The sequence below is a fragment of the Capricornis sumatraensis genome, chromosome 4 (assembly GCF_032405125.1).
Source record: "Capricornis sumatraensis isolate serow.1 chromosome 4, serow.2, whole genome shotgun sequence".
Lineage (NCBI taxonomy): Eukaryota > Metazoa > Chordata > Mammalia > Artiodactyla > Bovidae > Capricornis > Capricornis sumatraensis.
This window is the reverse complement of record NC_091072.1, coordinates 113,751,604-114,039,961: the sequence shown is the minus strand read 5'-3', so window position 1 is coordinate 114,039,961 and position 288,358 is coordinate 113,751,604. Positions and strand designations below refer to the sequence as shown.

The 288,358-nt window shown below is 42.3% G+C and overlaps 2 protein-coding genes across 7 annotated transcripts in view; both read right to left on the bottom strand.

Annotated features, from left to right (window-relative positions):
- Window positions 1–94,320, bottom strand: part of RIC8B (RIC8 guanine nucleotide exchange factor B) — a 100,749-nt gene extending 6,429 nt beyond the window's left edge. Inside the window, exons 1-10 of one of the 5 annotated variants that reach the window (XM_068970475.1) lie at window positions 94,161–94,320; window positions 84,834–84,881; window positions 55,869–56,477; window positions 45,255–45,349; window positions 38,573–38,801; window positions 37,744–37,839; window positions 31,563–31,707; window positions 20,130–20,274; window positions 8,880–8,999; window positions 5,849–5,888 (exon numbers count right to left, since the gene is read on the bottom strand). In XM_068970475.1, coding sequence (XP_068826576.1) covers window positions 5,849–5,888; window positions 8,880–8,999; window positions 20,130–20,274; window positions 31,563–31,707; window positions 37,744–37,839; window positions 38,573–38,801; window positions 45,255–45,349; window positions 55,869–56,477; window positions 84,834–84,881; window positions 94,161–94,244 — 1,611 coding nt within the window. In that variant the 5' untranslated portion in view covers window positions 94,245–94,320. Of the gene's footprint in view, window positions 1–5,848; window positions 5,889–8,879; window positions 9,000–20,129; window positions 20,275–31,562; window positions 31,708–37,743; window positions 37,840–38,572; window positions 38,802–45,254; window positions 45,350–55,868; window positions 56,478–84,833; window positions 84,882–94,160 lie in introns of those variants that run through there. The other 4 variants (XM_068970473.1, XM_068970476.1, XM_068970474.1 and 1 more) reach the window with 4 other exon arrangements.
- Window positions 94,321–107,662: 13,342 nt separating this feature from the next.
- Window positions 107,663–259,933, bottom strand: RFX4 (regulatory factor X4). Of its 2 annotated transcripts, XM_068970858.1 has the most exons (18): window positions 259,864–259,933; window positions 250,087–250,173; window positions 232,913–232,973; window positions 210,992–211,115; window positions 181,374–181,435; window positions 176,860–177,073; window positions 175,027–175,104; window positions 166,977–167,140; window positions 161,140–161,240; window positions 159,063–159,121; window positions 154,717–154,861; window positions 149,755–149,849; window positions 149,208–149,325; window positions 136,977–137,096; window positions 136,240–136,401; window positions 118,144–118,306; window positions 116,334–116,472; window positions 107,663–107,935 (listed from the first exon to the last, which is right to left on the bottom strand). In XM_068970858.1, the coding sequence occupies exons 1-18, from the start codon at window positions 259,931–259,933 to the stop codon at window positions 107,663–107,665; spliced, it is 2,235 nt and encodes a 744-aa protein (XP_068826959.1). The 2 variants fall into 2 exon arrangements, with proteins under 2 accessions (XP_068826959.1, XP_068826960.1); XM_068970859.1 differs by lacking the exons at window positions 181,374–181,435; window positions 210,992–211,115; window positions 232,913–232,973; window positions 250,087–250,173; window positions 259,864–259,933 and adding an exon at window positions 178,676–178,770.
- Between the last annotated feature and the right edge of the window lie 28,425 nt (window positions 259,934–288,358).

The window sequence follows — 288,358 nt, the reverse complement described above, 5'->3', positions numbered from 1 at the left end:
TGCCACGAGTCATCCTCATACTATTTTAACTATAATTACTTCCCTGATGAGTCAGTGTCATCAGACATTCTGATCGTCCAGAAATCAAGGCCCTCTTTGTGCCATACAACCTGGAATTTCCAACCACTGATTCATGTACACTTGGCTGCTTACATACGGGGCGCCACTGGGTCTAGTCTCAGATTGTCCACTAACGTGCTGGGTGTCCTTGGGCAAGTCATTTCCTTCTCTGGGCTTGAGTCTCCCCATCTATAAAATGAAGGGGTTGGACAAGATGATCCCTAAGATTCTATTCTAATTCCAAGAGTCTAAATATTAGGTTTCTAAATAATTATGATCTACTTAAAAAGCTACTAGGTTTTTAAGACACTAAAACTGCTAGGCTTTTGTTTCTAATCAAGATCTTCTAAACCTAAAAGTCAAGCACAGCAGCCTACCTAATTGTCACTGACATACACCAAGACCACAAGTCCTTTCTGCAAAGCTACCAGCAAATGATTAGAATGATTCCAAAAATAAAATCAAAGCAATGGCAAATGTTTTAAGGATGGATCTAAATTCAATCATGGCCCTCAATAAACAGGCCATTTCATGAAGAGTTACTGGTCCTAAATTATGAAGGTCCCATCTAAAAAGGATGGCTAGGTGTTAGATATATGTAGATCATGTAGTTAAACGAAGATACTGTATACTGAAATGTGCATCAGGGTTAAGATATTCACATAGCAATAACTCCTTCATACTTACCTTCAATGCTATACACAGGCCTTAACACAAGTTAAGACTGCCCTCGTTATCATCAAAAAGTACAGTGATGTCTACTGGATAAAGAGCCCATTCTAGGCACTGTGACAGTATCATGGCGGGCTTCTCATCTGATCAGGCATCTGGCCAGGGAAGAGATAAGCCTCCAAGAATGTTCAACTGGAACGAAACATCATTTAGAAATTTGATCTTACTAAACGATAAGGAACCATAATCTATAAGGGCTTGGCCAGGCACGAGGACACAGATAAAGCACGTCCAAGAAAGGAAACCTTATTTTGCCCCAGCCTAACCCTCAGGACTGCTAATGGAAACCAAAAAGTACTTTTTTAAAGGTTTAGGGATGGGAGATTATGGAATTTATACCATACTGAAAGTTTTATAGTCTGTCTTTTTTTTCCCCAGATATAGTTCCACATTTTCCTGAGCCACAATTTCCTTGTAAGTATGCTCCTCTGGGATGCCTGGGCTTATACAACCTCTCAGGACCTTAGAGAAAGCTCCACTTTTTAGACTTCTGGTTCCTATGTAACTTTCCCCCAGAAATGACAGTGCAATATTGGGGCTCAGATACTAACATACCCAATAGCACATTATAGAATAGGCCAGATGTGTATGTGTATAAAACACCTTACTTGACCTGGAAACAAGAGAATACTCTTGCCCAAAGCACATGTTTTTGTGCAATACAAACAAAGCATTCAATTCAAGTGTACTTGTTGAAAAACAGGACATAATTAAGCAGTTGGTAAAATGCATTCTTGTTTCCCACTTGCAGATCTCCCAAGAGTCCCTTCGAATTTACCTATACGAGTTTCAGCTTCCCGCTTGCCACTTAGCTTGATAACGACTCAAAAATCATTCCCTTGTTTTCAAGGGCTCTTCTTTCTTGTCTGCTCTGTGTACTACAGGGCAGTATTGACACATGGAATTAATGACAGGGTCTGTAATGAAACAACAGTCATGCAAACACCAGTCTGCTCTTTTGATAAAACAGCATGTTAGAGACCTATTCACCTCCCTCTAATTGAGTACTGCATAATAGTTCCAATCCTTTTATGTAACATATTTTGTTCTATGATTAGAAAAGAAGAAAAAGGGGGAACCTATGAAGCATTGCTTCCTTCAATCACCCCCTGATTAATTCTGATTTTAATGAGGTTGGCTGTTATTTAGGCAGGTTCTGTTACATACTTGTTTTGTTGACTTCTGTACAATGTATAACAAAACCCAGGATGGGATAATTGGGAACCATTTCTTTGGCATAGGGATTCCTGTTCTTAATGTAAGGTTGGCTTGGAAAAAAAGAACCCTGACATTTAAAATTAGCCATTTTGTATTTAATTCCCTTTCACATTTGGAAGATGGGATGAAAATTAGTATATAAATAAAGCATTTTTAATTAACAGAGCTTTTCCAAAAATGCCTGCTGTAATGGAGCCTGTGAAAGCCCCGAGAAGGAAGCTCTGTAATCTTTGCTATAATTCTGAGAGTGCATCTTATTTCAATACTTCAGCATCAATGGAATAGTCCATAATCTACTGAAGTACAATGGATTTCCTCAAAACTTGTGATATTCTGAAGTGTTTTAAATGCTTTGTCCTCAAGAAATTAATACAACTTTCAGCACTAGTTAAATGTTCAGTTATATACCATCAGAGCATGTCCTTTGCTGATCCTTCATCTTTCAGTATAATCTTCCATCTGATGGCTTCCTAGTGCTAAAGCTACACTCATCTTTTACTAAGCCACTAAACAATAGGTAGGAGAGGTGTAGTGGCTTTTCTGTACCAAATCTGAGGTCTTCAAGCTCCATTTTTCAAAAACATTTCTGAGACCCTTCCCTCAGCCTCACCATCATGCTTTGGGATTGGGTACAGTTGGGAAGTTAAACTACATAACATAAAAATATCATTCCCAAGAGAAATGGATATGGCACATTGTCCACACCATGCATGTCCTTCCACTTCGGGAGTTGAATAAACAGGCAACAGCCTTATAAATAGGGAAGTCTTTCTAAAGTTAATTTTCTTCATATGATCACACTGAATATAAGAATCTGTCAGAATATTCTCTTTTCAAAATAATTAAAATATTTTATAGTAACACAGAATCGTAGCAGTTTTACTGGTTTCCTTCATATGAAGCTGTTTTTGTTTTTGATATAAGCTGCTTAGGACCCGACTTGATATTTGAGAAAAGCTCAATTATGGAATGAAAAAGCAGGAATGGCCTCCAAATCTTAATTTTCTTCTCAGGTAAATAGGCTTACTATCTGTCTTTGTCCTTTGAATCTACTTAAAATTTAGAGCATCTTAATAAAGATAATCAGACTGACAAATTTGAGAGCTGTATGTTGGTAATTTTTTAAAATAACACTCAAGATTTGGAGTCTGAAGTCTAAGAACAAAATCCTGACTATGTCATTAACGAGATGACTGATCTTGGTTTAGATACTTAATCACTGGTCCCATTTACGCCTCAATAAAATATCTCTTACCCTATCTAATTCACAAGGCTGTTTTCAAACTTAAAAGCAATATATAAAATATTAGTCTTTTATTATTCTCATTTCTGTTAGAAGATCACATGCAAAGCTTCTAAAAATGTGCTATCCACCTCACATTAAAGAGTATGGTTAAGAAAATATAGAGAAAGAGGTTAGGGATAGTGTTAGAAAAATAAAACTGAGTTTTACCCTTAAGTGAAGATGATCTTTATTTCTTGGTAATTTCTCTACAGACCTTTCTATCCTGTTGTCCAAAATTAGCACAATAAATATTAGTAAGAGGTCAGCATGCCAACTGACAGTGTTGAATAAAGCAGTAGAAATGGAAGTTCTGACATGCTCTTCTCAATTAGAAAGGAGGAGGGTGACTAAGAGCAAGTAGTCAATGGAGATTATTCTTATTTGATGTTTCTCTAATAAACAAAAGCCACTATTTTGGCTAGTGCTTAAATCAAGAGCTCAAAGTAGGCATTCCTACTACAGAGTTAAGGGACAATGACTACTAACAAGCAACACAAAGATTGCATGACATCCTACTTAGAGGTGTCCAGCCAGTGGAAACCAGGCCCTCTTTAACCTAAAGATGAACAATATCATATTTCTCCCTTACCACTGTAAGGGTATATTAGTTTAACTGGATCCAAGTTCCTTTAATTAAGCTTCTAAGAAAACTTAGTTTATTTTTAATGAGGTAGAACAGTGCTGTCTAACAGAAACATAATGTAAGCCATACATATGCAATCTTTAGCCACATTGAAAAAGTGAGAAAAGATAAGTAAGATTAGTTTTAAAATAATTTGCTTAACCCAATATATCAAAAATATTATTTCAACATAAATTCATAATAATAAACAATTGAGGTATTTTATATTCTCTTTTTGTACTGAGTCTTTGAATGTCTGAGTATTTTAACACTTAGAAGACATCCCAATTCAGACTAGTCATAGTCATATATGACTAGTGGTTACCATATTGGACAGTGCAGATCGAAAGGATTTTCTGATGTAAGCAATTAAGATCATTGCACTTTCGTACCCACAATAGATCTTACAATGCTATAAAAACTGAATTGTATTTCTGAAATGTACCTACAAAGCATTTCCTTGATTAACTCATCAAGGTGGGAGTAATTACAGTTGTTATTTTTATAAGCAGAGTCAAGAAATTTAGTCATAAGGAAGAAATTATATAGTTATTACTTTCAGTCATAAATTACCTGTCCCAGCTTTAATAAGCTTAAAAATAATATTTGGAGATTAAAGAGGAACTATTTCTATATTTGGTACTTTCATTTATTAAGAAAGCCATGTCCCACCAATACTACACAATGGCTGGCAAAAATATATTGGACAAGGAGTAGATAAGAAAGGGAAGAAATGGAAAACAATTATTTATATAGATGTAAATTTTAGAAGATTTTGATATAATTTATAAGCAAAAAGGCAATGTACCTTGTTAAACAGTGATGGGATAAGTGTACAGTAGAAGATTAGTCAGTCCTGTTCCAATTAAGAAACTAAGGGGGATTAGAAAAGTCACAACAAAACTTGAAACTTGAAATATTACTTCCCTTGGTTAGTTTAGGCTTAAGCCAGTCAATCCTCTCTCCCTTCTTCTGGAGGAGGCTGTGCTGTAATATGCAAATTGTGTGCTGTAGCTAAGGTGAATGCAATTGTATTAGCCACACTGGACTTCCTTAACCACATACAATCCGAATTCTAATCTCCCGCTTAAGTTGCAGGGACTTATATTTTTTCCAGTTCAAAAGAGGAAGGAAAAGGTGGAGAGGCAGGCCAATTTCATCCTCTTTCCCACCTCTGTTCTCACATTAAAAATGTCAATGAAGCTTTCTATAATCTCCATGCCTCTTAATGCTTATGTCTGATAAATATTACAATTATCATTCTATATTAAAGAAATTAGGTACCCCATTATTTAAATTAGCCACTCATGGACCAAAGTACCTTACAGAATTCCTTTCCAGACCTGAATTTTATAACATCTGGCCAAGAAATTGAAATGACAAAAGTATACTTTATAGTCTTTAAACCATGTAGGCTATTTTATTGAGCAAAAAAATTAACCTTTGATTTGGGGATCAGCTTTGACATTTCATCAAACACACTGGGAAAATCACAGGGTACAAGGCACTGTATTAGCTAGACATGATGGGGTTTATAGGGTTCAGATTATTCTCAAGCTCTTAAGACCTCCAGGTCCACTGTCAATCCCCTTACCTACATCTGTCACAAACAGAATCCTTATACTAAGAAAAATCACATGGAATACCACTGTCAGTTGGTATTCAATGAGAAGAAAATGTTTCAGCACTGATCTCTCAGTGTCCTTAAAAATCTAGCTTAGATAAAGTTGCTAAGGTGGTGCACAACTTGGGGCAGTGGCTATGTCCAGCCTGGAGGCAAAATGGAAATGTAATTTAAATTTTCGTATTGGTGGTTTTTACAGTTTTGGTGGTAAATAACATCTGTACCCTACACCAGGCTCAGTAATAGTACTTGGCATGACCAACCTTAGTCATCACTTTGGTAAGTGCTTTGGCACGGGCCACTGTTGCTAACCACCATCCTGGTGCAGGTCCTTCACATCTGCTCTCCTATGGATGGAAAAAAGGGAGTGTCTAGTGTCCATTCATTGGCCACATCACCTCCAATACTATCCTTTACTCACATGCCTTTCAACTCAGGCCCAGGAGAAAATGATTTCATTTTTGGAAAGGAAAGCTAACCAGACAAAGCTATAGTACACTCTTAGCACAGTAAGACTTGGTGGGATGCAGAACATCCTAAAAGTGACAGCTGAAGGAACTAACCAATAGCACATTGCTGAAGAGGATGATTTAGGAAATATTCTGGCGAACACTGACTCTAACAGACAGACACAGTAGCACAGTGGACAGAGCAAAGGTCTTGAATTCTGAAAAATGAAGTTCTTAGCCTCACTTTAGCTAGAAAGACAGTGTACGTTTTGTAAACTGTGAAAGAAAATGTGTACATTTTGTAAACAGTTTTGTAAACTGTGAAAGGAAATGGATTTTCATCAGTCATTAGCTTGGAAATGTGTAGGGCAATTCTTTGGGCCTTGCTTCCCCTAATGATAAATCTGATAACTTAATCAGATTGTGATAAAATAACCAGAACTCTTTGGAAGAAAGATGCAGTATGTGAATTTCAAAGATTTATCTTATTAACAAGAGTAAGTTTCCCTCCACCTGGAATGAATGGTCATTTCTCCATTTGTCAATCTAACACCTCTTAAACTTCAAGGATCAGCACAATTGTTACCTTCCCTGTGAAACAGTCCCTGATTCATTGCAACAGAATGAACTGCTCCTTTTCCTTGGTGCTCACAGTTCAATACAGACCTTATTTTGACATTACTAACTTCTACCCTGTGTTCTAAAATAGCTTATAGCCATATCCCACACTAAAAGGTGAGTTTTCCAAAGGCAGAGACTACCACATTCACCTCTGAATCTCCCTCATCTTCCTAGCACAGTGCCTTGCACAGAGTACCTGCTTAATAAATATTCCCCGAATTTACTGATTTTAGTCTCCCTTGGCTTTATGGCATCTTTTTTACCTCAAAAAACAAACAAACAAAAAAAAACAAAAAACCAAGAAAACAGAAACCAAAAACAACAGTGAAAAAAGAGAAGGAACTAAGACAAACACGTAAGACGACGCATAAAGAATGGGTTCATTCTTTGCATTCCAGCTTTGGAATGCCCACTGCTGATCTCCATAGGGTTTTGTCATTGACTATTATTAGTGAGAGCAAATGTTAGAAAGCACATAAGGCAGACAATGTTAAAAAAAAAAAAAACAACCCACCACACATCATGGAAAAGTTGTGATTTAGGACTATTCTCAAAATTGCCTTAACTTCAACTTGAATGGCGAAATTCATACCATCAAAGCCAACACAAGACATATTTTGCTATGCAAAAATCAATACCACCTTCAGACTGAGCTGGGAGTCGGCTGGATGTTTACTCATCCAAGGCAAATGGGCCAGTTGGATAGTATCTGTGTTATCTTTTAAGAACTCATATTACTGAAATAAAATTTAAGAAAAAGGAAATTTATTCAACCTAACTAGTTCACTGTCTTCAAGCTAGTATGCTCCATTCTGGTCCTTGTTAATATTTCCCCCTCCATCTACCAGGTGGACTCTGTTGGTTCTCATCCTAACTGCTGTAGTTACACTGCTGTGTTTCACTTGCCACATCAGATCCTTGTGAAGTACAAATCTTATTTTTATTTGTTCATTCAGAACTTGTTCCTCTGCCTCCTATGTTTGCTCTAACAACATATCTTCTCTTTAACTATAAATTCATTCAGGGTAGAAACATGTATATTCTATACAAAGTATCAAGAATGTCATATGCAAAGAGATAACAATGTCTTTTGAATATTATGAGCATGGTTAGCTGTAAATTCTAAGCTTGGGAAAATGATGGAAATTTAAAAGGAATAGCTGGAAGTCAACTAAATTCTAGTCATACTAGCTTTTTATATATGAAGCTACTTACTTCTATGTAAGTCTATTGCATTATCAGCATCATTTGAAAACTCAGACTCTGTAGAGGGTCTAAATATCCTAACTTGTCATACTCCTCATGTCAGCTCTTCCTGTTTTTGAACATTTCTGCTCTAAGCTTCCTGCTGTGCTCTTAGCCTCTGACTATTTCTTTATTATACCTTTCCCTTTTATGATTCACTTTCTGGCTTTACCACTCCAGTTGCTATTTCTCTTGACTGAGGGATACTAGCCTGTGCAGAGTTGTTGTAAAAAAGAGATGACCAGAAGAAATTCACCTTCTGGTGGCAGCTGCCACCAACACACAGAAGCATTCATTCAAGATGGCTTAAAGGAGACAGTGACTCAATATATGACTAGAAAATTGAGCAATTCAGGCAAGTGTGAAAGGAATACTTTCTAATAACTCCTCCAAGATGACTAGTTACTTATTAGTATATATTTAGTTTAATTATTTGAAAAACTGGCTATTTTTGGAGGGGAAGGAGGTGTGAAGCAAGAAGGGAAGGTGAAATTGTTTTTAGAATCCCTAATTAATACAAGTGCCTGCTTTCAGAAAATCCTTCATTTGAGCTATTCCTTTTCACCTTTTCCTAGACAGTTTAGAATTCTTGGTTTCAGCAGCAATCCAAAAAGAAAGAATGCAAACTTGCACATCAAAAATGAATAAAAATAAAAAGCATCATGATTTGGAACAAAAACCAAAACAGACTAAAACGAAAAAATACAAGAAGCAGCAAAATCATCAAACCTAATTCGCAGCATCTTTTTGAAGACAGGGAGGTTAGTTGGTTAAATATCACAGTGACCTGGCAGCTACTCTCCTAGCTTTGAGAACTGAAATGTTTAGGAACGCACATCCATAAGCGGCACATGTAGAAGAACCACAGTGGCCAAGAGAGGTCTGAACTACTGCTGCCTGGGCCAGCCTGTTCCAATCAACATGGATTTCCAGAGATGCTGTTCTATGGTAACTCTCAGTGAGAGAGACAAAGAAATAGAACATTTTTAGAAACCAAGCGAAAAATGGAGGGGAATACAATACCTGGAAAGTTTATCAAGCATGTTGACAAGTTTCATGGCTTCATATTCTTTTTGTTCTTCTGTCATTTCATCTATGGGGTTTGGCATTGGTTCCTCTAAATGACCAGTGATAAGATTAATGCTACAAAAAGAAAAAAAAGTTATGCTGTATGTTTTCAAATTATGCTCTTTCTATACTTTTCTGGTCCAAGTTTTAAGTTATAATAAGAAAGAGTATAATAGCCAAAAAATTGGCAGTAGCAATTTTATGGTATAGAACTGCTATAGGAATTTTTTTAAAAAACTGACTTTTCCTACTAATTTGCTTTGGGAAGTGGGTGATAGCTACCTTGCCAGCTTTTTTTTTGAAGCATGGCTACTTTCTAAAAATTGGAAATTTGATTGGTGCCGTTAGGATAAATATCCTTGGATGCACAGCTTAATTATATAGGGGACAAATGATTTCAGAGAAGAAGAAACCTATTTTGTGATACAGCATAAAACAAATATGTCAAAAAAATTGGAAAAATGATGACAGGCTGGAATCTGAAAATGAAAGCATGCCAATTTATAATCTCAGGAAATTAGTCCATTAGTGAGACCACAGAAGGCAATGAGTGTTTAAATAATAAAAGATAAAGCAGAACAATTTTAATCAGATTTGATCTAACTTAGATTAAAAAAAAAAGGAATGAAATCTAGTCTACCAAAAGACAGGTATGCCACCTGGCTTTCTGGAAATAGATTTAATAAAGTACTTAAAATGAATGTGTTCCATAAACTTTGTATGAAGTTCTAATACCAAACCAAACTATCCTCTTAATTAAAAGTCATACTATTCTTTCTTTTTTTTTGAGGAGGAGGAGGTGAAATAAAAGATAATTCTTTCAATGGTTGCCAAATATCTATAGTTTAAACATCTTTCTGGATAAGCAGACAAGAGGTTATAATATTCTGTACCAGCCAAGGACAGACAGTAATGTTTTTAATGATCAAATATCCCTGCAAATAGCAAAGTGCCAATAAATTACTTTCTAGGGTTTATAAACACAAATGCTTTCAGGGGCCAAGCCTTAAGGACAGACAGATGAGTGAACTGGTTAAGTATAAGTAACGTGGAGTATTGTGCACTAGGGTAAAATGGAGAACAGTTCTAGTCTAAACAGGGAAAAAAATCATGTGGGCCAAAACCAAGACATTGTGATTGATTACGTCCTCGCGTGGCCAGCTTGCTGGCCTGGCTTTAGACTTTTCACTTGGGCAAGCTGACTTCCTTAAGTAAGCAGGGCTTTTCCTCACATAGAGCAAGGGCTAGGTACTATAATGTTAGAAAAAATATTTCTTTTTCTACATTTCTCAGAGGCTGCCTGACAGATTCCTTGCAGAAGGACTCAGTGCTCACTATCCTCAAAAACTGGATCTCAAACATCTATTTTACCATTCTTGTATAAAGACCTTTGTCAAGGGCCATGGCTAAAAAACTTCTTTTTCCTTTAAAGCAGTGGAAACCCTCATCCTTTTAAACAAATGAAATCTACACAGAAAGCTGATATATGAAATAGATGAAAGTGGAACTGCTCGGCAGAAGAGGGGCCAGGGATGGCCAAAGAGAGTAAGGGCCTAGAATCCCTTCTATTTGCTTCCCTTCTATCCTCACTCACTTGCTTCCTCTGAAGGCAGCCCCTAAGACACTTTCAGGAACTCTGGGGAAACAGTCTGAAAACCCACGGGCTTGTCAGTGATTCTTAGCCTTGGCTGTAAACTGCAATCACCTGAGAAACTTAAAAGATGCGACCTGGGCCTCACCTGAAACCAACTAAATGTTTTTTCCCAGGTGATTGTGATACACATTGAGGTTACGAACCACCGGGATACAGCCTACCTGAGACACTCCCTGTGTGCTACTAGTCCCTCTCCTTTCTTTTCAGGTGCTCATGCATGCTCAGTTGCTAAGTCGTGCTTGACTCTGTGACCCATGGACTGTAGCCTGCCAGACTTCTCTGTCCATGGGAGTTACTAGGCAAGAATACTGGAATGGGTTGCTATTTTCTACTTCAGGGTACTGCCCCATCCAGGGATCAAACCCAAGTCTCCTCGTTTCCTGCACTGGCAGGTGAATTCTTTACCACTGTGCCACCTGGGAAGTGTCAGGTACTCATACAATAAAAGAAAAAGGCCTCGAGTTGGTGGCCATTAACAAAAATGCTGAATGGGGTCATCATATTTCCCAAAAGTCAGGAACAATGAGGACCCAAATAAGGCTTCTGAGAAGGTAGTTTTTAAGAAGTCTCCAGATGCCACAATGAAAATGTAATTCCACCACTCATCTCTTATTTGCTTAGATATAAAACAACAGGACATATTTTCACTGGTTTCTCTTCTGCTGCCTGTTAAATTAGAAAAACAACTAGTCTTAAAAATAAGTAAGTAAAGGTACTTATAATGCACATGTCACTTTCCAAGCAGACAAAAGAAATATGGCCTTAGAAGAAGGTATAAGGCAAGACAGGTATTAACTATTTTAAGTCATGCTCATCTGTCTCTTAAGAGAAGTCTTCCCTCTTCAAGTTCAATGGAAAGGTGACAAAAAAATTAGATCCACACACTGATTTAGAATATAATGAAATCAGCACAGGTCATCTTGTGCCTTAGGGAAAAAAATCTGTCAGGAGGATACCACAGCACATGAAGTCAGGACATGATTCTTGGATCAGGACACATTTGATTCTTTTATTGGTGCTTTTAAGGACTTAGTGGAAATGATGACTCTTTTCCACAAGCTCAAGTCTGCTGCTGCTAAAATGATTTAACAACTTGCTGTGAAATTAGCTACTAGAGTCATACAATGCTTTGCTCACTGAGCATAAAATTCACTCTTACAGACTAAGAACTTACCATCCTTTACCCATGTAGTAAAACATTCCAACCCACCCCCTCAAAACACTCTGGGAATTGAGCTTTCAATTTTTTCCTTGAAAAAACATCCCCCGCCCCAAACCCCAAGCTGATACTCAGAAGAATATAACCACCACCATGGCATGCAGAAGTTGCTGAACTCTGCCACTCAGTTATGGTTAAAAAAAAAAAAATCAAAAACGCCAATATGCGCGGGGCAGGAGGCAGCCTTAGACACTGTCTCCCCTCCTGCTCCCCACTTCAAATCAGTCTCATGCAGTTTCCCCACCCAGAGAAAGAGAAAACAAATAATAGTCACCACCACAGCAACAGAGTGAGGCTTCATAAAAGAGTATTTTCACTGAACAAATACTTGCTACCTTTATAACCTTAAGAGTATAGTCTGAGATGTAACTTTCCAGGTTTCAGAATCTTAACACTGAAATTCTGGGACTGGTTTTTTGTCCAAGACTCTGGTCCTAAGATACTTTAAGTACACTAACCACGGTAGATATTTTATTGGGTAAATTTATATTTATCATGGTTTTTCCCACCTTGTCTCTGCTCCCGGCCCCCATATTTTCATCACTCCAATCCTAACTCTTCTGTGTGATATTTCATCAAGAATTTTATATTGTATATAATGCTGTTATATGACTGCAGCTATAGGTCTGGAGACAAAAGGATTAAGACTGTTACTCTTCAAATTGTTGCTACATTTGGCCAACATCAATTGCATTATACTACTTCACTTAAAAAAAAAAAGGAGCTATTAAATGTTCCCTGAGCTATAAGAAAGTTAACATCTATCTCTAAAAAACATAGGTCAAATTTTACTCCAAGCATCCTGGTTAACAAGCTGTAAAGTCAAGTCCCTGCAGAGGCTAAGGCAGATAAGATGAACAAAGGAGATACATGATCAAATTGAAGGAGCTTATTATGCCTGGTATGACAGGGGCCACAGTCACTCAACTCAGTCAGGTACCATGTGGCACTGTAGGCCTACTGTTATCAGAACTTCCATTTTTCAAAAGAAGTTAGGAATCTAAATTTTCATCTGAAAGATATGAATTCTAAATTAGTTTAAGCCCAATGTAAAACAGATATTAAAAACATAAAACCAAATAACCAATGCAACATCAGGCAAGTGAAGCAAAACCTACTTGTGGGCTGAATCTAGTCTGTGGACTAACGATCTGCAACTTCTAGGAAAGGGATCAGGATTTTTTAGGAGAAGGCGTTTTTGAGTCCAGATTAAGGAAGAAGAGGGCAGTGGGGCGGGAAAGGAGACATTCTATGCTCATGAAATATCTTTCCAGGAAAAACTCTCTGTAACATCTGCCACCCATAAAACAATAAACAGAGTGGAAATTTACCATACCCTGTTTTCTTGAATTCCATCCGCTGGTCCCATTTCCCAGCTAGATGTGGAGCCTGAAGAAGGCAGGGACCTCATCTGTCTTGGTTATCCTCATGATAAGAAGGGGCTGATCAACTTAAATTTACTAACACCTTTAAAAAACTAATGTATTCAACAAAAATTTACTGAATGCCTACTGCACATGAGGCACTATTTTGGGGACATCTCAATGAATAAAAAAAATTCTCTCATGGAGTTTATCTTCTACTGGGAAAAACAGACTAAATGAATAAGTAAATTGTATGGTATGTTAGAAGGTGATAAGTGCTATGAAGAAAAAAGAGCAAGCAAGTGTGAGGTGGAGGGGTGAAGGAAGGATTGTGGCAATTTTTATTGTGCGGACAGAACAGACTTTACCAGGAAGACGATAACTGAGTAAAGACGTGCAGAAGCCAAGGGAATGGCCTTCTAGCTATCTGGAGAACAGGCATTCCAGGCAGAAGGAACAGTCAATGCCGAGGCCTCAGGAATGTGTCTGGAGCGTGACAAACAGTGAATCACCGTGGTGATAGCCCAGTGAGAAAGGGTACATGTACGTCACTGTAAGGACTTTGATTTTTAGCCATTGGAGAGTTTTGAGCAGTGGTAATGTCTGACTAACATTTTTATAAAGATCACGTTGGCTGCTGTGTTGAGAACTAAAAGAATGACCAAAAAAAAGTAAAGAAGTAAAGTAAAAAAAGTAAAGAATGAGTAAAGAATGACAAAGATAGAAGTAACAAGACCAGTTAGGAAGCTATTTAAAATGATCTCAGAGAGAGATAAAATTTGAGCTTGGACTAGAATAGTGGCAGTGATGGTAGTGAGGGGTGACTAAATTCTGAATGTACTATGAAGGGAGAGCCAGAATTACCTGAGAGATTTATATGAATCAGAATGAACTGAATAAAACTTTTAACTTTCAGGGATATCAGGATTTATAAAAAATATATTTTCCCTTATTTTCTATTTTGGTTATATCAAAGAAAAATAATAGATGCTCTAAGAACAGGGAGATTACATGAAGGGCAAACTCATCTCTCATTTGATTGGCCCTGAAGAATATGGTAGCAGTTAAAACACAAGCTTTGACTTCACACATGTTAGGATGGCTAAGATATTAAAAGAAAAACCTGAAAAATAATAAGTATTGGAGAGGATGTGGAGAAACTGGAACACTTGTGCACTGCTGGTGGGAATGTAAAATGGTATGGCAGTTCCTCAAAAAATTACACATAGCATTACCATATGATTTAGCAATTCCCCTTTGGGTATATACTCAAACTTCATCATTCACAGCATTATTCACAACAGCCAAAAGGTGGAAATAACCCAAGCATCCACTGATGGATGAATCAATAAACAAAACGTGGTAAATACATACAACGGAATGTTACTCAGCCTTTAAAAGGAAGGAAATTTTGACACATGCTATAATATGGATGCATTTTAGAGACATTTTAAGTGAACTTAGTCACAAAAGGAGAAATATTGTATATTATTTCACTTACATGAGGTTTCCTAGGCAAATTCACAGAGAAAGTGTAACAATAGTTACAAGGGGTTGTGGAGACAGGGGATAGATAAAAGTTTCAGCTGGGGAAGATGAAAAGTTCTGGAAATAGATGGTAGTAATGGCTACACGTTAATGTACATGGTGCCACAGATCTATATGCTTAAAATGGTAAATTTTATGTATATTTTACCCTCAAAATAAGAGTGAAAAGTACAATAAAGCCTGCTTTGCCTGCCTCAAAAACAAACAAACAAACAAAAATCTCAAAAAAAGACCAGCTCTAGAGTTAGGTCACCTGATTGCTCATGAACTGTGTGCCCTAGACAAGTTCTGGAAACCACTGAGCTTTATTTTCCTCATCTGTAAAATGTGGATAACCTTTGGCCCAAAGTTTGCTGTGAAGATTAAATGAGATAATGTTATGAAAGTTCTTAGTACAACACATTAGATACTCAGTAAATGTCATTTATTCACTCAGTTATGTCCGACTCTCTGCAACTCCATGGACTGTAGCCTGCCAGGCTCCTTTGTCTGTAGGATTTCCCAGGCAAGAATACTGGAGTGGGTTGCTATTTCCTTCTCCAGGGGATCTTCCCAACCCAGGGATTGAACTCGCATCTCGTGCACTAGCAGGCAGATTCTTTACCACTGAGCCACCAGGGAAGTCCCATCCAAGAGTACTGGAGAGGGTTGCCATTGCCTTCTCTGACATTCAAGAAATCACCAGCTATTATTAGCATAAGTGAGCTACTTGTCAAGAAGTAAGCAAGCCAGAAGTCCTTGAATCCAGTGAGTTAGTTTATTAAGTTAAGTCATCACCATGGAGCTGCACATGCAATCTTCATTAACTAAAGAAGCCATGCAACAACTAGGTTTTTTGTGGAGTTTGCTATGGTTAAATCCAATTTCAAGATATTTTAAAGAGATACCAGTTAATAATGTTGACTGAGGTGAAAATTTGAGAATTACTGTATAAATAAGACTGATTTCACATTTAAGAAGTAGGATAAATTATGGAACAATGTCTTAATCAAAGATTTTGCATCCTATTAACAATGCAAAGAAATAGGGTAATGTGGTATGATTCATTTATTAAGTATCATGGATCAGCAATATAAGTAGACACACTGAATACACATATATACACTAAGTTGCATCTAGGCAACTAAAAAAGCTCCAAGATACTTTTAAAATTACAGTGCTTTATATGTTTCTTATATTGGGCTGTTGGTTTCAAGTGATATCCTTGATATAAAGGATATAAAAAACTATGGTTGTAAATCTGTAGGAAATAAAATCTGAAGTAAAGCTCAATATTGTAGATTCAGATAACACAGCTCTTGCTGGTCATTTCTTAAAATTAAAATACAAAAGAAAAATCAGAGAACTCAATTTGCAAAGTGCAAAGCTGGTATGAATTGTAAATATCACAAAGGCGAGTTAACCAGTATGCACAGCAGTAGAGGCAGTGATTTTATTTTCAATCCTGGTCTTTAGAGATCTGAATTTAGATTGTGTTTCATGACTGCTTACAGGAAATTAATTCTAGTTCCTAGAAAGGCTAGTTACAACCTACTATACATAAATATACCATCCTAGTCTAAACTAGGCAAAATGAGAAATCTTCAAGTCCTAGTTCTGGTTTATCTACTTCAAGAAATATTAAAAACAAAGCTATCTCTTCATTTGTATAAGCCCAACATATGGAGAAAATTATAATGGAACTTGACTTAAAGCAGCATAACAAAATCTTGACAAAACAAAGTCATTTGTGCTGAAGAAACTATAATATCTATACAGCTGCTGCCATAGCTAATGTTGAAAAATACATGGTCAAGAAGAAAACACCCCCAAATTGCTTAGCAGTATAATACTTTTAATCTGCTGGGTGTAATTATGAACTAGTGTGGTGTATTAAGAATATACCAGGGCATCCTACAGTTCCATCCACTTTGGCCCTTCCCTTCGCCCCCTCCATACAGCAGCTCTTTTTTAAAGATACCCTTTTGGACTGATAGGCTCCTATATACCATACCAAGCCTGAAGGCAACTAGTCTAAAATGAGTCAAATGTCACTAGGGTACACATCTGTCAACTGAGGTTTGGAATGATGTACAAACCACAGTAGTCAGTTACACTGTACCATCTATACAGTCAAGGAGGCTTCATACTCAGAGGTGGAAAAGAAACAGGTATAAAGTTAGAATTTAGAAAGGTGTGCTAAGTCACTTCAGTCATGTCCAACTCTTTGCAACCCTAGAGACTATAGCCTGCCAGGCTCCTCTATCCATGGGATTCTCCAGGCAAGAATACTGGAATGGGTGGCCATTTCCTTCTCCAGAGAATCTTCCCAACCCAGGGATCGAACCTGCATCTCTGATGTCTCCTGCATTGGCAGGCAGGTTCTTTATCACGAGCACCACCTGGGAAGCCCTATACATTATATCACCAATACAGTCAAGGGGCCTTCATGCTCAGAGGCATAAAAGAAACAGGTATAAAGTTAGTATTTAGAAATATGGTTTCTCTTTTATACAGGACCAAAGCTTACTTAATTATTTTTTCACAAACATGGCTAGACATACACCAAAAACCTGTGTGGCATATACTTGATTCTATGACTGTATTTTCTCTAAGTATGTTAATTGCAGAAAGCTATTTCCAGCCCATTAAATACATTTATCTTGACACAGAAAGGACTGTTGTGATATTAACTGTCTCTCATGGCCTAAATGTAAGCTCCATACAATTCTTAGTTTCAGATTCCATTAAAGGATTACAGGTTACCTTGGTGCATTAATCAGAATCCACTTATATTTTTGACAACGGGATGAGGGCCAACTGAATAAAGGGTAATTTCTCTGCTTCTGCCAATACTAACACTGTTTGTGAATAAGTGCATCATAAGAGAAGCAGACTGTGATCCTGAGAGCACTGACTGGTGATGATTAATCAGGCGGTAGGGGAGTAAGTCATCCTTTCAGATGCTGACTTTATAAACTTGACCAGATTGCTAAGAAGTTTTCATAACAATTTTAAAGGAAGAAGTTCTTTGAGCTTGTGGATCACTGTCCAAAGCACAAAGGATTATCTTGCTTGCAAAGCACTTTGTTTACCACCACTTCCATGGGAACCGGTTTAATAAATATTTAAAATTAACAAATGAAACACTGCTGCACCTGAAAGGGGGAAGATGTAAGAAAAAAACAGAAGCAGATCTATCTGAAAAGGGAAGATGTGATGCTATGTTAAAAGACATATTTACACTTGTAATGAGCAGTGTTTAAGAAACACAACAAGATTTCACAATGGTGACTATTCTGGCCACACTAACACACCATTCCTATATTAATGATACAGGCCAAGTCCAAAGGCTGAAGAAGATTCCAACCAGGGAGGTAAGGCCTAAGCACAAAATCCTTCTATGGTCAAGAGTCAAGATAATAACAATATCACACATCATGGTCCTTGATTTCAAAAAACAGTACTTTCCTGAACTCTAACATCACTTCCATAATGTAACACATTTCTATTTCCTGTACTATTGGGAGACACCCAATGTTCTTGTATTTTTTCTGAGGTTTTTCTTGTTATAGTAGTAGTCTTGTGTTTGCTGGATCTATGTTAGTCACTCAGTCATGTCTGACTCTTTGTAACCCCATGGACTGTAGCCAGTCAGGCTCTTCTGTCCATGGAATTCTACAGGCAAGAATACTGGAGTGGGTAGCCATTTCCTTCTCTAAGGTATCTCTCTGACCCAGGGGTAGAACCCAGGTCTCCTGCATTGCAGGCAGATTCTTTACTGTCTTAGCCACCAGGGAAGCCCTGCTTGGTATATGACCAATGCCATTTTAGAAGTCATCCACCAAACAAATTCAAAAATACACACTGAGATGCAATGATATCAACCATTCATGAGTACTCAAGAATTTCCTGTGTTAGCTGACTGTGTCCACATACCCGGGGACACACTGAATGCTTAATGTAATTTCTTCCTTAATTTAAAAATATGAGACTCTTTAAGTGGTACACTTTAATGTCTCAAATAGAGGATATTAAACTGATATGGAAATAGAGTTTATGAAATGAAAAAAATCAAGAGCTAGCAAGAATAATTTAGAATGATGACTTCTATAATTATCCAAAGATTAATATATTATTTTTCTACCTTAGCTTCAAATATCTGATAGAGACGCCCAATTTATAACATCTAAATGGTGTCAGTCTTAAGAATTTAATGCTTAAAGTCACTGCTAGCTTTTTTTCCCCCAAAGCCTTTTTCTTCTGGGACACACTCTATAAGATCTTACCAAGGCTGAAAGATCTGGGAATGCCACAAGTAACACCACCTACTCAGACCTGATTTGCTAAGAATACAGGCCCTATAAGTCTTATCTGATTAGGGAAGGATATTTTTTTTGTTTGTTTCTTTTACATTGGCTTTGGCAATGATTTTGGTTTTGAAACTTCATCAAACTAGGGAGTGATCTTTTTTACCTTCTGACAACCCATTATTGTCATTTCAACAAGGCACAATCTACACTTTTAAAAATGGGCTGTATCTTGCAGATAATCATTTTTCCAGCCCTGATCAACTACTACGTGATCCACATCACACTCTAGAAGACTGTGCGTAGAAAACATCATATGTCGATGTCATCGAGAGGGAAGGGCATACCCTTTTAACATTCAGTTAACAAAAACCAAAACTGAGCTCAAATAACTCCTAATAAGTAGAAACTAAGGAGTTGAGAGGGGGATGAAAAGGATGGGAAGGCGGTAGAAGAGAGTAGAGGTGGTTTGTTTAGGGATGAGAGACAACTAGTGTCTTTGACTTACAGGCACTGAGTCAAGGAAAACTTGCTAAGAGTCTCTGGCTTGCCTACCCAGCGGACTAATGCCTCTGCTAAAAGATGGTTCCCTAGTTGCTAAATTAAAATTTACCACAGAGCCAGACTTCTTTCCTTTGGCTAGTAATGTGCCTTGTGGCTTTACTTGATTGACTTATAAGGACTTTCACACAAGAGGAAAGATCAGAATGTATGGAACCTACATTTAGATTTCTGAGAAAGACTGAAGCATCAGATAACCAACTTAAATTCTTGGTCTTGGTTATACCTTATAAAATCTCAACTTATGGAAAGGAGAGCACAAAATAAGCAACAATATCCTTTAAATATATGACAGGAGACGTCGAAAAATACTACCTCTCTTAATACTTAGGAGAGGATGATGAGCATGTTAAAAGTATCATGCAGCAAAACATTTTCTTGCAATATTATCCTTCCTCAATCACTTGATGTCATTCTCTAAGGCACTAGCTATGCAACCACCTCTAAAACAATATTAAACAGAAGCTTCCAAATCCACAAAAGAAGAGAAATGAAAGACAAAGGAAGTGAAAGGCAAATAACCAATCCAAAGGGAGACAAAGTTAGGTGAAAAGAAATGTGATACTATACTTTGGTTTTGCATTTTTGTATTCTTCAGTGTCTGTGTCCTCGTCCTCTGAGTACCAATTATCTCCTCTTCCTCCAGCCAAGAGGCCCCTGGCCGCCAACAGTCCTGCAGCATTCCCATAGCCAGTGTATTTCAGGAGACTATCCACTGCAAAAACAGAACAGGTTTTTAGACAGGAATCCTTGAGTGCTCACTGTCATCACCAACGACTCACCAACACAGGGAAGCTGGACATACATGCCATGGTAGTAATCTTAAAAGTTGAGAGGCTGTCAAAGTGTGGTAGCAGTAATCCTATATGCTCCGAGGACCAAAACCCTTTTTTAAGGTATCAGAAATTCAAATGGAGCTGTTTTGAATACACTCTGTGGCAGGAGTGGGGCTTCTGTGACTGCCAGGCCATTGGTAAGGCTGATGTTTTAAGGTTTTGATCACAAAATTGTTCTCTTTATTCAGTTTCAGAGAAATGATGATTAGAGTTAAGGAAAGCCAGACTGGGATTTCACCAATATAGCATATAATGTAAAATCTTTCTTATTGCTTTCATAGGAACTGGAGGGAAATAGGAATTAAGATAATAAGGAATAACAAAACCTAAATGAAAGTTGCTCAGTTGTATCCAACTCTTTGTGGCCTCATGGACTATACAGTCCATGGAATTCTCCAGGCCAGAATACAGGAGTGGGTAGCCTTCCCTTCTTCAAGGGATCTTCCCAACCCAGGTCTCCCACATTGCAGGTGGATTCTTTACCAGCTGAGCCACAAGGGAAGTCCAAGAAAACCTAAGGATATTAGCAAATGTAAACAGGATAGGCTAAGTTACTGCTTTTTCAAAGAAATCAGAAAAAGTATGGAAGCACATTCTATATACCCAGTGAGTATAAGGCCAGGAACTGCTGGACCTTAATGACAACTCTACCACTTATTAGCACATGGACCTTAGGTAAATTATTTTGCAGTTCTTTACTCCAGTTCTCAGATATACAGAACTGGAATAATACCTAACTCACAGATTAATACATGCAAGGTACTTAGAAAAGTATCTGGTGTTAGGTTGGTACAAAAATAACTGCTGTTTTGGACAGTGAATTTTGAATGAATCATCATAACTAGGCTCAAATGCATCCTTATTAATCAAAATAGGAACTATTATCATCAACACATTTTGCCAACAAAAAGTAAGTTTGTTTATTCTTATAGTGTAAAAATCCATGCTTCAGCATTCCACAAACTCTTGGAAAGCATTTTCTGCCTCCTGCTGGTTGTGGAAGCGTTTTTCCTTGCAAAAAGTTGTCGAAATGACTGAAGTGGTAGTTGGCTGGCGAGAGGTCAGGTGAATATGGCAGATGAGGCAAAACTTCATAGTCCAATTCGTCCAACTTTTGAAGCATTGGTTGTGCAACCATGCAATTAGGCATTGTCATGGATAAGAACTGGGCCCATTCCGTTGACCAATGCTGGCTGCAGATGTTGCCATTTTCAGTGCATCTCATTGATTTGCTGAGCATACTTTTCAGATGTAATGGTTTTGCCGGGATTCAGAAAGTTGTAGTAGATCAGACAGGCAGCAGACCACCAAACAGTGACCATGACAATTTTTTGGTGCACGTTTGGCTTTGGGAAGTGGTTTGGAGCTTCTTCTCAGTCTAACCACTGAGCTGGTGGTCATTAGTTGTCATATAAAATCCACTTTTCGTCACATATTACAATCCAATTGAGAAATAGTTTGTTGCTGTGTAGAATAAGAGAGGACGACACTTCAAAATGATGTTTTTTTGTTTGTTTTTTTTTAATTTTCAGTTAGCTCATAAGGCACCCACTTATCTTTTTCATCTTTCCAATTTGCTTCAAATGACTGTAGAATGGTCGACGTTGAGTTCTTGGGCAGCTTCTCTACTTCCAATGGCCAGTCACTACGCTCAAGGCTCTTGTCTTCTTTGCAAAATTTCTTGAAACACCATTGCACTGTACCATGAAGGGCACCGAGAGGATGTAGGATGAACAGTCCAGAATAGAATTGTTCATTAAGTTTTCAAATACTTTAATAACAGAGTATCTCCCTTGACACTGAAAATAGGTAGTTTGGGAGCAAGTAAAGGGAAGTCTGCTTTCAAAGGACTCAGAAACTAGTAAAATTTATGCAAAAGGAAATATGGATTAATAATATACGTAGATTAAATAAAGTTTTACATTAGTCACTTTTAACTATTTTCTACATCAAAACCTATTGGTAACTGTGGTCTCTTTGGTACTAATTCTCAATGGGTGTCGGGTAGAATCATCAGAATTTAATGAGGGATCATGGTGGTATAATTTGAAAGCCCTCTGAACAAATCTGATATGCTCTCTCCTTCCATCAGTTCTTCCACAAGATAGAGTGATTTAGATAAATTAATGGATTCTTAATGGATTATTATATGTGCATGCTCAGTCATGTCCAACTCTTTGTGACCCTATGGACTGTAGCCCGCTAGGCTCCTCTGTCCATGGAATTTTCCAGCCAAGAATACTGGAGTGGATTGTCATTTCCTGCTCGAGGGGATCTTCCTCATACAGGGATCAAACCCATGTCTCTTGTGTCTCCTGCACTGGCAGACAGATTCTTTACCAATGCACCACCTGGGAAGCCTTAATGGTTATTAGAGGAAGTGAATAAAAAGTATATACAGATATTCCTAATATTCATGACCCCAGACATGGTCAGACACAAAGTCACTGAGGCTGAAGGATCATATATCTGAACCCACATTAATAATGACACTCTCATTGCAAGTTTTTGGATAAGATATATTTTTAAACAAATACGGATATTTAGCAGTTCCAGAAAAAAAAATACTCACTGAAACTGTGAAAGTCTAAATTGAGATGCTATGAATAAACGGTTTAAATAAATATACTAAAAAATAACTTAAAAAGACACAAAATTTAAATAACCACCTACAGTGGCTAAACATTAAAATAGTTTAAGAATATAGTTTATGAAAGGCCAAAATAGGTTAAAAAGAAGTCAACAGAACACTAAATAACCTGCTTTCTTATGTAGAAAATCCTCCTGGAAGCTAGTGAATGGTAAAAATTCCTAGCACTTTTATGAAAATTGTACTTACTGTTCATTCATTGGAACAAACCTTCTGTGTCAACTCTGTGATAGGTTGGGTTACAAAGACTGTTTCAGACACACTTTGCTTTCAGAACAGTAGATAAGGCTATAGCCGATAATTTAGAAATCAAACGAACATTTGCTAATAAGATAAACACTTAAAAACTGGTGTTCGGAAGGAGAGACAAATGGACTACAAAAACCACACAGTGAGGAGGCATTTTCTTTGTGAAGTTCTGATTTATATTACTGATATCTAGTGGAGTGTTTCTAATTACTTTTCCGTCTATTTTTGAATATTCTCTATAATATCCTATTTGATATTGGGAAAGTAGTAAAAGGAAAATGCACTGAATTTGGATGTTAAGATGAGCTGTTAAGGCAAACAAAAGATCTTCTGAGTGGTCCTTAAAAGAAAAAAAAAAAAAAGAAACACAACATATGTTTTTGTCTTTGTCACAGTACTCATCCATGCACTTAGATGAAACTGCTGAAGAAATGAAACAAATGACAAGAAAGATTTCCCCATGATTTTATCAAGATGCTAGAGGGCACTATGAACAGAGGAAAGCAACCACAGCAGCACATGGCAAAGTCAGAACTGCACTGGTAGTAATGACATTACTGCTTATACAAAGCATGGGTTTATCACACTTGACTAAGAGAAAAAAAGAAAAAAGGCTCTGCTCTTTTACTGAGGAGAAAGAAGGGCAGAACCAGATTCTACCAGAAACCATTCCCCCCTCTCTGTTACATAGAGAAGGATTTACAGTACTTTTCCTTTCAGTTAAATGCTGTGACTTTTTGAAATACTGTACTAGAAGCTTCCTTTGACTAGTCTCTGGACTTCCAATCTCACAACCCCTCCTCTCCTGGTTACACACAACTCCCTTATATCCTTGTAAAGCAAAAGTATGACATAAGCACCTTTCTGGATAAAACCTCCAAAACCTCCCCCAAAGGCTAAAGGTCAAATTCTAAAACAGGGCCTAGAGGGATCATTTTCTTGCCTCTGCCTTCTTTCCCAAACTCATCTCCTACTGCTCCTGTGCAATGCAGATTCCTCACACTTTGAACTAGTCTCTTTCCTGTATATAACAAGGCTTCTTCCCACTTCTCTTTTCTTTTGGATGAAGACTTTCTCTGACCTTTTCCACACCAACCAATCGTTTCCTCTTCCAGGTTGCTGCTGTACCTGGCACATTCTTCTCTTATGGTGCTTACCAAAGTATATTACAATTATTCCTTTATATGGAAAAGTCCATAAGACAGTGTATTCACTACACTGAATTCATAGACAGCATTAATGTTTGGTCTTTCATTAAACATTTATGGGGTACCTACTACCTTTAAGGTACTCTGTTAAACACTGGGGAACCAAAGGTGAAGACAAGATATCTAACCTAGAGAAACTCAATGTCCAGAATAAAAGTTTAACAAAGAGTTATAACAAATGTCAGAAGTATTTTAAAAAGAGAGAGGGCTAAGTAAAAATGGTACCAAGCAGAGAATGATAAACTCTTCATTGGATGATCTTCACACAGATGACACAGATGAAGATTATGATCTTCAAGAATACATAAAGCTCACTATGCTAACAAGGATGGAAGAAGCATTCCATGAGAAAGGAACAGCATCTGCAAAGCCGTGGAGATGAGCCAAGGAACAGTACAGTATAATCAGGCAAGAATAAAGAAGTCTTTAGCATGATTAAGCAAAAAGTGCAGGGTAGGGAGTAGATTTAGCATATTTACACTATAAAGGTAGGCCATGGAGGTAAGATTTGTATTTTACCATGGAGGTGACAGAGCCATTGAAAGTTTTATAAGGGGGAATGCCAATAGGATATGTGTACCCTAGAACAGTCCTGCTCTCAGCCGTGTGTAAGAAAGAATGAAGAAAACCTGACCAGAAACAGAGGGATAGTATTATTTTAATAGTTTATTAAGAGGGATGCAGCTTTGGAAATCCCCCTCAAATAGGCTGAAGCAGAAGCCAAGGGAGGGGATAATACTGCTCAGGAAGCAAGGTAAAGTGAGGATGGGGCCAGATGAGAACTTTAGAGAAAGACAGCAACTAGATGTGGACAAAGATAGGAGTGAACAAGTCAGACTGAAAAGAATGAACAGAGAGGTGGGTCAAAGGAAATCTAGGAGTGTGTTGTAGTAGAGACAGACAGTGGTCAACAGTATCAACTGTTACAAAAGAAAGATGCTATTAAGATAAAGACTAAAAACTATCCATTCCTTTTGAAAATTAGTTGTGGCTTCCCTTGTGGCTCAGATGGTAAAGAATCTGCCTGCAATGCAGCAGACCAGGGTTTGATCCCTGGGTTAGGAAGACCCTTGGAGAAGGAAATAGTAACCCACTGCAGTATCCTTGCCTGGACAATTCCATGGACAGAGAAGCCTGAAGGGCTACAGTCCACAGGGGTCTCAGGACTGAGCAACTAACACTTTCTAACACTTTGTTTCTTTGTGACTTTGTGACCTTACTGAAAGCATTTTCAGTGGAATCTGGGAAGTAGGGAATGGTGGAAATGCCTTACTTGCTCCAAGTTGAAGTCTGAGTGGGTAATAAGGATACTGAAAAGAAGAACAAATTAGGAAGAGTTAATAAAGGAACAAAGGGTTAACACCTGATGGAGTAAGGCTTTTGAGAAGACAAGAAGAGAAAAGATCATCAGGAGACAGAGACTGCTTGGTTTCAAGCTGCTGCTGCTAAGTCGCTTCAGTTGTGTCCGACTCTGTGCAACCCCATAGACAGCAGCCCACCAGACTCCCCTGTCCCTGGGATTTTCCAGGCAAGAACACTGGAGAGGGGTGCCACTGACACTCCTATTACTGTGACTGAAATAAACGAGACAAAAGCAAGCATATAAAAGTGTGGGGCTATGTGCTGAGAGAGTCTAAGCCTTATTTATCTCTGCAATTCAGCCTCTGCCCTACCACAGTGCCTAACACATGCTGAGAATTAATAAATGTGTTAAGAGGAGGAGTTTGGGGAGGGGGGAAATACCCACAAAGGCTTGTTTTACAAATTATTTTCTTTATTAAACTATGTGAGGCTTGTTTTAGGGCCCCTGTATAAAGTACATAATTGGCAGAACAGGTAATAAAAATTTAGTTTTGTCAGGGCTCAACAAAACAAAGAGGCAGCTGTTAGTTGCCAGATATGTTTAGCCTGGCACAGAGGGCACTTAGATAGCTGTTTCTGTACCAAATCTTCCATAGTTTTGAATTTGTATCTCGTTCTGTTTCAGTTTTCATTCTTAATCTCATCTCTGTTCCTAACCCAATATGACTGCTTTGTGCTGTTTATACTTGGTGGTCTGACCTTTGTGCCTGGATCACAGTACCTTAACTTTCAAACTCAGCTTAAAGACATTCATCTTTAAGAGGCAAGTTTAATCACTCTGATAAATTATTTTAAATTTATTTTACTGTGATATAATCTGTCTCCAAACCCAACCCAAGCTCCAAAATCTTATGAAGACTTATAAGTTGAATATGGACTACAAACTTTTTGGTGGTTTTAAATTAGAATTAGAATTTTAAATGAGAATTAGTTGACAGCATTTAAAAACTGAGGAATTTTATGTAAAAATCCAGAGTCCTGGCTTATCTTGAAAAGTCTGGATGATATGGTAACACTGGCCACATGTCCCTTCATGGTAACAATCGGCTGGAGCTAAATAGCACCAAGGTCCTCTTTCTAGTCCCCCACATTCCCCTTGCTCCTCCACTCCCAACCCACTATCTCCCCAACAATTAGCTAAGTATCAGTTTTCACTGATCATCTTATGTTCTATCCATTTGACTTACTTTATTAATTTTGTAGCCATCTGAATTTATAATCCTTGATAAAGTAAATAATATGAGGGCAGAGACCTTGTTTATCATGTGTATCTTTGTATTCCCAGGGTCTACCTCAAAAAGTATTCAAAATTTGAATAAGCAAATTTGTATTCCAAAAGAATACTTTTACTATTAAAGTCTAACTGGAAGGAAAAGCAGATGAATATAAATAATTGTTAAAGATCAAATGAAAAAGATAAAGTTTTGCGAACATGCATTTGGGGCTCAAAGTTAGGACTATGAAACCTTGAATACGGGGTCCTAGGGGAACAAAGTTAACCATTTCAAATAAAAAACAATTAACAAATTCATTTTAAATGTATATATCATATGTGTTATGACACTAACACATATGTGAGGTGATTGATTATATTTATTTATATACATTTATATATAAAAGATGCTTGCTCCTTGGGAGAAAAGTTATGACCAACCTAGATAGCATATTAAAAAGCAGAGACATTACTTTGCCAACAAAGGTCCGTCTAGTCAAAGCTATGGTTTTTCCAGTAGTCGTATATGGATGTGAGAATTGGACTATAAAGAAAGCTGAACACCAAAGAACTGATGCTTTTGAACTGTGATGTTGGAGGAGACTCTTGAGAGTCCCTTGGACAGCAAGGAGATCCAACCAGTCCATCCTAAAGGAGATCAGTCCTGAATGTTCACTGGAAGGACTGATGCTGAAACTGAAACTCCAATACTTTGGCCACCTGATGTGAAGAACTGATTCATTGGAAAGACCCTGATGCTGGGAAAGATTGAAGGCAGGAGGAGGAGGGGACAAGAGAGGATAAGATGGTTGGATGGCATCACCGACTCTATGGACATGAGTTTGAATAAGCTCTGGGAGTTGGTGATGGACAGGGAAGCCTGGCGTGCTGCAGTCCATGGGGTGGCAAGGAGTCAGACATGACTGAGCAACTGAGCTGAACTATATTTAGATTTATAAAATTATTTAGATATATATTTAGAAATGTAATTTATGTATTTAGGTAATAAATGCATGTTCATTGTAGAAAACTATAAAATATAGAGAACTAAAAGAAAATCTCCAGGCATTCTACTACTTAGAGGTAACAATGGATAAGATTTTGATAAACGTTTGATAAACATTGTATTTTGATAAACATTTTTTAATGAATACATACATGTGTGGTTTAGATTTATGTGTGTATGTATATATATGTATACACACACACACACATATATACAAACAATTATACTTGAAAATCAGCTAATTTCTGATCTCAGAAAAATTGATTGAATTCAGCAAGTTCTTACAGACTACTAAATGCAAGGCACTATTCCAATCACTTAATTTCAAGATGTGGGATCTTTTTTCATAGAAATAATTGAATTGCTTAAAAGAGTAGATGTTAAATGAGCTAGTCTGTGAGAACAGTTGAGGATAATTACTAGTGACCCTTGAGCAACACAGGTATTAGGGATGATGGCCCTCCAAGCAGTTGAAAGTCCTCCCATAACCTTACAGTTGGCCCTCCATTATTGCAGTTCTACATCTGTGAGTTAAACTGACTGTGGCTCGCATAGTACTGTAGTATATATTTACCTGCATATAAGTGGACCACAGACAGCAGTCCAAACCCAGGTTGTTCATTTGTATTGCATTATGGGTCACTTGTATTATGAGAGGAAATATGGCAGAATGGAAAGACAGGACTCAAATTCAGGCTTAGCTTTAAGCAACTGCATGACCTTGGATGAAACTCTTGCCTCATTTATGACACTGAAATAATAATAATATTTACATTAGAATCCTTATGAGAATGAAATGAGATTACGGCTTAGAATGTTTGACACATGATACCTCAATAGTTGTGTTTATTATCACTATAGTGATATTGATTTTATTAATATACTATCTTAGCAGTAACTTAAATGGTTGTATCAATTAGTCAGAAATGAAGGTTAAGAATTTCAGTGAATGCAACTGAATAACAAAACTTCCCAAACAATTCAATTAAAAATTAGGCAAAAGACCTGAATAGACACTTCTCCAAAGGCATACAGATGCCCAACAGGTACATGAAAAGGTGTTCAATGTCACTAATCATCAGGGAAAATGCAAATCAAAACACAATGAAAGATCACCTCACATCTATTAGAATGGATTTATCAAAAACAAGAGATACAGGGATGTGGAGGGATGCGGCAAAGACAAAACCCTCTTACACTGTTGGTGGGAATGGAAATTGGTGTAGCTACTAGCTACTATTCCAAGAGTCATGTACAGATGTGAGAGTTGGACCACAAAGAAGGCCGAGAACCAAAGAATTGATGTTTATGAATTGTGGTGCTGGAGAAGACTCTTGAGAGTCCTTTGAAGTGCAAGGAGATCAAACAAGTCAATCTTAAAGGAAATCAATCCTGAATATTCACTGGAAGGACTGATGCTGAAGCAAAGCTCCAATATTTTGGCCATCTGATGTGAACAGCTGACTCACTGGAAAAGACCCTGATGCTGGGAAAGACTGAAGGCAAAAGAAGAGGGCGGCAGAGGACGAGATGGTTAGACAGCATCACTGACTCAATGGATTTGAATCTGAGTAGACTCCAGGAGATTATGAAAGACAGGGAAGCCTGGCGTGCTGCAGTCTGTGGAGTCACAGAGAGTCGGACATGACTTAGTGACTGAAGAACAACTACAGAAAACAGTAATGGAGGTTACTAAAAAATTAAATATAGAACTGCAATATAATCCAGCATGCCACTTCTGGAAATATATTCAAAGGAAATGAAGTCAGTAACTAAGAGATATCTCAGCTCCCATGTTCATGGCAGCATTTTTCACAATAGCCAAGAAATGGAAACAAGCTAAGTGTTCACCAACAGAAGAACAGATAAGACACACAGAGTTGGCCCTTAAAGAATCCTAGGGTTAGGGATGTCCACCCTTCATGCAGCTGAAAATATGGATATAGTTTTATAGACTGCTTTCTGTGTCTGTGGTTCCACATCCACAGACCCAACCAACTGTAGATCTAACCTACTATGGATCATGTAGTACTATAGTGTGTATTTATTTAAAAAACATCCATATCTAAGTGAACCCAAGCAGTTCAAACTCGTGTCAATGGTGAACTGTATATAAAATGGAATGTTATTCAGCCACGACAAAGATGAAATCTTGCTATTTGCAACACATGGATGAACCTAGAGAATATTTATGCTAAGTGAATAAGCCAGACAGAGAAAGATAAATACTAGAGAACTCACTTATAAGTAGAACCTGAAAAAAAATTCAAACTCATAGAAACAGAGAGTAGAGTAGTGATTACCAGAGGATAGAGAGTAGGGAAACAAGGAGATCTGGTCAAAGGGTACAATTTATAAGATGAACAAGTTCAGTTATAAGATTAATAATTTCTGGGGATCTAATATACAGCATGATGACTATAGTTAACAATACCCTGTTGTACACTTTAAAGTTGCTAAGATAGTAAATCTTAAGCATTCTCACCACACACACACACACACAGACACGTAACTATGTGAGGTAGTGAATGTGTTAATTAACATGACAGAGGTAATCATTTCACAGTGTATATGTATATCAAATCATCATGTTGTATACTTTAAATATATACAATTTTATATGTCAAATATGCCCCAGTAAAGCTGGTGGGGGAGAAAAGAATTCAACTGACTGAAGAAGTGAGTGAAGTTTCTCACCTCTAAGTTATCTATCTCACAAAACTGGGGAACTCTAAAAAGTGGAATATAAAATCTGCTTAGTTGGGACTTTTACTAGTACTTTTATAAACTAGGAGATGAAGAAAGAAATAGGTAAAAATACCTGAATAACTTGGTTCAAGTTCTTGTTTGGAGAACTTTTGCAGAGCAAAATAACCCAATAATTTAAATTGTTAGATGTATTTCAGAAGGCAATCACTTTATATGAACTTATAGAATAATATTTATTATAGTATAGTTACTTTTTAATTTCTTTCTACTTTTGTCTTACCATTAACACAAAGGTAAGGGATGTATCTTAAGCATCTATAGCTCACATTCAAAAACTTTTTATTGATTAAAGAAGAAATGAAGAGATTAAAACTCCTGTAGTTTTAATTCCAAGAGAAATTAAAAAGGGGAACTAACCTAGGCCTTTGCCTGGTTATCAAAATAGTAACACCTTAATTACGTAAGCAGATTCTTCATAATGATTCCAGGTCCTGACTCATAAGGATTAAGAAGTCTGGGTTAAGGATACAGGAGGCAAAGTATAAATGTGAGTGTGTTTAGTAGTGTATCTGTCTGCATGCCTCAATAAATTCAGAAGTATATAGAAAAGCTTTTAAATTGTTAATTTTTATTATCTCCTCAAACCCTCTAATGGAACAGATAGAGAATAAGTTCTGAAAAGAGCAGAACAGGATGGCCACTAATAACAGAAACATTTCCCAAATACCCTCAGAAAGGTGAAAAAGTAGAGGGCAAAGAGTTTAACCTACCTCTCTCTTTGCAAAGGACAAAAAGGAATTCAGCAGCAATTTGCTTGACTCCCAGGTCAACATGTGTCATGAGGCGCACCAGCTTATTTCTCACAGTTGAGCCAACTTCAGGTCGATTGGTCACATCCCTCAATGGTGGTAAAACCTAATGGCACAAATGCAAAACCATCATCAATCGTTTCAGTGCTAAATTAAGTAAGAATGGTACCATCCAACTAGTCTTTCTTATAATGTCTACCAAGCTTAGTTTTATAAGAGTAGAACAAACATTAAAAAAAATAGTTTTCCAAATAAAATAAAACTAAACACCACCACCAACTCAATGGACATGAGTTTGAGTAAACTCCAGGGGTTGGTGATGGACAGGGAGCCTGGCGTGCTGTGTGACCATGGGGTCACAAAGAGTCGGACACAACTGAGCGACTGAACTGAACTGAAACAACAACAAAAACAACCTCATATAATTTCATTTCATGTCTGCAATGAAATTTCATCTGAAGAGAAACAGCTCTTCGCTGACCACCATGATATATTCAAATCCATTCTTGGGTGTTTACTCATCTCGGTACCTTGGAATGCCCCAGCTGCCTCTACCAAAATCCATTTTAAAGTCTGGGTCAAATTTCTCTTTCTCCCTCAGAGACTTCTTTAATACCCTTACTGATTGATTTTTTTCCTTCTTTTAATTCCTGCAACATTTTCATTAGTTATTAAACAAACAGAAACCCAAAAAACCCCTGTATATATGTTTTCTAGTTGTTTTCTTTATAATAAAATGGTTATTAGTTATTGAGTACTTCCTATGTGCTGCTGCTGCTAAGTCATTTCAGTCATGTCCAACTCTGTGCGACTCCATAGACAGCAGCCCACCAGGCTCCCCCGTCCCTGGGATTCTCCAGGCAAGAACACTGGAGTAGGTTGCCATTTCCTTCTCCAATCCATGAAAGTGAAAAGTGAAAGTGAAGTTGCTCAGTCGTGTTCGATCCTCAGCGACCCCAAGGACTGCAGCCTACCAGGCTCCTCTGTCCATGGGATTTTCCAGGCAGGAGTACTGTAATAGATGATATACATACATTCTCTATGATCAACCCTCACAGTCACCACACAAGGGAGGTGGTATCAACACTGTCATTCCTATTTTATAGACTGGTCCCTAGAGGAGTTACAAAACTTGCTTGGTTTGTCTGTTTGATAACTCACTCACTCACCTAGACCTTTCCTCTTTTGGTTCTCCTATTATCTTACTGCTTGCTTCATCTTAGCCTCTAGGCCAGTTCTCTTTTATTCTCTTGTTCTTTAAAAAAATATTTTTGACTGTGCTGGGTCTTAGTTGTGGCACATGGAATCTTTAGTTGTGGCATGCTGGATTTTTAGTGGGAGCATGTGGGATCTAGTTCCCTGATCAGGGATCAAACCTGGGCTCCCTGTATTCGTAGCATGGAGTCTTAGCCACTGGACTGCCACGGAAATCCCTTTCCTCTTGTATTTTAACTGTTGGAATATTCAAGGGTTGAGTTCTTGGGCAACATTTCTTTACTATTTTTACTCTCTACTGGTGATCTCATACAGTTTTATGGATTTATATGGTCTCTATTTACTGCTAACTCCCTAAAGTATATCTCTATCTTGATTTCTTCCATGACCTCCAGACTTTAAAAGCTTCTCAAATTTAGAATGTCCTGAACAGATACTGAAGCTCCCAACAAAGTTGTTTCTTCTACAGTTTTCCATCTCATTAAGTGGCAAGTCTATTCTTTCAACCTGGGCTTCCCAGGTGGTGCTATTGGTAAAGAACCACCTGCCAATGCAGGAGGCATAAGAGAATCAGGTTCAATCCCTGGGTCGAAAAGATTCCCTGTAGAAGTGCATAGCAACCCACTCCAATATTCTTTCCTGGAGAATCCCACGGACAGAGAAGCCTGGCAGGCTGCAGTCCACAGGGTCGCAAAGACTTGGACATGACTGAAGCGACTCAGCACTCTTCCAACTGTTTACTGCAAACAGCCTTAATTCCTCTCTTTCACATCCCATATCCAGTCCATCAGCAAATTATTTTGGCTCTACCTTTGCGTTATATCCACAACCCGACCACTTCTCACTACCTCCTCTAGTATTACTAAATTCAAGGTACCGATATTTTTCACCTGAACTGTCCCACAGTCTCCTAAGTCATCCCTGCTTCCATTCTGGTCCTTCTATGATCTATTCTCTACAGAGCAGTTAGGATGATCCTTTGAAAGTCAGATCATGTCATTCCTCTTCTCAAAGTCCTCCAGTTCCCATGGCCTCTCATCTCATGCATAATAAAAGTCGAGATCTTTCCAGATTCCTTGGGTTTCACATAATGTGTCTTCCTGCTACTTTTCTGACAATTTCTTGCTCACATTTCTATACTTTCACAGATGGAACTCCTTAAACTAACTGACTACTTTCCTGCCTCATGGTCTTTGCATTTGCTGCTCTCTCTGCCCAGAAACCCTTTTTCTAGAAACTGGCTTGGCTCATTCCCTAACTTTCTTCAGGTCTCTGTTCAAATATCATTTACAGGAAGACAATCCTTGATCACCCTAAGGAATTCACCTTCAGCATTATCTTTTCTCATCCCTTGCTCCTGGTTTAGTCTTCCTCACAGCACTTATCACCACCTGACACAGTATACATTTCTTAACTGTCTACCTTCTTCCATAAGAGTCTGGGGGCAGGGATTTCTTTCTGTTTTGTTTACCACTCTCAGTGCCTGGCACATTACAGGTTTCGATAAATATTTGCTATCTGAAGGAAGAATGAATTAATTCAAGTAACTTTTTAAAAGTGCCTTCTATAGGCAAGGCACTAGGCTAGGAAATGGAGACAGACACAAAGTCAAGTTATAATTTACTATGCCAGACTCTTTATGTGCATATTATTTTTATTTAATCCATTCAGCTGATTTCCTTCCTTCTTTATCTCTTTCTATATTGAGTGCCTACCATGTATCAGGTGGTGTAAAAAAAAAACCAGAAACGAAATCTCAGAAAACTGAATAATCTACCCAAGTGTTTATAGAATCCATATTTCAATATCTCTGGCAGGACAGAGCAGATTGCTATCTGTGCCCGGTAAGCATAAAATAGTTACACAATAAATTCTTATTATTTGATTCAGCTAACCCTACTGAGTTTATCTCCCATTTCTAGAGAAATGAGACATGAAACAAGTGATTTCATGTGGTATGTACCTACAGTTCCAGAGCACAGTATCTATTAATAAAGATTATCACACAAAAATTTTATTAGCCATGTTTTCGGTTCCTTAAAACAAGTTTTTAAAGTGAAATTTTGTAGTCTTTAAACTGCATAAGTCTGGATCACCTCTGGTGGTGGTAGTGGTTTAGTTGCTAAGTCGTGTCTGACTCTTGCGACTGCATGGACTGTAGCCCGCCAGGCTCCTCTGTCCATGGGATTCTCCAGGCAAGAATACTGGAGTGGGTTGCCATTTCCTTCTCCAATGGATCATTTTTCTCCAAAATTTTTTTTTTCCCCCAAATACTACCTTTCATTAAATTTTTTCTTTTGAGAAATCTCGCCCACTTCGTTTTCAAACCCATGGAATCTTCATCTCTTCTATATGCCTCTCCAGACGAATCCAACCTGAATCAGTCATTTCTACCATCTGTTCTCTTTCTACCTGCCCAAATACTGAATATTCAAGACCAATTTACTTTGGGTATGCACAAGGTAGATTTAAGCAGGTATTAACCACTGGGCACAATAACTAATTAGCCATGGTTCCATTTACACTGTTACCAAAACTAATCATCTGTTACTTGAGGTTCTCCCCTTCTTGATCATCATAGTCTAGAGCGCATCTTCCTCAGAAGGAAAGTTGATTTTTGTATTGTGCCATTTATCCTTCTTTAGTCAACTTTTTACTTGTTATGTCTCCTTTGTACTGCAGTATTTCTTTGAAGACAAGGAGTGGGTCTCACAGTCTTTTGTACCTATATAATGTATAGACTAAGGCCTTCATATAAAGAATCTGTTTAACAAACAGGATATATTTGGGGTATCCTGCTTAGAGATAGCAAAATCTAAACAGTTTAGTAGAATGTGGCTGTCCTATGTGAAAAGCTAAAATATAGGACACAAAGAATTTTCATATATTATTCTTCACTAAGTCTTTCTAGTCAGAATAGATGTCTTAAAATAATCAAACTTGGAAATGACTTTAATTCAGTTATCTAATTTATTTTGCTTAAATGATTATTCATGTTTGATGGTACCTAGTCCTCTAATGGACTATAAATTCTTCAAAGATATGAGTCCCTACTTTCTAATCTCTCCTTATCAGCAATATCTATTAATATGATCTACACAGAGCAAAGTGCTTATTAAATCTTGACCATAAACATACAGAGAAAAATGAACCCAGTTCATTTATTAAGAGAAATTCTACCTGACAATAAACAATGGGGTGAATGGTGGTGCCATGTATTGAATGAGGAAAGAAGGAGAAGATAGAAGGACGGAGGATAGCAAGTCAGGAGATTAGTTTGGGATATGTTAAACTTAAGTTACCTACTACCCATCTAAGGGGAGGAGATGGGTAGGCATACATTATATAAGTCTGGAGAGCTTAGGGGACAAATAAGGCTAGAGCTAGAAATTTGGGAGCCATTGGCGAATAGAAGATTTTCAAAACCAAGACTGTTAAATGAGATCAGCAAGAGAGCAGACATAGGGACAAAGATAACATTGTCTTGGGGAACTCAGAACACTGCAAAGAAGAGGTTCCCTGTGTGTCCAAGAAACCAAGTGAAGAAATTACTTCAAAAAGGAGAAAATACTTAATTATATCAAAATGGTATTGGGGAATAAAAAAAAGATTTGAGAACTATTAGATCTGGCAATATTGGGTTGATAACTTTTGATAAACACCTCTATAGTGGGGTGGAAAGCATGAAAACCTAATTTCAGTGGGTTCACACGAGAATCAAAATAAGTGAAAAGGAGAGAGAAGGTGAGCACAGAAAACTCTCCTGAGGAACACTCCATGAAGAAGAGCAGAGAAATGGGGAGGCAGCTTGAGAAGTGGGATTAAGGGAAGGTTTTTCTGCCTTTAAGATGGGAGATGTGTTTGGGTGCAGACAAAAATGATCCAATACATTAAAAAAAAAAAAAGGTGAGAATAAATGTAGGAGCAAAGTTCTTGAGGTGAGAGGGAAAGGGTTCCAGGATATGAGCACAGAGGCTGGCAACAGAACGAAGCAGGGACAGTTAATCCCCTATGACAGAGGGGAGACAAAGGATATGGTGGTATAGACAGATGCAGACAGACAGCAGGTAGGAAGATGATTTCTTACCATGAACTCTTAACTACTACCATCATAACCTTCAGCATCAGTTCTCTTTTGGGATGGTCTCCTCACATCTAGTCACACTCCTCTGGCCTATCTAGTAGCCAGAATATAAATGAGGTCACACCACTTCCCTTCTCAAATCCGTCCAATGCTTTCCCACGTCACTTAGAAGAAAACTGAAAGTCCTACACAACCTTATGTTGTTTGATTCTTGCTTACCTCTTGTACTCTATTCAGCACTCTCCCTCTGACATGACATTGTCTAGCTTTTCTGCTTTTTCTTAAGCATACCAAAATATCCTCTCATCCAGAGACTCCGAACTCATTCTCTCTGGTACATTCCTCTTCCAGAATATTCCCAGAACTATTCTCAGAGAATATCCTCTTCCAGATATTTCCAAAGATCCTTTTCATACTTATCCAAGCTTCTGCTCAAATTTTCTCAGAGAGGCTTTTCCTTATTCCCTTAAGTTTTCCCTTCCTCTGTATCTTTCTTTAGAACACTTATCACTACTTGCCATTATATCAAGATACTTGTTTACTTTTTAATCTCCCTACTATAACGGAAACTCCACAAGGCAAAGACTTCATTTGTATTTCAAGGCTTAGAACACAGCACACAAATCTCAATAAACATTTGTTGAATAAATGAATGAATGACTTAAAAAATATATAGGGTCACTTATTTCTGGATTAGGAAGATTTCAAAGATTAACACTAACTTTTTTGAGTTTCTGACATTCTGAAAGGAAATAACTGAAAGAATTTGACTCATTGATTTTATGTTAAAAAAATACATATAAGAAGATTAACTTTGAGATGAAATATACATTAAACAGTTACCTGATCTTTGAGAAATTTCCTGATGTTTCGATGGGCTCGGGAACATTCTGTTAACAAGCTGAGAACTGGAGTGAGACCCTCTCTATAGCTGCTTCCCTATAAAGAAAACCATACATGCTGCATTAGATTAGTTTCTATCAGTATTACTTTTCTTCATATAACTGAGTATATTAATCTCCTCTTTTTGAGGGGGAGATATTTTATGTTACCAAAGCTGTAAAAACTATTTTAAAAATTATTTTCTTAAAAAATTTCTATTTCATGAGTTATCATCATGCTTACTAATGCTCATTTGTATCCTTGATTTTTCCTACATTTTATAGGATTCTCACTGGCTCAGACAATGGGCTTAAAGGCAGCAAAGGTTTTCATGACCGACCCCAACTAACTTTCTGCCTTTTAATATAGTTACTTGATAAAGACAGTGATCAGAAAGGAGAAAATAAGCAGCTTACAGTGGCCAATTTTCCTTTAAAGATGTCTTTTGGGTGTTATGGAAAATATTTATCATCAATTTTTTTGGGGGGGGATAATTTTTACCTCTAGAACTTATAAAATATCTACACTAGAAAATTACTTTTTCCTTTGTTTTCAGGCGCTAGTCACAATTTTGGTGTCACATCAACACAATTTTCAGCTTTAAACAAATAAATTCACTTGGTTTCAGCAATTTGTCATTTATGGTAAATAAAAAGCTTTCCAGAGTATAAATCATTATTCAAGATATCAGCTATAAAAAATTTAGATTAAAAAAATCACATCCTGTGATGTTTATATATGTGTACAATTACATTCTTTAGAAGCATCTTCTCCATTTTATCAGAATTACCTTGTCTATTCTCTTCTCCATAAAATTGAGTAAGACATGAATGGCTTCCATATTCATACCATTGTATACCATGGTATTGCTTTTCAAAACTGTTTCTTTCTCAGCTGTTTTATCACTGGGCAGTTCATCTAAAGTCGTTGCTTCTTGGGCCGTTTCTTCATGGGTTAATGGACAAATGAGAACGTCCAAACAAGAGACCGGAACATTGCTTAAAAGGTTGACTGCATTGCTGAAAAGCAATTTAAAAAGACAATATTTTAATTTGATTGAATAGTCCTTTAAAATGCAAACATAGTAAGACTTTAAGGAGTCAATTAAAATTCTTCTTTTTCAAAATAAGCCTTTAACATTATTTGGCATTTACTGACTAAGAGACAAAAAAATAAAAAGAATTGTTTCAAATACACACATGGCAAATTAGAAAGAACAGATGTTAAATGGACATACACAATCACATGATGTCATGTCACTTTCTGAAATGCTAAAATAGGAATTAGTGAGCTTTAACACTAGCTCTTTAATTTTATTATGATACAATACTAGTCTTGCAGTTTTTCCTTGGGGTTTTAAATCCTTTTGTGGATTCACTGGTGTTATATTATTCCTTAGATTACAACATAAAGCATTTGAGAAGCACTGCATATAAGCAGCTTATCAGGGAGGCAACAGCATTAAAAACCAAATATTGCAGGATTAAGTTTTGTCCTTTCTAGTTGTAGAAATACAATTTTTAGATCATCCCCTTTTTCATAAGACATTTCCAGAAAATCGTAAACGGTGCTTTTTCTCCCTCTCTTATGCCCAGATTTCTTTAAAAGAGGCCAATATAGCTATTTCAAATCTTCATCCCCCTAGGCCTTTCTTGCTGTGTATTAATGAAATCACAAGCCTAGTATGTACACCAGTAGGGGGAACCCAAACCTTGTATTTTTTGGTATTTCCTAAAAATTTTGTTCTGCTTCTCAGTGTGTAAGAGATTAAAATGACATTAACAATTTAAAAATCAGACATGCTCTTACTTAATATATTTTCCTTCATGTATTATTTCATATTTTTTCATTTAAAAGGAGAGGTGGTGTTCTGTGCTAACTGGATCTTAAAAGCCTGTGCCTCAGAACTTCCTGATAAACAATGGAGAGACAGGCATTACATTTCCTAGTGACAGAGAAGCAGATCTAAAAATAACCACATCCTGACTAAAAATAAACTCTTGCAAATGCAATTTAAAAGTCTAACCAGTTGGAAACCAAATTCAAGGCTTAATCTAACTGATGCAGTCTTAATTTAGGCCACAGTAGTTTCTTTTAATTTAGATTATAGTGACACCCTCAAAAATAAAAAATAAACAACAACAAAATAGAAATAAAATACAAAATATTTTCTCTCTTCTATCCTGAAGTGTGGCTGCATTTCCCTAAGAATGAGTATTTCTTTTCTTTCTTTTTACATTATGGGAAATATAAAAAAAATCAGAACCAAGAAGAAAAATAATTTAACAAGTCCTATGAATGAATGGTTCCTGGTAAAATACAAGTTATTTGGTTCTACCTACAAAGAACCTACTACAGCTGCTGCTGCTGCTATCACTGTTACTAGTATTAAACAAAGTCCCTTTTTGGTTATTTGTAAAAGATCACAATTGGCTGAAATACCATAGTTTTCCCTCAAACTTTCCTTTTAAAATTTTTGCAATTATCTGTAGATAATTATCTATAGATAAAAATATTGTGCTCCTAACTTAAGCATTTGGGAACTATTATTAGATATCATAGATTTACTGGGGGTAAAAGAAAAAAAATAGAACTCTTCTTAATTAATTCCTAAAACTGTAAAATCAATTTTGAAATGTTACCAGTATTTTTTCAACACAGAGGGCAACAGGCTGGAATCTAACACAGAGACCACACTGAAAAGTTTAAGGTGATGCATTACATTATAAAGGACTGCTTCCCTCTAAATTCATCTAAAATTAGCAGTTTCTAGGAATTTGGTAAATTAAAAAAATCAAATGTAGAGTTTGAGTTAACAAATATTTGGAGGTTTTAGACTTTTCAAGAAAAGGTTCCATTTTCTCGTTTCTTATTGAACAACTGGGTTACCAAACAACTACAAAATTAATTTTCTGGCTCACTGTGTTTGAGCTATTCTTTTTAAGTAAGGAAAGCCAGCTTTTTGAGTTCTGTCACTTCTCTGACAGTTTTATTTGTGGTAGAAGAGTGTATGAAATTCTCCAGCTACCAGGAAGTCAGTGACTATGCACAAATCTGCACAATGGTGTTTGCATTCCTACTCCAGGGGGTAGAAATACTGTGTATATTACTCTCCCCTTTTCAGCCTTCTAGAGATCATTAATCACTGGGACATGACATCCTCCCACTCAAGCTCCCAGCCCCCTCCTGATATGCAGATTCAAAAGCAGGGCCTATTTAGAGCTCCTTAATGCTCTGATTAAAGTCTAGTTAGTTGTGGGAGAAGGAAGGCAATCTGAAATCCAGTCCTGTATCAATCGATGGGCTAAACATAATTTAATACCAGATGACACTGAGGAGCATGATAACAGTATAAGCAGACCTACAGCTGTTAGCAAACTTTCCTGGTCAAATGTATCTTCTGTATATTGGAAGCTCACATACCTTTTTTCATGGCTGGAAAATCTACTTATATGAATCTCAAGATCTTCAGAAGATTTTCAGAGGTAAATACATAAGTTTACCTTAATCTAACTCAGTTCAGTAATTATTAATTACTTATGCCAGGCATTTTTAGACAGGTATTATGAAGAAAACAGAGGTAAATCCCTCCCCTTCTGGAGCTTATTTTCTAGCATGTAGAGATCAGTCAAAACAAGCTAATTGAGTAGAAGGCAATAAATGCTCTGAGAGTAAAATTCAAGAGGGTAAAGGGACATGTGCATGGTGGTTTAGCCACAAACTTCTTGGCAGTTCCTCACACCTGCCACTGCTCCTGCCCTTGGGCCTTTGCTTCTGTGCCATTTCCTGGACCGCTCTTTCCCCACACAGTCAAAGGGCTCACTCATTCCCGCACTTCCTTTAAGTCTTTGCTGAAATACCATCTAGGTGAGGTCTGCCCAGATTACCCTATTCAAAACTACAACTCATCGACTTAGTTGGTGAGCCTTGGAGAACAAAGATCGTACTCTCTTTCTTTGTCGCCTCTAGAGCTCAACATAGTGTCTAACACAGAGTAAGTACTCAGTTTATAAATATAAATCAAATGAAATGTTCCAATTTTCAAACATTTATCAAAAGTCTGCCATGTGTGAGATATTGTGCTTATTTTTTAACATTTTATATTCATAATATGTGTATCAAATCAACACACTATACCCCTTAAATGTACATAATGTTATATGTCAATTATGACTCAGTAAAGCTGGGGGAAAAAGACATTATACTTAGCATTGTAATGAGGTGTCATTAGGTGCTGAACTGTCCCCTTAAATATGTGAGATAAAATGAATTGGTCTAAACAAAGAACAACAAAAAAAGCAAGGAAGCAAGTACTTTTTAAATACACACTGGTACTTTTGGATACAAAAAAAGAAATCTTTGTAGATGCCAATGTGTTGAGTGAAAGAATTAGGGTGAGAAGCTGAAGGAAATTAAATCAGATCTGGTCCTTCTCTCTCCTTTCTTCTCTAGCATACAGGCCATCCCCATCTTCCCCCTACTCTCCAAAATAAAACAAAACCACAACCACATCCACAAGCAACTCTTTTTTTTTTTTTTTTTGGCTAAGTGTTTAGCATACGCTTACTGATTATGGACAAGAGGGCTGAAAATACTCTCAGGCAGATAGCAGAGATAGACAGAATTAGGGTGTCCTTTAATGGAGCCACAAAGGTAGATCATACCAACAATTTACTTTTTACCATAAATACAGACAGAAGGAAATGAAATAGAACATATAGATTTTAGAAAGTATATAAAATTCTGATTAGTGGTAATAAAGTTGATGTCAAGGTCAGTTGTCTTTGTCAGCTAACTCATTTTATCTCTATGTCCATGTCCTCCTGATTTCTCTAGGGGAAAAAAGAAAGGCACTGGCTTACAGAGACAACATATCAGAAAAAGCTGCTGCTAAGCCATATTTTTACTCATTTGTCTCCTAGAGCACCTTAGCAGGTTCCTGACATGCCTGCCAAGCATCTGGCTTGATAAAATCTTAGATTAACAGAAAAGAGATTTCACTAAACGATCACAATATATACAAACAAATAGCTTTCTAAACAAAATATCAAAATTGAAGAAACTTTAAAGAAGAGATTTAGAACGAAATATTGGATCTCAAAGCCAATATGCTCATTATAATAACAGTAACAGAAGCAGCAGTGGCAATAGGGTTGTGGTGCTGGCAGGAGCAGCTTCTCCCCATTTTCTGAGAATTTACTCCATACCAGGGATGGATGGCTTTACTAATTGCTCTCATTTAATCACTATTACAATCCTTTGAGTTTGACGACAATGCATAACCATCCACCACACTATCTAGGTTTACTTATTTCATTACATTTTTTCCTCTTAAAAAAAAAAGCAAAAACAAATTTACAAAATAAAGGTAAAAAATGGAACGAGATGTTGAAATATGAAACATTCTGATTATCTTTAAAATGATGCTTTTAACCACACACTTAAGTTTTCAGAGCCACTACAACTGGGCAGAATTTAGTAGATATTACAATTCTAATAAGGTTCTTAAAATAACCCTTTGAGGCTGGTACAGTTTTTCTGCATTTAAATAGATTAGCTTAGAGTTACTACTGCTCTAATGATACTAATCACTTTAATTCTGATTAAAGGGACATGCAAGGCCAGTCCAGATAAACTGTCATGTCAGCAGCAACCTCAATCCCCCAGGAAAGCCTTTTAGAAATACATATAAATCTGTCTGTGGCCCTAGGGATATTCCTTTTTATTTACAGTAGAACTAACACATAATTTATCAGAGCAACTTATAAAATAAAAATAAATTTAAAGAAAAATATTTTTAAAATTTAAGAAAAATAAGTATTTAAAGCAAATATCAGAAAATAAAATAAAGATATCAGATTACTTTAAAAAAAAATCTTTTCTTGTTAAAACCTCTATACAGTTTTGCTCTCTTTTGATGAATATTGGGTACTGTTTTAAAATATTAAATTCACTCTTCAGAGAAATCCTTAGCAATGTTTTTGTGACTAGTGTTAACAACTGCCATCAAAACACTTTCTTCTCATATCCTTGTATGAATGTCATTTAACTTGTGATATCAGATTTCCAAAATAAAGAAATTTATACCTGGGCTTATAAACCCATTTTCTTTTAGCTTTAATATCTAGGTTTCCAGTGTTTCTTGTTATGAAAAAATTAGTGAGATAAAAATGCTCAATAAAATCTTTTTTAAAGGATTTGAGCTACTGTAGTTAATCTGATTATTTTTAAAGACACAGTTCTAGATATTTAAAGGAACTTTTGATCTGTAGCTACAGAAAAAAGTATACTTTTTAATTGTGAAGAAAACAATTTTTTGAAGGCCTGCAGGGCAGAGTACATAAGGTAACCTACCAACAAACTGAGTACAATATCAAATGATAAACTGCCAATCATAACTAAAATAATATGGATATGACTGAAAAATAACAAGGGTATATTTTACACTCTGGCTGTATTTCTATAGTTTTACTTAAGCTATATTTTGGATATACCGTATATTTTGGATATACTGTATGTGCTGTATATACTGTAAATATAATGTCTGTTTTGAATAATTTCTAAAGATAATTTCTACTATTAGAAGAACCCAGTTTTAAATTGTTTTTAAAGGAGATTTAATGCCAAAGTTTACAAGTTTGAATTTATTTGAATTGTTTAAAATGCCATTTGTGTTCTTATAGAATAAAGCACCATAGACAATCTCATGTTAAAGTCAGAAGTGCTGTTACTACTAATCTGACATAAAATAGAAAGTAAGAGAACTGGAAAAATACATTAATACTTCTTCAGTTGTTCTCAGAGAATGATAACTTTTAACAGCAGTCCATAATAGCTCTCGTGGGCAAGTCACAAAACTTGAACTATCTTTTTATATATTGATGATACTTGAGACTGTGACCCAATTCTTATAATAAGTTTTTAAAATTTGATTAACATTGCTTAAGATATACTTTATGATAAACCCTCTTACAATGAAAATATAGTATTAGTTTAAGTGCAGTAATTAAAATCAGGGTTCAACCCCAAGCTCTTTCACTTATATGCAATCTCAGAGAAACTGCTTGATTTTTCTATGACTCAGTTTCATCACGTATTGAAAGGGAAAAATAGTACCTACCTCATAACATTGGTGTGATGATTAAGAGAGGTTAGTCTTTATAAAGCACTCAACATAATGCTACACACAGTATTCAATAACTATGTGATATTATTATTGTTGTTCTGGGTTTTACTGTTGAATGCAACAAATGCCAAATTCTCTTCTCTTGCTGAGGGGCTCAATATAACAAAGTCAAAGGAAACAGAATGAAAATTTCTCATCAGGGCATAGTAATGATTTTCAACCAACTGGCTACCTGATTTACTGTAATATTTCCACTTTCTTGTGTTTATAACAATTAAAATCAAATGCATAAAAACAATAAGAACTGATTATGTCTTTCATTGAATTATCAATAGAGGCTACCTACCTGTGTAGCTCTTCTGTTTTGTCTTCAGTTGGACCTACGATTAATAAACAATGACGAAGGACAGCTGCCATGACACGAAACTGATGAGACTCACTCTATGGCAAATAAAACAGAAGAAAAATTGGAGATTGAAAGAATGCCTTAGCAAAGAGTCTGGTACATTACCACACTCCTGGGAGTCATCCTATGGCATATCAGACCCCCAAAACACTTATTCTCATGCGTACATAATAGACACTAGGATGTTCCAGGAACAATTTCCAAGGTAACACTAAGTGAACAGTCATCTCATATGAACAGCTACAGCTACTGCCAGAAATGGCTGAAACCAGAAATTATTGATCTGGCTTCTCCCTTATGATGTGTCAGTCAAAGAAAAACATGATCAGATCCATATATTACCTACTCTGTTTTACCTGATGACAAGATTCAGTGCAACTAGGGATCTTTTCCATTTCCACAAAGTCTAGATTCTTTTGTTGGATAGTATACTGTTCCAGTTTACAAGTCAGTGTAAAAATTCAAACACATATAATACTATCAGATATTTCAGAAGCAGGTTGTGGGTTCTCACACAGAGTCGGACATGACTGAAGTGACTTAGCAGCAGATATGTTACATTTTAGGAAGTTTCCAATTACTTCAAAAGCTATTAAAAGCTTTAAGTTTTGTTTCTGTATATATATATATATATAATTGATTCCAAGTCTATGTAAAGTGAAACATGGTCACTATACATATATGGACTGATGCTGAAGTTGAAGCTCCAATACTTTGGAGCTTCACCTGATGTGAAGAGCCGACTTAATGGAAAAGACCCTGTTGCTGGGAATGCTTGAAGGCAGAAGGAGAAGAGGGTGACAGAGGATGAGATGGTTGGGATGGCAGCACTGATTCAATGGACATGAACTTGGGCAAACTCCGGGAGATGATGAGGGACAGGGAAGCCTGGCGTGCTGCAGTCCATGGGGTTGTGAAGAGCTGGACACGACTTAATGACTGAACAACATCTTATATCCCTATATACAACTTAGCACTTCTAGAAAGATGTCTTTTATAAAATCTAACAAAAAACAGCACAGTTGCATTACTCATAATGTAATATTTTGAATATCTCAATATTTCAAATATTTCATATTTCAATATTTTCAAATAACACTGCTTCTTGCTGCTGCTGCTAAGTCGCTTCAGTCGTGTCCAACTCTGTGCGACCCCATAGAGGGAAGCCCACCAGGCTCCCCCGTCCCTGGGATTCTCCAGGCAAGAACACTGGAGTGGAAATAACATTATCATGTGCTAATTTGGAAAAGATGAAGGTCTCAATGGCATGACAGAAAAAGCATTGCACTTAGAGTCAAGAGTATAGGTTGTGACTTTAGGCAAGTCATATAGCTTCTCTGAGCCAAAGTTTCCTCTACGCAGCTCCACAAACATGAGACTGCTGGGGTTACAAAAGGATTAAAGAAGCTGACATACATGAAAATGCTTAGTACTTTCAATGAAACATTTGAGGGTGAGGGGGAAGGATGAGGTAGGAAGAAATCAAAAGGGAAGACTGATAGAGCTGAAATGAGTGATAAGGAAATTATTGTGTGCTGGGGAGGGGGGACCAGTGGAATGCTAGAAATGCTAAGGGTTTGGAATGAATGCTGTTCTACTTGCCATCCATCTTCAAATGCCTGAATCAAAATTCTCTAATATGCAAATTACTTTTACATACATCACATTACATGAAGCACACTGAAATGCACGTGAAATTCATCTATTACTTAACTCTTGGGCTTCCCTGGTGGCTCAGATGATAAAGAATCCGCCTGCAATGTGGGAGACCTGAGTTTGATCCCTAAGTTGGGAAGATACCCTGGAGGAGGGCATGGCAACCCACTCCAGTATTCTTGCCTGGAGAATCCCCATGAACAGAGGAGCCTGGTGGGCTATAGTCCATGGGGTTGCAAAGAGTCGGACACGACTGAGCAACTAACCACAGCAGTTAACTCTTAAAAAGATCATATTTTCTTTGGTTTGGATAATTAACTAGGAATACAGTTCCTTTAACACTAGATTTTTCTTTATTTTAAATATCACATCATTCTCTTCTCATGTTGATGTTGACAAGCCTCTTGCAAAACTCCATGCTGGTCTTTCCACTAGTCTTTTCACTTCTGCAACTGCAAGTGAAAATCCTACTTCTTTCCATCCCTTCTCCTCCTGTCCCAATCTTTGTGACACCAATTCCCAGGTTGTACCTTATGTCTGCATATCCTCTTTTACTGTAAATACACTAAATTCTATTTCTTTACTCAAAATAACTACTGAAGTCCCTAGAGTTTTTGCCTTGGTTATCGCTGATTCCTTTTCATCCTCCAGGTCTCAGAGAAGCCCCTTCTTGGAGCTTCAATTCCTTCTTTTATTATTCTCTTTCACTGTATCTTGTTATGATTTCTTTCAGGGAATCATAATCTGTAATTTCACATCTGTTTATATACTTACATAGGCATTGTTTTCTCCATTCATCTATTACCTTCACAGGTTTAGAAGGCATATGTTTAATAAATGTTCAATAATTTTAATGTAAATAAAACATTAAAAAGTGCTCAAATCCTAAGTGTACAGCTAGATAAACTTTCACAAAATGAGCACATCCATACAACCAGCATGAAAACAAAGCAATGCCAGGACTGAGAACCTCAGAACTGCCCTCATGACCTCTTCAAATGATAGATCTCTAGCTCTTCAATTATAATTCTAATAAATAACATCATAGGTGAGTGATTTTTGTTGTCATGAATTTTATATGAAGGGAATCATAAAATAAAGACCTCTCTGCATCTGGTTGTGGGATTCATCCACTTTGCTCTGTGCAGTTGTAGTTTGTTGATTTTCATTACTTGAGATTAGTGTTATTTGAAGTGCTGGTCTGCACTGTTTGCCACTGATCTGCAGTGCCATGAGTACAGAAGGTACACTTGAACATTTAGAAACTTTTCAAGCAGTCTGACATTGTTGTGTAATACTGTATTACAAGAGTTCCATTCTGACATCTAGGGAAAACAATCTGTTTCCTCATAGCTAGGTTAGGAAGTCACTGCTGAATATATTATAATTCACATATCCATCCTACTCTTGCTGGACACATGGGCTATACTGAAGAGTGCTGCTATGAACATGTACATACTTTCTTACATGTTATTTGGTATGCTGGGTCATATATATAAGACACACTTTAGGAGGTTCCACAAAACAGTGTTTCAAAGTGTTTATACCAGCTTACACGTCTATCAGTGTGTTCTACAGCTGTGCCAACACTTGGTATTGTCAGCCTTTTAAATTTGCCATACAGAGGTTTTATTATGCATTTTCCCAATGACTGATAATGTTGAACACATTTTTTTCTTATGTCTGTAAGTCATTTGTATAGCTCTTTTATGAGGTGCTTGTTCAAACCTTTCGCATATTTTCCCATTGGGTTGATTGACACTCTTTGTAGAACTTCCTTAAAGCATTCTAGGTAGAGTACCTATGGCATATATGTATTACAAACAGAATTTCCCATTTGGTAGCTTGGTTTTTTTACCTTCTTCTCTTGACGAACTCATTTTAATGAAAGCCAATTTGTCAATTTTTCCTTTATGGCTTGATCTTTATTTTGTACTGTATTAAAAATCTTTCGTATTTAAGAAATGCTTGATTTATTTAAAATAGAGTCATGAAGATAATCTTCTGCTTTCTTCCAAAAGCTTTTATTACTTTACCTTTTACATTTTAAAATCTCTTACCCATCACAAATTTTTCCTGTATGGTATAAGGTAGAGATTTAAATTTATTTATGTAGTTTTGGCTGTGCTGCGTCTTTGTTGCTACATGTGGGCTTTCGCTAGATACAATGAGCAGGGGCTCCTCTCTAGTTGTGGTGTGTGGGCGTCTCATTGCAGAGGCTTCTCTTGTTGCGAGCATGGCCTCTAAGCATAACACAGGCTCAATAGTTGTGGCTCGTTGGCTCCAGAGTGTGCGATCAGGAGTTGTGGCCCATGGCTTAGCTGCCCTGTGGCACGTGGAATCTTGCTAGGCCAGGGATCAAACCTGTGTCCCCTGCACTGGCAAGCAGATTCTTAACCATTGGACTACCAGGGAAATCCCTAAATTCATTTTTAATTGATTAAAAAACCCACCTCTTCCCACTGCACTTCAGTGTTTCCTGTATCATAACTCAGTTGACTATATATGTATATGTTTGTTTCTAGACTTCTTATCCTATTGTTAGTCTATGGCTCAATAAATATTTGTTGAATAAGATCTATCATTTAAGATGTCTTACTTAACAAAGGTTAGAGTGGACATGATTTCCTACTATCGGTTATTCTGCTGTGTGACTACATAAACTCTTTGATTTTCACTGTTCTCATTTGTCAAATGAGATTAATATTCCTCCTGTCTCATATAGATGCTTGAAGGATTAAATATAATTGCTCTTTACAAAACAGTATACAAACAACTTATAAACCATCATTTACTTCTTCAAGAGCTTAGATTTGATATCTTTAGGGCATCAGTATTTTCTCTTCTGTAATCCTACTATCGCCAAAGATTGATAAGGAAAAAAAATCCCTAAGACAGCGAGGAGGAAAAAAGAGAAAAGCAAGCACGCTTGTTGGGATAGCAGAAATCAAAATGAGATAACACTAAAAGAGAGGTAGAAACTCATGAAACTGTTTGGAATCTTTTTTTGGTGGGGGGACCTTTTTATATAGACTTTGCTTCTTATTTATAGATTCCACTACTGTACCATTGCTTTTTTCTCCTATGCAATCTGTGTAATATTTTCATTTTTGTTTGGTAAAGGTATCAATATCTTCATACCTTTTCACTGAAAGCTTTAACTGATCTAATCAAGGCCTGAGAAAAAGTCTGAAAGGAGAATACTTCACACCAGTGAGTCCTAAACAGGCTATGTTATCCCAGGGTAGTTCTAATTAGTTCAAGAAGGTTTAGGAAACTAGTCCTATGAAAATTAAATTTCAATTCTACAAAGGTGAAACATAAACACACATGCACACACAAACGTACACATGTACTCTTACCTGGAAATAAGCTATACCCTGGGCAGTATTTCACCCTATATTTTACCCAGGCTATTTTTCAGTTATTTGTCCTCCTAAATTATATTATGTTCAAAGATCTCTGTCTCCTTATAGGCAAAGATTAAGTATTCTACCTTCACATCTTTCACAGCTAACATGGTGCTGGGCATAAAGTAATAAATGTTTTTTTGAATTAACTCACAAAGGGAAATATAAATGCTATAAAATAGTGTGCTGTAGCTTCAAAAAAGTTAGAATCTGCTCTCTAAACAATGTTATTAAATGTTTTAGGTTTCCAGAAAAAATTTTTTAATAGTTTTGAAATTTTTAAAGGTATCATAAACTTTCTTTCCTCCCTGTCACTTAGGGCTATTTCTCTTATATATTTCTGTTTATGCAGATTGCACACACTGCATCACATTTTATTTTTCATAAAACAAATACTCACTAAACATTTATTCTGTGCTAGGTATATTGCTTAGCAAAAAGACTAAGACAGTGAGGTCAGATATACCTGCAAAGATCTATAGAATACATGGCATTTGTAGCATCTGTGTATTCTGAGGTAATTCTTTATTTTCAAACATACAGAAAGTGTAGAGAACAGTAAATAATAGGACAAAACAGTTATGTATATCCATCTGTTCACATGTCTGATTTTCCTATTGTACTGTTAGTTCTCTGAGGGCAAAGATGCTTTATAATGCATACTGTGTACCTAATATGAAACTCTGCATATGTTGGGGACAAAATAAATGTTTGTTGAAAAAATGATTCAGTTAAAAGAGAGAAGCTTTATTTTTAATTAAATAATGTCATGTACTTTTTTCACATTTCCTTCAAAGTCTCTAAAATAATTATGGGATCAATCTCTTCTGTTACAATGTGACATACCGATTGACTCCTAAAGATACTCACTCTCTTATCTCACTCAAACAGCATCCTTTAATACTCAGATACTTGTACTACTTCTCTGTACTTGGTTGTCTGGCTCTAACATGTGTGCTTGTCCTTGTATTTTTTCACTACATTGCATGGATACCTAGGAAACACCGCAGAAGGGAACATATGTTAAAAGTAAGGGATCTCTAGAATAACATGCTTTCCTCGATGAGCCAAGACATTTAGCAAAGTGTTAAAACAGGAAGAAGATAGGATCATTTCCATGAACTTTTCCAGAATTGACTTTGGGTCCTATAAAAGGAATCATTTGACCATTTGACCTTTTAAAATACACTACTATCAGCAAAGGGAGAGAGAAAGAGACAAGGAGGAAGGCAGGGAGACAGACAGACACCACACGTGGAAATAAGGCTAGCTACATTTCCTAATGAATGGAAAAGAATCTCCAAATTCTACTGATAGCATTGGCTTCCAGATAGTAACATTGAGGCATGAATCTAAAATGAACAAATTCCACTAATTTGCTAAACCTCAAGAGAAATTTAATTTTCTGTTTTTGTGAATTGTAAATGAACAGTCATAAAAATACCTACTGGAACAGTTAAAACCAAAACCAAACATTTTTTTGTGACAACTGAGTTGTAAAATAGGTGAAGATTTTAAAAAGTGAAATGCTTAGGTTTTAAAAGGTATAAACTAGTACTATTCTTCTGAAGGTCAATATTTGGTAATACATATACATTTAAATACATATGATACATACAAAAAACCCTAAAGTTTTGAAAAATCCTTTGGCACAGGAATTTCAGGAATTTATCTACAAAGACTTTGTAAGAAAATTCACTGTATTACTATTTAAAGTAGCAAACAATTGCAAAAAACTCAAATTCTTACACATAGGGCATTTGGTAAAGGTGGATGGATCCTTATGAAGGAATACTTATAAGTATTTTTACACATATACTTGTGAGTGTTCTTTCATAAGGGCTTCCCTGGTGGCTCAGCTGGTAAAGAATCCGCCTGCAGAGCAGGAGACCTGCGTTCGATCCCTGGGTTGGGAACATCCTCTGGAGAAGGGAAAGGCTACCCACTTCAGTATTCTGGCCTGGAGAATTCCATGAACTGTATAGTCCACGGGGTCACAAAGAGTCGGACACGGCTGAGCAACTTTCACTTTTGTTCTTTCATAAAGATTTATTATCTTTAACAAATATGAAAAGAAAGTGGTTATTAAAATTTATTTTTTTTGGATGCAGAACTCTATATCCCAAATGAAGTCTAGTTATAACCTAAATTTAAAGAAAAATAACAATAGCAACAGCAACAATCAAAGGTGCTTTTTTTTAAAGAAAGGGTGGGAAACTGAAACACTGTCCACTCAACCTCAGGGGTCACTCCTAGGAACTTTATGGCTTCAAGGAACACATCATGTAATCTACTACTCTTCAAGAACATTTATTGTGGAAAAGAAAAAAAGCAAGATGATAAAATGACTTCATTTTTGTTAAAAAAAAAAGTATATATATATGTTTATATATTATACAATGAAGAATGATTAGAAAGATATACAGCAAAATGCAAATAAGGCTTATCTCTGAGTGGTGGGTTTACAGGTAATTTGTACTTTCTTCTTGCTCATATGCTTTTTCCCTTAGATCTTTGAAGTATTATTTAGCAAGTATTCCCTTTCAGAATAAGGAAAATATTATTTTTAAATATGTATTTTAAAGTTGGATTCTTCCATACAGTCAGCTTTCCCATCCCTTTATTTCAGTTGGTATTTTATTTTATTTATTTATTTATTTTTTCAGTTGGTATTTTAAAGTATTAACAATTCTTTAGATGATTGCTCACCTGGAGAAAGATGTCTTTAATCTGACCATCAAGTAGATATTAAAATTCAGGTAAATGAACTCTTCCTGACAAGAGGAAGAGTTTCTCTGCACCCTTACTACAGATTTTCTTTATGCCAAGTTGTAGTGTATTAGTCTCTCAGTTGTGTCCAACTCTGTGAGCTCATGGACTGTAGCCCGCCAGGCTCCTCTGTCCATGGAATTCTCCAGGCAAGAATACTGGAATGGGTTGCCAGTAATACATCCTCCTCCAGAGGATCTTCCCGACCTAGGAATCAAACCTAGGTCTCCTGCATTGCAGGCAGATTCTTTACTGTCTGAGCCACCAAGGAAGCCCAACTCAGTTTAGATGATCCCAATTTTGTTGGCCACATCCAAAGCATCATAGTCAAGTTGTAGACACCTCAATAAAAAGTATTCTATACTCTGATTTCTGTGTCTTTTCACATGCTGTTCAATCTCTGAGAAAGGTTTCCTCCCCTCATTCTTTAGAAGGCTGAATTATTCTCAGTCTTCAGATCTCAGGAGAGACTTTCAGAGGTCTTCTCTAACTATAGTAAATATTCTCCATCATTGTACTGTTTCTTTCCTAGCACTTAACACAATTTAAATTACATATTTGCTTACTAATTATCTGTCTCACCAATAGAACTGAAGTTTGCTTTAGTACTATTCGCCAATATATTTCACAATGCCTGGGTAATACCTGGCAATTGTTCATATTTGTTGACTGACTAAATGCTTGCTAAAATTTGAATTTAGAGACTTATGGAGACTCAAATGGTTTAAATTAACCTTTCCCATGCATGCGTGCGTGCGTGCGTGCGTGCAAAGTCACTTCAGTTGTGTCCAACTCTTTGCAACCCTATGGACTGGAGCCCACTAGTAGTCCAATTCTCCAGGCAAGAATACTGGAGTGGGTTTCCATGCTCTCCTCCAGGGGATCTTCCTAACCCAGGTATCAAACCTGGGTCTCTTAAGTCTTGTGCATTGGCAGGTGGGTTCTTTACCACTAGGGCCACCTGGGAAGCCCAACCTTTTCCAGACTCAAGACTCTGTTGTCAATACTGTTTACAACTTCTGATAATTTCAAAATAGCCCAGAGGCATATTAACTATGTACATTTTACAAAGGTTGTATCCAGTGATCCATGACTCACAAGGGATTTGTTGAGATGTCCACTTCAGGACTACTGATCCTTTATCATGTATCTTTTGAAAAATAAACAGTCTATAATACAGAGTAAGTATTTGCCACTCCAACATTTTCTAAAGCCTCTTCCAGCCCTGCTATTAATTATAACTGAAGCACACTAATTAGGGCTAATCTCAGTATACTGTTATTTATTACACATCATTCCATACATATGCTGATGTGCAGCCGCTGAACTATAAATCCTTTCTGTCAGGAATCTGAAAGGGTCTGAGCTACTATTTTGGACACAATTTAAATAACAGGGCCTCCAACAATGGCAAACCAACAGTCTCAGAAAAGCTCTTGCAACTAAATGGAGAACTTAAAAACACCAAAGCAAACAGTATAAGAAAAATAACCACAGAAGGTACCAAATAAGCAGAGAGACATAACATTTTAAATACTTCCAAATATTTGGTTTCAAAGCACAAATGGAGCATGTGGGCTTTCTGCATCTTTTTCTGCCAAGCCCCAGGAAAAACTAACCATACTACAGTCATCTAAAACAGCTGTTAGGACTGATCTTCAAATATTTGGTTTCAAAATATAGACCTATTTGCACTTTAAAACTCAGATGCCTGCATACTGCTCCTATAGCACCACACTGAGATAATCCTTTCAAAGTAAGGTGCTGGCAAAAACAGACCTTTATTCATGGTGAGAACTGCCTCAAATAGACACGGGAAAATGTTAACTTAAGTCCTAAAGTCAACTGTCAAAAAAGATAATTTGCTCTGGCACCAAAATACTTCTTTTCTTTCTTTTTGTAAGAGACTATATTTTATGAGTTACTTAAGGTTAAAGAGTGAGGGTAAATGTGAAATATTAAGATTGTAGAAGCAAGGGAAAAGATTTGTCCTCTTCACTGAAAATAGTTGACTTTCTTAAACTAATCTTCTCATTCAGCATATTGTTCTTGTGGTACTCAAATATAAACTATCAAATCTGCCTCACTTTGGGTTGCTGGATGGTCCAAGCCATGGAAAAGGATCTTAGTCTAGAAATAAATCAAGTGGTTTAAAATAACCTTCCCATATTCTGGTGTAATTATACTGGTGTATCAGCATATATCCTAGCTGTATCCTATAATTCTGATAGAGTAACACATCAGGAGACTGGTATGACAGGTGATAAACACAGTGTCTTTTACTCTTCTGAGCAGACATCCATTCTGACTGACTGATTTCAACTGGCATAAATATCTCAATGTTTCTTTAAAACAGAGGCAATGAACATGCCTATACCTTTATGAATTATTTTGTTTCCCATCAACTCTTATAATAATTTAAACCTGGTTTCTGCAAGAGGCACTTAAAAAAAAAAAAAGACACATGATAGTACAACTCAAAAAGGAACTATACTTGGCATCTTACAAAACAGCAGTCCATCCTCACCCTATTCTTCTGATAAGTGTCACACAGATGGAAAGAGTAAGAGTTACAAATAGTTAAGAAATGTATCCTGAGTCATATAACTGATTAATGTGGGAATTGGAAACTTCTTCCATTTCCCTGTTTAGCATTCCTTTGTTTCAGGCAGCTCCCAAATCAATTCCAAGCAGACGAGAATACTCTTCTTGACCTTACCTCTTTATGCACCTTCCAACTGTCTACCGTCACATTGAAGAGAGCTTTAAGGGCCTCAATGGCACAGTCTGTCTCCTGAGGTGAGAGAGGAGGTCCATTATGGTCTATGGCCGATTCATATTCATCGGTCCACTTGATGCTAAAGGCACTTTCCAAGATCTGGGTTAGCAGCGGTAGTCCTTGGAGCTCATAGCGCAATTGTGACCTGATGTCAGTGTGCAAAAGTGACAGGACGAAGAGCAAGCGCAAGTCAAAGCACTTAATGTCATTGATAAACTTTCGGTCCTTGCACTTTCTCAGGAGGTTACAGAGCTTTGCAGCAAGGTTAAGTTCCAGACTGAGCTGCTGTGCCATCTGACTGTTGAACACTATGTTACAAAGACATTTTAATGACTCCACAATAACTGGGAACTCTGACACCTTCTCCAAAGAATCATCCGACTCATTTAGCTTGGCTAGTCGCAGCAGTATCTGCATATTTTCCTTGGTTGTTACAGGAACTAAAACCTTTTTGTCTCTGGAGAGAATGCGGAGAACTTCCAGGCAGGACACTTGACATGTTGTTGGGATGTCCTTTAAAAGGACTTTAAATATGCCTTCACAGAGTTTCTGAAAAACAAGAATGAGTATGAAAAATATGGTTATTTGGCTTAAGTGATTTAAAATGGACTGTTTCTCTATCAGTGTATTAAATTGCAGTTCAAGATCTGGCTAGAAAAGATTTTTACCTTTTTAAAGTCACAGAATGTTAGAACTGAAAGAGACCTTATATTTGGTGCACTTCTTTCATTTTACAGATTTGGAAATTGAGGGCCAGAAAGGTTAAGCTACTTGTATGAGGCCAGAATGAATTAGTGGGGTAGCAATAACAGTATGGGTTTCCTAACTTCCAGCCTAATATTCTTAGTTTCAAAGAGAATTAGTGACTTTATACAGATGAGTTTCAAATATCTTATATGTTTGTTCTCAAGAATTTTTAACATCAGACTACATATACTATGAGGATGGAAGGTAATCGTCTGAATCATAGCTATTCCCCTCCTGGAAATAAAAATTAATGCCTTGAGAATTGGTTCACATTTGGCCACAAGTATAGCCTCTTATAAAAAAGACTTAAAGAAGCCTACATTTATGCCCAGTTTCAGCCTTGCTAATGTTTTCCGAATTTATAGTACTATGGGCAGTAGTCCCATGTTATATAAACCTTAGAACTCTCTTTAGCTAATATGTAATAACATTTAATTATCAAATGACTCCAGAGAAGATCTTTTCCTGACAACATTGCTAACAATTATTTCAAGTACTGGGTTGCAAAGAGGGCTCAGCTAGCATATGTGATTCCTTTCAGTCAATTGCAAAAAGGTGCCCCTCTCCACGCTAACTGCAGACAGTGTTCCTACTGGGTGGTCAAATTACCAAAAAAGCCCTCTTCCTCCACACAGCCCTGTGCCAGGACATATGGCTTAGGAAGCTCAAAGTGTGGGCAGGATCTTAGCTTTCCTTCGTTCTCTTGGAGTAGGGCACAGATTACACAAATATACTAGTAGTCCTGGTTCTAAATCTTGCTACCACTATCTCAGAAACAATTATTTGGACCCAAGTGTACTCTATCTTGAATTTTTTGAAAAAGTTTTTTCTGTCATTGCCAAATTTAAGAACCACTGATAATTCTCTTAAAAGTCAATGTCCAGTTTTCTTCTCCATAAACTGCAGATCTGGGTCTCTGAACCTCAAACCTTGTATGAGGAAAAGCAGGTATAACCATTCCACTGCCAACCATTTCTATACCCATTACATTTTATAAAAACAAAAGCAACAACTATGACCAATACAAGGTTTTACAAAGTTTCTATTACTCTGTCATCAGACTTTAACTAAAAGAGGCTATCTGTGGGTCAAGAATTATCATCTTGGCAGAAATTTTAGGCCATGTGCATCTTCTCAGTACATCTGCGTCAAACAGCTATGGAAATGTCAATTTTAAATGTACTATGTTCTCTAGATGGAGGTGGAAAAAAAATTAACCTATCAAGCTAAAAAAAACTTCACTACATTGTTAACTCTATCCCTTAACATACCTGATTAACTAGAAGGGACTTCTACTTAATATTTTAATATCATCATAAAAGCATTTTTTTTCATGAATGCTGTTTTGGGATAGAGGAAAGTATAATATGCCCATTATTAAAAATACATAAAATAGGAAAATTTCTCCAATTTCAGATTTTTCACATCCAAGACAAAGAAAAAAAATATCTTTTACACACTGTTTCCTACATGCTATATTCCTGGGTGGTGGAGTTAAATAACCTTTGCTCCCATATAATTTTAACCAAGAAGGAATTATCTACATTCCTGTTTAAGAAATACATAATAAATAAGGTATTATAAAATATTATATACATGAATTTGGAGTTCTACATATCTAATAAAACACAGAAATCTTTAGTTCTTTTCTTTCTAAACCAAAAACAACAATAAAATCTCCTCCCCTCACTCCAAGTCTGTGGGTAGGAATGACTTCTTTCTTCCTCCACTGTCAGATTCAAGGAAAAAAAAGAGCAAAGTATGAATACAAATAGCCAAGGCTATAAACCGAATGGACTGTTAAAACTCTGGGACATAAGAAGGCTACATAAAAGAGATTAGAGAGGCCTACAAAATTTAGAGTTAAAAACTGCCTCACCTAAAGGCTTGCAGGAAATCCACAACCAAGACTGTTTCAAGCATAGTTTTCAATCAGTTGTTTTTAGACATGTCATTTCTCATCACAGACTTGCCTCACATGACAACTGTTAGGTAGCTTTTTGCTATACTGTCTCTTGAAAAGTAATAACCACTTCTTGGACAATGAACCCCTCCCCTTTTGTATTACAACTTTAAAAAAAAATCAAAGATGTACTCAAAATATAAGAAGTTATATTTAACAGACACATTCATTGCTCTACTCAATACAATTATTTCTATTTAGAGAATATTATAAAGAAAAATTAAACCATGTACCGCATTTGGATGAATCAGAAGTTTTTCTTTGCATATGAACCACAAGTAAGAACACTGAAGAGGTAGCATTCCTTATGATTCCCCCATCTGTTGAGTGCATGAAAGACTTCTGTTTCAAAGGTGCTCTTGTTTCTTTATTTTGCCTTAATGGTATTTTCCTGTACTATAACTGTTTTTTTCAGTTGATATTACTCCTTCAAAAACATGCCTTGCTCTCTTCAAATGCTTTCCATTGCTCCCTGCTGCCCACAGAATGCAGCTGAAATAAGCTCAGTGTCCCCTTTCCTATATCTCTGTCACATACATACACCCTCCCTTTTCTTTCCTTTCCAAGTGCTCCAAATGGACTCCCAGTCCCCTGACAATATGTCCTGAACCTTCTCCCACCATTACCTCAGCATGGCCTACCCTGTCCCCATTTCCACCAGTCAGGACTCCACTCTTTTTCTAAGGCTTAATTTGAAGACTGAAGGGAACAAAAGATTCCCCAGCTGCTCCATCTGCTCTCCTTCTATACAGCACTTAGTTTCAATAAGCACTTAGTTCCTTATAGAGTGAGATGGATGTTGGGGCATTTCACTCCTTTCATCTGTATCCCACTGGCAGGCCCAGGTGTGCAATAGCTGTTTTTAAGTGCAAGATACCCACATACTCCCAAAGATTATCTGCTTTAAAGTTTACTACCTGACTCTCCAACCCCTTCCAAAGAATAATTCCTTTGTATTCCTCCACCACCAGCCTCCTCTCACTATAAAGTCTTCTCTTCCTCTTTTTGCAAGTACAATAAATCATCATTACATAACATTTTAAGTACAAACTGTTTTTACTAACTTTCTAAGTATTTATTTATACAAACTTGTTATCATGGTTCAACTGATATATTTTTTAATCTGAAAACTATTTTGGTATCTTAGATAACCATGAAACACATAATTTTTTTCCATTAAAATTGATGGAAATATCTTCTGCTTTAAAATCTTTTCACTAAGAGGTAACGTTTTCAGGAATGAACTAAAGTCATAAAGCAAAGCTTAGGTATGCTCATAAAGTATAATTACTTCAGAGAGGCTGACAAAAAGCCCTTTTAAAATGCTCATTAGGTTACAGTGCGTGTGCTCAGTCGTGTCAGATTCTCTGCAACCCCATGAACTGTAGCCCACTGTGAATGGTATTATCCCAGCAAGAACACTGAAGTGGCTTGCCATTTCCTTCTCCAGGGGATGTTCCTGACCCAGGGATCGAACCCACATCTCCTGTATTGGCAGGTGGATTCTTCACCACTGAGCCATCTGGGAACCCCCCACTAGCTTAGTAGCCATGGCTATTTCCATAAAGTTAGGCTGTAAGACCCAGCGGCAGAGACTCAAGATTGAGATTCTCAATGCTAATACCATGTTTTGTCAAAAAATTTTTGGTAGCTTGCTCCCTAATGGAAACCCTAGAGTATACTATAGTAATGGTTTTCAGCATGCATCATAATCTCTTAAAAGAATTATTTGTTGTTGTTGTTAATTTTATTGAAGTAGAGTTGATTTACAGTCTTGTGTTAATATCTACAGTACAGCAAAGTGATTCAGTTATACATATATATGTATATATTCTTTTGCATGTTCTCTTCCATATGGTTTATCACAGGATACTAACTATAGGACTCTGTGCCGTATAACAGGACCTTGTTGTTTATCCATTCATATATAATAGTTGGTCCCAAACTCTCAGTCCTTCGCTTTCCTACTCACCCTCCTCCATGGCGAACCACAAGCCTATTCTCTATGTCTGAGTCTGTTTATTTCATAGATATGTTCACTTGTGTCATATTTTAGATTCCACATATAAGTGATACCATATGGTATTTGTCATTCTCTTTTGGACTTATTTCACTTAGTATCATAATCTCTAGGTGAGGATTGTTAAACACAGATTGAATCAGAGTTTCTGATTTAGTCAGTCTGGAATGAGGCCAGAATTGGGACTCTTAACAAGTTCCCAGTTGATGCTGTTGCTGTCAGTTCCTAGAGTCACACTCTAGGAACCAATGAACTACAACTAACAATGGACTGATATAACTTGGATGTTGGGGACCAGGGGTTAACTGAGAGTAACTGACCAGATAAGCACAGAAAGTAGGCAGAGCTGAAAGCCATTAGCATAAACACCGTAACTTCTCCTCAACTGTCCTAAAGACGTATCAGGGTGGCAGGAATAGGGATGGGATGTCATTATCTGGTCACACTACTTTTCATAAATGTTAAAAATCACTTGAGGTGTAAAGTGTATTACTTGTTTAAGATCAGTGGTCCTAGGCCTGAAACTTGTTCAACTTATCATAGACTCCAGAACTAGAACAGTGTTGTGATTAAGAGCAGGGGTTCTGGATTTAAATTTGTGTTTAAAGGCTGACTCTACTCTCTTCTAATGGTGTGATCTTGGAAAGTTACTAAATGAAATCACATATGTAGAGTACTTAGAACAGTGCTTGGAAAGCATTAAGTGTTCAGTACTGGTTATCATTTATATATTGTTATAAGGTAAAGATCTCAAATCCTCAGCTTAGGATTTATGATCCTCCTTGAGAAATCTGTATGCAGGTCAGGAAGCAACAGTTAGAACTGGACATGGAACAACAGACTGGTTCCAAATAGGAAAAGGAGTATGTCAAGGCTGTATATTGTCACCCTGCTTATTTAACTTCTATGCAGAGTATATCATGAGAAACGCTGGACTGGAAGAAACACAAGCTGGAATCAAGATTGCCAGGAGAAATATCAATAACCTCAGATATGCAGACGACACCACCCTTATGGCAGAAAGTGAAGAGGAACTAAAAAGCCTCTTGATGAAAGTGACAGTGGAGAGTGAAAAAGTTGGCTTAAAGCTCAACATTCAGAAAACAAAGATCATGGCATCTGGTCCCATCACTTCATGGGAAATAGATGGGGAAACAGTGGAAACAGTGTCAGACTTTATTTTTTTGGGCTCCAAAATCACTGCAGATGGTGACTGCAGCCATGAAATTAAAAGACGCTTACTCCTTCGAAGAAAAGTTATGACCAACCTAGATAGCATATTCAAAAGCAGAGACATTACTTTGCCAACTAAGGTCCATCTAGTCAAGGCTATGGTTTTTCCTGTGGTCATGTATGGATGTGAGAGTTGGAGTGTGAAGAAGGCTGAGCGCTGAAGAATTGATGCTTTTGAACTGTGGTGTTGGAGAAGACTCTCGAGAGTCCCTTGGACTCCAAGGAGATCCAACTGTCCATTCTGAAGGAGATCAGCCCTGGGATTTCTTTGGAAGGAATGATGCTGAAGCTGAAACTCCAGTACTTTGGCCACCTCATGTGAACAGTTGACTCATTGGAAAAGACTTTGATGCTGGGAGGGATTGGGGGCAGGAGGAGAAGGGGATGACAGAGGATGAGATGGCTGGATGGCATCACTGACTCGATGGACATGAGTCTGAGTGAACTCCAGGAGTTGGTGATGGAGAGGGAGGCCTGGCGTGCTGCGATTCATGGGGTCGCAAAGAGTCGGACATGACTGAGCGACTGAACTGAACTGAACCTGCATTTTGAGTCTTCTCTTTCATACTGCTCCCCTATCAAACCCTGCTCTCTAATATATTTATTTCAAATTATTTCATGTAGAGTTTTTTGCGTTTTTTTTTTTTGCTTTCTTGCTATCTCCCTTGTATATGCATCAGTCCTTCTCCTTTGATTATTTAAGTTTTATCCATTCTCCAAAACTAAGCTTAAAATTAACTTCTGATATAAAGTTTTTCCTTACTACCTCAGCCCCCAACATTCTTCCTCTCCAAGTAATGCCCATACCAAAATTTGTAGCAATCATTGGTATTTAGTGAATTCTTCCTGTTTTTTTATGAGTTTGCTTCAGCTACTAAAAGCTCTCTGAAGGCAGAAAGGACATCTTTCTTTTATGAGAGAAGAAAATGTACTGTAGAGGCTTTTAAATCAGAAAAACCTGGATTTAACAGCCAGCTTTACCACTATGATTCAGACACGTTTTTTTTACTTCTGTGAGCCTCACTTTCTCGTTTGTAAAATGGGAATAATATCACTTATATCTCAGAGGGCTGTTGTGAAAGAGTCTCTGGGACATAACAAGCACATCTGAATTGTGACTATTATTGTGTTTTATTTCTTCATAATCCTTGCAGCCCTCAGCAGAGCAACGAGAACACAATGAGCACCCAACATATAAACTGATTATACTAAGAAGTTCCCTGAATTTAAAGCATTAGTAGAAGTCAACTAATGTTGTCCGGATAGTTGCCCTTTCTAAGAAGGAATGGGAGAAGCAGTAAACGCTGTTCTTGTGATTGTACTGGTAAGATGGTTTGTCCTATGGTGTAAAAAAGTCTTTTTATATGAAAAGCAAAAATTATGTGACTTCAAATAAAGTTCTCTTTTCTGAAGAGTTTAAATTCCTTATGCATGTTCTTTAAAATGTAAAATGCATTAAACTATCAAAGAAAATAGAAAATACATTTATAATTATACTATGCAGTATTAACATATTTTATATGCAGTGGACAGAAGGATTTATCATTAGTCAAATCTACTTGAGTATCAGTAACAAGCACATTACTTCAGCCTACAGAATCACAATCATCATGTGTAAATAATTTTGTTTCCTGTCTTTTAAATTTACTTTTTCCACATTGCTATAGAGTCCTTATAAACATAATTTTAATTTGAAAGTGAAAGTCACTCAGTCATGTCCAACTCTTTGAGACCCCATGGACTATACAGTCCATGGAATTCTCGAGCCTAGAATACTGGAGTGGGTAGCCTTTCCCTTCTCCAAGGTATCTTCCCAACCCAGGGATCGAACCCAGGTCTCCTGCACTGCAGGAGGATTCTTTACCACCTGAGCCACAAGGGAAGCCCAAGAATACTGGAGTGGGTAGCCTATCCCCTTTTGAGCAATTTTAATTTGATGCAATATTAAATATGACTCCTGTTTTCAACAGGTGTTTAGCATGAAATATAGCAGAGTTCAGGAAAAGCAGTGGACTTAGTATCAGAAGGGATGATTTCATAATTTTAATAATAATAGCAACATTGTTTGCTTAAGTGCTGTATAGTTTACAAAAAACTTTCATATACATTCCTCAATCTAAGGAATGCTTACTGAACACTGACTATGCTAAGTCACTTTAGTCGTGTCCGACTCTGTGCGACCCCATAGACGGCAGCCCACCAGGCTCCCCCGTCCCTGGGATTCTCCAGGCAAGAACACTGGAGTGGGTTGCCATTTCCTTCTCCAATGCATGAAAGTGAAAAGTGAAAGGGAAGTCGCTCAGTCAATGTCCAACCCTTAGCATGGACTGCAGCCTACCAGGCTCCTCCATCCATGGGATTTTCCAGGCAAGAGTACTGGAGTGGGGTACCACTGCCTTCTCTGGAACACTGACTATATGGTTCTTTAAATGACTACCTAAGAACACTTAACTGAGAAGTAGAAGGCCAGGACTCAATCCATATCATCTGACTCCAGTGTGATTTCCACTTAAGTCCATGATCATACTATGCTATCTCTCATTTAGCTGTGACCCTCAGTACGTCACTTTATTAGATTTTCTTCCTCTGTATCGTGCATCAAGACTCTTTCAGGCAACCTTCTTCCAGCTCCAGAATGGTAAGCTTTTCACTATCAATCTGTAAAACCAGGATTAGCTGTAACTTCAACTATGAAACAAGCGAAAACAGGCTATGACATATATATGAGCATTCAAATAATGTATCCATCATGATTTATATGCTATCCTAAAAGTTTATTTCTAAAAATATTTTTAAAAGAGAAAAGTCAAGTTTTATATACACAAAGAAAATGTCTTTGCTTATAATACAGACATCATAGTTAGTCTATTATACTCTGGCAACTCCAAAGAGGTAGTAAGAAAATACTTTTGAGACAAATATTACTACTCAAAAGTGTCTGCAGATTGGTGCCAGTTCACAAACTGTTATCAGACCATCCCTGGTAGCTCAGCTGGTAAATAATCCACCTGCAATGCAGGAGACCCTGGTTTGACTCCTGGGTTGAGAAGTTCTTCTGGAGAAAGGATAGGCTACCCACTCCAGTATTCTTAGACTTCTCTGGTGGCTCAGACGGTACAGAATCTGCCTGCAATGAGGAAGACCTGGGTTTGATTCCTGGGTTGGGATGATCTCCTTGAGGAGGGCATGGCAACCCACTCCAGTATTCTTGCCTGGAGATCCTCATGGACAGAGGAACATGGTGGGCTACAGTCCATGGGGTCACAGAGTCAGACACAACTAAGCACATAAAAAGTTGAGAATATGTATTCAGAAACTGTTATAGTGATTTGACTTTGCTATCCAAGAATGTAATTATTTAATGATTCATTTTTATTGTACTTTCAAAACTACTGGTCTATTACAAATTAGAGGAAAATTAAGAAACAAATAAGCAAAAAACTTGGTCCTTCATCACAAATAATGTGAAGGCACAGCTCTAGAGAATGCATTTTATCCCATATGTTTTCTTCAAATATATAATGAAGGCAGTAAAATTAACTCAGATCCCAGAGTAATGAGGAAATACTATAATGCCTCATAAACAGACTTTGTTTTTGTTGCTCAGTCACTAAATCGTGCCCAACTCTTTTATGACCCCATAGACTGCAGCCCGCCAGGCTCCTCTCTGTCCATGGGATTTTCCAGCCAAGAATACTACAGTGGGTTTCCATTTCCTTCTCCAGGGGATCTTCTAGACCCAGGGACTGAACCCACATTTTCTCCTTGGCAGGTGGACTCTTTACCACTGAGCCACCAGGGAACTTATTAAGGCTTTAATTATTAGGCACTGTGGTAAAAAGTGATAGATGTCCATCAAAATCCATCCTCCCTTTCTTAAACAGTAAGAGAACTGTGGCAAGTTTCATGGCTGCCTGGTTACACTACATTCCTCAGCTCTTCTTCATGGCCATATGATTGAACTCTTGCTAATGGAATATATGAGGACACATTGTATGCCCTTTTCAGGTTTGGGTCATTACAATAGTGGGCATGCCTTCTCCCCTTTCTTGTCCCCTTCTGCAGCCCAGAACCTGGAAGTGGCAGCCCAGTACCTGGAAGTGGCAGCCCAGTATAGGCTAAGACAATGTTCAATGGCAAAGATATGACTTGACAAACCTGTAAAGAAGCTAGGTCACTGAATCAACACATGGAGCAGAGCTACTCACCTGCATGGTTGATCACCTATGAACTGTTATTTGGAAAGGTAATAAATGCCCATATTCCTTAAATCACTTCTTCATTGGGGGTCTCTCTGTTGCAACAACTTGGCTTTACATTTAAATAAGAATGTACCTTTGAAATATGATGTCCTAATGATGCCCCATATAGAACTTCTTATATCATCATTTCATAAGTAACATAAGTGATATTGTACCTCCCTGGTGACTCAGATGGTAAAGACTCTGCCTGTAATTCAGGAGATGTGGGTTCAATCCCTGAGTTGGGAAGATCCCTTGGAGAAGGGAATGGCTACCCACTCCAGTATTCTTGCCTGGACAGAGGAGCCTGGTGGGCTATAGTCCATGAGGTCGCAAAGAGTCAGACATGACTGAGCAATTAACATTTTCAATGACTAAGCAACTACTCTATATCTAATACCAAGACTCAGACTAACTTGGCCTGTTTGTGCCATGGTTGGTTTGTATATTCATTTGTTCATCTATTTATCCATTCATTAACAATTCACCAAATGTCTGTTTACTAAATTCAAGATAAAATGGGAATGATAGTATCTACTTCATAGGGCTATTGGGGGAATTAAATAAGATAATGTGTATATGCTGCCTTAGAATAAAATACTCAGTTTACCACTATAACTATAATGTATATGCCATAATAGAAAATTTGAGTTGCTAAGTCAGAGAGACTTCACTTTGCTATTTTATTAGCTGTGAGATCTGGGCAAGTTATTTGTTTTTTTCTGAGCATAAGGTTCATTACATGTGAAATGGGGATAATACCCTATATATTACAGTGCTGCTTATTAAATGAGAGGATTGTACACAGTAAGAGACAAAATTGTACATTTCTAAGAACAAGACCTCTAAAAATGGGCCAATGACTGAACAACCAAATCAAAAATGAAATGGCAGTGAACAGAGAAAGTGAACACTGCAAAAGACAAGGACTAACCTAATGTCTGTTTTATTTATAAGAAACAGGAAAATGCAATAACTTTTCAGTTCAACTTGGAAAGAGGGGCAGAGTACACACACAGCAGAGGCAGTGAGTTCAACTTGGCAGTAACCCTATGATAACTATAGGCCAGAAAACAGTTGAAGAGCCAAACAAAATGAGTATAATTTCTAGAATCAGAATATTAAGAATTATAAAGGGCTATAATGACTACTTAACATCAATAAACACTAGCAGTGCAAAACGTTCTATTAAAAAAATGGGTTTTGTTAAAGAATAAATCTGGGAAATTTATAAGGCTTATTAAAATATTTAAGATTCTCAGATGAACTGTGGAAAAGAAACATGTTTTTTAAGCTGATACTTCCTTTATTTATTTGACCATAGAATCCTTTTAGAAAATAATACTTAATAACATATTCAGGATTGTGTGTGTGTGCCCAGTCATGTCCAACTCTTTGAGACCCTCTGGACTGAAGCCCACCAGGCTCCTCTGTCCATGGGATTATCCAGGTAAGAACAGTGGAGTGGGTGACCATGCCCTCCTCCAGGGGATCTTCCCAACCCAAGAATGGAACCTGTATCTCCTGCATTTCAGGTGGATTCTTTACCCATTGAGCCAACTAGGAAGCCCATACTCAGGATCAGGGGATTTATTTTATAGATAATGAAAACTGACTCCCAAGGAAGCTAAATGATTTGCTTAAGCAGCACAGAAAGCTACAATGGAAAAGGGGACTAAGATTATTATTTGACTCCCAGTCCTACTCTCTTTTCATTCTACTGGTATCTGGTGACAAAATAAATAAAAAATGAATGTTACAACATTCAAAGCAATTCTGGGATAAGCTAGGTCTGTGAAAGGAATTACTAAGGACTGATTGTTTTTTCTCCTTCAACAGACAAGTCCTTAAACATGGTTCTTATTATTTACTGTTTCTGGTCTTCTATTGTGTGCTGAAATACCTATCCATTCTCCTTAATAGAATTAAATATTTTCTCTTTAATAAGAGTGGATTCCCCATCCCACCCCCACCTTCTTGTCCATTATGTCTGCAATGTTAGCCACATGCTTGATTTATGCTCTCACTGCAATCAATCAGTGTTCCTATAGTGATGGGAGAGAACCCTGCTCTTAAAATAGGCACATTCATCTGGGAGATCTGGCACAATGCCAGAGATACTTAAAGTCACAGGACAATCCTTGTGCATCCTCTTTAACTAAAAGATTTACTAAAAGATTTATCAAGGGTGGAAACAGGGAAGTGTTTCTACATGAAAATAAACAAATGTGTTACAACTCACAATACAAAAAGTCACATGAATTTTTAAGATAAAAATTCAAATGGGAAACAGTTTTGTAGTTAAGGCAAAGTCCCTTGAATGATGCCTCCCTGGCTTCTCAGGGTTATGCCTACACTCTTTTCTGATGGATGTCACTGGATATATATTCCACAGGGATCTAATTTTAGTTCTTAACTGGAGCTGAAGGTCAGCCACCTAAATCTGATAGTTCTAAACTTTTGCCTTCTGTGCACAGCAATGTGTGTGTGTGTGCGTGCACGTGCGCACACACACATACATATGCACAAGACAGAAAGAGATGTATTAAATTCTAAAATAAGCTTATTATAATCAATAGTTGAAACAGTGCTGTCACTGCCAGAAGACAGACCTATTAAAAAATAGTATTTTACAAAAACATTAAACAATTAATGACTTACTGCCAGGATTCTACACTGCACTTCTAAGAAAGGTTAGAGAGGATTCTGGAGGTCAAATTTGAAATCTCTTTATAAAAAGCAAAATATAAATAAATGCCCATGAAGCTGGTTTCAATTACATTTAGTTTAATATGATATGATACCTATACACTTTGGGGTTTTTTTTTTCCTACTTTTACTATGGGAGGCAATAGTAATTATCACTTTTTAGTTAATGGATACTGTCCTTGTGAATGAAGTTTTTATCTCACTTCCTTAATTTCACCTTTAGCTCCCTTTCTTGCACATGTACATTTTTTTTCAATAATACAACCCTTCTGGCTATGTTCTATATCATGGTGATCCTGCCAAAAGACTGAGAGTTCACAGTAACAACAATTATGTAAGTTTGGCTCAAGTTTCTTTGCTAATTAGCAATCCTGAGAAAGACATGATGCATCATCAAGAGTTCATTAACAGATGGGAAAAATAGCTTAGCTGTAAATGAAAACTTAAAAACCAATCAGCTGCCTTTCCCTTCTTGACTGAGGGCAGAAATGGACATGTCAAAACTATTAATTTCTCTTCAAATACAGTACCAGCCAACTCTGGTTTTCTTACTACTTAAGCAAGAGTCTTTATTTTTCAGAAAACGTTCTTCTTCACTACCTATACAAAACATATTTTAGTATTTTAAGTTAATATACTGACAAATACAGGAGCATTATCATTTGTTGCATTTTAGTTTGCCAAATAAAGGAACATTATCACATTTAATCTTTACTGAGTTCTTAGCCAAGTCATAGTTTGATTATATAAAAGCACACTAACAAAGCTGGCAGATATACATTCCGTCACAACATATACTCTATATCTTGGTGGCTGGTACAGATTCTCATCCCGTGGATCTCTACAGCTTTTAGTCTTTTTCAGTGTATCAAAGTGTTACCTATATAAGGTTTCTCTGGAATTTCTTTGTCTCCAACGTCATCTACTCCACAATGCTCACCTCTTCACTCTGAAATACTCTAAATCCCTAGATCTCAGCTCTAGTTGCCCAGGCCTCTATAGAAGATAATCAGGGACTCTGATGGTAAGCTGAAGTTATGGACTAAATATTTGTATCCCCATTAAATTCATATGTTGATGTTCTAATCCCAGTGTGATGGAATTTGGAGATGGGGCTTTGAGAGGGTTATTAAGGTTAGATGGGGTCATGAAGGAGAGGCCTTGGTCTTATGGGAATAGTATCCTTTTTACAAGAGACACCAGAGGGCTGGCTCACTCATTCCCCACTCGCTTCCTTCTCTGCACAAAGAGGAGATCAAATGAGTACACAGTCAGAGAGCAGGTGAGTATAAGCCAATAGAAGAGGTCTCAGAAGGAAATCTACCTTACCAACATCTTGATCTTGGACTTCTAGCCTCCAAAGCTGTGAGGCATAAATTTGTTTTGCTTATGCAACCCAGTTTTTGGTATTTTGTCATGGCAGCATGAGCAGACTAAGACAGCCGAGAATAAGGACAAGAGTAAAGTTGTTTCAACGAGACAGCTGTGATGTTAGAGGTCTTCAAAGGCACAAGAACACATGAGTGGTGTAGCAGAAAAAAAGCACAGAAACAGTTTGGGCTTTTTCTAATTCCTAGTTCTATTATTTTTTGAATTTGGATCTGGAGCAATTTATTTATTCCACCTGAAGCTAAATTCATCAGGTGTAAGATATAAATATATCTATTTCACAGTTATTGTGAAAGATCTGTATTATTAATATCATATATTATTTAACATGAACAGCATCTGAGACAATATATTGTAAGGAGTAAGGTATCTCACAGGTTATTTATTAGGAAACAGTACAACTGAAGTAAGGAAAGCACCTAGGTTCAAACACTAGCTTATAGCTGTATGACCTTGGCAAATTTTTTAAAATCACTGCGCCTAATTTCCTCATCTCTACAAACAGGAATAACATCTAGGGCTTATAAATATTAAATGAGATGATATATTTTAAAATCTCTAGCACAGTGCTTGGGATAGAATAGAGACTTATGCACATTACCTCATAAAGATAGCCAGATGGATGACCAGATCAAGTAATATTAACAGGCACAACTCTGCACAAACACAATAGGGCTAGGAAATTTTTATCTTTATTTTCCATTTAATGCCAAAGCCACTTGAAAAGGTAAGTGCAGATGTTAACATGGCAATTTTGTATTAGTTTTATAGATTCTGTAGTATCCATTTAGAATCTATCGAGTTCATTGCTGAGCACTTGCGCACACAGGCCTGACACAGGCACGTAACTTAAAATGCTCTCAATGTAAAATTCAAGTACATGCAAACTATTCAAGAGAAATAAATGCTAACCAAGCGACAAAAGGTTGAGTTGGGGTTAGGGAGCTATAAAAGCACATAACTCAAGTTATTTACAATACTATGGAGACTGAACATATGTAAAATGAATAAGGACTGTAAATGTATTTCAATGCATAGCAATTTAAACTGTGTATTAAAGCTTAAAGAAATAAACTACATAGAGAATTTAGCTAGAAAAAGCTTCTTGATAAATGTGAGTGCTGGGTAATAAGTAGGGGAAAAAATGAAAGAGACGGAGCAGGGGAAAGAAGGTAGAAGACAAGCTAAGTGGTGGACAAAGGCAGAGGCAGAGAGGGATAAAGCAGGAGGATCAATTAAAGCAGATGTAGAGTTCATACAAGTAAAAACTCTCTAACAAAGTTATCTAACAGCAAAGTGGCTGCTGTGGAGATCGCATTACTGAAAGTATTCAGTCAGATTCTGGTTGGTTACCCTCAGCACGAGACACCTTAGAAGGAATCACTGTCCTGGAAGATTTTCCGGGTCCCTTACTATACTGTAAATTCCTCAGGAGCCACGCTGCAATGACAGCCACTGAAGGCAGGAAAGGAGGCAGGGGACCTAGTTTGAGTCCCAGATCCTCCACTCATTTTTCATAACCTCAAGTAAGTCAACCTCTCAGTTTTTCATCGATAAATGGGGAACTGGAAATGTCTGTTCAGCCTGGAATTCTTTCAGGTCCTAAGAGTTTTCAATTAGCCAAAGATGTACATGTTATACCCTTTCCTTAGTACATGGCCAAACTGTGTAAGGAAGAGCTAATTGCTGAGAAGAAAAAAAATCAAAACCCTACATTTTAGGCAAAATAATAATCGTAAAAGACATCTGCAGCATGCCTATAGGTCAAGTACTGTACTGCTTATGGGGAGGGCTGACACTAGTTACCCTATCCGGTCATACTGTAAATCCTGGGCTTCTGTTTTCTGTCAATGGTTTTAATTAACTCAGTGTCAAAGTTTTGTTTATGCTCTGCAACAAATCTCAAATTCTGGAGAGAGTTGGAGCCTACAATCAGAAAACAGAATCAATGCATAAGCTATACACAGGTCAACTCAATTATTAATGAGTGGCAGTATGGTGTAGCACAAGGGCCGTGGACCACACCGCATAGGCTTAAATCATGTCCTCCCACTTCACAAGTTTAGGCAAGTAATTTACTTCACTAGTTTAAGCAAGTAATTTCTTTGTGTGCCTTAGTTTCCTCATCTGTAAAATAAGTAAGAAAACAGTACCTCATTTATTAGCTTTGTTATTAGGATTTAAGGTGTTAATATTCACATAGTGCTTGGAATGATGGGCATGTAGTATTTAATAACAGTTTTATCAACATAATTTATATATCATAAATTTACCCTGTTAAAGTATACAGCTCATTGATTTTTAGTATATTCACACTTGTGCAACCATCATCACTGTTTAAAACATTTTCATCACCCTAAAAAAGCCCCAATACCCATTAGCAGTAACTCCCCATTCCCCTCTCTCCCTAGCCCCTGGGAAACCCATGATCTACTTTCTGTTATTACAGATCTGCCTATTTTAGAAATTTCATATGAATGGAATTGGACATTATGTGGCCTTTTATGTCTTCCTTTTTTCATTTAGCATAATATGCTCAAGGTTCATCCATGTTATAAGCACTTACAACAGTTAACTTTTATTCTTTTTTATGGGTAAGTAATATTCTATCATATGGCTATAATACATTCCATTTATCCATTCACAAAATGATAGACATTTGGTTTGGTTCCATTTTTTGGCTATTATGAATAATATTGCTGTGAATATTCAAGTACACAGTTTTCTGTGGACACATCTCTGTTTAATCCTTTGAGGAACTCCTAGATTATTTTCCAAAGTGGCCACATCATTTTACATGCAGTAATCTATCAGTAATCTATGAGCATTCTGATTTCTCCACATCCCTGTCAATACTTATTATCCGACTTTTTTGATTTTAGCCATACCAGTGAGTATAAACTGGTATCTCATTACAGTTTTGATTTTCATTTCCCTGATGGTTAATGATGTTGAGCATCACATGTTGATTGGCTATGTGTATATCTTCTTTGGAAAAATGTATATTCAGATCCTTTGCCCATTTTAAAATTCAATTGTCTTTTTATTATTGAGTTCTTTATATATCCTAGATACAAGTCTCTTATCAGACATATGATTTGCAAATACTATCTTCCATTCTGTGGGTTTTCTTTTCACTTTCTTGATAGTATAAGCACAAAAGTTAACTTTGATGAAGTTAACTTTAATGTATTGATTTTCCTTTGGTTGCTTGTGTTTTTGGTGTCCTATCTAAGAATCCACTGCCAAATGCAGGCCATAAAGACTTACCCTACGTTCCTGCTAAGAGTTTTATGGTTTTAGATCTTACATTTGGGTCTGATCTATCTTGAGTTAAATTTTGCACATAGTGTGAATTAAAGGTTCAATGCATTCTTTTATATGTAGCTAAGTTTCTCAGTGCCATTTGTTAAAATATTCTTTCCCCACTGAATGGTCTTGTCACTCTTGTCAAAAATCTGTTGATCACAGACACACTGGTTATTTCTGGACTCTCAATACTATTCCATTGATCTACATCTATATGCAGGTTTTTTTCCAGTAAATACATACAAGATCCACAGTTGGTTGAAATTGCAGATGCAGAACTGTGGATGTGAAAGACCAACTATAAAGTTACACATGGGTTTTTGACTGCTCAGGGAATTGGCCCCCTAAACCCTGAGTTGCTTAAAGGTCAACCATATGTATGTTTATCTATCTTTGTGTCACAGTACTCACTGTCTTGATTACTGTTGCCTTGTAATAAGTTTTGATGTGGGAGTTGTAAGTTCTCCAGGTCCGTTCCTTTCAAGATTGTTTTGGCTATTCTGCATCCCCTGCAATTCCATATGAATCTCAGAACTGGCTTGTCAATTTGTACAAAGAAGCTACCCGGAATTCTAAGAGGTATCTCATTAAATCTACAGATCAAAATGAGAAGTAGTGCCATCTGAGCATAAATCTTCCAAACTATGAACATGGGATGTTTTCTCATTTCTTTACACCTTCTTTAATTTCTTTTTCAGTTCAGTTCAGTCACTCAGTCGTGTCCGACTCTTTGCGACCCCATGAATCACAGCACGCCAGGCCTCCCTGTCCATCACCAACTCCCGGAGTCTACCCAAACCCATGTCCATTGAGTTGGTGATGCCATCCAGCCATCTCATCCTCTGTCGTCCCCTTCTCCTCCTGCTCCCAATCTGCCCCAGCATTATGGTCTTTTCCAATGAGTCAACTCTTCGCATGAGGTGGCCAAAGTATTGGGAGTTTCAGCTTCAACATCAGTCCTTCCAATGAACATCCAGGGCTGATCTCCTTTAGGATGGACTGGATGGATCTCCTTGCAGTCCAAGGGACTCTCAAGAGTCTTCTCTAACACCACAGTTCAAAAGCATCAATTCTTCGGTGTTCAACTTTCTTTACCGTCCAACTCTCTGCATTTGGCTGTGGTGGGTCTTCATTGCTGCACGGGCTTTTCTCTAGCTGTGGGAGCGGGGCCCATTCTCCAGCTGTGATGCACAGGCCTCTCACTGTGTTGGTTTCTCTTGGTGTGGAGCACAGGCTCTAGGGCATTCAGGTCTCGGTAGCTGCACTGTGCAGGGCTCAGTGGTTGTGGCTCCTGGGCTCCAGGGCAAAGGCTCAGTAGTTGTGGTGCACAGGCTTAGTTGCTCCACAGCATGTGGGATCTTCCCAGATTGAGGATCAAATCTGTGTCTCCTGCATTGATTAGCAGGCAGATTCTTTACCACTGAGCCTCCAGGGAAGCCCTTAGATCTTCTTTAGTTTCTTTCAATAGCATTTTGTAGTCTTTCACAAAAGGGAATTATTTTCTGAGTCATTTCCTTAAATTGTTGTTCTAGGGCTTAAATAGCTTACATATGTATATATCTTAACAGAATTAGCTTCAAATTACATCAGTTCCAGTGAGGTGTAGAAACACTGCTTCTATATGATGCTGTCCCTTTCCCCTTTGGTGGCATTATTGTTTTACATATCAAAAATGATTACTTGATATATAATTTTGTCTTTTGAAGTCACTGAGGAGAAACGACAGCTGGTATATACTTACAGCTTTTGTTATTTTGGCCTTCTTATTTATAATTTTTGGTTCTCTAGAACCAAATAGTGACTTTATTATCTAGAGGCACTTCCTTAGTGCAGTACAGCTTTGCTCTCATCAACCTTTGTGCTATTTCTGACAAATATATGATGTTTCTGTGTGTTACTAGTTGAACAATGTATTATAGACATTGTTTTATACAACTGTTTTTAAGATCATTTAAAAGAATAGGAGAAATATGCCTTTATATTATCTTTTATAATTATATAATTACCTTTACTAGTTCTCTTTTGTTTCTTTGTGTGGATTTAAATCGCTGTTTGAGGTAACTTGCTATCTGTTTGAAAGACTTTTAGTATTTCTTGTAAGGTGGGTCTAGAACAAATTCATTTTTTCATTTATCTAAAAATGTTTTTATCTCCCTTGCAATGTTAACAGATAGCTCTGTTGGATATAAGATTCTTGGTTGAGGTTTTTTCTTGGAGCTCTTTGACTACATTATTCCACTGCCACAGGCCTACATTTCTGATGAGGAGTCAGCTGTGTATCTCACTGAGACTGCTTTGTAAGTGATGATCCATTTTTCTTTTGCTACTTTTAAAATTTTCTCATTGTGTTTGCGTTCTAGCATTTTTTTTTCTTTCAGTGAAGTGAGTTTATTTATTTATTTTTTCTTTTTTTACAATACTGTATTGGTTTTGCCATACATTGAGATGAATCCAGCACGTTCTAGCATTTTTATTGTGATGTGTCTATGGATCTTTTTGAGGTTATTCTACTCAGACATTATTGAGCTTCCTGGATATGTAAGTTGTTTTCCAATAAGTTTAGGAAGTTTTTAGACATTTCTTCAAATATTTTTTCTTCCCTTTTCTCTCTCCTCTCCTCTGGTACTCCCATTATATGTATGTTGATACATTAACATTATCTCATATTTCTCTGAGGCACTCATTTTCATTATTCTTTTTTCTCTGTTCTTTACCTTGTTTACACTATTGATTTATCTTCATATTTGCTCATTCTTTCTTCTGACAGTTTGAACCCAACATTGGGCCTCTTTAGTGATCTTTTTCCCATTATTGTACTTTTCACTTCCAAAATTTCCATTTGGTTCTTCTTTTTCTTTTTAATCATTTCTATCTTTGTATTGATATTCATTTGTTGTGATATCATCAAATTTTGTATTACTTCTTTAATTATGGTTTCCTTTACTTTTCCGAATATTTTTTTTTTCTCTTTTTTGTTTTGGCCACACCGCACAGCATGCAGAAATTCTGCCAACCAGGGATCAAACCCAAGCCCCCTCAAGTGAAAGCACAGAGTCGTAACCACTGGACCACCAGGGAAGTCCTTTCTGAATATATTTATAATGAATATGTTGAAGTCTGTCTGTTAAATCCACCCTCTGGTTGTTCTCACAGGCAGTTTCTACTGCCTGCTTTTCCCCCAGTGTATAGGTCATTCTTTCCTGTTTCTTCACATAGCTTTGTTTGTTCTTTTTTGAAGCCATTTTAAATAATACATCAACACTGGGTATTGCCTATGCCATCCAAGATTTGCTATTGTTATTTTTCTTATTTGCTCAGTGACTAGATGAATTATTTTAGTTGAGTATATTTTCCTCCTCCTCCCTGCAGATGTAGCTCCTCATGGGTCTCACCCTTTGGTATGCTACAGTCATCCTGGGATGACAGTGGCTTTGGCAGGCCTCTCTTTGACTTTCTCTTCCCTGACCACACCCAGCTGTTAAGCTCCACTAACTGCAGAATGACTGATCTATTGTCTTCAACAACGTCCTAGGGCATAAATTGCTCTACAGACTGAACCAATTTATTACAGCTCTTTTGAAGAGATAGTTCCTGAGGTAAGTATTTAAGATTTGTTCTAATTACAGGAAGGTTCCTCCCAGCTGTCTTTCCTCCTTCCTTTCTAGCAAACTAGCTAGACTGTCTGGTTAGCCCCATAACTCCAATCAAAATGTCAGTCTCCTCCCAACTCCTCCTTTCACCACAACCCATACCTTCAGGCAGAAACTTCACACTGTAGCAAAAAGTTGGTCCCTCTGGGGAGAGATTCAGAGCTTACTGTTATAAGGTCTGCTTATTTCTCTTGGCAAAATTCCTGAACCTTGGTTCTGATGCTGAGGGCAGAGACAACAGCACGCTTCTTTCTAGGTGACACCCCCTTGAGAGTTCAACTGGAGCAGACAGGGGAGTAGCAGGCCCAAAACTCCTCAATTTGCCTCCTCAGATTCCAAGGTGGAATCTGCTTGTCCCACCAGCCAGGGCAAGGGCAGTTGGTGCCCCAATATTCTCAATGTTGCCTTACTCAAGGTAGAGCCCATGACTCACGAGTGGAGACTGGGTGAAAGAAGAGAGACCCCATCTCTCAGCTATAATTCACCCAGAATTTTGTCTCAGTGACATGTGGCTGGGGCAGGATGACAAATGCTGACCTTATCCCTGTCCCTACTGGTTAGTTAGCCTTCCAACTGAGGACTGAGGAAAGTAGGAGCTCTGATCTTGGCTCTATCAGTTTGCTGTTGTTCAGTCACTAAGTCATGTCGAACTCTTTGCAACCCCATGGACTGCAGCACTCCAGGCTTCCCTGTCCTTCACCATCTCCCCGAGCTTGCTCAAACTCATGTCCATCAAGTCAGTGATGACATCTAACCATCTCATCTCATTCTCTGTCATCCCCTTCTCCTCCTGCCCTCAATCTTTCCCAGCATCACAGTCTTTTCCAATGAGTCAGCACTTTGCATCAAGTGGCCAAAGTATTGGAGCTTCAGCATTATCCTTCCAATAAATATTCAGGGTTGATTTCCTTTAGGATTGACTGGTTCGATCTCCCTGCTGTCCAAGGGACTCTCAAGAGTCTTCTCCAGCACAACTGGAAAGCATCAGTTCCTCGATGTTCAGCCTTATGATCCAACTCTCACATCCACACATGACTACTGGAAAAACGATAGCTTTGACTACACAGACCTTTGTTGGCAAAGTGATGTCTCTCTGTTTTTTAATAAGCTGCCTAGGTTGTTCATAGCTTTTCTTCCAAGGAACAAATGTCTTTTAATTTCGTGGCTGCAGTCACCATCCACAGTGAGTTTGGAAGCCAAGAAAATAAAATCTGCCACTGTCTCCACTTTTCCCCCATCTATTTGCCTTGAAGTGATGGACCAGATGCCATGATCTTACTTTTTTGAATGCTGTTTTAAGCCAGCTTTTTCACTTTCCTCTTTCATCCTCATTAAGAGGCTCTTTAGTTCTTCTTTGCTTTCTGCCATTAGAGTGGTGTTATCTGCTTATCTGAGATTGTTGATATTTCTCCCAGCAATCTTGATTTTAGCTTGTGATTCATCTGGCTCTGCATTTTGCATGATATACTCTACATAGAAGTTAAATAAGCAGAGTGACAATATAGAGCCTTGACATACTCCTTTCCCAATTTTGAACCAGTCTGTATGTCTATGTCCGGTTCTAACTGTTGCTTCTTGACCTGCAAATAGGTTTCTGAGGAAGCAGGTATGGTGGTCTGGTATTTCCATCTCTTTAAGAATTTTCCAGTTTGTTGTGATCCACAGAGTCAAAGGCTTTAGCACAGTTAATAAAGCAGAATTATTTTATAACATTTATAAAATATTATAAAAACATTTTATAGATGTTCTTCTGGAATTCCCTTGCTTTTTCTATGATCCAAGTGATGTTGGCAATTTGGTCTCAGTTTGGAGGAGGGTTTCCATCTCACTGCACTGAAAGTGGGAAGAAAGGGAGCAGGTCTCAGTTCAAATACCACAGACTTACACTTTTCTTTCAGTATATTTTCCTGAATAAGTGTTCCTTCATTGACTTCATGTTTTTAGGACGATTTCCAGATAATTTAAATGGCTATTGTTGTTGTTGTTGTTTTTAAATAACCAGTTTAATTAAGGAGCAGGTTCATAAAGCTCTCACACTGTCATGGCTGGAAGCAGAACTTCTTGCTGAGTTTTTTATATGAGAAAAAGGACTGAAACTCTAAAGTACAAATCAGAGATGCTACTCTTAACATTCCCAGGCAGAAAGTGATCCATACAGAGATCATGTATGGACTGTCACATCTAAGGCTTACTATATCAGAAGGCTGTTCTGTTCTTTCTTCCTACATTTGTCCTTCAATACCTTGGCAACACATCTAATATAAAAAATGGAGTCTGAAATGAAGTCTAAATTATTTTACTTCTGAACTACTGTGAGGTATTCATCCTGGCCTATGATATAATTCAGCCCTTCTGGTCAAGTTTTATGCCAGATCCAGCTGGATAGAAACTTTAAAAATAAAAGTTTTAGAATGCATTTGGTAATATGTGTGTTTGTGTGTTTTAAAGAAATCAAGACGTTAAAAATGATTATCTTTAAAGTTATCGGTTTCTAAATGAGAACCAAACTTGCATCATATATCAAAGTATTCCCCAAAGTGAGACATCAACTAAAATTTGAGTCAAATTTGCAAGACACACAAAGCTCAGTTTCTTTTAGTGAAAATTGGAGTTTAACAATTTCAAATGACTATACTAAATGTAAAAGGCTTTTAGAACAAGCATTCATGCCTCAAGCTATCCCTAAGCATGGATTCACAGTATACGACTGATGGTTCTATCTTGGCACATTTTTCTTGGGGGACTCTAATATGGAAAATTACCCATTCATTTTCTATAGTCCACAATGACAACCCTCAGTATGCATCTGTAGCTGAGAAATGCCAAACCAAACACCATAGGAAAATAGCCAACTTAGGAACCAAGGCCTAACACAGGACCTGGCACACAGGAATTACTGAAAAAATATTTGTGGACTACAGAGATCTCTACTAATATGCCAAGTACATCCAACTTTGTGGAAAAAAGAAGAAATATTTCAAATGGTAAAATGGACTTTTGTGTTCAAATAAATTTATTTCACTCCATAAACTAGCTCCACAAGGGATACTATCTCCAAACCTAATAATATTTTTATGTTCCCCTAAAAGGTATATGTAAGATAATCACAAAGGGCCAATTTTAGAAACAATAAATGATTTTAAAATGTATTGGGTCTTTGCTTACAACCCGAATCACATAACTCTGAAAGAATATATTATCACATATATTATCATCATATTCTTATATCTGATATACTGTAATGAAAAAGTTTAAAATATAGAAAAGAGAAATGAAAATATCATCCACAGTAATAATACAAAGCCACCATTTAGTGAATTTCCTTGTAGACATTTTTCTTTGTATTAGTTTTACATGGTTGTGATCACTTGTATGAATATTTTTGTATTCTGCATCTTCAGTAAACAACAGTATGAAAAGTGCTTGAGAATCTGCTGCCTACTTAAGAAAATATCAAACTGAAAACCAAACCATATGTACAAGTTATACAAATTCTGGTCTCCACTTAATCTCCAATCCCCGTTATTCATTTAACTGGTATGTATTGTAGGTGCCTATTTTGTGCCAGATGCAGTGTCAAGGACTGAAAGTACAAAGAAAAGTAAGCTAGAATTTTTGTCCTCAAAGAGTTCTCAACTCAGTAACTACCTTATACCTTCACAGATATATGAACTTACCTATGTCAGTTTGAAGTTAATGAAATAAATGCTTGAAATTTAACTATTTTTAACTTGATTCTTTTGAGGAAAATAACTAAATACCTAAAAGTTTATCTCAGACAACAACTGAAGTTTTCTGCATTGGATATGGTTGTATTCTTATAGGTGAAAGAGCTGCAATTTTTAAAATCATTTTGCAATAGATATTTTTCAATATTTATTGCAATTAGTTTTCTTTATTGGCCTTGAGATCAGCTGTGCTTCAGAAACCAATATAAGAACTTTCATTTCCTTAAGGTATAAAATTTCAGATTATTCATCATACCTTCTTCCGTCCTTCATATTTGCATGATACATTTGTTTATGTGTTGGTATATAGTCATAGCCATCTATTTAGGTAGAGAAGATGTAAAGTAAATGCTTCAGTAAGCACAGGTGCTTACACCCAAATATATCATGAGCTGCATGCACCTGGAACTATTTGCATTCTATGCACAAACATCAGAAATGTGTCTGTCTTTACTTCTCTGGATAAATTTAAGCACTCCTAGTTGGTAATTTCCTTTGATATTTTCTGATTTAAGTCTAAAGTCTAGTTGCCTAAATGGTGTCTCAAGGTATAAGTACTGAAACAAAGTACTGAGTCATAATTTCAAGCCTTCTGAAATATACCTCAAGTGATAATGAGTGGGAGCCATGGAGCACTAAGCAGTGAAGGCAAGAAAATCTGTTCTCTGCTTGAGGCTCCACCAGTTACTAGTAATGTGAGTGTTAACAAGTTGTCATTAACATAAGCCTCAGTTTTCTTATCCATAAAATTGGTATGGTGATGTTCTCTCCATACTTATAACATTACAACTTTACTACTGAAAAGCAAATCTTCATAAAAATGCAAAATGCTACACAAATGTTAGGAATTAGGTCTAAGGATCATTACTTTATAATCAATTCCTAGAAAGTTCACATAATCAAGTTTTATTTTTTGAAAGGCTCTGTTCCCTTACATCTACTTATTGGTTGTCATAAGGTTTTACATAAGAGAGGTGTGTTTTTCAGAGCAACAGCACCTGTAGTTTATGGAAAGGGGTGATGCTGTTACCAACAAACTGATAGAAGGCTCCAGAGACATGTTTAGGAAAGAGAAAAAGAGAACTAGAGCAGGAAAGCAAATTGGATGGTAATTTGAGTTCCTCCTTTCTAAGATTGGGTTTAATGTGGAGACATGCCTATTATTCCATGTCTCTCTACACTGAGAACTGAAAAAGCTGTTAGGATACAGATCCTTTAGAGAAGTCCAATAATTTTGATTTCAAAGTCTTTATGGGCCTTAGGCATGAAAGAGTCACTAAATGGTTTTAACCTTTGGAGACTGAAATAGTTTTGTTTGCCAATGTTTTTACGTTAATGAAGATTACCTAGCTAGGTCCCTAATGACATTTGTTTATATCAGACCTCCCAGGAAGCAGCAATCTATACACTAAACCAAATTAACACCAGTACAGTAGTTATGGTCAGCAAAAATCTAAAAGGCAGTAAAAGATAATACCTTGAAAATGTTAAGCTTTGCTACTACCCTACAGGAAATAAACATGCTTTACTACCAATTGTGTGGGGATTTTTCTTCCCTTAACTGAAAGCCATATGGAGGGAGGGAAATCTTTGTCTTTATGCACTTACTTTGACTAGTGAAAGCACTGTCAAAGATTCTGGTGTCAGATCCACAAGGTACCACAAATCTATAGATATAGTATGGATTCTCCCAACTAAACTAAACAGCAGCTGCCTTCCTAGCCTGAATACCTAAAAAATGTATATATTCATTTTTTAACACCTGGCTTCTTTTTTCTTCTCACTTGACCATCTCTCCCATTAGCACATAATAGTCTCTCTCCTCCCTGTCCTTCTCTCTTTTACCACAATGCAGTATTCCATTATGCAAATCTCTATAAGTTTCTACAAATATTCCCTGATTCCTGGAGGTTTTATTGTTTCCAATCATCTGCTATTATGTACAATGCTTCAGTGAGTAACGCTGCTTACTTTATTTCAATCTACCCACAGAATAGATCTAACAGTGACATTGCTTGGTCAAAGGGCAAAATGCATCTGTAATTTTGGTAGATATAACTAGCTTCTATTCCATAGGGACTTGTGTTATTTTCTACTCCCACCAAGTGAGTAAGGTACTTATTTCCTGAAGACCATTTATCAAAATGCACATGCCTGGACTCCATCCCCCAAATTCTGACTCAGTAGGCAGCGATGGGGCCTAAGCAGGCCTGTTGAAAAAGATCCCCAAACAGCACATCCCTGGCTGAGAACCCTGTTCTAAAAGGTATTCTAGTCTTGTTTACATTGTTTAAATTCAAAAGAAAATCAGAGTAAATCTTTAACTTCCAAAGTTTATCCTCCATGTCACTCACTGAATAAAACTTTTCAAGTACCTATCTGTGCTGGGCATTCTAGATGCCAAGGATATAAAGATAAATATTATTATAGCATCTGTTTTCAGGGAGTTCACAGAGTCTTACAATGAGAAACATACACACACATATAAAATTAAGAAACAAATAATAAGCCTAGGATTAAAGATTTACATAAAATTTTATAGGAATACTGAAAAGGGGCATTTCACCCTAATCGGAATGCCAGAGGTTTCCTGAAGGAGAAGCTCCTAGAGCTGAGTAGGAATTAAACAGGTCAAAGGGTGAAGAAATATACAAGAAGGCATTCCAGGCAGAAAACAACACATGCAAAGATAGGAAGTAGGAAACAGAAGGGATGTGTACGTGTACATAACTGGAAACATTTCATGTTGCTAGAGCATAAATTACAAGGGACAGAAGTAAGCAACAGGCTGCAAAAGTAGGCAAACTTCAGATCACTGAGCATCGAGGTCATGATAAGAAGCTTGAACTTTATCCTATAGACAAAAGAAAGTCACTCAAGGGTTTCAAGGTTGAGAGTGACACAGTCAGATTGTTGTTATAGAATTATGGACAATGGAATTATGGAAGGCCACATAACTGGAAAAAGAATGAACAGTTAGGAAACTAGGACAGTAGTCCAGATGGAGGTATGAACAAGGGCGGGGCTAAGGAGGGAATGTATGGAGAAATCTTACGAGGCAAAATGAGCAGGATGTCGACATTAAATATGGGGGTAGACGTGAAGAGAGGGATGATTTCAAGGTATGATCAAACCATTACCAGCAAAGCACTGGACTTAAGCTATTTTTCCAGCAGCAATCATGGGTTTACACAGATTCAGTCATGCTTTCTTACCTGGTCTTACTGTTTGTAAGGCCAAGGATAGAAGTACAGGGCCCAGGAAACACTGAGGCAGAACTGGTGAGCTTCTCCTTGAACATCATGTTCTAATCAACTCAGTAAAGCAACCACAAGCTACCCCGACAGGCCAATGTAACATTTTATGATCCCATCTCTGGTGCACCCTCTCTTATAATAACTCCTCTAGTGATGAGCCTCTTGATCCCATTTTCCTCTTTACCAGTGAAGTCAGTGACCAAGATGATTGCTGGCTACAAAAAAAGCTGCCAGCACAGAGAACAATATGTGGTTGAGGCACAGCAGCATCAATAGCCGTTTCCCCAAAACTTAACCCAAAGCCAAGCTTGGCTTTACAATATTAGCAATTAGCAATTTTTGGCAGCCTGCAATCCTGCCATCAAACAAAGCCAATCTCTGGAGAGGAGAAGATATGGGGAAGGGTCCCCTCTGAACCCCTCCCATTCCCCTGATTTATACAAGTGTAATGGTCCTATGGGGATGGAGCAGGAGGGTGTTGTGTGTAATTCATACTAAACCTGGCACTTGTCTTTCTTCTCAGAGGTCCTAAATATCAAACACAAGGGAAACTGAATACTAAACCATCAGATGAAATCAAGTCTGCTGTTATAAAGCGGACTTTATGAATGAAAATACATACAGACACACACACCACACAAAGTAACACTAAGGCTTACCTTTCTTTTATCTTCATCTGTTGATTCAAATTTGAAAGTAGCCCTATGCTGAAGAGGAAGAAAAGGGAAAAAATGTCATTTTAAATATACAGATTTTTCATTTTGGCTACGTTAAAAAATATCTGATGTCTATAAAAAACAGTTGTCTTCCCAAATCACCTCAATATTCTTACTAAAGAAAAAGAGAAGTAAGCAAATAACTATAAAGCAGTACAAAAAGGCTAAAGCAAAAATATATACAGAAAAGAACAGAGTACCGAGCCACACACTGTCCAGGGAAATCTGGAATGCTTTGCATAGAGTATAGAGCATTTGAGCTGGACCTTGAGGGATGAATAGGAGTTTGCCAGGAGGCAAATTAAAGCATTCTAGGGACGGAAACAAAGGCTCATGTGTCAAATGGTATGATATATTTGTGAAATAAGCAGCTCTGTTGGAATGAAACACAGGACACATGTTAGAGGATGACAGGAGTGGAGGAAGATAAGAATGGGAAAGTAGACTGGACAGAGATTTGGAAGGATCTTCCAGTGTTGTTAAGGAGCTTGTACTTTATCAAATGCAATAAGAAGTCATCAGAGAATTACAGGTAGGGAAGGACAGTAATTCTGTAAGAATGAGAGTTTAAACCATGGTTCTACCACTTATTAGTTAAGCAAGTAACAAATTATAACTGTATTTCCCATGTGGAAAGAGGGGTGCCTACTTCACAAAGCTGCTGTGAGGGTTAAAACAGCTAAGGCATATAATGTACCATTTGAGTGCCTGGCACATAGTAAACACTCAGTTAGCAGTAGGATGATTATCATTAGGATGATAATGATGATGCCAATGATATTGAGAAAAAAATAACTGAAAGAAAAAGGAGGGTCACGACTCTCCTGAAATTACTGGCAACACTATTTTTTCTCTGTAGCTGAAATAGAGAATGGAGTAAGTTGTCCTCTGTCAGAGAGAGGCAGTACCCCCAAAAAATGGAGCATGAAGTTCTTCATTCTCTTCTCAAGTTTTATTCAAGAGAGCCAAGTGCACTTAAGAATCCTCTAAGTTTTCCTTTTTAAAAAAACCTTTACTGAACATCTCTCTGCCTTTCCTTTGCATTTCTCATTGGCAACACTGACAAACATTTATTGGCAACCCATCAGGAGTTAAGTACAGTAAGTACTAAAGATATTATCATTACAGGTGGTTCTGCATTGACAGCTTTGTAGAAGAACTGATTTTTGAAATTAAATGAGATTGAGAAATGTTGACAAAGAAGCAGTTCTAAAGTGCAAAATAGTCAGAGGGAAGACTTAGAGGTAATAGAAAAGGGCCATCTGAGGAAACCTAAAGAGAAGCTACCTCACATATGGTTTGCAAAACAATTAAAATGGATGTCAGATGGTGAGGGCTTGGATTTAAAAATTTATACCTGAACTGACATAAAGGTGACAGGCCACCAGGGGAAGACTCTGAAGGAGGTGTAACAGTAGCTTATTCTGGAAGAATATTTTGAGCAGCAGCCTACAGACCAGAGCAAAGGAGAACAAGGCTGAGGACATAAAGCTCTCTGAAAAATGAGCTTCAGTAATCCATGTGTAATATTGCTGGAGGCAGTATAAATTGACACCATCTTCAAAAACAAAAGTGATTTGGCAACACATAATAGCAACCATAAAAATATTCATATCCTTTGACCCAGAACGTCTACTCCTAGAAATTTATCCTAATGAAATCATCCAGAGGAGATAAAAATTATATTCACTGCAGTGTTACCAAATGTTACAAAAGAAAAGAGACAACCTGAATATCTAACAACAGGAGACTGATTAAGTAAACTACTGTGCATTCATCTGAAACATTATCATACTGCAGTTTTTTTAAAGATGGCTAAAAAGTTCTGTAACAACATGGAAAATTATTTTATGACAATAACTGTAAAAATAGTAAAATATCAAATTGTATGTCTATGATGACAGTACCTATATCAATGTATGGATAGATGCATTCAAAGGCTTGAGTGTTAAAAATCCAAAAATAAAACCTATACAGGGTTGGTGGAATTTCTGGTGGTTCCTTTGATAAAACTTGTTGATATATTGTTATTATTAAAAGAAAAAAATTAACAGGAAAGTGAATTAATGAACAAACAAGAAAAGAAAGAAGAAAAGGAAGGAAGAACAAAAGCTTTAACTTAGAAATTTACAGATCCAAGGTTTAGTAAAAACTAACACTGAACAAAAGATAAAGAATCAATAGATTGTTCTGTTGGTAATAAACTGAAGCCTAGTAAAGGTTCACTATAAATGAAAATACATAATTGCATTTAGAACTAAGAAAGCTTAATTTTTGCCATCATATATGAAGTATTAATTCCATACAGTGTACCTAGTTGCCAATATAATAGTCCTCCTTAACTTTTTTTTTTTTTTGCATTTGTGGTAAGGAAACAGAAGAAGAAATCATCTTCTAGAAAGACCATCACTAAGTTATGAAAATATTTTTAAAAAGGTTTCTACATAGAATTAAATCTTTTAAGGTGATAATTTAGAATAGTACCAAGGACTAATTTTTCTTTTGCTTTTTAAATGTAAAGTTGATCCTGTGGTAAAACTACAATATTAAAAAAGAAAGAAAAGAAGGGAAGAAGGAAGAGAGGAAGAAAAGCTTTCAAAAGCCCTGTCCAACTAGCATGAGGACTTAATTTAATTAGCAAATATACTGGTGTTGTGAGGCAATAAATTGAATTTAGAATATGCCAATCTATTCAGGAACTCAGATGCCTATGGTTGTTTGGATTCAAAGATGTTGACTTCTCTAAGGCAGGCTTCTCTTATCCAAATTAGATCATACCTAACCTATTCTGTACTGGGCTTCCCTGGTGCTCAGACAGGAAGGAATCTGCCTGCAATGCAGGAGACCTGGGTTCAAATCCTAGGTTGGGAAGATCCCCTAGAGGAAGGCATGATACTCCACTCCAGTCTTCTTGCCTGGAGAAAAGCCATGGACAGGGGAGCCTGGTGGGCTGCAGTCCACAGGGTCAAAAAGCATCGGACATGACTGAGCAACTAAGCACACCACACCACAACTCTTGTTCTCTCCTCTTTTTAAGGCTGAAAGGGAAGGGAAGGGGATCCAGCATTTCTGGCTGCAAATGCCTTTCTAGAACTGCTGGCCAACAGTCAACCACTTCACCTTCTTTATATGCTTAATTTCTAGATGAACAGGAGTAAATATGAACTCAACAGTAAAGCTTTAGGGACCAAGTAAGTTAGTAACAGCTCAGTAACACATCCAGCTCTTGAGGACTCCCCCCGCCAGTTTCACATCCCATGAACAGGCTAGGCTCAATAGTCAGAAAGCACTGGTTTGAGTCCAGTCCCACTGTTTACTGAAAGTGTGACCTTGGTCAAGTTATTCAACTTTACTACCTGTCAAGAGTTTCCTTATCTTTGTGTATAGCACCTTGCACATTGCAGGTGTTCAGTAAGTAGACACTACTGTTGTTACTGCACAGTCTACAGGGAGGCATCCAGCCAAATACTGATCCACTAGACAACTAGGATTTATTTCATAGATTTCCAAAGATATACTCAAACAGTACCAATGCAAAGGAATCAACCTAACTGGAGTGGTGTCTGTGTGTGTATGTGTGTTGTGCTGTGTTTTAGGAACAGAGATTATTTCTAGAACTAAACCCCAGTAACTGAGATTATATAATCCAATCTGGAAATAAGAACACGTATAACAAAGGAACAGCCCACTACACATGCTCATCAAAAATCTGTAGAATGAACTCAGAGTCAGAACTCAACCTCAAACTGTAAAACAAAATGTCCTCTTACATGGTCCAGGATGTTTATACACCTTATTCAAATGTGGAGGCTGTATTTCTACAACTGTCTCCAAATTAGGTCCCTACCAATTGGATTCTTATGGCAATCCACTCCAGTACTCTTGCCTGGGAAATCCCATGGACGGAGGAGCCTGGTGGGCTACAGTTCATGGGGTCGCGAGGAGTCAGACACGACTGAGCAACTTCACTTTCACTTTTCACTTTCATGCACTGGAGAAGGAAATGGCAACCCACTCCATATTCTTGCCTGGAGAATCCCAGGAATGGGAGCCTGGTGGGCTGCCATCTATGGGGTCGCACAGAGTCGGACACAGCTAACGTGACTTAGCAGCAACAGCAGCAGCAGCACATAAACACACCTCACTACTATCAGTGCTGTTTTCCTCTCATGAGGACTCATCTCAGAGAACTACCTACCTGTCTGTATCTTAAGTAACTTTTACCTTTCATTTGGCCATAAACTTGTCATACTTACATAATGGAATTCTGTTGGAGCTTGCCAAGGGGTAATCATATGCCCTGGTGGCCTCTATGGCCGCAAACTATCTCTCTAGTTATCATCATAGTTGATGATGATGCTACACCAGTTTCTTCTATTAATTCAGAGTATTGGACCCAATGATCTTTGAGGTTCCTTCTAGTCCAAATATCCTGGATTCAAGGAACTAAGATACTTTTATGCACCTCAAGGGCCCAGATCACTGTTTGTTGTTGATAATCATAATGAAAGCAACCAATATCTCTACTAAATCTGTTAAAAGAACAAAATACATGGCACTCAATACATGCTAACAGATGAATTGAGAGGAGAAGGGCAACCACTCTTCCTATTTTTAAAAAATACTTTCCTACACTGAGTCAACTTGCATTATGCCCTTGAGAAACAGGCAAATTTCCTTTTAAAAGGGATCGCTTGATCTTCCTTCTCCCCAAGATGACAAGATCAGTGAATAAGAGAAGGCGGCTTGAAAATCAGAATCTCCTTAACACAGAAGAAATTAGATGTTACCTGGAGCCAGACAGGTAAATGTTGCTTTAAACATGGTACAAAGTATTTCGCCAGCCATTAATAAGTGCCAAGGGTCAAGGAAAAAGAAAAAAACTGAAGTATATTCTCTATTTTTTTAATCAGGTGACGTCAACTCCATACCACAGGGTTAATCCCTGACTTGTTCTGTTTAGAACAGCTATGGGTTTTTCTTCAGTGCCAGGTGCTGTTCTGATTTATACATATAACTTATTTAATCCTGGCAACAATGTATGATGCAGGTACTATTATTATCCGTGTTTGGCAGATGAGTGAACTGAGGGACAGTAAAGTTAAGTACCTTGTTTTATACACATGGATAGTAAATTGGGGATCAGAATTCAGGCAATTTGGCTCTAGAACCTGTGCTGTGGCCACAGGACCTCTTGAGAACGTTGATCATTAGGGAATGCCTCCTAGATGCCTTGTACAGTATTTGGTATCATACATCAGTTAATTTAGACCTCATAATAACTTAGGTGATGGAACCTAAGTTACAGATAAGGCACATATCTGTACATAGGTACATATCTGTTACCTATGTTACAGATAAGGAAACTGAGACTCGGGCTTAAAATAACTTATCCATAGTCATGAAGCTAATAAATGGTAGATCTAAAGCAAGATTTATCTGATTCCAAATTCAACCTTCTCTCCACAATACTTGAGCTTCCTTTTGAGAACAAACTAATCATTCTCTCTCTACATCATTCATTTCCCTTCTTGGTTAGACTCTTTAATGCCTCATAATCACTTCATTCTAAACATTTCTCATCCACTTTTCCAGATAAAGAAAATGAGGCACACAGTAGACCCAGGCACATTTTTAGAATTTCAGATTCCGTTTCCCAGAGAGTGGGACAATTAATTTGACCTCCTCATTCTTACTGCCAGACCACTGCAATCATACTTCCCCTTCTTCTTCATCTGCCTCTAATGTCTCTTCCCTTGAGGGCAAAGCCCCACTGCCAACATGAAATGCAGCTATTTTCTTTGTTCTCTGGATCTACTGTAATCAGCATTAAACATGAAAGCTCTTTTCTGAAGAAGTTGGCCAACCCAGTTTACATCAAGCCACAGCATTCTCAAGGCTGGCCCCCAGAATACCGCCCCAAAACTACACACATTGGGCATTACAACTCTAAAACCATTCCCAATGGGAAAGTTCAGAATTTAAGCTCTGATAGCACTTGGCCAGGAGTAGTAAATGAAACTAACCTGGAGGGAGATCAAGAAAAGGAAAGATAAACTAGAGGAAGCAAATCTGGAGTTCTAACTACTTTAGTCATGAAGAGGAGGAGGAATATTGAAGGAGGTGATAAGATCCAGGTAGAGGTTTTTTCCTCCTCCCTTCCCACAGAAGAAAGTTTCTATTTATTGCTGGATACCTGGGATATAGTAAGTGCTAAATAAACACTAGGTGATTCAACACAACAGCCAAGTTTTCTATTGCATTTTGTTCTTTTGAAAATTTGTAGCTGCCTCAAGTATTTTTTGGAAAGCAATTATAAATCAAGTTGCATGAATATACCATCAGGCCTCCATATCTGCAGGTTCCACATCCATGAATTCAGTCAACCATGGATCAAAAGTATTTGAAGGAAAACAAAACAAAACAAAACTGGAGAAAGTTCCAAAAAGCAAAAGTTGAATTAATGGGCAACTAGCTACATAGGAAATAGATGGGGAAACAGTGCAAACAGTGTCAGACTTTATTTTGGGGGGCTCCAAAATCACTGCAGATGGTGGTTGCAGCCATGAAATTAAAAGACGTTTACTCCTTGGAAGCAAAGTTATGACCAACCTAGACAGCATATTCAAAAGCAGAGACATTACTTTGCCAACAAAGGTCCGTCTAGTCAAGGCTATGGTTTTTCCAGTGGTCATGTATGGATGTGAGAGTTGGACTGTGAAAAAAGCTGAGCGCCTAAGAATTGATGCTTTTGAACTATGGTGTTGCAGAAGACTCTTGAAGAGTCCCTTGGACTGCAAGGAGATCCAACCAGTCCATTCTAAAGGAGATCAGCCCTGGGTGTTCTTTGGAAGGAATGATGCTAAAGCTGAAACTCCAGTACTTTGGCCACCTCATGTGAAGAGTTGACTCATTGGAAAAGACTTTGATGCTGGGAGGGATTGGGGACAGTAGGAGAAGGGGATGACAGAGGATGAGGTGGCTGGATGGCATCACCAACTCGATGGACGTGAGTCTGAGCAAACTCCGGAGTTGGTGATGGACAGGGAGGCCTGGCGTGCTGCGATTCATGGGGTCACAAAGAGTCGGACATGACTGAGGGACTGAACTGAACTGAGCTACATAGTACTTACACTGTATTTACAATTATTTACATAACATTTACATTGTATTATTAGCAATCCAGAGATGATTCAAAGTATAAGGGTGGATGTGTATAGGTTATTCCCAGGTGGTGCTAGTGGTAAAGAATCTGCCTGCCAATGCAGGAGACACAAGAGACGCAGGTTCAATCCCTGGGTCAGGAAGATCCTCTGGAGTAAGAAATGGCAACCTACTTCAGTTTTCTTGCCTGGAAAGTTCCATGGGCAGAGAAGCCTGGTGGGCTACAGTCCTTGGGGCTGCAACAAGTTGGACATGATTGAGCAACTGAGCACACAAGCACACATGCAATTTTATGGGCTTCTCAGGTGGCTCAGTGGTAAAGAATCTGCATGCCAATGTAGAAGACGCAGGTTCAATCCCTGTTTCAGGAAGATCCCCTGGAGAAGAAAATGGCACCCCACCCCAGTATTTGTGCCTGGAAAATCCCATGGACAGAAGAGCCTGGTGGGCTATAGTCCATGGGGTCACAAAATAGTTGGACATGACTTAGCAACTAAGCAACAACAACATGCCATTTTATATAAAGGACTTGAGCATCCATGAATTTTGGTATCCATGAGGGAGGGAAAGGGTCCTGGAACAAATCCCCAGCAGATACCACTGGACGACCATAATCTCCACAATATGTATACCTGTGCATTAAATGAATTTCTCCTAAGTTAAGCAGATATGCAACAATAAAGCATATCAGAGACTGAAGAAACTAAGATATGAATTTAACTGAATCCATACAGCCTCCCAAAGAAAACAGCATAGTACTGTAAAAGAGCAATCAGAAAACCTAGATTCAAATCTCAGCCCCATCTCTCAATGACTGTGTGGACTTGGGGCAACAACATTCTAAATTTTCTCATTTGTAAAACAGGGAATACCATCACTTTCCTCACAGGATTGTTGAGAAGATGAAACGGGAGTGAAGTTGCCTGATTTTTTTATATTCTCCACATAGGGCAGAAATGGCATACTGGCAGCTCCATAATGCAAAGCATAGGTTAGGGCAGTGGTGGGCACATAGCAAACACAAGAGAAATTATGAATGGAAGCAAATGAAAGGAAGGAAGATGTTATATCTAGGATGTGACATGGTGCTGGGTGTGTTTTCACAGAAGTCAGTCATTTCTATTAAGTAGTCTTCTAAATGGAAGAATAAAGGTGTGGTATGTCACCTTTAGAAGCGAGCTTGTACAATTCCTGGAAGGAAAAGTAATGGAGAGCTAACGGTTCTTGAAGAGACATTCAGAGAAGTGACTGGGATATAAAAGAAGATACCTTTTTAGTGTAGAGTTGTAAAGTGGAAAGAATAATGAATGGTTTGAAGACCGAGGTTGGAATCCCAGCTCAGAAGTACGACCTTGGGCAAGTTACTTAACCGATCTAGAATCTCAATTGCAAAACGCAGATGAAACCTCACAGAACGGCTGTCAAGATTAAACAAGATAAAGGATGGGAAAGCTGATAATGCGATACAAGTAACAGGTATTATTAGGAGTTAGTCTCCTCCCAGGTACAACACAGTAGGTCCATGACCTTGGCGTGATTTCAGTTCCTCGTGCCTCGGTATTCTCATCTAGAAAATGGGAAGGATGATACTCTCTACTCTACAAATATTCTGAGAATCAAGTTAGACCATATCTGAGACATCACACCTTGAAAACTGTACAGTGCTGTGTCTATAAAGAACTGCCATCGTGGCCGATACGTCTTAAGCATGTCAAAGGCCGTGTTTATGCAAAGAAACACGTATTTTTATGCTATGCAGGTGAGGAAGCCTCGCGTGCACTTCTGCATCCAAGAGTGGGGGCACAGGGCACAGACGGACATTCACCGATTCCGGGGGTGTGACTTGCACGCTTGGGAAGAGGACCGTGGGACAAGCTGCTGGGCCGGAATCAGAGTGGTGGGAGCCAGGATGGGGGCAGGGGGGATACAGGATGCGCGGATGGAAAAGGCTGGGGGCACAAACACGCATGCCCAAGCCGGAAACGTTTTCAGGGGAGAGCAATGCGCATCCCCGGCGTGAGGGGGGGTTGGGAGGGATGCGATATGCAAGCCCGGGGGGGCGGCCCAAGGGTGCTATACCGCACGCCCGGGGCCAGGGCTCTTTACCTTATCGCTGTAATCCCTCAGGACCCGCTCGATAGCCCCCGCCTCGCCGGCCCGGACGATGTAGAGGGCGCGCTCCTCATCCATGGCCGCAGGTGCGGGGGAGCCGCGGCCGCTCTGCGCGCCCAAGCCGCTGCCTCCAGGTAAACGCCTCGCGCCCCCGCTCGCTCGCTTCTTCCCAGCTTCCTTCCTTCCCTCTTTCCCTCCCTCCCTCTGCCTCTAGCCCGCCAGCCTCCGCCCGGGCAGGCCCGACGTCACCGCCCCTCAACTTTCACCCCGCGACGTCACCGGTCCCCCAGCAACCGGCGCCTAGCCGCCACCTCTGACAAGGCCCAGTACTCGGTAGAGGCCTGGCGGACGGGGTCAGGCCCGAGATCCTGCTTGCTCCCCTGCCTCTCTCTCCCTCGGAGAAGAGTCCAGCCTTTTAAATGGGCTTTCACAGACAGAGCTGTTCTCTCTTGACCCTCCTCTATGAATCATTCTCCTCAGCTGACGAGAGCGACCCGGCTCTTCCCCGCCCCTCTAAGAGCCACCAGCTAAATGGACTACAATTCCCTGCGTGCGACGGGGTCATTCCACTCTTCCATCTAATCTACTGGAGTGCCGAATGGCATGTCGGGATTCGTAGTCATCCAGCGGGAAAGACTTCCTGCCAAAGGCATGCTGGGAACTGTGGTCCTGCAGAGGCCGGAAAAGGGAGTCCAGCGGCCGCCTGAGGCCAGCGGCCCAGAGACCGTTAGGGGGAGGGTCCAAACGTCGGCTCTGCCTCCTTTTTGTTCCTTACCGAGCTGACTGTCCTGCTCGAGCCCTGGCTGGTCGGACTGGTTGACAGTCGCGGAAACTGGCACCCCTTGGTGGGAACTGTCAGGCACCGTTTTAATTCCCTCTTTTCTCGTTTAGCGGTTTCGGTCTCTTTGAAATCTTTCCTTCTTTCCTTGTTTGCGGTCATGCTATGTATTCAGCTACAATAATGTGGGAAAATGGTAGACAGCTCTCGGATAAAAGGGGACTCGGCGGGTTTTTTTGCCTTCATAATAATAATAATAGCCGCCGTGTGTCGCGTGTTAGGGACTCAAGACTCAGTGTTAGGTGATTTCTCACGGCACTGAGATTTTTGTGGAACCATACGAATCCGAATAGGTTAAGTAATTTGTCCAAACTCACACAGCCAGTAAGTAGGGAATTCGATATTTGTATCTACGTCTTTCCCCAAAGGCAGGTCCTCTACGACCGCTAGTAAATGTAATAATATGGATATACTAGTAACGGTAATGATGATGATAATGGAATCTCACATTTGCTAAGTGTTCGCTACGTGCAGACATTCTGTCACACACTTTACCTATGTTATCTCAGTTTCTCACAAACCAAGTCAACAAATATTAGAGACTCTATGCTGTGCCAGACACTGTTCAATACAGTACAGTACAGTTCAGTGTGTCTACAGTGGACCCAAAATGAAGTCCCTACTATTATGGAGCTTCCGTTTTAGTCGTTAACCTTATGCTCAGTTGCTTCAGTCATATCCTACTCTTGGTGACCCTATGAACTGTAGCCCACCAGGCTTCTCTGTCCATGGGATATTCCAGGAAATGATACTGGAGTGAGGTGTCATGCCCTTCTCCAGGGGAGCTACCCCACCCAGGGATCAAACCCACATCTGCCTCTCCTGCATTGCAGGCAAATTCTTTACTGCTGAGCCACTGGGGAAGCCCTAAGCTTGTGAGGGAGGTACTGTTCTTAAGATGAGGAATCTGAGTCTTGAAGAGCTTAATAGGTTAATTTACTGAGATGGCAGAATTTGAAAACTGAATTTGAACTAGGATCCTATCTATGCTCTTTCTACTCTCCCAAACTATTTGCTAGAGTGTGCATGAATTCTCTAAGTAACTTTCAGTTTTCCATTCCAAGCTACCTTTACCAGAATCATCTTCCATGCCAGCCTTGCTTACCTCTCCCTCTTGAGCTGTGCTGAAGAATTAGAAAGGGCAAAAATTTATTCATCTAATAATTATTGAGTTTCTTCTATGCATCAGATGTTGTGCTAGGATCTGAGAACTTAGAAATAAGAAGTGGAATTTGAGCTCATGGAGCTTTTGGTCTTTCGTTGGATTGTACATTTCATGCAGCAAACCTTTATTGAGCATATTTGTTGAGCCAGATATTGGGGTAAGTGCTGTATCCATAATAAAGTCAGATTTTGGTCTGTCTCTTTAAAAAGCATCTTCTTAGGCAAGGTTTAGTAAACTATATTCCTCATTTAATAGTAATATCTTGCAGTTATCTTTAATTGTTTACAAAGCATTCTACTGTACACCATCTCAGTGGATCATTGAGTGAGGTATTCCCATTTACATATAGGAAATCAGGCTCGGATTAGTTAAATAACACCAACTGAGACTCAAACCGAGAAGTGTAACGTAAAATATTTGGTTGCCTACTCTCTGTCCAGTACTGTTCTACATGGTTTTGGGGTAACCATATATTTATTTTTGGAGCAACGGCTCCTGGACAGGATACTAGCTAGCATAAAGTATCTGAGTAGAGACATTTATTTTAAAGAGGGTCTTATACACATGTGTTTGAAATGTCTGTTTGCCAGAAATAGGCTTATGTTTTTAGGCTTCAACCCTCTACTTCTAAAAAGAGATTTTTAAAATGTGAAACCACATGAATTAATGGCTTGGGAAATTGCACTTTAGTAATTTTAATTAAGCACTAATATTCTGATTTTATAAATCAAAAGGGTCTTTGATTCAAGTCATCCTTTGACCACTGACGAGACTCTGGTCCCAGAAAAATTAAGTGACTTGTCCAAAGTCAATAGTTAAAAGCAGACTCTGGGACTAGAGCCTAGACTAGCTAAATTCTGGATCACTACATCACTTTACCTCCCTGAATAGTTATGTGATACTTTCAGTGACTAGAGTTTCTAGTTCAGCAGTAACTCCAGTTCCTGTTGATTCTTGCCTGGCTTGGTGCCAAGGAATTGGGATTTAGAGTCTGGGTAATCAAAGCAACAAATATTTATTCACAAGTCACTGCTCTAAGATATAATAATATAATTCTGTATTTATGTTTGGATAGTGCTGTACTGTTCTCAGAATATCTCCACATAGATCATCTGACTTAATCCTTGTAATAGCTGGAAAATGCAAGGTCAGTAGGACAGGCACTATCTTCCTTTTTATAAAGAAAAGGGAAGTTCAATGTATAGATTAGCTTGCTCATGAGCAATAAGTGCTCGTAAGTGGTATAGTTAAGGGCTAGAAATGCTCTGGGCTCTGATAGCATAAAATACTACAACCGTATGGGTCAGGGCCAGTGAAAAACCCTGCAAATAGATTCTAGTCATTTATTTTGGACTTTGATATATCCTGTGCTGGCATTTCCTCTGCCATAACAATGGACTGGTCGGAATGTGCCAAATTAAAGGTCTTATAGAAGTACCTGGCGGTAACAGCTTTTACTATCCAAGTCTTTCACATGTAATATTTTTTATACATTTTCTTTAGAAGAAATTTAAAAACTAAACAGCTTGGCCTACTCACTACAGCTCCACAATTGGACTTCAGAGAATTTCACTAATTCGAGATACAAAGTGTCATTCAACAACCACCACGCCACCATGTGAGGCTCTCTCAATGTCATGACACTCTCAATGTCATCTGGTGTCCTCAACTGTAAAATAAAGGATCTGATCCAGATAGAGTCTTGGTTCTCTCTCAGTTCTAACATTCTATGATCTAAGGACAACAAAAGCATATTTGAACATGCTCATTCTTTAGACCAATTTATTAATGAGAGTGAGGTTTTACATATAAATATGTGCAAATCAAATTACAATATGATGTATGCAAATCATGGCTTGGGCATACCTGCAAGGATTCTGATTTAGTTGATCTGTGGTGAGGCCTGGGTACTGGTAGTTTTAAAAGCTTCCTGGTTGATAATCACTAGACCAATATTCTGATAGAATATCAACCACTAAACGAATATAATTTTTTTGTAGACTAACAAACTTATAAGCATGTGACTCATTAATTAGTCTTTGAGAAATCAGAATAATCTGATACCTTAAATTCATTTTCTATTAAGAATGAAGTTTCTTTTTTGTAGCAAAGTTATTTGACATGGTTTGTACCTTTAACAAATAATTTGGGGCTCACTGGAGTATAGCATTGTCTTCAGTCAGTTCAGTCATTCAGTCATGTCTGACTCTTTGCAATCCCGTGGATTGTAGCACGCCAGGCTTTCCTGTCCATCAGCTCCAACTCCCGGAGCTTACTCAAACTCATGTTCAATGAGTCAGTGATGCTATCCAACCATCTCATCCTCTGTTGTCCCCTTCTCCTCCCGCCTTCAATCTTTCCCAGCATCAGGGTCTTTTCTAATGACTCAGTTATTCACATCAGGTGGCCAAAGTATTGGAGTTTCAGCTTCAGCATCAGTCCTTCCAAAAAATATTCAGGACTGATTTCCTTTAGGATGGACTGGTTGGATCTCTGCAGTCCAAAGGACTCTCAAGAGTCTTCTCCAACACCAGAGCTCAAAAGTATCAATTCTTTGGTGCTCAACTTTCTTTATAGTCCCACTCTCACATCCATACATGACCACTGGAAAAACCATAGCTTTGACTAGACGGACCTTTGTTGGCAAAGTAATGTCTCTGCTTTTTAATATGCTAAGTTGGTCATAGCTTTTCTTCCAAGGAGCAAGTATCTTTTAATTTCGTGGCTGTAGTCACCATCTGCAGTGATTTTGGAGCCCAAGAAAATAAAGTCTGTCACTGTTTCTACTGTTTTCCCCATCTACTTGCCATGAAGTGGTAGAACTGGATGCCATGATCTTAGTTTTCTGAATGTTGAGTTTTAGGCCAACTTTTCCACTCTCCTCTTCCACTTTCATCAAGAGGCTCTTTAGTTCTTCGCTGTCATAAGGATGGTATCATTTGCATATCTGAGGTTACTGATAATTCTCTCAGCAATCTTGATTCCAGCTTGTGCTTCATCCAGCCCGGCATTTCACATAACCTACTCTGCATATAAGTTAAATAAGCAGGGTGACAGTATACAGCCTTGACGTACTCCTTTCCCGATTTGGAACCAGTCTGTTGTTCCATATCCTGTTCTAACTGTTGCCTCTTGAGCTGCATACAGATTTCTCAGGAAGCAGGTCAGGTGGTCTCGTATTCCTATATCTTTAAGAATTTTCCACAGTTTGTTGTGAAAAACCACAATCACAGGAAAATAACCAAACTGATCACATTGACCACAGCTTTGTCTAACTCAATGAAACTATGAGCCATGCCATGTAGGGCCACCCAAGACATATGGGTCATGGTGGAGAGATCTGACAAAACGTGGTCCACTGGAGAAGGGAATGGCAAACCACTTCAGTATTCTTGCCTTGAGAACCCCATGAACAGTGTGAAAAGCATTGTCTTAGGTACCATAAAAAATAAAAACAAGTAAAATCAATTGATCCTGTTCTTTGGGAATATAAGAAGCACCCAGGCAGTTGGCAGATCTTTTCTACTGTTAGGAAGGAACAAATTGAATGTAAATATTATGCAAATCAAAGCAAGATAAAACATTTATGGGAAGAAGAGTAATCAGAGAAGCCTTCTTGGAGGACTATATAGAGAATATTACAGAGAGCTTAGAGGGCTAGCAGATGGGGGAAATGCCAAGAGAGAAGTTCGAGAGGCCAGAACTAATGAAACACTTATTGAGAAATGAAAACCAACTTACCTGAATTTGAAAGCCGGCAAGGGAGATTTAGAGGTCAGTTGGTCGAGTAGGATAAGGAAAAATTAAATCTGGGAGACGTCATTATCACCGATGACTCTATATAACCATCCAATCCAGTTTCAGCTTACAACATGTTCCATTCCTGAAAACTATGTCACAATACCATATGACATAAATAGAACTGGGAGACAGGCAAAGGTCTGTTGCTGACTGGTGTCAAACCCTTGTGTGTGTTATTTTAATTTCTCTGGATCTTATTTATAAAATTAGAGTTTAATTAGGTGACTTCAGAGGTTTCTTTTTAAACTCTTAGAAATTTATGATTACTTGATCCAGCCTTTCAGTACCTGTACGAGATTCCTCTGTAATATTCCTCTGCAGTATTCTAATTGCTAAAATTGAGCCCATGCTGTTAGTCCTTGGCAAATGTACCTGTAGTTGTTTAATACTGATTGACTGTCCACAGTGGGGCTCTCAAATTAAGCACACGAAATGGGCTCTGCCCTTTAGGAGTTTTTATTTATCCAAGAGCTGGAATGTGGGTCAGACCTATTTGCATCTCGCTGGCTTGGACTCCCATCCAAACACCTCTTGGGAAAACCCAGCACTTTGGGTGGCAGTGCTGTAATGTGGCAAAAGAGCTGGACTGGGAATTGGAAAACCTGGTGTTTAGTCCCAATTCACTGTGTGAGTCTCAGAAGCCCATCATTTGTCAAATTCCTTAAAACCGTTCTGGCAACCAGTTTTTTGTATCTCAGAGGAAAACTTGAAAGCCAAAAGATTCTACTTGCCTTCTTTGAACACTGATTTTCTCAACTGTGACGAACATGATAATACCTACTTTGCAGGATGTCGTAAGGGTTAAAGGAGATGACTGTCCAAGTGGCCAGCACAGCAGTCCTGGCATGGAGTAGCCACTCAGGTGTTAGCTGAACTGGAATGAAAAAGGCAACCTCCCTCACAGTGATGCTGGAAGATGTGGGGATAAAGGTCATGTTATTACTATTGGTGAACAAATGCTTGAGATTTTGTTGTTGTTGATGTTTTTAACAACAGAAAAGTAATTTTAACATACCACTTTGATCTTTAAACCTTGAAGTTAATGTCTTTAACACTGACATGCTTTGACAAAAGAGTTTGGGGATAGTGACTGTCCTTTGTTTGTGTATGTAAATAAGGAGGCTAAAACACTACACACACGTGTGCACACACACACTCTATACCAATGTCTTTGTAATTAAGCTTTTGAGAGTCACGTATCAGAGGACATGCATTTTCACAACTCTTCTTCCTGCCACTTCCTTTTTAACTCAATGCAGTAAAGCATTAATTTACTTACCAACATTTGATTAAACTCTTAAGGTTCAACCCTAGGAGGAGGTGGCAGTGGACAAAGGATTATTGTCATTCATCATCACCACTTTTTAGTCTTCCCCTCCAGTTGCCTATGAAGGATTAGCATTTCCCTGAAAGGAGGAGGACAGAATAAATTGCATCTCCCGCCAAAGAACTGCCAGCTCCTTTCAGCTGGGGGCACATACCGGGAGCTTTTCCCATATTAGTCAGCTTTATCTCAACTTTTGGGCACTGCCTACATCTGACTTTCATGGGTTTCAGGGTCAGTCCAAACAGAATTGTAGGGTTGTTGAGGTCAGAGGCCACTGCTGTCAAAGGGTAGTGACCTGAACAGCAAGAGGTAGCCAGCACCCCTCCTCCACCCCCTCCAATGACTTCATTCTAGGGAATGCTTGGCTCATTGCATCTCCCCCGCAGAGCTTTTTTTTTTGACCTAGTAATAAAAATTCTCCTGTGCCCTGCTTTTTTTTTTTACATTATTATTGATTTTCTTTTGTTCCTGTTTCTCTGTAGAATGACCAAGTCTTGATTCTTGATAATGTGTTGGTTTGTATGTACCCTGGGAAGTGACGGAGGGAAGCTAGTGTCTGCTGTGAACTTACAGTGAGTGGATGCCACTTTGGGTGTGGGAGAAAGAGCTGGTGCAGCTTAGCAGCTGCCTTCATTGATCACACACAAATTTCCCAGAACTTCTGAAACTCTGTTCAACCCCAGCAGGTTCTCTTACCACGGTCAAGGTTGATTTATAAACTGCAAAGCCACTTAGGAGAGAGGAATGGGGGCGGGATGGCATGGAAACAAAAGTAGGAAGGAGGAAGAAGGCAGGGTGCTGTAGCAGAAAAGACAGTCTGGAGTGGAACAGTGCAGTTTGTACATCCTGGCTCTGGCAGAACACTAAACCGGTCATAGCCTCTGTCTCTGCACCTGTAAACAGAAATGACTATACCACTGACATCTCAAGGAGGTTATAAGAAGTGGGAAAGATGCTTCTGATGGGGCTAGCATGTTGCAGACCTCCCAGGAACAAGAACCTCTAGAGCTGGTTCAGGAATGGACCATGTGTTGCTCAATGTGAGAAGAAGGAAGTGTGTCTCCTCATTTAAAACTTGGCCTTCTGTTGTAATTACATTTCAGTCCTTAAGAAGACATTTGGCAGGTTCTTGTTTCCAAGAGGTGTAGCACAGGCTGGGACGTTTTGGATACTGTGTCTGGTCAGGGCACCGTTTGGTAGTTCTTGGAGAATTCACTCTTAGAGACTTCTCTCAGTGGCTTTCCCATCTATCAGGAGACTGTTATAAATATCAAGGATCAGCACTGCAGCTGTTCTGAAGCTGATTCTCTCACCCCTGCTGTCCCGGTCAGACCTTATTATTTTTCATAATAGTTCTTAAAACAACTGGTTTTAGCTCTGGAGGCATTTATGATGACAAAGGGAGGAATAAAACTGGGGAGCCCTGTTTCTCGCACCCACGCTCTCTCTTCACCCACACTCCTTTCCTAGCAACAGCTCTTTTCTCAACTCTTGAGCCTACATCTTCCGTCCCACCTACACCAGTAGCAGCAAAATATGGGGGTGAGAGGGCTGGCGGGGCGGGGGGAGTCGAGATGCAGGAGGAGGGATGGAGGAAGAGCTTCAGGGAGGAGGCTGATGAAGCACAAAAGGTTCTGACCTCCTTGGAAGAAGAGGAAACCACAAGGGCTGGCTTAGCTTGGGAGGCTGCCAAGGAACCGAAGCAGAGAAGGTCCAGGTTAGGAGGGCAGGCGGCAGAGTGGTAGGGAGGTGGGCTGGGCTGAAGCGCAAACAAAACAGTGCTGTCAGGGAGAGGTTTGTCAGCTGGGGGAAACTATAAACAGTGTGGATGATTGGCGTCTGCCACTCTGGACAGACCGGAACCTTATAAAAAGGAAACTTGGGGTACCTATTCAGGGGAGAGCAGTCCCTGGATCTTAGAACTTCAAGGTGGCAGAGGTCATGTTTCTCAACCTGGGCTGCATATTAGAATCATTTGGAGAGCTTAAAAGATTTCCCCATCACATTTTAGGTCAGTTATTGACTGTGGGTGAATCCTACACATCCCTATTTTTACAAAGTTGATAGAGTAATGCTAATGGGCAGCTAGAACTCAGAACAGATGACGTCTAATCCTACTGAGGGTAGGAATGCTCCTTCTACATCATCTCTGGTGGAACCAAGATTTAATCTCAGTTCTACCTCACTTTGAAGCCAATGAGGACATCCCTCTATTTTTCCTTTAAGCTTCTGACAATAATGATGATTTGCATACCTCAGGCCCTTGACCAAGTCTGAGCTCTGAGTTTCAGGAGCTCTACAGCTGCCCCACCCCGACACTCTTTCCCATGTGATAAAGGGAGTGTTTAGCCCTTTCCTAGGATTTAATTTTTTTTCAATCTTTCCATTCTGCCTTTAAGAGGTATGAAAAGCTGGGACAAATAGCCTGTTCGTTTTTGCTCTTTCCTTCTCCAGATTCGCTTCATTTTGATTGATGTCACGTTAAAGCAAATAGGACAGATCTGCAGGATGGGGGAGATAGCAGGAGACTACTGCCCCAGTGGAGTCGTGAAAGAGAGAGTGGGATCAGATATGAGGAAGGGGTGTTGCTTGGTGATGGTGGTGCAGATATGGGCTCAGCTCGTGGATGTGAACCTCAGGCCATTTCTTTAGCACCAGCTGGTGGAGCCATCGCCTTCTCTCTTGTGGCTGCCTCCCTGAATCACTGCCCAGCTGCCAGTCTGTTCTTTGTTTTCCCTAAGCTGTCCACCCTCCTCACCCAGATCTGCCTGCCCTGGTCCATCAGCACACAGACTGTAATTCAGGATGTCATAGTCATAGAGCAGGCCTGCTCACGGCCCAGAGTGGGGAGGTGACCCCTCCAAGGTCACCTTCCATGATTTCAGGCCCTCTCTCCAGTGAGGCTGGGTTTATTTGATGATGCGCATTTCTGATTGGTCTGTAACCAGGCTGTGGTCTCCGAGGGGCCACAGCTCCCCTTTCTTCCCAGACCTGGGCTATGCTAGAAGCCTGACAAGGGCTCAGCAGGATGGATGCCTGGACTCCACAGGCCTGCGACGTGGGTGAGCCATCCTGGCTGCCGTTCATGACTTCAGCTAGTTTCAAGCTGGCAGAGTCCTTTTCAGAGAGTGTCCTGAAGAGGGGAGGGTCCCTTTATTGCCAAGACTCCTCTGTTCTTCCTCTGACAAGTGGCTGGCCCCACTCCCAGTGGCCGACCTTGCCCATTCCCATCTTGTTGACTGGCTAGGAACCGTCAAGAGGGAGAGAAGGTGCAGCTGAGTCATGAACTCACAGCAGTTATCTTTTCTTACTCATATCCCTCTCTGTTCTGAAGTGGAAGCTTTAGAACAATTGGGAACACAGGTAGTCCACTCATCTCCCAAGAGATGGGTACCTTGTGGTCTGGAGAGAAACGCCCAGGGGCCACTTGCCTCACCTGAAGCTGCCTTCTTCCTGTGGTGCTGATGACTCTCGGTTCCTGGCTGTGCTGTGAACACATTCTTTCCTCTGCAAAGTTCTTGGAGCAATCACTGTATTTTCTGGGATTCAGGCCCTTATTGGCTGTGACTATTTTTGCCTAAATATCTGTGCGTTTAAAGAGCTTGTGGTTAGTACTTGTGTACATGGGTGTCGTTTATTTCAATATTATGTACTGCTGCCACCCCATTCCAGTACTCTTTTATATATATATATAGTAATTGGAGGTTAATTACTTTACACCACTCTTGCCTGGAAAATCCCATGGACAGAAGAGCCTGGTAGGCTGCAGTCCATAGGGTCGCGAAGAGTCGGACACGACTGAGCGAGTTCACTTTCACTTTTCACTTTCATGCATTGGAGAAGGAAATGGCAACACACTCCAGTGTTCTTGCCTGGAGCTTGGTGGGCTGCCATCTATGGGTTCGCGCAGAGTCAGACACGACTGAAGCGACTTAGCAGCAGCAGCAGCAGCTACCTGGCCAGAGAATTTGGCAACTGCTTAATTTTTTGTGCTTAGTAGGTCAAAAGTCAGACTTAATACACCCATTCATTTCTGGAGCATGAGCTTTGGATTGTAAAGAGAGCAATAGGTCTGGTTATTCTCAGGCTTATTTTCACTGACTAAATATGAAATTTCATCCTTCCTCTCCCTTATTTTCCTCATATAAAGCCAAATAATGGACCTTGGCCGAAAGATCAAACTAATTACCATCAGAGTGAAATCCAACATCTGCTTTCTTTTGGTAGAACAACACAGCTAATTTTTTTAAAGGGAATACTATATAAAATGCATAATTTTAATCCCCAAAGCATTTTCAGGTGTACATATGTTATGTAATAGCAAGTAAGAGCCTGGCTTTAAAAATAAACCTTTTAAAATGCAAATTGAGTTGTCAAATTTTCATGCCTTTTAGTTAGAATAGTCAGTACTGCCATTTCTGGAAATCTGTGGCTCTGAATTTCTCATAGATCCTAGACTCTTTAACATTTGGGCAAAGCATTTAATAATTTTGCCTCACTTTCCAGCCCTAGAATCAAACTGCAGTCCTGGAAAAAAAAAAATCTGTTGATATTTATTAACTATTTAACAATATTATTGTCCTGTTTCAGAAGTTTATTAGCATTTAAACCGCTGTGCTCAAAATATCTTTACACCTAGCGATCATTAAAGCATAATGACCTGAGTGTCAGGGGACCTCCTAGTGATATTGGCATTGAAGAATAATATCCTCTGTAAGAGCTGAAAGGCTCTGCCCTTTGCTGACACTAGCCATCATGAAAACTTCAGGTCAGTCCTTGTGTGTAGGACTGCTTCTTACAATCAGGTTGTAGGTGCTAAATCATTTTTTAAGGACTGCATGTGTGGCCTATCCACATTTTAATAATGACAAGATCACAAGGAACTCGATAAGTACAACTATAGAAGACCATTTACTTTTGTTTTGCCTACTTATACCCTAGGTATTTAGAATGTCATATATATTACACACACAAAAAAAAACCACATATGTGCACACACACACAGAGGTCGTATCAAACGCAAAATGAACAAAAAGAAAGAAAGTCATTCCAATACTTTTTATTTGAGTGTGAAACCATTCATATCTTGCACAACTGTACAGATAAAACTATTTCCATTTTAGCTGTAGACATGATTATCACACTGAGTGGTGTGATCAAAGATTTTATTTACAGAACAATTGCTAAAACATCCGATGTCATATTTCCACTTATTTCTTACCCATAGGGTAATAGGTCCACCATAATTTCTTGGTGTTTTTTATAATACAGAAAGAAAACCTATGTTAATCTCTAACAAACCTCACAAATTGCTACAAATCTGACAGAAAAATGCCTACGAAAAAATTTTCCAAAAGTACAATACATTTTTTTTATTTCCACACATACACAGTATAGTATAGGCTCAAAGGCACAGCTTTGAATTTTTTCTATCAAAGTGTCGGAAATTATTATAGTCTTATGAAGGAACCATGAAAGTCGTCTTCACACTTGGTTCTTGGTAAGTTAAAAGTTTGGTCCGTTCAGGTTCACAAAGTTAATACAGCAGAGCTGAGTGTGATACTGAATGCCATAAGTCCGCATTCTCACAGAACTTTAGAAAATGCTCTTCTGCCTTTTGCTGACACTAGCCATTGTGCAAACTTTAGACAAATACTTGACTGTAGAAGAACCGGTCTTCTACAAACCTCGATCTACTTAAGGCATACGGAACAGGCCTCTTCCTTCCCTCTCAACAGTGCTTATGTTCCAAGACCAGGCAGGGACGGTGACAGCGTGAGTGTAACAGGGACTCTAGGGTTTCTGGACACCTCCATTTAGCCCTGGTGCTCCAGGAAGCAGTGCTGACACCACCAGCAAGTTGGGATGTTTAAGACACTTCTGAGGGCTGTTCATTGTACAGTAAGATGACAGCCGGATAGAAAGGTGAATGCTCTTGGTCAATTATGTGCCCATCCAAGAGCACCAACCAGATTCTGTCTCTAGTATCCATCCTTCAAGACTAAAGAGTTTTTGTCAACAGGAAAATAAGTGATTTACTGGGAGTGGTTGCGAAGTCATGGAACAGAGGGAAATGTCACGGGTCGGTCGGCCTGCCTGAGATAGTGCTCTGTACAAACAGTCAAGTCTGGCTTGGATACAGGAACCCAATCTCACTGACTCTTAGTGAGCCCTGTTTCAGAACTAAAGTTTATTCATCCCGCACTGAATCCCAGCCTCATGTTCATTAGGAAAGTGGATGCCTAGGAATAGTCCAGGAGTTACAATGTAGAGAGATAAAGTCTTCTGGGGGTGGGTGGGTAATGGGTTTATTATTATTATTATTAATTATTATTAATATTAAATACGGATTCCTATGAAAGCAGTCACTTAGCCCATCCTGTGGAGGCCTCTCCGTTGATGTAAGCAAAGCCAGGAAAGTGTTGCATGTGCTCGTACTCAGAATTCCTGCGCGTGGTCAGGGGTGTGTACATGTCACTAGAGTTTCCATACCTCGTGGAATGCACAGACGGGCTTGTGTAGCACGTGTTGGCTGTGGGCACCTCTGGCCATCGGGGGGTGACTGGGGTAGGATGCAGTCTGGGAGTACTGCTCATCAGACAAGGTTCCATCCGGGAAGTGGGGCTATTAAAAGGGTACTTGTTGAGGGGAAAGAAATTCCACAAAGTTAAAATTAGCTTGAAGTTGCACGTACACAGTATCAGTCACGTTCACAGTTTACGTTAAATTCTTAAGACTCTGTTAATGAAAGTTTGTGGGAAGTCATCAGTGAGATTCTGCAAGACTGACTCTTGGTCTAGGAAGCATCCGGCAGGAGAAGAGCAAAACATTTCATAGCCAGAGCTGGGCTGATATTCATTCAACCAGTCATACAGACTTTGTGCTCTTCATCTGCAATGTTTGGGGAAGTCAAACCCCAAAGAAGGAATAACCCCACTGGGAATACAGGAGAGAGAGAGAAAGAGTGAGTGCGTGTGTACCTGAATCACAGTATGTCCAAATAGACATGGATGGATGGATGGGTTTGAGCTGTATCATTTTATCATTTATGGAGTTGTGATAGGTCCCACTCCATCAACCCAAGAGAACAATACTGCCAAGAAAAACACAACAACCTCATTAAAAATAGCATTTTGCAATTGAATCCACTTATGAACTGCAGCCTAAAAGCAGGTTTTTGAAGAGCAATCAAGTCAACAGTGTCGAAGGTTAGTATTAGTGCCTATCATTTAGAGAACATCTCTTTTGGGTTCACATTCACTGAAGTCCTAGAAGATAGGATGGCGAGTTATTGGCCTTGGTATGAACCTGGAAGGAGTCAAGATAAGCCCCTTGCGGGGGGAGGAAGGTGCTTTTGTGCAGGTCAGGGAAAAGGATGTTAATAGCTACCAGAAGAAGGCAAAAAAAAAAACAAACCAAAAAACACACATTTCTAGAAAGAATCAGAAATAAGAGAAGTGCCCCAAAGTGCTGCTTCGTTTACATTCTATTCAGTTTCCAAGACAGCTATGCAAACGAGCTGCTTTTAGTAGATCAGAGGGGAGGAAGGGGAGGAGTCCTGGGCTCCCTTTGCTAGAGCTCTCCGTTTGCAGGCTGGTCAACACAAAGATTTCCTTGCTGTGCTAAGGGCCACGCCAACATGAACAGGAGCCAGTCAGCCAGGATGGCAAGGGCAGCGAGTAGGGAGACAGTCTGCCTGCGAATGTGCGAAGTCTTCTGTTCTCCCATCTGTCTTCCCTGACAGTTGGAGAGTGGAGCCCTGAGGGATTAGGTGGGAGGCTGCCTCCGTGTGAGGGAGACAGACACTGAAGCCTAGACAAGCCAGGAGAAGGGGTTATGACAGCAATGGCTGCTCTCTGTTGCCGAGGGGGCCAAGTGAACTGTTCTCTGCCTTTTGAGTGGGAGTCTGAGGGGCAGTGGGGGAAGGCTGTTAGGCCCAAAGCAGGCAAAGAGAACCAGCTATTCACAGGTGAAGAAGGACGTCTGGTAGTGAGGGCTTGGTCTTCCACAGGACAGACAGCTTGCCTTACACAGTCAGAAGAACAGGTAGGAAAAGAGTGAGAAGGGCAGAGGTGGTATCTGGAGCTCAGGGCAGAGGAGGCACCCAGGGCTGTTGCCAAGGAGACCACGGGGAGCCTCCGGAGGCTTTCATACTCCCCAGAGCAGCTGTGTGTGTGTGGGGGGGGGCAGCCCCTCTGAACCCCAAAGAGACCATGATAAGACTGGGTCCTGACCAAGATAATGAGCCCCCAGGTACTAAACAGGTAATATTAAAGCATATTATTACAAGATGGTCTTTAATTTTTCCCAAAAGTTTGCTCCCCACTCCCAGTAGCCTCTCTAGTAAACTCCTCGGATACATGTCCCCTCCCTAGCACGGAGACCTCCTCTCTGGCCCTCAGGCATGCCAGGCTGGTTCCCATCTCAAGGTATTTCGTCCCGCCTGTTCCCTCCGCCTGGAGCACGTCTCTCCCCCCTCCCTCCAAGCCCCTTCCCTGCTTGCCCTTTCATCATTCTTCAGGTCTCAGCTCAAATGTCACCACCTCAAAGAGACTTTTCTGGACGTCTTGTCTCTCCAAGCTAGTGCCCCACCTTCACCTTTCAGGGCAGGATCTTAGCATCCTGCTTGTCAGGTATCTCTTCCCACTGGCTTGTATTCCTAAGCTCCGGGTGGGGTGGTGTCATCTTCCCCACCGTGTTCCCAACATCTGGAATGATGCCTGGTACCTAGCAAGTGCCACATTACTATCCGGCAAATGAACCCTAGGTTGTTACTGCTAGAAATAACCTCAGGGGTCATGTACTCCGACCCCACGTTGCACTGATGAGACAGCTAGGCTCCAGCTAGGATGAGGTGCGGAGCCCATGGTGAGCTAGTGGATGAGCTGGCAGGGGAGCCCGGGCCTGGGCTAGCTCTTTCCCCCCACGTCAGTCTGGCCCAAACAAGGCAGGAGCCACCACACAACTGAAGTCCAGAGAATTCAGAGAGGAAGACTCTCCTTTGGAACACAGCGCATTAAACTTGAATCTCTCTGTCACTCTGCCTTTAAGTACCTTCCTCCCACTGCAGACCACAGGGTCTGGTAACCCCAACCAGGCCTCAGCCTGATGCTCCTGAGAGGCGCCTCGCTTGCCTGGCCTGCGTAGGGACTGTATCACGCAGCCTCCTCCCCATAGAACCCAAGAGAGGGTGGCTTTTGTGCCAAATCAAGGCCCCTCAATGCAGCTGTGCCCAGGGGTTGTGTCACAGGCTCAAAAGAGTAATTGCCTGGAAATGAGACGGGCTCAAAATATCTCCAGCGTGACAATAAAATTCTGTTACCACAGGATCCGGCCCGGAAAATTCTGTCCCGTTAGGTCAGCTAATTGCAAATGAGTCAGTGCCTCGTCTTCCCCTTGGTGAAGAGACCATTGAAAGCTGAGAGGCTGGAGTGCCGGCTGTCTGGCCCGGCCATTAAAGCCACCAGTGAAGTTGCTTTTCAGTCCAATGGGAGCACCCACCTCACCGCTCACACTTCACATCCGGGTTCACGGGGCTCCTCTAGATGCTGGGCACAAACCCTGGGGTCCCCAGAGCTCTGTCCAGGATAAAAGTGCTTTTTGTTGAAGGCCCTAACTGGAAGTTACCCTTTTCTAGGTCAGATCAAGGGTTGTTGCTACTGATGTGAAAGTGGAGGTAAGTCCCCAGTCCCCACCCTGTGGGAGGTGTGTGAGGGGTGTCTGTGGGCATGTGTGGGTGTGTGTGTGCACAAGTGGGCAAAGATTCCCTCAAGGGACCAGTCCATCTCTGCTGAGACTGACCCTGAGCCTCTTTGGAACCATATTAGGAAATGCTATTTTGAGAAGTGACTTCTCACACCAAGCGCTGACTTTCCTGCACGTGGAGAGAGAAGAATGAGCCCTTTATCCCTGACCTTCACCAAACGGGCCTCTACTGGAGAACGGGTGAAAGGTGGCCCCCTGTTTTCCCATGAAAGGCGGCTCTCACTGCCCAAAGTCCTGCCAACAGGCATCCCCCACCCAGGACACAACCCCCCCAAATCTGTGCTGGACAGTCCGCGTCTGCTGAGCTTTTTGGGTCACGATTAAGTGAGTACATGTGAAACACTTAGAGCTTCCACACAGTGTGTCCGTGTGCTCAGTCACTTCGGTCATGTCCGACTCTTTGCGACTCCATGGACTGTAGCCCGCTAGACTCCTCTGTCCATGGGATTCTCCAGGCAAGAATACTGGAGTAGGTTGCCATGCCCTCCTCCAGGGGATCTTCCCGACCCAGGGATCGAGCCCATATTGCATGTCACCTGCACTGGCAGGTGGGTTCTTCACCGCTAGCGCCACCTGAGAAGCCCCAGAGGTTCCACACAATAAGTTTTCAAAACATAGTTGCAATTATAAATATTATTCTTCTTCGAGTCATAGGTTCGTGGTCCACTAATGATAGGAAGAGCCTTAAGTGATTGACCATCTGATCCCACCTCTCATTTTACAGATGAGGGAACTGAGGTCAGGAGAGGGATAAATGATCTTCTTGCGGTCGCACACAACTTACTGCCAGAGTAAGGATCCATTCATCCCTTCATTCACTGACCATTGTATACTGAGGTCCAACCAAGAGCCAGGTCTGTTTTGGGTCCTGGGAATATAATGGTCAGAAGGGGAAGGACCTAGACCCTCTCGCCTTCACAGGGCTAGTATAGTGAGGAGGACAGATATTAATTCTACAATTACAAAAAATAATAATAACTGTGGTGTTACAAAGAATAATCATAATAATATACACAGATAGTGTTAACTATCAGCCAGCCCCTGTCCTAACCTTTGTTAAATCACTCAACCCTCACAACAACCCTATGAAATAAGTACTAGAATTATCCCCATTTTTCAGATGAGGAGATTGAGGCACCGAGTTAATCAGAGGCCGAGCTGAGATTTGAACTCAGGAAGCCTGGCTCTATAGTCAGAGAAAATCTGTTTTTCTATTTTTACTCACCTTTGGCCGAGGATGCTACCCCAAAGTGGAGCATGCTAAGCAAACTTTGAAGCAGTCACTGTGCCTCTGAGATCAAGGACCCACTGGACGTGGTCCACGGGAGACACTGTGAGAGCTGTGTGACCAGCTGGTAAGGCTGGGTCTTGGCTATACAGCTGAGAAATGAGCAACAACTTTCTGGTTCACTGTAAGTGTCTTTCCAGCCAGTTTGCTTATGGTTGATCTAACGGCTTTTGAGCTCAAGAACCCAGTTCACATTCACGGCTGCGGACAGGTAGAGGTTCCATGTTTATTTTCTTTCTGGTTGGGCATGAGGATGGGGCGCCTGGGAAGGGGCCATTGATACTGTCCCTTGTTCACTTATGATGTGGGACAAGGGCAGCATAGCAGCAAGAAGGGTGTTTTTCTGGAATAATTCAAACCTTCCCCTGTGCAGCCTCATCCATCTGGACTTACTAATTGAGGAATTATGAGCATTCAAGCAGGAGTGTGGAGGTTTACCTTTGTCATACTCATGAGGAAAGCATGTCTTGTACAAATGAATAGTAGAAACAAGGGCACACAGTACCATAGTTCAAAAAACAAATGCCTTCACATTATTTTGAGTATATAAATGCTGGGATGTCTATAATTACTGGACTTCACAAAGATGTTGTATTAGTTCTTTAAGACTAACATGGTAGGCATTTATTTGCAGAAAGTAGTGTCTTGTGTTAATGACCAATTGCATTCTTTAACCATATTTTATCATTAAGATTTTTCTTCACTTCAGACTAATCTTTTCCCCGCTGAGTCTGCTATAATGAAGTGTGATATTTGGTATTCAGGATTGGAATGGTTTGACCTCTGCTCTGGGAAGCTAAAACTAATTAGGCCTACAGTAGATTTTCCCCTGTGTGTTCAACCTTAAACCGCAGTACCAGGAAAGGAAAGAAATACAGTATCTTGGTGTGTGTTTTTTCCTCTTTGGGAACCTGAAGCTTATTGAGAATAGCTTCAGTAACCTCTTGAATTTACCTCCTGTCCTCTAAAACACACACCCTGTAAGTGTTCAGTGCCACGGGCTTGAGGTTGAAATTTGGAGAATTTGCCTTTGAATCTGCTTGGTCACTTACTAGATGCATGACCTTGGGCAAATTGCCTTCTGAGTTTTTCCTCATCTTTAAAAAGTGGGGAAAATGCCTTCTTTGGGAGGTTGCTGTGAGATTTGAGTGAGCCTATGTATTTTCAGAGTGCCTCAACGTGCATCAGTGTGAATGGAAAAAAAAAAAAAAGGAAGGATTTAGAAAGTACTAGATAGTACCTTCCCTGGAAGAAACCCTGACCTCATCCATCAACCTGGGCAGAGATGTAGTGTAACTAAATGTCTCCCCACCCCACTTTACAAATGGAGACGGAGGCATTAACCATAAAGTGCAGAGTGTGAGTATGTGGTGGGGGTCAGAGGTTGTGAAAGGACCTGAGAGTCGCAGAGCATGGTGGTGAAGGGGCTGCAGGACCCTGTGGCCTCCCACAGCCAGTCTGGGTTCAGCTTCTTCTCCATGGGTGTTCGTTTAGTCCCCAGCTCTCCAGTTAGGATGAGTGATTACATGACGGTGCTCCAGCTGGGGACCATTGTGGTTTCTAGAGTGGATGCTACAGCCTGTCTTGGACCACTGTGGGCTGCGTGGGCATTTAGGAGCCCGTGGCTTCTTTTTATGGCAAGAGGCTTTAAAAATTTAATACCCAGAAAAACCAGCTCCAGAAGTTTCAGGAAGAGAGATGAGGGGGTGAAGAAAGAGGGAAGAATGCTGGGAGCTGTGGCTTGGGATCTCAGCTTGGTCTCGCCAGGGTCTCCTACTGGAGTGGAAGCTCTCTCAAAGCAGGCTTGCCTCCATCTCCTTCTCCCTTTATTCTCACAGGCTAGGGCAATGCTTGCCACATAGTAGGTACTTGACGGTCATGGGGGAATGAATGAATGATTGGATGGATAGGCTGCTTATACTGTGAAAGTGTGACCCAGTCTATGGCGGCAGCTCTTAGTCATTTAAGGGATCACCATGGGGAGCACAGACCCTGGTCCCAAGAGAAGCAGGACCTAGGGAGCAGGTGTCTCCATGTGACGCAGATGGAGACCTATAATAATGCCCCAGGTGATGGTTTAGAGGAATCAACTCCTTGGCTTGTCTAGGGATTATCCTACGGCTCCCCTGGGACTGCGGATAGAAATCAAAACAGATGCCTGTTTGCCCCAAGTGCCCATCTATTGTGGATACACTCTGCTCCGCGCTCTCCCTCAGAGGCAAGTCTGTGCTGACAGCTGATGTAATTGCAGCCTCCACTTAGCTCACATCCTGCCACCTCTGTTCTAAGACTCCTGCATGTGCTTCCTTGGCAGCCTCCCTGCTCTGCCGGTCCCCTCTCTACTTCCTGGTCTCACCAGTGCTACAGAAGCTCTTTCCTAGGCTGAACTCTCATCATGTCTCCCAGACCTCCTGCGGCTCCCTCCCTGCTTGCCTCACACCACAGTTGTCTCTGCTGACCCACCTCTTGTTCACTCCTCTGTTAAATTAAGCAGCAAGTGCTCTCTCTGAATGGTGACAGAGGCTAGGGCTTAGGAGCCTGTACAGCTGGGGTCACGCTGCCCGGGGTTAAGTCCTTGACCAAGTTACCCTCACTTCCTTTCTGCAAGGGTTACCATGGGGATGTGGAAGGTGCTTGGTACTGTGCTTGGCACAGGACAATGTTTAGTAACAGTTAGCTTTTCTTTTTGATGAGTGCAGTGACCTGAGGATCCTAGACTTAATTTCTGCCTTCAGGAAATTTTGGGGTCTCTTGCAGGTATCAGGAAAGTCAGTGATGAGAAGTGTACCAATAGTGGAAAGCCCAATGCACCATTTGAGTACAGAGGAGTGGCACCTAATATGGTTCTGGAAGAAGGACAAGGACAGTGTCAGCAAATGGGATGCTTGTCCTGAACAATAAGCAGAAGAGTTCTGCTTATTGAGAGAGTCCCAGCCTGAGGCAACAGCATCTGCAAAGACCCGAGGGAGCTACACATGAACTGGCATGGAGGGACAAAGGTGGGGTGTGGCTGGTAGGCCAGAAAGGCAGGCAGAGCCCAGATGGTCATGAGTCTTGAGAGACGTGCTAAGGAATTGAACTTGACCCTCAAAGTGATGATATGCAAAAGAGGAAGAGTGTTGTGGCCAGGTTTTTGTTTTGTTTTACCCAAAAGATTCTCTCAGCTGCAGTACTGAGGATGGACCAAGGATGGGACAAGTTACTGACACAGAGACAGACAGACGGGAAGGCTTTGGTCATCGTCTAAGTTAGATAAAGACCTGATCTGAGGCAAGGACGGTGAGGGTCCAGAGACACCAAGCATGCAGAAATGGATGGAACTGGCAACACTTGTGTTTGGGGCCAGTAGACAGCAAAGCGTCTGAGGCATGGAGAGCGCCTAACACTGGTGTAACAGTGACAGCCACCATTCCCATTCACCAAGGCCACAGAGGATTAGTGTGGCTTGTGAGACAGTGAAGACCCAAAGGCCTGAGAATGATGTGTTAGGGGTCCATTTCAGGAAGACTCTTCTACTAAGAGTCTGTGGTTGGGCTGCTGGACAGAAAAGGAACACACGTGAAACTGAGAGACCAGTTAGGATGATGCTGAGATGACCATCCTGACAGCACTTGATGAAGGTCTGACTGCACCAGGAAGGGGCGATGGGAGAGGAGAGAAAAGATCCAGTCTGAAGGTGGCCACCCGAAAAAAGGGTAACAGACCTCACTGCTGACTGGCTCCCAGGAGAGAGGTCAAAGGGAGGACAGAACTAGAGGCACATGGTCGGTACCCACGTAGGTGAAAGCAAGTTGGGATGACGCTGACTGAGCACCCACTGTGGGCAGCCACGGGAGGGACAAAGTGGCACGGAGGAAAAGACCAGCCTTCCCTTGGAGGCACAGAGGTTGCACACACAGTATGCAGAAGGTGCTTATTGTGTTGACTAGACCTGGCATCAAGCTCACCAAGGCCTGGGCAGACAAGTAGGACCACCGACTCACCTGCGCAGAGCTCCTGTGGTATGGGGAGTAGTGGAGCGGTCCTGAGATGGCTGTGTCATGCGGGAGAGCTGGGTACTGGCTCTGCATCGGGGGAGGATGCTGGTTGCCATAGCTCCCATAGTTATAGCTTCCCGTGTATCTAAAACGCAGGAGGCGCATGGAATATTGTGAGTAATGGCAGGGAGAACAAAGCAGTTTGACACCTTTAAAAATCAACCTCATCTACTCCTTCTTTTCTTTCTTTTTGTTTTACATTTTTCTTTTTCTTCTTGTTTCCTACCGTCTCCACTCTGGCTTTGTTGTGACAGTGTCAAACTCCCAGATGGGTCTTCCTTCTCGCCTCGGCATACCTCCCTCACCACCCAGTGAGTGCTCAGGGAATTAAAAACAGCCCTGAGCAAACATCATTAGTGATGGAGACCTTGTCTCCTGTTGTGGTAAAAAGCCCCACATTATAGCCTGAAGTCAAATAGGAAAAAAAGAAGAAATTACTTTGGGACTTATGTTTTTGTTTTGCTCAGTCCTCTGCTTCTCCATCTTGGGGAAGGATGCAGTGTGTTTCTCTGAGCTCTCTCCTGGGGAAAACAACATGGCCAACCAGACGTCAGCCTCCGGTTCTAAGCCTGGCTCCACCAGCTCCCAGCTCTGGGACCCTGGGCTACCTGCATCCTTGTTTCTCACATCTGTAAAAAATGCTGCACCTCGCTACTCTGAGAGTCGTATATGTGAAGACACTTTATAAACATAAACTGCTTTGAAAACACAGAGCACTGTTACCACTATTCTTAATAACATCTTTACATCAAAGATGCTGGTGTATGACCACACAAGTGTCTGTGCTGTCATTTCTGCAGAATTGAAAGTTCTCTGAAACAATTCTAAGTCGATTTTGAATGTGTGGGGGAAATACTCTCAGGGGTCCCCTGAGAAAATAATGGCTGTCCCACTGACTGGCAGGGGCACCTGAGCCTTTGGAATTAACTCCAAGTATGCCCACAGTCAGGCCTCAGTTACTGCGTGGAAGGGACCTGAGTGGTCCTCCTTCCTCCCTTCCTGTGTCCCCCACAGCTGGTCTGTTGGAACCTGGTTTGTGAGGCTCACTGTGCCGTCAGAGCCGAGTCTCACCTTCTCAAGGAGGGCCCTTTATAATATCATCAGTGTTTCTCAGATCAGGGCACAGTAGACACTGGAGGAGGAAGGTCTTTTCATAAAGACAATGCAAAATGGCAAAAAGCTGCTATGATTCAGGTTACCCTTTTAAGGGGATTTGTAATTTATACATCACAGTAACACCACTACAGATTTAGGGGAAAATATGGGCAAAACAAATGATTTATTTATTCAGGGTCCAAATCACCACTGGAACCCACTTGGAGTTGAACCCCATGAGTAAGCCCTGTCCTCCAGGGACCCCCAGCCTTGGGTGGGGAAGCCCCCCTGTGATTGAGACTTGGACCCACCATGAAGCTGTATGTTATGTGCCTATAAAGTAGCCACCCAGGAGAGCTGGTGAAAGGGACTTTTCCATTTTCTTTCCTAAAGGAGGCAGACAGAATCTCAGTCAGCCCCACCCTTTGCAGCCATGTGGCCTGAGGAAGTGAACTTAGTCCAGCCTTAGTTTCTTCATCTGTCAAGTGGGTCACCTGCCCACCTCACCTGGTTGTTGAGGGGACTGCATGAGATAGTCATACAAGGTGTGGGCAGACCTCAACAAAGGGCAAGTCCTTCTTGTCCTCTGAGGAAACCACTGCTGAGTAAACCCTGTCCTTTCAAAGCAAAAGTAAAACAACATCCCAGGAAAGCCACCTACCCATGCTCCTCTCTGTGGGGATAAACTGGTATCCTGTGTGTGACCGAAGAGGAAGGCACGTGTGTGCTCCGCATACAGGGCAGCTGTTGAGAGTTTTCAGCTGGGGACCCTGCTGCTGTTGTCACCGTGTATGTTAGAGACCATGTGTACGACTGCATCGCTCCTGCAGAGATAAGCGAAGATGCATCATCACCAGCAGTTCTCACTTCCCCAGTTCTTCTCTAGCATGCTAGTGGTTTCCCACTGCTCTTTAGCTGAAAGCCAGAATCTTTACACATCCTGTGTCTTGGTTCTTGCTGACATCACCAGAAGCATCCCTCACTCCCTGCTTTTGTACCTCTGATCCAGCCACCATAGCTTTTTTTTTTTTTTTCATTTTTCCAGAGTACCATAATTCCTAGCACCACAAGGCCTTTGCACATGCCTTTGCACAGCCATTTCCACTGCCTGGAACCCTCAGTCTTCCCTAAGTACCCACTCATTCTTCATATTTCAATACAAAGAAGCTGTCTCCTAACCCCAGATCCCATTAAGTCAGGTCCCATACAGCATGATTGTGCCTACCACAATTTGTGACCTTACAGCCATTCATGAGTGTGATTGAATTAATGTATGAACCCCCTCCCCACCAGACTGTCAGCTACATGAGGGTAGGGGCCTTGCCTATATTGCCCACCACTGGTCACCAGTGCTTAGTACAGAGACTGATGGCCAAAGGGTTTTCAATGAAAATTTTAAAAGAAAAAGTAGAATCCTTGCATCCCTGGGATAAAGCCCACTTGGTCATGATGTATGATCTTTTTTAATATGTTGTTGGATTCTGTTTGCTAGAATTTTGTTGAAAAATTTTGCATCTATGTTCATCAGTGATATTGGCCTGTAGTTTTCTTTTTTTGTGGCATCTTTGTCTGGTTTGGGTATTAGGGTGATGGTGGTCTCATAGAATGAGTTTGGCAGTTTACCTTCCTCTGCAATTTTCTAGAAGAGTTTGAGTAGAATAGGTGTTAGCTCTTCTCTAAATTTTTGGTAGAATTCACCTGTGAAGCCATCTGGTCCTGGGCTTTTGTTTGTTGGAAGATTTTTTATTACAGTTTTGATTTCCATACTTGTGATGGGTCTGTTAAGATTTTCTATTTCTTCCACATTAACAAATTGAAAGATAAAAACCATATGATTATCTCAATGGATGCAGAGAAAGACTTTGAAAAAATTCAACATCCATTTGAGATAAAAATCGTCCAGAAAGCAGGCATAGAAGGAACATACCTCAACATAATAAAAGCCATATATGATAAACCCACAACAAACATTATCCTCAATGGTGAAAAATTGAAAGCATTTCCCCTAAAGTCAGGAACACGACATCTCACCACTACTTTTCAACATAGTTTTGGAAGTTTTAGCTATAGCAATCAGAGAAGAAAAAGAAATAAAAGGAATTCAGACTGGAAAAGAAGAAGTAAAACTCTCACTGTTTGCAGATGACATGATCCTCTACTTAGAAATCCCTAAAGACATCATACTTAGGAATAAATCTACATAAAGGAACAAAAGACCTATATATAGAAAACTATAAAACACTGATGAAAGAAATCAAAGATGACACAAATAGGTGGAGAAATATACCATATTCATGGATTGGAAGAATCAATATAGTGAAAATGATTATAATACCCAAAGCAATATATAGATTCAGTGCAATCCCTATCAAGCTACCAATGATATTTTTCACAGAACTAGAGCAAATAACTTCACAATTTGTATGGAAATACAAAAAACCTTGAATAGCCAAAGCAATCTTGAGAAAGAAGAATGGAACTGGAAGAATCAACCTGCCTGACTTCAGACTATATTACAAAGCTACAGTCATCAAGACAGTATGGTACTGACACAAAGACAGAAATATAGATCAATGGAACAAAACAGAAAGCCCAGAGATGAATCCATGCACCTATGGACACCTTATCTTTGACAAAGGAGGCAAAAATATACAATGGAGAAAAGACAATCTCTTTAGCAAATGGTGCTGGGAAAACTGGTCAACCATCTGTAAAAGAATGAAACTAGAACACTTTTTAACACCATACACAAAAATAAACTCAAAATGGATTAAAGATCTAAATGTAAGGCCAGAAACTATAAAACTCCTAGAGGAAAACATAGGCAAAACACTCTCTGACATAAATCACAGCAGGATCTTGTATGACCCACCTCCCAGAGTAATGGAAATAAAAGCAAAAATAAACAAATGGAACCTAATTAAACTTAAAATCTTTTGTACAACAAAGGAGACTATAAGGTGAAAAGACAGCCTTCAGAATGGGAGAAAGTAATAGCAAATGAAACAACTGGCAAAGAATTAATCTAAAAAATATACAAGCAGCTCATGCAGCTAAATACCAGAAAAATAAATGACCCAATCAAAAAATGGGCCAAAGAATTAAACAAACATTTCTCCAAAGAAGACATAACAGATGACTAAGGAACACATGAAAAGATGCTCAACATCATTCATTATCAGAGAAAGGCAAATCAAAACCACAGTGAGGTGCCATTTCATGCCAGCTATCAATAAGTCTACAAATAATAAATGCTGGAGAGGGTGCAGAGAAAAGGGAACCCTCTTACACTGTTGGTGGGAGTGCAAGCTGGTACAGCCACTATGGAGAACAGTGTGGAGATTCATTGAAAAACTGGAAATAGAACTGCCATATGACCCAGCAATCCCACTGCTGAGCATACACACTGAGGAAACCAGAATTGAAAGAGACACGTGTACCCCAGTGTTTATGAAAGCACTGTTTACAATAGCTAAGACATGGTAGCAACCTAGATGTCCACCAGTAGACAAATGGATAAGAAAGTTGTGGTACATAAGCACAATGGACTATTACTCAGCCATTAAAAAGAATGCATTTGAATCAGTTCTAATGAGGTGGATGAAACTGGAGCCTATCATACAGAGTAAAGTAAGTCAGAAAGAAAAACACCAATACAATATATTAACGCATATATATGGAATTTAGAAAGATGGTAACGATGACCCTATATGCGAGACAGCAAAAGAGACACAGATGTAAAGAACAGACTTTTGGACTCTGTGGGAGAAGGTGAGGGTGGGATGATTTGAGAGAATACCACTGAATAGATCACCAGTCTAAATTCGATACATGAAACAGGGCACTCAAAGCCAGTGTACTGGGACAACCCTGAGGGATGAGATGGGGAGGGAGGTTGGGGGGGATGGTTCAGGATGGGGGACACATGTATACCCATGGCTGATTCATGTCACTGTATGGCAAAAGCCACTACAATATTGTAAAGTAATTACCCTTCAATTAAAATAAATTTTTTTTTAAAAAAAAGAAGAAAAAAGAAAGGGAAAACAAGAAAAAAAGATTGAAGAATGGAGAGAGGACAAAGAAAGCTCAGGCGATGTAGCTCCAATGGGCTCTCCAAATAACTTCTCAACACTCAACAGGTGTTAAGGATCCAACAAATTGCTTTAAACAAACGTAAGGAGATTATTGGGCTCCACCTGCCCAGGTCTTTTTAAAGATTATTAGACAGTGACCTTAATGCTGACCTAGTCCATACATACTATTAATTCCATTAATTTGCTTTTTAATTGGATACCTTGAAAGTGCTAGGGATTGGGGAAAGAACCTGACAAAATTTAAAAACTTCAAGAGGCTTAGAAACTTTATGAGATGGTGAGAATAAAAAAGGGTAATTTAAGAAATCACTAATAGTGACAATAAATTCATCAACTTAACTTCTGGTAAGTGTTAGAATGTTGATACAATAGAAATGATTAAACCGATTTTGAAAGGTTCTGGGAATAGGATTAGACACCTCCTTTTAGGCACATGGAAGATGAACTTGTTAAACGGAGGTCATTTTTAAGGCAAAATAAATCACTGCAGATGGGATTACACTCATGAAATTAAAAGATGCTCACTCCTTGGAAGGAAAGTTATGACCAACCTAGACAGTATATTAAAAAACAGAGACATTACTTTGTCAACAAAGGTCCGTCTAGTCAAGGCTATGGTTTTTCTAGTCATGTTTGGATGTGAGAGTTGGACTATAAAGAGGGCTGAGCGCAGAAGAATTGATGCTTTTGAACTGTGGTGTTGGAGAAGACTCTTGAGAGTCCCTTGGACTGCAAGGAGATCCAAACAGTCCATCCTAAGGGAAATCTGTCCTGGGTATTCATTGGAAGGACTGATGTTAAAGCTGAAACTCCAGTATTTTGGCCACCTGATACGAAGAGCTGACTCATTTGAAAAGACCCTGATGTTGGGAAAGAATGAAGGCAGGAGGAGAAAGGGACGACAGAAGATGAGATGGTTGGATGACATCACCGACTCAATGGACATGAGTTTGGGTAAACTCCAGGAGTTGGTGATGGACAGGGAGGCCTGGCGTGCTGCAGTACATGGGGTTGCAAAGAGTCGGACACAACTGAGCGACTGAACTGAACTGAACTGAAAAGAGAAAACTTTGGTCCTCCAATCTTGTACTTTCTGCAGCAGACCATTTTTATCTTGAAATTCTTCTGGGAAGATAAAGGAAAGGTTTTCATTTAAAAGTGGAATTCTACCATAATGTCTCTGGGTCCTAGTTCTGCCACGCACTGGTTGTCAGATCTTGAGCTAGCTTCTTAAAATTTATATGCCTTTATTTCATCATCTGTAAATAAGGAATAGATACACCTATCTTGTATGACTGTTATGAGGATTAACTCTGATAATATATGTCAAAGAGCCTGGCACGTGGTAGGCTTTTAATGTTATTCAAGCACTCTTAAGAACTCAGGTATTCTTCTATCAGACTTTTTTTTCTGGCTGCTTCATGACATCTGTGGGATCTTAATTTCCTGATCTGGCCCCTGCATTGGGAGCATGGTGTCTTAACTACTGGACCACCGGGGACATCTCATATCAGACTTTATTAAAGTAGACATTTCTTTATTTCCCATTTCAGATTCCAAAGAAGACAAGTTTCTTGGGTCAGATTCTGTCATTAGGGATGAAATGTTTGAATAGCAACAGTGACTTGAACTAACAGTGAGTAAACTTCTAAATTCATGTCTTTCTGCAAAATCACAAAATCCTTATCCACTAGTACAGCTAAAAGTACCCCTTCCTTGTTTAGACATCCTTACCATATTTCCCCCGCAAAGATAATGACTTTAGCAGGCTATATGCTAGCTGTCATTTATAATAAATGCAAGAAGACTGGAAGGAAAAAAATAAAAATAAATTGCCCGTGTCTCAGATGATTGGATTATGGGTGACTGCTCTCCTCTATATTTTGAACTTCATATAAAATTAAATAACTTATAATTTTAAGTACCCTTTTTATTAAAAACAGGTTATTGCTGAGAACAGTTTTAATATTTTATCTTCTTTTGGTTTATCTGTATTTTCTTATAAAGAATGTATATTGCCTCTGTGAAAAGAAAAGCATTATTAAAATATATTAAGCAAATTTCACAATTAGAAACGGAATTGGAGGGGGTGAGAAGTTTGGGCAAACAATGAACCAGCCACAGCAAGCAAGTAATTAACCCTTCAAGCCCCTGGGCCCTCAGGAGAGCAGAGTGAGGTCAGTGGGTATTTAAAAGGGGCAACCAAGGAAGCCAAAGGATTTTCTCCCCCTACCCACCCTCAGGCAGTAGGAAGACACAGTGAGAATAGCCATCACCTGAGAGAATGCAGAAGTTACTTTTGTGTGAGTTTCTGGAGCACGGCAACTGCTCCTTATTCATCTCTGTATCCCCAACAGAGGGTCTGCCAAATAGTAGGTGTTCAGTAAATTTTTGTTCCATTGAATTTGTTGTTGAAGGAGTAAATGCTGCTAGAAATAGACATTATCAAACAAAAAGCTAGTGGAACTCTTGGAAAAATGGGCTCCTGTGGTCTGGGAAACAAAACCCCTAAATGGCCATGTGCCAGCAAGCTAACAGATCCAGTCAGGCAGGCTTAAGCAGATTAACACCTACTGGCTTGGGTGAGAAACCCTCTCTGCCTAGGGAGCAGAAAAGAACACCCCTTGCATTCCCTTTCCTACCGGTGGGACCTCCAATGAGAATTGCTGCTGCTGCTTCTTTAAGGAAACTAATAAAAGAAAATCTGTGCAGTTAACAGTTTGTGCCTCATTTCCAAGACAGCTCTAATGCTTTTTATTTGTTGGTAAAACAATAACAAACCTTCCCTGTTTGTCTAATTTCCGTATCTTTCTCTTCTCCCCTCCCCGGTCCACCACCTCTAATTAAGTCTGAGAATAGTGGTGAATGTCCTTGATCTTTGAGAATCCTCTAAAGATCTTATAGGATTTGAGAATGATAATATTGTAACTGCTGGAGAGGAGTACTTTCCTTCCTTCTCATCCTCAATAAAATATTCTTCTTCCCTGAGTTTTTTATATATGTATTTTTTTTTTTCCTTGAAAGGGGTTGCTTTAAAAAGAGGGTGCCTTGGGACAGGGAGAATGGTTAGAATATAACATGAAATCAATAATGAACTTGTTAAATGAATAAATGAATGAACGATCATCCATAGACATGATCATCATGAATGATCGTCAACATAGACCAGGCCTCACGTTAGTTTCTTTTTATACATTGACTCATTGAATCATCACAACAACGTTTTTTTTTTTTTTTTTTTCACAACAACCTTTTGAAGTAAGCAGTATTACCACCTTTTTCAGGTGAGAAAGTTGAGGCCCAAAACTTGGTCAGGTGAGTAGCAGAGGGGGATCTGAACCCAACAGTAATAATGGCTTCTCACACTTGCATGTGCATTTGGATCACTTGGAGATCTTGTTAAAATGCAAATCTGATTTGGTTGGGAGACTGGGAGTTGAGCCATCAATTCTGCATGTGTAACAAGCTTCTAAATGATGACAAGCTTCTAAGTGATCCCTTGGACTGCAAGGAGATCAAACCAGTCCATCCTAAAGGAAATCAGTCCTGAATAGTCATTGGAAGGACTGATGCTAAAGCTAAAACTCCAATACTCTGGCCACCTGATGCGACGAACTGACTCACTGGAAAAGACCCTGATGCTGGGAAAGATTGAAAGCAGGAGGAGAAGGGGGGATGACAGAGGATGAGATGGTTGAATGGCATCGCCGACTCGATGGACATGAATTTGAGCAAGCTCCAGGAGTTGGTGATGGACAGGGAAGCCTGATGTGCTGCAGTCCATGGGGCTGCAAAGAGTCAGACATGACTGAGCTACTGAACTGAAATGATGACAATGCTCTTGGTTCATGGAGCACACTTTGAGCAGCAAGCCTCTAGGAAACACTGCCTCCTATCATGTGTTTTACATGTTTGGGGCCATTACAGATCACAAGCTGTGACTCCGGTACAGACTTATGAACATTTAAACTGCTTTCTAGTCTATCTGGCCATACCCTCCCTTCAGGTCTTGGACTAAATCATATGAACCTTTTCCCCACAAGGATTCTATGAACCATCACAGATGTTGCTCAGGTTTTGGGCCAACCTAAGCCTTTCTTAGTACCCTCCTGAGAAATAAGCTCCTAGAAGTACATCTAGATTCTAGAGCTGCTGCCCTATACAGTAGCCAGTACGAATTTAAATTCACTAAAATTAAATACAATTAAAAAGTCAGTTCCTTCATTGCGCTAACTGCATTCAGTTACTCAATGGCCCTAAGTGACTGGTGTCTACTGTTTTGGACAGCTCAGGTTAAACAAAAAAAAAAAAAAAGTTCCCATCATCACAGAAAGTTCTATTTGGATAGGATTGCTTGAGAGGATTTGACACTAAACAAACATTTCCCATAACATTCAAAACTGAGAAGAGAAAGATTTTACATCTGGCTCCATCCCCACTGGCTATCATCTATCCTAAAGGTAGCTGTGCTTAAGAAGAATATTTTCTAAGTTGAAAATTCATCTGTTTGAATTACACGTTACCAATAGTTCCATGGCCAAAAGGAGACTGACAAAACTGATCAGGGGCAGCAAGTGAATCAGCTCCCAGAGAGATAAGTTGGTTCATGACCTGGCCCCTGTGCATCTCTGCAGCTTCCTCTCCTGTACTCTCCCCCTCATTTATACCCATCAGTCAGTCCTCACTATGCCAGGCTCTTTTCTGCCTCAAACCATTCCACTACTTAAAATGATCTTTTCTTCTCCCTAGTCTTTATGTGGCTAGCCCCTTGTGACACTTCAGGTCTCAGACAAATGTCACATCTTCAGAGAGGCCTCCTCTGACCACCCAACTAAGATGATGCCGCCATGGCACTTATGACCATTTTAAATTATATAGTTACCTGATGCTTAACTTCCATATTGACTCTCTTACCCACTAGAATATAAGTATCATGAGGACAGCAACTGCACCCTTTTTTTTTTTTTTCTTCACTTTTGTACCCTAGGACATGGCACAGATTAGATATGGAATTACTTGTGGCCGAATGAATGACCAAATGAATGAATGAACAAATCTAAAGATCCCAACATGAAGCCAAGACCTCGGTGGTGTGAAGTCAGGGGCAGATTAAACAATTTATTTTCAATGCCAGCTTCTATTTCCTAATCCTGTTCCTTTAGAGAAAAGGAAGCAACAGGGATGGAAGAGGAGGAATTCACTGGCAGGGACCATTCTGAGTTCTGTGAGTGAGTCATGCGGCTCTGTGGCAGGGCTGCGGTGACCACCAGCTCCCACTCACTTCGGCTTCCCTCAGAATAACTGAGCTTTTGTTATTTGGAAAGACTAGGGGCCAGTTATCTTTGTTACATCCTCAACGGATGCAGAGAAAATGCAGCTGGGCAGGCCAGATGTTCTACAGTTAGGGCTATTTATGAGGAATTTGCCTCTGTTTCTTTAGGCATCCTAGCATCTCAGTGATTTAATTTGCTGGTTTTGTGTTGTAGGGAACCCATGATGGGAAGTTGAAAACATGAGTTTAATAGTTAACTTTTATTGTCATTGCTGAAAGAGGGCATACTTAAAATGACATCATAAACAAGCTCTTAGAATCCTTCGGTGGCCTGACCTGGAGAGAGTGGGATCTTAACATTTTGCTTTTAAAGACATTCAAGAATTGCAGCCCAGTGTCATGTTAAGTGGGCTACTCAGTTTGGAACCACCTGCCATGCTCCTCAGGAGGAGAAGCTCCAGTTTTTTAAAGTAAGCTAAGGTTTCTGAACCTTGCTGGGTCATGAAGGAGCTGGCATCCCACCAACATTAGAGGGGGGAAAAAAGGATAAATGGGCTTGATTCTGCCTTGTGGAAATCTGTTAAAATGGAATGCTTTACGCAGTCTCTCAAGGCATTCCCATAGACTCTGACATACCCAGTCAAAACTGGCCGTGCATCATGTGCAATTCGAGGTGCTTGATGTGCCTTTCCTTTTCCCTCTGACTTTTAAAAACAATGAATAAATACCATCTTAAAACATATTTAGGGCTTCGCTGGTGGTCTAGTGGTTGAGAATCCACCTGCCAGTGCAGGGGACACAGGTTCCATCTCTGGTCCAGCAGGTCCATCAAAAGACCATCTCTGGTCCACATGCCACGGAGCATCTAAGCCTGTGTGCCAGAACTACTGAGCCTGTGCTCTATAGAGTCCACGAGCCACAACAAGAAAAGCCACCACAATGAGAAGCCTGTGCACTGCAAGGAGAAGCAGTCCCTGCTTGCCACAACTAGAGAAAGCTGGGGCACAGCAATGAAAATGAGTACAGCCAGAAATACATATATAAATAAATCTTTTTAAAAAACATATTTAGAAATCCATATAGGGATGGACAGAGCACTATATACAGATGTAGGTGGGATGTGGTTTTCCTAGTGAATCATAGCTCATTCTCACCCTACTTTGTACTCCTTGTATCAAAGGATCCCCAAAGGTTGTGTGCAATGAATTAATGTTCTCTTTGTGCTCACCAAGCAGACATAATACTGTTCTCTTTTTCACAGCTGAAAAAATGAGGAAGTGTCAGTCAACAGTGAGATGCTGGTTTGTGGAAGACCTGCAAACACCTGATTGGCTCTAATACTCAAGGAGCTGAACTTGATAATATGTACATCATCTGAGCAATGATATTCAGAGTGCTGGAAGCCCAACAGAGTCACTGAATCACACAAAATTTCATTTAAGATGTTAATAAGCTGTTTCAGCCAAGAGTTGTTTTGTTTAATTTTTTCTACCTGTTTACTTCTTGCTTCCTGGTTTGGGTCCTTTTAAAAACAAAATGGTTTTTCTTTTTCTAAAATTTTTAACCATTTTTTGGAAAGTAATAATATATAAATCAAGCAATCATTTAAAGATAGAAATAAAAACTAACTGAGCATGAAAACCATACGCTGAGTTAAAAAAACATGACAGATGCATTTTAAAAGATTTCCAATAATTGCTTTCCAATGTACAATATTGTTCAAAAAATACACAAATTCCCAAATTTAAGCCTACTGTAATAGATTTCCTGATATTCAGGTGTATACCATGGATAACTCGTGCTTTATATCATAGTATCTATAAAACCATACATGCTGTTAGGAAATTATGCTTGTGGTTCTTCCAAGACATTGAGCCACAATGCATGCCAAGGCCCAGTCCAATTTAGCAATGGAGTATTTCAAAAGTGGTACCTGAGAAAAATATTACAGATAGTTTTATACAGGATGACATTTTTAATGCCCCCTGGAGATATCTGAGAACAAAGCTGGAATGTGCCAAAATCTTCAAAGGTTACAGTCATCTGAGGAGAACCTGTTTCACATTTGTATTTCTAAGAAGCTACTTTTACGACGCCTGAACACATTGCACAGAAATCTCTCAACACGTTTATGATATTCCTGTGCCTTTGACTATCACACCTGCCATACCTCGAGGCCTCCACATTAGTACAAAGAAAGTCAGCGGCAGACTTGTGAGCTGGCTGAGAAAGATGATGAGACCCTAGAAGTCTTTCCTTCACACTCCTCCTTCCCCTTACTGCCTTGGAGTCTTCTTGTTTGATCTGTTGCTAGGTTGGCCAAAAGATTCCACTCAAATTATTTCTGCTTCATAATGCACAGCTGTTCCAGTTGCATAATTTCCCTGTTGATTTTAGAAGTATGGATGTTATCACTGGCTGACTGATGTGCTTGTCTGCCAGGAGGTGGGGGGGGGGGAGGGGTGTGTGCACAGGCAGGATTATTCAAGTAAGGGGCTTCTAGGCGCTCTCACTGCCCTTCCTTCCTGAGTGAGGAAGGAGACCCCCGATTCAGCCTCCAAAGAACCCCGGAGCATCAGCAGAGCTCAAACAATGCTCGAGTTCTCATCCCATTTTATTTTCAGCAGATAAAGTTGTTCTTTGATGCACAACTTTTCTTCCTGAGCCTTCTAAGCAGGAACTACAACAACCCACTGTGGAGGGAAAAATGGGAGGGAGGTGAGAGGAGTCAGATTCTTCGTCCTCAAGGTAGAAAATGAAATGCGATTTGAAGTGCATCTACATAAATAAGGGCTTCCCCTGTGGCTCAGCAGCAAAGAGTCTGCCTGCAATGAAAGAGGCACAAGAGACACGGTTTGAACCGTGGGTGGGGAAGATACCCTGGAGAAGGAAATGGCAACCCACTCCAGTATTCTTGCCTGGGAAATCCTGTGGATTGAGGAACCTGGTGGGCTACAGTCCCTAGGGTCGCAAAGAGCTGGACATGACTGCTGTCTGGGGAGGCCTTACAAATAGCTGTGTAAAAGAGAGAAGCGAAAGGCAAAGGAGAAAAGGAAAGATACAAGCATCTAAATCCAGCGTTCCAAAGAATAGCAAGAAGAGATAAGAAAGCCTTCCTCAGCAATCAATGCAAAGAAATAGAGGAAAACAACAGAATGGGAAAGACTAGAGATCTCTTCGAGAAAATTAGAGATACCAAGGGAACATTTCATGCAAAGATGGGCTCGATAAAGGACAGAAATGGTATGGACCTAACAGAAGCAGAAGATATTAAGAAGAGGTGGCAAGAATACACAGAAGAACTGTACAAAAAATGTATTCACGACCAAGATAATCACGATGGTATGATCACTCATCTAGAGCCAGACATCCTGGAATGTGAAGTCAAGTGGGCCTTAGAAAGCATCACTATGAACAAAGCTAGTGGAGGTGATAGAATTCCAGTTGAGCTATTTCAAATCCTGAAAGATGACGCTGTGAAAGTGCTGCACTCAATATGTCAGCAAATTTGAAAAACTCAGCAGTGGCCACAGGACTGGAAAAGGTCAATTTTCATTCCAATCCCAAAGAAGGGCAATGCCAAAGAATGCTCAAACTACCACACAATTGCACTCATCTCACACGCTGGTAAAGTAATGCTCAAAATTCTCCAAGCCAGTCTTCAGCAATACGTGAACCGTGAACTTCCAGATGTTCAAGCTGGTTTTAGAAAAGGCAGAGGAACCAGAGATCAAATTGCTAACATCCTCTAGATCATCGGAAAAGCAAGAGAGTTCCAGAAAAACATCTATTTCTGCTTTATTGACTATGCCAAAGCCTTTGACTGTGTGGATCACAATCAACTGTGGAAAATTCTGAAAGAGATGGGAATACCAGACCACCTGACCTGCCTCTTGAGAAACCTATATGCAGGTCAGGAAGCAACAGTTAGAACTGGACATGGAACAACAGACTGGTTCCAAATAGGAAGAGGAATATGTCAAGGCTGTATATTGTCATCCTGCTTATTTAACTTCTGTGCAGAATACATCATGAGAAACGGTGGGCTGGAAGAAGCCCAAGCTGGAATCAAGATTGCCAGGAGAATTATCAATAACCTCAGATATGCAGATGACACCACCCTTATGGCAGAAAGTGAAGATGAAAGTGAAAGAGGAGAGTGAAAAAGTTTGCTTAAAGCTCAACATTCAGAAAACGAAGATCATGGCATCTGGTCCCATCACTTCATGGGAAATAGATGGGGAAATAGTGGAAACCATGTCAGACTTTATTTTGGGGGGCTCCAAAATCACTGCAGATGCTGATTGCAGCCATGAAATTAAAAGATGCTTACTCCTTGGAAAAAAAGTTATGACCAACCTAGATAGCATATTCAAAAGCAGAGACTACTTTGGCAACAAAGGTCCATCTAGTCAAGTCTATGGTTTTTCCAGTGGTCATGTATGGATGTGAGAGTTGGACTGTGAAGAAAGCGGAGCACTGAAGAATTGATGCTTTTGAACTGTGCTGTTGGAGAAGACTTTTGAAAGTCCCTTGGACTGCAAGGAGATCCAACCAGTCCATTCTAAAGGAGATCAGCCCTGGGTGTTCTTTGGAAGGAATGATGCTAAAGCTGAAACTCCAGTACTTTGGCCACCTCATGCGAAGAGTTGACTCATTGGAAAAGACTCTGATGCTGGAAGGGATTGGGGGCAGGAGGAGAAGGGGATGACAGAGGATGAGATGGCTGGATGGCATCACTGACTCGATGGATGTGAGTGTGAGTGAACTCCGGGAGATGATGATGGTCAGGGAGGCCTGGCGTGCTGCAATTCATGGGGTTGCAAACAGTCAGACACGATTGAGCGACTGAACTGAACTGAACTGAACTGAGCACACATGTAAATAAATGTGATGATGCTCACATCTAAATTTCCACTGAAAAGGAGGACTCTCTCCAGCTGTGGACCCAAAGTGAAACCACTGCTCCATCTAATGCCAGTTATGGACAACCCTGCTTCCCATCACTGCTCTGAAGAACGATTCTCCTGCACTGTCCCTGACGAAGGGCCACTGGGATGGTTAGCACGTTTTCTGTCCCTGGCAATGTGGAAAAGAGGGCAGGCACCTTATAGGCTTTAAGCATCTGCTCATTTCCTCTCTGAGTAGCTCCGGCTCGGGAAATATTTGGAAAAGAATTAAACAAAAGTCTCCTGGGATACGTATTAATACTTGAAGTCCCGTGAAAATGACATGCTGTTTCGTGCCTCCAAGCCTGTGCTTGGAATACCTTTTCTCTCATTATTTGGTTCCCCAGATCCTTCAAGTACAGGCTGGAGGCCCTGCTTTCTGCTCCCTAACTCTTTGACCTTTCTTCCAATTCAGCAGTCATTACCTTAAATTATAGCTACTGTCTTGATCTTCAGAACCCTGTGCTGTGCTGTGCTTAATTCCTCAGTCATGTCCAACTTTTTGTGACCCCGTGGACTGTATGTAGCTCGCCAGGCTCCTCTGTGCATGGGGATTCTCCAGGCAAGAATATTGGAGTGGGTTGCCGTGCCCTCCTCTGGGGGATCTTCGCAACCCAGGGATCCCAATGCAGGTTTCTCTCCAGCACTGCAAGTAGATTTTTTACTGTCTGAGACACCAGGGAAGCCCAAGAATACTGGAATGGGCAGCCTATCCCTTCTCCAGGGGATCTTCCCGACTCGGAAATTGAATCGAGGTCTCCTGTGTTGCAGGCTGATTCTTTATCAGCTGAGCTACCAGGGAAGCCCCATCAGAACCCTGGCATCTAACAATAAACTCCCAGGGGCAGGCACCACAGTTCACCTGTTTGTATCACCAACTTCTGAAGTGTTTAGCTCATAGAAGCCACTTGAGAAATATCTATTGAATCAGTTCAGTTCAGTCTCTCAGTTGTGTCTGACTCTTTGCGACCCCATGAACTGCAGCACGCCAGGCCTCCCTGTCCATCACCAACTCACAGAGTTTATCCAAACTCATGTCCGTTAAGTTGGTGATGCCATCCAACCATCTCATCCTCTGTTGTCCCCTTCTCCTCCTACCCTCAATCTTTCCCAGCATCAGGGTCTTTCAAGTGAGTCAGCTCTTCACATCAGGTGGCCACAATATTGGAGTTTCAGCTTCAACATCAGTCCTTCCAATGAACACCCAGGACTGATCTCCTTTAGGGTGGACTGGTTGGATCTCCTTGCAGTCCAAGGGACTCTCAAGATTCTTCTCCAACACCACAGTTCAAAAGCATCAATTCTTCAGCGCTCAGCTTTCTTTATTGTCCAACTCTCACATCCATACATGACCACTAGAAAAATCATAGCTTAGGCTAGATGGACCTTTGTTGGCAAAGTAATGTCTCTGCTTTTGAATATGCTATCTACGTTGGTCATAACTTTCCTTCCAAGGAGTAAGCATCTTTTAATTTTCTGGCTGCAATCACCATCTGCAGTGATTTTGGAGCCCCCCAAAATAAAGTCTGCCACAGTGTCTATGGGATAAATGAATAGATAAATGCATAGATGTGTGACTGAATGAAGAGATAAAAGACAGAACCTAAACACGGCAATCTCATCCTATTTGATCTTCACAAACACGTAATGTCGTTCCCAGTGTATTTGAATTGGAACTGTGATATAACTAAGCCCATGTTATGAGGGTCTGGAGCAAGATTCTAACCTGGAGGGAACCCAGCTCCAGAGTCACTGTGGATGCCCGTGAGGGGTGGGAAAGGCCTGAACCTGGTGGCCGCAGTGGGCTGGAAGGAATGGTGGGTCAAGGTCTGGGTTAGAACACTGGCCTTGGGAGATGTGGAGGAGAATGCCAGCTGTCTCCCCCAAATCTGTTCCTCTTCCCGCCTGGGGGCTCACTATCCACATTCCCCACCTCTGTGTGCAGGTACATGAGGCCATGTGACAAAGTCCTCACTGAGAGAATGGAAGTGGAAGGGGCACGTGCTGCCTTCAGGCCAGGGCTTCTATCAGTGGCTTTTTCCTCCTTCAGGTCCACTTTCCATTTCTCTCAGCTGGTTGCAGGCTTAACAAAGCCCAAAGCCAGTGGTCCTCAAACTAGTCAGCCTCACCATCACCTGGAAGCTTCTTGAGCAAATGGCTGGGCCACCCTAGAGTTTCTTTTCTTTTTTTTTTAAATTATTTATTTATTTGGCTGATCCAGGTCTTAGTTGCAGCACTTGGGATCTTTGATCTTTGTTGTGGTGTTCAGGATCTAGTTCCCTGGCCAGGGATGGAATCTGGGGCCCCTGCATTGGAAGCATGGAGTCTTAGCCACTGGACCACCAGGAAAGTCACCGCCCAGACTTTCTGATTCAGTAGGTCTGTGATGGGCTGTGATAACAAGCATTTCCAAAAAGTTCCAAGGTGATGCTCATACCACTGGTGCATGGACCACACTTTGAGAAGCAATGCCCTGGGGGTATGGTGGAGCCCCACAGTGAAGGGACATTCATTTCCAAATGGTTGTATGAAAGACAGCCTCCTCTCTGACTGAAACACCCTGTGTGAAATAGATTCCCATCGTGTTAACTCCAGCCATGTTTGGGTCTGTTACAGCGGCTTAGCCTACCCTAGCTAATCCAGGAGGAGCTGAGGGAGAGGAGAGCTGATTCCCAGATTTGGTACTTGGGCAAATGGCAGAATAGAAGAGCAGATTTGGGTGGAAAAGATAATGAGGGACCTCCCTGGTGGTCCAGTGGTTAAGAATCCACCTTGCATTGCAGTGGAAGTAGGTTTGACCCCTTGTCAGGGAACTAAGATCCCACATGCTGTAGAGCAACTAGGCCCACTCTCCACAACTAGAGAGCCCAGGTGCCACAACTGCTGGGCCCACAAATCATGACTGTACACCTTAACCAAGATCCCACATGCCACAACTAAGTCCTGACACAGCCAAGTAAATATTTTAAAAATAAAAAAGGAAAGATAAGGAATTATTATCACAGACTTAGAATTATCACAGAATTATTATCACAAGCTCTCCACTCTACAGCCTGGTCTGTTCACCCCCACCCTCACCCAGGCCCATCCAGCACAAAGTTGTCTCTGCCTTTCATTCCTGTGTGCTCACTCTTCTCCTATTAGCTGACTCCTTCTTATCTTTTGAGGCTGCCTTTGAGTTTCACCCCTCTCCCGAAGGCTTCCCTCCTGCCTGCCTGCGGTTCTGGTGGGATGGACAGGGTCTGCTCCTCTCTCTCAACTCCTACAGCGCTCTTGGCCACAGCCCTCATCTTATAGGCAATCCGAACAGTAACCACTTCTGTCTAGATAGCACTGCACTGTTAACCAAGCAATTAGACTTTTCTTACCTCATCTAATTCCCATATTTCTAACCACATGAGAAAACCTAGAGGTGCACACAAACACACACCCATACACACATGCACTCTATTCATTTGTATTACCCAACACTTACTGCATATTCCACATACAATATATCATTTCCACAAGTCTTGAGAGCTAGGACATTTGCTGAATGACCAAATGAATAAATTTGTTTATGGCAACTGCTGACTCTGGTGCCTGCCAGGACTGGGAATTTCTTTTCCACCCTTTACTTTTCCTCCTCCATAAAATGGGACAATAGTTACCTTGTAATCGAGTAAAACAATTATGCTGAGGGTCCTTTGCTCATGGTAAAGTAACACTTAAATATTAGCAACTAGCTATGATTATCCTTGTAACATTTCTTCCATTTTCAAACGTCTTGGCATGCAAGATCCTATGGGATGTGACTCGAATTTACCTTCCCAGGCTTACAACACGCCTTCATGCCCACCCATATTTTAGCCAGTTTACCATTCCCTGAAAGGGTCCCACACTTCCCACCCCTGTGCATTTGCATACACTGTCTTCTGCCCAGAGGCCCTTCTGTAATACCTTTGTCAGTTAAAATCTAGTGTCAGCTTCTCCCTCTCTTGTGAGGTCTCCACAGCTACATGGACTCTCCCGTTCCTTGGGGACCCACAGCATTAGCTCGGACCTTGCTTACTGCCCCGCCTACCTTAGTACAGCCACGGCTTATCACATGGCTTCCTGTCTCCCCATTTTCCAGAGATACCTCTCAGTTTCTGGTTCATGGAGAACCCTTTCTCATTTTCTAGAATGTCTGTGTCCTGTGTTTTATATAATTTCAACCATGTCAGTGACTTAGTCTCTCTTTTTGGTGGGGGAATCTGGAGATTTTATCATGTACTTAATCTGCCAACTTGAAAACAGAAGTATCAGGAATATGAGCAGACGAATAAATGGATAAATCCAGGAGGATACTCAGATGTTGGCACTGTTCTGGGAGGGTGCTGGAGGGAGAATGTTTTTCCACAGAGCCCTGGCTTTACACATCATCTCCCCACTCAGAGCCTTGGAGGGACGTTCATTACCTGTAGTGCTGAGGCCAGTGTATTCAGGCGATGGGTTGCTGACAGGGGAAGAGGGGGGCGGCACTTCCACTGATGCGGCAGACTTTGCTGGAGAAAATGATGGCACAGGTGAAGGGGTGGGCGGGGCAGCCTCTGTCAGGATTATCTCTTCTCGGACTTCTGCTGTGGGAAGAAGAAGCATGGATTCTTAGAGCCAAAGGTCACGGCAAGTTATCCTTAAGGGACTTTTAAAAAGGAAATGTTCTTGTGGTATTTATCAAGTCATGTGCATGCTGTGTGCTCAGTCGCTTCAGTCATGTCTGACTCTTTGCAACCCCATGAATTGTAGCCTGCCAGTCTCCGTCCATGGGATTCTCCAGACAAGAACACTGGAGTGGGTTGCCATTTCCTCCTCCAGGGGATCTTCCCGACCCAGGGATCTAACCCACGTCTCTTATATCTCCTGCATTGGTAGGCAGGTTCTTTACCACTGATGCCACCTGGGAAGCCCCTATCATGGCACTCCTCTGATTAAAATCTTTGATGGTTTCCCATCACAATGGTGGCACACGAGGCGATTCCTGCATACACACATGCCCACTCTCAAGAAGGAAAAGACAGTGTTGGTTTCCCACCATCTGACCTGTTCACCAAAACTAAATTCTCTGGGATGTGGAGCTGAAGAAACACAGAGCACAGACGTAAGGATCCAAGTCAATGTGAGAAGGAGGGCACGTCCCAGTGAAGTGCCAGCTTACCCGTGCTTCCTTCTCCCTTCATGGCTCTCATGAGCTCATTGGCCCGCTCCTGGCAGTGCAGCGATTCTAGCAGGTAGAGCACGTAGTCATCAAACATCAAGTGAATTAGATGAAAAGACCCTGGTAAGAGGAGATCCAAAGGAAAGGTAAGCCGTCTCAGCTCAGGTGTGCCCTCTGGTCTGGTTGACAACACATTGAGCGGTGCGCTGACCACCTGTCCCAGACCCTCATTCCCACTCAGGTACGAATTACCTTGTTGCCAAGAGTTTGCTCTCCTTTGCCATCTCCTCTCCTAGCCTGGGGTTTAGCATAAGGTTAAGTGTTGGCAAAGACTCTTGATAGTCCCTTGGACAGCAAGGAGATCCAACCAGTCCATCCTAAAGGAAATTAGTCCTGAATATTCATTGGAAGGACTGATGCTGCAGGTGAAACTCCAATACTTTGGCCACGTGATGTGAAGAACTGACTCATTGGAAAAGACCCTGATGCTGGGAAAGATTAAAGGTGGGAGGAGAAGGGGATGACAGAGGATGAGATGGTTGGATGGCATCACTGACTCTAGGACATGAGTTTGAGTAAGCTCCGGGAGTTGATGATAGACAGGGAAGCCTGGCATGCTACAGTCCATGGGGTCTCAAAAAGCTGGACACGACTGAGTGGACTGAAGTGTCTCAGTTAATAAATGGAGCAAGGGAGTCTCTTCCTTGCTCAATTCATTAATAGGACATCATCAAAAATGGCACCTATTGAGCCATCTGTCAAAATGCATCTGAGCTCTTCCACTCACTGTCCTCATCCTTGTCCAGGCACTCTTCACTTTGTTCAGCATTTCTGGACATAGTGTCTTGCATTTTCCTCTCTTCCACAAGCTTCTGATTCCCCTGACTAGACTGTAAGGATATCCACAGCAGAGACTTTGTCTTCTAACTCACTGGTGTCTACCAATGTATGTGACATAATTCTAGGAGCATAATCGATGTTTTAAGTTAGTAACAAATGAATTATTTCCTTGAGTGTTTCTGAGACCTCTGTTTACCACATGGTGCTTACAAAAGGTATTGCTTGAAAAGATTGGGTATCCTCAAGTAGTAGTCTTCATCTTAAACTTAGAGTAGATTATTTCATTAAAAGGGATATGAACAATCATTTTGGAAGATTTTTCTAATGTGTCAATCTTTGTTCTCAAAATATTATATTCAGTAATCCAATTTCTATAACCACTTTGTGAAAGTAGGTGCTTTTATTTCTGTTTTGCAAAGTCAAGTTGTTCACAATGACAGCATACATTACTTCAAAACCCTCATTTCTTGCATGTTGTGCTGCCTCCAATGGACATGGATCCGCATGTGCGAGGGTACTCCATGTCTGCAGTCAGAGAGAGGGGCCAAGCCCTCATCTCTAGTCCCATGTTTCCACCTCTCAAAGGGACATTTCCGCATGGATATCCTGCTGTCCCATGAAGTGTCCAGCACTTCTCACTGACCTCTCCTTCCCCCATTCACCTTGCTTTTTTTAGAGGCCTTCTGAGACTCCCCAGCATTATTTACCTCATGATCTGATCATCACACCATCATCAACACCGCTATGACTGTCATCACAGATTTATCAAATGCTCACTATATGCCAAGGACCTTGCTAAGCACTTAACAGAGAGTTCATTCTTTCAACAAAACTGTGAGATAGGTGGTATTATCCTCTCTTGTGCTGTACTCGTTTGAAAAGACCCTGATGCTGGGAAAGATTGAGGGCAGGAGGAGAAGGGGACGAGAGAGGATGAGATGGTTGGATGGCATCACCAACTCAATGGACATGGGTTTGGGTGGACTCTGGGAGTTGGTGATGGACAAGGAGGCCTAGCATGCTGCAGTTCATGGGGTCACAAAGAGTCAGACATGACTGAGCGACTGAATTGAACTGAAATGAACTGAACTGAACTGTGCTATACTTAGTCACTCAGTCATGTCTGACTCTTTATGACCCCATGGACTGCAGCCCACCAGGCTTTCCTGCCCATGGGGATTCTTCAGGCAAGAATACTGGAGTGGGTTGCCATGCCCTCCTCCAGGGAATCTTCCCAACCCAGAGATTGAACCCACGTCTCCTGCATTGCAGGTGGATTCTTTACCATCTGAGCCACCTGGGAAGCCCATTATACTCTCTTATGGATGAGGAAATGAGTCTCTCCATTGGAATTAAGCAAGGATTGGTCTCAGGTTGTCTGGCTCCAAAACTCTGTTCCCCTTTCCCATACAGATCCATCCGGTTCAGTTTCCTCATAGCACAGATGGGAAGATTTAAAGGGTTTGGTCCTCAGAAGGGCCATGTGAGCTGGGTGCTATGCTTTTACAGGTCTCAGAAATAAGTTGATAAGGGCCAGTTGGGGGCTTTAGGATGGCTCCTCTTAGGTGGAATTTATTTTCTGCTTTTTAGTTGTACCTGGGTTCTTTGTGCATGTGCACACACACACACAACACCTTTCAGTTCATATAGATTGATTCTTTTGGTCCAGAAATGCTACAGAACAAGATTCCTGGCTTAACGCTGAGGCCACCCAGATGCCCCCAGATCGTGCACATCTACCCCAGTCCCTCCACAGAGCTCCAGGACCATGTCCCCCATCCTGAACTTGGTCCTCATTCTTCCTCCATTCCCAGGGTGCTGTGTCTGTTGTTTGACCCCATTTGGAATTCAGAACATTCAGGTGTTTTTGAGTCATTGTGAGATGCAGACTTCCACAACTAAACTTTCCATCCACTTCCCCGGAATGAGTCCTGTGAGCCGTAGGTAGAGCACGGTGGGTAACCAGCCGCGTGGGGCTGGATCAAATTGCCCAGGTTGAACTCCAGCTCTGCTACTTAGTAAGACTTAGTAAGGCTTGGATGAGTTGCTCCTTGGAAATGTTAGATACAAAACCAGTTATTTACTGAGCTCTTGCTCTGTGGCAGCCACTGGTTTAACTGCTGGAAATTTACTACTGCATTAATCCTCATCACCACCATTTGAGATGAGTGATACCCTCCCTCTACAAAGGAGGAAATTGAGGCTCAGATGGGTAAAGATAACTGTCCAATGTCACATGGTTATTAAGTGTCAGACATGGGACTTGAACCCAAGTCTGACTGATTCTGAAGTTGTTCTTCAATCAATCATGTAATAAGGTTCTCTGAGAGGGGAATAGTCAACTCTATTTTACAGAAGTGCCATAATGAAGAAAAGTACATGTGCTTAATGAACAGTGGCTAAGGTCTCTTTTGCTAGTAATGTTCTAAGATTAGAACATTCTAATGTTCTAAGTCCTATGGTGTGACTGTTCATTCACAGAGTCAAAGAGGTCAAAAGACGGCAGCATATACCAAAAAGTACCAAAGGGTCTCCACAATGAAGACGTATTTGCTGAGATGTGGCTCTAAGTCAACAAGGATAGAGAGAAAGACATTATGAAACCAAATTAGAAGGGAAAACCCTAGATAATAAAAATGGGTTTAGTAGTTTTAGCACAGACAGGCACCTCAGATCATCTACACAATGCTCCTGTCTAACAGATAAAGAAACAAGATATGATGAAGTGAAGACACTAAGATCACCCTCTTAGAAAGCTGGGCTTGGAGGCCAGTACTCCAGGGAAAGTGTTGATTTGGGGATTCAAGCTCTCCTCCTAATGACTCTGATCAGTTACCCAACTGGTCTGATAATTTCAATTATCCTTCAAACAAGGAAAGTTTGTAGGGCTACTGCTGCTCACTCGCTCACCACCGTGATAAGTGCTTTGAGTACAAAGGAAACTTCAAGCTCAGTCACTGACTCCACAAAAGCTACAGTGTCCTTGGTGAGCAGAAATCCATCCTTAAGATTATTAGGCGACAAGCAGTTCAGTGCCAGGATGTCGTGACCATGGGAGCAGTTCAGACAGGAGGGAGGAAAGCAGAAAAGGAGACTCAGAAAGACTGATGAGAGGAGGGAGCGGAGGGGAGGGAGAGGAAAGACAGAAGCAGCAAAGACAGGAGAGAGGCAATTACAGCTAACATTCCTGCTTTATTTCTTCCCTTAGCACTTAACACATCTGCTAGTCTATAGACTGAATTTATTTATCTTTATTATGTGCCTCCCTACACTAGATTGTAAGTGTCATAAAAGGAGGGAATTTTATGTCTTTTTATCTACACCCCCCCCCCCCCACACACACACACTGTTCTCTACTGGGCATCTAGAACAGTGTCAGGCACAGTGGAGGCTCCATGGTTATTTGTTAGACAAATAAATGAAATAAGTAAGCACTGACCACTTACCATATGCACTGTGCTAAGCCCTTTTAATTTTCCAACAACTCTGTGCAGAAGATATTATATTCAGTTAACACATGGGGAAATGAAAGCTCAGAAGATTTTAAAGCACTTGCCTAAAGTTACAGAGCTATTGAGCATTGGAGTCTGTTATGGAAAAAGGTATTAGGATACAGACAAAAGGAGACTGTTGTTGTTATAGGATGACATAGTTAATGCCGTCTTATAGAATCAAAGCATTGCTTTTTCTTCTGAAAAATTTCAAATATACGGAAAAGTATAAATAATTTGAAAAGAATTCCCTGGCAGTCAGGGGTTAGGATTCCGCACTTCCTATGCAGGGAGCTTGGGTTCGATCCCTGGTTGGGAAACTAAGATTTCACATGTTGCATGGGAAAGTGAAAGTGAAAGTGAAGTCGCTCAGTTGCTCAGTCGTGTCCGACTCTTTGCGACCCCATGGACTGTAGCCTACCAGGCTCCTCCCTCCATGGGATTCTCCAGGCAAGAGTACTGGAGTGGGTTGCCATTGCCTTCTCCAAAGGCCCCCCCCCAAAAAGAGAAAGAATTTTAAAATGAACACCCAGTGTACTCAACACCAAGCTTTATAAAATTTTAACATTTCACATTTTTGAATTTTTTAATTGAAGATAAAAATGAAGCCCCAGTGTTCTCTTCCTTAACTTGCTCTGACACAGCATGCCCTGACATAGCATGCCCTTATGTAATCACTGTCTCAAATCTGCCATTTATTGTTCAAACACATTTCTACATACATTTATGTATCCACAAAAGCAAATGATATTGTTTTTTATTTTCAAACTTGATAGAAATGGTACCATATTTTGCAGAGCATTCTGCAACCTGCACTTGATACCTTGGGTTTTTTAAGATCTATCCACACCAAGGCACATTGCTCTTGTTTAATGGCCATAGCCATTGTGTGACCATAGCACGATTTATTTGTCCATCCTCCTGTTGATGGAATTTAGGTTATTCACATTTTTGACTATTGGAAACTGGCTGTAATGAATCTCTTTTTTTAATTTTTGTACCTGTTGCCTTGTGTTTAGGACCATAGGTAGAAACTCTGGGTCCAAGAGCATCTACATTCTTGAGTCTTATGAGGTAGTGCCAAACTGCTCACTAATATTTTTCACCTCCTTACTGGTAGTGTAGTTAACATAGTATTTGCCATCTGAAGGGTGTGAAATGTTACTGTCTTTATATTGCAGTACCCTAATTTTTAGAGGTGCAATCTCTTTTCATATGATTATTTCCATTTGAATTTACTTTTCTGTGAACTATCTATTCATATTCTTTGCCCATTTTTCTGTTAGGGTATTTTTTTTGAAGATTGTATTTAAATTATTTATCACATATTATTTTCCAAACATGAACAGGGTACATGTAAATAATACTTTTAAATTTTTCCCTTGAAGGCCTTAAAATAATTTTTGTTAGAATTATTTTATGGACACCTTTCTGTTGCCATTATGAATGCAATACATAGATATAGACATTTAGACTGATACATAAAGATAGCTATTTTCTATTTAATGGTAAGAGTGCTAAGGATTTTTTTTAAAACTGAAGTCAGTAACCTGCCTGAATTCTTATTTGTTCTATTAGTTTGTAGATTAATTTTTGTCAGCCATCATGACATCTATAAAGACAATTTTGTGTTTTCCTTTCTGATTCTTATATTTCCTTTTCTTGTTGCATTTGCCAGCACCTCCAGTACATAGCTATCAGAAACAGTATTAAAAGGCATTTGTTTCTTATTCGTGACTGAAATGGGAAAACTTATAAAGTTCCACCACTTAGTACATTGTTTTCTGCAGGTTTTTAAACTACTCTTTAACATATTCAATGAATTCCCTTCTGTTCCTAGTTTGCCAAGAGTTTTTAAAAGTTTTTAAAAGCTAAATTGTATCAAATACATGTTTTCCTCTGTATCTATAGATGTTTATATCATTTTTCTCTTTTAACAGGGAAGACCTTTAATTTGTAATGTATGTTAATGAGTAATTTTCTGACTTTGAATCATACTTGAATTCTTGGCATCATACTCATCAACCATGATTTTAAAAAAATTTGCCCTGGATTTGATCTGCTAGTATTTTATTCATATATATATATAGATAACCTCAGATATGCAGATGACACCACCCTTATGGCAGAAAGTGAAGAGGAACTAAAAAGCCTCTTGATGAAAGTGACAGTGGAGAGTGGAAAAGTTGGCTTAAAGCTCAACATTCAGAAAATGAAGATCATGGCATCTGGTCCCATCACTTCATGGGAAATAGATGGGGAAAGAGTGGAAACAGTGTCAGACTTTATTTTGGGGGGGTTCCAAAATCGCTGCAGATGGTGATTGCAGCCATGAAATTAAAAGACACTTACTCCTTGGAAGAAAAGTTATGACCAACCTAGATAGCATATTCAAAAGCAGAGACATTACTTTGCCGACTAAGATCTGTCTAGTCAAGTCTATGGTTTTTCCAGTGGTCATGTATGGATGTGAGAGTTGGACTGTGAAGAAGGCTGAGTGCCGAAGAATTGATGCTTTTGAACTGTGGTGTTGGAGAAGACTCTTGAGAGTCCCTTGGACTGCAAGGAGATCCAACCAGTCCATTCTGAAGGAGATCAGCCCTGGGATTTCTTTGGAAGGAATGATGCTAAAGCTGAAACTCCAGTACTTTGGCCACCTCATGAGAAGAGTTGACTCATTGGAAAAGACTCTGATGTTGGGAGGGATTGGGGGCAGGAGGAGAAGGGGATGACAGAGGATGCAATGGCTGGATGGCATCACTGACTCAATGGATGTGAGTCTGAGTGAACTTCGGGAGTTGGTGATGGACAGGGAGGCCTGGCGTGCTGCGATTCATGAGGTCGCAAAGAGTTGGACACGATTGAGTGACTGAACTGAACTGATAGATGAATATTTTCATCTATATTTATGTGTGGTTGAGTCATAATATCCTTTTCCTCTATAGCTCTTCTAAGTTTTGAAGCTGAGATTATATCAGCTTCATAAAATTAACTGTATAGCTTTCCTTCTTTTGTTTTTATTTTCTAAAACACTAATTTTCATATTAATTTTCATTAACGAAGGATTTTATGCTTCTTAAAGGTTTAGTAAAAGTTGCAGTTTAATGCCTGGTTTTTTTGAGGGAAGAGATCTTTTCATTTACTGTGATTATTAGTTGATCTTATTTCTAGCATCCTATTTCATGTTTTGAGTTTACTATATATTTTTTCTAAACTTCCTTTATTTTCTTAATTCTTGTGAGTTAAATTTTCACATTTTTCCATTTTTCTTTGGCAAATTATGATTCTATTCTTCCAGTGATGATTCTATATCCTACACATCTATTAAGTTCAAACTATACATTCTTTTCAACAAAATCTAAAGTTACATAGTATTTCAAGACAAAGACCTTTAGCACACCCTAACTATTCCTGAAAGATTCTCTCCCCACTTCCCTGTGTTTTATTGTTTCTTACAGTTTGATTTTACCTTTTTAAAACTCACAACCAAAGTTAGTTTTTAAATTACAATCAAAAGTTACTTAAATTTGCTTATATATTTTAAAATTTCTTTCATCTTAAAAAGGCCTCCAAATTCTTTAACAAGCCTTCCTGGGAAAATTGTGTGTGTTGTACAGGGGGGCGGGGGTTGGGGTGGGGGTGGTCTATGCACTTCCTTCAGTCTCGGTAGGTTTGTGACTGCTTTGATCACCAGAGCAAGGGTAGTGACACTTTCACTTCTGAGACTGAGTTATAAGAGGCATTGCTGCTCCCTCCTTGGCACACTCATTCAGGGGGCCTGAGCCTCCACGAGAGAAGTTTAACTGTTCAGAGCCCACCGTGCTGTGAGCACACAGCACTGAAAGTGAGCCACACAGAGAGGCCATTTGAGTGCACCCTGATCGGCTGTCCTAGACTCCAAGTCATCCCAGCCCAGGCACCAGACACCCAAGGATTCCAGAGGATTCCAGCCTCCAGCTGAGTGAGCTCCAGCTTTTGAGTCCTCCCATCTGAGGTCCCAGATATCACAGAACAGAGGCCAGCCATCCCTACTGGACTCAAGTCCCAGACATCATAGAACAGCGACCAGCCATCCCTGCTGGATCCTGTTCACATTCCTGACCCATCAAATCTGTAGGCATAATATTGTTTTAAACCACTACACTTTTGGTAAACAACAATATCTAGAACATTGCTGTTTCTTGCATCCCAGAATTTAGTGATGGTTTTATTTTTCTTCTTACTGAAATGCACTGTTTAATTTTTTTAAATGAAGTTCTACGGGCACCACAGTTCTCTGACTTTTTGTATAACTGAAAATATCTTTGCTTTGCCCTCATTTTTCTATAATGGTTGACAGTTCTTTGTTCTCAACACTTGTCTTCTGGCATCTCTCTTGTTACTCATGATCATCTAATTAATGTTCTTTTCTCTCATAGCTTAAATTTTTTTTTTTATTCCATCAATATGGCTTTAGAAAAACCATCAGCGAGGGGTAAACAGTTTATCTAGCCTTTTTTGTGCCATGCATCTGAGCCCAGGATACTTGTCTTAATTATGGTAATTGAGAAAGCGTGGCTTTTGTGGCAAGGCAGATCTGATTTTGAAACAGAGCTCTGCCACTTACCATATTGATTGTCTGCCTTTGCAGAGTTGATGTGAGAATTAAATGGTACTGTGTGCTTCCTACACATTTGTCAAAAAGAGTAGCATTATCTTGCTTTTGCTTCCTGTTCTATCACAGCTTCCTCATCTGTTATATTGAGGGCACTGCTAGTGGACCTCGTAAGTTGTGAGAATTCAATGAGAAAGTGCCTAATACTGTGTCTAGTGTATACTAGGCCCCGAATAAACATTACTTTGTTTTTCTTATTACTATTTGGCTGAAGACAGTTAGAAGAAGCCTTAGCAGTGTGGCCCTAGCAGGGGAGCCCCTAGCGGGGGAGCTCAGCTCAGTTTGCTGTACATCCTCGGCAAGCCCCGTCTCCTCTCTGGGTTTCTGCTTTTTCTCTCCAATACAGGGAAAGCAATTCATGCCACCTGGTGCTTGGCGGGGTTGTGAGTGACATTTTGAAGGTCAAGATTCTACAGTTTAGCAGGTTCTGGGTAAGAGAGCCAGGCCAGGACATCCAAACCTTGAGAAGTAGTCTGGAGGCTCTGTCCGTCAGTCACTTGGCCTGGGAGCTGCTCCCATGTGGCTTCCGCTGCCCTGCCTGAGTGGGTGAGCTTTGACTCTAGGCCAGGACAAAAGTGTGCAGAAAGGTGAAAACTTGGGAAATGGTACGTAGCCCCACCCCCTTAGCCTTCAAATCCAAGGCAGCTTTCCACACCATTTCATGCTGAAGCCCTTCCAGGAACTATGTTTGCCTTCTGGATGTTCCCAAACAGTGAAAACAGGGGCATCTGGTGAAAACCCAGAGTGAAAAGGTAAAGACACCTGCCTGCCTCGGGAGCCAGGTATCCTAGGAACTGGACTCAGAGCAGTCAACCACAAATGCATTGTTGTTGTTGTTGTTTAAATAGAGTCTCTAATTTCCTCAGCTCCATTAGGATGAAAAAGTTCATTGCCCACCACCCTACCTTTGCTGACTAATTTTGCTAGAAAGTGCTGCTTGCAGCAAAGAAAGAGAGTCTGGCTACTTTAGTTCATAGCATAGGCTCTTTCAGTGAAAAGGAATTAGGGAGAAACGAATGAAAAGGAATTAAGGAGAAGAAAGGAGTCAACTACCTTTGAAAGAGGCTCTTCTGGGAAGAGGTGATAGAGTCCCTGCGGGATCATTGTGATATTCCACACGATCATTGTGACGGTCAGCCTGCTATGCAGACACACAAACGCCCGCACCATTCACAGGGCCAGGATCGTGTGGGAGTTATAAGATATATAGAGCTGGCCCCTGCGGTTGGGGGTGGGGCCAGGGAACAGAGGGCTCTTTTTCCTAATTAGCTGTTTTTATACAGGGAACACATGACCCAAACACAACCACCAACTGTGTCTTTGACATATACAGGCAGAAAGGGGGAGCTGGGCTTTTGTCTGCCGCAAATTCTTTCAACTTGCCTGTCACCCCAAGCCACAAAACTCAACAATGAGTCGGATGAGCAGGACCATTTCAGAGACCTTGCTAAAACGGACTTGGAGACAGGTATTATTTCCATCGGTTCATGGTTGAAAAATACTGTAAAAGTGAAATTGGGTTCATATCTTTTTTCTGTCCTTTTCTAAAAGTTTTGTGACCATTCTTTGCCATTTGCCCGAGTTTCTGGTGTATCCTAGAATAGTGTATGGTTCAAAAAGAAAAAACACATTTTAAGGAATAGTATTTCTTAGTACTTATTCACTGAACTCTCATTGTTCTACTGTCCATAACATCGACTGTTAACTTAGTAAATACAAATGGATTTCAAAGACTATTACAACGTCAACTACGTTCTCTATCTAATGAAGGGTATTTGATAATATAGTCAGTTCAAGAATCAGCAAATTGAAGCATAAGATATAAAGCAAGGAGAGGATGCTTGCTTTGTGGCTGTGTATATATTTATTTGTGTGGCATCGTTCATTCTTTGACTCTAAAGCAATGAAAAAATTTTGAGTATTTTTTACCTATTGGCTTAACTGAAAGCAGTTATGCACAAATGGTTTTCCCAGAGCCAGAAGTAACATGTGCTAACACTAACTGTGTTGAACTGGAAGTCATCAAAATGCCAAATGCCGTGTCTGATGTCACTGCCCAGGTAGCGGTCACCAGAGCATTTCCATACACAGCTCAGAGAGAATTTCCGTCTGCAGCCATGGTGCAGGCAGGTTCAGAGAACTTCGCAATGCTGAGATTAAAGAATCCACAGCAAAACACTTCTCCAATTGGGTAAACACAGTCTTTCACAGACAGAGCTGTTTAGAAAAAATAGTGCATTCTTTGTTTCAACACATATTCACCACGTTGTATAGCACAACTGGAAAATACTGACAAGACCACAAAAAACTAGATGGAAAAGTGTTAGATTAAACCCAGAGCAAAGCCCAGAGCTGATTGGCTTAATTGGAGATAATGAGAAGCAAAAACCACATTTCTACTTGCAAAGTTAAACAGAGAACAAGGCAATTACCCTGAAAATTTGCCAACAGCCTTTTGCTGAAATGCCTAGAAAATTGAAGGCCAGAGTGTTTTTGAGACTTCAAATGTCTGGATAATGCCTAGAAGTCCTACGTCACTTGTTTAATGATGATCTGAACTCCGTGCATATGCCATTCTTTCTAATGAAACATAATATTCCCCCCAAGTCAGTGATTAGGTTCTTGCCCACAGAGACTACTAGAAGCACCTCTGGGCAGAGGGTTCAAGTCTCATTAACAATAGAAAACAGAAGACAAGGACTTGGGATAGGGATGTCTCCTGGAGGTGGTGCAAACCCAAGGGGTCAGTAAAGCAAAGGGGAAAATGAATGCAGAAGTCCTTCACGAGGGATCAGACCGGGGCATGTCATCGAAGAAACTTGTCTACCCACCGCTGGCCTGTCAATCAAGCCATTTGCAAATGTTTGGACTCAGGGGCTTCTTCATGTGCCCAGTCTTGGCATATCCGCACTATGAAATTTGTCAAAATAGTCCTGTAAAAGTAGCCATGACTGGGGCTTCCAGAAAAAGGGGAGCACAGCCACTGCTATTTACTCCTCTTTAAACTCAAATAGTAGTGCATGCCAACCTCTCATCTGCAGATATGAATACTTCTCCTTTAGCATGCAGTGCCATCTTTCTCCCTGAAAGTCCTAACATCATGTCCCCCAGAACAGAGGATGTTTCCGGGTGCTGTCCTTATGGTCTCAGAGACAACAAGACCATGCCTAACTCTGGAGAGATGGACTTGATCCAGGGAGCCCAGAGAAGACGTTTTTGGTTTGGAGGGGGCTGGGGTTGTCTTACCGAAGCTGGGGGCACTGTGCAAGGTCATGTCCCGGATCACCCTTGTGCCAAAACAGGACCACATCAAGAGAAACTGTTGGGCCACCTTCTTCAGGGATCCTTGTCTCTTGGCAGCCACCTAAGAGAGAGTGAACAGCTTTAAGAGTGGCTGATTTGATCTTCACTCATTATTCTTTCTTATAAAAAATGGCAAGAAGGTTTATGTGTCTCTAAGTTCAGTATCATGGAACGGTCGTTTTTGGCTTTTTATTTTTAGCAGCAAAAGTTTACTCTAAGAAATGAAATCTTAAGTCAAGACTCAATGTGTACAGCAGAAAAAAGAGATCCTGGCCTGGTTGAACCAGTGGAGGGAGCCTCAGAGTCTTGCCTCCTTTGACTCTCTTTGCTGCCTACTTCCTAAGGAGGAGCCCAAGCTTTGCCTTGGATCCCTAGGGTTCTGAGGCCGCCAAGGAAACACTCAGCTAGCTTGCTGCTGGTGACCCAAGTGCCATCAACAAGAGTGATGGACTGCCATACAGGGCCGGGACCTTCTGGTCAGCAGACCCACCTTCACAACACACCGGTCGACCATGGTGTCCAGCCACTCGATGTAGGACTCGATGGGAGACTGCTCCTCCAGGAGGTGGTCAAATTCCTGATACACTGTCAAACAAAGGAGAGCCCCCCACACCATGTAGTTGGGTTTAAACAGACACACATTCAAGGATTTAGAGAATAAACCCCAACTTACCTCTCCAAGCTCATCTTCCATGCCTAGGAACACTTTCAACCATGGCCATCCCCAGCTTACTTGCCATTCCTGCAAACCTCTGCTTGGATTGTTTAGTCCATCACAAAACAGTGGAAATGATCCTCCTGTGAAATTCTACTTACCCTCCTATGCCCCTTGTCAGCAGAGCTGATCATTCTTCCTCTATATTTTCGTAGCCCTTAATTATTTGTATTCTTACCTTCACTATGTCACAAAGAGCCCTTTGTTATAGTTAGTGATGTTTATGGGTGTGTCCCCCTGCTACATCTTTGATATCTTTATTAGCTGGTGCATTCCCTGTGACATAGCTCTTATCCAGCAAGTACTTGCTTGTGCAAACAGGCAGACACATGCTAATACTCTCTTGCACTCTCTCGGCACATTTGATCATTCAAATGTTTCTGAACCATGATGGTATCGGCCAAGTAGCTGAACCAGCCTCTTAGTGCTTGACATGTAGCAGATGCTTAACAAATATTTGTGGAGTAGAGGGAGCAATCTCTGTGCCTTCAGTTTCCACATTACTAACAGGAGGATAATCGTACCACTTCACAACCTGTCTTCAGGCACGAGTCAAACAACTGAATCTAGAAAGATTTTGTAATCACTGGAGCACTGCAGAAAGTAGAGACATTGCTGTGATGATCTCCAATCAAAAACATCTTGTTTTATTATATTTTTATGTATTTTTGTTTGTGAGGCTCAATAAATCAAGCCATAATTCAGGAACCACGCATTCCTACAGTTTTCATTTGTCTGAGCAAGTTTTGTTGTTCCATTTTCCAGGACCGACCAATTTGCTCTACTTTACTTGTGATAGCTTCTGCAAGAGGTCGGCTTGCAGGACCCAAAGTCAAACACTTCAGAACGAGAAAAGGCTTTCCAAAACCATTTAGTTGATCTGTGTCATTTTCGAGATGAGGATGTCTCATGTCTATGTCTAAGAGGCTATGTCTAAGAGGTCAAATGACCCCCTCAGAGTCAGAGGATGAGTTGGTGGCAGAACAGGAACTGGCACCACTTTCTCTTTGGTGGCACTTCCCCCTTCCTGGCACGGTCTGTGTGCCCAAGCTACTATGCTTCAATCAATGATGATATGATGATAATGATCGTGGTTGCAGTGAAAGCGTTAACTGCCAGCATTTACTGAGTGCTTGCTGCATGCCAGGTACTGCCCTAAAATGTTTTATATGGACACCCTCTAACCTGAAACAACCTCCAGCATGTATGTGAATGTCACGAGGCCAGAACCGAGAACAGTGCCTGATACTTGGTAGCTGCTCAAATGTTTGTTGGAAGGATGAATGGCCCCAAGAGGTAGGTACTGTTATTACTTCCCTCTTTGACGAGTGAGGAAACAGAGGCACTCAGAGATGAGTGACTTTCCAAAGGTTTCACCTCTGGTTAGAGGCAAGTTTCAAACACAGCGGGACTCAAGCGCTTGCCTTGCAACCTCTTCACTACACTAGCTCTACACTATGTGCCAAGAGCAAGGCACACATTGTCCCATTTAATCTCTTTGCATTATCCCCATTTTACAGATCTGGTAGCCAGAGTCCACCAGAGCCAACGTTTGACTTAAGGTCTGTCAGGCATCCCAACCCCATGTTCTCATCGCAGCACCACTTAACACTCCTTCTAATCAGCACGCTCAAATCCTTATGTGCACTTTTTAACTGAAGGTAAATGAGCATCCCCTACCAGCATCTACATCGTGGACATCATGGTAACCCTCTCAAGCAAGAATCTGAAGACTTGTCAATTGGTTGTAAGGAAGAATGTAGTACACAGTTGCCCCTGGTCTTTCTCAGACTGGCCCTTGGTCCAGCTCACTGTGTCCAGGGACTGATTTCCCAGCTGTCTAGAAGGAGCAAGGGTGACACCCATGTGCCAGGCCATCTGCCTTCAGGCTTCCTCAACCTCCCTCATGCTGTCACTACATCACTTAGCATGTTCCCTTTGGTAAAACTCATCCATTTGGAAGGCTTTGCAGGTAGCACTAATGGTAAAGACTGCCTGCCAATGCAGGAGACATAAAAGACATGGATTCAACCCCTGGTTGGGAAGATCCTCTGGAGGAAGGCATGGCAACCCACTCCAGTATTCTTGCCTGGAGAATCCCATGGAGAGAGGAGCCTAGTGGGCTACAGTCCATGGGGTTGCAAAGAGTCAGACACAGCTGAAGTGATTTAGCATGCACGCAAGCAACCATTTGGAAATTACTTGTTTGATTTCTGATTTGCCATTAGCTCTAAACTCCATGTGGGAAGGGCAGGGTCTATCTTATTCACTGCTCTCTGCTTAGCATCTAGCCCAGTGTTCGACCCAGGACAGGCATTCAGTAAGTACCAGGTGGCTTGACCTAAACTTCATTACGACTCCCTTCCTCTGCTGCTGCTGCTGCCGCTAAGTCACTTCAGTCGTGTCCGACTCTGTGCGACCCCATAGACGGCAGCCCACCAGGCTCCCCCGTCCCTGGGATTCTCCAGGCAAGAACACTGGAGTGGGTTGCCATTTCCTTCTCCAATGCATGAAAGTGAAAAGTGAAAGTGAAGTCGCTCAGTCGTGTCTGACTCCTAGCGACCCCATGGACTGCAACCCACCAGGCTCCTCCATCCATGGGATTTGCCAGGCAAGAGTACTGGAGTGGGTTGTCATTGCCTTCTCTGCCCTTCCTCTAGAAGAATACAAAGATTCAAAGGGCAACATTCTGCCCCTAGCTTAAGAAAACAAGAAGTGTGTACGCGCGCTAAGTCACTTCAGTCATGTCTGACTCTGTGCGACCCTACGGACTGTAGCCCACCAGGCTCCTTTGTCCATGGGATTCTCCAGGCAAGAATCCTGGATTGGGTTGCTGTACCCTCCTCCAGGGAAGAAAACAAGAAGAGAAAGGCCCAACAGGTTCTTTCCAGGAGAGGCAGCATGACCTGCATGCTGCTCCAGCAGAGGCTCAGAGCCTGGCCCCAAAACAAGCAGTGGTGATTGTATGTTTCCTTATGAGTCTGTGTCACAGTTTCTTCCCCCACGAAAGCTGGAGAGAGGAGAAGAGAGCTGAGTCCAGTGCTGCTAGGAATGGTGAGCAGAACCAGGAAGATGGATCACTCTGGGCTTTTACCCCTCTGTTTGGTCCTCCACAAACTTTGCTGGCCCCTTCCTCCACACCTGGCCCTGTGTGAGGCCCTGGGGGCACGACCATCTGGGTACAGCTAGCACTGTTAGGGTGCTCACAGTCATGCTCTCCATTGCCTTCTAGAAGGAAAAGCAGGACAGGGAGCACAACTGTAAAAACCTGGAATGGTCCTGGAACATCTGAAGCTTGCCCACATCTCATTATCTTTGTCTGCTCTGGCATGCACTAGTGCATGATAGGGACACGGAGACTAGACCTGGGTTCCAGGGTCAGCTCTGCTACCTTGAGCAAGGTTCACTGGCTCAGGGAGGCTCAGTTTGCTCATCTGTAATATGGGGGTGAGAAGTGAATCTTCCCTCATGACACAGGATCTGGCATAAACTGGGCAGTGTATCAGCTGAATTATGCTTTTAGTGACAATCTCTAACATTCTCAACAGGGCAAAGCAGGCTGGAGGCTGTTGCAGAGGAAGAAATATGAGCCTGAGAGGAGCTCTGAGGTCACCAGGAAAGAAACTCGAGGGACATGGCGCAATGTTTCAGCTGCTCCATTTGCTGTTGAAAAGAGGTCCCTAATAGGAGCACCTTTGAGAACTCTGTTTATAAACATGACCTACTTAGGTTGGAGGCAGAAAGTCTTCCTGCAAGACAACAGTGTTGAGGGGGTATAGTAGAAACTGAAGGGGCTGAGGGCTCTCAGGAGAGCTGGCCCCTCTTCTCAGGGGAACCTCACTCTGCAGCTTCCCAAATGATGTTACTATGAGGTTCTTGGGTCTTCCTCCTCTCAGAAGGTGCAGCAGCTGCCATATCCCCTTCCTCCTGGATGACATCAGCACCAAGCTGCCTGAGAGCTAATGCAGACTCACCCTCTGTCCTCATGCTCGCTTCCCCCAGCCCCCTAAGCCCCGAAGCATGAGAAGGGCCAGCTGAACTAAGGAAGGAAGAAGTCAACAGACTCTGGTCTAGGGGATTCCCCAGGCAGAGACTGTGATGGGCTGTTGAGGAAAAGCACAGATACGTTAAGGATGGTGGTGTTCTGTAGTCCTCCCATGTCCTCTGCTGCCAAGAACAGCAATATCAGGATAATATCAGGAGCAACAGTCTCCCAGTCTTTGTCCACAGGGGCCACAGGTTCACAGAAGTAAGTCACCATCCACTTCCTTCTCAGATATCTGCTGTGATTGACAGGTTCACCTGCCAATATGTGGGCTGACTCCCGTGACTCTCCATGGAAAAGCAGGCAGCATATCCAGTTGCCTCCAGGCTGACATATGCCAAGAGAGGTGGCAAGCTTTGTTCCTCATTTGTTGATGCCACCCAGGGAATGCCTGATGTGTCCTGACGTATGCCAAGAGAGGTGGCAAGCTTTGTTCCTCATTTGTTAATGCCATCCAGGGAATGCCTGATGTGTCCTGCCCGATATCCCAGAACCCATTTTCCCCAGCAATGTGGACCCACGTCCTTCTAAATCAACCAGCTCCTCCACCTGAGCCAACCACTTTAACAGGAACAACAGGAGGGATGAGATCCCAGGGAGAAGGACAGGGTGGGAGTGTGCCACTTTGTTTACCAACATACTCTTTCTTTTTAAACAAATAAAAAGACACACGCCCTGGTGGAGCATCTTACACTGGATGATGAGCTTCCGGTGCTCATCACGAGTGTCCTCCATGGTGTAAAGGGTTTGCTTGGTAATGCTGTTGAGGTCCACGTTCCTCCAGTCTTCCAGCATTTGGAACGTGATGTCTGCACTGTGGATCACTGTTCGAGATGCCTGGAAATGCAATCCAATAAACTCATTAGCTCATGGGTTGTTAAGTTCAAAGCCTTCCCTTTATTTCCTTTCAGTTCTTTTTAATGAATCTGCTCATGGGGCCTCGCTAAGTGCTTTGAAATTCAAGAAAACTCAGAAGATGAGTCTGTAACTTGGAAGATCTGTATACTGTTTTCTGTGGCTCTCTCCTCACGTCTCTGTTTATAAGAAACTACCCCCCGGTGGCCTAGGCCAGAACAAACCTGCTATTCCCCCCACCTCCTCCCCCCCCTCCCTCCCTGGCTTTGGTCTTGACCTGGTGGAACAGTGGGATGAGGCCCAGAGATCTGTCAGCCTCCTGATGGGACCTTGTTGGGTGAGAGCCCTGTGTTTAACAACCCATGTCTCTAGCACCTGAGAATTGACAGGCTCAGATTTTGGAAAGGTCCCACTACCCTTGGGACTATGATAGATTTCAACCTCAGAAATGTTACCAGGTGTATTTTTCATCTAAATACATTCTGAAGCAATTTATGGTCTACGTTTTTGTTTTTCGGGTTTTATGTGACTATAATGACTAAAACAAAGATGAATAATTGAGGTAGAAGAAAAGGAAAACTCTACCTTACAGCTCAGTGGTTTGTTAATGTGAGTGTGAATGTGAGTGTGTCTGTGTGTTTAATCTGTGGCTTCCCCAGCAATCCTCATAGCAGAATTTAAATTTGAGAGCTAGAACAATACTCGGAACAATAGTTGGAACTAGCAAGTTGGAACAATACTGATAAAAGCAAAGAAAAACATTTCCAGAATCATTTCCTTTCCTTGCATGTTTTCAAAAATTGTCTGTAATGAAACAAGGTTTCAAAGACAGTGGACCTTTTAACTCTCCTAATGCTTGTGAATTTCCAATCAGATGTAAATACTGACAGCCCCTTTTACACGTAGACTGTCTGAGCACAGGTAAAATCTTCCTCATATCAGTGTAGAATGCCTTGAAGGACACAGGCAGCCAGAATATATGAATACATGAAAGGTGAGTTGGGTTGATTTCTAATGATAATGAGAACAACTGAATATGGAAATTTCAGATTCTGGATTCAAACATACTGAGTTCAAATCCTGACCTTGCTGCTGACCAGCTGATTGATCAGAGGCAGGCAAGATTAATTTCCGTTTCCTGACCTCTAAAATAGAGAGATAATAGTATGCATTTCTTTAGGAGCGCCACTGTTGGATATTCCTTGGGGTAATGTTTGCAAGGTGCACGCTTCAGGGAGTAAGAGCCCACTAAATGGGCCTTCTGTCATGCAGGTCGGTTCTCTTTGTTGGGAGGGCACTGACAGCTCAGGGGCCTTTGCACTGACTGCTCCTGCTGCTGGAATGTTCTTCTCTCACCCTGCCCTGGCCTCCCGGCCATCATGTGTGCTCCAAGTGAAGTGCAGCACCCATGCAGAGGACTTCTCTAGCCACACCATTTGAAAAGGATCTAAAATGCCCGGTTATCCTCTATTTCCACTCACTTTCTTTCATAACACTTATCACTTTTCATTCTTTTGGTGGGTTATTTTTTTTTTTTCCTGCTGAGGCCAAGTGTCTGGGATATAAGCATAAATGTCTGGTACACACAGTAGGCACTCAAAGGATTTTGTGGGATGAATGGCTGAGATATGAATGCCAAGTTGACCACTTAGTGTATCCAGAAGGGCCTGAATATTTGGCTCTTGGTTTTAAGTATCTGGGGGGCGGGGGTGGGGGTGGGCATTTGGTCAGATGTTGTTTCATCTGACTTGCTTTGTGTGTGTTTAGGAAAGCTCGCCGGGATATTAGCTGAGATGTTACATGATGTCTCATCCCCCTCACTAATCCTGATCCTTTGGCTGGTCCAGGAATGTGTCTGGTGGCTATCCAGTGAAGATGGGAAAGGTAATAATTGCTGATTAACTTACATACTGTCTGTCTGGAAAGTGGAGAGAGTGTGTCTGTGTGTGCACATGAGCATGTAGGCTATTGTAGGCATGCAAGTGGATGCTTTTACTACCTGGTACATTAAAGGGTCAAGCCTTTCCACACTTCCTAAGTGTCTAGTTCTATGTCCTAAAACCATATCTATTTCCCTGATATGACCCTAAGACTGTCTCTTCCAAGCTGGGGAAAAGAACCAGAAGACAGTCACCCTCAGAAATATGACAATGTTTCTTTTTTTCCTTTTTAAAAGAATACCTCAAATCAATTAATTCTATACACACATTAAAATATTTTATATTTAATAAATATGTAAGCTACAAAGACAAAAATGACAATTCCCAAGACCCAATACCCATGATGAATATGACTTTCCATGAGCTAGAATTTACCATCCTTAATGGCTGGAAATGTTTGCTTCTATCAAATTGCTGATTTTGTTATTATAAAATTATTATTGTTTTTGTTTAACATGATACACATCTATGCAATATAAATTTAGCAGAAAACATTTAACAAGAAACTTTTGATCTTTATGGGTAGATGTTACATGTTTAGTGATATAATGGAACCCTCAGGCTTATGTCGAGTCCATCCTAAAACCTTTTGACGGAGAGAGGTAGGATTTAAAAACTAACCCTGGCAGTGTATATTTTGTTAATATTCATCTTATTTTCTGAATCCCACCCATCTGTGAGGCTCTACCCTACCCCAGAACAGTGCCCCGGGGTAGGCTCTGTGACAGCATGAGTGTGGAGGGTCTCCCTCTGGTCTCCAAATCACCCTTTGTGCCATTTTATTCCAGGGGCAGGGCTGGAACAGTGAGGGGTGTGTGTGTGTGTGTGTGTGTGTGTGTGTGTGTGTGTGTGTGTGTGTGTGTGTGCTGGAGGGTACTTTTATACTTTCTGGTTCCTGGCCTGGCGCCTTCCTTCAGGCCACTCCAACTAGAGACCCCTATCACCACCTCGACCTTGAGTAACCAGCACCAATCTGAAGCCACCAGTGTAAGGGAGAGGTTACAGACCCGAACACATAAACAAGGCAGACAGGTGATACTCATGAGCGAGGTGGGCCAAGCGTAAGAGAAAGCGGGGTTGATGATGAAGACGCTCAGCCCATCCGGCTGCTTGCTACACTGGGGGAATTAGTTCTGGGGTGGCAGCTCTTAAAAGTTTTCTACAGAAAATGTGGGTGTTTAGTTGTCATCTCCTAGTTTCCACTGTTAGTGACTAAATGAAAAAATATTTTTGAACCTATGCCAGTCGAACAAAAATAACGCCATACATCTGAGGGCCAGATTTGACCTGTAGCCACCAGTTTGTCCCCTCTGCTTTAAGGTCATTCATATTTTAATGAATGTTAGTGGGCTGCCTTAACAGACTTAGATTTGCTTCCTTGAGGTGCAAAATGAACAGAAATGCAAAGATTTATGCCTTCAGTTAGAACTACAGAACAAGAGTGGGATCTTCTAATTTTTACTATACATACCTTTATTAGTTTTTTTTTTTTTTTGTAGTGAGTACATATCACTTCTGTGCTAAAAAGAACAGAAATCTGGGGCAAAACAAAATTGGGGTGATTCTGCACCCCCCTAGGTCACATGTGGCAATGGGGAAGGCATTCTTGACAGTTGCAATTGAAGTGGTACTTGGGGGTGGGCGGCCTTCCCGGCATCGAGTAAATAGAGGCCAGGGATGCTACTCAACATCTACAATACACAAAACAACTCCCCACAATAAAGAATCACCCAGCCCCAAAGGCAACGGTGCCTGAGGAACCCTGACGTACTCAAGCAAAGCACAAACTGGTGGACCTAGAGTATCTGAAGGGTTAATGGACAAATGACATCAGAAATCATTTTCTATGTTAGCTGAAACCGCTTGGTGATTGGCTAACATTTCCATCCCTTATCTGTAGAAATTCAAGATAATAGTGAGAGTGTACTAGTGGTTTTTAAAAGACTTTTCTGATGTGGAACCATTTTAAAGTCTCTATTGAATGTTACAATATTGCCTCTGTTTTCTGTTTTGGTTTTTTCATCACAAGGTATGTGAGGTCATAGCTCCCAAACCAGAGATAGAACCTGGACCCCCTGCACTGGGGGGTTGAAGTCTTAATCACTGGACCGCCAGAGAAGTCCCATGACAATGTACTGTTAGACAGCCACGTCCTGATGGAGCCTCTCCAGAGTTTCCCGTGGATTTGCCCCTCAGTTGCAATGACTTAGCAGTCGTTAGAACGTATAACACAGGACAGCTACCTGGCAAAGGTGATTTAGTGATGTTTGCCGTCTCAGGATTTGGGAAAATCTTCTTGACACTGCAAGAAGAAAAGAGTGAGTATGAAATACTTGCATGCTTTATGGTCTGACCTGGGATTTTCCAGGGGCGATTTTCAAAAGTAGCTTCCTTATTTGCCTAACTTTGTCTCATGCATGGTCCAACACTATTTTCTATTACCTGCTGATGAAACCCTGCATCTGCTCTTCTGTTCTCCCATTTGGACAACTATTTCCTAAGATGGCGATATTTGGGGTACATATTTCAAAGTTGCCTGCACTCCACACTGGCAGGTGTGAGAAATTGTGGCGTCAATCAACCGTGAGTAAAAGCAATTATTTACTTGTCTTTCATTTCGCTAATTGCAAGTTCAATCTCTTCTCCCCATAAATAATTGCAGGAATCTGCAATTGTGGAAGCTTTGAAGAAGGCCCTTTAAAAAGTAGTGTATCTGCTAGGAAATCTTGATTGAGCAGGGTTACTTCTAGGATGGAACCCTGGGCAGCACCTTGAATATGGCTTTGTATTCACAATCTGTCGTTTTTAACCAACGGTCTCCATGCCCTATTGGTGTGTTTTGATGACTGGGTTCTCTGCTAACATAACAGGCTGATGCTTTGAAGTGGGGTGATCTTATATCTGTAGATTTTGAAGCAGACAAGCCACATGCCAGTCCGAGATCTTCGTCCTTACAGAGTCCTTTGGAGAGGAGTATATCTCTACTCCTTGTAAGTTCTCCAAGTGCACCCCCAAGGCTCCCTGGGGAGAGCGGGTGCCTCCAGGCACCCACAGGTGGCAGGTGCAACAAACCTCCTGGCTTCAGACTTTCAACAGGTTTGTTTCGCTAGCGTAATTAAAATGGGCATGGGGCATTCTTCTCATTAATTTCTGAACTGGTCAAGAAACAATCAGAAATTTCCCTGGGATTATTCCAATTTGTGCTCAGAGCCAGCTTGGTTGGAAAAATAGGGCGTGGGGTGGAGGAATGAGGGGTAGGTGGGTGGGGTGGGGGGACAGATGAACTTCTAATTTTCCAGGGCGATCAATCGTTAATCCTTCTCCTTAATTACTTTTTCTTTAACTTTGTGATGTGGAATTTAGTGCTCGTGAAAAGAAAAGAACTGAGAGCCGTGAAATAAAGCGGGCTTTATCAATAGGTGATGGGCACGGCAGGCGGCCTCAAAGGGAGTCTGAAAGGGCCCCCTTTGCCTGTGGAGAGAGGGTAATTTGATCTCCTTCATTTTTCTTGCTGGCACTTATTTCGGGCAAGAATGGCAAGCTGTCTTCAAATGGAGCTCTAAGAAACATATACCTCAAAACTTTGTTTTGCTTAAAATCATTTCGTCTTTACTTAATGGCACGTGAGACTTCCCACAAGTATGGACACACTGAGACAGAGAAACAGGCCCAGTTTTCTCAGGCAAAATGATTACTGGGGACTGAGGGGTGACGCTTGTCAGAGAAAAGATCCATAGTCCCAATACCCTGTGAGAAATATTAATTTTGCTTTCCCCTTAGGCAGAAAATTAAATATGTGGACCCCTGAAGCTGTTTTTCATCTCCTGTTAGCCCCATTTTGTGGGCAGGAGCTTCGGGGAAATCTCAGTTTTAGGGTCAGAAAGATATGAGTTCAACTTCTGGCCCCTAATTACCAGCTATGTGGCTGTGTAGCTTTGGGAAATGTTCTTTGCTTCTCTGAGCCTCATCAGCAGAAGAGGGATATTGTTTTCTACATCAGCGAGTGAGTGAGGACTAACTAGAATAAAAAGTGTGGAGGTGACAGCAGAAACATGGACGTCAGACAGACAGACCTCCCTCTGCAGCTGACTCTGTCTCTGAGCCTGTTTCATTTTCTGTAAAGGAGAGGTGTGCCACCCGTAATAAACATTTTGTAAGCATCAACTAAATTAATGCATGGAAAGTGCTAAGCATAGTACTCAGTGCTTTGTAGGCACCAGTAAATTGTTAGCTCTTATTATTTTATTAACAACCTGTGTAAAATACCTGGTACTAAAGTGTTACCCTCGCTTCCCCTCTGCTTCCAAACTTAGTACTTACATTCAAACTTGATATTTCGCAAATTTTCTGGGAGGTCATGGAGAGCCACTTTTAGCCACTCATCCAGCTGCTTAGCAAACTTCCGAATCACCTGAGTCAAGCTAGAAAGAGGAATGACACATGGTTAGCACCTCGTGGGCTTCCCAGGTGGTTCAGCGGTTAAAGAATGCACCTGCCAATGCAGGAGATGTGAGTTCGATCCCTGCGTCGGGAAGATTTCCTGTAGAAGGAAATGGCAACCACTCCAGCATCCTTGCCTGGGAAATTCCATGGACAGAGGAGCCTGGCAGGCAGGCTACAGTCCATGGGGGCTGCAAAAGAGTCAGACACAACTTAGCAACCAAACAACAACAGCAACAAAGGGCTTCATGTGTTCCCTACAGTACAGGCCACAGTCCTCCCTGCAGGGCCCTACAGAGTCTTATGATCTCTGATGGTGTTTTGACTGCAACCATTAGGAGTCACTAAAAGCAGCAACTCAGCGATGGGGCAGGCAGCCCCAGGGACACCGCCATTTCAAAGCCCTCAAAGATTCATCAAATTAAGCACTTTCAAACGGAATTCATTATTTCCCCATCACACCTGGTTCTTTTCTTGTGTTTTCTATTTCAGTGGGCACTCTACTTTCTGTTAAGTTTTGCTTTTAATACTTTTATTATGAAAAACTTTAAACCTCCAAATACCTATGACCCAGCATGAATAATTAGAGACATTTTGCCGGTTTGACTTATAACATGCTACTCTTTCTTTTGTAGAGTGTTTTAAGCAAATTCAAGATGTTGTATCATTTCACCCCTAAAAACAGAGTATGCATTTCTAACTGACAAGTTTTAAATATGTACATATATTCAATATGTACGTACATGCACACTCAAACACTTAAAACCACCATGCCACTGTGTTGACAACAAGAGGAAAATTCTACAAAAGAAAGTACGTATGAGGAGCTAGCCTATCAAATATTAAAATACATTTAAAAACACAAAGCTGTTTTCGGTACCTGCTGTCCACAGCACTCTACTGTTATTGGAATATTTCGCCAGTGCACTAATCTCTTTGGAGATAAAAATGTTAGCGTGTTACTAAATGTTAATTTTCTTTTGCGGAAAATAGAGTACCATGTCTGAATTAATTATTAATATTTAAAATATTTCATTCCTTAACCCCCTCACTTGCTTTGCTCACAGCCGACTCAGTTCCTTTGTTTGGCAGAATTCTGCAACGTGTGTGTCACCCACTACCGAGACTGCTCAGCTCCTGATGTATTTGTATTGATTTGTTTCTGGTGGTAGCTTGTCCTGAAATGTGTGTAGCAAGCAGGTATTGTATGATAAAATTGTTGTGTAGTGCATGCTCTGTGTGGAATTCAGAGGAAAACCCAGATTCAGTGATTAACAATGCCAAAAAATGCAAGTAACTAGCCATTGTTCAAATAACAGTGGTGCTATTTCTCTTTGGTGGCCTTTTAGACTTTTGTTGCCCTAAAATTCCATTTTCTTGGGAACCCATTTTCCACCTGGTCTTTCCTGACAGGGGTTGTTTTGTTTTGTTTTGTTTTTCTATTTTTAAACAGTTTCTAGATAAAATTCTGTATTTCAAGAGAGGAAAAAAAAAAAAAGCACAAAGCTTAAAGATAGTGTGACCCTGAAGCATGAATATGCGTGGGTGCATACTAAGTTGCTTCAGTCGTGTCCAACTCTTTGTGACTCCGTAGACTATAGAGTGCCAGGCTCCTCTGTCCACGGGATTCTCCAGGCAAGAATACTGGAGTGGGTTGCCATGCCCTCCTCCAGGGGATCTTCTCGACCCAGAAATTGAACCCATGTTTCTTTTGTCTCCTGCATTGGCAGCTGGGTTCTTTACCACTAGCGCCACCTGGGAAGCATAGAGCATGAATATTCAGCAATATAAATGGCATAGACTAGGAAAGCTAGAAATAGTACCAATATATATAACATATCACAGTTACTACATAAAATAGGGGGCACCTTAAATCTGCTAAGAAAAGATAGACTGATGCAATCATTTAATGCCATTCATAATAAGATCAATGCAAATTAAAACTTCACTGAGAAAAGTTTAAGTCACATAGGCTTTGAATTAGGAGTTGAGCCCTATAGGAATTGATCCTGCATGTATACTCTATGCAGTAGGATGAAGGGTTGTTTCCCCCAAAATAAGTCCACTGGAACCCAGTAAGTTGACCGTATTTGATAAAAGGGTTTTTAGAGATGTGATTAAATTAAGGATCTTAGGATGAAACCTTTGATTAACTGGGTGGGCCCTAAATCCAATGACAAGTGTCTTTACAAGAGACAGTGAGACATAGAGTGGGGGTCAGTGTGAAGATGGAGGCAGAGATGAGTGGTGCAGCTGCAAACCGAGGAGTGCCCAGGACTGATGGTGGCCATCAGAAGCTGGGAGAGAGGTGTGGGACAGATCTTCTCTCGGGCTCTGCAATGAACCAACCCTGTGCGTGCATGTGTGCCATGTTGCTTCAGCTGTGTCCAACTCTGCGACCCCATGGACTGTAGCCTGCCAGCCTCCTCTGTCCATGGGACTTTCTAGGCAAGAATACTGCAGTGGGTAGCCATGCCCTTCTCCAGGGAATTTTCCTAACCCAGGAATCAAACCTGCGTCTCTTCTGTCTCCTGCATTGTCAGGTGGGTTCTTTACCACTAGCACCACCTGGGAAGCCCAAGCAAGCAACCCTGACAGCACCCTGATATCAGACTTTCAGCCTTCAGAACTGTGAGGCATATATATATATATTTTCAGACTACCCAGTTTGCAGTACTTTTTGTTATTGCAGCCCTAGGAAACTAACAAACTGCACTGTATAAAAGAATGTACTGAGAACATTATTCATCATAGCACTGTAGAGTAGTGGGACAAGACTGGAAACATGAAGACAAAAATTAAACTCAACACAAAGGCATAATATGCAGGTGTTAAGAAAGAAGAAAAAAACAAACCTCATCATAGGTGGATATAGAATGCTCTCTGTAACAGTCCCAACAGGAAACAGATGCCACTCAAAATAGTGGAGTTTATTTACAGGGGACAACTCATAAAGGCATGGATAGGCATAGGTGAACCCATAAGGGTGACTGCAGCAACCCGGGTTTAGGGCCAGCAGGCTGTCACCCACCTCACACCCAAAGGACAGCGTGGAGGGAGAGAGAGGCTGCCTGAAGGGGTGCAGAGCCTCAAGGAGGACGTGGCCAGCCAGAGGTGACCTCACAGGGAGGCAGGCAGAGAGACAGTCTCCTGACTTCACTCTTCTCCCTCCTTCTGACCTCCCTGCTGACCCCAGCGTTCACACTGGCTGATCTGAGCTGGAAGCCAAAGGGAAATGGAGCCCCATAAGGGGCTCCACACAGTCTACCCTGCCCCGCTGCACCTCACAGGGCAGAAGGCGACACAGAACACAGCGGAGCCTTCCTCTGCAGGGGCACAGAAGCTGTCCAACACAGTCTTCAAGACTTGTTCCTTTTAGAAACAAGGTACAGAACAGCATATATAAGGTGTCACAAGAGCCTATTACACAGAGTGAAGTGAGTGAAAGTTGCTCAGTCATGTCCAACTTTTTGCAACCCCATCGATTATCCATGGAATTCTCCAGGCAAGAATACTGGAGTGGGTAGCCTTTCACTTCTCCAGGGATCTTCCCAACCCAGGGATTGAACCCAGGTCTCCCATGTTGCAGACTCTTTACCAGTTGAACAACAAGGGAAGCCCATACAGAGTGAAGTCAGTCAGAAAGAGAAAAACAAATATTGTATATGAACGCATATATATGGAATCTAGAAAGATGGTACAGATGAACTTATTCGCACGTCAGCAAAGGAGACACAGCCATAAAGAACAGACTGTTCACAGTCGGGGAGGGAGAGGGTAGGAAGACTTGAGAGAGTAGTATTGGAACAAATACATTACCAGTTGTAAACCAGACAGCCAGTGGGAATTCGCTGTATGATGCAGGGAACCCAGAGCTGGTGTTCTCTGACAATCTAGAGGGGTGGGATGGGGAGGGAGGTGGGAGGGAAGTTTAAGAGGGAGAGGGCATGGATATGTATCCCTGTGGCTGACTCATGTTGATGTATGACAAAAACATATTATAAAGTAACTATCCTCCAATTAAAAATTAAATTAAATTTAAAAAGTATATGTCATGCATTGGTTACATGTTAATAGCAGATCTGAATGGCCCCCCCGCAAGAAAATGTTTCTATTTGATGCTTTGTGGGAGGGGACCTGGGTGTCTGGGGAAGAAGAATAGAACAGAGAGACGTTTCACTGTGTACCATGTCATAATTTTTGAATTTTTTAATGTTTTGTATCTTGCTTTATAAGATTTTTTTTGACATTGACCATTTTTTAAAGTATTTATAGAATTTGTTACAATACTGCTTCTGTTTTATGTCTTTGTTTTCAGGCTGCACGGCAAGTGGGGTCTTAGCTCCCCAACCAGGGAAGCTCCCACATCCACTGTACTGGAAAGTGAAGTCCCAACCACTGGACCACAGGAAAGTTTTGAAAGGTACAAGTGGTTTAAAATATTAAACTTTTTTACTTATATTTAAAAATATAAATAAAATTTAATGTCTTATACTTTAAAATTTAAAGTCCAATTCTGGTTCATTGACTATGTTAAAGCCTTTGACTGTGTGGATCCAAACAAACTGTGGGAAATTGTTAAAGAGATGGGAAATATCAGACTACCTTATCTGCCTCCTGAGAAACATGTATGCAGGTCAAGAAGCAAGCAACAGTTAGAACCAGACATGAAACAAGGGAGTGGTTCAAAATTGGGAAAGAAGTATGTCAAGGCTGTATATTGTCACCCTGCTTATTTAACTTCTATCCAGAGTACATCATGCTAAATGCCAGAATGGATGATTCACAAGCTGGAATCAAGATTGCCAGGAGAAATATCAATAATCTCAGATATGCAGACGATACCAGTCTAATGGCAGAAAGCATAAAGGAACTGAAAATCCTCTTGATGAGAGGGAAAGAGGAGAGTGGAAAAGCTGGCTTACAATTCAACATTCAGAAAACTAAGATCATGACCTCTGGTCCCATCACTTCATGGCAAATAGAAAAAGTGGAGATAATGACAGATATTTTGTGGGGGGAGGGGCTCTAAAATCACTGCAGATGGTTACTGCAGCCATGAAATTAAAACACACTTGCTCCTTGGAAGAAAAACTATGACAAACCTAGACTGTGTAGCAAGAAGCAGAAACATCATTTACCAACAAAGATCTGTACAGTCAAAGCTGTGATTTTTCCAGTAGTCATGTACAGACTTTAGAGTTGGACCATAAAGAAGGCTGAGTGCTGAAGAATTTATGCTTTCAAATTGTGGTGCTGGAGGAGACTCTTGAGAATCCCTTGGACAGCAAGGAGATCAAACCAGTCAATCCTAAAAGAAATCAATCCTGAATATTCATTGGAAGGTCTGATGCTGAAGCTGAAGCTCCAGTACTTTGGCCATCTGATGCGAAGAACTGACTCATCGGAAAAGACCCTGATGCTGGGAAAGATTGAAGACAAAAGGAGAAGGGGGCGGCAGAGGATGAGATGGTTGGATAGCATCACTGACTCAATGGACATGAACTTGAGCAAACTCCAGGAGATAAGAGGACTGGGGAGCTTGGTGTGTGGCAGCCTATTGGGTTGCAAAGAGTGAGACATGACAGCAAGTGAACAGCAACAACGAAATGAATTATCTTTACAAGGGAGGACCCCAAAGAAAGCACAGTTATTTTCCATCACTGAGAAATGGCTGAGGACCTGCCACACGGGGATAGGAGAAAAAGCGTGCCCACCTGTCAGGTAGCGCCTGCAGTACGGTGGGCATCAGCACTCCGGAGATAGCCTTGTAGAGGATAGAGTCGCACACGCCGACGATGTTCACCACCGTGGAGGAGCCCAGCACAGGCAGCATGTGGGGCGGCATTCCTTGCCAAAAGTGCAGAAGGAAACTTTGAACCTGTATTGACCCACAGAGAGAAGAACCATGAGGTTACACAGGGCCCTCCCAGCAGAGCCTGGGGACTTGGCTAAGGCCACTCCGGTCCACAGTGCTCTTCTCTGCTCCCCCTGCAGATGCAGAGGCTCTCAGCCTGGGGTGGATTAGGAGCTTTGGAAGGTCCTCCCATCCCAAGTCCTGACCCTGGCCATCTGTGTGCATGCCCCCTGCTGGAGGAGCACCTGGCCTGGCAGCCTGGGGTCTGCTCTGCCCTGGGAGAGAGGAGTAGCTTGTCACCCCATTGGCCCCTTCATACTTACTGGGGTCTGCGTAAAAAGGTTAAGAAAGGGAAAGTGGGACATGGCTTCTAAAAAGCTTGGAGCACTAGAACTACTCTTTGGGCCTGTTGGTGCCCTGGGGGCCCCAAGGAGTTCTGGAAAGGAAGAGAACAGTGATGAGCTGCTGGTAAAAGGAATATGTCTAGGAGGAAAGAGAGTAGGTGCTACAAACTGAAGTCTCCTGATGCACATGTGCCCCCCAAATTGATAAACTGCAAGGGCCTCTTCGTATCCAGATTCCACCATTTTCTCAAAGAGCCTTTGGTGCAGCCTTGGCTGGCTGGTGTTATTACGGGATGCTAGATGGTGATATCTGGACAGTAAGCTATGACAACCCCCCAACCCACAACTCTAACCACTAGCAACAGACAGAAATCTAGTAGGTACTCAAAATGGAATTATTGTTGTAAATACCAGGATAGCAGGCCCCTACACCTCTGTCTTCCAGGATGTGAGTTGGAGGTCAGTGAGAGAGCTGGGTAGGGGGTAGAGGGGTGGGAGAAGACAAAGGAAGTGAGTGGACAGAGTTGAGGATGTTTACTTAGTGCATATAATAACATTTTCAAGGGGCTTCCCTGGTGGCTCAGATAGTAAAGAACCCACCTGCAATGTAAAGACCCAGGTTTGATCCCTGGGTTGGAAAGGCCCCCTGGAGAAGGGATAGGCTACCCACTCTGTGGGCTCCCCTTGAGATTCAGTCAGTAAAGAATCCGCCTGCAATGCGAGAGACCTGGCTTCGATCACTGGGTTGGGAAGATCCCCTGGAGGAAGGTATGGCAACCCATTACAGTATTCTTGCCTGATGAATCCCCATGAACAGAGGAACCTGGTGGGCTGCAGTCCACGAAGTTGCAAAGAGACGGACACAACTGAGCAACTAAGCACAGCACACCATTTCATGTTCCTGCCTAGAGAATTCCATGGACAAAGAAGCCTGGAGGGCTACAGTCCATAGGGTCACAAAGAGTCAGACACAACTAACATTGAGGAATGACTCATCTTAAGGTTAGGGAAGAAATAACTGAATTGCTGTGAATTCTTATAAGCTCGATTTGGTTCCTAGACCAGGTATCATTCTTTCCTCCACAGATAGGCACTCCAGAACCCCATGCATAGCACTGCCTATATCCCAGGTTCTATAAGTCAATCTTGATCCAAAGCAGGAAGTAATTCAGTACTTGAATCTAACACTTTGGAGGTGGTGTAATTATTGGTGTCAGCATTATGTATTTATTGAGTGCTACTATATGTTAGAAACTTAGCAGAGTTTCTCTCAATTGATACTACAGCTGAGGATAGCTGCTCCCTTCTTGTAGAGATTAACTTATTTGTCCAAAGCCAGACAGCAAGTCAGGAAATGGATAGATAGAGCGCAAGTCTGCCTATCTTTCCATAAATCAATCCCATGGCTACTTTGCTCTTCTCTTGGTAACTGGACTTGTATCCCATTCCCGAGACCTATGGCTCTCCTTGCCTCCCAGCTTTCTGGCCCCACCCTGGGAACCTGCAGATGTCCTTCAAGCCCTTATTAGGAGTGGGGTCTTGCTTTCCTTTTTACAGGTTAACTCTGACCCCAGCCTGGTGACATCAGCTCAGCCTCAGGTGGACAGACTGTCCTGATGCCCGTGGCCTGGCTGGACTTCTCAGTGCAAACACTGGATGGGGAGCTTGATGGATGAGGAATGGAGAGAAAAGCATGCCCCCTGACTTCCTAGAGGGAAAATGGTTAATTGCCAAAAACATGATCAAGGTGAATGAGGTCAGGTTTGTACACTGTAAAACTCAAGTCACAGTTCTGTTAATCACATGACAGTGAAAATATGGCAAAGTTTTCAACCAGACTGAAAATTAAAATCAACAACAACTAAAAATCAGATGAGTGAAGACTGCCTTTAAGTCCCCACTACCAGCTAGAGGGGTAATATCTCTATGCCTCAGTTTCTTTATCAGTGACATGGGAATTAAAATAGTATCAGCCAGATTTTGGTAAAGACTCCTATAAAAGTACTTATTATAGTGATTGGCACATACTAAATGCCTAATAAAGGTTAAATTCTATTACTATTTCTATATTATGGAGGCACTACCTCTTCCAGGCATAAGAAATCAGTGCATGCATATGCGCTAAGTCACTTCAGTCATGTCTGACTCTTCGCGACCCTGGCTCCTCTGTCCATGGGATTCTCCAGATAAGAACTGGAGTGGGCTGCCATGCCCCCATCCAGGGGATCTTCCCAACCCAGGGATCAAACCCGCATCTCTTATGTCTCCTTCATTGGCAGGTGGGTTCTTTACCACTAGTGCCACCTGGGAAGCCCCAAGAAATCCCTGCACTGCCATAAACACTTGAGACACCCTCGCCTAAGTTTCTGAGCATCACCCAGCCAGGATCCCCATGGTGGCTCTGCTCACCTATCAAGGCTCTTATTGTCACTGGGATAACGGATGGCTATTAGCTGGCCTGGGCCTGAAAATAGCCGCATCTCTTAGATAAGGTACTCACCCTCCAGACAACCCTCAGCTGTCCCCAGATCCCATCTCATCCCGGGACATTGGCCTCTGGCCAGGTCCTGGACTTCCCTGCCTGCCCTTCCAACTCTGAATAAGAAGCACTGCCCAGTTGATTCCTAATATTTGGTAGATTCTGAATTCATTTGTCTTTCTAAGTTCTCCTTGCATGTAGCCCTACTCTCTTTTTATGAGTCAGTTTCCAGCAGAAATTCTGGAAAGCATCAGCGACTGTGTACATTAAAACAAATCTGTAGAGGATCACTCGCACGAGCAGCCATCTGTCTTTTTCAAGTCTGTCCAACTGGCACTGAGAACCGCCGTCAGTTCTGTCACTGGAGCAGCATTTGTAGATGCCGTGTTATCCAGTTTCAACCTCTCTTCCTACTCTGCATTTAAGAGCATTTAATGTCTGCCGGCGGCGAAGGCAATGACACCCCACTCCAATACTCTTGCCTGGAAAATCCCATGGACAGAGGAGCCTGGTAGGCTGCAGTCCATGGGGTCGCTAGGAGTCAGGCACAACTGAGCGACTTCACTTTCACACATTGGAGAAGGAAATGGCAATCCACTCCAGTGTTCTTGCCTGGAGAATCCCAGGGACAGGGAAACCTGGTGGGCTGCCGTCTCTGGGGTCGCACAGAGTCGGACATGACTGAAGCGACAGCAGCAGCAGCAGCAATGTCTGCCGGACACAACTGGGCAACTGAACAACAACAATGTCTGACGGGCTGGTTCCTCAGAAGGAGGGAAAACACTGCAAAGCTCAAGGGCTGATACTTGGAAGTCAGGTGTGGAATGAACAGACGCAGTGTTCTTATCAGGAAGTGGAGCCAACAGGACATTCTGATAGACTAGATATGAAGAATTGAGGTTTGTGGCTTGAGCAGTTGGATGTGTGGTAGTGGCTATCTAAGACTTGGGAAAAACAGATTTAGGGTGGAAAGTCAGAGCTCTGATTAGGCCATGTTATGTTAGATGGCAAGTCAGTTCAATCTGGAGCTTGGGACTAAATAATTATGTAAAAAAGAGAGTTATCAACTTTAGCAAAATGGAGATGATGTTTACCTATTAGTAGGATGAAATACAGAGAAGGCAATGGTACCCCACTCCAGTACTCTTGCCTGGAAAATCCCATGGGCAGAGGAGCCTGGTGGGCTGCAATCCATGGGGTCGCTAAGAGTCAGGCACAACTGAGCGACTTCACTTTCCCTTTTCACTTTCATGCATTGGAGAAGGAAATGGCAACCCACTCCAGTATTCATGCCTGGAGAATCCCAAGGATGGGGGAGCCTGGTGGACTGCCGTCTCTGGGGTCGCACAGAGTTGGAACGACTAAAGCGACTTAGCAGCAGCAGCAGCAGGATGAAATAAGATTATTTATAAAATGCCAGGCATCATGAAGGCATTTAACAAATGGAAACATAATTAGACAGAAAAAGTTCTCCTTACTCCTTACAAGCAAAAATGGTGAATCACAGGTAAATGATTGAAAATGATTATTTAAAACGAGTTTTCTGGATTATCTACTTTTGTCCCTTGAATTCTCAGCCTTTTTCCTCTCTGCTCAATAAAGCATCAGAAGGTGATTTCCTTAGCAATACCTAGGTAAGTTTTCTATTTCTTTTCCATGTCCATACTTACTTTATTCCTGGTATATTGGCATCTTGTGGAAATTTATCTGATGATTTCGAGTCATGGGTACTTAATTGCTATAGTGTTAAAAGGAACTTGACAAAACAATAGCTAGCAGTTACTATGCTCTGAGTTTGAAATTAGATACTCTATACAATTTTCATGTAATTATCACAATTTTACTATGAGGTAGATATAGCTATTACCTCCATTTTACAGCAAAAGAAACTGAGGCTCACAGAGGTTAAGTACATTTCTCAAGGTCACAGGCTGGTAAGTGGTGGATTTGAGACTCAAACACGGGGCTATCTGATTTTACAACTCTTTGTGCAATGTAGATTGGAGAAGGCTTTGCAGGAAGTCCCCTACATGCAGAGTTGGCTTCTTTGCACTCTGCTGATAATGCTGTAAGTCTGTGGAGGTTTTCCATCATCCATCATCCATCAGTCCATCTACTCACCCACCCAAGAATATTTACTGAGAGCCTGAGAGTATAGCTGACCTGGATACAGTAGTAAACAAGGTCCCTGCCCTTAAGGGCTTGTGTTCTGGTAGCAGGAGACAAACAATGAACAAGGAAACAAGGTAATTTAAGACTGTGATACCAGCATACATTGTGACCTCAACGGATATTAAAGATCTTGAAGATCTGAAACAAACTATGTCATCAAAATGTACCAGAGACATCCACCATCTATTTACTGATGACTTCTCTCAGCTGTAGGAGAAAAAGCCATTCTCATCAGAGGTAAAATATCCCCTTTCATTCTTTTTGTGTTTGGGTAGAATCAACCACATTTTCATCAGCCACCTCAAAAACAGCCACCAAATACCCCTGCCAGTGGGGTGGAAAGAATACTGGACCAGCAGTGTTAGGTGACAAAGATCTAACCAACTGTGTGATCTCCCTTAATTCTTTGATTAACATATCTGATAAAAGCAAGCATTTGTATGACCTTTTACCAGGCATTGTCTCATCTCCTCCTCCCAACAATCCTGTGAACTGGATAGGCAGTTCCTATCTTCATTCCTAGGATGAGGAATTGAGCCACGTCTTGAATCCAAGCCTAAGCTCCAAGTCTGGCCCTTCTCCCACAGGAACACTCAAGCCCTCACAAGGCTTCTGGACCTCTCACCATATATTCTGCATCCTAACTGCTGTTGTGTGTGAGTTTCTCAGTTGTATCCAACTCTTTGTGACTCCACCGGCTACAGCCTGCCAGGTTCCTCTGTCCATGGAATTTTCCAGGCAAGAATACTAGAGTGGGTTGCCATTCCCTTCTCCAGAGTTACTGGTATGCATGACTTTTTTCCCTTTGAGGCTTATCTTATCACCCCATTCCTGGGATCTAGCAGTGTATAAGTCATTAGATGCCCAATAAGTGTCAGAATTAAGAAACGGAAGCCAGTGAAGGGAAATGATGAGTAAGTTTTGATAAGTTTTGAATGTTAAGCGAGGACTATCACCAGTTTTGTTGTGAGTACCTGTGGCAGAGAGGGACCACTAGATCTCCTCTAGTAAATAAGCTGCTGCCCAGAGAGGAACCACACTTCCTAGCTCCCCTTACCTCAAGGAGCAGAGTGGGGTGGGGGAGTGCCATGAGACCAGCTCTTGCCAATGGAATATGGGCAAAAGTGATGCATCTTATCTCTGGGCCAACACGTTCAAGAAGGGAGGATGTCTTCCCTGTAATCATTTTCCCTGATCCTTCAGCTGAAAAAGAGGATGCCAAGACTCTAGGGCAGGCTACAGCCATAAGGTAGGAGGAGCCTGGGTCCCTGAACCATCCCCAGCAACCAGCCACCCAATCGAGGGCATCCACATTGGATTGTGACATGTCTTGTCAAATTGTGTTGAGACTTGGGGCTTGTGTGTTACAGAAGCCAGTGTTGTCTTAACCAATCATGAGTCATGATTTGCCCAGATCTCAGGGTTCTTTGATATGTAAGACATAGCCAAACCACAATATGAGAGAAAGCAATGAGCTTTCTTTCTTTAAGACAAAAAAAAAAAAAAAATCCACTTAAATGGTCACAGAAGGAATTTGGGAGATTTAAATACCTAGTGGCTGAAAGTCAAGAGCAGGAAGAAGAGTCCTACTCGATCAACACATGGCCCCCTCTTCTGGAGCTGTGTCTGTGAATCAAGTGAGAGCTCACATACGGGGGCACCACTGCTGCAGCAGGCTCCAGAGGGAACAGGACAAGGGGCCGCACAGGCACCAGCAAGTGCTCAGCAAGTCTTCACTGCCTTACCTCATCCTGTCCCCTCCATCTCCAGCAGCACACAAACCCCCCACTCTAAAACAGGAAATCTCAGGCATTTTTTCACCACCACCAACAGATTCTTGTAGCCCCTTTAAAGCTTAGGTTGTGCTGTGCTCAGTCACTCAGTCATGTCCGACTCTTTGTGACCCTATGGCCCCCCAGGCTCCTCTGTCCATGGGGATTCTCCAGGCAAGAATACTGGAGTGGGCTGCCATGCCCTCCTCTAAGGAATCTTCCCAACCCAGGGATTTGACGCAGGTCTCCTGCACTGTGGGCAGATTCTTTACTGTCTGAGCCACCACAGAAGCCCAAGGATACTGGAGTGGGTAGTCTATCCTTTCTCCAGAGGAACTTCCCAACCCAGGGATCGAACTGGGGTCTCCTGCTTTGCAGGCAGATTCTTGACCAGCTGAGCTATCCCGGAAGCCCAGAGTCTAGGTTATCTTCCCTCAGATTCAATGTCCACATCTGATCCCAGGTGGTTTTGTTTTTGTTTTTGTTTGAAAGGCATTTTCTTTAAACAGAATGGCCTTAGGTTATGGGGTGAAATGTGTAGTTTCCTGCCATCCTTTTGGAAGGTTCTTTCGGATGGCATTTTAGACAAGAATATTTTATTGTCTCTGTTTATATAACCAGTGCTTCTATCCTCTCATTTCTTCTCTCCATTCTTTAACTATAATATTTTAAAATCAAAATTAAATCCTCACACTGTTTGTATTCAAAGATGGCCCTACGGGCAGTGTTAGATGGACATGGGGACCAGAACTTGAGAATGGAGGGTAATCAGTTCCAAACGCACTGAAGCAGATGAGCCTCAGGAAAAGGTTAAACCCAAAATATAGACAAGCTTTCCTTTAGTTTTTCTGAATGTATAATTCTGGCATAATGATACCTTGACAAAACTGGGTTCCCAGTAGGCCAACTGGGCAGGATGTAGTTCACTCATTAGAACAAGGAAAAAGCCATGCCAGCCGCTGCCCACACAGAAAATCTGCAAAATGGGGCTAATGATAGTGCTTGCTTCCTGGGATCACTGAGGATCCAGGGAGCTAATGTACATCAAGGGCTTCTAGAGACCTGGAAAACAGTCTAAGCTAGTGTTATTGTAATATAATATTTTAATGCAGAGTATTCACAGCCTAACACTTATTGACCTACCTCATCAAAGTTGGCTCTTATTACAGTGTCCAGTATTCTCTGACAGTGTGTTCTGTACATCATAATAAAGGTAGAAACCTGCGGGGGTGGGGAAGGATCAACAATAAAAGCATACATTAATACACATTACTGCTGCCTTTGGAATTTCAAGTCATTTATTCTCTGTCGAGGGGATGAAATTTGCCTAACTCCTATGCATCTTGTAAGGTCCCAGTGAAACTCATTTCCCTCAGCTCCCTCCTCTGTGCTCCATAGCACCTGCATGTTTCTCAGAGCACTCACCCTGTTGTACAGAAAGAACAGGTTTCTCTTTTTGCCCCATGCCTACCCCCTGAAATTGTGGATTTTGGGAAAATACCAATAAAAACAGCATATTATTCACGCTTGTGTATCAAGCCTTTAGCTCAGCGTCTGACACATTGTAGACAGAGTTCAGTAAGGCCTACTGGATTAAATTCTCATCAGCTGAGATATTGAAAAGTTAACATCCAGCCTATATCTATAAGAAGAGGTGCTTTTGCCAAAATCACAAAAAAGACATTTGGAAATTCTCTGGAATCTGCTTAGCAAAAGAATTGCATCTCTAGCTTCACTTTCCCAAGAAATTTAAAGCGATGGTACAGGAAGTTTGCTGAGAAAAAAATCAAATTTGAGAAAAATAAGGATTTATTTATTCTTTTTGTTTGAGAACATAGATATACGTTTCATACAAACTTAGTTTGATTGTACAAGCATCTGTCTCCCTGGCTTGACTGTAAGCTTCCTGACAGCAAGAATCAAGTCTCATTCATCACTGCATTCCAGTGTGATATGTAGAAACTCAACACCTGCTGGTACCCTGGGCCACATCAAGATAGATGCATTATGCTGTATAGCAGAGGGAACTCTACTTAATGCTTCTATGATGACCTAAACAGGAAGAAGATAAAAAAAACACCAGGGGATATATGTATACATCTAACTGAGTCACTTCAGAAACATATTAGAAAGCAACTATACTCCCATAAAAAAAAAAGATCGCTTAGGATGGGGTCACCTGGGAGAGAGTCTCCAGACTGGTGTTTCCAATTATTTCTCCCCAATGCCATGGCCCAAACTCTCTGAATCACTACCACCTTTAAAATCTTCTTTGTCTGTGGGAGTGGAGGTCACCACATCCTCTGCAGCACATGGGAAAATAAACTTAATCCTGTGAAAAATCTATGCAGAGGAGGGGGCCCTCCCCTATGAAATGAGACCGGTGCAGCATCGCAGATGGGTAGGTAGGTAGACAAGTTGGATAGGGAGAGAGGTAAACATTTTATTTTAGAATAGGGTTGGGTTTGCAGGACAGTTATGAAGGTAGTTCAGACAGCTTCTGTATACCTCATACCCTATTACCTCTACTATTAACATCTTGCTTTGGGATGCTACCTTTGTCACAACTAATGGACCAACTTGATTCAGATTTCTATCCTTATGCTTTTAAACTCACGATTTTGCAATAAAAGTTTGTAAAAGTGTGGTGTATGTGGGTGTGGTGTGTGTGAGTGTTGTGTATGTGAGTGTGGTATGTGTGAGTGTGGTGTATGTGAGTGTGGCATGTATGAGTGATGTATGTGAGTATGGTGTGTGTGTGTGGTGTATGTGTGTTGTGTGTGTGGTTGTGTGTGTGTGTGGTGTGTGTGTGTGTGGTTGTGGTGTGTGTGGATGTGGTGTGTGTGGTTGTGGGGTGTGTGTGTGGTTGTGGTTTGTGTGGATGTGGTGTGTGTGGGTGTGGTGTGTGCGGGTGTGGTGTGATTGTGAGAGAGAGACAGAAACCACCCACTCCAGCAGTCCTGCAGGCGTGCTCACCTTCTCCTCTGGCAGACTGGCCGGTAGATTTAGATCTTTGACATTCGGAAATTCTGGCAGCAATGTTCCAAGTTTGGACCGGGGTGAATACGCCACTGTTTGCTTGCTCACTTCTTTCTTGCCTGTCTCGCTCACCCAGGCGGCTCCTTTCTTGGAATACATCACATCATAATATTGGGAGCTTTCCTTCACTGCAATGCCATAGTAATGGTACCTGGGCCGTAAGGAGAGAGAGAGAGAGAAACCCACGTGTACCCTTATCAGCTGGGGGATCCTGAGCCTTTGGAGCCCAAGGCCAACGATGGCTTGGACCCATCCTCCCTGAACCAAAAGAGTTAACTCCCCTGTTAGGCTCAACATCTTAGAAATCTAGAATTAAAACAAATTTCCATGTTGCCAGCCATCAGTCAGACAGGTAAAAATAACCAGAATTGCCTCCTACAGACAATGTTAAAGTCAAATACTTTGCAAAGCAGAAAGCGGGATGAAAAAATTTCCATTTGTACTTAATCTCTTGTATCTAGCCAAGCATGATTCCAGAGGCACAGCGTTTGAATGTCCCCCTCTGCAAAGACCCAAGAAGACGAGGGTGTTCATGGCTGCCAACTGTACCAACAACAAAAATTCATTTGGCCTATGTTTTTCTTAATCAGTAAATAGCAGTCTTAAACAACTGTATCTAAAAAGATAAACTCAGTGTTTCAGTTGACACTGAATGGAAAACAAAGACCAGAACCTTTTATTAGCTCAGGAAGGGCTTAATAATAGTAATGTTTTCAATTAAGACTAATGAGGGATGAAGGCTGCATTTTGCTTGGATTTTCGCGACTATCTATCAAGAACTTATGGTGTGCCAGGCACTTTGGCAAATGCTTTCCCTACATTTATTTGTACAATAATGCTATGAAGTGGAGATTATTATAACCTTTCTACAGCTGAGAACTGGAGGCAAGAAAGCTTAAGTAATTTGCTCAAGGTCATACAGCTTGTTTAGGGGAGGAAGTGGGTCGGTCTGACCACAGAGCCTCTGTGCTCCACTAAGAAAACACATTGCTGCAAACTTTGATGTTTGTCAGAGCCTCTTATGGCACATAATACAAATACAGATTCTAAGGCCCCTTCCCAGGACAGGGGATAGGGCCCTAGAATCAGCACTGAGACAAACCACAGGTAATTTTCATGCACATCCCTCTGGGATCCACAAGCCTGCTGGGTGTGGCCCTGCAGGACGTTCCTGGCTTGATGAGACCATCATTATCTACTGTTTGTAACATAGCTGCTAACAAGGTGCTAAGTGCTTTACACACATTACCTGATTTCATCTCACAAAGCCCCTGGGAGGATGGAACTGATTAATATCCCCATATTACAGACTAGGAAACTAAGACCCAGAGAATTTAAAACATCCCAGATCACCTAGTGAGTAAGCAGTAGAGGCAGGATTTGAGCCTGTAAATACGGTGCTTTTCACCACTAAGCCAGTGATTCTCAAACTTTACTAATGACAAGAATCACCCACAAAACATATTAAAATACAGACTCCCAGGTCCCACCCCCAAAGATTCTCATTTAGCAGGTCCAGGGTCATTTTGTGCAATCACATGGCAATATTAATGTAAGTAATTCTGGACCTCGATTTCAGAAATGCTGTATAACGTGGTAACTACTCTTTTCTACTGGTAGTGATTTGGTGGTGATGGCCAGGAAATAACTCAAAGGAGAAAACACTCTTGAGTTCTGGGAGAGCCTTCCTGGGGAGGGGAGAGCTGAGCACAGGTAACTTTCCCTCCCACAACTCCCCCTCCACTCCGGATACCATTCTGTGATACTTCTGCTTAGAGGGCATCGCGCCTCTATCTGAATGCCTGCTGGGATGAAGAACTCGGACCCTCCAAAGGCAGCCCAGCTCATTTTAGGTCAGTGTAGTGATCAGAAAGTTCTTCCTTATGTCGAACTGATTTCTATCTCCTGTGCCTTCTACTTGCCAACTGTCATAACTGCCTTCCCACCTGGAAGGCACTCCTTTGGTGGGTGGGGTGGGGGAGTTCCGTTTGCTCTTGGAGCCCTTCCAGGTGGGAAGGAAGTTATGACACGCCTCCCTAACTTTACAAAGTCCGCCTTTATTCTTTCTTAAGCTCAAGATGGTAATAACGTAAAATCAGACCACTTCTTGATTTTTCAGTGTATACTGCTAGAATTGCCAACTGCAGTGAAGCTAGTGATGCTAGTGCTCTGATCACTTCTCAGGTTTTTATTTCAGGTCTGTAAGTTTTTTTTATTTCAGGTCAACACACTCTGCACCAGCACACCACCCCACACCCATTTAGTCTGTCCAGGTAAATTTGCTGAGGGATTGTCGCTGTAAGGGGCTTCCCTGGTGGCTCAGCGGTAAAGAACCTGCCTGCGAATGCAGGAGCTGCAGGAAACTCAGGTTCAATCCCTGGGTTGGGAGGATACCCTGGAGGAGGGCATGGCAACCTCCTCAGTATTCTTCCCTAGAGAATCCCATGGACAGAAGAGCCTGGTGGGTTACAGTCTACAGGGTTGCAAAGAGTCGGGCACGACTGTCTCCGTAAGGCCAAGTGCCATGTTGGAGACTAGAGCTTCTTAGTACCTTTTATTTGGTTGAATGTGTGACCAACCTTGGAGGATGCTTATGGAGAGGATACAATGAAACTGAATTTTTAAAGATATTTCCCCATTTGCCAACCTCTAGGTCAAAGAAAAAGGAAACAAAACACAAAAGCAGGCTCTTAAATGTAGACAGAGTGAAACTTTCTCCAAGTTTATGTAGGATGGGAAAACTTTCCTTCTATCTTTACTATTTTTATTGCCTGTTTTTACCATGTATATATCATTACTATCTACTTATACTCTTTTATCTCAGAAATGTGCAGCAATGTATTGGAGCCAGTGATGCTAAAAAGACCATGGGCTGGAGAAAAAAATAATTCCTTTCCATTCATTGAATAGCCTTCCAACCATCCACTTATCTGTGGATTGAATTGCCCTTGTGTGCCAACCACATGCTCACCAGCAAACAAGAAAGAAAGAATCTGGGTTTTCTACTTCATACTCTTACCAGGGCTGAAAGCTCATTTTAAACAAATACTTGAATTCTTCAGTATGAATGAAATTTATTCTTCAGAGGAGTCACCCTGAAAAATTATTAGAAATGTATTCCAAAATACCCCTTGGTCAAAATTTTTCTCTTTGAAAATTGCCCCCAGAACTTTTGAGCCACATTAAAAAAAATTAGTCTCATTTGATTTTCAGACCTTTACTAAAAAGGGTTTCCCCAGTTTGATCATCTACTTTCCACATTCTTTATCCAATTTGGCTCCAAAGTTAAACCTACCCTTGGAGGGTAGGAATGTGCTGCCCAGGGATGGCCAGGGGCTGGGATGAGGGGTACCGTATTGGATACACTGCTTCTGAAGCACTTTAAGTGACAAGTCTTACAAGTCCTATATGTGGTTGCTGTGTTTTAATAAAAAGTTTCATTGTTTTATAAGTCAGTGTATGTTGATCCGCTACCCAATATGGTCAAAATGTTTAGAAATGCTGCATAATACAGCACTCCCTAGTGGAGTCACCAGGTATAATTTGCATAATGAAGGTTCTGACAAGTCCTACATAAAGGAACCTGTTAAGTTCAGAGCTTACCAAACTTTCATGGTCAACAGACCTTCTTCACAGAACACCTAGTCACTTCCAACAGTCTTTTGAAATACCCTTTGAAATGAGTCTTTATAAATCTAGATTTTTGTGAAGCCTGGGCAGGATAGGCAGAGATTCCCTTCCCAATGACTCTCACCCGGGAGACAGACGCCTGCACAGCCTTCTCACTCCTCGGGTCACCTCCTCAGTAAGGCCTTCCTTCCTAGGCTACCCTTTCTAGACCAGGCCACTGTCTTGTTATTCCCTAGGGCAACCCCCTTCACAATCTAATGATATTTGTGGGTGTGTGTCTTCCTGTGGAGAATATTTGCTCCGTCCAGGAGTGCAGGGACCTGTCTGCTCATGTCTCCCCAGCAGTTAGCACCATTATCTGACAGCAGAAAATGAGAACCAAACATTGGGGGGGTTGGTTGACAGAATGGGTGACTGGGAAGCAGGATGCCTGGGTACCACAGCATCTTTTGGCCCATCTCCCTTGCAGGCATTGGTATGTGTTGCTTCTCTGGCTGATTGGATTCTGTGAGAGTACACAGTTTGCTGGTCAAAACAATCCGAGTAACCTGGAAACTGGTCAAAAGACCACAAGGTGCTCCTTTTAGAAGATGCTCAAGACTACTTCACATAAACACCTACAGGCAGGGTGGCATCAAGTCGGATTCCTTAAAGCAGCTGGTCTTTGGACAGCATCTCTGTTAGGGCTCCTAGGAGAGGGGGCCACTCCCACCAGGCACAGACTTCTCCCCAGACTGAGCTCAGGATGAGAGGCCCGGAGTCTGGGTCTCTGGAGGCCCATGGGCGCGCGCTCTGCAGGTGGAAAGGCCGCCGGTGCTTACTTTGACTGTCCGCGGGTCCCGAGTCTCCTGGTGGTTAACTGGGGGAACTGCTGCCTTATGATCTGCAAGTCAAGCAAGAACCAGTTACCCATCGGAAAAGGCTGGGAGCGCAGTGACTGCGTTTACAAACGGCAATCTAAGCAACAGAGGAAAACGTGGACCCTGCGCTGGAGGGAAACGTGGACCCTGGGTTGCAATGAGGGCGTCTGACAGGCCCCCTGAGAGGACCACAGGTGTCGGGGGGGTCAGGAAGAGACCACCTGAGTGATGCAGGGGCTCTGGATCCTGAGAGGGTCTCGCTTGGCTGCTCTGGGCTTCCCTCCCTGCTCACAATGTAGGCAGTGCACACACTGACTCTGAGCCTGCTTCTCCCCTGTTTACAGCCCTCCAGTGATGGCTTCCAACGTACCTGGAACCAACTCCCCACCTCAGCCTCTGTAACTTGTGCTTACCTCCTGGCCTTCCTCTTCGCTGACTCTCACCCTGACTCACTGGATCCCAGCCACGCTGGCTTTCTTTTTTTTTTTTTCTTATTTCTGAAACATGGCAGGCTTTCTCTTCATTGGGGGCCCTAGCACTGCAGTTCCTTCTGTCTGGAATACAATTTCACCCAGTTCAGTTCAGTCACTTAGTCATGTCCGACTCTGCAATCCCATGGACTGTAGCACGCCAGGCCTCCTGGTCCATCACCAACTCCCAAAGCTTACTCAAACTCATGTCCATCGAGTCGGTGATGCCATCCAACCATCTCATCCTCTGTCATCCCCTTTTCCTCCCGCCTTTAATTTTTCCCAGCATCAGGGTCTTTTCAAATGAGTCAGTTCTTCCCATCAGGTGGTCAAATATTGGAGTTTCAGCTTCAGCATCAGTCCTTCCAATGAATATTCAGGACTGATTTCCTTTAGGATGGACTGATTGGATCTCCTTGCAGTCCAAGGGACTCTCAAGAGTCTTCTCCAACACCACAGTTCAAAAGCATCAATTCTTTGGCGCTCAGCTTTCTTTATAGTTCAACTCTCACATCCATACATGACTACTGGAAAAACCATAGCTTTGACTAGATGGACCTTTGTGGGCAAAGTAATGTCTCTGCTTTTTAATATGCTGTCTAGGTTAGTCATAGCTTTTCTTCCAAGGAACAAGCGTCTTTTAATTTCATGGCTGCAGTCACCATCTACAGTGATTTTGGAGCCCAAGAAAATAAAATCTCTCACTGTTTCCACTGTTTCCCCATCTATTTGCCATGAAGTGATGGGACCAGATGCCATGATCTTAGTTTTCTGAACGTTGAGTTTTAAGCCAACTGTTTCACTCTGCTGTTTCACTTTCATCAAGAGGCTCTTTAGTTCTTCTTTGTTTTCTGTTATAGGGTGGTGTCATTGGTGTATCTGAGGTTATTGGTATTTCTCCCAGCAATCTTGATTCCAGCTTGTGCCTTGAGAGCCTCCATTTCTTGAGATTCTTTTTGCCTTGAGCACCCCATTTCACCCAGATCCTCACAGTATTAGCTCCTTCTCCTACAACATTCGGGCCTCAGGGCAGTCATTCTGCCTATGCCTTCTCTGCCCAGCAGGTGCAGAGTAACACAAGAAGACAACTCCGACCCCCATCATGAGACACTGCTTTCCTCTTTTCTCTCACTTTGAACTCTCTGAAGTTGTCTTGAGCTCTTATTCTCTGAGTACTTATCTTACATCTCCTTCCACTTGAGCACAAGCTCCATGAGAGCAGGGACATGGCCCAGGTCACAGGTGAAGAGAGCTCAATCTGTGTTTATTGAATGAAGGCATGAAGCCCAACTCCGGGGGCTCTGGAGAGCCTCCTTTGCTCATTTGCCTAGTGGACAATGCAAATTGCTGCTGCTCAGGACAACTACACAGATTTGCCAGAAAGCTAGGAGGAGCCATCTGCCAAGGTGAAAACACAACCAATGCGTGTCTTTCTTGGTGTTTAGAGCAATGACGTGTGTGAACAGGCAGGATGGTGGAGGGGTTCTGAGCAAAGGCTTTGGAGCTAGATTACCTGGGTTAGATCAGAGCTCAGCCATTTGTTATCTGGGGCCCTCCAGCAAGTTATTTAACATTCAGATAACTCAGCTTCCTCATTTGTAAAATGGGAATGATAATAACATCTACCTCAGAAAATCTTTGTGAAAATTTAAAACGTAAACATGTAAATAATTTGTAACAGTGCCTGGCACTTAGTAAGTGATCAATAAACATTACCCACTATTACCAGTGATTTTCTTGATGACTCATTCATTCTGTCTCATTTCCAGGGACTTTAAAGTCTAGCCACATTCTTCCAGCTCCCTTCCTGGCTGGCTCAGCTGTAAAGAATCTGCCTGCAATGCAGGAGGCCCAGGTTCAATCTCTGGGTCAGGAAGATCTCCTGGAGAAGGGAATGGTAACCCACTCCAGTATTCTTGCTTGAAAGTGAAAGTGTTAGTTGCTCACTCATGCCTGACTCTTTGTGACCCCATGGACTGCAACCTACCAGGCTCCTCTGTCCATGGAATTCTCTTGGCAAGAATACTGGAATTCTTGCTTGGAAAATTCCAAAGAGTTGGACAGGATTGAGCAACTAACACTTTCATTTTCCCTTCTAATGCAGCATTGAGCAGGCAAGCATGGTCAGAGAGAGCAAGTGTGTACACTGTCCTTCATGAGAGAGGCTGTTGCTGGTTTTCCACTAGCAGGGCATGAGCTATGAGCATCTTTTCGTTCATCTCTGTTGGTCCACTCACCTTTTCCAACTACATTGATTCTCTCATTGATTGATTTGCTCATTCATTCAACAAACATTTACTGTGGTCTTGTGTGAACCTGGACTGACTATCTAACCTCTCGGTGCTTTAGTTTCCTCCTCCAACATCTGAATACTCGGGGTCTTCTGTAGCTCTCCCCTCATCAGAGGGATAGATGTTGGTGGCCCCAACTGAATAAGCATCAGCAGGGTGGAAAGAAGTGGAGAAATTAGACAGAAATTGAAAACCTGGAATAGACAGCATGAAGGTTGATTATTTCTGTATATCAGGAAGTTGCCAACTGTCTCCAGGGTAGAGAATGGCTGGCACAGTATTTCTTTATTTGAAAAGGGATGAAAAAAGCTGAAATCCTCACAAGGATGGTTAGAGAATCTAATAAGATAACGTCATGATATCACTTTTGGAAGTAAGAAGAAGTGCTTTTAAGATGTAATCTTGTAGTGATGATTTGTTCTGTAGAACAAAGCGATGCAGTAAATCTCCGAATTCTTTAAGGGTGTCACTTTTGAGACAACACATCCCTGGTTTCTTTAATCTCAACTCCTGTAAGCCAAGGATGTGAGCTTCTCACTTTGTCTACATCCCTCTCAAATTGCTGTGACCCATACATCCCCAAAATATGAAAACCCTGATTCAAAAAGATACATGCCCTTCAATGTTCATAGCAGCACTATTTACATTAGCAAAGACATGGAAACAACACAAGTTCCCATCCACAGATGATTGACACAGAGGATTGATTTAAGAAGATATAGTGTATATACAGTGGAATATTACTCAGTTATAAAAAAGAGTGAAATACTGCCATTTGCAACAACACAGATGGACTTAGAGATTATTGTACTAAATGAAGTGAATCAAAGACAAATATTATACAATATCATATGATATTACCTATAGGTGGGATCTAAAAACAGTACAAATGAACTTATTTACATGACAGAAACTAAGATTGAAAACAAATGTATGGTTATGGAGTGAGGAGGCATAAATTAGGAATATGGGATTAACAGATGTGCAGTATCGTACATAAAATAGATAAATAGCAAGGATTTACTGTATCACACAAGAAACTTTAACACCTTGTAATAAACTATAACTGTGAACTGTGGTGTTGGCGAATTTGGAGCTGTATGTGGTGTTGGAGAAGACTCTTAAGAGTCCCTTGGACTGCAAGGAGATCCAACCAGTCAGTCCTAGAGGAAATCAGTCCTGAATAGTCATTGGAAGGACTGACGCTGAAGCTCCAATACTTTGACCACCTGATGCGAAGAACTGACTCATTGGAAAAGACCCTGATGCTGGGAAAGATTGAAGGCAGAAGGAGAAGGGGACAACAGAGGATGAGATGGTTGGATGGCATCACCGACTCGATGGACTTGAGTTTGAGTAAGCTTTGGGAATTGGTGATGGACAGGGAAGCCTGGCATACTGCAGTCAATGGAGTCGCAAATAGACGGACACGACTGAGTGACTGAACTGAAATGAACTGAATAAACTATAATGGAAAATAATCTGAAAATACATATTATATACACACACACACACACATCTGAATCATGTTACTGTATACCGGATACTAACACAATATTGTAAATCAACTATTTTTGTTGTTGTTGTTCAGTCGCCAAGTCAAGTCTGACTCCTTGGGACCCCATGGACTATAGCACACCAGGCTTCTCTCTCCCTCACCATTTCCCAGAGTTTGCCCAACTATATCTCAGGTTTTAAAATTGTTGCCACCTAAGGAAATGTAGCACTAAGCATGGGGTTTGACTCAGGGGGTCAGTGACAGGACTCTAACACTTTGTTTGCCATGCAGCCTAAGACCACACCAAGGTTTAGTGGCCTCGTCCCCTTGGGTCACTTATATTAACTCTGGCCAAGGATGCCCTCCAGTCCCTTACCACATGTTTGGTTTCAGAGCCAAGATGTGAAGCAGCTGCTCATAGGGTACAACTACTGAACAGCTAGAGACATGGCAGCAGCGATGGAGAGAGAAGTACAGGAAGTGTAAAGACAGATCCACATGTTCTTCACTTTAGTTAAAAGTGGGTTGTGATCTGGGTTCTGAGTTTTCTATCTACTCAAGCAAAGAAAGTAGATACAGTCAAGTTAGTTAGTCCAGTGTCCATGAGATGTTGTTTAGTAGCTACGGGTTCGACTCTCTTTTGATTTCATGGACTATAGTCTGCCAGGCTCCTCTGTCCATGGGATTTCCCAGGCAAGAAAACTGGAGTGGGCTGCCATGCCCTCCTCCAAGGGGTCTTCCTGACTCAGGGATCAAGCTCAGGTCTCCTTCATTGGTAGGTGGAATCGTTACCACTGAGCCACCAGAGAAACCCATCTGTAAGATAAATGCATATCAGTTGCTTAGGAAAAGCAGAGGTTTTTTTCTTTTTTTTTCAGTCTGGGAAATTTTTCTATGCAATGGGCACAACAGTAAGGTGCCATGTTTAAAAATGCTCTGATATTAGCAGACATTTTTAAAACAATGATACTGAATCCTGTCAAGGGTGTGGTAGAACTGAAAAGCTCATAGATTGCTGATGACATTGTTTATTAGTACAAGCCTTCTGAGAAGCATTTTTACCAATCAATATCAAATGCCACAAAATATTTATACTTTTTCTACTAATTTCAAGGGAAAAAGCTAAAATAAGGAAAAGCTCTGTGCAGGGCTACTAATGAGACTGAAAAACTGGAAACAATGGAAATGAACAATGACAGGGAACTGGCTCAATAAATGATTGCATATCTACCCAATAGAATATTATGGTAACAAAGTCTATGCTATGACACAGAAAATGCTTATGACATAATATTAACTGAAACAGCAGGCATCAAAATTTATGCTAGGGTTGTAATCAATTTTTGTACAAATATAGGAATGAAAACATAAAAATGGATATTTGTTAGGGTAGCAGGATGGTGGGGAGAATAAAAGATTTTTATATAATGCATTGTATACAAAATCAACTCTTTTTTGGAAATAGAAAAGGATTTCCTTCCTATAAATATTCTTAATTGACAAGGAAGTTCAAGATATTCTTGAAGGAAGCATAAAAAATCTGTAAGAATGTTATATTGGTTGTTTTTCTTTTTTAAAAATAGATCACTCCCTACAGACAATATGTAGATTTCTTTTTTTTTTTTTTTTTTGACTGAGAGGCTTGATTCTTACTTGATTTAACAGAAAGGGCAGAATTGTGAAATCTTTTAAAATGTTTATCCAAATGGTGTGTAACATAACATCCACAAAGCAAACAGCAGTGCCTGGCCCTTGGCCCCTAGACTCTGGTCCAGAGACATGTCTGGAGGCACAGAGAAATGAGGACAGGCCTTCAGGAGGCACTGTTCTTGTCCTGCCTTTGTGAGACAAGAAAACATAACCAGCGTGTATGTGACTTTTTGCGTTAGGTTCTTGAGGAACTATCAAGTCATAGAACAGGAACTGTAAATTCACAATCAATTTAACTTATGATTTCCTCCAGAGCCAATGGGTTTTATTTACTCCTTTTGAAATATGTGTAGATACTGAGGGCTTCCCTGATGGCTTGTGCTTCCCTGGTAGCTCAGCTGGTAAAGAATCTGCTTGCAATTCAGGAGACCCTGGCTTGGTACCTGGGTTGGTTCCCTGGAGAAGGGATAGGCTACGGTCTCCAGTATTCCTGGGCTTACCTGGTAGCTCAGCTGGTAAAGAATCTGCCTGCACTGTGTGAAACCTTGGTTCGATCCCTGGGTTGGGAAGATCCCCTGGAGAAGGGAAAGGCTACCCACTCTAGTATTCTGGCCTGGAGAATTCCACAGACTATACAGTCCATGGGGTTGCAAAGATTCGGACACGACTGAGTGACTTTCACTTTCACTTTTCCCTGGTGGCTCAGTGGTAAAGAATCTACCTGCCAATATAAGAAAAGCAGGTTTGAAACCTGGGTCGGGAAGATCCCCTGGGGAAGGGAATGGCAAACCACTCCAGTATTCTTGCCTGGGAAGTCCCATGGACAGAGGAGTCTGGTGGGCTACAGTCAATGGGGTTGAAAAAGAGTCAGACATGACTTAGGGACTAAACAACAACAACAATACACGCAATTTTACTGTCATTGAGATCAGCATCACCCTTTGATGAGTCACCCAAGACAGAGGCACTCCCAAGACTCCACTCTCTTCCTAACACTGCACAACCCCTCTCCTGTTGGTTCTGCCCAAGACATCCAGTGGATTTCAGCCACTTCCCTTGATGCCCTGCCACAGCTCCAGCTCCTGTGACCTTTCACCTGGACCACAGACTCAGCTTCCTAACTGGCTGCCCCGTCTCCAGGCTTGCTGCTCCACCAGCAGGATCTTTCTAAAATTCAAGTGCGATCATTTCATTTTCTTGTAGAAAACGGAGGGCACCTCCTCACTACCCACACTGGAGAAAATGCCAGCATCCTCAGGCTAGCCCAGGATGCCCTCTGTGACCTCCCCCAGCCCAGCTCCCAGCCTCAAATCTGGCCTCTTCCCCAGTGTGCTCCCTGAGCTTCAGGGACATGCTGATTCCTTTGTCTGGAATGCCAAACCCACCTTGTCTCCCACTCACCCCAAGTAGCTCCTCTCTCTCTGAGCCTCCCCCGCTTCCCCTGGGACCCTACTCATGAACCCCTAGGTGGCCCTGCCTCTCTTTTCCTAGTAAGCCGGGAAGCAGTAGGACACGGAGGTGAGTTGGTTAAGCACACAGGCAAGTCCTAGCTCAGGCACCGTGCCCATCACTTTGCACATACTGTCTCAGTCAATCATTACAAGCCAGGTTCCACTGCTATTTCCTCTGTACAGATGAGTACACTGAAACTTGGAGAGGCTAAGTAACCCATACAAAGCCACACAGCTCACAAGGTGCAGACCTGGCATTTGAATGCACCCCGTCTGACACAACACTCTACCACAGCAGTATGGTGCCTCTGAATGAATGAAGGTACCCCGAAGTCCCTCATTCCTTCCTTTCACAGAAACTTGTCTTTCTTTTATGTCATATTCCTGCATTTGTTCATGCCAGGTGTCTTGGAGGAAGGAAATGATTTCTTCTTCCCATCTATACTTCCAGGAAGGTTTCTTTTCAGTTCCCCCCAGCTCTGACTCTCTTGGAAATGTTCTGGTGGCCTCGGCTATGAGCAGCATCTGAGAGCACTGGCCCCTAATAGGCAGGAAATGTGGGAAACTTTGGAGAGGACTGACATCAGCAGGCAGATTGTTGTCTCCTCCTGGGTTGGATCTACCCACAGCCAGTAAAGAGGAAATCCAGCGATTAAACACTCCTTCTGCTTGATGAAAATATTAACAAAGTAAAAAGTCCTTTTTGGATAAATGAGGTCCCCAGGTGGATTTGGACTATGGACAGAGGTTCATGACATTGTACAGGAGGCAGTGATCAATACCATCCCCAAGAAAAAGAAACGCAAAAAGGCAAATGGTTGTCTGAGGAGGCCTTACAAATAGCTGAGAAAAAAAGAGAAGCAAAAGACAAAGGAGAAAAGGAAAGATATACCCATTTGAATGTAGAATTCCAAAGAATAGCAAGGAGAGATAAGAAAGCCTTCCTCTGGGATCAATTCAAAGAAATAGAGGAAAACAGTAGAATGGGAAAAAGACTAGAGATCTCTTCAAGAAAATTAGAGACACCAAGGGAACAATTTCAAGCAAAGATGGGCACAACAAAGGACAGAAACAGAATGGACCTAACAGAAGCAGAAGATATTAAGAAGAGGTGGCAAGAATATACAGGAGAACTATACAAAAAAGATCTTCACGACCCAGATTACCACGATGGTGTGATCACTCACGTAGAACTAGACAACCCGGAACGTGGTCAAGTGGGCCTTAGGGAGCATCACTATGAACAAAGCTAGTGGAAATGGAATTCCAGCTGAGCTATTTCAAATTCTAGAAGATGATGCTGTTAAATTGCTGCACTCAATATGCCAGCAAATTTGGAAAACTCAGCAGTGGCTCCAGGACTGGAAAAGGTCAGTTTTGATTCCAATCTCAAAGAAAGGGAATATCAAAAAATGTTCAAACTACTGCACAATTGCACTCATCTCACACACTAGCAAAGTAAAGCTCAAAATTATCCAAGCCAGAGTTCAACAGTCCATGAACTGAGAACTTCTAGATATTCAAGCTGGATTTAGAAAAGGCAGAGGAACCAGGGATCAAATTGCCAACATCTGTTGGGTCATAGAAAAAGCAAGGGAATTCAAGAAAAACATCTACTTCTGCTTTATTGACTACGTCAAAGCCTTTGATTATGTGGATCACAACAAACTGTGGAAAATTCTTCAAGAGATGGGAATACCATACCACCTTACCTGTCTCCTGAGAAATCTACGTGAAGGTCAAGAAGCAACAGTTAAAACCAGACATGGACCAACAGACTGGTTCCAAATTGGGAAAGGAGTACATCAATTGTCATGTATAGGAGTACTGTATATTGTCACCCTGTTTATTTAACTTATATGCACAGTACATCATATGAAATGCTGGACTGAATGAAGCACAAGCTGGAATCAAGATTGCTGGGGAAAATATCAATAACCTCAGATATGCAGATGACCCACCCTTATGGCAGAAAGTAAAGAAGAACTAAAGAGCCTCCTGATGAAAGTGAAAGAGGAGAGTGAAAAAAGCTGGCTTGAAAACTCAACATTCAAAAAACTAAGATCATAGTATCCGGTCCGATCACGTCATGGCAAGTAGATGGGGAAACAATGGAAACAGTGAGAGACTTTATTTTCTTGGGCTCCAAAATCACTGCAGATTGTGACTGCAGCCATGAAATTAAAAGATGCTCGCTCCTTGGAAGAAAAGCTATGACCAACCTAGACAGCATATTAAAAAGCAGGGCATTACTTTGCCCACAAAGGTCCATCTAGTCAAAGTTTTTCCAGTAGTCATGTATGGATGTGAGAGTTGGACCATAAAGTAAGCTAAGTGCTGAATAATTGATGCTTTTGAACTGTGGTGTTGGAGAAGACTCTTGAGAGTCCCTTGGACAGCAAGGAGATCCAAGCAGTCAATCGTAAAGGAAACTAGTCCTGAATATTCATTGGAAGGAGTGATGCAGAAGCTGAATCTCCAATCCTTTGGCCATCTGATGTGAAGAATTGACTCACTGGAAAAGATCCTGATGCTGGGCAAGACTGAAGGCAGGAGGAGAAGGGTACGACGGAGGATGAGATGGTTGGATGGCATCACCGAGTCAGAGGACTTAAGTTTGAGCAAGCCCCAGGAACTGGTGATGGATAGGGAAGCCTGCCATGCTGCAGTCCATGGGGTCACAAAGAGTTGGACACAACTGAGCAACTGAACTGAACTGAAGTGAATTTGCCAGCGGGGGACAACCCAGGTCAATACCTGTCTACTCAGTGGACTGACAATTCTCTGTGGCCATAGGCTCCTCCATCAGGAGCTCAACGCCCTTGTGCAATGCCACCTTTTCCTGCCATCTTTTCTCTTTAAATTACCAGTCAGGTGCCCCATGCTCCATCCAGGTCAGCCTACTGCATGTAGCTGAGTTCTCTGACTGCTTCACAGCTTCTGGGCTCCGTACCTCTGTACGTTCCACCTGCATCTGTCTCTTCCTCCTCACCACTGTGCCCTCAAACCCACTACCCCACATACACCGTCTGCCTCCATCACAACTTTCCTGATTCCCCGACCAGGTAAGAGTGCTTCCATCTCCAAACTGCTGCACCTACTGCTTCCAGCCTGTGACCAAGTTCCACTCTCCCTCTGTTGTCAACATAACCTGTATCTCCTTCTTTACCAGCCAGGATCTCACACCTGGGTTGCTGCAACTGTCTCCTTTTGCCCCTGCTGCCAGGCACACCTCACCTTAACTACTTCTCAGTAAAGCCTCCAGACAAGTCCAAACCCACCAGTTCCTTCCTTCATTCTGGCTCACCTCTCGTCTTCCCCCTCTCCCCATCCCATGAAGTATCAAAGGATATTACCACTTTTTTGTTGTTGTTTGAGTAAAATTGCTTTACAATATTGTGTTAGTTTCTGCTGTACCCCACTTTTTAAAAATGTGCTAAATTGAAGAGCCCCTCCCCCCCCCAGAAAATGACCTATGTCTCTTTCTTCCATTTGAACACCAGGCTTTTTCATCTATCAGATGAGGATAATAACACTTCTTCGGCCTGACTTTCAGCCTTATAGCAGGGTCCGAGAAGTTAGAAAGTGGACCTAGAGCTTTGTCAGCCAGGAGGACGAGGAGCCTGGAGGCTAAAGGATCCACCTCAGTGGAATTTCACTGGCTGGACAGGTGAAGAGGTGCCAGGGAGGGTCACCTCGGCTAACACATCTCTGCCTCCCTCATGATGTCTTCCACGAGCCATCATCCTTTTCTAGCACATTCTCTTCATTGGCAGAGGTAGGTAGCACTGTATCTTTCCATGTTTTGATAGATCTTCAGAGGATTCTCAGTTAACTCAGTTTTCAGGCTTTTGTGGTATCTTGGCTCAGAGGTAAAGAATCCATCTGCCAATGCAGAAGAAGCAGGTTCTATCCTTGGGTTGGGAAGATCCCCTGGAGAAGGAAATGACAACCCACTCCAGTATTCTTGCCTGGGAAATCCCATGGACAGAGGAGCCTGGCAGGACTATAGTCCGTGGGGGGGAGACAAAAGAATCGGACATGACTCAGTGACTAAACAACAGTATCCAAAGCCATATATCTGCACTGTGAGCATCTTTAGTTCTGTTTGTGAAAACGCTTTTTCTCTAAAAATATCTGATAGCCAAATCCTCTTTTCCAAAAAGAGAGAAAGGTCATTTCAGATAAAGCAGGAAGAGGAGAGGCAGTCTGTTAGCAGTGGGGGGTGGGGGATGGGCGGAGGCCCGGCTGCACCACATGGCTCTCTGTCCCACTGGAGGTCAAGACTTTTCCCACTCTGAGCAAAGAAAGCTGTTGCCGACAGCACCTCCTCCCTCCAGCCGCAACAAAAACCTGTGGGAAGGGAGTTTGCTTTTTTTTTTTTTAAAGTGTTTCTTATAGGCTGAAAATTACAAATTATTCTCCTCTCCTTTCACGAAATAATCAACTGGCCCCTGAATCTGAAAGCCCAGCACAATTTAGTTGGAGTTTCAAAATGCAGGGTTGGTTCAGCCCCACTAAGGCTGTTCAGCTTTTAATTTCTGGAGCAAGACTCAGCAAACAGTCAAACACTTTTGTGAAGCAGTGAGAGTCGAGCTTCGCTGTTTGATAAATGAGCAGACGGCAGGCAGCCCCTCTTTCTTTTTTTGTGTGGATTCAATGAAGCCTGCCTAAAGAACACCACATGCTGTTCTAGCTACTGATCTAACATTCCGCGACATCCCAGTCTTCCAAATTCCCTTTAATTACTCGGGAATCCCACCCTCCACTCTTTCAGCCTGGGCAGACAGGGCAGGGGGCTCCCCAGGCTGGGGGGTGGGAAGTGGAGAAGCTCTGGAGAGCTGGTCTCTCCGGGGGCTGCTGGAAACTTTTCTTGGGTAGTGGTTGGGTTATCTCCTTCGACGGTCCGTTCTTCATTCCATACAACACATCGTTTTAGGTAGAAGGGAACTCAGCACACAGGCTACCCTGACATGTGGGTGTAGTCTTTTAAGAAATATAAGCGAGTTTGGGCAAATGGTTCTGAAATGGCATCTTCGAACCCTCGGCCTCCTTTAAGATAAGGAAGGGCAAGAGTAAGAGGAGGAACGGACGCCCACACACTAGACGAAGTGTTTTACTTTTGGCACTAAAGTTAATCCTAAAAACCACACTGGAGGAGAACATGATGGTTGCCATCCCACAGACGAGAGGCTGGGCTTTATGGCGATACAGGCTGCCTGGACTCACAGACACCAGCAAGCTGGAGAAGCACGGATCCAGCTCCATGGCGTTTTCTGTTCACCACTTTTGCTGACCCCCAAGGGAGCTAGCAAGGCATCCACTAATTGCATGAGACCCTCAGTGTCCTCTGTGGGTGTCCCCTCAAGAGACACCTTCAGAGCCACATACGGAAGCCACTGGCCTCATTACTCTACAAAAAGGCCTTGTTTGATTTTGACTCCAAGTCGTACGGTCCTGATCCAGGTTGATCTCCAAACGGAGTCATTGGGGATGTGCTAAGAAAAGGCTTTGGGTTGTTCCCCCAAATTCATTCCCGCTCAGTAGGCAAAGATTTGCCACTGACAAGAACTAATCCAGAAGTCCCAGTGCAATGAAGTGGAGATCCCCCCAGACTCCGAGGGAGACAAATTCACGTGCACAAAGAATCAAGGCTGCAGGAGACAGTTTTAAAACAAAAGCTGCCCATCTTATTTCAGAGGTCATTTTGGTGTGGGAAAAGAAAAGGGCCTTTTCAAATAGTACAAAATTATAAATTCAGTACAAGGACAAGTTGTTCTTTTATAACCACGCATTGTAGAAGTCTTGGGCCTTCTCATAAAGCACACAACAATTTTTTGAACAAGAGAGAAAAAGGATGAGGGAAAGAAGTTATTTAAAAGGGATCCTAATTGTCACAACTTGACATCTGAAAGCAGGATATTCATTCTCTTTGTTGACAACAGACCTTGTCCCTTTCTCAGAGAAGAAAAAATAGTTAAGGCTGGTAGTATGAATAAGTTTTCCTGAACACTTTACCTCAATGCTGCTAAGTAGCTTCAGTCGTGTCCAACTCTGTGTGACCCCAGAGACAGCAGCCCACCAGGCTCCCCTGTCCCTAGGATTCTCCAGGCAAGAACACTGGAGTGGGTTGCCATTTCCTTCTCCAATACCTCAATGCTACCACCTTGAAATGGGTGTTTGCCGGACTAATTTTACTATTATAACTCTATGCATTTAATAATGTGGGGAGAAGTAGCACATTTGGGTACCAGGCACTGGAGGTTGAGGGAGGTTCTATCCTGCTGCAGGTTCCACAGGAAATTCCACAAAAGAAATTTCAAAAAATTACAAGAAACTTACATCTAGAGCAATGAGACAGAAATGGAATTTCAAATCATGCATACAGACTGGTGAAGAATTCCAAGAAAACTCCCAGGGCTAGAAAGGTAACAATCTAACAATCTGTTGCCCCTTGATAAGTACTGTGGATAACAATTCCAGGAAGTCCCAAAATCCATATGTGAGCCCAAGATTGTCCTTAGGCTGATGGGATGATGTGTCATGTGTGTGAGTGTAAAAGGAAACCGTCATCATACACTGATTTAGCTAGAATGAGGTGAGTTACATAAGATAAGGTTAAGGCAAAAATGGAATAATTCTGAAGACGATAATAAGAGAGGGAGAGGGTGGTGAAGGTAGCATGTGTGCAATGTAAGAAATTTTTAGAACAATTGTTCTCAAAATTGTTCAGAAGGAAGAGCATCTGGAAGGGTTGAAACATTGATATGTTGCTGATGGTATATTAAAAGCATGATGTATTAAACTCATAAAATGTTGCAAAGGTAAACTGAAAGCACAATTATAGCTGAAGTGCATTGACTGTTTATATTTACCACGCACTGTGGTAAGGCAGCCCTTTTAACAGTCATTATCTCAACAGTCCTCAGGTGGTTAGAACCATGTCCCCATTTTACAGAGGAGGAAACTGAGGCTCATAGCTATTAAGAAGTCTCCTGTGTTCATGCAGCAGGTAAATGGTGGAGATGGGATTCAAACGCATACACTTTGATTTCTGAACTTTTTCAGGCTGCATGTCAGTAAAGACTCCTGAAATAACAAAATGTGGAATCTGGTGTGAAATTAGACATTCTGATATGGACACACTATAGCAGATACTAAAGGTTAAGAAAAACATATGCAAGAAATTGAAGGAAACTATCCATGTGCTTAATTTTTTCCCTTTGCAAGTTGAAAAAAGACCATCCCTGAAGAATCCTAAAGATCCCTCAAGAGTCCTGTTGTCTGTCTCTGTGCCCCTCCACAGGGGTGCGAGTGACCTCGGGTCAGGCAGATTGTGAGGACTCAAGGAGGAGCTGCTGCTGCTGCTGCTGCTAAGTCACTTCAGTCGTGTCTGACTCTGTGCGACCCCATAGACGGCAGCCCACCAGGCTGCCCCATCCCTGGGATTCTCCAGGCAAGAACACTGGAGTAGGTTGCCATTTCCTTCAATGCATGAAAGTGAAAAGTGAAAGGGAAGTCGCTCAGTCGTGTCTGACTCTTTGCGACCCCATGGACTGCAGCCTACCAGGCTCCTCCGTCCGTGGGGTTTTCCAGGCAAGAGTCCTGGAGGAGCGCAGTCACTTAAAACGAGAGGAATCTTTGGCCTCATCTGTGTTCCCCATTTATGTGGCTGACAGAAGCACAGGTCCCAGAACATTGTTGTTCGTTTGTTTTTTGCATTGCTCAAGCAAGGATGGCAGGAAGGAAGGAGCCATAGATTCAAGTAAGTGCTACCCACAGCCCAAATTTCCAAGTACCTCAAGCCTCATGGGGAAAAGACAGGATATAAATAAATTCAATTCATGCAAGTGCGTCTGCTGCCCCAGATCCCTTTCCTCCAGTCTTCCTACCTCTAATAGGGGTTCCTGCCCCATAGCAGACATCCAGTGACAGCCCCCTACCTGCTCAGATCCAGCCCTGCCACTGCATGTGTGACTTTAGGAAACTCACTCAATCCCTCTGACTACTAGTGTTCTGGTCTGGAAGATGAGGTCTCACCAACAGATCTCTAAGTTCCTTTAATAGATTAAACTTCTTTGTATTAAAGTGTTAGTAACTGGTAAGTATTAATGAATTATCCTGCTCTGTCATACTTACAGGACAAACTAAAGGCCTTAATGAAAGGAATCAAGGATTTTGAGAAATCATCAGGCCTTCTATGGGTGGAGAGTGGGGAGGAGTATTTGCGAGGCCAAAGGGCCTCTGCATGTATTCAAATTGCCCTGTGGTCACAGGTGTCCAGTTGCCTATTGGTGAATCAGCCTCTTCCTGATAAGTTCAACAAACTGTGGACCATAAATCTTGTTACCCACACACAGTCTAAGCTGGTCACCTGTTGCCACCTACACTGGATCCCGTGGGCGCCACATTTGAGAGTACACCCTACCCGCTCTCAGGATTCTGGGGTCCATTTCCTAGTTGGGACACAAAAAGGACACATGGGGGAGAAATGTGTGAAGGTGATCAAAAAGTGCATACTTCCATTTATTAGATAAATAAGTTCTGGGTTGCCACATACAATATGATGACTAGAGTTAAAAATACTGTATTGTATGTTTGAAAGTTGTGAGGAGAGTTGATCTTAAAAGTTCTCATGGAACTTGTCTGGTAGTCCAGTGGTTAAGAATCCAGCTGCCAATGCAGGGGACACAGGTTCGATCCCTGGTCTGGGGAGATCCCACATGCTGTGGAGCCACTAAATCAGTGCACAGCTACTGAGGCTGCGTTCTAGAACCTGTGCAATAAGAGGAGCCACTGCAAGGAGAAGCCCACGTACCGCAGCTAGAGAGCAGCCCGCACTCCCTACGACGAGAGAAAGGCCATGTCCAGCAAGGAAGACCCAGCGCAGCCGAGAATAAACAAACAAATTTCTCATGCTGACTACGAATTTTAAAAAATTCTCATCACAAGAAGGAAACTTGTACCTCTGTGTAGTGATGGATGTCAACTAAATTGATTGTGTCAATTATTTTGAAATATAAACATATATCAAATCACTGTGTTGTACACCTAAAACTAATATAATGTTAAATGTCAATTACAGCTCTTTTTTTTTTTTTTTTTTTTTAAGAAAAGGGCTATGTGAATTTCTGAAAAGCTCTTATATGGATAAAATGGCTAAATGTCTACTCCTTTCCCTCTCTAACCAAACTCTAATTTTTTATTCCAGGAGGTGACGGACTACATTTTCTCACCTCCCTGACAGCCAAGGGCAGCCAATGAGACAAAAAGGAAATCGCTGGGCAGGGCTCTGGGAAAGCTCCTAAAGAGAGCTGACTTTTCTGAAGTTCTGACCTTTCTCTCCCTACACCCTGTTTTCATACTTCTTGCCTGGAATATAGGCTTTGTTGTCAGGCAGCCACTTTGGACCATGAAGTGACCTAGAAATTAGAAGCCATCTGCTAGGGATGGCAGAGCACAGAGAGAGAAGTAGTCCCGGTGGCCCCCTGACGCTACTGTAGAGCTGCATGCCAGCATAGGTTATCCTTTTAGACTTACTCTATGTGAAGAAAAGTAAAGCTGCTAATTTATTTAAGGGAACGAGGAGGGGCATCTTTTAACCACAACCCAACACAATTCCTAACTGATACACCTTCTGATTTCTACCCAGGATTTACCTCATAAGAAAGGCTCCAGTGGCCCTAGAGTCAACTATTTCATCTTTAAATGGGAACAAAGAAGGCATCTAGTTCACAGAGCTGTAGAAAGACTAAATGAGGTCATACATGCAGAGGGCTTGACCCAGTGCCTGGCGAGAGAATCAGTGTTACTGTCATCATGATTCCTAGTTGAAAAGTGTCTTCAGTTAATATGGTAAAGATCTTTGCACTTTTGTAGAGTAACTTCTCCCTGTGATAGATGGAGGGACTGAGGTTCAGAGAGGGAAATGGGACCTGTCCAGGGTCACACAGAGAGTAAGGGTGATAGACCCTCACATTCAGGGCTCAGAAAACTAGCATTATTGGGAACTCCTCACCTATCGCACATGGTGGGCCCTCAAGAGAAGTTTGAGGAAGAAGACATTCTTTTGCATTTCAGCCTCTGCTGGAAGGAATATCTGCTACAAGTGCCTGGAAGGCATTCCAGTTAGAGATGTTCTCTTAGCCAGAAATCGGAGGCCCAGTTTTTCTTTCTGGAAAAGCTTAACTCTCGCTAGACACAGTTTGCATCTCTGCGCAGGTAGAGCTTTTTGTTGTTGCTTTGTTTGGGGGTTGCAGTGGGACTTAGTTTCAGGAGATGGGCTCTTTGTTGGCAGTGTGTGGGCCGTGGACTTAGTTCCCTGACTGGGTATCAAACACACATCCCCTGCATTGAAAAGTGGATTCTGAACCACTGGACCACCAGGGATGTCTTAGGGATGGAATTTTTCTTTTTTATTGGCTAGGTAAGAAGTGGATTTATTTAGAAAGAAACACACTTGACAGACAAGAGTGTGGGCCACCTCAGAAAGCAGAGTGGCCTGGGTGGAGTTTTCAGAACTTCTAGAAGACCAGTGATGCTAGTGGTAAAGAACCCGCCTGCCAAGGCAGGTAGATATTAAGAGATGAGAGTTTGATCCTTGGGTCAGGAAGATCTGGAGAAGGGCATGGCAAACCACTCCAATATCCTTGCCTGGAGAATCCCATGGACAGAAGAGCCTGGGAGGCCACAGTCCATAGGGTCGCAAAGAGTCGGACACCACTGAAGTGACTTAGCACGCAAAAGACCAGTAGAAGAGCAGGAGAAAGAAGCGTTTGGTGAAATGGGAACACCCACTTCTGCCTTCCATGGATCTCACGAGGCTGTGGGTAGGAGAAGGCAATACTGGGTTCTGAGAGGTCTTCCGGACTGACCTGGTTCTCAGACTGCCGCTGAGGAGGTGACAGTTTCCTCCTCTGCACCCCTCCCTCCCATCCTGGGTGCTCACAGCTCAAGGGCTCGCCTGTCATCTTGTTTTGCGGTTTCTCACGTGCAAATACCCAGAGGACTCCCAACCTCTCGCCCATCTCCTGAGATAAATGCACTTCTAATAAATGGGTGAGCCCACAGGCTGAGGGGGAGGCAGGCTGGAAAATACTGGCAGGGGTTTCCAGTGCCTGGAACACACTGAGGGGAAGAGCTGAAGAGGGAATATCTCAATTGCAGTGACCAGCATGCTTAACAACTGAGAGACGGAGAGGCCGAGACTTCACTCCCAAATTTGATCACGTGGAAATGTCCAGGCGACTGCTAATGATGACACCAAAGTCTAAAGGACAATTGTTTAGGCAAAACCTGCCTCTACACATACCCACCCTAACTCCCTAAATAACTTGCTCTGTGTAAAGGAGACGGTTAAGTACATGGATTTTGGAACCAGACTTCTCAGGTTCACATTCTAAATCACAGATCTACTTACTGGCTTTTTGACCTTGGGTGAATTACCTAACCTCTCTGGAATTCAGCTTACCCATCTATGAAATGGCGAAAATAACAGTTACCACCTCACAGAGTTGTTTGGGGGATTAGACAAGGTTGACATATGTAAAGTGCTTAGAACAGGGCCAGATACGTAGAAAGTCCTATGTAAGTGTTGAAAGAGGGTGTTTGCTATGACCACTGTGTTCTCTTGGCAAAACTCTATTAGCCTTTGTCCTGCTTCATTCTGTATTCCAAGGCCAAATTTGCCTGTTACTCCAGGTATTTCTTGACTTCCTACTTTTGTATTCCAGTCCCCTATAATGAAAAGGACATCTTTTTGGGTGTTAGTTCTAGAAGGTTTTGTAGGTCTTCAGCTTCTTCAGCTTTACTGGTTGGGGCATAGACTTGGATTACTATGATATTGGATGGTTTGCCTTGGAAACGAACAGAGATCATTCTGGTGTTTTTGAGACTGCATCTGAGTACTGCATTTTGGACTCTTTAGTTGACCATGATGGCTACTCCATTTCTTCTAAGGGATTCTTGCCCACAGTAGTAGATATAATGGTCATCTGAGTTAAATTCACCCATTCCAGTCCATTTTGGAGAAGGAAATGGCAACCCACTTCAGTGTTCTTGCCTGGAGAATCCCAGGGACTGGGGAGCCTGGTGGGCTGCCATCTATGGGGTCACACAGAGTCGGACATGACTGAATTGACTTAGCAGCAGCAGCAGCAGTCTATTTTAGTTTGATGATTCCTAAAATGTTGATGTTCACTCTTGCCATCTCCTGTTTGCACTACCAATTTGCCTTGATTCATGGACCTAACATTCCAGGTTCCTATGCAATATTGCTCTTTACAGCACTGGACTTTACTTCCATCACCAGTCAGATCCACAACTGGGTGCTGTTTTTGCTTTGGCTCCATCTCTTCATTCTTTCTGGAGTTAGTTTTCCACTGATCTCCAGTAGCATATTGGGCACCTACTGACCTGGGGAGTTCCTCTTTCAGTGTTCTACCTTTTTGTCTATTCATACTGTTCCTGGGGTTCTCAAAGCAACAGTACTGAAGTGGTTTGTCATTCCCTTCTCCAGTGGACCACATTTTATCAGAACTCTCCACCATGACCCATCCGTCTTGGGTGGCCCTACACGGCATGGCTCATTTTCATTGAGTTAGACAAGGCTGCCATATGATCAGATTGGTTAGTTTTCTGTGATTGTGGGTTTCAGTCTGTCTGCTCTCTGATGAAGAAGGATAAGAGGCTTATGGAAGCCAGAGAACGCACTGGTCATAGCAAACACCCTCTTCCAACAACACAAGAGAAGATTTTACAAATGGACATCACCAGATGGTCAATACTGAAATCAGATTGATTATATTCCTTGTAGCCAAAGATGAAGAAGCTCTATACAGTCAGCAAAAACAAGACTGGGAGCTGACTATGGCTCAGATCATGAACTCATTGCCAAATTCAGACTTGAAGAGAGTAGGGAAAACCACTAGACCATTCAGGTATGACCTAAATCAAATCCCTTATGATTATACAGTGGAAGTGAGAATTAGATTTAAGGGACTAGATCTGATAGACAGAGTGCCTGATGAACTATGGATGGAGGTTCGTGACATTGTACAGGAGGCAGTGATCAAGACCATCCCCAAGGGGAAAAAAAATGCAAAACGGCAAAATGGTTGTTTTAAAAGGCCTTACAAACAGCTATGAAAAGAAGTGAAAGGCAAAGGAGGAGAGGAAAGATATACCCATTTGAATGCAGAGTTCCAAAGAATAGCAAGGAGAGATAAGAAAGACTTCCTCGGTGATCAATGCAAAGAAATAGAGGAAAACAACAGAATGGGAAAGACTAGAGATCTCTTCGAGAAAATTAGAGATACCAAGGGAATATTTCATGCAAAGATGGGCTCGATAAAGGACAGAACTGGTATGGACTGAACAGAAGCAAAAGATATTAAGAAGAGGTGGCAAGAATATACAGACGAACTATACAAAAAAGATCTTCACAAACCAGATAATCACGATGGTGTGATCACTCACCTAGAGCCAGACATCCTGGAATGTGAAGTCAAGTAGGCTTTAGGAAGCATCACTACAAACAAAGCTAGTGGAGGTGATGGAATTCCACCTGAGCTATTTCAAATCCTAGAAGATGATTCTGTGAAAGTGTTGCATTCAATATGCCAGCAAATTTGGAAAACTCAGCAGTGGCCACAGGACTGGAAAAGGTCAGTTTTCATTCCAATCCCAAAGGAAGACAATGCCAAAGAATGCTCGAACTATTATAATGCACAATTGCACTCATCTCACACACTGGCAAAGTAATGCTCAAAATTCTCAAAGCCAGGCTTCAACAGTACGTGAACTGTGAACTTCCAGATGTTCAAGCTGGTTTTAGAAAAGGCAGAGGAACCAGAGATTAAATTGCCAACATCTGCTAGATCATCGAAAAAGCAAGAGAGTTCCAGAAAAACATTTACTTCTGCTTTATTGACTATGCCAAAACCTTTGACTGTGTGGATCACAATAAACTGTGGAAAATTCTGAAAGAGATGGGAATACCAGACCACCTGACCTGCCTCCTGAGAAATCTGTATGCAGGTCAAGAAGCAACAGTTAGAACTGACATGGAACAACAGACTGATTCCAAATTGGGAAAGGAGTACATCAAGCTGTATATTGTCACTCTGCTTATTTAACTTATATACAGAGTACATCATGAGAAATTCTGGAATGGATAAAGCACAAGCTGGAATCAAGATTGCCAGGAGAAATATCAATAACCTCAGATATGCAGATGACACCGTCCTTACAGCAGAAAGTGAAGAGGAACTAAAAAGCCTCTTGAGGAAAGTGAAAGAGGAGAGTGAAAAAGTTGGCTTAAAACTCAACATTCAGAAAACAAAGATCATGGCATATGATCCCATCACTTCATGGCAAATAGACAGAGAAACAGTGGAAACAGTGACTGACTTAATTTTTGGGAGGGGCTCCAAAATCACTGCTGCACCCATGCAATTAAAAGATGCTTGCTCCTTGGAAGAAAAGTTATGACAAACCTAGACAGCGTATTAAAAAGCAGAGACATTACTTGGCCAACAAAGGTCCGTCTAGTCAAGGCTATGGTTTTTCCAATAGTCGTGTATAGATGAGAGAGTTGGACTATAAAGAAAGCTGAGCACCGAAGAATTGATGCTTTGAACTGTGGTGTTGGAGAAGACTCTTGAAAGTCCCTTAGACAGCAATGAGATCCAACCAGTCCATCATAAAGGAAATCAGTCCTGAATATTCATTGGAAGGTCTGATGCTAAAGCTGAAACCCCAATACTTTGGCCACCTGATGTGAAGAACTGACTGACTCATTTGAAAAGACTCTGATGCTGGGAAAGATTGAAGGTGGGAGGAGGAGGGGACAACAGAGGATGAGATGGTTGGATGGCATCATTGTCTCTATACACTTGAGTCTGGGTAAACTCCAGGAGTTGGTGATGGACAGGGAGGCCTGGCGTGCAGCAGTCCATGGGGTCACAAAGAGTCGGACATGAATGAGCGAGTGTACTGAACTAATGTAAGTGTTTGCTATTTTTGTTAATTTTATTAAATATCTGTGAATGCTGTATTTATAATTACACATAGCTAGACACCTCTAGGGCTTCCCTGGTGGCTCAGTGATAAAAAATCTGCCTGCAGTGCAGGAGACCTGGGTTTGATCCCTGGGTCGGGAAGATCCCCTGGAGAAGGGAATGACAACTTACTCCAGGATTCTTGCCTGGAGAATTCCATAAGGACAGAAGAACCTGGATGGCTATAGTCAGACACGATTGCAAAGAGTTGGACATGACTCCGCCACTACCCACACCCAGATACTTCTAATATCTGTTAAAAAGAATTGTCTTTAATAAGACTGGGTAATTTGACTGAGTATGATGTCAGGTGTAGGCCAATTCTGATCCCTATTACCTTGTGTTTGTTTCAGCTGACAGTTCTGTTGTTCTCTAAATATATAGTTCCTTGCCTCTGCTGGAGCACTAGGGCTATCCCTTTGGGAGTGTTTTTCTCACCCTGGCAAGCCTGGAGGCACCAGCAGAAGGAAGGAAAGGTCAGGGATGAGCAGAAGGTCAGACCATTCCCCTCCCCCGCCCCCACTAAAAGTTTCCAACCCCCATCAACTGGCCACTCATGGGGTGGGGTTGGAGGGAAGGAGTTCTGAAGTAAATGAGAGACTGCCATTTTAACTGGAGCACTAGACTGGACTCTAGTGTCTACAAGAGCATCCACATTATTGAAAAGAGGCTTATTTTTCAGTCGATAACCAAAAAGCTATTCAGCCTGCCACAAAACCATCAGGGGTCTAGGAAGGCAGTATGGCCAGAACACAGTTGAGGAACAAAGCAAAGCCATTTTCTGTTCGTATGTTTGGCCTGTTCCACACTCATTACACTTGTGGGAACTCATCTGGGTGTCTCTGAGAATAAGTGCAACACAAGGTGTGCAGAGAGCTGGTCAAAACCCTCCAGCACGAGGCCAGAGCCACAGGGTGAATCTTCAGGGGAGGAGTGAGAGTGATGGGCAATGGGAGGTCAACTGGAGAGCACCGCCCTGCAGCCAGTGGAGGGGGACCTACAGGAGGTGCCTGCAAACACACTGCTGGATGCTCACCCACGGCACATGGACGGCGATCCAAGCAGGGCACACTGAGAGCTGGGAGGAGCCTTCGGGGAGCACTGACTGGGCAAAATGGCTCCAGCTGCTTTCCTCTAGCCACCCTCCCCCACGGACCCCTCCTCCAACACTGGAGGAGTCAGAATAGGAAAGAAAAAAACTCCCCTTCCCCTTTCACAGAGCAAATTCTGAGGCATAGAGAGGGGGAGACTTACTTCCATGGAAGTGAGATGGAAGTTTTAAATTGGAGAGAACCCAGGTGGGTGCTAATGAAAAAAAACCCACCTGCCAATGCAGGAGAAGAGACCTGGGTTTGATCCCTGGGTTGGGAAGATCCCCTGGAGGAGAGCATGGCAACCCACTCCAGTATTCTTGTCTGGAGAATCTCATGGAGAGAGGAGCCTGGAGGCTACTGTCTATGGGGTCGCCAAGAGTCAGACACGACTGAGCGACTGAGCACGCATGCATGGGCTTTTTCATAGCTGAGGATGAGTTTTAATAATCCATCCAGGACTGATATGATGCCTGATCATGGAATGATGCCATGGTCGGACGCGGGGTTTCCCCTTGAGGTTGTCAGAGGGCAGAATAGGAAGGACGGACACTGGTACCTCAACAAGTTTATCCTTACTTGGCAAGTGGGCTAATGGAAAGTGGGTACAATGCCAATTTCATAGGGTGACCATATGGGTTAAACAAATTCCCATATGTCAAATGATTCATAGTGTTCTTGGTGAATAGCAATAATATAAATCATTCAGTCTTCAAATATCTGAAGACCTACTATGTTCCAGGCACCATTCCAGGGGTTAGGCATGCATGGTGAACAAAAAAGGTCCTCATGGAGCTTCCATTCTAAAGAAACACAAGCAACTTATATATAGATAGATAGATAAAGTATATATAGTTATATATTGCATACAATATATATATTGTATACAGTACAGGTGGCACTAGTGATAAAGAATCTGCCTGCCAGTTCAGGAAGTGTAAGAGATGTGGGTTTGATTCCTGGGTCGTGAAGATCCCATGGAGTAGGAAATGGCACTCAACTCCAATATTCTTGTCTAGAGAATTCCATGGTCAGAGGAACCTGGTGGGCTACAGTCCATGGAGTCACAAGGAGTTGTACATGACTGAGTGCACACACAGTATAATACAGTATAGATAACTATAGTACAGTATAGATAACTATATATACTAGTAACATCATACATATACAAAATAGTTCAGACAGTGATAAGTAAAAAATGGAGCACAATAAAACAAAGGAGACAGAGTGGAATGCAGCCAGTTCTGGACAGTGATTTCTTCCCTTGGTAGAGAATTTTAGTTTTAAAAAATGTTCTCATAGCACAGTCTCATTTTATCTACACAGTAGTTTGGTGAGGGATGCTTCCAAGGAAAGGTGAGGAGATGGGAGCTCAGAAAAGTTAAGTGTCTCCAAGTTGGGTGACCGTTCACGACCCTAGTTAACAGCAAAAGCAAGCACAAGACCAGTTCAGCTAGCAGCTTCAGCATTCTCTGTAATCCCTAAATTAGTTCCAGGACCCAGAGTCAATACAACATTACTGGAAGCCAGTGTTTTTGGAGCTTGGCCACAGTGTTGGAGAGAGAATTTCTATTTTGGATCTCACTTGCAGCAGAGCAATTGCTGCCGTCCACATTATCGAGAACAGTATCTCAGCCAGGTGACTTTGGGAGAGCTTCACTACCAATGCCTGTTTCGTTTCAGCCCACTTACAAGTCAGATGGGAAGATGACTACCAGTTTAATTTTTCTCTAAAACCTAAGCCGAAATAGTGAACTTTGCTTGTTCTGAGCTAAAAGTTCAGAGATGAATCATACGTTCGGACAGAACTGCTCAAAGGAAGACTGTCCATGATTCCCCTCCAAGGTTTTTCAGAACAACTAGTCCCTTTCTCTTTAGGAGATGGCAGCTGCAGCTTGCTTGGAGCCTTCAGGAAGGGCAAATGTGTCTGGGATTTCAATTCAACAAACTTAATGCGAAAACCCTCAGCAGGCACCTTCTGTCCTCTGTGGCTGGAAGGACAACCCTCCTTTCCAGTGCACTTGAAATCGATGGCAAGGCAGCTGCAGAGAGCGTTTTTCATTTATGCTTTTAATTCCATTAGAGTATTTCCCTGCTTTGGGACTGAATATAAGATGGCATTTGGATGCTTTTTTAAATGACTATTCTGAAAGCAGCTGGCACTGTAATTCTTAGAGAGGAAACTTACTATTTGGAAAAATAATTTGAAAAGCCATTTGGAATAAATGAGACCTGTGGGTATAGATGTCAGCAGGAACCAAGGATTGGAGAGCAGAGGAAATTTGGTGGAGGTCATCCCAAGAAAGAAGGAGACACTGAAGGGAACAGAAGGAGGAGTTCTAGGAGGAAGGATGCGGCAGCAGAGTGCTGGGATCAGCTTTGGGGAACTGGCAGGAGGACCAGGGAGCATTCTGAGATGGGGACATCTGTTCCATGGGACAATGTTTGGGGTGTAAACTACCACTGCAAACTTCAATCTCTTAGGATCACAGATGCTTTCTGTGGACTTCTTTGTGCAAAGCAAAGAAGACCCTGAGTGCCATCCCTAGCTTGTGATGGCACAGAATAGGGCTGTCCAACAGAACTCGCTGTGCAGATGCAAATGTTCTATTGGCACTGTCCAATATGGTAGCCTGCAGTTACACGTAGCTACTGTGCATCTGAGGACCTGAATTTTAATTTTAAGTTAAACAACTGTATGTGGCCAGTGGCTACTATACTGAACAGCGCAGGTAGAGAGAGGTGGTATATATAGAGGGAGGAGTCCTAAGTCAAGGTGACCCTAAAGAATGCTCAAACTACCGCACAATTGCACTCATCTCACACACAAGTAAAGTACTGCTTAAAATTCTCCAAGCCAGGCTTCAGCAATACATGAACCGTGAACTTCCAGATGTTCAAGCTGGTTTTAGAAAAGGCAGAGGAACCAGAGATCAAATTGCTAACATCCGCTGGATCATGGAAAAAGCAAGAGAGTTCCAGAAAAACATTTCTGCTTTATTGACTATGCCAAAGCCTTTGACTGTGTGGATCACAATCAACTGTGGAAAATTCTGAAAGAGATAGGAATACCAGACCACCTGACCTGCCTCTTGAGAAACCTGTATGCAGGTCAGGAAGCAACAGTTGAACTGGACATGGAACAACACACTGGTTCCAAATAGGAAAAGGAGTACATCAAGGCTGTATATCGTCACCCTGCTTATTTAACTTATATGCAGAGTACATCATGAGAAATGCCGGACTGGAAGAAGCACAAGCTGGAATCAAGATGGCTGGGAGAAATATCAATAACCTCAGATATGCAGATGACACCACCCTTATGGCAGAAAGTGAAGAGGAACTAAAGAGCCTCTTGATGAACATGAAAGAGGAGAGTGAAAAAGCTGGCTTAAAGCTCAATATTCAGAAAACTAAGATCATGGCATCCAGTCCCATCACTTCATGGGAAATAGATGGGGAAACAGTGCAAACAGTGGAAACAGTGTCAGACTTTATTTTGGGGGGCTCCAAAATCACTGCAGATGGTGATTGCAGCCATGAAATTAAAAGATGCTTACTCCTTGGAAGGAAAATTATGACCAACCTAGACAGCAGATTAAAAAGCAGAGACATTACTTTGCCCACAAAGGTCTGTCTCGTCAAGGCTATGGTTTTTTTCCAGTAGTCATATATGGATGTGAGAATTGGACTATAAAGAAACCGGAGCGCTGAAGAATTGATGCTTTTGAACTGTGGTGTTGGAGAAGACTCTTGAGAGTCCCTTGCACTGCAAGGAGATCTAACAAGTCCATTCTAAAGGAAATCAGTCCTGAATATTCTTTGGAAGGAATGATGCTGAAGCTGAAACTCCAATACTTTGACCACCTGATGGGAAGAACTGACTCATTTGAAAAGGACCCTGATACTGGGAAAGACTGAGGGCAGGAGGAGAAGGGGACGACAGAGGATGAGATGGTTGGATGGCATCACCGACTCAATGGAGATGAGTTTGAGTAAACTCTGGGAGTTGGTGGTGGACAGGGAGGCCTGGTGTGCTGGAGTCCATGGGGTCGTGAAGAGTTGGACATGACTGAGTGACTAAACTGAACTGAACTGAAGGATGCAAACACCCTGGGACTTGTTGAAATCCTGGGGGCAGATTTAAGACTTGGAATGCTAGGCAGAGGGGGTCTAGGAGGTGCTAGGAGGAAGGGGTCAGAGATAAATTGATTTTACCTAGATCACAAGGTCAAGGAAACCCTGAGCTGACAACAGATTTGAGAGAAAAAGGAATAGAAGGTCCTTACACAGGCAAATTGGAGTTTCTAGAAATGGTGAATTTTTTTGGTTTGGTTTGTTTCAGAACCTAAGCTAACCAATGGCTATTTGTATCTGTGCACAAGCATCTCATGGAGAATTCATAAGAATGACAGCTGTAATGCACATGGTAGGTGTTACTAAATATCTGAGCAACCAGCTGACTGATAGCACAGTAGGCTGTATCAGCCACCGCCATTCTCTCCTGTGTATCTTGCAACATCCCTGGGAAGAATGCAGGGGTTAATTCCCATTTCAGAGCTGACAGGACTGAGGCTCAGAAAGGTTATGTGATAAATCCAGGAGAGCTGGGATTCTTGGTCATTTGGTTCACCCACCCTGCCTTCCTATCTGAGAGGCTTTATCTGGACTCTCCATCAGTCATTCAGGGTGCGTGTGAATACGAGAAAATGTTGCAGGACCACAGAACAGGAATGCCCTCCATCTGGATTCTTCCTTCTCCCACTGCCGAGGGCTCACACTGCCCCTCCCTAGTCTGCGAGCCTTTCCACAGGGGGACCCAGATCGGGTTCCCTTTAAGTCTCATTGCCTGCCATAATGCTTGCCACACAGCGTGTCTCAGTCAATACTGCCCAAATGAATAAATGAACCGGCAAAAGTTGTTTCTTCATTGACTTTTGTTTTTTAAAGTTCTTTTCACTTTGGAGAACCAGCATTAACCCATCACACAAACATTTTTCCCTCCCTAAATCACCACCGAGCATCTTCACATTCTTTGAGTGAAGCCAGTTCTCGGCCACGTGGTTTCAGACTCTCCGGGGTGGTTGCTATGCCTAACATTGCTCTGCCTTTCTTTTTTTTTTTCTTGCTCATGATATATTTGTTGGGGATCTGAAAAGGAAATTTCTGAAACTTAAACATCTTCCTGTTGTTTCAGTCCACTACACTTACACTCAGAACACTGGTAAGGAATAATGGTGTGGGACAAGACTGTTTTTTTGTTGGCAGATGCAGAAAAAAAAAAATTATACATGGTAAAAAAAGAAGCTAATAAAAGGAGAAAGAGTTTAGATGTATTGACTCAAATTGAGTGTTTTCAGGATGTAAAATATCTAGGTTTTTAATCTATCAAATAAACACATGATGAGTCTTTTTTTTTTCTATTGGAATACAATTGCTTTACAATGTTGTGTTAGTTTCTGCTGTACCATGGAGTGAATCTTAAACTTCCAGCTGCCTTGGCCTGCTGAATATGAATGTTCAGTGGTAGTGGTTTTCTGTAGAGATAACTACAGAAAACGTGTGGAATGTATTTTCATCATAAGTGGATAGAGAACACTCGGGTCTGCAGTGATAGTACAAATTGTACTACCTCCAGCTGAGGACTCCCAGACGTCCACGCTGATGATGCAAGGCCCCTTCATAGTTTCTCCAAGTCTCTCACGTTGCTAACCCAAGCCTGTCCCACTGACATCCACCTAACATACTTTCCAGTTCAAGAACTACCTCTCAGAGAAAAGAAGTTATTGTTTGCAAACTAAGTACTGAGGAAATTCAAGGTAGACATTCACTTTTATTTTACAACATGTCTGAATTGTTCGAAAATTTTAATCTTTGTTATTACTCTGTTTTGGCATTCGGTTTGGTACTACATTGTTAACAATTGTTTGACATTTTAATGGCAAAGTAACCAAAGTATTTACTTTGGTAACCTAAAAAAAATTGAATTATTTAAAACACGGTTAAGAACTACACATCCATTACTGAGAAGGGGGAGAAAAGGAATAAGCTGGATGAGGTTGGACTCACCTTCCCAAAGCTGGCAGCATTAACAGGCTGGGTGTCATTCTTCTCACAAAAATCCAGGTAATGCATGTAGAGGGCACTGCGGGGGATGCACACTCCTTCTGCAATCTCGTAGTTCTCCTCGAGCCTGGGGAAATAAAAGCTTGATGAGAGAACCCAAGCAAGAAGGACCTGTTCTTTCTAGTCCTTCTCCAGAGCTGGGCAGGCCTGAGAAATAACTCTTCTACTACAGATGTGAAAACTGAGACCCAGGAAGACAAAGCAACCTGCCTAAGGTCGGGCACGGAGTTGGCAGGATCAGACTCCTGGCCCCTTTGGGTACTACCTCAGGTCGCTTTTCCAGTGCAAATTCCTAATCCCTTTCCTCTGCGGGGTCATTGACCTGACTGCATTCTGGATGAATCAGGTTCCCTCCAACTCCAAGCAATGATACAGAATCTTGCAGGTGCCCCTGTTTACCCACTGTGTAGCGATCTCTGATAGGTGTCAAAATCTTGGAGCTTCTTGGCTAATGAGAGCAGTGGAGTGAGACAGCCTGGGAAAACAAACACCCCACAACAGGCTGGGAGTTCGAGAGGCTCTGACCTGCTCACTGAGGGAGGTTCTATGACCACAGCAGGGGGCTAAACTGCTTGTTTTCTTTAGGCTCACCTTCCCTGCTGTACTGAGATTATATCATATGATTCCATAGCCATTACCTTCTTAATGACTATTAGGTTAGCGGTTCAGGGTACCACACTGTGGGCAGATTCTTTACTGTCTGAGCCACCAAGGGAAGCCCAGGGAATTTCTCCCTGGGTTCAAATTCCAGCTTTGGCACTTGCTGGCTTCATGACCTTAGGCAAGTTATTTAACCTCAGCCCTCAGTTTCTTTCTGGAGGTATCAACTGTAACTGCCAGACTGTTACATCTGATTTGTAACGTGTGACACAAACCGGCATGGGGCTTGGCATGTGGTGAGCACTTAGTAGGTGTTGGACTTCATTATCATCACTCTCCCTCTCCATAAAACATTTTTGAACACTCAGATGTCCAGAATTTGTGCTAGATACTGGGGACATCAGAGTAAACTAGACAGTTGTTTTTTTCTCCCCCTCTTTAACCCAAACACCAAAACATAGATATCCAATCACCAAGTTCCCCCTCACTAAATCAGCCATGAAGAAAACAGATGACAACAGCACATTGGTGTTCACTGTGAATGTCAAGAGCAACCAGCACCAAATTAAACAGGCTGTGAAGGCTTCAAGAACAAGTTTATGGTTGCTGGCGGGAAGGATGAGGGATAGGGATAGTTAGGGAGTTGGGGATGGACATGTACACCCTGCTATATTTAAAATGGATAAACAAGGACCTAGCACAGGAAACTTTGCTCAATGTTATGTGGCAACCTGGATGGGAGGGGAGTTTGGAGGAGAATCAGTTCAGTTCAATTCATTTCAGTCCTAAATCATGTCCGACTCTGCGACCCCATGGACTGCAGGATGCCAGGCTTCCCTGTCCATCACCAATTCTTGGAGCTTGCTCAAACTCATGTCCATTGAGTTGGTGATACCATCCAACCATCTCATCCTCTGTCACTCCCTTCTCCTCCTGCCTTCAATCTTGCCCAGCATCAAGGTCTTTTCCAATGAGTCAGTTCTTCACATCAGGTGGCCAAAGGATTGGAGTTTCAGCTTCAGCATCAGTCTTTCCAATGAATATTCAGAACTGATTTCCTTTAGGATGGACTGGTTGGATCTCCTCCAAGGGAGAAGTCCAAAGGACTCTCAAGAGTCTTCTCCAACACCACAGCTCAAAAGCATCAATTCTTCAACACTCAGCTTTCTTTATAGTCCAACTCTCACATCCATACATGACTACTGGAAAAATCATAGCTTTGACTATATAGACCTTTGTTGGCAAAATAATGTCTCTGATTTTAATATACTGTCTAGGTTGGTCACAGCTTTTCTTCCAAAGAGCAAGCGTCTTTTAATTTCATGGCTGCAGTCACAATCTGCAGTGATTTCAGAGCCCAAGAAAATAGTCTCTCACTGTTTCCAATGTTTTCCATCTATTTGCCATGAAGTGATGGGACTGGATACCATGATCTTCGTTTTTTGAATGTTGAGTTTTTAGCCAGCTTTTTCACTCTCCTCTATCGCTTTCATCAAGAGGCTATTTAGTTCCTCTTTGCTTTCTGCCATAAGGATGGTGTCATCTGCGTATCTGAGGTTATATAGATATTTCTCCCTGAAATCTTGATTTCAGCTTGTGCTTCATCCAGCCTGGCATTTCGCATGTTATACTCTGCATATAAGTTAAATAAGCAATGTGACAATATACAGTCTTGATGTACTCTTTTTCCCAATTTGGAACCAGTCTGTTGTTCCATGCCTGGTTCTAACTGTTCCTACTTGACTTGCTTCTTGCCTTGCATACAGATTTCTCAGGAGGCAGGTAGATAAGGTGGTCTGGTATTCCCATCTCTTGAAGAATTTTCCACAGTTTGTTGTGATCCACACAGTCAAAAGCTTTGGTGTAGTCAATAAAGCAGAAATAGATGTTTTTCTGAAATTTTCTTGATTTTTCTATGATCCAATAGATGTTGGCAATTTGATCTCTGATTCCTCTGCCTTTTCTAAACCCAACTTGAACATCTGGATGTTCTCAGTTCATGTACTGTTGAAGCCTCACTTGGAGAATTTTGAGCATTATTTTGCTACTGTGTGAGATGAGTGCAATTGTGTGGTAGTTTGAACATTTGTTGGCATTGCCTTTCTTTGGGAGGAGAATGGATATACATATCTGTATGGCTGAGTCCCTTCACTTTCACTGGAAACTATCACAACATTGTTTGTTAATTTGCTATTCCCCAATGGGGCTTCCCTGGTGGCTCAGAACACCCAGGTTCAATCCCTGGGTCAGGAAGATACCCTGGAGAAGGGAATGGCAACCCACTCCAGTATTCTTGCCTGGAGAATTCCACGGACAGAGGAGCCTGAAGGACTACAGTCCACGAGGTTGCATAGAGTCAGATACCGCTGAGTGACTAACACTGTCACTTTTCAGTACAAAATAAAAAGTTAAAAAAAAAACAAAACAGCCTGTGAAGAAGCTCTATGACATTTATGTGGCTGAGGTCACACCTTGATCAGACCTGATGGAGAGGAAAAGGCATGTATTTGGCCAGCTCCTGACTGTGATACTTTGGATACTGAAAACAAAATTGGGATCGTCTAAACTGAGTCCAGCTGGCCAAGTCTAAATACAAAAGTTTTCACTATTGAAATAAAAAAAGAAGAATGTGAACATCCAAAAGAAACAGCCTCCTTTGTCATGGACACACTGGAAGGTTAAACCTCTTTTTCAACAAAACTGCCGGGGCACATGACAGTTTGGGGACTTCTCTTTGGGCCCTGCTGCCACCAGAGCATGAGGCACACACTGTTCAATAAACTCACCAACAGAAAATATTTTTCCTTTGATGGCGAATTGAACTTTAGGAAACAATCCCAAGTCATTTGGAACCAAGTTTGAGGGCTTAAGTGACTGGAATACCATTTTCTCCCAATGATTTTTTCTAGGGGGTCAGAAATAAGGCATGATGCTAAAGCAATGAAACAAATGTCCTCAAGTGGCTTCTAACTTTCTCTGAGGGCACTTGCCAAAGAAGTGGTTCAGTGCTGTCGTAACTGAAGAGGAATGAGGACACGGCCTCCCAAGGTGCCCACTTGAAAGGGCAGTAGTCCTTTGGCTCATTGCAACATGTGGTTGAGAGAAAATCGGCTCAGTCATTTCATATTCCAAGTGCGTGGATGACGCAGACAGCCAAACAACCCAAGGGACGCTCGGAAGAGCGAAGATGCCTGTGCTGACCAACCGGTCCCAGGTCATCTCACCCACTCCTCCTTCTTCCGGGAAGGGGAACGCTGAGTAACGCCTGACAATTTTTAGAAGTGTTCCAGGAAATAGCTGATGCAATCCCTTCTAGGCAACCTAATTCCATGAGGCTGGGGTGGTGTCTGATTCACTTCTGCGTTTTTAAAGTCCAGCAGACTTCTGGGTACACAGCAGGTGCTCAGTAAATGTTTGTTGGATAGATTGTTTTAGTCATACATTCCTTCAGCAAATATTTATTGATCTCTTATCACCCACCAGGTGCTGGGGATGCCGTGGTGCACAGGATGGTCCTTGTTTGTACTTGGAGAACTGATGAATGGTGGACAGTGGATAAAGGGGCTTCTTAGATGGCACTAGTGATAAAGAACCCACCTGCCAATGTGAAGATGTAAGAGATGTGGGCTTGATCCCTGGGTTGGGAAAATTCCCTGGAGGAGGGCATGGCTAACCACTCCAGTATCCGTGCCTGGAGAATCCCCATGGACAGAGGAGCCTAGTGGGCTAGAGTCCATGGATCACCAAGAGTCAGACATGACTAAAGTGACTTAACACAGCACATAGCATAGACAGATAAAGATACAGGTCATCTTCAACTATATATCTGAGTGCCAGACAGTGTTCTAGACTTTAAGGAATCGGTGGTGAACAAAACAAAGGCCCTGTCCTGAAAGGGCTTACATTCTGTGTGTCCCCAGCATCACGAATCGGAACTCAAAGTGTGTCATCCTGTGGAAAAAATGGTTTCACTTAGAGATTAGGTTTTACTTAGAGATTAGATTAGGCTCTATCTTGAGCCTTGGGGGTGGTGTGAATGGGGATCAGCCTTTTAATGGACCCCTAAATGCCATTCACAGTATCATCTCCCTAGAAAAGTGAAGTTCAAAGGTCCAAACAACCAGCTTATGCACAAACTCGTGGGGATCATCTGAAAAATGCAGCTTTCACAAAGTGGGGTCTCACAAACATTCTTTGTTTGGCCTGAACAGTGTTGGCCCAACTTTTAAAATTCAGGACATTTCACATAAGAAGCTGGATTTCTGGCTTCTTTTGAAAAGGCTGAGATCTGGCAGCATTCGGCCCATATTCCCGCATGACAACAATTGGCCAGAGTTACATGCACCCTGGGGTTGGCCAGAATCCTCCCTCCTCACTATTTTTCTTACACTCAATCTATTTTCTGTTCCCTGTCTGCCTCCTGTAGGCTCCTGTGTTGACATAAGACACAATCTATGCCCTAGTTTACTTTGCAGTTTATTTGAGGGAGAATAACACACAGAAATAAGGATATTGAAGTACTACAAATTCCCAACCACAGGTACAGAGGAAGGTAGGAAAACAGAAATTACCGTGAAAATGGGAACAGATGATTATGGTTCCATCTTTGTAACAACAACAAAAACAGTATCATCTGTTGTGCTCTTATTAGGCGCCAGGCACTGGGTATGGATTATCTCTCAACAACCATATGATGGAAGTGCTATGCCCATATTTTAGATGAGGAAACTGAGGCTCAGAGGGTGAAATTCATTTGCGTATGGTCATGCAGCTAGTAAATGGGAGAGTTTTTCACACTCTGAGCCACTGTGGTATTCTGCCATGGTAGATGGAGGGGGTTCCAGGCAAGGAGAACAGCAAGGATAAGAGAGCAATGTGGCACAAGCTTTGGATGATGGAGACACTGGTGTGAGTGGAGAATGGGGTGTGTAAAGCAGTATCTACAAGGAGAGAACTGTGGGAGCACGGAGAATCCTTGAATGCCACATAGGAGAATATGGCTTGGCATAAGAGTTAGCAACCTCTAGAGTTGAAGAGTTTCTATGAAAATGGTGTTGCTTTGAGAGACAATCCCTCTGCCATCAGGCCCTCTGGGAGCACCGAGGACCTTGGACTTTGGGCAAGGAAGTACACCAGGGCAGATGATACCAGTAGCAGCCACATGGTGAAGTGAAAGTCGCTCAGTTGTGTCCAACTCTTTGCAACCCCATGGACTATACAGTCCATGGAATTCTCCAGGCCAGAATACTGGACTGGGTAGTCTTTCCCTTCTCCAGGGGATCTTCCCAACCCAGGAATCGAACCGGGGTTGCCTGCATTGCAGGCGGATTCTTTACCAATTGAGCTATCAGGGTGAATGGGACCAAGTGCAAGAGCGCAGCCAGCCGTGGGCAGGGTATGCCGTCAGTAAGAGGTGACCAGCTCTACTGTGGAGCTGTGCTGGTGAACCCTCAGTGGCTGCTCACAGATGCCCACAGCCAAAAGCAGAACCCGGATGCAGACCAGCCACTTTGAGGATAAAAGCCACAGGACAAAGACTGGGGTGCAAAAAGCAAGAGGAAGCCTGTATCCTTGGTGACTTGCTTAAGTACCTGCTCCAAGCATGGACCTCCAACATCTGGGCATGAAACAGAGAAAATAAAACCTCAAGGGTGAGGGCTTCCTTCATAGCCCAGTGGCTAAGAATCCACCTTGCAATGCAAAGGATACCAGTTTGATCCCAGGTCCAGGAAAATCCACTTGCCACAGGGCAAATGTGCACCACAACTAATGAGCCTATTCTCTGGAGCCCTTGAGCTGCAACTACTGAGCCCACGGGCCACCACTATTGAAGCCCACATGGCCCAGAGCCTGTGCTCTGCAACATGAGAAGCCACCGAAATGACAAGCCCTCATGCAGCAACTACAGAATATCCCTCACTTGCCACAACTAAAGAAAGCCCGGGAGTGGCAACAAAGACCCAGCACAGCCAAAAAATGAAATAAATATTTTTAAAAATAAGTTACTGTGATAGTGTTGTTTTCAGAAGGCAATGGAGTGGTACTGTAAGAACTGAAAAAAAAATATTCAGAGGCAGGAAGTCCCAGGTGTTTCTAGGATGCTGTAGGAATAATAATTATGTTATCAAATACAATGGAATACTACTCAGCTATAAAAAAGAATGACATAATGCCATTTGCAGCAACATGGATGGACCTAGAGATTATAATATTATACTAAGTAAAGTAAGTCAGAAAAAGACTAATACCATATCACTTATGTGGAATCTAAAATATGATACAAATGAACTTATTCACAAAGCAGAAACAGACTCACAGGCATGGAAAACAATTTTATGGTTACCAAGGGGAAACGAGGTGGGGGAGGGATAAATTAGGAGTTTGGGATTAGCAGATACCAACTATTATATATAAAACATATAAACAACAAGGCCTTACTGTATATTACAGGGAACTATATTCAATATCCTATAATCAACTATAATAAAAAAGAATATGAAAACAAATATATATGTTCAACTGAATTACTTTGCTGTATACCAGAAACTGACACAATATTGTAAATCAACTATACTTCAATTTAAAAGGTAATCAACAACAGTAACTACCATTAATTGAAAATTTAGTATGTTGTATTTGCCAGCAATAGATTGAGTATAAAAGAATGTTAAAAAAAATAAAGACAACAACTCAATCAGGTCTCATAATTTTCATCTGAGACTGTTGAGATTTCCACTAAGGGAGTTCCTTAGAAAACTTTACTCTAACTCTTTTGGCCACTGTGCTGTGGGACATTTTCCAGTCTAATGCACACACAAGAACAACCTGGGCAGTTGGAACCTTGCCCATAACCAGTGCATAGCCAGCTACCCAGAGCAGGGAAATACCACTTTTTGCTTATCTTTGCTAATGATTTCCTAAAATTAATTTTGGCAAGAAAAATCCATAGACACATTCAACAAACATGCGCTTTAAACCATTTGGAATTCATCTTATAAAAAGCATATGATCTTTAAAATTACAGGAAGCTTAACTTTTCAAAGCATGGGAGTGCCATGATGGAATTTATTCTCTGGAAAACTCACCTAGTACCTGCATGATGGTTGGACAAGGGGGACTAATGAAGCCTGGCACATAGTGGCTAACACTGCTAAGTCACTTCAGTCGTGTCCGACTCTGTGTGACCCCATAGATAGCAGCCCACCAGGCTCCCCCGTCCCTGGGATTCTCCAGGCAAGAACACTGGAGTGGGTTGCCATTTCCTTCTCCAATGCAGGAAAGTGAAAAGTGAACGGGAAATCATTCAGTAGTGTCCGACCCTCAGCGATCCCATGGACTGCAGCCTTCCAGGCTCCTCCGTCCATGGGACTTTCCAGGCAAGAGTACTGGAGTAGGTTGCCATTGCCTTCTCCAAGTGGCTAACACTAGTTCCTGTCAAATGAATGAATGAACAAATGAGATCAGGTTGAAGTGACTTTAATAGTTGGGGCAGGAAATGATGGCATGTGGACTGAAGGAGTGGCTGAAGGGGCAGAGATAACACATAGGGTGTGGGTCTCATGCCAGATGTGAGGAGGGTGGGAGCACCTTGGGAAGCCCTCAGGTTTAACTGGGCTGAATGGGTGGAAGGGCGCTCCATCCTCATGATTAATAAATGCCAACAAGGCAAGTTATGGGGGGGCGGGAAGGATAATGCTTCCAAATGTGGTGCTCAAGGGCATGGGCTCCCAGGTAAATTTCTGCTCCCCGACTCACTGGTTACTTTACTTAACCCCCTGCGCTAAATTGCTTCAGTCGTGTCCGACTCTGCGATCCTATGGACTATACCAGGCTTCTCCGTCTATGGGATTCTCCAGGCAAGAATACTGGAGTGGACTGCCATTCCCTTTTCCAGGGGATCTTCCCAACCCAGGGATCAAACTCTTGTTTCCTGTGTCTCCTGCATTGCAAGGGGATTCTTTACCTCTGAGCCACCCGGGAAGACCTAAGTCCCTGTCCCTCAATTTCTATTTGTTGTTTGTGTGGCTTGTTTGCTCACTAAATCTGGTCACTCATGGAATCAGGATTAAATATGAGATCAAGTTTAAAATAACATGTCATTAACTGAGACCATAGCTATGACAAGCAGTTTGAATCATATGGGTGTCAGTCATGGTTCACACAGGCTCAGCTAACGAAGCAGCCACCTGCCAAAGACCACAGCCTTCTAAAATAACCACATTCTTATCCATGTTTCATTTCTCTTACTGGAGCTTCTTCGCCTCAAGGTATCTAGGTGGCTTATGACTATGAAGCATTTTAATAAGCTCTAGGAGCGAAGAGATGTAATTGGCATTAAGGGCGACTTTGATGCTTGATGAGTTTCTACAGGAATAGCATCGTGACACTGTTCCCCAAACCTCCTCGCAAACTGCGTGTACCGAAGTTGCTAATTGGAATGCCAGCTTCCCTGCCCAAGGCATGGCATAAAGAAAGGCAGTTAATTATATCTCTTCGTATCTGATGAAATTTCCCCTTTTGCTCCTCACTTCTACAGGACATCATTAGTCTGGCATGGTGAACAATACTCCATTATACCTGGATTTTTTTTTCTTTAATGATCACAAAAACATTCTACTTCTTGCATTTTCTGATCTTCTATTTAACAACTTGATCATATTTGAATTGAGCCTATCCTATTATGGAGGGATAATGACCTCAATCCACTCGCCAACACAAGTCATTATCTGCGGTATACATTGTCAAAAGGCCTCCTCACTAGGTTTCAGCACACAGCATCTGGGGGCACGTGCTGGAAGCTTCATATTAGCACTTTACAATGAAGAGCAGATGTCTCAGCTTGTAGCATAATTTCTTCCTCTGCTCTCATTTTAAACCTATTTTTCTTGTATATGCACATGGGCATTCAGTCCAGCCTCTGCTTCTCAAGTCCTCGTAGACGTGTCTGGGACAGAAACTTTTTTCTTCTATTTTACTAAAATTAATGACAACAGGATGACAGAGGATGACATGGTTGGGTGATATCACCGACTCACTGGACATGAGTTTAAGCAAACTCTGGGAGATAGCGGAGGACAGGGAAGCCTGGTGTCCTGCAGTAGATGGGGTGACAAAGAGCTGGACACAACTTAATAACTGAACAACAAAAAGATGCCAGGATTCTTTTATTTTTAACTTGCTAAACATCATAATTTAATACTGAGGTTATCAGAGAGATCTGCAACTGTAAAATACGTGGGAAAAATAAACTAGTTAAGCACTCAGTTGGCTCCTCTCTATCTCTCATACAAGTCCAAACTCCTTGCCTTGACACCCACAGCTCCTTCTCTCTGACCCCTAACAACTTCTCCATCTCCAGCTTCTCTGGCCTCACTCCCCTACATAGACACTTCTCTCCAGACCCCTGGACTGTCTGCCACTCCTCAAACACACCTTGCCACATTCCACCCTCCTATACACGTTCCCTGGCCTTCCCACCACCGGAGGGGACTCCTTCTTTTGGGCCTCACTCTTCAATGCTCAGTTGAAATTTCTCTTCCATGAAGCCGTGTTTAATTCCCACACAGCCCCATCTGCTAAACACTAATTTCTTCCTTGACAAATTCACATATTCGTTCATTCGATAATAAGTAGAGTGCTGAGTTATGTCTGTAGAAAGCATCTTACTTGAGGAGATGCGTCCTCTGCTCCCAAAGCTCTCACTGCCTCCTAGGGATTTCCAGAGCTCTTCCCATCTTTTCATGGCTCTAACAGCTTCACTGAGAGAAAGCAGTGTTACATCAGGGATCACTGAGCTTAAATCCTCCTCCATCACTGACAAGCACTACTGTCTCAGGTATGTTACCTGAACTCTCAGACTCTCACTTCCTTCATCTGTGAAAATGAAGGGAATGGTACCCAATACTCATCTCCCAAGGCTGCTGTGAGGGTAAAACAAGAATCCATGCACAGCCCTCAGCCCTCCGGCTGGTATACGCCACTCACTCAATGGAGGCTAACTATCGGTATGGAGGGTAACTATGTTATTGTGGAATATTCAGGTAATGCTTCACATCTTAGACTGAAAGCTCTTTCAAGACTGGGACCAAAGCACATTCCTATTTAGTCAGCGAGGTTCCTAGCACTGTGCCCTGAACACGGTCAGTAACACAGCGGATGGAAGGAAGAGGAAGGGAGTGAGGATGGGGGGAAGAAAAGCAAACTTTTGCACAGATCCAAAAAACAAAAAACTTAAAAAAAAATTTTTTTTATGTGGACTATTTTTAAAGTCTTTAATGGGTTTGTTACAACATTGTTTCTGTTTTATGTCTATTTTTTGGCTCTGAGGCATGTGGGATCTTAGGTCCCGGACCAGGGATCAAACCCGCACCCCCTGCAAATGCAGGTTTGATCCCTGGTCAGAGAAGACAATGGCAACCCACTCCAGTACTCTTGCCTGGAAAATCCCATGGACGGAGGAACCTGGTAGGCTGCAGTCCATGGGGTTGCTAGGAGTCGGACACAACTGAGCGACTTCACTTTCATGCATTGGAGAAGGAAATGGCAACCCACTCCAGTGTTCTTGCCTAGAGAATCCCAGGGATGGGGGATCCTGGTGGGCTGCTGTCTCTGGGGTTGCACAGAGTCGGACACGACTGAAGCAACTTAGCAGCAATAGAAGCAGCAGGGACCTGAGATCCCACATGCCTCACAGCCAGGGAAAGTCCCTCAAAACACTTTTTACAAAAACTGCAACACCTGGGTGGTCAAAGGGAAACCTGTTTACATTAACAGATTTGATTTATATATATTTTCAAGGGCCTACTCTGTACCAGAGATGCTCATACTTGCTGTTGCCACTCCCTCAATGGGTAACATTATCCCCAGGACATAAAGGAAGAGATGGGAGGCTAAGTGACTTGCCTCATATCACAAGGCTGGGAGAAAGCCTGCCTTGGAGTATGAACTCAGGGGCGACGCTTATAAAGCTCTCACTCTGCTAGGGACTCATATCCATCTGCTCAGTGAGTCAGTGTTTACCTATTGAGCATCTGCTATGTGCCAGGCACTGGAGAATACAGCAGTAAACAAGGAGACACAAATCCAGTCTCTGCTTTTAGGAAGCTGACAGTTTCTCAGAAGGCAGGTGGGAACCCAGGAAGGACGATCAGTTCAGTTCAGTTCAGTTGCTCACTAGTGTCCGACTCTTTGCGACCCCATTGAACCTCAGCACGTTAGGGCTTCCTGTCTATCACCAACTCCTGGAGTTTACCCAAACTCATGTCCATTCAGTCGGTGATGTCATACAACCATCTCATCCTCTGTCATCTCCTTCTCTTCATGCCCTCAATCTTTCCCAGCATCAGGGTCTTTTAGTCAGCTCTTCGCATGAGGTGGCCAAAGTATTGGAGTTTCAGCTTCAACATCAATCCTTCCAATGAACACCTAGGACTGATCTCCTTTAGGATGGACTGGTTGGATCTCCTTGCAGTCCAAGGGACTCTCAAGAGTCTTCTCCAACACCACAGTTCAAAAGCATCAATTCTTCGGCGCTCAGCTTTCTTTATAGCCTGACTCTCACATCCATACATGACTCCTGGAAAAACCATAGCCTTGACGAGACAGACCTTTGTTGACAAAGTAATGTCTCTATTTTTTAATCTGCTGTCTAGGTTGGTCATAACTTTCCTTCCAAGGAGCAAGCATCTTTTAATTTCATGGCTGCAATCAGCATCTGTGATGATTTTGGAGCCTCCCAAAATAGTCAGTCACTGTTTCCACTGTTTCCCCATCTATTTCCCATGAAGTGATGGGACTGGATGCCATGAATTTCGTTTTCTGAATGTTGAGCTTTAAGCCAACTTTTTCACTCTCCTCTTTCACTTTCATCAAGAGGCTCTTTAGTTCTTCTTCACTTTCTGCCATAAGGGTGGTGTCATCTGCATATCTGAGGTTATTGATATTTCTCCCGGCAATCTTGATTCCAGCTTGTGCTTCTTCCAGCCCAGCATTTCATATGATGTACTCTGCATATAAGTTAAATAAGCAGGGTGACAATATACAGCCTTGATGTACTCCTTTTCCCTATTTGGAATCAGTCTGTTGTTCCATGTCCAGTTCTAACTGTTGCTTCCTGACCTGCATATAGGTTTCTCAAGAGGCAGGTCAGGTGGTCTGGTATTCCTATCTCTTTCAGAATTTTCCACAGTTTATTGTGATCCACACAGTCAAAGGCTTTGGCATAGTCAATAAAGCAGAAATAGATGTTTTTCTGGAACTCTCTTCCTTTTTCGATGATCCAGCAGATGTTGGAAATTTGATCTCTGGTTCCTCTGCCTTTTCTAAAACCAGCTTGAATATCTGGGAGTTCACAGTTCACGTATTGTTGAAGCCTGGCTTGGAGAATTTTGAGCATTACTTTACTAACGTGTGAGATGAGTGCAATTGTGCGGTAGTTTGAGCATTCTTTGGCATTGCCTTCCTTTGGGATTAGAATGAAAACTGACCTTTTCCAGTCCTGTGGCCACTGCTGAGTTTTCCAAATTTGCTGACATATTGAGTGCAGCGTTTTCACAGCATCATCTTTTAGGATTTGAAATAGCTCAACTGGAATTCCATCATCTCCACTATCATCGTTTGTAGTGATGATTCCTAAGGCCCACTTGACTTCACATTCCAGGATGTCTGGCTCTAGGTGAGTGATCACACCATCATGATTATCTTGGTCATGAAGATCTTTTTTGTACAGTTCTTCTGTGTATTCTTGCCACCTCTTCTTAATATCTTCTGCTTCTGTTAGGTCCATACAATTTCTGTCCTTTATTGTGCCCATCTTTTCATGAAATATCCCCTTGATATCTCTAATTTTCTTGATGAGATCTCTAGTCTTTCCCGTTCTATTGTTTTCCTCTATTTCTTTGCATTGATCACCGAGGAAGGAGCTTTCTTGTGGCTCAGCTGGTAAAGAATCTGCCTGCAATGCTAGAGACCTGGGCTTAATACCTGGGTTTGGAAGATCCTCTGGAGAAGGGAAAGGCTACCCACTCCAGTACTCTGGTCTGGAGAATTCCATGGACTATGTTGCATGGGGTCACAAAGAGTTGGAAGGACGATCACCAGATGATAAATAAGCACAAAATGGTGGCTCACGTGGGCTCTGAGTAGGCTTGAGTCAGATTCCCCAAAAGGCCAAAACAAACCAAAAAACCCACCAAATCTATTTTATTAAACAAACAATTAAATCCAAGATTTGCTGTTGGGTAGACAAACGGCCTTCCCTGGTGCCTCAGATGGTAAAGAATTCACCTGCAATGCAGGAAACCTGAGTTTGATCCCTGGGTTGGGAAGATCCCCTGGAGAAGGAAAAGGCAACCCATTCCAGCATTCTTGCCTAGAAAAATCCCATGAACAGAAGAACCTGGTGGGCTCCACTCCATGGGGTTGCAAAGAGTCAGACATGACTGAATGACTAACATTTAAACTGTCTTCAGACAAATATGAGTTCAGGTGGGCCCCTGGTATTTCTCCCGGGACCTCGACTGGCCCCGCCTCCCCTTGGTTGAGGGTCTTCTTAGGAGTTAGGCATTTCCCCGACTTGGGTAGAGTGAGACTGGGAACCTCTGCCTTGTTTTCCTCCTCTTCAAAGAGGGGTAACAGTCCGGCCTTCTCTACAAGTATTCATGGGATCCAAGGAGCTCAGTTGGTGACATCAGCTGGGGCAAGCCTGGCACATCACGGGTGTTGGCTCAACCTGTTTAGTTTGGTCAGTGCTCAGCCATGGATTGAATCAGGGATTTATTTCTGCCATTGTAATGACTCAAGTGGACCGGAATCTGGAGTAATCTAATCCAAATCTTGTTTCTCTCCTACAAGCTACCAAACTGGTATTCCAGAAAGGCCTGGCATTAGCCATGGTTTGGCATCAAAATTGCTCTGTTCCTTTTTTGATTAATCAAGTCTTTTTTTTTTTTTTACAGAAACTAGGCAGTGTAATAGAGTGTCGCATGTTCGGTGTTGTTGCTAACCCATCTGTTGGGGCCTAGGCTAGGGTTTGGCAGTCAGAGTGCTAGTGGCCCCGACTGGCAGCAGATAAGATTTTGGCACCATCCTCTACCATAAACCACCCTTGTCAATCTTCCCTTTCCATCTAGTCCCTGTCTACTCAACTCCACCTCACATTACAAATAGGACTGCAGAGAACATCATATGTGCTCCCTTGCACACCTGGGGAAGTGTCTCTCCATGTCAGTATCCAGGTGTGGACGCATATATCAACATGTTTTTAATTTGCGGGATTGCAAAATTGCCCACTCAAAAGGCTTTACCATTTTATACCTTTACCCACAGCATAAAATATTTTCTAAAAGTAAGAACCCAACTCTACAATGTAGCATCTCATTCTCTGAGATGTTTATACCCTTCATGTTGTTCTGTTTATCTTTCTCCATCTCTAGGTGAAGGTTTCTAGCAGGACTAAGTCACATGGGCTAGATGCTGCCATTATCTATCACTTCTGGTTACATTCACAACTAAGAATGTTTAGCCTCTCTTTCGGGAAAGAGGTGGTCTAACTTATATTATGGAAGCAAATAAGGTTATGCTTCGTTGTTGTTCAGTTGCTTAGTTGTGTTCGACTCTTTGTGACCCCATGGACTGCTGCACACCAGGTTTCACTAACCTTCACCATCTCCCAGAGCTTGCTCAAACTCATGTCCATTGAGTCAGTGATGCCATCCAACCATCTCATCCTCTGACGTCCCCTTCTCCTCCTTCCCTCAATCTTTCCCAGCATCAGGGTCTTTTTCAATGAGTCAGCTCTTTGCATCAGGTGGCCAAAGTATTGGAATAGTATCCAGTCTGATTTTCTATCTCTGGCCTCTGAAGACATTTTAAAGAGAAACACCAAATTTATCTTGTTTCATATTGATTTGAGATATTGAAAGCCTAGCAATCATTCAAGCCTAATTATTATTTTTCAAAAGAAAGGAAAATGTCTCCCATGCAAGTGACAGCGTGGTCTTCCATTCCCCTCCTTGGGGAAGGGCCTTCCTTTCCCCGGAAGCTGCAGATGAGAAAGTGTCTCCATTCTGACAGCACAGAGAAGCTCCAAGTGACACCGGCCACAGGGGAGGTGTGTGAGAGGGAGGAGGACATGTACTGGCCGCAAGCCGGCCGGGACAGTGGAACGGGCTGCTTCCCCGGCCGAAATCCTCCTTGTGAATAGAGGTTATTGTGTGGCCAGGATTCCAGCAGGGCTCACCATCCCCAGTGGGTTGGGCTTGACTAACCTCATGACCGAGGATGCTGGAAAGTGTTTGGCGGAAGGCATTTGACAATATTTGCCTGTTTTCTGCTGGGGGCTGCCTCCAGATCATGTGACTCTGCTTATTTTCAGCAGCTTGGCTGCTGTGTTATTTGTTCTTAGAGCGGGGATGGTATCTGGGGACATGGGGAGGGGGCTGGCGACGAGGCTGGGGAAGGCAAGAGAAGCAGATGGCTCCTAACCCAATCCCAGAAACAAGCCAAGCATCCCGGCAGAGCTGGGCACTGTCAGGCCAGCAGCTACCACCTGGGTGGTGAGGCCAGGGTCCCTTCCTGAGCCTGCCCAATACCCCTAGAGAAAGGGGACAACGTGAAGGATGTAGATACCCCAAAGGATGAGATGTCCTGTCATGGAGCAATGTTCTTTTTTTAAAAAAAGCATTTTGCACTGAGGCTGTATATAAAATGGTAAGACTGTTACAGTGGGCAATTTTGCAATCCTGTTAACATTTTCTGTGCTTCCAGCACTTCCACTGCCTGATACCCAGGCAGAAGAAACACTTCTGTTAGGTGTGTAAGGGGATGTAAGAAGATGTTCTTTGGGGCTCTGCATGTAATGGCAAAAATGAGATCTGGGCACAGCTAAATGGATGTCAAGAGGGAAATGTCAGGACTTCCCTGGTGGTCCAGTGGTTAAGACTGCCTTTCAGTGCAGTGGGTGTCTGTTTGACCCCTGGTCAGGGAACTAAGATCCCACATGCCCCAGGGCAACTAAGCCCGAGCTGCAACAGAAGAATCTTCGGGAAGAAACTGCCTGCCTCAACTAAGACCCCATGCAGCCAAATAAATACTTTTCTTAAAAAAGAGGGAAACGGTGAAAGGAATTCTGCCTTGGTCTTACATGAAATACTGCTTAGTGATTAAAATGAGGTTGTTCTTTGTGGACTAATCTGGCTATAGCTTGAGGATATGCAGAAGAAAAGCAAGCTGAGGAAGAAAGCAAGCTATGCATCAAGACAGTGTGACAGGTTGTGGAACTAACTATAATTTTGGTGTTATATATCTGCATTCTTTTATAAAGGAGAAAATACTAAATAAAAAACACAGTTCAGAAACTTCTATCAGTACATGTGTGTTAGTTGCTCAGTCATGTCAGACTCTTTGTGACTGCATGGACTGTAGCCCACCAGGCTCCTCTGTCCATGGGATTTCCCAGGCAAGAATACTGGAGTGGGTTGCCATACTCTCCTCCAGGGGATCTTCCTGATCCCGGGGATTGAACCTGGATCTCCTGCATGGAAGCAGATTCTTTACCATCTGAACCGCCAGGAAAGTCCGTCCTATCAGTACATATGCATGTAAATGCATAGGTAAGGGACAGTAAACACACACACACACACATATACACACACGTGTATGCATGTATGCACACACACACACACACACACACACATATTTCTCACTGGTAACAGCGTTGCTTTGGAGGACAAGGGAAGGAACTACATGAAGAAAGGACTTTAACCTTATCTGTGATGTTTTTGTTTTTCAATAAGGAAATACATTTTGTGTAAAGAATTTAAAATTCAAATGTAAATGAGTATTTGTTGAATTTATTTGCATCCTGCCCTCTTCTAAAAGCCTAACAAAATAAGAAAAAGGAGAAGAAAATTAGACAAAGGAAAGAGGTTGAAAAGTATAGATACACCAGATTTAGCTCTGGACTTCTTGGCAGCCAGAGCAGAAAGGGGACCTAGTATAAATTATGCCATATTCCCTTGTAAAATGGAAGGTGTCTTCAGTTCCTTCCGAGAGACAGTTTTATGCTGAAACTCTAGTCTAAAACAATGTGCTCATGTGGAACTCGATGTAAGAGGTCACATATCCTCCACCACGGTTTTGAGCGTGACTGTCCCATCACTTCGTGGCAAATAGGTGGGGAAACAATGCAAACAGTGACAGACTTTACTTTCTTGGGTTCCAAAATCACTGTGGACGGTGACTGTAGCCATGAAATGAAAAAACACTTGCTCCTTGGAAGAAAAGCTACGACCAACCTAGACAGCATATTAAAAAGCAGAGACATCACTTTGCTGACAAATGTCCAAATAGTCAAAGCTATTGTTTTTCCAGTAGTCATGTACGGATGTGAGAGCTGGACCATAAAGAAGGCTGAGTGCTGAAGAATTGATGCTTTTGAACTGTGTGTTATTGGAGAAGACTCTTGAGAGTCCCTTGAATAGCAAGGAGATCAAAGCAGTCAATCCTAAAGGAATCAATCCTGAATATTCACTGGCATGACTGATGCTGAAGCTGAAACTCCAGTAGTTTGGCCACCTGATGTGAACAACCAACTCACTGGAAAAGACCCTGATCCTGGGAAAGATTGAAGGCAGGAGGAGAAGGGAATGACAGAGGATAAGATGGTTGGATGGCATCACCGACTCTATGGACAAGAGTTTGAGCAAGCTCTGGGAGGTGATGAAGGACAGGGAAGCCTGGTGCACTGCAGTCCATGGGATCGCAAAGAGTTGGACACAACTTAGAGACTGAACAACTGCTGTCCCTAAGTTTAGAGAAATGCCCTTGCTTCTCCCCTGCTGTTACAGTCTCCCTGCCTCCTAATCCCATCTCATCAGTGTTACTGTCTGCCTTACTGGCTAAGCTCCCATCACACAGACCACCTTCTGCAGTGCTCTGAGGAAGCTCCCACCCTGGAGAGAGTGAACAAGCTGTGGTGCATTGGTGCATGCCTGGGTTACCTTTCAGGACTGAGATGTCCTTCCCCACTGCTGAGAGATTGACTGCTGAGGCTGAAGCTTTCCTGGGGAGTCATCCTCAGCAGGACTGGAAGGGAACTGTCTCACCCAAATTTAGCCCTGTTCCTGGGGACTGCCTACCTGCTGTGATGAGTGAGGTGCAAGAATAAAGGCCCAGATCCATCGCCTAAGTTAGTCTCTGAAGGGCTTATCTCTGACGGGTCACCCCAGCTCAGAACTCCCTGTGGGATCACCAAAGCCACTGCCGTAGCCCCCTTGCAGGCCAATAACCCTTCTTACACCCTTGTGGTACCACCCACCTAATAAACTACCTGCACACGTTTCTGCTCAGGGTCTGCCTCTGGGAGAGCCTGACCCACACTGTCCCCTCTACTGAGAACGTTTCCCTGATTTTAACACTATCATGGTGTCGTGAGGACTTCTTGTCACATAAATGTCCACATAGATGTCACTGCTTCAAGGAAGCTTTCCCTCACTATTCAACCTAAAATAGCCTGTGAGATATTATTATCTCAGCCAATTCTAATTCTTCACTCTGTGCTTATCTCTATGTAACATATTCCTTGTTTATTTATTTATTATTAATAATTTTTTAAATTGTTATCCAAATTTTTCTTTCATCAGCCCCTATTCTTGGTCTGTCTTATCTACCACTGCATTCTCAGAGCCTAGAATAGGGGCCAGCAAACAGTAGGTGCTAATATTTCTTAATTTAGTGAATGACTAAAATTCTATCTTAAAAATATAAAGGGGATTGGAGGAAAATTTGAGGTTTGAACAACCTGATGCCTCTTGATAATAATAAGACTAAATTTTACAAATTTTCAAACCTGATTTGGCTCTGAAAACAGATTTTTTTTTTCATAAAAACAAATCCACTGCCTGGCTTTGTGAACTTAAAGATGAAATTTCTTCTGGAATGACATATGGGACCTTTTATTTAGAAAAATAAATATTTTGTATAGACTTAGGTGCAGCGGGAGAACTGACTGTGAGTATATCAGGAAGGAGAGAAGCCCTATTCCAGGACTCAGAAGGAAGATGTCTGCTGAGTGATCCACAGCTGCTAAGGTTTATCCAGCACCCACTCTTCCCCAGACACTGTTCAAGCCCTCTGTACATACTCTTTGTGATTACATTATGAGGAAAATACTACTGCCATCCCCATTTTACAGGTGAGTAGACTGAGGCACAGAAAGGTGAAGGAACTTGCTCAAGGTCACACGGAAAAGCACAGCTGGGAGTTAATTCCTGGCAGTCTTCCCAAGTGGTGCTAGTGGTAAAGAACCCCCTGCTAATGAAGGATATGTAAAAGATGAGGGTTTGATCCCTGGATTAGGAAGATCCCTCAGAGAAGGGCATGGCAACCCACTACAGTATTCATGCCTGGAGAATCCCACGGACGGAGGAGCCTGGCGGGCTGCAGTCCATGGAGCTGCAAAGAGTTGGACACGACTGAAGCAGCTCAACACACACGCATGCAGTCTGACGTAAGAGATGACACTATCGACAGCCTCTGTTGCCAGGCAAATGTCAGAAGATCACAGGAAAACAGATGTGAACAAGGTGATTTTCTTCTAGTCCCCTTCAAATTTTTCACTCTGAAATGTACAATGTGTTCAGATGATTAAACCAAGAGTATCTGCTGATTTCTAGCATTTCTAAAAACTCTCACTCCCAAAGTCTTTTATGTTGATCCTTCACTCAATGTGCTGGCATTGTGGGAATCTGTGTGGCCATAATTTGGGCAGAAGGGTATAGGGAGAGATTTGAAGAGGGAAGTAGAGTTTTAAATAAAGTAAAAAAGCAGCAAATGCAGTGAGAAAAGGAATGTAGGGACAAATGGAAGGAAACAAGCCAAAAGACTGAAAATGGAGCTCTTGAAAACCTTTGCTATCCTTGAAGCAAAACAAGCTGACTATCGAGACTCTTCTTGGAGAAGATTGAGTTGCATTCCTGAATGCTTTCTCCCAACGTTGTTTTCCTCTCACCTGTGGGTGGATAAGCCAAAAGAATCTAATATGATTTGCTCCTTAAAGCCCATCTGCTTCCTTTTCTGATCTGGTCTCTCCATCTTTCCTGATTTTTCTCTTCCTTTTTTCTGAAGCAAAGGCTTTGGAGTTAAAGTGATCCAGCCAGGTTCCTGCCTCTGCCACTTCATGGCTGTGTGTATTTTTGGATAAATGATTTAACTGCCTAAGCTTTCTTTTCCTCATCTGTAAAATGGGCATAACAACACTAACTTGACAGAATTGTAAGAATGAAATGAGACACTTGTACAAAGTGCCTAACATGTAGCCTGGCACACCGTAGATTCATCCCTTTCTCTCTCCTTCCCCTTAATTCCTCACTTCCTTCACCTTTGTGGGCTGCACTGCTAGAAGCAGTAATAGCCCATAACTGACAAAATCCTCTGAGGGGTGAGTGTCAGGTGTTCCTGTAGCCTTGGTGTTCAAAGCTACAGCATAATTTGTAAGTCAAGCTCTTAGAGGGGAGTTTACCTGTACATATGAAACATGACTGCAAACACTTAACCCACATCAGTAACTGTTACATCAAGTCCAGGAATTCCAAATAGTAAGGGGAGAGCCACTTGAGTAGATAATTTGTATTCATGTTACTAATGTCAAAAAATAATTAGAGTATGAAGTGTTAGGCGCTCAGTCATGTCCAGCTCTTTCATGACCCTAGGGACTGTAGCCCACCAAGTTCCTCTGTCCATGGGACTTCCCAGGCAAGACTACCGGAGTGGGTTTCCCTTTCCTTCTCCAGGGGATCTTCCCAACCCAGGGATTAAACCTGCTTCTCCTGCATTGCAGGCAGATTCTTTACTCTCTGAGTCCCCAGGGAAGCCCCAATTGTAGAATAGTTGCAATTAATTATTAACTTATTGAAGGGTCATTGGTAAGGGAGAACAGACCTATACCTCTATAATCGGCTGCAACATTATTTATTAAAATAATAGATTCTATTCAAGTCAATAACATCCATGTGGAATCCAGTCCTTGTCAGTGTTTCGATGTGGGGAAAATAAGTCTACTCCCAAATAAAATAAATATAAAAATGTATATCTCCAGGCTATATCTAAGGTGAGTATTTTTTTACACACCTGCAAATTAAATTGATTGCATATGGGCTATTGGGTGTCAAGTTACTATGACATTCCAACTAATATGCTGTGCTGTTGGCAAGAAGACCAGTTATATGAGCTTTGCATCAAGGAAAGCTTGTTCAGAAGGGAACTCACCATTGCAGAGTAGCAGGAGTGGAGTGGGGCTTGGATGCTCTGTTATTTTCTTTTTCCTCATCTGTTAAAAGAAGAAGGAGCGAACTTCAGTAGGAAACCACCCGGGCGTTTCAGCTCTCTCAAGTTTCAGAAGACTACATTGTCCTCAAATGTTGATGCTTTGAGAGCAACGGCATTTTGGCTTTTTCAACATAAGAGATTTATCACACTTTAACATGAAAAAAAGGAGAAACTGACTTTTACAGAAAAATCTTACATCAATTTGTATTTTTATTTGACATAATACATTATAGTTTGAAGAGCCATCCCCATCACTGAATAGTATGACTGCACTCCTCCAAATCCTAGAGACATGAATGTTGGTTAACTTAAATCTATCATGGTAATTTTTTATCCCCTAACCCCCTGATGGATTAGGTGGGGCATGTGACATGGTGATCTGGACTGTCAGATTAAGAAGAAGCCCTGTGGTGCTTTTGGGAAAGTTATTTTTTTCCTAACAAAAAGGAAAAAGGGCCTTGATTTCAAATTTCTGGTCTCCAAAACTGGGGTGGGGTGGGTTGGGGGGAGTCTGCTCTTGAAAGAAGGAGGGAGAGAGAGAGAGAGAGAGGGAGAAAGAAAGGGAGGAATGGAGGAAGGACAAAAGGAAAGAAAAGAAATGAAAGGAGAAAAGAGGGAGAACGGGGAGGGGGAAGGGAAAGAAACAGAAGAGATACCCTGCTCTGACCTACGTTTGAACATGGCTGTGAGTGGACATGATAACTGGAGTGACGTAGCAAACTTTCAACTGGGAAAAGAGCAGTCAGAGGACAAATTCAGTGCCAAGGAAGTCAGAGAGGAAAAGGGGGAAAACCTGGGGATTCTGAATATCATGCTGTGCCTCTCATTAACCAACCCTAAAAATCCCTGCATCTTTGTTTGGTGAGATAATACAATTTTCTAGTTAATAAAACCTCTTTTCATTGGTTATTCACTTCCCTGCCTCTAAAACCATCCAAACTGTACAACACTATTTTTCTACACATATCCACATTCATCTCTCTGACTTGAGTATCTTGCTTAAGAAGATCCCACTTAAGAAGGCAAGGATGCCTGATTTCAAACTAAATTACAAAGATATAGTGATCAAAACAGTAGAACACCGGCATAAAAAGACACAGAGAAATGGAACAGAACAGAGGGCCCAGAAATGAACTCACATGCACAAATAAATAATTTGTGACAAAGGAGCCAAGAATACACAATGGCAAAAGGACAATCTCTCCAATAAATGGTACTGGGAAAACTGGATAGCAATATGCAAAAGAACTGGACCACTATCTTATACCATATAAAAAATTAACTCAAAATCAACGACAGACTTGAATGTAAAAACTAAAACTATAAATGTCCTAGAAGAAAACATAGGCAATAAGCACCTTGACATAGGACTTGGCAATGGTTTTTTTGGACTTGATACCAAAGGAAAGGCAACAAAAGCAAAAACAGACAAGTGAGAATACATCAAACTAAAAATCTTCTGCACAGCAAAGAGAAACAGCCACAACAAAAAAGGCAGCCTACTGAATGCGAGAAAATATCTGCAAATCATATGTCTGACAAGGAGCTAATGTTCAGAATATACAAAGAACTCAATAACCCCTAAACAATCTGATTCAAAAATGGGCAGAAGATCTGAATAGACGTTTTTTCCAAGAGATATATACATGGTCAATAGGTACTTGAAAAAGATGCTCAACGTCATTAATCATCAGGGAAATGAAAATTAAAACCACAGTGAGTGATCACCTCACATTTTTTAGGATGACTGTTACCAAAAAGACAAGAAATAACAAGTGCTGGTGAGGATGTGGGGAAAAGAGAATCCTCATGCACTGTTGGTAGGACTGTAAATTGGTGCAGCCACTATCGAAAATGGTATGCAGGTTCATCACAAAATTCAAAATATAACTACCACATGATCTAGCAACTATGGGTATTTATTTGAAGAAAATGAAAACACTAGTAAGAAGAGATATCTGCATCCCACGTCTACTGCAGTACTATTTACAATAGCCAAGATATGGAAACAACCAAAGCGTCCACTCACAGATGAATGGCTAAAGAAAATAGTTTACACATAGATATACACATGAATATTATTCAGCCATAAAAAGAATGAAATCTTGCAATTTGCAACAATAATGATGGACCTTGAGGGCATTACACTAAGTGAAATAACTCAGAGAAAGACAAATATCATATGATTTCACTTATATGTGGAACAACAAAAAACTTATAAATAAAGAGAACAGATATAGACCGGTGGTTGCCATGGGTTGTGGTAGGGGATGGGTGAAATCGGTGAAAGGAGTCAAGAGGTATGTACTTTCAGTTATAAAATAAATGAGTTATGGGCATGTCATGTACAGCATGGTGACTATAATTAACAGTACTCTCTGAACATTGCTAAGAGAGTAAATCCTAAAGTTCTCATCACAAGAAAAATAAATTCTGCAACTATGTATGATGATGGATGTTAACTAGATTACTGGGGTCATCATTTTGTAATATATACAAGTATTGAATTATTATATTATACACCTGGAACTTTATATAGTGTTTTATATGTCAATCACATCTCAATTTAAAAAAGAAGAAAGCAGGATGGTAGTATCTTAGTCATCTTTGTGTTCCCTCCAGTCAGTGCCTCCCATTGGCACTTAACTAAATAGTTGGGTCTGCCTTCCACAAATGTCTTCAACAATCTTAAAAAAATAACACAAAAAGGAACATGAACATATAAGCCTCATAAGAACGTAGGTAAATAGACGTAAAGAACAATACTCAACCTCAACTGTTCACAAAGAAATAAAAAGAAAATAATGAGGCACAACTTTATATCTCTGAGAGCAACAAAAATTTTAAAAATAACAATCTCCAATGCTAAGGTGCAAACGGTCAAATTGACAGTGTCACATTTCTCTGAAGGTAGTGGTAACTGGTACAATAGTTTTGTGAGTAATTTTGCACTGATATTGACAGCTATCTAAAATATTCAGTCACTTGGCCCCACAACTCAACTCCTAAGAATTACACTAAGTAAATAATTGAAAGGAAGCCTATGTTAAAAAAAAACCAGCAACTGCATTTTTTAAATAAGGAAAAATATATAAACATCCTATATATCTCTTTCCAGCTTGTGCTGGCTCATGATTTACATTTTTGTTTCCCCTAGGATTGGCAGGATTTTTTTTCTCTGAAAGTGAAAGTTACTCAGTTGTGTCTGACTCCCTGCGACTCCATGGACTATATAGTCCATTGGATTCTCCAGGCCAGAATACTGGAGTGGGTAGCCTTTCCCTTCTCAAGGGGATCTTCCCAACCCAGGAACTGAACCCAGGTCTCCTACATTGCAGGCAGATTCTTTAGCATCTGAGCCACCACGGAAGCCCAAGAACACTGGAGTGGGTGGCTTTTTTTCTCTGCTTTTTAAAATTTCAGCACATCAGTCAATGTGGATCACAAAAGATCTATATTCTAAAATCAATTCAAAACCTTACTGGCCATGATTGAGAAAACCCCTCAACCTCTGGGCTTTATTTTTTCTTCACTTGTAAACCTTGTCATTTTAAAGGGCTATTGAAGGGATCCTATTAATTAATTCAACAAAAATTCATTATATATCTAATGTATGCCAACTAGACACTGAGGATAAAGAAATTAAGCTCTTGTCCTAGAGTCTGGTTGGGGAAAGAGACAAACAAACAGCAGCGAGAGAAATCAGGTTCAATAAGAAATGATAAATAATGCGATATGGGTAGACAGAGAGGATACTGCCAACCCAGATGGCATGAAAAAGCAGGGCCAATCAACAGAGATTTCCTAGGAGAAACCACAAGTAAGCTGAACCCTGAACTGGGCCAGAGATGGGAACCAGATGTCAAGGAAGGTGACATAAAGTCAAGGGTAGGGTGGTGAAGGTAAGGGGATAAAACTACGGGGACTTGAAAAATCAGGCCACCTTCTGAGAAGCAAGGTGGCTGAAGGTCCTGGTCAAGAGGTGAAGGGGTGCAAGGGTGCTGGACAAGTGCTATGACATCTGGTAATCCCCTTCAAACTTTAAGACAATCTCTGGTCTCTAAACTGACGATAACAATAATAATGCCTATCCTGAAAGGTATCGGGGAAGATTGAGTGAAAGGAACTCAGGGACTTCCCTGGTGGTCCAGTGGTTAAGAATCGACTCGCAATGAGGGGGACGCTGGTTCGATCTGTGGTCTGGGAACTGAGATCCCATGTGCCTTGGGACAACTGAGCCCACGCACCACAGCTGCTGAGTCCACGAGCCCACGTCCTGCCATAAAAGAAGCCGCCAAAGTGAGAGCCACAGCCAGAGAGTAGAGCTTGGAGCTGAGAGCTGGGAAACGCCAGTGCAGGAGCTGCGTGGAAGGCTGCCCTGGACTGCTCTGGCTCCGAGGCCTTGGAGCATCTCTGCTAAGTCGCTTCAGTCGTGTCCGACTCTGTGCGACCCCATAGATGGCAGCCCACTAGGCTCCCCGTCCCTGGGATTCTCCAGGCAAGAACACTGGAGTGGGTTGCCATTTCCTTCTCCAATGCATGAAAGTGAAAAGTGAAAGTGAAGTCGCTCAGTCGTGTCCGACTCTTGGCGACCCCATGGGCTGCAGCCCACCAGGCTCCTCCATCCATGGGATTCTCCAGGCAAGAGTACTGGAGTGGGGCACCATTGCCTTCTCCTGTTCAGCTGAAATCTACTGCAAGAAGCAGGCAAGGGAGGCTGCCTCTCTGCTTGGGAAAATTTATGGGGGGCAAACACAACCGCACTAATAGGGACCCTGCACAGCAAGTGCACAGCAGGGGATAGCACAGCTCCAAAGAGGAAGTGGCATTTGAGCTGACCTTGAAGAGATGATCAGAATTTAAAACACAGCTTTGTTTACTGTTTGCAAAAATAATACGTTTATTTTTTTTAATTTGGAAAATACATGGAAAACGGAAATCTCTGGAAACCTAAGTGCCTCTCAATAGGACAAACTATTGTCAACTCTTCATCCTATATACTGCCAGTCTGTTTTTGGTGTTCTCTTTCACACCCAAGTGCACACACACACAACACGCCTAACTTGAGGTAAGTGAGGGCCACATAGCACATCCTGGCTTGTACACTGTCTCTCTCAGTCACCCTTACAGGGACAGGTCAGATTTTGAGAGGAGGATGCTGAGCGAGGGGGTGCTCTGGGTGGGGGGAGGGCAAGCAGAATGCAGAAAGGCATGGGGGAGGGGAAAGGCAAGTGGCCCATTGTCTGGAGCCAGAAAATTTCCCCATACCAAGATTATACCTAGTGCTTCCCGTTCAGGGGATGCATGTATGCTCAGTTGCGCAGTCCTCTCTGACTCTTTGCAACCCCATGGATTGTAGCCCACCAGGATTCTCTGTCCATGGAATTTTTCAGGCAAGAATCCTGGAGTGGGTTGCCATTTCCTATTCCAGAGGATCTTCCTGAAATATGGGTCAAACCCTCATCTCCTGTGTCTCGTGCTGTAGCAGGTGGATTCTTTACCACTGAGCCACCTGGGAAGCCCATTCAGGAGTTATCTATCTCTATTGTATCAGGTTTTTGACCCAACTAAACTTTGTTAAGGCCCCATTTCCAATACCAACCACTGGTAAGAGAATTGGCTTTGAGGGCAGGCAGACATGGGTTTGAGTTCCAACTTTGTCCTCAACTCTTTGAGAGCCTAAGCAGTTGCTTGACTCATCCAAGTTGGAGGGCCCCCCTAAAACTTGAAAATCATAACTGATGTCACAAAGATTGTTTGAGGATTAAATATCACAAACTATGATTAAAAAAGTACTAGAAACATTTAAAAAGAGGATCATAAAAATACTGATAGCATTCACCAGCTAAGTACTTAAACCAGGCACTGTACCCCACTTTTCATTTGCCATCTTATTTTGGTCCTCCCAACAGTGTTAAGGAGTTGTTTTATATTCTTTTATAAGTAAGGAAACCGAGCTTTGCATGAGGCTGAAACACTATGGCCACCTGATGCGAAGGAATGACTCATTTGAAAAGACCCTGATGCTGGGAAAGATTGAAGGTGGGAGGAGAAGGGGACAACAGAGAATGAGATGGTTGGATGGCATCACCGACTCGATGGACACGAGTTTGAGTGAACTCCGGGAGTTGGTGATGGACAGGGAGCCCTGGCATGCCGCAGTCCATGGGGTCGCAGAGTCCGACACGACTGAGGCACTGAACTGACTGAAACACTTGTAGGAAGCCATGCACCCCATGGATGGAGACTGGACTTCCCTCAGTGATGGGCATGAGGTGGCTGCTGAAAGCATTTAGACAAGAACTAGGCTACCTGGAGCCAACAGGGACCCTTGGCTCAGTCATCAAACAGAGGCCTCCAACCTCTGTGGCCACTTTCCCTCCAGACCCCTGAGGACTTCATTCCCAGCATCTTTTCCTCAAAGACTGTGTGTGTCACACTCAGGCATCGCCCTCTTATCTGATGACTCTCAATCCTAATTCCCCAGAAGTGCTGGAGAATGCACTCTTTCATCAAATGTTTATTGAGTATGTTCCAGCCCCATGCCAGGGGCTAAAGGAAGAGAAAAAACAGACATGGTCTCTACTTTCTTGAGCTCAAACTGTCAGCCAATAAAATGTAAGTCTTGGGCAAGAGCTGAGAAGGCAGACCCAAGAAGCTATGGCAGCACCGAGTAGGGGTATAAGCCCAGGCTTGGGATCTGAAGGAGCAGCAGGAGCCAGCTTGGCAAAGAGGACAGGAGAGCACGTTTTAGAAAAATGAACATAGCCGTGGTTGATAGAGACTTTTGGAATCAGCCTTGCCAAGTACCTCTTCATTTTAACAGGCAGAAATGCTTAAGGCAGAATTCTAGCCCAACAAGGTTCCTGGAGCCATTCACAGCCCACACTGAGCCATCCACCCTCCAAGGCCCACATCGCTCGTCCTACCAAAGCCGGAGAGCACCATTGGCTTAAAATTCCTCCCACTGAGATGTTTCCCAGTGCCTGGTCTTCTCTTTGCCCCTCCATGCTGCTCCTACTTTGCAGTTTTAATTCCTAATGTTCCCATCCAGGGAATCCTGGTCCATTTCCCAATGGGGAGCATCTCTGCTGCCCTTCCTGGATCTATGTCCTAATATTAACTTGGCAGTCAAATTCCTAGGCTCAGATCCTGGCTCTATCACTTGCTGGCTGTGTGACCTCAAGCAAACTTTTGGTGCCTTAATTTCCTTATTTGTAAAATGGGGGTAATAACATAGCACCCTGGCTGGTCCCCTGTAAAGCCATGTCCCTATGTCCCTTGTCACAGGATGCGATCCCTACATGCTGGCCAGTGCACCTGCCTTGGGGGTTTGTAAGCTCTGCGGGCACAGACCACAGTCACCATGGCATTTCCAATACCCACACATGGAAGGTATTTGTGGAATGAATAAATGGCTAAGACAATACCACAATCGAAAGCTGAGTCTACCCATCCGATTGCAGTAAGCATATAGAGTCACAGTACTGCTTTCCTTGTGGCCCAGATGGTAAAGATACTGTGTGCAACGTGTGAGACATGGGTTCGATTCTTGGGTTGTGAAGATCCCCTGCAGAAGCAAATGGCTATCCAATATTCTTTACTGAAGAATTCCGTGGGCAGGGGAGCTGGCAGGCTACAGTCCATGGAGTCGCAGAGTTGGACACAACTGAGAAAATAACACTTTCACTTTCATCAGGGAATGTTCACTGGGGTCTTATAACATGCCAGGTACTGGGCAAAGCTCCTCACATTACTGCATTTAATTTTCATGGCTTCCTGAAACAGTGAATAATTTAATGAATGTGAAACATCAAATACTTGATACATTCTTAGTGCTTAGTTAATGTTAGGTTTAATTATGACTATTATCCCCTTTTACAGAGGAAGAAACTGAGGCTCAGAGAGGTGAAGTGATTTACCTTAAGTCATACAGTTTAGCAGTGGAGCCAGGAGAGGGACCCAGGCTAAAGGACACCCCAACCTCCCTGAACCCCAACACTCATGAGCCTCATTCTCCCTTCAAACCTGTAGAACTGAACTAAAGACTTTTAGGGAACATACTACCTACCTAATCATTTGTCTTCTGCCTCTATGCTGGCTGAATTCACAATATTTGGGAACTCTATTTTAGAATATTTCTTGCTTAGAGCTGGTGTGGCAGCGTTTAATATGGATGGAGAACGTTTCTAAATTAATTACTTCTTTTCAAATCCCAGGAAAGGTTCAAATTTATGTAAGCCTCAAGTTTCACTTCAAAGTTCTAATTCTATTTCCTTTCATTATACTAATCAGGCTGCACCTGGCCAGACCTCACCTGTTGGGAACAAATGGGGCTGCCAAACATTTCGTTCCCCCTTATCTACTTCCCTTCCAGCCCCTGCAAAGAGCACCAGCTGATGATCACGGTGCCTGGACCAGGCCTTTGGCAATGGGCATCAGCCCCTGGCAGCAAACCCTTCTCCCCGTGGGAATGGGGCTAAGTCCCAAACAAGACTGTGATGTTGGCAGCACCGCTCAGAGGGGGCCCCACACCTGCTTCCTTTCACCTCCTCTGGGTAAATTCCTTCATAATCTTGGAGCAGGAAAGAGCCTTTCTAATGTTGATACAAAGCCCAAAGTCATACGAGGAAATTTTGAGAAATTTTACCACATGAGAAAAATCTAAAGTCTCTAAGTGGGGAAAAAACCCCCCCGCACCGTAAGTACTCTCTTGGGAAACTTGCAATCATACCACAGACAAGTCTCACCGCCCTCCTCTTTTATTAGAAAGAGCTCCACTAAAACCAAAAGGAGGGCTTCCCTGGTGGCTCAGAGTTGAAAAACCTGCCCGCCAGTGCAGGAGACACAGGTTCAGTCCCTGATGGGGGAAAATCCCACATACCACGGAACAGCTGACCCTGTGGGCCGCAATTCTCGAGCCTGTCCCATAGAGCCTGGGAGCCGCAGCTAATGCAGTCTGCAAGTTCTAGAGCCTTCGCTCGGCAACGAGAGAAGCCACCACAGGGAGAAGGCTGAGCACTGCTCACCACGGCTAGAGAAAAGGTCCACGCAGTGACGGAGACCCAGCACAGCCGAAATTAAATAGATAAATATTTAAAAACAAAAAGTCCAAGATAGATGAGCAGTGGAAAATGCAAATGTTCCTGAAATGTGAAAAGATAACCGATTTCAATGAAAATGAACAGTACACTAAAATGCCATTTCTCACTTATCAGATTGGCAAAAATCCAAACCACAGTCACAAAACTCTGCTGTGAAGCTGTGGGAGACAGATGACTCCTATCTTGCAGGGAGAATGCAAAATGATGACCTCCCCCAATGTGGAAAGACATTTAACCGAATCACTGAAATCCTACATGTCCTTTATTCAGCAGTCCCACATCTGTGAACAGATACTGCCACTACTCCTGGACACATGAGAAATGACCAGACACAAGGTTGTTCACTGCAACTTGGCTATAACAGCAAAAGTGTTGGAAACAGCCCAGTGCTCATCTAGTTAGCTAAATGACATCACAGTGGAATACGACACAGCTGTGAAAAAAGAAGACTAAAAACAAGAAAAGAATGAGAATGCTCTCTCCATTCTTACACTCTAGGATTTATTTAAAAAAGCTAGTCACAGAAAAGTGTACATAAGGTGCTATTTTTTGTGTGTAAGAAAGTGGCAATAAAAGAGAAAATGGCAAAAAAGAACATATATATGAATGTTTGCATAAAGAAATCAAATGCTGGAAGAATAAACAATAAACATTGGAAATGCTTGAAGACTGCATAAACAAATATGCTTCCCATTAGGAAGCTTAGAAGGGAAGACCAGGGAGGGACCTAAAGATCCTGTTGGGGAGGGAATATCAGAAGCAAGAACCTCTTCAAATGGTTAAAATGGTCCTGGAGTGCCAAAAGCTGAAAGTAAAGTACAGATATGGTTTGCTATGCTTTGCTAAAAACCATTACTTAATAAGCACTCACCCCGCTCCAGTACTCTTGCCTGCAAAATCCCACGGATGGAGGAGCCTGGTGGGCTGCGGTCCATGGGGTCGCTAAAAGTCGGACACGACTGAGCCACTTCACTTTCCCTTTTCACTTTCATGCATTGGAGAAGGAAATCGCAACCCACTCAGTGTTCTTGCCTGGAGAATCCCAGGGACGGGGGAGCCTGGTGGGCTGCCGTCTATGGGTCACACAGAGTCGGACACAACTGAAGCGACTTAGCAGCAGTAGCAGCAATAAGCACTCAGTAAGCACCTATGATGCCGCAGGCCTTGTATATTAAGTGAGGCCCAGTCCATCAGACACGCTCCTTTCCCCTCAGGGACTGACAGCTGTGGAGGGAGTAAGTGGAGGTGCAGAAGGGCATGGCAGTGGGCTTCATGCGCAAAGGAGGAGCTACCTAATTCTCCACAAGGAGAGAACAGATAGACACTCAGGGGGCAGAAATGGCAATCTGTAGGGACACTTGCCTGGCAGCCCAGTGGTTAAGACTCCGAGCTTCCAATGCAAGTTTCAATCCCTGGTTGGAGAACTGAGATTCTACATGTCGTGTGGCACATTCAAGAAAATATTAAAAAACAAAACAAAACAGGGCAGCCCATGTTGCATATGGAGAACGAGGAAGGGCAAGAGTTGGAGGTTGTCTTCAATCATAACAGAAGCACTGGGCCTCCCAAGCCCGCCTGCAGGGCTGCACCTAGGTGCCCAGCTGGGACTAACACTGCAGGGTTCATCCAACACGGGCAATCCAGTTTTTGAAAGCCATCCTAGATGGACTCTCTGTGGCACACCTCCCACCCCAGACCTCTGGCTCTAAGCCCCTGTCCTTGCTCTAGGAGCTGTCCCAGAGCCTTTCTGCTGTTGGCGGGGCGGGGGCTTTTGCCTACAACTCCATGGGAATGTGGACCCGTTGAACCACATTTCTCTGGAACCCTCTCTTATAGAGTTAGAAAATACCAAACTGGATGATAACCGGACATGCCGAGTTGGGGAGAGAAAAGTAAATTACACCTCTCTAGCCCTGGAATTTGATGGGATTTTAATGTCAATGATGAGTCGAATTAAGTGGTGGCCCACTGTGACCCCAGTTCGACGCCGCTGTGCTGTTGAATTCCAGCTCTTCCTGTCCCTGTGCTATAAATACCCCCTTCAGCACCGGTCTGTCAGCAACGCCAGGATAATGAGCTGCTGAAGGTCAGGAAGGGTAAAGGAAGCGGATGTTTCACGGGGCAGGTGGGAGGGAGCTGCCGAAGGGTCTGACAGTTGTTAGGAGTTGTCAGAGAGCAGAGGGAACAGGACTTCGTATGGACTGTCACTCATACTCACACACACACTCACACACACACACACACTCACACACACACAGTCTGATAACTCTTGGAGATACAGGGAAAACTCTAGACATCTGCCCAGGATCTAAGATAGAGGCTGAAGTCATTTGATTTAGCTATTAAGGAAATGGTGACCTGAAGCCTAGAAGACTTGGGCCCATCAGGGTTACAGGACTGCGCAGTCATTTGTTCTGTTTCCCACGCAGGGAAACAGGAATCCCAAGGAATCCCACTGGGTTCCTGCTCTTTGGATCCATCCCATCACCCCAGTCTGTCCAGTTCCCTCCGTCCCACTGATATCACCCTGGGCTTCAGCATCGTCCCCTTACCTGGCCCAGGTGGGAGGCTCTGAAGTGTCTCCCTGCAGAGAACCAAACTCACCCTCTGAAAACTGTGGTCTGCCACTCCTCCACTCAGCCCCTGCAGTGGCACCGCAGCTATGCAGCTCCAAACCCCTTGTCAGAATCCAAGTCCCTCACCAACTTGGTCCAAACTCTCCTCCCCAGTCCTGGTTCCCATGACCCTTCCATCTCTCTGCTCAAGACAGTGTGGAAAACGCTTCAAGTTCAAAACCTGCCTTGTGGGTTTTTGCCTCCCAGTCCTTTACTTAAAGGAACCACATGGATCCTACGAGACCCAGGGCAAAAGCCGCCTCCTTCAAGATGCCTTCCCTGGTCATTTTCTAACTGTTTGACTGATCCCAAACTTTAGCATGCATTCTAATCACCTGGGGGGTTGTTAAAATGCAGAGTGTGCCTCAGTCGGTCCGGAGTGGGCCTGAGATTCTGCATTTCTAACAAGCTTCCAGTGAGGTCATACTGGAATCCAGGAACATACCTGGTATGACAAGGTAGAACATAATTCATGTGGAATTTATCACATACAACCTTGCCTTACTAATATGCAAACATGTGCCTTAGCTTCCCTTCTGGAATGAAAATTCTTTGAGAGCAGGGACCTACAGAAGAGACAGTTTTTTTTTAAGAGGTAAGAAATGTTTTAAATATTTATTTATTTGGCTGTACCAGATCTTAGTTGCAGCAGGCAGGATCTAGTTCCCGGACAAGGGATTGAACCTTGGGTAGAACATCACAGTCAAACTGCTGTAAACTAAAGACGAAGAAAAATATCTTTTTGTCTGAGACAAAAAGATACACTTCATTCAAACGAGTAAAAGTAAGTCTGATGACTAACTTTTAGAAACCAGAGAACCATGCAATGAAAACTTTAAAGGGTTGAAAGGGAAATAAAAATCTTACCAGACTAGAATTCTATATTCAGCAAAAATATCTTTCAAAAATAAAGGTAAAATAAACAATGGTTTTCATGATCTACACTACTCTATACAGCCCTACCAAAAATAGTAAAGGAATTTCTTTGGGTTAAAGAAGTAATGATCCCTGAGCTTCCCTGGTGTCCAGTGGTTAAGACTCAGTGCTCTCAATGCAGAGGTCACGGGTTTGATCCCTGGTCAGGGAACTAGGATCCTGCAAAGATTCCACATGCCGCACATTCCAGCCTAAATAAATAAATAAAGTTATGAAGGAAACGAAAAAGGTTATCCAAGATGGAAACAAGGACTTGCTGGCAAGGATGAAGAGCCCTGGAAAGGGTCAGTGTGCGAATCAATAGCAATAAGCATTGACGAATATGTAAGACAATGATAAAAACATCTTACAGGGCTTCTAACATAGGTAGGTGTAAAATACACTGAAGCAATGGCACAGATGATGGAAAAGTGTGAAGTTAGGTCAGGCTGTGAGAGTGTTCATACCCTGTATTTGAAGTGGGGGAAGGATTCATATGAGGCAGACATGAAAGGAAGGGAGCAGAATGTAATCCCTGAGTGAAACACTCTGAAAGAACATCTAATCAGAGAGTTAGCAGAGAAAAACACTTTAAAATATTTACCTGTGTTAATCCCTCCCCCAAAAAAGGGAACAAGGGAGGAATAAAGAAATAAAGTCAGATGGGAGAAATAAAAACTAGATAGCAAGTTTGCTGATTTAAGCTCAACAATGTAAGTAACTATATTACATTTAAATGACCTGAATATTCCAGTTAAAGATAATCTGACTGGTTTTTTTAAACTATATAAAAAGTCCTAATATTGAATTCAGAAAGGTTAGAAATAAAAAGACAAAGATATACCACAACAATCCCAATAAAAAAAAGAAAGCTGGTATAGTTACAGTAACATCAGATAAAATAGACATGAAGGCAATAAATATTACTAGACATAAGGAGATGCTGCTGTTTAGTCGCTAAGTCACGTGTGACTCTTTTTCAGCCCCATGGACTGTAGCCCACCAGGCTCCTCTGTCCATGGGAGTCTCCAGGCAAGAATATTGGAGTGGATTGCAGTTTCCTTCTCCAGGGGATTTTTCTGACCAGGAATTGAACCCAAGTCTCCTGTGTCTCCTGCATTGGCAGGAGGATTCTTTACCATTGAGCCACCTGGGAAACCCAATATAAGGAGGGACATCATTTCAACAAGAGGATTCAACAATCCTAAATGTCTAAGAAATGAATACTTTAAAACATGTAAAGCAGGAATTAACAAGACTGAAAAGATAGGTAATCACACTGCAATACCTCTCTCAGTACCTAGGAGACAACACCAAAATCCATAGGGATATGGAACATCTGAAAAACCTGATCTAATTGATACCTGTAGGATATTCCATCCAAATATGGCAAATACTCATTCCTTACAAGCATACGTGAGCATTTGCCAAATTGAACATATGTTTGGACAAAAATCAAGTCTTACTAATTTTAAACTTTGGAGTCATACAGAATATGTTCTGTGACCATGGTGGAATTGTAACAGCAATCATATAAGGTTGCCTAGTAGAAAGGCAACTAGGAAATCCCTAAGTTTTTAGAAATTAGCAGTAGATTTCTAAATAAATCATGGGTAAACGAACAAATCACAATAGGAATTTAAAAATAAGTTTGACTGTATAATAGTGCACATATGACACCAGGAAAATTCTGTGATGCAGTTAAGTAGTACTTAGAGGAATTTTTATAACTTTAAATGCCTACCTTAGAAAAAAATTGAAAATCAGTGATCTAAGTGTCTGTCTCATAATAGAAAAAGGCAAAAAATTGAACTCAAAGAAAGTGCAAGGGAGGAAAACCTAGAGATAAGAGCAGACGTACATGAAATTTTAAAAAGACGTAAACTGAGAAAAGAAAAAGTAAAAAGTTACCAAAGATTAACTCAAAATGAATCAAAAACCTATACATAAGAGCTAAAACTATAAAACTTTCAGAGGAAAACCTTCATGACATTTGATTTGGCAGTGATTTCTTGAATATGGACACCAAAGTACAGATAAAAGTAAAAATAGATGTCCAAGTGGGAGGGGACACGGGTAAACCTATGGCTGATTCATACTGATGTTTGATAGAAACCAATGTAATACTGTAAAGCAGTTATCCTTCAATTAAAAATAAATAAATGTAAGAAAAAGAAAAAATAGATAAATTAGACTACATTAAAATTGAAAACTGTGCATCAAAGAGCACAATCAACAGAGTAAAATGCAACCCACAGAATAGGAGAAAAATATTTGCAACACATATATCTGATAGGGGGTTAATACACAAAATATGTAAAGAACTAGCAGTTGGGAGACTTAAATAGACATTTCTACAAAGAATAAAACAAATAATCAATAAGCACATGAAAGAAATGTTCAATATCACTCACCATCGGGGAAGTTCCTACATTCAACAACCACAGAAATAAACCATCTGATTTTTAAAAAAGGATCAAAGGACTTCCTTGGTGATTCAGTGGTTAAGAATCTGCCTGCCAACACAGGGTACACAGGTTTGGTCCTTGGTTCAGGAAGATTCCATATGCCCCGGGGGAACTAAGTCCATGGGTCCCAGCTACTGAAGCCCATGTGCACCCTGGAGTCCACATGCTCATTCGACAAGAGAAGCCACCCCAGCGAGAAGCCTGTGCACCACAGCTAGAGAGTGGCCCCGCCTGCCGCAACTAGAGAAAGCCTGCATGCAGCAGCAAAGACCCAGCACAGCCAAAAGTAAATGAATGACATTTTCAGAGTTCACAAGCTTTATGTTTCAAAACTGGCTGAAAGACTTGAATAGGCATTACTCCAAAATATATATAATACAAATGGTCACTTAGCACACGAAAAGATGCTCAACATCACTAATCATTAGGAAACTACAAATCAAAACCACAATGAGACATTACCTTATACATTAGAATGGCTATTACAAAAAAAGAAAATAACAAGTATTAGCAAGAATGTTGAGAAATTGGAGCTCTAGCACATTGCTGGTGAGAATGTGTAGCCACCATAGAAATATAGCAGTGCCTCAAAATAGTAAATATGGAATTACCATAAGATCCAGCAATTTCACTTCTGGTTATATATCCAAAAGGAATGAAAGGAGAACTCAACCAGTTATTTGTTCACCTGTGTGTATAGCAGCATTATTCACACTAGCCAAAAAATAGAAATACCCCAAATGTCCATCAATGGATCAATGGATAAACAAAATGTGGTGTATATACATACAGTGGAGTGTCATTCAGCCTTAAAAAGGAAGGAAATTGTGATACATGCTACAACTTGGATAAATATTATGCCAAATGAAATAAGTCAGTCACAAAAGGACAAATACTATGTGATTCTACTTATATGAGATTCTTACAGTTAGTCAAATTCATAAGGAATAGCAGAAAGTAGAGTAATAATTGCTAGGGACTAGTGGGAAAGGAGGATGGAGAACTATTGTTTAATGGGTACAGAATTTTAGTTTGGGGAGATGAAAAAAGTTCTGGAGATAGATAGTGGTGATGGTTGCACAATGAGGTGAAAGTACTTAAGGCCACTGAATTATATACTTAACATGGTTAAAATGATAAATTTTACATCAGGCATATTCTACCACATTAAAATAAATGTTAAAAAAGAATGTTCAGAGATGCTTAAACAGTCGAAAACTTGAAGCAGTTTAAATATCCGTCAACATCTAAATCGATACATACACTGTGATAGAAGCATGCGGTGGAGTACTATGCAGCAATGAAAAAGAAAACCTACTGTGATATACAACAGTATGGCTAAATCTTCCCTGAAGAGTCCCTGAATCTTTGAGAAAACTGAACCAAGGAGATGCACTTTACCAACTAAGAAAGACATTCTGTCCCTGTTGGAAATGACTTTATAATAAGCTGCCCCCTTTTCGTAGTGCTTTAGGGACAAATACAAGTCCTAAGTAGTCCTCTGCTCTTAATATAAGGTACCCAGGAGCCCTAGCCTGACATAACACAGGGAAAGGAACAAACACAGCAATTTATATCTTTCCATCAATTCCAATTCTCTAGTTCAAGATGCAGGAGAAATCGTTACTTTCCAACACCAAAGACATTTGTGACTTTAAAACAACAGTCCCAAGACACACTCCTTTAAATCCATATCTATAGAGAATGGCCTTCCCCATTCAAAGTCCACATTTTCCCACTGGAGCATCACTGAGATGGAGTCTTTAGGGACTCAGACAATGAGAATGTGTAAACAGCAAGTTTTTGCTGTGGGCTCAGTTTCCACATCCATCTGAATGCATTGAACTCCCTGCTGGAGGATACTATAAGGCAGGCTTGGGTATTTCATAAATGGCTGGAGAGCCTCTTATTTCGGGTAACACGTCCTAGTCTAGCATTCCAGAAGCACCATTCCTCATCAGAGCACAGCCCATAACCAGGACATCATGGAAGATTGAGTTTTAAGCACTTACTTTCATCATTAGAAACATTCCCCAGAGATGTGTGGTTGGAATAACGCTTGTTTTCACTTTCGTTGAGACATCTTTCAATCCAGCTCTCTAAAAATGAAAAATAAAGAAAATCACACTGTTGGTGTTTGCAAAGAGACAGGAACATCATCAATGCACTAGATTAAATGCCCATCAACCTTCCTCTGAGATCTGCCCAGACTGGAGTTGGGTTTAACATGAAGCCCAGTATGCACCATTGCTGATGAGACTTTGCTGAGTAGCTTGGAGGCAAAATGGTAATTTGAAGTCCCACTTGAGTATTTCTTGGCCAAATTCAACTAATTTTGGAGTGTTAGTACCAACTGAGTATCCACAGGGGATTATCTTTCTTCAAAAAGAAGATATTAATATATTCCTGAGAACTAGTTTGTAAAACAAAATTTGGTCAACTGAATCACTGAAGGTTTGGAGACCTATGAGTTAGCAGCAGAACCCTTAGTTCAAAAGAAAACAAAAACAAAAGCAGATACAACCCTGAGGGTTCTGGTTGAAGAGGAGGGCAGGGAAACTTGCAGCTTCCTCCACCCCTACTCTGTCAGTGACCCCTGAAGGGGCTCTTCCAAGCCCAGACTGAAAGTCACCACAGGAGGAGGCTTCAGAAGGTCTGGAATAGCTACCTATTGTTTTATTTATTTAAATGTATTTAGCTGACTCTTCTGGGCTTTAGCTGTGGCACACAGGATCTCCAGTCTTCGTTGCGGCATATAAACTTTCAGTTGTCTCATGTGGGAGCTAGTTCCCTGACCAGGCATGGAACCCGGGTCCCCTGCATTGGGAGCATGGCATCTTAGCCACTGGACCACCAAGGAAGTCCCTGCATTAGTTTTAAAACCCAAAGACCATAGGATTTTTTTTAAAATCCAATTCCAGACAATACAAATGTACTTTCCAAGAAGTAGCATAATGCTTTTTCTATGATCTAGAGCATCCACTATTGGTTCGTTCATTCATTCAATGGCATCAGGTAAGTACATCAGTTCTGCTACAATGTTTGTTTTGAAACCACAAATGTGTTCAATGCAAGTGATACCTTAGGGAACCATTTGTGCCTAGCACAAATTTTCTGTTTGCTTATGCTTGATTTCTTTCCTAGAAAACATTAAGTGAATGCAGAAACTGCACATAGCTGAACTGAGCCCTGTAGGAATATGCAAAAGACACGCGTGCTCACACTTCAAACATCTACCAGCTACTTGAGTTCTTGGCATGGTTTGTGAGCCACAGATAGACCACGTTCCACCGTTTCACACTAACCCACAAACTGTGGCCCTACCACAGTTCACTTCCAAAAGTAAATTTCAAGTCTTTTTCAAGGTCAAGTGCCATACTTATTGTATTTATATGCCTCTTAACCATTTAACATGTGTAAAACCGTGCTATCCTTCTTATTAGGGTCCTATCTTTTTCCCCACGCGTTGCTGACAAAGTTTTTAAGCGTTGTGCCCCTAGTTTATTATTCCAGTGAATGCTGTGCTTTCTGCTGTGCAGTTTTGTAGAATGGTGATAACTCGGGGGGATGCATATTAGTATTAGAGCAGAACTGATTACACCTATGAATGTGTGTTTTGAACAGTGCTGTCACCTGCTGCCTTCTTTATAATATGGGAGCTGGCATTTACGGAACCCCTATTTTAATGTTAACATATTTCATTGAATTCTGACCACAACTCTCTGAAGTAAGGATTTTCATCTCCAGTTTCCCTAGAGAGCAACTGAAGCTTAATCGAGTAATGTGACGCCTCATAATTCAAAGAGCCAAGGAAAAGTTCATTACTTAGTAACATATTGTTAAAGGAAACCACGCTAACACTGGCTCCCGAGCAATGTAGTGAGGGGAAAGCAAGTGCCAACAGCAGACTGAAATGTTGGGGTTTTGGTGTGTATTGAATGTTTCAACAAACTGCTTTTTTAAAAAAGCTGCTTCCCCAATTGTAAATAAGTAGCAGAGAAATATCCAAGGAGTGGAACAGGCACCAGCTTGTTAAGAGGATATGGAAATCTGGTATTTCTAAGGAAACAGGGAGCAGCCGAGAGATTCAAAGCATTAAAACGCGACCCGCTGCCAGAGAGCAAACGCACAATGTAGAAACAAACAGCTTGCAATGGTTTCAAAGCTGTGATGACACAGGGTGGGTGTTTGTCATCACATCTTATGCAAAACCACATCTGGATACAAATCTCCAGAAGTCTTTTCAGAATTCTCCAGAATGCCTCTACTCAGATCTTCTAACCCTTTCAAGTCCTGGCACATTTTCCCTGGCAACAGCCGTGGCTGATGTCAGATGGCGTCTCATGAAATTTGCAATCCCTCCCTCCACCTAACCATACCACCAAAATCAATTTCTATTGTTCGAGGTCAGCCCTTGGTCTCCCTAGCTAGGTATGCACACCTACTCACTCTCATGTGCGTGTGGGCACACACATTCACAAATACACTGCCACTCTCCTTCGTCAGTAAAAGGGAACACTCTCACCCATTTGCCTGTGCCAGAATCAGGTTTGTTATCATCATTGTTATTCCGCAAAGGGGCCTATTCTTGCAGGTGATAATCCCCAGCAATTGGAAGGGGGAACCCTCTCTGAAGAGCTCACTGCAACATTCTGGAAAGGAGCTGGCTCTGGTCACCAGCTGGGCCAAGAGATGCAACAACCGTCCACAAGAGTTCAAGTCAAGTAAGAGCTGTCCTGAGGGCAGTCCCTCTCCCCCACACTGCCCAACCCCAACCCTGGAGAGAGATGAAAGCAAGGTGACAGGAGGGAGAGAGGGGAGAGAGAAGAAATCTCATCAAGTACTCCTTTCCCCCATCCATTGCCCCCAACTCAGACCTCTCTGACCCATGGCTTAAGCTTGTGTCCACTCTGCTGCCCAGCTCTGCTCCCTGGAGCAGCGCAGAGGAGGTCTGGTCTCTGAGGCACATGTCAGATATAGGAGGAAGCCACACGTCTTCATTTTTTTCTAGTCAAAGTGGACCCCACTTGTTTCAGCACTTTCTTGGGAGAAGTTGTTCCTCTACTTTTTAGCCATCCAGTTCTCCTGCTTCTGGCATCTTCTATTTAATCAACGTCTGTTTGAACATGTGGGGCTCAGTGAGCTCTGAGGGTTCAGACGGGGTCTAAGCTGTGCCAGATCTGGCAGAAACACCACCTCTGTTGTTCTAGACATGGGGGTTTCCAGAGTGTTCAAAGTTCTTATATTCCAGACAGTATGAACACAACATTCTGAAAAATCTATAGAGGCCACAGGCCTTGGAGTCACAGGTGCTTTTTGAGCTTTGTCTTCTTTCCTAGGGGGACCCTTAACAGTGCCATCTGCAACTCATGTCCCATAAGTCAGGTTGCTCCATAGGACTGAAAGGCCTCTCTCTGTTCAGGTCACCTGATGTAAACATTACATACTTTAGAACTATTAATAATGGGTTATGGTCTTACAAAGATCAAGAATTAATCAGCCAGAACGACAGGCATACTGAATGTTTAATGAAACACTGCATTCATCTATCTTATTCATTTGTAGATTGTGTGCGTGTCTGTGCTCAGTCATGTCCAGCTCTTTGTGACTCCCATGGACTGTAGCCTGCCAGGCTCCTTTGTCCATGGGATTTTCTAGGTAGGAATACTGGAGTGGGTTGCCATTCCTTCCTCCAGGGGATCTTCCCAATCCAGGGGTCAAATCCTCCTCTCCTATGTTTCCAGCATTGGCAAATGGATTCTTTACCACTGAGCCACCTGGGAAGCCCTCATTTGTAGATTAAGGGGCTTAACAAAGGCCACCATATTCTGAGCTCTTATGGGTCAAGTATTATGTAAACTCATTTGGTACACCATCATACATAATCCTCATAACAGCCCTACAAGATAGGTTCTATCAATATGCCCATTCTAAAGATCAGGAAACTAAGGCTCAGAAAGATTAGATGACTGGTCCAAAGTCATCCAGCTAGTAACAGGAGGATCAGCATTCACACTCAGGTCATAACCACAGTGCTGTCTCTCCAAGCGTGCTCTGAGCTCTCCTTGTGGCATATCCCATACGGTCTCCAGAACACATTGCCAGTATTGCAGCAATGATCACAGTCTGCCTTGTATCACAACTTGTGCTAAAACTCAACTTACATATTACAATTTTTGCTAAGTTCATTTACATGTTTCTTTGCAAGCCTTTGTTTTACATAACAGGCTCCTCAGTTCAGAACTTGAACATCTTAAGAATGCAGTCCATTCTATTTATTTCTCTTGATTCTCCACTAGTGCCTGGTATAAAGTTTTTCTAGACTGGCTTCAACGAACATTATGTTATTGACATGAATGATATCAAAAAATGCACAGTGTATAAGGAGATATATCCACATGTCTATAGAATTTCCTAATTGCTTTCTTTTCTACCACATACAGCATAGAAAGGAAAACACATCAAAGGCAATTTTCCAAATAGAGAAAAATTTAACAAAAATGTATTTTGTCCCATGTAGATCAAGAAGCTGTAGTCAAGTGAGTCTGATATAAACATGAGTAAGACTGGTTTCTGCCCTCTAGTTGCCATCAAAAAAACAAGGCGGATGCTCCTCCATCAGCTCATGATTGGTGGGACCCTGTCATTTTTGTTCACCTGTGCCCAGGAGCTGGCACTCTTCCTGGGTGCACAGATACAGTACAATAAATATGTTGTTGAATGCATTACTTCTTTTGAAAAACAACAGTAAGTTCCTACTGGCGATACTATGTGAGTTTTTACATGTGTGGAAAAGTCATAAATTAAAACTCAGGACAATATGATGTGATATGCCTTAATATCTATATTTCTTGTTATGAAAAACAAAAGTTCTCATACTGTGATCATCACAGCAGTATTGGCACTGTGCTCTGGGACACTGGAGAAGCAGAGCTCAATTCACACTTGGATAATGTCCTGTTCCCACCTGCCTCATACTTGATCCATAAAAACCATCTGACCTTTTAGGAAGGACGAGCCTTGCTCTAAGTGTCCAACAGGATTTATAGATGACTGTGAGCATAGGCTCCTGGGCTGCAAAGCATCCTTTCAACTGACTTATCTGGGATCATGGGCAGGAAGGAGGATGCCTCATAGATTTTTCATCTTACAGGGAGTTTAACCCACATTCCTTAGAGGCCAATCTTCATGCCTCCCCACTTCAGATCAGAGATTTGGAAACCCCAATTTGAAGTGACTTTCTCAAGTTCCTAAAATGAGGTTGAGCAGAACCTTAAATGGTTGTTGGGTTTCCCAGGAGGAAATCTTGCTTCCCTTTTCAGCAGCAGCAAATAACAATTAGGAAGTAGCTGCACCGGGGGCACGGCACACCCAGACCAGTCCAAGACTCAGAGCAGTGCTTTGCGAACATACATTGGCCTGGCAGGAGGAGCCGACCACGTTGGTTGCCAAAAGGCACATAATCCTTGAAGTTTACAGGGCACCCTGACACAAAGAACCTGATCTGAGCTTCACAGTCAACTTCATGGGATAGAAAATTACACCACGTCACAGATAAGGAATAGCTTCCTCAGTGGCTCAGCGGTAAAGAATTCGCCTGCCATACAGTAGCAGCAGGTTATGTGAGTTCAATTCCTGGGTTGGGAAGATCTCCTGGAGGAGGGCAGAGCAACCCACTCCAGTATTTTTGCCTGGAGAATCTCATGGACAGAGGAGCCTGACCGGCCACAGTCCATAGGGCCACAAAGAGTCAGACACTCCTAAAGGACTGAGTACGTAGGCACAGATAAGGAAACTGCACATAGCTGTGGCTTGCTGGCAGTGGTGTGCCCGAGGTCACACAGTTCAAAGGTATTAAAGTCAGAATTCAAACCCAGATCTTCAGGCTCCAAAGCTTATGGTTATTCTTCCCACTGCATCCTACAAGAGATAGATGGGCCCCAGGCTGAATAGTTTCTCCCCTGTGGACAGAAACTCCATAACAGCAGGATCATGGAGGAGGCTGGACCCTGTCCAGATAAAAAATAAAAGACCATGCATTCCTCATTCTCGAAGTCAAGGAGACCTCTCTGACTACACATGCACAGAAAGGCTCCTTGGAGGTCCAAAAGGGGAAGGGGCACCACCCATAGTAAGTGATGTCAACGTACCCATAGGTCTCTTCCCTAGAATTCATCTTGGCTAAGAGATGTGCACACACACAGGGGAGGACCCTAAGATACACCCAATACAGACTCAGAACCAGGCAAAGCAAGATGATTGGCCAAAGGAAACCCAGAAGAAATGCCCCATAAAATTAATTCAATTACTACCATTCTGTCTCCTGGAGCCCACCTGCGTGTCTGTCTGCATGTACCCTTTTTTCTCCTAATAAACACATTACTTGTTTCACTCCTGTCTCTATGTGCAAATTCATTTCCACATGAATTTGCCAGGGCCTTGTCACTGGCCACTGGACCTGGCGGTCTAGTGGCAAGGATTCAGCGATCTCACTTCAGACTCTGGCCGGGAACCCTGCTTCAAGCCACTGCACCCGAGGCCACCCAAGAGCAGGCACAGGCCAGTGGTTCCCTCTCATCCATCCATCTATTTATTTTGCAAATACTTATCAAAGGTCTTCAGTGTAAAGTTCTAACAGGAGAAATGAACAGGGACTTCCCCGTGTGTTCTTGCCTGGAGAATCCCAGGGACAGAGGAGCCTGGTGGGCTGCTGTCTATGGGGTCGCACAGAGTTGGACACGACTAAAGCTACCTAGCAGCAGCAGTAGCAGCAGTCACCATCTGCAGTGATTTTGGAGCCCAAGAAAATTAAATCTGTCACTGTTTTAAGTGGTTAAGGCTCTGCACTTCTAGTACAGAGGGCGGAGTTTCGATCCCTGGTTGGGGAACTCAGAGCCCACATGTCAGGTGGTGTGGCCAAAAAAAAAAAAAAAAGAAGAAAATAAAATAATTTTAAAAAGAAGAGATGGACAAAAGCTATTTAACAGGAAACTATTATATTACAGCAGGATATTTCTGATGGATGAGTTTCAGGACCTGAAAAGATGTTGTTTTCTTATGCATTCTTTTTATTTATTTCCCTCACTCAGGTTAAAACCCAGTATTCAAAAAATTAAGATCGTGTCATCTGGTTCCATCACTTCATGGGAAATAGAGGGGAAACAATGGAAACAGTGACAGGTTTTATTTTCTTGGGCTCCAAAATCACTGCAGATGGTGACTGCTGCTACTGCTGCTGCTAAGTAGCTTTAGTCGTGTCCAACTCTGTGCGACCCCATAGACGGCAGCCCACCAGGCTCCTCTGTCCCTGGGATTCTCCGGGCAAGAACACTGGAGTGGGTTGTCATTTCCTTCTCCAACATATGCATGCATGCTAAGTCGCTTTAGTCATGTCTGACTCTGTGCAACCCTATGGACAGCAGTCCTCCAGGCTCTTCTTTCCACAGGATTCTCCAAGCAAGAATACTGGAGGGGGTTGCCATTTCCTTCTCCTGCAGATAGTGACTGCAGCCATGAAATTAAAAGATGCCTGCTCCTTGGAAGGAAAGCTGTGAGAAATCTAGACAGTGTACTAAAAACCAGAAACATCACTTTGCCAACAAAGTTCTATATAGTAAAGCTATGGTTTTTCCAGTAGTCATGTGCGGATGTGAGAGGTGTACCATAAAGAAGGCTGAGCACCGAAGAACTGATGCTTTCAAACTGTGGTGCTGAAGACTCTTGAGAGTCCCTTGGACAGCAAGGAGATCAAACCAGTAAATCCTAAAGGAAATCAACCCTGAATATTATTTGAGGGACTGATGCTGAAACTCAAGCTTCAATACTGTGGTCACCTGATACAAAGATCCGACTCATTGAAAAAGACCCTGATGCTGGAAAAGATTGAAGGCATGAGGAGAAGGGGATGACAGAGGACAAGATAGTTGGATGATATCATTGACTCAACGGACATGACTTTGAGCAAGCTCCAGGAGATGGTGAAGGACAGGGAAGCCTGGCGTGCTGCAGTCCATGGGGTCACAAAGAGGAGGACACATCTGAGTGACTGAACAACAGCAACAACATTTCCCTCCTTCTTAAAAATGTAAATTCTAACAACCCTGAGAATCTTGTTTGGTGCCTAGTCCCCAGGAGCCTGGAGTGGTGTCAAGCACAGAGCTGGCCGTAATGGTTGTGATGAAGTGAATGAAAGAAGAGGGAACATCCTTCCTCAGGAAGACCTCTGGGAAGAAACAGCACTGGAGCAGAGACTGAACACGGTGAGGGAGTGAGCACTTCTGAGGTTCTGAGACCCGGGACCACAGAGACAAAGGCTCACAGGTGGATCATGAGTGATCTGTTTATGGAACACGTTTGTGGCTGATGCAGAGTAACCCCAGGGAGACAGTACAAGATGAAAGAGAAGGTAGAGGCAAGCCAGGAAGAATGTGGAGCCAGTGGTTAGAAAAACTAGCTTTCAAAGCCCAGTCCTTCCACTTACTAGCTATGTAACATTGAGGTGGTTCCTGAACCTCTTTCAAGTCCTGCCTTCCAGGTTTCTCCAAAAATTAACTGAAATGACATAGGTGATGCACTTAGCATGCTGGGCTTGTGGGAAAGTGAGGGAAGCATGGTCTCTACGCACCAGGTGCTCACAGCTGTGGTGGGGACAGTCAAGCATATGTTGAGGGCTTTCCAGGTGGCTCAGTGGTAGAGAATCCACCTGCCAGTGCAGGAGACACAGGTTTGATCTCTGGGTCTGGAAGATTCCCTGAAGGAAGAAATGGCAGCCCACCCCAGTATTCTTGCCTGGAAAGTCCCATGAACAGAGGAGCTTGACGAGCTACAGTCTGTGGGGTTGCAAAGAGCCAGACACAACTGAGGGACTAAGCACACAGACGCAGCATTTATTGAGTGCCCTCTCCACGCTGGTCACTCTGCTTGACCTCTCCTCCTCACAGCAGTTCTGGAACAGAGCCCTGAACAGCTCCAGCGCTGTGGGGAGGAAAGTGAGTGTCAGACAAGCTAGGTGAAGTCACCACTACAGGTCTGTCTGACCCCAGTGCTGTCGGCTGTCACCCGGCACCCTGCCTTTCTAAGCAAGCGGGTAACCGGGAGTATGTCTAGATGACGAAAAGGGGCTTCCAGCTCACCTGAGCTGCTTCACAGCGGGTAGTGGGGAGGGCATTTCAACTGGCCCTTAAAGAGGTCCGCATCTGCCAGACCAAGGAGGAGAGAAGGGTGTTCTGGGGAAGAGGGCCACCATCACGGACAAAGGCACAAAATGGGCTCTGGGAAAGGTGAGGAACCCACTGACCCGTGACCCAAGGCATGGTAGGGGCAAGTGGGGGATTCCATTAGGAGCAGATTGCAAAGGCCTCACTGCCCCCTGTCCCAGGCCAAGACGCCTGCAGGCAGCTGGGAGCTGGCCATGATTTGGAGCAGCGGGGGAATAGCACGATGAGCTTTGTTTCTGAGGAACTGGGTGAGAGCAGGGAGTTCTTGACTTATGCAATACCTGAGGAAAATGCCGCCTGACTTAGGAAGCGTCACCGGGTTTTAATAGAAAGCGGCATCCATCTTAGGAAGTGTCACCAGGTTTTAACAGAAGGCGGCATTCATCCTCTTTCCATCAGCAGTCTTTTGGGGCGCTGCACTGGGGCCTATTTTAGGAACGCACAGCTTTAGAAATGCTACATAAAAGAGCTGACAGGCCACACGTGAAGCTACCCAGGGAGGACCGGGCCCCAGGTCCCTCTGGGGGTGCCAGGGCGCACCCTCACAGCCCTCCCCCAGACCCCAGTCATTACCAGTGGACCCGTGCCGCCGGGGCCTGCTCCTGTCTCCCCTCAGGCCCGGATGTGCGTTCCTCTGGATCATTCTGTCTCGGCCCCTTTCCTGTCTCCCCTGGGGCTCCCCACGGTGGTGACACACAGGTTTGTGTGGGAAGTGGGCCCAGGAGGTGGGCAGCTGCGACCTCTCCAGGGTGGGGGCGCCTCAGGTCAGTGGGTTGCCATGGCAACACTACAGGCCTTGCCCCAGGGGCCGCTGGGTTCCAGGAAGGGGCCCTTGTCCCTGCCTCCAAGGGGCAGCCCCACCCTGGCCCTGCTCTCATTCCATCCCTGGCCCACCAAACAGTGATTTGGCACCAACTGTTTGCCAGGCTCTGAGGCTCTAGTGGTGAACGTGCAGCAAGGTCCCTGCTCTCAGGGAGCTTATACTCTGTGGTGGAGACGGAAGAAAACCAAGAAACACGATGACTTAGAGCACAACGAGTGTCATGAAGAAATGGAGCCAGGGAACAGGATACAGAGAGATGCGGGTGCGGTTTTAAGGGGCAGGGACACTGAGGGCCTCTCAGAGGAGGTGATGTTCAAGTGCAAAGGCCCAAGGTGGGAGGGGGCTCAAGGGTGTGAGGAAGAGGTGGGAAACCAGCGTGGTAGGGGAGAGGGAGGAAGTGGGAGGGCAGTAGGAAATGAGGTCAGGAAGTTAGGAGCGTGACTTGCTGGCCGGAGTAAGAACCTCATATGTATTCCAAGTGTGCTAAGATTCTGTTGCAGGGTTTAATCGGGTGACATGAACTGCACTGGCTCAGAAAGGACAGCCTCAGCCTGTGAGGGGCCTTACACTCGTACATCCCACTGTCTGTTTATCAACTCTTTATAGGGTAACTTGTTACAGGCACTCAGCTAGACAGTAGGAACATAGCAGGGAAGAAGACAGACGGTTTCTGTCTTTGTGGAACGTTAGCGTTTAGTGCAGGAGTCAGCTATTCAGTAATCTCACAAATAGAGATGTCATTACAAAGAAAGCCAGGGGAGAGGGGAAAAAAAATAAGGTCTGGTCTAACCCATGAGAGTCAGAGAAGCTTCTCAGAATAAGTAGCATCAAACTGACAGCTGAAGAGTAAGAAGACACATAGTACTACCCCAGGTAAACAGAGGGAGGACGGCAGGAGAAAACAGCATGTGCAAAGGCCCCGGGGCTGGGAGGAAAGTGACGCATTCAAGAACATGTATTAATTCAACATGTGCTTAATGAGACCATCCTGTTTAACTAGCACTCTGTAAGATGCTATGGGGCATGAGCACATAAAGGCACTGCCTTCATACGCAGGGCTGGGTTAAGGAGTCTGGACTCTATTCAGTAGCGGTTTGAGAACCTCTAAAAATTTTCGAGCAGAGTGTGGCAGAAGCAAATCAGCTCTGCGGGCAGCTCCATCAGGGGCTGCTAAACACAGTCTTAGTGAGGGAGGGAAAGGGAAGCATGAGACCCTACCTCTTATCATCTAAACCTGGACATTTCTGAAATTGAAAAGCAATGCTGGTAAGAATTTTGCCAGGACCGTATACATAAACTGGGTGTTTCCATGGTAGCTCAGATAGTGAAGAATCTGCCTGCAATGCAGGCGACCCAGGTTTGATCCCTGGGTCAGGAAGATCCTCTTGAGAAAGAAATGGCTACCTACTCTAGTATTCTTGCCTAGAGAATTCCATGGACAGAGGAGCATGGCTTGCTACACAGCCCATGGGGTCACAAAGAGTCAGACACGACTGAACGACTGACACACTGTACATAAACCAGGATTGCCCCAGGCTAATTGGCACTTAATGTCCCCCTAGTAGGCCACTACAAGAGTTTAAGTCTTAAGGCTTGAATCAGAACAGATGAGTGAGATGAGAAGAGATAAGAAATGTGTCCTCTTTCTAGCTAACTGTATCCACTCATCTGGCCTAGCCACAGGAACAGTGTCCCATGTGTCTTCTTGATCTGCTGGGGTCTCGGTCACTGCATGATGTGAGTGAGTCCAAGGTGACACTATTGCCATCTCCTGGAATACTGCCTCTCAAAGCAAGCACCATCATCCTTGTCAACATCATCATCATAGCAATGACTTGCCCAAGATCACACAGCCTAGCAACTGAGCCAGCTAACTCTAACCTAAACATTAACTTAGGTTTTGATGTTGTTGTTCAGTTGCTAAGTCTTGTAAAACTCTGCGACCCCATGGACTGCAGCATGCCAAGCTCCTCAGACCTCCACTATCTCCTGGAGTTTGCTCAAATTCATGTCTATTGAGTCAGTTATGCTATCGAACCATCTCATCCTACGCCGCCCCCTTCTCCTTTTGCCTTCAGTCTTTCTCAGCATCAGGATTTTTTCTAGTGAGTCAGCTCTTTGCATCAGATGGCCAAATTACTGGAGCTTCAGCCTCAGCATCAGTCCTTCCAATGAATAGTCAGGGTTGATTTCCTTTAGGATTACCTGGTTTGATCTTCTTACAGTCCAGGGAAATCTCAAGAGTCTTCTCCAGCACCACAGCTTGAAAGCATCAATTCTTTAGTGTTCAGCCTTTTTTGTGGTCCAATTCTCACATCCATACATGAGTATTGGAAAAACCATAGCTTTGACTGTATGGATCTTTGCCAGCTATGTGATATCTCTGCTTTTAAATATGCTGTCTAGATTTGTCATAGATACCCTTTCAATGAGCAAGCATCTTTTAATGTCATGGCTGCAGTGATTTTAGAGCCCAAGAAAATAAAATCTGTCACTGCTTCCACTTTTTCCCATCTACTTGCCACAAAGTGATGGGCCTGAATGCCATGATCTTAGTTTTTTGAATGTTGAATTTTAAGCCAGTTTTTTCACTCTCCTTTTCCACCCTCATGAAGCGGCACTTAGGTTCCTCTTTAATTTTTGCCATTAGAGTGGCACCATCTGCATATCTGAAGTTGTTGATATTTCTCCCAGCAATCTTATGAGACCCATAATTACACATCTTAAAGTCTCATTGTGAGCACTAAGCTATGTCTAAAATCATACCAGACACAATATGTGCTCAAAAATGTTACTGCCCCTTCTTACTTTAGGAAAACTCAATGTAGAAAACTCTGAAGTGAGCAGAGATTAAGATGTCATTATTTGCAACTTAACAAGAATTAGTAAGGGAAGCCCAAGGATACACCAATGCCAATATGTCACAGATCCTGAACTCACCAACAGTTTCTGGAGACTAGAGAAAGTTAAACCTAAGATGTTCAGTGCCATCTCCTGTCAAAGATAAACGCAATGTAAAAGCAGCTCCCTGCTCCGAAAATATCTTCTGAGAACACCAGAGGTAATGTACATAATTGCAAAAGCAGGTTGGAAAAACGTCATTTTCTCTCCACTTCTAGCAGTGGGGAGAGTGTACCTGGAGAGCAGGCGGCTCAGGGAGAGGAGTGGCACAGGGCAAGCTGTAGACACATGGAGCCGCCATGAGTCCCAGGCATCTGTTTATGCCTGGGGCACTTCTCTGGTTTGTTTGAATTAACATTGTAGTAGTTAAGGACACAGACCGTGGGCTCAACTGCCAGGTTCAAGTCGGACTGTCTTGCTGTCACCTTGGGTGAGCAACTCCACTTCCTTGAGCCTCAATTTTTTTAATCTGCAAAATAGGAGTGGTAATAATGGCACCTCATGGGATTTGTATCATGAGGCATAGAGTATTTCCATGATAAGCACTATGTGAGTCTTAGCTACCAATATTGTAATTCTTATATCAGGCCCACCTCCCCAGCATTACTCTTTAGCTCCTTCCTGTTATCATTCTGTTTGATACTTGGATCTCTTGGTGCATGGCCTGGGAAGCCAGGAGGGCATTAATTCTAATCTTCCCCTTAAAAGGGGCTAGGTAAACTCCACAATCCTGGGCAAATGACTTAACCTCATGGACCTCAATTTTCTTCCTATATTAAAAATATCTACTCCATGAGGTTATTATGAGGATTAGGAGAATAATATGCTCCTAATATTAGTACTTAGTACTAATATGCTCCTAAGAATAAGCTCCTTAAGAGCTGACTGTACCTGATTCCCCACTCTTAGGACAGTGCTTGGCACAGAAGAACAGATCAATGAGGAGAGAAGAGGAAGGGAAAGAAATAAATGAATGAAGCACCAGCTCCATGCCTGGTTCACAGGGGCTCAGTGAATCTGCAGTTAATCTATCAAGGACTTGCTTACACAGAGCCTTGAGTCAGGCTTTCTAGAAAGCAAGCAAAGAGATGAAGCATTCCTCACAATATGAAAGAGAGGTTGATTAATATCTTAAATAAATACTTATTGAGCGCTGACTTGTGTCAGACACTCTGGCAGGTGATTTGCACTTCACTAAGCACAGAGAATAATGACATGGGTGGAAATCTTGAGAAAGAAAGGAAGAAGCAACAAGTAAACACGGAAAACGAGGATGGGAAGTATGTACACTGAGAGCCAAAGTTAAGTCAGTCAGAACTTGACGCACAAGGGAAACCCCCAGCCCCTTCCCTGCAACTGCATGTTTTTAATTGGTGTGGAGATGGCCTGGCTTTAAAAAGTGTAACTAGCTTTGGTAGCATAACAACCTCAGTTTGGATACTCTTGCCGTACGAAGCAATGTAGGAGATGCAGGTTCAATCCCTGGGTCAGGAAGATCCCTTGGAGAAGGAAATGGCAACCCACTCCAGTATTCTTGCCTGAGAAATCCCATGGACAGAGGAGCCTGGTGGGCTACAGTCCATAATGTCACAAAGAGTCAGACACAACTTAGCAGCTAAACAACAACAAAAATGAACCAATGCACGTGACTGAATCCCATGGAGTGACAATTTCCCTAAGTACAGGATGGGAATGATCCCACCCAGGTCACAGGCTTATGAGGTCATGTGTTGAAGAGACTGAACATAGTGGAAGTGCTGTAGAAAGTGTTTTTGTCTCCTATGCAGTCTTGGGCGGAGAACAGAGACAGGGAGTGGAGAGAAGGCCTTGGAATCTATTACAGGGACTCAAGAAGAAGCAAGACCTCAAAACCCCCTTGTTTACTGAGCTTTTACAATATGCAAAGGCCCTGTGCAGACCCCTTTATATGCACTAATTCGTTTAATCTTCACAATACCCTATAAGGTAGGTGCTATGCATGGCCCCACCTTACTGAGCTGAGGCTCAGAGAGGTCACATGACTTGCTGAGTTCAGATTATCTAGCCCATGGCAAAGCCAGTTCTTACTAAGCCTGTGGGATTCCAGGGCCGGAGCAGTTAATGATTATATCAGTGACGGCAAAAGATAACATGCTATGCAGTGGAAGGGGCTAGCTGTTATTTTAACAACCAAGGTTTTTATGCCGAACCAAGCAGTGATAAAGAATCTGCCTGCCAATGCAGGAGACAGGATTTGATCCCTGGGTTGGGAAGAGCCCCTGGAGTATGAAATGGCAACCCATTCCAGTATTCTTGCCTGGAAAATACTATGGACAAAGGAGCCTGCTTGGGCTGCAGTCCGTGGAGTCACAGAGTTGGACTTGACTGAGCACACACACATGCATTATAAGGAAAAGCAGGCAGTCTGTGAGTAAATAGGTATGAAGACTTTGATGATGTAAGATGTCAAATTGGCCAGAGTGACTGGCAGGTGGGAACTACCTTCGCAGTGGTGGTGCCAGGTTGGACTCAGATGAAAGGAATACATGGTATGAAGCCACCCCTACAGGAAGGAGCCTCTTTGGGTGCCTTCGGTCAGCACCCTTGGCCAAAGTCATGTCGTGGTGCCCATGGCAACCAGAAGCCCAGGGACAGTCGTAAAGTGCACTCCAGGAAACTGCAGCGTGAGATGCTGTCTCCCCTAGGTTTAGGGGTAACCTGACCTCCTGAATTTCCTTATGTAGTAGAGCAGGTGAGCTAGGATGGACACCTCTAAGGTCTCCTCCTAACTCCTGGTCTTAGGCAGCAAGGAGGCAGCCTGAGTTTGAAATCAGAAAAATTGGGGTTCAAACCTTCGTTTGCCGCTAGCCATTTGGCTTGGAGATGTTACCTGGGCTCTCTGCACCTCAATTTCCTCTTCTACAAGATGGGTAACTAATGCCACAAGTTGGGTATGAGAATCAATTGAGTTAACATGCATAAGCATTTCACACAGTGATTGGAAAAGATTATAAATGTTATTAACTTGCTATTCAATTTCAAAAAGTGAGTCACTTTGTTAAAAAAGCAACGAATAATTTTGAAAATAGCTCATTAGGTCAGCCTGCCATTAATTACCAAAATAATTTCAGTGTACTTTTCTCCTTCCCTCCCTCTGTCTCTTTCTTCCTTCTTTCTCTCTTTATTCCCTTTCCCTTCTTGAAAATAATCTATATATCAATATATAGTCTCCAGGTACTATGTACAATTAGATGGGTTTTGTGTTTTTTTTCCCCTTTCTTTTTGTAAAATCACCTTTCAATACCAAGAACTTTAAACAAAACACAGACCCCCTGGGAATGCTATCTTTAGGTTCCTCATCTCTTGGACTTCTCTAGACCCCCTCTGCCTAGTGTGATTTCCCAGCTCTGCTCAGGGCTCAGCCGGCCTCTGAGTGATGCTCATGCCCAGTATGGTGTGGCAGGGACCAGCTCCAGGCAGGCAGCCCTCCTGTCTCCCAGCGCCTCTGGGGTGCCCTGCAAGGTAACACAGGCGGAGACACTCTGCAGCCTGGGCACCCAGCGGAAACCCCAATGAAACAGAGAAATAATTCATTCTTCTAATCACAGCAAAGTTTTCAAACTTTAAAACAGAGCCTTGATTAGAAGAAAAGCTGTGGGTTTTTGTTTTTTTTTTTCTAAAAGCCTGGCATTTCTGAAAAGGTCCCCTACCCAAACCACAGCAACCTCAAAAACTTTGCCCACTGAGTCGAAAATAAAAGTTCATGGAGACCAAAGGCTCTCTCACAACAACAGCTCAATGCTTTAGAAATCTTCTTTTCAATGTTTAAAAATTTGAACATTTTAACTGAGGGCCTCAAGCCCTCTGGAATCTTTTTCCTTGTAAAACTCCCAGGGCTTTCTCAGCCAAAGTTACTTATTTTTTATGATGTCTAATAATGCTTTATGGATAAACTATGTTGGTTATGTAAAAGAAGTCATCAAGTAAAAGAAAAAAAACTAAAAACAGAAATTTTAGCTGTTTTAGTAGTTGCATAAGGATGACATAAAATTAGTTATTTTCTTTTTGACCGAGTAAAGAGCTTACAGAAGCATTCAAATTCTCCCCCAACTCTAGATTTTTTTTTTATCAGCAATGAAACTGAACACCACAAAGAAAACATGTCAAAATGTTTAATCAATCAATTCCATCATAAATAGATGTGAGTTTATGCCATGGGCCCAATTCTGGAACTTTATAAGACCCCAATAACTTCAATAGGAATTTTACTTACCCATGAGCATTTAGAAGCAGTATACAAATTAGAAATACAGCACATGCATAAACACCCCTAATTTAGACTAATCATTTGGGGAAAAGATGATGTGGAATATCATCAATTAATTTCAAATATCTCCCATGCTCATTTTTGAAAAATTATAAATCCTGTAACTGTAACACTCAAAGAAACACTTCCTTCTTCAAAAGTCTAATATTAGCTTGAAATGACTTCACAGCAGTCACAAGATTCAAAACAAACGTGTTGACATGTTTCTCCACCAGATGCACTCGTGCCTCAAAAATTAGTTGCGGCATGATTAGCAATCACTAATCACTCTTAAGATTATTCAAATGACAGTCCAAAATCTAGTTCAGAAGTAGTTCTCTTATGTGTTCACTGATAGTGGATTTCCTTCAACACGATGGATTCAGAGGATCAGTGCTTATGAAGCAGTAATTCTCCTTTCCAGTTAAATAAAAACCTGCTGCATTCATCAATCTCACTTAGGCTGCGTCTAAGCAATGCTGACCTTTAGCACAAATCGGTTGTCAGAAAACACGCAGGACGCTAAGCCCTAACCCACCTTCACTGGGTTGCAGCCTTTCCAAAAGCTTTCTCATTATTGCCTTAAATTAAAGCAAAACAATTACAGCAATATAAACCCAACACGTCCAGATTCACCTGTCTGCTAATGATTTTTTTATCTCTCAGAGGCAGATTATGCTTTTATATTTCATTGAGGATTAACCAACCACAAAAGTGGAAACTATACACCTATTTTAAAGAACTTCTGCGCTGAGGATCAGAACTTACAACAGAGACCACACAACCTACTGGCACAGGTCAATCCAGTCCTCGTTGCCCAAGTTTGGACCCTGTGAGAACATAAGGGCCAAATTTCATTCTTCTCTGCTTTGTGTGATCTTTCTCTCTTAAAGAAAGTTGCTAAATATTTCAAAAACTAAAAAAAACACAATGTAGATAAAATCAAGTTGTAAAAACAGAAAGAGAACAAATGGACATTTTCTCCTCACAGTAGAAAAATATGCAAGAAAGGCAAAAAGGACTAACCGGGTTTCCTGTTAAAACGAGTTTCAGAGAAAGGCTCACTTGAAATTGAATTCTTTACTTCTTGAAAACCAAGTGTAAAATGGTTCAGTCTTTAGAAGAGTGATGCCTACAAGTATGGAGGGGGTGGATGAAGAACGTAGGCCATCACCTTCCAGAACTGAGAGGGCATCGGGGTTGTGCAAGGATCACCAGAGGCTTCTCTGAGAGCTCCATGCAACTCTCTTCCAGGAGTCACATCCCAGTCAACAGGTGTTGCTTCTACAAAGACACATTTTCCCCTTCCTTTAACAAACTGGAAAACACAAGGGTAAAACCATGGCGACCAGAAGCATGAAATCGCCTTGTTCATGGAAAAGGTAGAGAAATGAAAATAAGATGAATCCCTCAGTCCAATCCTCTTAGAAAAGAATTATTTATCCTGACATGAGAATTGAGACTATTGGGGGGCTTCCCCAGTAGCTCAGTGGTAAAGAATCCACCTGCAATGGAGGAGATGAAAGAGACACAGGTTTGATCCCTGGGCTGAGAAGATCTCCTGAAGGAGGAAATGGCAACCCACTCCAGTACTCTTGCCTGGAGAATCCCATGGACAGAGGAGCTTGGTGGGCTACAGTCCATGGGGTGGCAGAGAGTTGGATACAATGAAGCGACTGAGCAAGGCACCACACTTAGTACAGAAAATATCTAGATATGCAGAAACAATCTAAATTTTTTCAGGATTCTTATCCCTTTTCCCAACTAGATACCTAAAATTTGACAGAGAAAGATCAGATAGTTATTTTTAATAATAATAAGATCTTCCACTTACTGAGCAATTTCTAGGAGCCAAGCTTAAAGTGCACAATCTCATCATATCCTCTTTTTGTTCTTACTGAAGTATAGTTGACGTACAATATTGTTAGTTTAGGTGTACAACATAGTGATCTGACAATCACATACATTCCCACACAATCACCACAAGTCCAGTAGCCATCTGTCATCATACAAAATTATTACAGTATTATTGACTACATCCCTGTGACTTATTCATTTTATAGCCAGAGCTTGTATTTCTTAATCCCCTTCACCTATTTCACCCAACAACCTCCCCCTCCCCGGACACTTATATCTTCTGAAGAACACTGGAAGATAAGGAGGGGATTTTTCACACAGAAATAAGGAAGGCAAGGCTTAGAGAAGTTAGGTCATTTTCCCCAGGTCACACAGCAAGCAAGTGACTAAGCTGAGATTTCAGCCTTGGTCTATCGATGGCAAAGCCCATGTTCTTTTCATTAAGTCACACCCACATCCACCTGAAGTCATGGATTAACACACATGTGTGTGAATGACTTCTAGCTGCAATATATAGTTTGTTCAATTACCAAAAGGCTACATAAATAATCACAGTTCAGTTCAGTTCAGTCGCTCAGTCGTGTCCGACTCTTTGCGACCCCATGAATTGCAGCACGCCAGGCCTCCCTGTCCATCACCATCTCCCAGAGTTCACTCAAACTCACGTCCATAGAGTCAGTGATGCCATCCAGCCATCTCATCCTCTGTCGTCCCCTTCTCCTCCTGCCCCCAATCCCTCCCAGCATCAGAGTCTTTTACAATGAGTCAACTCTTCGCATGAGGTGGCCAAAGTACTGGAGCTTCAGCTTTAGCATCATTCCTTCCAAAGAAATCCCAGGGCTGATCTCCTTCAGAATGGACTGGTTGGATCTCCTTGCAGTCCAAGGGACTCTCAAGAGTCTTCTCCAACACCACAGTTCAAAAGCATCAATTCTTCGGCGCTCAGCCTTGGCTTCTGCCTCATTTGTGTATTTTGGTTGTGTCTATATATGAGCATGAATGAAGCTTAGACATTCACAGAGACAAAGTAAATGATAACTAAACTTCAAATGAATCCCCACAGTGCATTTCACATCAGGAGTAAAGAGATGTCCCTTTTTTTTAGTTCTACCAGTTTATTGCTCCCAACCCATCTCCCTCTACCCTCATGCATGCATGCTCAGCCATGTAACCCCACGGACTACAGCCCGCCAGGCTCCTCTGTCCATGCACTTATCCAGACAAGAATACTGGAGTGGGTTACCATTCCTTCTCCAAGAGATGTCCTTTTTTGTCCCTATTTTTGCCAACAATAATTTAAAATTTTGTCTCCACAGTATAAAGGACTATCACTTTCTTATGGGGAGATAATAGCATATTTTGCTAAAATGATATGAACTTCATTGGACATCCTGTCCAACACAACCCTCTCCCTTGCTAAAACAAAAAAAGACGAAAAAGATATTATAGCCTTGTAACCAACAGTGTGGAATACTTATTGGTTAGGGTACTTATCCACTTCAAGGATATCCTTTATCTGCCTCCATTTTCCAGTGTATAACATGGAGTGGATAATAATAGTACCCCTAATATATATTTTAAAATATAACTAATAATGAATTTAAAGTGCTTATTACATGTTCGGCATATGAAAGGCATTTGACAACCATTAGCTTTAAAAATGAAGACAAAAAGCTAGATGTATTACTTGCGTTCTTTCCCAGGAAACTATAGCATACACAATTAAGATCAATCTTGCTCCCCACACTGTCAAGGTGCGTTTCAGCTTAGCTTCTAGAGTTCAGAAACTTTCTTGTTTCGAGCCTGTCAGTTTCTTCCTTCAAACTGTGAGTGATAATAGTTTCTTCTTCATAGCATTATTGTAAGCATTACTTAGATAATGCATTTAAATTAAAATGCTTATCAAAGACATATAGTAATTATTGAATATATGCTACCTAGTACCCCTTTCACATCATATACTCACTACAGTACTATCAAACTATTCTATCAGTTCCATAAGTAAGTTGAAGCCCAGCAATATCAAGCTTCCAGACCAAAGACATACAGCTCCATGGGGCAGAAGGGCACCCTGTGAACGGCAGCAACCTACCCACCAGCACGCTCTATCTTCATTCAGCTAGAGAACATTTTCTCCTCATAGTATGTATCACTGGCTGATATTATTTTTGTATTTATCTGTTTGTCTGTCTAGAATGTATGCTCCAGAGGAGCAGAGATGGCATTTTTTAAGCCCAGCATTTAGCACAATGCAGGGCAGGCACATAGAAGACCCATATAATTCTTGAATGGAGGAATGAAACAAGCTAACATTTGCCCAAAGTCTGTACTCAACCGTTTTGATGCACTGCTCCCTACCACTGCCATCATTTAAAACCCTCTTCAAACCCAGATCACATGACAGCTTCAGCAAGGTTTTCTCTGGGAGCACTAGGGAACAATGTGCTCTTTCACTTTCATCCATGCATTTCCCTTCTCACCAAGTGGGATTCAAACCCACCTGGTGGCCAGCGTCATCACCAAGCCGCTCCAGGCTAGCACTCTACAGGTGTCCAGCTGAAACAGCCTGTGTGGAGAAAGGGAATGGGCTTTCCCAACCTGGCCTCTGATCTAGCTCTGCCAGGTACTAGCTGTGACCCCCATGGAAGTTCCAGACCCTCTTTCATCCTAAAATGGGACAACACAGAATTGTGATCAGGCGTAAGTGGCTAAGGGCTTCCCAGGTGGCCCTAGTGGTAAAGAATCTGCCTGCCCATGCAGGAGATGCAAGAGACACAGATTAGATCCCTGGGTGGGGAAAAGCCCCTGGAATAGGAGATGGCAACCCATGCAAGAGACATGGGTTTACTTCCTGCATCAGGAAAATGTCCTGGACGAAGAGATGGCAACTCACTCCAGTATTCTTGCCTATAAAATTCCATGGACAGAGAAGCCTGGTGAGCTACAGTCCAGCGTGGTTGCAGAGAGTTGGACATGACTGAGCACACACATAAATGGCTAATGTGTGGGAAAATGCCCTAAACACGGCTGCCATATGGTAGATAGTCAACAACACAGAGCATGCTTTCCTCCAGGCCTCAAGGGGACTCTTTTCTTCTGTCTCTTGTAGCACTCACCGCTCTAAATATGCCCATACCATCCCTCATCAAAACGTTTTCAAGTCCTTAACAGCAGGAACTTAGGCCTTATTCATCTCCAGGCTCTGCCACCCAACAGGTGCTCAGTGAGTGAGACAGACTAAAATTTTAATAAAATAAAATAAAAACTGATAAATTCATCCAAAGTATTTTTTTTTTTACTTTTACCCAATACCTCCAAATTATCTTTGAGTTACTCTCTCCCCTCACCTTGATAAAACTGCAAGTATCTCGTAATGAGTGGGAAAGAAACAACATCAGAGATCCACCCCCGGCTCCTGACACACACACACACCTTTCCATCCTGCAGAGCTGTGGAGCCCTAGGGGCAGCTGAAGAGTGTCCCAAAAGGCCTGTATAACAGGCAGGGGCAAGCAATCAGGGGCCTAGGCAAGTGGAGACCTGACTCTCTGGCATCCAACTTGTGATGTCACTGTTCCATATCTTTTCAGCCTTTTTTTTGCACAAACACCAGGAAACACAAGCATTAACTTGACTTAGAATCACTACCTTGCTGTGTTGAAAATGGAAGAAAAACCCTGTGCCTGATGCAGGTCACAAAAAAATGCCTCTCTCGTGGGGCGCCTATGAGGCTCAGTGAGTGATAAACTAACGACTTTATAAACCAAGTCCCAGGCAGAGTTCGCAGACACACTGGCATGTAAATGAGCTACAAATTCTCAGACAGACCATGGCAGTCTCTATATTCAACCTGTTCATTTATAGATGAGGCCACAGAATCTGGAGAGAAGGGAAGGATTCCTCTGCAGAATGTATCACCAGGAGTGGCCAAGCGTGAGAGGAGCCTCATCTCTTCCTAAAAGCTTAAGCAATGGAGAGTAAAGTCTGGTTTTCTTTTGATGGTAGTATCTCATCACATGGGCCAGTGTGTCTTCTTATCCAGCACAGGTGAAGGTCTGTGATGGTGGCTTCATCACCTAGAGGCATTTTAGTGTTCCCTAAATCAACCCTGGGCACAGCCCCATAAAACCTAATGCTCCTTAGGTGTAACTGACAAAGGCAATCATAGGCCTTTAAAAAGGGGTTATCCAAGGTTCTAGACTCTTAAAATCCTAAATGACTTGTAAAACTATTTTAGTATAGTATTAGTTTGAGGAGAGATTCACTAACTGTGCAGTGGATCACAGTTGGGATAGTGGTAACCTGGCCTCCATGGTAGAAAAGGATCCGTCTAACTTGTCAGAAAATCCCAGTCTGGGAGCTGTCTAACCCTTCGTTTTACAGACAATTAAAATTAATCTTGGAAAGGCTCAAAGATTTACTCAAAGTGCTTCAGTCAGAATTATAACCTGGAGCTTTCCCCACTGCGCAAAGGAGTAAAAGAATCCATAGAATCTTCCCTTTACTACCCCTCCGATTCTTCCAAAATTTCTGACCAGGCACCTCCTGCTCTTCTCTTTCCCGCATTATTCTACTGCTGCTGCTAAGTCCCCTCACTTTTTCAGATACCGTTTAAGAAGTGGGGCTGAGAAATTCATCTGGGGCGACCCATGGGTCCTGGGGAAGAAATGCCAGAACCTTTCAGGTTGGAGAGCCTGTTCCTCGTGGGGGAGGCGGACATACTGCCCAGCCGGCTCCTAACCTTGGGATGGGGAAGGAGGCTGGACGAGAACCCGGAGGAGGAGGGGTGGCGGGGTTGGGGCACAGGCGGGATGAGAAAAGGTGTAGCTGCTGGAGAGAAATTAGAGACCTCGGGGCCTCTGGGAAGCAGGACGGTCCGGCTCTCACACAGCGGCAGGGAGGCCCCGTGCGAACTCCTCTCTCCTCCGCGTATTCGGCCTTTTGTTGTCGGCCTCTGCCTCTGGCTCCCGCTCATGCCCTCCGGTCCCCTGCCCCCCTGAAGTCACCCCAACTGCACTCATAATATTTTGCTTTGCGCTGGGTCTGTTTTCCACCACCAACTTCCAGCAGTCTCCATGGCGACGCGCTGGGGAGGGGGCGCGCGCAGCTATGGAAATCCCAGGGCCTAGCCGCGCGGCGGCCACAGCAAACTTTTCCGGGTCTCCAGGACCTGCCGGCCGGGTGGGAAAGCGCGCTGTCCTGGGCCACTTGCACCAAGTCGCGAGCCGGACTCCGGGATCCCCGGCTGCACGCGTGCTGCCCAGTGCTGCAGCCACACGGCTAGGGGACCTGGGGACCACGCGGCTCTTACTGGATCCTGATGCCAAACCCAGACGCCGGCACTTGGCAGGTGGCGAGGGTGGAGCGAGCATGCCTCCTTTACGGGACACACAGGTCCAAGGAGGGCGAGATAGTCCGGTTTGGACGTGAGGGCAAAGTTCAGAGCTCCGATCCTTGTTCCCCAAGCCCGCAGCCCGGGTCCCAGGGCCAGAGAAGGCGGCTCCTTTCCTAGGGCCGTGCCTGGGAGAGGATGGAGGAGGCCTAGAGCCTGGTCCCACCCGGGCGCTCCCTGTCCCGTTGCCCCATGCCAAAGCCACTGAATGTCCCCACCTGCAGGCCCACGGAACCAGGTCGGGCCTTGTTTTGAGCCGGGAGCCTGTAGACCAGAGTGCTTTCCCGCCGTTGTGGTCCAGGGGCCTCAAAGCAGGCTCTATGGGTGCGTTGGCGGCTCTGGATTTTGGAGTTCCAGGTGGAAAGCGGGTAGAGGGAGACGACGTCTCTAGGTCGGGCTCATCAGTGCCCGTCGCTAAGGCGCCATCCCGTTTAACAAGAAACAATTCTTCTGTTGCGTAGGCGACCAACCTGGCCCCGGCCCACTTTGCACAAGTTCTCTGGGGCCTAAAATTCGACCTACTTTCCCTCCTCTCGTTCTCGAATCTCCAGACACCTTGAGTAACTGAGCAACGCTGGCCTGGCAGGACCGCCAGGATTGGACCCACAGGCCATCACCACGTAGGCGCGGCGGCGGCCCTCGTGGGGACGGCTGGCCACCCCGGGATCCGCGAGGCTTTGCGCGGTGCGGGACTTCTGCGCGAGCCGGGAACAATATCACTGCCAACAGCACACCGGCCGGACGGCGCGTCCTGGGCCCTACGCCCGCGCCTGTGGCCCCCACCGCCTCCCCGGGCTCGGCCGCGCCGCGGAGCTCCGGGGAGAGCGGCTCTGCTTTGTGGCGCTCGGCGGCGGGCTAGCCCAGGGCTCAGAGGCGCGCGCCGGCGGCTCCCCAACCTCCTCCGACGGGGCCATTATCTTAGACCTACACTTGCTGAGTATTTGGGGAAAACTCGAGGAATATATTACCGGCTCCGTGCGCGGAACAAAGAGGCGCTTTGCCGCAGGTCACGCTGAAGTGGCCCCCAGGCGGAACACTAGAGCCCCGGCCCCTGCAAAACCTTCCTGCCGGGCCGAGGCAAGTTGCGGGAATTTTCCTCTTAAGAGTAGGGGACGGAGGCCTGGCCCGCCGGCCTCTCTGACCCGGGATGCTCCGGAGTTCGCCTCAGCACTTGTTGCTAATCGATTGTGCCAGCCCTTTAGGGATGAAACACTACTAACAATAATATTCGTGGCTCGGCCCTAGATTTGCGCACAATCTGCCGTTAAAGGAGCAGAATCGGACTGCTCCAAGAAGCGCTGGTCCCAGCTAGCCGGGAAGAAAGGAACCTTTACATAACAAGGGAAACTCCAAAGAAAAGCTAATGGGATTAAGTTCTCTGGAAGCGAGGTGAGGGAAGGTTCTGGACCGGACCGCGCGCGGCAGCTGCACTTCCATCGCCGTCGGTTTTGCAAACCCGCATGAGAATGTCACTTGGTGCGCCTCGTGTCATTTCGTCCCGCTGCCGTTTCCCATAACTTTTTGAGTTCAGGATGGCCATCTAGCCATCCACTCCCTTCCCCTTTGGTGGACGGGAGAAAAGTTTTCAGAACCCGTTGGGGGTGTCTGCATTAAGTAAAAGTGACAAGGTGTCTCCATGACCGCAAGGTAGAGCAGAAAATAGAAGGCCTCCACAAACCTGCAGCTCTCTCGGGATGCACAGAGAAGTTCCAGTCCTGTTGAGGGGGCTGCTAAAACCCCCAGCTGGGCTGTGGCTGGTGTGGCACACAGACACCTCAAGTCCTGCGTGGACCCCTTGCAAATATCAACACTTGGCCCCAAACCATGCAGACATGGGTTTACTTTTGTTCAAGGATATTCACTTCTAAAGTTGGGGTGCTCAGGACATGCATGGTGGCACAAATACTTCTCATGGAAGTATGGAGGGAAAGGATTCTTTCTCTCTCTGGGTGCCCTCTTTACTGCCAGCGGAGAGGACCCGGTCAGGGCTGGCCCCACACTCAGTAGCCAGTCGCAGGGCAGGTAACCCCTCTCCTCGCCTTCATTTGTCATTGCATATAGTAAGGAATGCTGCGGGGGGTCAGCCCATCCCCACTCCCAGGGAGCCCACACCCACTTGGCAGGGACTGCAAAAGAGAGGTTTGATCTCTTGAGATCAGAGATAGACAATTTTCCTGGAAAATCAAAGATACCTCTGGCCAGAGTGGGGTGGGCATCTTGGCCACCACGGCCCCAGCGGAAGCTAGAAGGGGCTGGAAACCTTTCTGCAAGAATGGGAAGAAGAACATCTGGCCGATGCCCGAATGACCCCTACTCCCAGTCCACATTCATTTCCAGCCTGCAGGTGGAGGTGAGGATGCCGTCGTGTGTTGTTTGTTTATTTGCTCAGGGAAGAGAGGCGCGTGTGTTAAGGATGGCAGAGGCTGGAAGGCACTTGTTGCTCCGCGCGGCAAAGTCCAGCAGCGGATGCTCGTAGGCGTTCTCCCAAGCATCGCGTCAAGCTGCTGTCTCGGCCCAGGCTGCTCTCACTGCTGTTTCTGCCTCTCCAAGAAACTCCGAGGCTGCAACCTAGCCGGGGTAGGAGTGCACTGGCTGGAAGACGGCAATTGAGGGTTGTCCTTGTTCAGTCGCTAAGTCATGCAACTGAAGGAGGAGGTGAATTTCCGGAGAATTTCTTCCACCTGGAAGGGGCGTAGGGAGCACAACTCTGATCTAGAAGTTTGGCGGCTCCTCAAACATACTAGAGCTGCGAGGCTCTACTGGAAAAACAACCGAGACGCTGGGCTTTTTCGTTGTAAAAGATGCCTTGGCTTACTTTCTCAGTGGTTACGGACGGCCGCGACCCCCAAACCGGGCGCCTCCAGCCAACAGACCCCAAAGTGCCGAGCAGTTTGCAGACCCAGACGCCAGGCCTTGCCAGCCGCGCAGCATCCTGTTCTCTTCCGTAGAGTTACTGTCCCCAAGCAGAACGCATCGTCAGGTACTCCTTCCGGCCAAGGAGGCTGCACCGCGCTTCGGACTGCCCGGGGCTCCCTCCTCCCGACCGGGCGCGGATTCCCCAGGACCACCGGGCTCGCCTCTGCCACTCCCTCCAGCTGCGCATCTCCACCAGTTGGAGCCTCTGTCCCCACCTCCCAGGCGCTGTGCAGAGCCGTCGCCCTCCCCCGCCTCTGGGGCGTTCCGCTCGGCTTCCTGGCCCAGCCACCAGCCCCGGAACGCACCGCTATTCCGGGACCCCCAAACCGGGGGAGGAGCTGGACCCGGGAGGGGGCGGTCGGCTCGCAAAGTTTCTGCAAGTGGCACCTCGGGCTCGCCGCGAGCCAGCGAATCTTTACGTAACTTTATGTCCAAGGCAAGCGAAAGCGCACTCCACAGCGCGCGCACACACATTTACACACACACAGTCACACGTTTACACACACTCACACACTTCCACGCATCCGCTTACACACATCGCGCATCACACGGGATTGAGAACTGCACGCTCCATTATTTCCTGGGGTTCCACTGTCAAGTTGACCCTTCTGAACTTTTTGCGACTCTTTCTGAAGTTCCCCTGCTACCTCTTCTTTCCCTCCCAATGTCTACCCCCAACCCCCACCAGTAGGACTAACCTGTGGAATCCATGTCGGGTTCCTCCAGTAACCCACAATGCATGCTCTTCCCATGGACAGCACAGGCGCCCCCCAAAAATCCTGATGTTTGGGGATCCCCTGTGCTAGAGCTGCCCAGGGAGGAAGGGAGGAAGGAGGGAAGGAAAGACGCAGAGAGTGCAAGGACGAAAGGATAGAAAGAAGGAAAGGAAAAGGCAGAAAGAGAAGAAAGGAGGGAGAGAGAGAAGGGAAAGAGTTCGGAGAAGGGGGAGCGAGAAAGAGCAAGCCAGAGAGGGGACACTCAGTAATCCAGCCGGGCAAAGCCAAACCCGTCAAAATGTTTGCGGATGTTTCATGGGAAAAAGCATCATTTTATAGGAGCCCCGATGGGAGCAATGTCATTGATAGGCCAGCCGGCCTGATGAATGGCCGCTCGTCAGATGGGGCCGTGGCGAGGCGCACTGTGAAGCCCATTGTGGGCCTGTTTTGAATAAGAAAAGCCGCCTCCGAAAAGGGGGGCTCAGAGCGACGCAATCCCAGCCCTCCGACTTCCCCCTTCTATTATAGCATTAGCAACGTTTTTCTTATTTAAAGTTCCAGAGGCCTTCTCCAGCCTTCGCCCGGCACTCATTACAGGCGAAATCAAAATTGGCTTAGATGTGGCCCCCTCCCCCTCTGCCTACCCCTCCCCCGATCCGGCCCGGCACGGCGCAGGCATGGGAAGGGGGTGAGGGGGCGGCGGCAGGGGACCCCGAGGAGCCTGGGGAGTCGCCTACGCAGCCACGAGTGGGCCCCACTTCTTTCCCTCTCCTCTTGTGGCCCCGGCCCCAGGTTTGGTCCCGGGTTAGATTTTGAGTGGGAGCCTTGGGGATGAAGCAAGCCTTGTCCCAGCCACCAGGATCACGGACACGCGTGGGGAGGGTGGAGGGCTGAGGGGGGAGGGGAGGGGGCACTATGGCGCTAGGTCCCCCGCCCCACCCCCAACCTGGGCGGCGACAAGGCCGCTTGGCCGGGCGGAGCGGGGTGCGGGGTGGGGGCTGACTCATCCCCCTCCAGAACTTTCCGTCTTCTGGGACTATCTGTCTCCTTCCCCCGTCCCTCTGGCCCTCTCCTCCCGCGTCTTCTCCGCGCTGGGCTGCCTGCGTCTCTGTCTAGCCCCTGCTCCCTCATCTCTTTGTCTCCCCCTGGGGCTCTACCCTTCTCTGTCTCTATCCCCCTTGGTCTCTCGGACACCCCCCGCAGCCCCCGCCTCTTCCCGTAACCCTGTCTGTCAGTCTGTCTGTGTCTCCGGCCCTTCCTCCCTCCCTCCCCCGCCCCCGCCCGCCCGCAGCCAGCCGCGAAGTTGGTGAGAAGCCTCGGCGTCTGAAGGGGGGGACGCGGTGTTCCCAGGCACCTCCCTCCTCTGCCGGGTGTAAAGTGCAGAAAAGAGCGGGGGTGGTGGGGAGCTGGGGGTGGGGGGCTGGAAGTGGAAGTGGGGCGGGGGGCAGGCTGCGTCTGCGCGGGCCCCGATAGAGTGGCCGGGCGTTCGCGGGCCGGCCGCGCTGTGATTAGAATATGAATGGGACTCGGCGGGCGGAGAGAAAGGCGGATTACCCGGGTGCTCTGACCATGGACAGAGGCAGCGCCGGCCGGCCGCGCAAGGGGCGGGGCGGGGCGCGCGGGCGGGGTCCCTCACGCCAGCTCAAGGGGTTTCTAACCCGGGACCCCAAGCCCCTTGTGGCTCCCGCGGTCCCTGAGAGAGGCCCCCACCCCTGTCTGCCCTCCCCGAGCGGGGCTAAGTGGGACAGTGCGGGGAGGTGGGGAGCGCGAGGGGCCAGCACGTGCCCACTAAGGTCACGGTGCGGGAAGAAGGAGGGGGCGGGGAATGCGGGCTGGACAGAGTTTCAGCTTAGTGTATTTCAGAGAGCCGGGTTCGAATCCCAACTCAGTAATAGTCTTCATCTTTATGGGCCTCGGTTTCCTCGTCTGTAAAATGGGGCCGAAATGTCCCCCTTCAAAGTGTGCGATAAGATCAGACAAGGTAGTGGATATAAAAGGAGCTGAGTACTTGCTGTTCTCTCCGCTTAGATCTCTCCTTACCATCTACCCGTCCCCAATACGTACTCCGTGGGACCAGCTCTTTCCCACCACCCTGGTCTCAGCCAAGCCTCACGTCTTCGGAGTGTGCCTGATCACCCTGCGTGAGGGGCCCCTCTTGCTCCGGCCAGCGCCTGGTTCCTTACGCGTTTGTTTCTGCAGCAACTCTGTTCTCAGCCATTTGCTCTGAGCCCAGAGCCGCACCGGCACATTCTTTCCGGCCGCGATTGTTGATGAAGGAAAAAGGGGCATGAAACCAACCAGGCGACTGTGGTGAATCACCGCACTTGGTCGTGGTGGGCGTGGTGGCAAAGACCGCGGGATTCGGAGTCAGAAGATCCCAGTGGCCCGGTCCTTTCTCAGCCTCAGCTTCTTCCCCGACGAAATGGGGTGAATGATAAAACTCTCCATCAGCCAGCTGAGCGACTCATCAGAAGGCAAAACACTTGGCTGGGAGATTGACCAAGTGCATTGCGGAGGTGGCAGAGGCAACACCACCCGGAGTGCTTCAGGCCTCGGGGAAAACCCTTGAGGGATACCAGGCCGGTAGTCTCTGGACGGCGGACCAGATTATTATGATGGCTGCAGATATTACTCTTATTTTAATCATTAGGCACTCAAAACTGGGGCAGGGTGGACCAGGCTCTCCAGGGAGGAGTGAGGATAAAGAACTCATTAGTGGACCACGCAGGATGGGATGTGTGCCCTGCGCAGTTTCAGTTCAGTTTAGTTCAGTCGCTCACTCGTGCCCTCAATCCCTCCCAGCATCAGAGTCTTTTCCAATGAGTCAACTCTTCGCATGAGGTGGCCAAAGTACTGGGGTTTCAGCTTTAGCATCATTCCTTCCAAAGAACATCCAGGACTGATCTCCTTTAGAATGGACTGGTTGGATCTCCTTGCAGTCCAAGGGACTCTCAAGAGTCTTCTCCAACACCACAGTTCAAAAGCATCAATTCTTCGGTGCTCAGCTTTCTTCACGTCCAGCTCTCACATCCCTACATGACTACTGGAAAAACCATAGCCTTGACTAGACAAACTTTTGTTGGCAGAGTAATGTCTCTGCTTTTGAATATGCTATCTAGGTTGGTCATAACTTTCCTTCCAAGGAGTAAGTGTCTTTTAATTTCATGGCTGCAGTCACCATCTGCAGTGATTTTGGAGCCCAGAAAAATAAAGTCAGCCACTGTTTCCACTGTTTCCCCATCTATTTGCCATGAAGTGATGGGACCAGATGCCATGATCTTAGTTTTCTAAATGTTGAGCTTTAAGCCAGCTTTTTCACTCTCCTCTTTCATGTTCATCAAGAGGCTTTTTAGCTCCTCTTCACTTTCTGCCATAAGGATGGTGTCATCTGCATATCTGAGGTTATTGATATTTTTCCCAGCAATCTTAATTCCAGCTTGTGCTTGTTCCAGCCCAGTGTTTCTCATGATGTACTCTGCATAGAAATTAAATAAGCAGGGTGACAATATACAGCCTTGATGTACTCCTTTTCCTATTTGGAACCAGTCTGTTGCTCCATGTCCAGTTCTAACTGTTGCTTCCTGACCTGCATATAGGTTTCTCAAGAGGCAGGTCAGGTGGTCTGGTATTCCCATCTCTTTCAGAATTTTCCACAGTTTATTATGATCCACACAGTCAAAGGCTTTGGCATAGTCAATAAAGCAGAAATAGATGTTTTTCTGGAGCTCTCTTGCTTTTTCGATGATCCAGCAGATGTTGGCAATTTGATCCCTGGTTCCTCTGTGCAGTTTAGGAGCATCCAGTCCCTGCCCTGTGCTGTCTAACCTGGGAGAGCACTGTTTCTCAGACATGACAGTGCCAGCAGAACCAGGGAGCTTAAAGAAATGAATATAAGCATTTATGCATTCACTCTGAATGCATACCTACTGTGTGCTGTTCCAGGAGCTGAGGAAACAGCAGTGAACAAAATAGACAAAAAAAAAATCCTGTTCTTCTGCAGTTTATGTTGGAGTCAGGTGAGATAGATAATGTATAAAATATATAGTTAAATTCTTCAGGATGTCTGATGATGAGTTCTATGTAGGGGGCAAGACATAAGGGAGGGCCTCTGTGAGAAGGTAAATTTTGAACCTTAAAAAAAGTGCTATCTGCTGTTGGTGGTAATGTAAATTGGTGTAGTCACTATGGAGGTTCCTTAAAAAACTAAAAATACAGTTAACATATGGTCCAGTAATCCTACTCATGGGCATATATCCTGAAAAGATGAAAACTCTAATTTGAAAAGATACATGCACTCCAATATTCATAGCAGCTCTATTTACAATAACCAAAAAGTGGAAGCAACCTATATGTCCATCAACAGATGAATGGATTAAAAAAAAATGTGGCACATATACACAATGAAGTACTAGCCATAAAAAATAATGAAATAATGCCTATTTGCAGAAACATGGATGGACCTAGAGATCATCATACTAAATGAAGTAAGTCAGACAAAGACAAATATTACATGATATCACTTATATGTGGAGTCTCAAAAAGAGATACAAATGAACTTACCAATCAGAAACAGAAATGGACTCACAGAAAACCAACTTATGGTTACTAAAAGGGGAAGGGGTGAGGGATATTAGGAGCTTGGGATAAACAGATACACACTAGTATATATAAAGTAGAATCTTGAGAGTCCTTTGAACAGCAAGGAGATCAAACAAGTCAATCCTAAAGGAAATAAGTCCTGAATGTTTGTTGGAAAGACTGATGTTGAAGTTGAAGCTCCAATATTTGGCCATCTGATGCGAAGAGCTGACTCATTGGAAAAGACCCTGATGCTGGGAAAGATTGAAGGCAGGAGGAGAAGGGGATGACAGAGGATGAAATGGTTGGATAGCATCACCAACTCAATGGACATGAGTTTGAGCCAACTCCGGGAGATGGTGATAGGGAAGCCTGGCGTGCTGCAGTCCATGGGTGTCTCAAAGAGTTGGACACGACTGAGCAACTGAGCAACATCAAATGCTGAATCACTTTGCGGTACACCTGAAACTATCATATCATTGTAAATCAACTATACTTCAATAAAAAATAAAATAGTGCTATCTGGGGGCTGATGACAAGAGTGCATTCATTTGTGAAAATTCATTGAGCTCTGTACACATGTGATTTTATGCATTTTCCTGAATGCATTTCAAACTTCAATGCTTGTTTAAATTTAGTGTGAGCAATATCATCTACTAATAATAGCTATCCTTTACTCTTATGTATTAACTGTGATAGGTATTTTCTACTCATTATCTCATTTAACCCTCTCAATATGGCTAACATGTAAGTATTATTGTTGCCCCCACTTTTAGAGAGGAGGACAACTTGGGTGCAGTGTATAGCTCTCCTGCCCTTGACAGGCACTGTGAACACAATGAGTCACACAGCTCCTATCCTCCAAAACAAACACATGGTGGGGGGGGGGGCGGATGGGGCAGTGGAGAAAGTGTGGGTACTGTGGGAACCAAGAGTGGGGAGTGAAGCTGAGCCCGAGAGGCGGGTGTCAAGGCAACCTCCTCTAGGAAGTGATGACTAAGTCAGGAAGTGGATTCAGCAGGCAGGGGGATTGAGGATGTTATATACTAAGGAGAGAGTATATATATTGAGGAGAGTATGTGGTATATTTGGGGGTTGGAGCCTGGTGTGGCTGCACATAGAATGGAAGGAAGGAATAACAGGTGATTTCTTTGGGAGATAGGTGGGGAATCAGATCAGGAGGGTCATGCTAATCCTACCCTGGAAGGGATCTGAGCATACAGGACTTGTTGCTGTTTAGTCACTAAGTCACATCTAACTCTTTGTGATCCCATGGACTGCAGCATGTCAGGCTTCTCTGTCCTTCACTATCTCCTGGAGTTTGCTCAAACTCATGTCCATTGAGTCAATGATGCCATCCAACCATCTCATCTTCTGTCGTCCCCTTCTCCTCATGCCCTCAATCTTTCCCAGCATCAGGGTCTTTCCCAGTGAGTTGGCTCTACATTCATATTTTGCAGATACCAGTGTGGCCACAGTATGAAACGAGGCTGGTAGAGGTGGTGGTCACTGAGGGTGGGGTGCGGGGAATCCTGATGACCTGAAATACGGACATGGCAGTAGGGGCAGGAAGGCATGACTGAATTCAGGAGACACTGAGAAGGTTGAATTTATCAGCCTTGGTGTTGACTGGACGATGTGCCCAGTGAGGTGTAGGGTGAAGTGATGTCCAAGTCTCTGACTTGGTCTATTGACACAATTCACAGAGACTGTCCAGTTGTAGGAGGGGCTGGCAGGAGGAGGGAGGATCTGGCAGCAACGGAGAGGTGACTTGAAGAGTTGGTAAAATTTCCCCGCAGCCTAGTAGCCCCCGCAGGCAGGCAGCCCCACAAAAGTGTGGAGTTGGCACTGACATGTAAACGTGGGTGGCTGCTGAAGCCCCTGGGACGGAGGCAGGAGCAGCACAGAAGAGGAAGGGCAGGGCGGATCCCTCTGAGATCACCTGGAATGCTCTGGAATGCTCTGCCTCCACTGCTGTAGTCGGCATAGGGCCTTGTACTTCCCAATCCTAACACTCATCTTATTGTAACTACTTGTCTGATGTTTTACTTTCTCTACAGAACTTACCCCCATCTAAGATTGTTTTGTTTCCTTCATTGTATGCCTCTCCACTCTAGAATACAAGCCTTAGGAGGGCTGGAACTCTGTCCCTCTTGCTCACTGCTGTCATTCCTCTCTCTGGACAGCATTTATTGATCCCTATGAATGGTCCATCCACTGGTCTGACTGGTTGCAGGTGACACAGACTCACGAGAGCACGGGATAATGGAGTTGCCTTGTGCAGTGAAGTCACTGGATACGTTTCATACTTTGCACAGCACTGAAACACTCTAAGTGTAAATCAGAGCCCTGTGCAACTATTTTTTAATGTATTTATTTATTTGGTGGCAGCACACGGGATCTTTGATCTTCATTGCAGCATGCGTGACCTTTAGTTGTGGCATGTGAACTCTCAGGTCCAGCAACTGGGATCTAGTTCCCTGACCAGGGATCAAACATGGGCCCCCTGCATTGAGAGTGCAAAATCTTAGCCCCTGGATCACCAGGAAGTCCCTGTGTGCAACTGACTCTAAAAATTAAATCTGCAAGACGATATCTCCTCTATCAGCATCTCCAATTGCACATTTATATCTTAAGAGTCGCATTATGTGTGGCTATAGGCCTGGATCACCTTCAGTAGATAAACCTCTGCTAAATAAGATTCACTCTTCCTTCCCTTCCCGTGCCTTCCTCCCTCCCTCCCTTGACTCTGCCTTCCATCTTTTCTTTCTTTATTTCAGCCAATACATGAAGTATCACTCTTGTTCTAGGTAGAGGTTCAGAGATGAACAGGATAGAAGTTTCTTCCCTTCCCTTGCACCTCCTGGAGTTTACATACTGTTAGGAGGTCTGATGATAAACAAATGATAAACAATATCCCTGTTTTTGTGGATCTTGTAGTAAAGATATGAGCCCAAACTTAATGTTTGTTAATGATTCATTTGTTATTGACATAGGTAAGTAATCACTTCAGCAAACACTGCTGGGGTACCTTCTATGCACCTCTGCAAGGTGGGATAAGTAATCCAGTGAGAGTGTGTTTATCTTACATTGTCTAGTTTCAGTGAAGGTGAGTCAAGAAGAACAATAAAACAGCAGGATTAGTAATCTACAAGGAGGGCGCCTGTAGCTGCTATGGGAGGAAGGGACACCCTAGCTCACTCTCTGGAACCGCATGAGGGCTAAATTGATTTCTGTCTACAGTTGTCATCAATAGTCAGAAAACAATCAATGAAAACCAAAGAAGGTAGAAACAGAATTTTCTAGCACTGAATAGGAAACAGTTACAAGCATGTAATTGTAAAGACAAAATGTACATCTCAGTTGGAAAGCTGCAAAATACTTTTGCAGCCAAGACAGAGTGTGCCCAGGAAAGTAGACTAAAAAGGAAGATAGAAATTCAACCACAAAGATAGGCCAAAAAAGGGTCCTGTGTGCCAGTCTAAGGGGCTAAGACTTGAAGCTGTGGAGGATGATGCGGCACGGACAATTATCATCAGGTATGGGACATAATTTGTGTTAGAGAAAGATCATCAGACAGTGGCATAAAGGATGGCGAATGCTTTCAAAGAGAGGGAAACTAGACATAGGAGACTGCCATTTAAAAAGCTTATGAAATGCTCTAAATACCACTTCCCGTTGAAGGAACCAAAGTTCCTTAGAGAAATGATTGATTCCATGTGTGGGGCAAGAAATGTATAAGATGATTCTGGATCATTTGGTCGTGCCAAAGAGAAAGGAAGCTATGAAAACCACAAGGGTTGGGACTTCCCTGGCAGTCCAGTGGTTAAAACTTTGCCTTCCAATGCAGGAGGTGGGTTTGATCCTGGTCCCTAAGATCCCACATGTCTTAGGATCAAAAACCCAAAATATAAAGCAGGAGCAATATTGTAACAAATTCAATAAAGACTTTAAAAAAAAGATAGGGGAAAAACACAAGGGTCATGTATGACTGTGAAGAAAGTTGAGTGCAGAAGAATTGATGCTTTTGAACTATGGTGTTGGAGAAGACTCTTGAGAGTCCCTTGGACTGCAAGGAGATCCAACCAGTCCATCCTAAAGGAGATCAGTCCTGGGTGTTCTTTGGAAGGAATGATGCTAAAGCTGAAGCTCCAGTACTTTGGCCACCTCATGCAGAGTTGACTCATTGAAAAAGACTCTGATGCTGGGAGGGATTGGGGGCAGGAGAAGAAGGGGACGACAGAGGAAGAGATGGCTGGATGGCATCACCGACTCGATGGACGTGAGTTTGAGTGAACTCTGGGAGTTGGTGATGGACAGGGAGGCCTGGCGTGCTGCAATTCATGGGGTCGCAAAGAGTCGGACATGAGTGAGCGACTGAACTGAACTGAACTGATGTCAAAAAGTGCAGAGGCCAACTTAAAAATGGGACAATTTTAGCTTTGAAAATAACTTAATGGGTTGACGCAAGCTTCCCTGGTAGCTCAGTCGGTAAAGAATCTGCCTGCAGTGCAGGAGACCTGTGTTTGATACCTGGATTGGGAAGATACCCTGGAGAGGGAAATGGCAACCCGCTCTAGTATTCCTTCCTGGAAAATCCTATGGACAGAGAAGCCTGGCGGGCAACAGTCCATAGGGTTGCAAAAGTCAGACACGATTTAGTGACTAAACCACCACAATTGGTTGAAGCATATCAAATGTGTTAATGCTATGAGGTCATAACACTTCTACAATAAAATACCCTAAGAGATTAACCTTTGGAGGAACCTAGGGAATAGAATTATTATTTTAAACACTGGTAACTAAAGGGAGAAAGTCAAACATCTGTCCTGATATTCCTATATGAAATCTATCTCAAGGCAACAAAATAGCTGATGGAAACATTTTAAATTGAGAATTCCAGTTAATACATGCAGCAGGAATGACAGAATTAAATAACATATTTTTCAATCCCTAAGGAAAAATAATGGTTCAGTTGTTACTTCTTCTAGGAAGTTTTTCCTGACCTTATTATGCAAACTTGTGTTTCCTCCTGGCTGTCACCCCAGCATCTTTTTCATATCCTATGTTACTTATCACGTTCATGATTAATAGCTTTTATGTCTGTCTCTTGCACTTGGTCCCAAGCCCCTGCATGACTGGACAGTGCTCTTTACCATTGTGTGCATGTGTGTGATAGTTTCAAAATATCGATATTAACAGTGTGCTTAGTGAATGTCATTTAAGATCTTTTGGTGCATTTGGTTATTAGGGTATATTTTTCAAGGATTGTACAAATAATTGTTTTAAATTTCCTTGGGAAGAGTATCTGTAGATAAGCTGTCATTTGTTATAGCTTTATTCATTTGTTATAGCTTCTTAGACAATTTATCTTTTTATTATTAAGTTGTACCCTTCTAATAATTTCTATTATTCTGAAGTCAGCTTTGTCTGAAATTAATAGTTATTCCAGCTTTCTTTTGATTAGTGTTAGCACAGTGCTTATATCTTTCTCTATCCCTCTACTGTCAACCTATCAGAGTGTTTAAAGTGTGTTTCGGTAGACAACATATAGTTGAGTCTCGTTTTTAACATACTGTGGCAATGTCTGTCTTTTACTTT

What these genes read in the sequence shown, in the direction of transcription:
- RFX4 (XM_068970858.1), bottom strand. Translation starts at nt 259,933, where the DNA reads ATGATCCAGAGGAACGCACATCCGGGCCTGAGGGGAGACAGGAGCAGG. An exon ending in CCGGCGGCACGGGTCCACTG is followed by an intron (nt 250,174 to 259,863) that starts GTAATGACTGGG and finishes TTTCATTTTTAG; the next exon opens with AGAGCTGGATTGAAAGATGT. An exon ending in CCAGTCTGCCAGAGGAGAAG is followed by an intron (nt 175,105 to 176,859) that starts GTGAGCACGCCT and finishes CCACCCCCGCAG; the next exon opens with GTTTCTACCTTTATTATGAT.